The sequence below is a fragment of the Amblyomma mixtum genome, chromosome 1 (genome assembly GCF_055824585.1).
Source record: "Amblyomma mixtum isolate Tamu chromosome 1, ASM5582458v1, whole genome shotgun sequence".
Lineage (NCBI taxonomy): Eukaryota > Metazoa > Arthropoda > Arachnida > Ixodida > Ixodidae > Amblyomma > Amblyomma mixtum.
This window is the reverse complement of record NC_143012.1, coordinates 31,923,671-32,167,463: the sequence shown is the minus strand read 5'-3', so window position 1 is coordinate 32,167,463 and position 243,793 is coordinate 31,923,671. Positions and strand designations below refer to the sequence as shown.

The 243,793-nt window shown below is 49.0% G+C and overlaps 4 protein-coding genes and 1 pseudogene across 4 annotated transcripts; 3 read left to right on the top strand and 2 right to left on the bottom strand.

Moving 5' to 3' along the window:
* Positions 1–3,841: 3,841 nt before the first annotated feature.
* Positions 3,842–95,279, top strand: Hil (peptidase hillarin). The gene is made up of 7 exons (XM_089547443.1): positions 3,842–4,813; positions 87,273–87,389; positions 88,093–88,380; positions 90,044–90,184; positions 90,438–90,520; positions 92,634–92,777; positions 93,406–95,279. The coding sequence occupies exons 1-7, from the start codon at positions 4,301–4,303 to the stop codon at positions 94,508–94,510; spliced, it is 2,391 nt and encodes a 796-aa protein (XP_089403569.1). The 5' UTR covers positions 3,842–4,300; the 3' UTR covers positions 94,511–95,279.
* A 1,437-nt stretch (positions 95,280–96,716) lies between these two features.
* Positions 96,717–103,749, bottom strand: LOC149365957 (phospholipid scramblase 1-like). The gene is made up of 4 exons (XM_089548848.1): positions 103,431–103,749; positions 102,030–102,247; positions 98,147–98,476; positions 96,717–96,965 (listed from the first exon to the last, which is right to left on the bottom strand). Exons 1-4 carry the CDS (start codon positions 103,747–103,749, stop codon positions 96,897–96,899), a joined length of 936 nt encoding a protein of 311 aa, XP_089404974.1. The 3' UTR covers positions 96,717–96,896.
* Positions 103,750–109,538: 5,789 nt separating this feature from the next.
* LOC149365956 (phospholipid-transporting ATPase ABCA3-like) lies at positions 109,539–145,154 on the top strand. The gene is made up of 22 exons (XM_089569496.1): positions 109,539–109,988; positions 110,704–110,901; positions 111,480–111,662; positions 113,083–113,220; positions 114,565–114,823; positions 116,223–116,411; positions 123,453–123,637; positions 124,369–124,494; positions 124,649–124,766; positions 125,217–125,371; positions 125,692–125,847; positions 128,209–128,439; positions 131,432–131,676; positions 132,779–132,942; positions 134,143–134,453; positions 135,599–135,768; positions 136,873–137,011; positions 139,295–139,637; positions 140,167–140,292; positions 141,110–141,240; positions 143,320–143,455; positions 143,926–145,154. Exons 1-22 carry the CDS (start codon positions 109,539–109,541, stop codon positions 145,152–145,154), a joined length of 5,382 nt encoding a protein of 1,793 aa, XP_089425622.1.
* A 10,457-nt stretch (positions 145,155–155,611) lies between these two features.
* LOC149365955 (nucleoredoxin-like protein 2) lies at positions 155,612–161,038 on the top strand. Its single transcript, XM_089548716.1, has 3 exons — positions 155,612–155,832; positions 158,349–158,434; positions 160,433–161,038. The coding sequence occupies exons 1-3, from the start codon at positions 155,644–155,646 to the stop codon at positions 160,575–160,577; spliced, it is 420 nt and encodes a 139-aa protein (XP_089404842.1). The 5' UTR covers positions 155,612–155,643; the 3' UTR covers positions 160,578–161,038.
* LOC149365954 (uncharacterized) lies at positions 160,679–164,139 on the bottom strand (annotated as a pseudogene).
* Positions 164,140–243,793: the final 79,654 nt, after the last annotated feature.

The window sequence follows — 243,793 nt, the reverse complement described above, 5'->3', positions numbered from 1 at the left end:
TCAGCACACGCTTACATAGTTTAATAACTGGTGGGATTTCTAAGGTTGAGTAGATTAGTAGTAAGGAAGTAATCACTCATTAGCGTTCATCCAATTAATTGCAGCCATTCGGCTAAAAGGGATACGTTCTTCGCAGAAACTTCTAAGTTATAGAAACATTCGTCCTGGCCCACGGATCGAACCTGAGACCACCGCCAGCTCCGGTCAGCCCATCTACCAATGACGGCTAAAACAGCACTAACACCATTCCTATTAAGATTTTTCGATCCATTCGCTGTCGCCCCATCTGCTAGCCGTCTTGGTTATGTTAGTTGTTAGAGCGACTGCTCCGGACAGGCGGTAGTCTCGGGTCTGATCCCCGAATTTGGAGAAATTTTTCTGGAGCAACGAAGATTCTGTGAAAGCTACAATGTAAGCTTTTCTTTGTATGCGAATGATTTGGTTTGATTTGGTTTAAGGGGTTTAACGTCCCGAAGCGACTCAAGCTATGAGAGACGCCGTAGTGAAAGGCTCCGGAAATTTCGATCCCGTGGGGTTCCTCAACGTGCACTGACATCGCTCAGAACACGGGCCTCTAGAATTTCGCCTTCGTCGAAATTCGACCGCCGCGGCCGGGACCGAACCCACGCCTTTCTGGTCAGCAGCCGAGCGTCGTAACCACTGAGCCACCGCGGCGGGCCCTGCCACAGTGAGCAGGTTGTGATGACGTCACAGCCTCACATGACCTAGGCTGCTTCGCCGGCGATGCAAACCGTGACACCGGATTCTCCGCTTAACGAGGACCCTTCTCCACATTCGACAGGGCACGGCGGTCCCCAGTGCATTACGCATCACAGTGCCCTTCACAGTGAAACGCAGCCAAAAAATTCGGCGGCTCACCCCAGTTGCGCACAAGACGCCTCCACATGGAGTCTTTGCGGGATATAAGGCGAGGCAATTACGAGTCGCCTCGCCCTGAACCACCGAACTGTTCCTGGTTTCGCTCGGAACACAGCGTTGGGCGAGAGGGCTGAGCGCCAATCGGTAGCAGATTGCATGCCCGGCAGCTATAGCGGTCCATACCATTGCCTTGTATACGGCAGCGTTGAGCGTTTTCCCTAACATTCAGGCAATATGGGTATAGTGTCCGAACGGTAGACCCGCCATATATGGCGGTAGGGTCGCTAAGCCCGTAGCATCATCTATCTGCTAACAACGGTCGTCCAGACAGCTGGGGACGTGTGGAGCCGAGCTGATCCTGAGTCACTGGGAAATTTCCTCAGCCAGTGATTCCAGCGGCTCGCACCCTAAGCGCACCCTTGGGCAGTTAAGGCCAACTTGGGACACGTCATCCCAGTGGCAGCTAGGTCTCGCTCCTGCTGCCTCCCAACATACGAGCCCGAAACCTTACGCGGTCGGCTCGAAGTTGGTACGTGTGTGACATGTTTGTGGAACCATATGAATGTGGAAGATGTGCACAATGCTTGTTCTTACAAGGTAATCTGACTACCTGGTGTTGACAACACTGGAGATTTGAACGCTGAGTAGTAGCAATTAAATTTACGGACCTGCCCCCATAACTTTTTTGAAAAGGCCGAACTACTTATCAAAAAAATATATTTCTGCAGTGAGCTTTTCTCGACGTTTTGACGGATGTAGCGCGCTATGGCTCTAGCTTTTTTAAAAATGAGTAGGCTCTCTGCCCTTGGGGTATACATACGAAATACACCCCATACTTTGTTTTCTTTATTTTTGGCTGCTGTGCATTCTAGAGACCACCAAACCTTCTGTTTTTTTATGTACAAGCCCTGAAGTTTGAGGCATACCTATCGTTGGTGCAGAGATTATGCTGAATTTTTCATTTACGTCATCTGTGCTGAGCTCTCTACAGAACACTTTGCCTAATGTGGCATGGGCTGCAAAAAGCGACCTATCAGCTCGATGGAACTTCCAGCGTCGTGGTCTGGTTGGGGCGATAGGCGCTGACGATGATAACTTTATAACTGCAGGCAATGATCACTTCCTAGAGGGCAGTCTAATATATCCCGTATATAAAAGCATTAAAAACTGAAGATGATGTGAAAGCTAAATCAAGACAGTTCATTTTACCCGAGCTTGGGCTACAGTAAGTGGCCTTTCCTGTGTTCAATAGGCATGTATTATTGGAATGTATAAAAATTTCCATTTTTGGTTCTCTTCTGTCGGTCCGCTCACTTTCTCAAAAAGAAGAGTGAGCATTAAAGCACCTGACAACAAGGTATGGTTCTGGCAGTCGTTTGAAAAGGTCTTCTAGTTCTTGAATTGCTACAGTCAGGTTTGGCGGGATGTACATAGAGCATATAGTTACTGTTTTGTGGCTGATGACTAGGGCCCGGAACTTTAGGCATTTGCCTAAACATGACATAAATGCCTAAACGGGGGATTTTTCCACTTGCCTGCCTTTTTTCATTTTTTTTTTAAGGAAATACTACTCATTTTACCACACTCGTTGCCTATAAATGCCTAAATCCGGCATTTCAGTCTGCGGTGCCGTTTTTCAATTTTGAGACATTTGTCTAAGTACAGTGAAAGGCGCACGCGAATACACGTACAAAAGGCGCGGGTCTGCATGGCTTCATGTTTTTCTCGAAGTGTTTCTCGAAGTGTTTTTCTCGAATGGCTGCGCCTAGAAAGACGCTAATGAGTAATTACAAACATATTCTTTCGAAGTGCCATCATATCTACTGTGACAACTTGTGATAGATTTTTTTTTTTTTGCGCTTCGGTGTACATTAGCAGGACTCCGGAAGAGCTGCTAAAGCGCAGTTCGAATCTTCGCCAATAGAGGAGACGGCGGCACACTTCTTCCCAGTTCTGTCACGGCTGCAGTGACTTCTTGCGACAAAGTCAGTGGCTATCCAGAGTTGCGAAATCAGCTGAAGTACGCGAAGCGGTGACCGCGTTCCCCCGGCTCGCATTTAGGTTCAATAACGGACGCGTACTGCGGGCTTATCTATGCATGCACTGTCCACATTTTTTTCTGCGATAGCATCCACTAAAGTGCGCTTCTTGATAACCTACAGGCGTTAGGCGAACGAAGGGCCAAATTCATATCGTACTAAGCAGGCAGCGTAGATATTATCGTATTACGTGATTGTATCTGATACCCCGATGGGCGCTAATGCGATGAAACTGAAACTAAGCATTTCTGCATCTTTTGAGAACAGGGTGCTCTCTGCTCAGAAGCACAAGTTCTCTTCAGATTTCAGAGTTTGTTGAAGCGGTTGAGTGCCTAACTTTGAATCTTCTTAGTGAAACTATTCCTTAACAAAATAAACTTTACTGGCCAAAACCTTGCAAGCAGCTATGACGGTACCTTGATGGCACTGCCAGGGGAACACATCCTGCTATCCACGTTTTCACCCTCCCTCCCCGTAGCGTACAGTCGGGGAGAAAAGTCTCTGGACTACGTTCTCCGCAGACGAAGACCATAGCTCTCTTATGAGTAGCCAGAGACCAAAGATGTGGAAGTGAAAGAGCAGGATTTTAACTTTTACCTCCAGAAGTATGAACTTCAGCCGCCGGTTATCATTAGAGCTGTCCGCTTCGTTTGCGGATCACGTGGTCCAGATACTTTTGTCCCCGACTGTACGCGGTCACGTATGCCGTGACAGCTTGTAACAGAGCCCGTTGCCCGACGGTGTTGCCGTTTCCAGCCGTCCCGTTGCGCGACGATCGACCTGCGCGTGCGACAACTTTCCGTCCCGAACGCGGAGGCAGCCCCCCTCTTTCCATTCGCGAATGGTTCCGAGTGGACTCGCCCATGGTCGTATACCAGCGGCGAGGAGGGCGCCCAGGTGAGGGGAGAGGGAAAGAGGCCGTGACGTCAGCGGTAATCATTCCGGCTGCGGGGCGGCTGGCCGGAGGAGGCGACCGCTGCTGCGGCGAGGGGTGTGCGAGCGAAGCGAACTCGGCGAGCCAAGCGCAGCAGTAGCGGCGGCGGCAGCGGCGGCCAACTCTCGTCGTGCTCGGGCACATACACACACACGCCAGTGCGTCGGCCCGAGAAAGCGGCGGCGAACAGGTTTGGCAATATGGCCGCCTAGGCCGCTCGGCTCGAAAACGCGGATGTGAAGCGGCTCCCTTTCGGTTTTTGTACTCGTCGTCCAAGGATGCTGCCGCCGTCGACCCGTGGCCGCCCTGTGCGTCTCGACGAGTGATTGTTCTGACGCGTTCCTGCACGCACGCGGTGTTGTCGTGCCGCCGGCAGTGAGTCGTGCCGCAGCAGCAGCGTGTGTGTACTCTCCTTCGCTGGAGGGGAGTGTCTGACCGAGCTGCAACCATGAATTCCTACGAGAACACCTGCCTGCGGTGCGGCCAGACGGTGTACCAGGTGGACAAAGTGGGACCGCTCAAGGATTTCACCTTCTACCACCAGGGCTGCTTCAAGTGCCTGGTGTGCGGCACCAAGCTGACGCTGAAGACGTACTTCAACAACCAGCAGAGCCAAGAGGACAAGGAAGTCTACTGCCAGAACCACGTGCCCAAGACCGGCCCGGGACACCTGGACGGCATGTCTGTGGGCATCAAGGCGGCCCTCAGCGTGCCCCGGACCAACAACCTGGTGAACGACCAGATCCGCGGCTCCGGCAAGGGCACCTTCGACGCCGACGCCCTGGGCATCAAGTCGGCGCTGACCAGGAACCACCATCACCACCACGAACAGGAGTACAAGCACGCCGTGAACAAGGCGGGCCGCTTCGATGCCAGCGCCCTACACATAACGCACGCGCTTAACGCCACCAAGGTGCACCGTGGCAAGATCACCTACGAGCGAAACATGGACGACTACCTGGTGAGTGGTGATCCTTATCTCACTTTCACTTCGTTACAGTGTTACTTTAATCCCCTTCAAGAACATTTCATCTCCCGCCCTGCTAGTTTCATGATAAGCGGCCTTTTCAGTGCCCCGCGTCGTGAACTTTCACTTGTGGATGCAAGCGTAAGCAGCCTTCGCTTGGCACGCGGGTCTTCACGGAGATTGAGGATAGCTCAACAGGTGGACGCAAAGGAAAACCCAGCTGACCCGGAGATTCGGGTGCCCGATAGAATGCGGAGCTGGCGTATCTTGGCATCGCTCAGGGCTGTAGAGAAAGCACTAGGTTGTCAGGATCTGTGGAGTTGGTTTCGCATCGGCTTGCAGGCTGCAAACCGGTCGTCACACGCTCCTTGAGTGTCGCACAGACAGCATCGGGACACTGATATCGTCTAGCTAAGCGTTCCTGAAATACCCATAACTAAACGGAAAGATGAGTAGTGCAGGAGGAACTATAGTTTGCAGTTGTCGGCTTCACCCCAACCAAGCTCGATAGGCATCTGCTAAATAGGCTAAATAAGCTAAGCTAAGCTAAATAGGCATCTGGTTACACACTTGTGAACGCCATTCATTGCAACAAAAAGCGTAACTGGAAAGGACCGTTAGTGTACTACGTTCGCCTTTGCGCCGTAGGGCGATGGGTGTCCACGCCCAGGCAGCAGTAGTGAAACATCGGCCGCGGAAGCTTCCATGTGCGTTCATTTACAATTGCTCGAAATGCGGGGAGTCACTCTCGTGGCTTAAAAGGTACTGCGCAGTTATGTGCACAATGACGAAGGCAGACTCAGCAAGAATACATCTGGCCTCATCCAGGTAGCGGAGCAGTCCCTCTTTAAGTCACGCTATACCATTTGTCCCCGACAAGAAGCTTGACCGGTCGATAATTCCTATTCATGCTGGACATAGCCATTGGGGATTTAATATCTATACCCGAGTGCATCTCGGCGTGATGACAGGCCGCGCCAGCGCGCTCTTTTCTTGGAACTGCGACCTTGACCAGCGCTGTCCGGAAGTGCTCCCCCTCTTGCAAGCACGGTCGCTGTGGCCGAAGTGAACTGGCCGCCGCCGCGTCACGTGGTCCGTTCGCGCTTTGGGTCGTCGAATCGTGCCCGCGGCGGTTGCTCAACCCGTTTTCACCCAATGCCGTTCGCGATGATGAAATGGCACTTATCGAGCCGATGGCATGCGGATCACTACCCGCTTTGCGGAACGAATGGACCGCTGGGGGCCTCACGGAACCCAGGAGGAGCCTGTTCCATGCGCCGGTTCTGTTGTTGTCCTGGTTATTTTTGACGACTTCGGGCGTAGGTAGTACACATGTGACGATGAATGTGCGTTTTGGGTGGTAGCGGTTTGGGATAGTGTGCAGTCCGGCCAAAGCAGGCCACACAGCAAGTGCAACCAGTCAAGTTTCTGACTACAACTTTCAGCCCTGGAGAACGTCTAGCGCTATACGTAACCCACATTGTGTTAAGATCTAGTCTGTGGGAATGTAAAACGACCGCGGGGTTGTGAATTTCATTCATTAATGTTTACAGTGAATCTTGTAAGCTATAACGCATACTGAAAACAGAAGTATTTTTCTGTGCTCGTGTATTGGTTCAACATGTCTCGCGTACGGGATATTCGCACCAAGTATAGCACTGCTTTCGATCCAGTCTTCTTAGACAGCTGGTACTTAATGGGTTGCTCGTTAGGAAAGTATCGCCTTTGTTTAAATATTTTGTTTAAACAAGCTACAGGGGAGTGGTCACTCAGATGAACGTATTTTGTTGTTTGTTCGCGTTAGGTTAATGTTACTCGACTTGGTGTATAGCAAAGTAATATTCAAGGTTTTCTTCGTCTTTCGCGATAACTATTAGATGATGCATTTGATCGTTAAATGTTTATCTCCGTCGCGAATAGTTCGTATGCTTGCAGATGACTAATGTGCGCAGAAAACCTGAAGGGCAGCTGCAATAATGTCGCTCGTCCTTGTGCCAAACTATTCGTGAACTGCCATAACGATCTGACCCGGCCGAAAATTAGGCAGGAAGCATATAGGTAAAATCAGGTCAGACGGAGCACTTCCGTTGTGTGCAGCTCGAGCAATATATGAAAGCATTGGGATATTACCATCGCTTGGTGCAATAGAACACGAAACATGCCACATAATGGACGATGGGAGCAACCCCTGCGAGCAGCGGAACTGGGAAGTTCCTCCTTTTCACGCTATCTTTAGCCCCTGTTTCATTCCGTCAATCTCTTATCAATCGCTGTAAGCGGGCGACCGTGCGATATCGGCAGGCCACAGGTCCTGTGTTGTCGGGTAATACGGAACGTTCAACCCCGAATCGTGCTAAACACTGACTCATACAGGTAGTTCCGCATTTTGAGATGGCCAGATTGGTTTTCTTTATTCTTTATTCAGAGGTTACCCCGCAGCGCCCATAGGCGTTACAGCAGGGGGGTTACAGCAGTGAAAAAAATTCATCCTCGTGAGTACAGCACACCTGCATTTCACTGAGTCGATTCCATTCGCCAATTGTTTTAACAAAAAGAGTTTGCGTAAGTGCCAGTCCTTGAGTGATACTCACGAGTTTTGAGACTATGGTCTGTGCGCCTGGAAACATAGTGAGGCTCTTTCAGATAGGTTTCTCTATTAATACCGGTTTTATTATGAAATATTGTGTATAAGAGTTTAAGTCTTAGTTTCCTTCGGCGAGAGGCAAGTAGTTCCCAGTTGAGCTCATTCTTCATGGCACTTACGCTATCCCGCCTTCGGAATCGTCCTAAGACAAACCTGGCTGCACGGTTTTGGATTCGTTCAATGTGCTCAGTGAGCGTCTTGTTCGAAGGGTCCCAAACCGCACAGCCATACTCCAAAATAGGTCTGACGCAACTCAGATAAGCTGTGTTTTTTAAATTGACATGCGAACATCGCAAATTGCGTTGTATAAAATTCAGTGCTCTACTTGCCCTGCGCACCAAGTCATCAATGTGCGCGTTCCAGGAACAATCAGATGCCAGCGTTATGCCTAAATACTTATTCACTGCCTCTTTACGTATTAGTTCGTTGTTAATCATGTATCGAGAATCAGTTGTTTTTTTCTTTCTAGTAAAACAAACATGAATGCACTTTTTGACATTTAAATTCATTTTCCAAGTGGAGCACCATGATTCAATTCTTGTTAGGTCTGTTTGTAAGCATGAAATATCGTTTTAAGTAACAATTTTTCTGTACACAACGCAGTCATCGGCAAATAACCGCACAGAAGATGAAATTCCATCAGAAATGTCGTTTACATAAACCAAGAACAAGAGTGGTCCCAAAACCGAGCCTTGCGGAACGCCCGATGTAACATTTACGTAGCCTGAACGTTTCCCATTTAAAACAACACATTGTCGCCGCTGAAACAAATAATTTTGCATCCATTTAAGTACAGAAGAGTGAATATTTAATAAATGAAGCTTGTTAACAAGGAGTGAGTGTGACACTGTATCAAAAGCCTTGTGAAAATCTAAAAAAGCACAGTCAATTTGTCCCCCCGCGTCAACACCTGATGCTAAGTCGTGATAAAACTCGACCAACTGGGTCGTGCAAGACAACCCCTTGCGAAACCCATGCTGTTCTTCAATTAACAATTTGTTTTGAAATATGTGTCTCATTACCTCTGTATATAGGATATGTTCAAGGATCTTACATGCTATTGATGTTAGTGATATGGGTCTATAATTACCAACTTCTCTTTTGGGACCATCCTTGTGAACAGGAACCACGTGAGCAATTTTCCAGTCATCCGGTAAATTGCCTGTTGCCAACGATTTATTGTAAATCAAATAGAGATAACGTGAAATCGATACCGAGCACGTTTTAAGAATACGTGGTGAAATACCATCAGGCCCAATAGCTTTACTTTCGTCAACATTTTCTAACAGCCTCTGAATACCACCTACACTAATTTATACTGACTGCATTGGAGGGACATTGCTCACAGGCGGTACTAATTCACTGATTTCTAGTGATTCAGACCCGCATTCTCTAATATACTTCCAAAATAATTCAGGGTTTTCTTTCATGTTTTCGCTGAGTCTGGAAAAGTAATCGTCCTTTGCCCGTTTTATGCTGACTTTGTATTCACGGTTTAGTTCAGAAAGTTTTGTAAAGTGAAGAACTGATTTAGTTTTTTCGTGCTATTTCGTGCCAGCGCAAACGTCTCGGATTAATTCTGACCTCCGGAGGTTTACTGACATCCGTAGACAGGGGCCGTTTTTGCATTTCAACTGCTTCAAAATGCAACCGTTGCGGCCAGGATCGTACCTCCGAACTTGTGCTCTCGAAAGCGAAAGTCTGCTACCACCAAGCCACCGAGGCGGGGGATTTCACGTCGAATATGCGACGAGGTGTACTGTCGGTGATCAGGTAGAAAAGAAAAATGACTATACACCTGAAAAATTCACCTTGTTCAGCCTGCAGAGTCACGAGGGTGCCGTCGTAGTTGTCCGCATGATCTTGCGAGCATTGTGTTTACCATCGAAATGTTTGCGCTAAAGGACTTTCATAATTAGGCTCGTTTCTTCAGCGAGTGTTTATATCCGTTTAAAAAGAATGTTTGAACTTCTGGTCGCATTCATGTAAAAAATGGTGCAGGAATGCTGCGTGTATGTTTCTGAACGTTTCATTATAATATCAGCGAGCATCATGGTGCCGGTTAGTCATGCGATCTGAAAAAGGTCGGTGTTGCTACTTTACCACATCCTTTATTCAGTCCTCAAATGAGGGTAAGCTATCAAAAGGCGCTATCAAAAGGAGCTATCAAAAGGCGCTACCATAGTGACTGCCATCGCTGTTAGCGAAAATTTGGACAGGGTGTGCATAAAAGTGTTGTGACCACTGCGTTAGCTTTGTAACTAAAAAAAAAAAAATTCAGGGGGGCACTTTGTTGACCTAAAGTGCGGTGAGGCGAAATCCTTTAGCGTGGAGTTGCTGCTTGTGTCACTGATGTTTGGTTAAGATGTTAAGTACACAATTGTTTGTGAATCTTAAATGCTGAAGACACTGGAGGGCGTTTGGGAGGCATCCGTCTGATTCGACGCCTTTCTGCAAACACTCTCCAGCGTCCTAGACAAGGAGAACTACATACGCGTTAGCAGGAAGTAGCGTAGCCACTAGCACGCTCGGCTGCGGAACGAAAGGATGGTGGTTCGAATCCCATCGCGCACAAAGATTTTTCTTCTGGTCTAACTAGAAAAAGCGTGACACTTCTGCTGACAACCTTCTGTCGACAACCTTCTGTTGACAACCTTCTGTCGACAACGATGAGGCATTAAAGGCTTTCGCCTTAATGATTTGTCATATAAATTTAGGCGGAATCTAGCCAGCTCTGGCACGCGCTGGTCGCGTGCTCTCGTCTTGGGCCAAGTTGAGCGCGTGTGCAAAGACGACTGATGCCACCTGGCTCAGACTGAACGAGAACCCATTTCAAGGGCGCTTTTCCTTCCGATAACGGCGTCGAGGGCAGCAGCGTGTTTCACTTTCGCCCAGTGCTTTTCGAGAACGGCAGGAGGAAGCGCATGCTTGGGCGCCAACCAGCTCGCATTCGAGCACGGGAGAATAAGAATAAAAAATAAAAATAAAAAGGGTTCGTCTTGCCCTTTTTAACCCCATTTGCGGCGGAGGCATCCGCGAAAGAAAGATGCAGTATCGTCGGGAGGACTGATTTGTCGCCAGCTTTTTTATTCTTTCGCGCTGGCGAGCGTCATCGCTTTTACTGCTATCAGCTGCTTTTTCTTGACATTTTTTTCCCCCGCTCCAACACCGCAGGGGGCGGTGTTATCACCGCTCCTTTTCAACATCGCCATGATGCACCTGCCCGGCCGACTGGCTTAGGTGGAGGGCATAAAACACGCACTCTACGCAGACGACATTACAATCTGGACCAACGAGGGGAGCCTTGGGGAGATGGAGGACCGCCTTCAGCAGACCGCCTCCATAGTCGAAGCATATGCTGCCGACTGTGGTCTCCAATGTGCTCCCGCCAAATCAGAGCTTCCACACGTCAGGACAATCCACAAAGACAACACGTCTCTACACATATCTCTGTCGGGCGGTCCCATCAGAGAAGTGGCAGAGCTCCGGATCCTGGGTATGTTCATTAATAACAAACTTAGGCCGGACTCTACTATAGCGAAACTAAAGAGCATAGGTGAACAAGTAGGGCGCATGATCCACCGTGTTTCCAACAAGCGGGGTGGTCTGCGGGGCAGGGACGCGCTACGGCTCGCCTATGCCTTCGTGACCAGCCGGATCCTCTACGCCGTGCCGTACCTACGCACCACCAAACAACAAGACGAGCGCATTGACGCCATCATCAGGAAGGCAACAAAGCGAGCACTGGACCTCCCGGTGGCTACCTCCAACGCCAAACTGAAGGCGTTGGGAGTGGTAAACTCCTATCAGGAGTTGCGGGAGGCCCACCTCGTGAACCAATATACGTGGTTATCGCAGACGGTTCCTGGGCGCCGCCTGCTAAACCGCTTACACATCCAACACACATGCATACCAGAGGGGACGGAGAACATCCCGGTGCTGTGGCGCCACATGCTCTGGGTCGCTCCGCTCCCGCGTAACATGGACATGGCTTCACATGAAGGCAGACGACAAGCGCGGGTTCGCACGCTTGAGAGGCAATATGGATATAAAGAGGGCGTCTACTACGTGGACATCACAGGGCCGTCGCCCGCGGGATTCTTCACGGCTGCCGTAGTCCACCGGGGAATGAATGTCGATGGGCTATCTTTTCGAGCCCCACATTCAACACGAGCGGAGGAAGTCGCAATAGCTCTCGCTGCCGCCGATCCAAAATCGAAAACGGTTATCACAGACTCTCGCCGGGCCTGTGAACATTATCTTGCAGGCGAAATATCACCTCTTGCCTCGCAAATTCTAAGACGCGCTCTCGCCGATCCAACTCGCACAAAAGTGATCTGGGCTCCTGGCCACCAGGGTCTACGAGGCAATGAGGCCGCTGATGCGGCCGCCCGAGCGCTCACACACCGGGCTCCTCATCCTAGCTCTCCTGGCTCAGAAGCTCATAAACCGCTTCTGCGGTTCCGCGAAATCCTAATTCATTATTGCGACAGCCACCGTCTCTACCCGGCACCTGCCAAGGGGCTGAGTAAGGCGGAGGAGCGAACTCTGCGGCGCCTGCAGACAGGAACCCTTCTCTGTCCTGCCATAGCAAAACACTTCGATCCGAACACAGATGGGCGCTGCCCGCACTGTGGAGAGATCTGCGATATCTTTCACATGGTGTGGGCAAGTACTCAGAATCCTCACCTTCCCCCTTCCCCCACCCCCACCCGAGCGGCATGGGAGACTGCCCTCCTCAACTGCTCCACGCTGGAGTCCCAAAGGGCTCTGGTCAACCGGGCGCGAGACGGGGCCTCGTCGTGCGGTGTCCCGGGCTAAGGATACCGACCATGCAGCAGGGTTTTTTAACCCTCAAGCTCTCATTGAATAAAAGTTTTTCACCACCACCACCACCGCAAACACTGCCAATGGCTCCAGCATGTCCACGCCGAGCTTTGTGCTGTCGCCATGTTCGCTACAGAAAGTTGTCTCGTGCCAGCTGGTGTCGCAGAACGGTTAATTTTTCATCAGTAAACACCGCAGCTTAATAAGAGAATAATGAGTCCACTTTGTTCAGGTGTTTATCCCTAGAGGAACACATGTGTGCAGGCTCAGGCCTTGGGGTATGTTGCAAACCCATGCACGCACGCTTTAGGCTGTGAGTGGGCGGCTATATACCTACTCACTTTCTCCGTTTCTCTTTCAACCCCACTTCAATGCTCTCCGCAGGGTGCGGTTGTTCCATGCAAGCAGGACAGTTATGCTACTTTCACTGCAGTATCTTCTTTTTTATTTTATACACCCGCAGACTCCATAAACTTTCATCTTGGCGAGAGGCGAATTTCCCTTCCGAGCTCAACTTAACCGAAACCAGTGAAGCGGTAATGGGGACATTTAGGTGTCGTTAAGACGTCGTTTCTTCATGCGCTCAGGCAGTAAAACCGGTGTTAACCCCGCGGCAAAAAGGGATTCTGGTTTGTCGCGACGAGGCCTGTATAAATGCGTACGGGTTCTTAATAATCGCAGGAAAGAAAGAAAGAGGAAAAAAAGAAGAAAACTTCGGCGTATATACGTCCCAGGCTTTAAGCGACGCCGCGCGGATATCGATTTTTACCGCGACGCGTGGTCTCCGTTCAGCTGCAGTCATCGAAGCGTAATAGGGCCAGTACGGCCTTTCCCCTCCGCTTACAGCGCACGCGGCGGCCGGGGGACGCAAAAGATGTGGGTCCGGGCGAGGTGTGCGTGCGCACGCGAAGGTGTTCTGCTTCAATGGGTCGGCGCGTAGTCATCCCTCCAGCTCGTAGCTGCACCGGCGACCAGTGTGGTCTCGGCCGGTCGCACATTTCGCGCCGGATCTGTTTGACCGAAACAAGCAAACTAAAAAGGCCGAAAAGCCGCCGGCAAATACCGAATGTTTGTACTTGCGTATAGCACCGCCCTTGCCTCGAGAGGAAAGTAGATAACCGCTGTGTCTTAACGGTACTGGCCGATGGGGCAGAAAATCTAAAGCTATCGAAAAGGTTTTAACATTGAGGACAGCGCAACGAGCGATGGAGAGGAAAATAGCGGATTTGACGTTAACAGACTGGAAGAGAGGAGAGTGGGTCGGAGAACAAACCAGAGTTAATGATATCCTAGTTGAAATCAAGAAGCATAAATGAGCGTGGACACGGCATATAATGCGAAGGCAAGATAACCGATGGCCCTTAAGAATAACGGAGTGGGTTCCAAGAGAAGGCAAACGTAGCGGGGGACGGCAAAAAGTTAGGTGGGCGGATGAGATTAAGAAGTTTGCGGGGATACGGTGGCCGCAACTGGCAAAGGACAGGGTTAATGGAGAGCCATGGGAGAGGCCTTTGTCCTGCAGTGGGTGTAGTCAGGCTGATGATGATGATGATGATGACGATGATAGTCGAAATAAAGAAGAATGGGCGTGGGCACGGCATATAATGCGAAGGCGATATAACCGACGGCCCTTAAGAATAACGGAGTGGATTCCAGGAGCAGGTAAGTGTAGCAGCGGGCGGATGAAATTAGGAAGTAGGCGGGGATAAAGGGGCCGCAGCTGGCACGGGACAGGGTTAATTCGAGAGATATATAGGAGAGGTCTATGACCTGCAGTGGAGGAAGTTAGGCTGATGATGACGCTGATAATGAGAGCACCGTCCTTATCCGCATAAGCTAGCTACCACCACCCTCTGGAACTGATAAGCGACACTTACACCGAGAACAAGCTGAAGTCTGCCTGTATCAGTAGGTATATAGCGCTGTAATGACAGAGACTATACTGAAAATCAAGCTTTTATAACCTGAAAAAGATTATAAAATGAAACATGGGTGTCGCCGCCAGCGGCCGTTTTCGCAAGCAAACTGTGGTGAGTCATGATCTCTGAGGCTAATCTGTACCGCTAATCACTTCGAAAAAACGGTAACGAGTTTGAATCGAGTGGCGAGAAAAAAAAAAACCTGCATTTTAAATTTTTACTGATATCAGGAATTTGGTGGAGTTCTCCTCAGTGACCGTTTAAACAGTGTTTCGTATGTATGGATGTAGGCTGTGTCCCCCTTTTTAAACGGAGATGTGACGGGCGCCATCAGGCTCAGTATCTTTTCCTTCTTATACCCCTGTTACACGGGCGTTTTCAACGGCAGTTCAGTTGACCGTCAGTTCAACTGAACGGCAGTTAGCAGTGTTTACGGCAGCGCTAACTGCCGTTCAAATCTCAACGGCAGTTGAGTTCGACTGAGATTGGGGGTCCCAGTTGAACAGCCAACTGGCAAGATGGCGTCCAACGGATAAAAAAATTTCCCGTAGTGGATTGCCTTGGCTCAGAGTACTGCGGCATGCGCAAAGCAGCAAACTAAAAAAAAACTCCAAATAAAACTGGAGACGCATTAAACACAGGTAGACACAGCGCGTGCATCGAGCAGTAGAAGTGAGAGAACACACACACAAAAAAAAAAAAATCGACGGCGACCAGCGAATCTACAGACATCGGATAGCCTTGGCTATGAACCGACATCGCCACGCAAATTTTTGCCCAAAAGCAAAAAAAAAAATGCACAAAATTTGTCGCTATAGGAAAGAATATCTACAAGACTATCATTTACTACACACAAAAAAAATGTATACGCTGTTTTTCTTTATTTTCACTTCGCTCTAGATGAAACGTCACGTGGTTAGTGTGCTAACTGAACTGAACGCAAAGTGCTCGTGTAACAGCAAGCGAATCCAGTTGAGTTCAACGACAGTTGAAATACTCAACTGGGGTATTAACCGTTGCTTTCACCCTTAAAAGGGACTGTATCGAAATTTACTCTTCCCAAAATACAGATTCCAATCAATTTTAGGCTACCGACTTTTTCCGTTTTCAAATGGATGATCCGGAGGACGCTTTCTTCTTCCGAGAACCGAAAGGCGTGCCTCAATGGACGAGTTGGATTTAAATCCAGATTTACCCGCCGCGGTGGCTCAGTGGTTACGGCGCTCGGCTGCTGACCCGGAAGACGCGGGCTCGATCCCGGCCGCGGCGGCTGAATTTCGATGAAGGCTAAATTCTAGAGGCCCGTGTACTGTGCGATGTCAGTGCACGTTAAAGAACCCCAGGTGGTCGAAATTTCCGGAGCCCTCCACTACGGCGTCTCTCATAGCCGGAGTTGCTTCCGGACGTTAAACCCCAATAAACCAAACTAAATCCCGATTTCTTGTTCGCCGAGACGGACTTTGCGCTCCTTCGCGGTTTCAAGTCTTTGCCCCGGATCGCTGATTGGAATACGGCGTTTGCATCCTAAACTTGCCAGGGGGGGGATTGAAGTGAAACACGGATAAGAGTGAAACACGGATAAGAGTGAGAAGCAATCGCCCGCCAGCCACGAGGGAAGAGAGAGTTGGTGACAAATCGGCTCTCGCGATGCTAGCGTCTTCCAAATTGGCGGCACGTGGTGGCCAGCCGCCATTTGGCATCAGTGACTCTGCCATTATATCGCCGCCTTCGGTTTCCCCATCTGTGCTGGAATGTAAGGAGCGCGGGCGGCTAAGTTGCACTGCGCGGTATTCCGTTATTTTTTTAATGCAACCCCGAACTCCGTGGATTTCGAGCCAGTTCCGCTTGCACCATAAAATGCCGAGGGCCGCACTCGTGGGTATCGCGACTGTATGTAGCTACTTTAGAGGCGAGACTTGAAGGCTAGCGAAAAGTTAGTTATGACGTCACACTGAGGACAGCGCAGGGGGCTATGGAAAGGAAAATGAAAGGGAGGGGGGGGGGGGGGGGGATGAGTGACAGAAAGAAAGCAGCCCGGATTACAGAACAAGCTCTGTACTCTTGCAGAAAGTAACAATCATGAACTTTCGCTGCAGATCTAGTTGGATTCAATACGGAGAACTGGCAACTGATGGGCTGATAAGTTAAAAGAATAGATTCAAAGAGAAGGCAAACAATTGCTTGAGGTAGTCAAGGTGGGGAGGGGGGATTGAGATTAATTTGCTTGGGGGGGGGGGGGGGGGGCATAAACAGGGAATGGCTAATCGATGGTCATCAGGGAAGGCTTTTGTTGCGTAATGGCTAACGTTAGCCAGCGCAGCGAACAACGCCACAAAACACATGCTTTCGCATTAGTGCGGAACATCTCAGTGCTTTTAACTTACTGCGTGGAAATATTTCTCCAGCTAATATTTTTTGAGCACACGCACCGATATAGAACATATCTCAAGAAAATTGTTCAGGAATTGACGTTACAAACGTACTTTGTTCGTGATAGATCACCAGAGCAGACGAGGCTGTTAGCCTGAACTTAAATTCACTTACCTTGACCACCAAATGTCTTCCTGCAGGCGCGGCAGAGGGAATTCGCACATTCGGCGTTCTTTGCTGAAACGCAGGTTGTTTGGACATCATGCTGCGCGGCAACAAGTGACAGAACTTTTTTCCGGCAACTTTAACTGAGAATGTGGTTGTCAGGTAAACGCCATTATTGCGTTCAGAGCTGTAAAGGTGTCTTTAATGAGAGTCTATACCGAAGTGTTGCTTTGCGTTCAAAATTCAGATCCGTTATTGGTGGTAACGTGCGATACTTGCATTTAGAGGTTAGTCATAGCAGATCTGAAAGTTATTTTATAGGTGTGGGTGTAAAAATAGGTGACATAGAGACAAGATGTCACTCCAAGCGTTTATATAGCCTCATGTGAGAGAATATAGGCAGTGTAACTTAGAAAGGTGTGAGTGAGAAAAAAAAATACAAATCGATTTACTAACTTCTTTATTAGGTGACCACCCTCTGAGCACTCTCACCCCCCCCCCCCCCCCCCCCCCCCCCCCCCCCGCACACCCACACACACACGCACACGCACATGCACACTTCCTCCCCTTTCTTTGTTAGTTGGGCTTGAACCTAGACACGTATTTTCTGTGCTCGTTCAAGCATCCTGTGTTCGTCATACTGAGTAAGAAGAACGCAGTGAGCCGGAGACGGTTCGCTGACGGCTCACTCAGGCACGAGCAGACGACAGGCTGTCGACGTGCAGTGCTTCGATGTACGAAAGTTCCCGCTTACATATCCTAATGATGTTGACAAAAACCCACGTGACGATATTGCACAGTCCGGAATGGCTTAGTCATGACTTCATGAATAGTTTAGTAACACCTGCAAGTTCCATCTCTAAGCAGCACCTCTGCAGCGAATGTGTTTCGCGTCAGTGAAACACTCGAGCAAGCAGTCAGTCATGTGATCAATGTGACAGTTGATATAGCGTGCTAAAGTACCCCACCTGAGACATGCTGATGTTGACAGGAAACTTCAGGGACTCGGTCATCGTCCTATGAATACAAGTGCACGACTTTCATGTAATTTTTTGGACAGTCTCAAGTAATGAATCGGGTCATGTTACGAAAGTTTAAGCACTCCGGACACTTACCATCGTTATGACTTCTTGTTTATATTGCCGCAAGAAATATTTGTGGTCTTATACCTACACCGGTACTGGTCCCAGACATCGTGCGCTGATTAGGCCATCCATGTATGCTCTGACAACCGGTCTATGTCACCGTGGGCTAAACGGATCAACAACATGTGTAGCCGTCTTCACACCTGACCAGAGAACTCCTCATAAACTCGGAGCGCAGGTGCACAGATGGAGAGTTGAGAGAAGCTCAAGTGTGTCTATACTATTTCTATGCTGTTAAATCAATATTTCTTATTGAAGTTCAATAGAAGGGAACTGGAAATTATCGTTGTCATCACCAGCGACGATTGAAACGATAGTCTCTCGTGGAAATGAGCAAAAACAAATAAATATCGGTGACAGTAATGACAGTGACAATATCAATTGTATAACCCCGTTACTTTCAGTCTTTCTCAAATGGGCCAGAGAAACGACGCTGCTCTTGTGACGTGTAGTTCGTCGCTGTTGAAGCCTCAAAAATTATAACATTTCTTAGTAGTATACGAAATACTGCACGTGAAAGGGCTGCAAAAAAAAAAAAAAAACTGCCGGGCTGGAAAGCTACTCTGGCCCGCAACCCCAGAGACGGAAACCACAGCTGCGGACCAGACCTATGCAAAATCAACCGCAGTTATTTTCGCAGAGGACATCAAGCTGAACTTTGGGACAGTGGCAGTGAAAGTCTAAGTAAGCTTTGACAGCCGTGAAAGACAAAAACAAATCAAGAGGAGGCGGAAAAGTGTCAGCGTCAAGTTTGGCGGCGGCTGTACACAAGTCTCTGCAGCGAGTCTACAGCGAAAGTGCAGTCCGTTCCACCTTTTTGTCTCTCCTCGTCACTCCCACCGTTGAGGTCCAGACACAGCGAACTCGGTCGGTCGAGTGCGACAACCGGGGGAGCGTGAAATATGCAAATTGTCTCCCGAGCGTCTTCGGCGCTCGACAGGCGTGTATGCTTGTTGTCCCGCGCGGCGACGCGCTGTCCTTTCCCCTTTCTATTGCTGGCGGCGTCCCGCGCCACTGGACGAACGCTTTTCCGGGCTCGTTAGTGCCGATGACAATCGGCGAGACACCACGCACACCGCTGATCACTTGGCGTGCAGGGACTGTCTGCTATTTCCCACCACGAGTCGCTCACTCCGTGAAGCCTTGTACGATACGCGTTCGTAAGTCGCGTTGGTTCTCGAGCCTTTATTTTTTTTTTCATCCATTCCAATGCACTGCCCTAAATAAATTGAACGTTTGACGAAAACTCGTCTGGTAGGGTAGACGATTCATGCATTTAAGGAAGGAACGCCGACCAAAGGTTGTTGTTAATACGAAGACGAAGTTGTTTCGGTGAGCAAGGCTTCCGCATGGAAGCCGAAACGTCTTCGTCTTCGTATTAACAAGAACCTTTGGTCGGCGTTCCTTCCCTTGAATACACGAACCCAAAATAAATTGCGTAGAATTGAAGAATGAGATCATTGATTGGGGCTTTTAATGGCCAGATGAGGCAGGAAATTAAAAGCGCGAACTTGCAGCTGGAGCGTTTATCGAGAGCTGTCGGACCAAAGATCAACACTTCTCAGCATCTGCTGCTTCAGTTTCTTGATTTAGTTCATTCAGCAATACAGTGCTGCCACCTGTTTCAGTGGGTGGCTTCAGTCTCATCTCTCATGTCAGGGGACTGCCCTAACCTGTAAGCGTTCTTTGTTCACAACTCTGGACGAAACGGTCTTTTCTTTTTTATAAATATCGAATTATTTTCGTTCGTGGGCTTCTGGAATCCTTTGTGGCACGCAACTTTGCCTCTTCGCATGAAGTGCTCTTCACACAAGCGCTAATAAATCATATATAGCGTAGTCGAGAACACCTAAGCTTCTAACACCTCTCTGGCGACAACAGTTTGCCTCAATCTGAACTGAACAGTTTATAAGTGACCAACGTTGGCAGAAAGAACAATGTATAGAAATTCGTTATCATCGCTGCCTTCGTTAACGAAAAATGTTCAGAGGAAGCCAATAGATTGTCTCTGTGTCCGCTTCGTCATCTCTGTCGTCACTCCGCCGTCGTGAAGAAGCACCTCCTGAGTCCGTGAGGGATAAAAAGTTATGTTTGATTGTCCTTGAGAGATCAGTATACTGTGCGAAAAGGAGACCTCATTAAGTCCTAGGCTAGCAAGGTTCAATAAATCGACGAGAATCTGGCATCTAGCTGCAGCTGGTCTCCCGCCTCACAATCCTTTGTCATATACCGCTCGGAGGCAGGGTCCGCATCATCGCTCTTTCCTCGACCTCATTATGTCGGCCAACTTTTTTTTATTTTACCATCCTTTTCTTTCAACCATCATTACATACCTCCTTTATGCCCTGAGGCAGTAAACATCGCCTAAGAAAAAAAAAAAACTCCAAGCAGTATACTAAATGTTGAGCCAACGAATCCAAGGGCAAGGAAAACATCGAGTTTGAGACTCCATTATGTAACAGTCTGGTCTAGGTGGAATTCTGTTATGATTGTTGTGAGCTATGGCACGTATGTATACACATTTCCGAAATGTGTGCTTGGTCTTGCGGAACCAAACTGTGCTCTCAGGATACTTCACATTTATAGCTATATCAATTGATTCTGTAGAGCAGTAGATGGTGGAAGCTGTAGGTCAATAGTGGGTGATACCAGCGGCCAGCCTCGAATTCGTACTGAGCGATCGTCACAGCAGACCTCTTTTTCCGGTGCATTACTCAGAGAAACAGTGCAGGTACAGTACGTAGCACTGCAGTACGTAGCTTAGCAAGCTGTTCAAAACCGAGCGTGACGGGAGCCCCGCCCTATACAACGAGATATAATAAAAAGAGATGCCAATGATCTCGGCTTTTTCCCAGGCTACGCATTCGACCTTGGTTCACCTCCAACACAAGCAATGCAGCTTATACTCAGTATCTCGTCATCGAACGTCTTTATTCCTCTTAGCTGGCACCTCGGAAGGCGCCAGCTTCTTGAAGGGCGCTAAACTCGGCACCGCGGACGCGCTTCCTTTAGCTACGGCGGATGGCATCTTTTTGCTAGCGCTCGCCAGATGTGGAAGCCAAGTCGCGACATTCTATCCATTGGCGGTCGGCGGCGGCGGCGAACTATGCGTAAACACGGCCCGGCTGCCCGGGGGCCATTGCAGCTGTTTCCACTCCCTCGGGTCCGTCTCCAACCTGTTCGTAGACTAGTCTTGGGGGTGGACTTCGTGCCGGCCGTTGGCAGCGCGTTCTTCGGGGCGGTGTTGAGCCGTTTCGTTTGTCAGACGCCGCGGACGTCAGACGATATATCGTGGGGAAGCTGGTATTACAGCCTCGGTGTCAAGATCTCTGTAAGCGTGAAGGGTGGCATCATGGTGTTCGCTTTGTCGCTGCAAGTTGTGGCTGGTGTACGTATACAGATCGAGGTTTCGCGTGTCTCAGATAGTGTACTGTGTTTCTCACAGCTGTGTGCAACAGAAAACAAATCAAAGGTGTTCCGTGACGGCTGCGACTGTGAGAACCACAAGGAAACCGTCACCATCGTACCTTACGCAATACGGCTGAGACGCAACCCAAACAGCACAGGCAACCGGCCCAGTATTGTAAATGGATGGTTTCATTCTGGCCCTTTGTAGGGCCGGCATTTGTCAATGCGTTGCCAATATTGGGCCAATTACCTGTGATTCCTGAGAACATGGTGCTTTCTACTGACATAGACTCGCCACACTGCTATGTTCTTGCACCTAACTGTGAAAGATCACTGCACGTGTGTGAAAGAAAAGCAGCTGCCGTATGACAACGGCAATTAACAGCGTTCTGGCGCCACACGCAGACCTAAAGACTTCCTCGCTGAACGCAACAAATATATCGCGAAGATAGACGCTGTCGATGAAGACGCGCTTCCCTGCAGTTGACACTCGTCAACCAGAGCAGAAGAGAGTTGGCAATGCCTTATTTGGCAAGCAACTGCGCTATATGTACGCGCTTCAGTGGCTGCCACATTCGCAATTGGGTTTGGCACTATGCCAGTACGGGAGGCGGCGGTTTCGCTGCCGAAGTGCTCACACACTCCAGCTCAAGTGAAGCGCCCACTGCTGCGGCGCCTATAGAGCTGGGTCGCCCTTCGGAGCACCACTGCATTACTTGAGGCCGTGTTATCGCTCAGAACGCGGCTGCAGTACCCAGGACTGGGTCATTCCCCAGAAAACCGCTGCATGTGCTTAGGGTGGGGTCATCGCTCAGAACGCCGCTCTAGGCCCTAGGTCTCAGTCATCATTCAGGACACCGCTGCAGTGCTTTGTCTGCATCAGCGTTCTGAATGACCAGATGGAAAAAAAAATGAAAGCAAGAAGTTTAATGTGCCCTAACTATCTAACACATGAGGAGGGGGATGAAGGGAGTGAACAGTTTGGTCCCTCGTGTTCATGACGCCGACCAGAACGCCGCTGCAGTGCCCAGAGCTCGGGTCTTATTCCAGCACACCACACCAGCGCATGGGGCAGGGACATCCCTCAGAACGCCGCTGCAATTTCTAGGGCTCGGTCATCCCACAGCACGCCGCTGGAGTTCTTGGGGCTGGACCATCCCTCAGAACGCCGCTGCAATGCCTAGAGCTCCGTCATCCTTCAAAATGAAGCTGCAGTGCCTAAGGCGCTTCAGAACGCCCGAGCGCTTCGCATAGCGTGTGTGCGTGCGCGCAAGATGTGCGGAGGGAGCAGGGGGAAGGTGCCGCCGCATTCCTCGGCCGGCGCAAGTGCCCGGTCCGGACGTGTAGCCCGGGGGCACAGCGCGGCTCTCCTTCCTGGATCAGCGGCGCGGCCGTATGTATGCCCCGCGTGTGCTCTGCGCGAAAAGGAGAGGCGGTGTGTTTGGCCGTTGCTCTGCGGGTCCCCTTTCTACGCGCGGGCCCCCGCCGGCAGACGTAAAAGTCCAGGTCCGTTAGATTGTCCCCTTTGGGGTGGTTGTGTCACCATTGGCTGAAAGGGGCTGTGAGCTTATGAAACGTTAACAAGCATAGGCACACACAGACAGACATACTCAGAGGGACATACTCAACCAGGCATACTCAGGCATCTCAGACAGACTCGGGCAGGCACTCAAACATGCTCTGGCAAACAGTCGAGAGGTCGGACAGACTCGGTCCGCGACAGACTCGGTCCGCGACAGACTCGGTCCGCGACATACTCGGTCGGACAGAACAGCTCAGACAGCTCGGGCAGACGGACTCAAACACACTCGGGCAGACAGACACAGAGGCAGACACATAAGCAGGGGCTGATTTATGGGTCGCTCTTGGAGTGGCGGCTCCATTTGAACCATGTATTTTTCAGCTTTTTTGATAAAAAAAAAAACTTCAGCATGGTTTTCCTACTTAAAATTTATCTAGAGGAGGGGACATTCGCCTTCCCCCTTAAATCTGCCTCTGTACACATGCAGAAACACAGAGGCACCTAGACAGGCACAGACGGGCGGACGGACGGACATAGACAGTCAGGAAAAGATAGGGACAGACAGAGACCGACAGAAACGGAAAAGGATAGGCGCCGACAGAAGCAAACAGGAAAAACGAGTCATGGCTTAAACAGCCTATACTCTTCTGCCTGTCGTCTTTACTCTTGTGCAATTCTTCTCAATTTGTAACACCAGCTAGCCCCACCTCACTTATTTACGGAACCATAAATGTCGCTCCTAAGCTTTTCATTTCTTTCTCGCTGCTCACAAGTTTTGTTCTCACTATCATTTCCTGGTTTCTTCGAAACGAAAAGTTCTTTTTCAGCCGAAGAACTCAGCACAACATGAATAATGAATGATTTGTACTTCGTGCTGCAGTGATTGAGTTTTTGCGTGCTGCAGTGATTGAGTTTTTGTCATCAGGCTTGACGTAGCGAATGATCGTGCCATAGTCAAGCAGACCTCATGCGGCGGTACCACTTTGGGCCTCTTTTTTGCCGTTGTGATGCTTTTTGTGTTGGGAATTTCAGGATATATTCCCCAAGAAAAAAAGTTCCATCTGCCCGTATATCGGTCTTGTTTTATCATGCTTATAGCGCTTGCAATTTAAAAGAGACGCAACCAATGAAGTTACTGCCCGCGTAATCGTTACCGCCCGTAGTTCGGAAAAGTGTCGAAGGAGTCGCCATGAGTACTTGAAGGGGCGCAGGTTGTCGTGAAGGGCAGAACTGCAGGTGCTTGATGTGGCCCAGTGGGCTTTAGATAATTCAATACAGGATGTTTTTATCATAGAGCTTGTTTCTCTTCCCGCAGGCTCTGACGTCAGAGCTCAGTACACACAACAGCCACAGGTGACATGCGCTCACAGAACAGTGACGCAATCGCTGCATCGTCGTCTGCTGCGAATCACAGAACGACCACAAGTCATGTGCGTTCGAAGCAGACGACGGAGCAGCAAATACGTCATTGTTTTGTGGCGTCACAGACTACAGAAGCCGGAACCGAAACACTAGGCGAAAAACAGCACTGTAATAAATTGTATAAAGTACACTGTGGCATATTTTATTGTGTTATGTCATTCTTAGAATAGAAGATAACCTTGAAACTTGAAGTATATGCTCCTTTAGCAAGGCTTAGTTTTGTTGAGATCAGCGTATTTAATAACTTTAAAAGGTTATACATCAGTTTATACGCTCACGCTATTGGGGTTTATGGTTTCTTGAGCACAATTTCGGGAACGTGCGCTCGGTGTGGGCTGGTAGTCGGTGAAGCTATTATGTAGTGACAGCTAACACGTGAATCAAAAGCTGTGCTCAGCGGAAAACACTTTTCATTCTGTTTCAGCTTGTGAACGCATGAATCAACTTATTGGCACGCAGTTGGAAATGTGTGTAAGCAGTCTCAGCCGAACGTCATGCACAGTCGGGTACAGACTCTGGACCGCGTGATCCACAAACGAAACAGATAGCTCTACTATTATAGCCACCGTCTGGAGTCCATACTTGTGGACGTGAAAGAAGAGGATTTTGTCTTTGAGTGTGGCCTCCAACCGGCGGCTAATAATGGAGCTATCGTCTTCGTTTGCGGATTACTTGGTCCAAAGATGTCCCCGCAAAGGTAGACGCACATGAACAGTATGGCAAAACTCTACAGGGGTCTTCAGGAATAGGTCTGATAGGTGTTGTAGGAATGTGTTCTCAGCGATTATTGTGGGTGAATTTGAGCGGGAGCTCGCTTTCATCAGCGAATAAAGCATGATGCGGGGCTATTTGGTGGTGCATTTTCTTTTCTTGAAATTTAAACAGCGGTACATTTACAGACATTTATAGACGTTTGTAGACGTTTGTAGACATTTGTAGACATTTCTAGACGTTTACAGAAATTTAGACATTTTTAGACATGCATTTCTTGCTTGTTGCATATTAGGCTGTGAACAGCGCAGTGAAGAGTCCTGCGTTCAAAACGGAGATTCCTTGCGAACTGCCAACTAAACATCCCCTGGCGACCAAAGCGTGTTTGTTGCGAGAGCATGCGGACGTCCCAGAGCGCGCGCTCTCGTTCCTCATAAGCGATCGTTTACGCTGACCGGAACACTTCCACGCCGCCGGTTTATGCCTTCAGGCATGGTAGCCTCCCAGTAGCAGCAGCGGCGGCGCTGACCGCTGAAACCAGCGGGAGCCTCCTCGGCACTCGGTCATTAAGGGGAGAGCCGCCTCTTGATCTTCTCTTTTTGCATCCATTTCTTTCTTTTTTCGTTCACTCATGGAGCGGGCAACTCCTAAACCGGTATTCCGACTAATCCCAACGCCAATTCTCTCCCTCTTCGAGCATTCTTTGTAGCCCTTTTCTTCGGAGCATTTTTTTTGGAGCAGCGCATGCATGCCTTCAACACTTCCAGTGCTTTCTTTGTTTCCACTGGCGTTTTCTTGCTTATCGAAACACTGTTCGCAGCCGTGTTGTGCTAGACACACGCAGCTACAGCATGTACTATCGAGGACAAAAGTTTTCAGGACGTATGAGCGGCAACCTAAGCCGGTAGTTCTGCTAGGCCGTTGGTTTTGAGACGGTACTTCTGTTAGGGGATATCGGACTCGCGTGCTTTCACAGGTGGTAGCGAATGTACGCTATCTTCGGCTGACATGGCGTCTATACGCTTAGATCGGCGTTCGTCCGTCCTGGAGACGTTTCTTTTCCTGTACTTAATGAATGAAACAGCGTAGCACTGTCTCTGACGAATGCGCGCCGTTATAAAGCACGAACAGACAGACTCCTATATCAACACAGTGAAAACACTCATCGTGCATACGTAGGGGCATTAGGTTATAAAATGCCCAATTGCCGACACTAACGTTTTAATATCGTTAGGGGTGTTGTAACAAATTAACTCAAGCAAAGTTACGCAGAAAACACCGCAAAGATGGTAATAGACCACTCATCTTACTGAGCGTGGTCTATTTTCGGTGTTGTCCTATTGTCGCAGGGGATGGAGGCTCTGACTTGAGGGAGGTTCTGAGGATTTTAGGGAGGTTCTGAGGATTTTAGGGAGGCTCTGAGGATTTTAGGGATGCGGTGAGGAGTTGAGGGAGGCTCTGAGGAGTTGAGGGAGGCTCTGAGGAGTTGAGGGAGGCTCTGGGTTGAGGGAGGCTCGGTTTTGAGGGAGGCTCGAAGTCGTGGTTACTGAAGTGGCAACACGGCTGCAGGCACATGATGCTTGCAGGGGCAAAGAAAGGTGTAAAAAGGGAGTAAGCTGTTATCTAGCGTACGAGGCAGTGCGCTAGAGGACAGCTAGAAGACAGCTTTTTTCCTTTTTCTTTCTGTTTAGAGCGTACATTCATCCCCTCCCCCATGGTTCTGCTAATGTGCCCACCCAGTGGAGGACAATTATTGGACGCTTTCCTTCTTTGTACGCTCCTCCCCACGAATGTTCGGCTCACTTGTCACGGGTTAAGCTTCAGGCGCGCAGCGTATTTACGGAAACTAAAACCGGCAGCGGCAACGGAAGGAAACGCCTTTTCCCGGTTCGCTCTCTGTTATCTCGGTGGCACATCGAACGTCGTTTCTAGGGCTCGCTCCGCGGCGGCTGTGGCGACGGCTTCTTGAAGAGACTTCCACCTCGCTGCATTCGCGAGCTGCGCCTCCCCTCAAAACTACCCCGCGTGAGTGTCTCCATTCTCTGCGCGTAGGCGCGAAGAAGAAAGCCTCCAGCGCCGCGCCGCTTGAGTTGACAGATCGATGTGTATTCACGTCGCACGCGCTCCTCTACAGACGCTCACACATGCAACGTTCGTTCGGGTTGTCCTGGCTGCGGTACGGAAAGTGGTTCACGTCGACTCTCTCCCATCGCCAGACGGATCTCTATCTCCGCGGCCACGCTTTCTGGCTGCCTTCGGGCAAGCCACTCACGCAACTTCCGCCGCTGCGACAAAAAGTCTGGCGTTCGTGTTTCGAAGTTACGTGCAGCGATTGGCAGTGCCTGGACTCTGGCGTAATGAGGCGCCGAGGCGGTAGAGGCGCTTGCGGTTATCGGCTTCCGTGCTCGGCCTTCGGAGAGGATAAGGAGAATTTGCGGGGGAAAAGTAAGCTGTGGAGCACTCGGCACTGTCATAAACTTTAACGCTGCAGCCGCTACTCGAGAAGTGCGTTGTTATCTGCTCCTGTGGTAGCTGCAGCTGACATATTGAGTGCTGTCGGAAACGTTAGAAAAAGCCTAATTTGTGTTACCAATAAAAAAAAACAAAACCGACACAGTTATATCCGTCAAATTTGAAAGACTGGCTTACTTCTGTTTGTTCAACAGAGGAAATATTGGACATCCTGATGTGCACTCGGAACTAAGGCGTATGGTGCGTTGGATCAGCCACCGGATCATGCAGGGTCCAATGCGTTACCCGTTGTATTATGCGAGAAACTGTATACTTACTCACACACGCTTAGTACATTTACACATTTAGCATCCATCATTTGCACAGTTTTTGGATGCGACCAAAAAAAGGGGTATACAGTCTTAGTCTGCTTGTTCGGGCTTTGCATTTGTCCTTTCTTATCCAGAGCACATCGCCTGACGCTTCTGCTGGTGTTCAACGTCGGATGTCACAAAGCACACTCTTGTCTTGCGGTAGCGCTCTGCCGTGTAAAAATGTGTATAAAGACGCAAACGCCTGCGGTTATAGCAATTTACCTGCGGTAGGAAATGCAGTGTTCTCGTGGCGAACAAATTTTCAAGTAATAAGTGTAGGCGCTTAGTTGTGTATTGAGTGCATCGGAGCGGTGGCGGCTTCGATATCGATGTACGGAACTGCTTCAGCTGCCGAAGGAAAACCGAAGAGTCTAGAATTAACGTGGGCGTCTCGCGAAGGCGTCGCCACGGACGTTGTCTATGCACGCAAGCGACGGCCTTATCTTCAACTCCCGCTGCGGTCTCGCTGGATTAAGGCATAGCCTTGCGCAAGCCTGCGTAGCGGAGTGGGAACGGGGCGTGCGTGAATGAGGGACATCAAAATTGAATCCATAGCGATTTCAGCGGTGGCGCGGTGTACCGGAATGAACAGAAGTAAAATCGAACGCGTGCTCAGCGCTTATGACAAATTGAGCTTAACTTGTGATGGACTGCCTTGTTTCTGTTTTGATTCCGGCAGTTTTTATTATTGTGTTTGCTACTTTTCAGTCTGCAGTATGTTCATTTGCTCATGGTACATAACACTTGCATAGGGACGATACCAGCGCCTTAAAGCATTGCTGTGCACACGCTCTGGGCGGCTGACTGTAAAGGTACTACGGCAACGGTATTCTAAAATGCTTTATAACCATGGGTGTGTTTATGGGCAATTTATGGACAAGTGATGGGGCGTCATAGGCGCCTGCAGACTGATACAATACCCTTCCAGCCAATGGCATCGGCCGATTCTCGTGAACCTGCTAGAGTGACAATGCAGGGAGTGGCTGATGAAAGGGGATAGTCTGCTCCCTGCATTGTCACTCTAGCAGATTCATGAGAATCGGTCGAAACCATTGGCTGGAAGGGGTCGGGAAAAAGCCGCTTCATTCTTGAGTTGTATCAGGCTATAGCGCTTTGATATGCAGGAAGAAGGGGGTTAGTGTGCTCTTGAAGGAAAAATTTACCGCCAGGGAAGGGAGACAGATGGTCATTCACTCGCCCTTTCCCGCTTCTTTGCTCCTCTACCGGTCCTTGCGTCCGCCACTGTTACTAACAGGCTTTCAAAGCTTTCCCATGTGGATCTCGAAGTCGCGTATCGCGCTCCTGACACAAGCGCGCGGCCTATTTCTCTCACCACGCATCATCACGTGCAACGTGCACGGCTCGTGGTGGTGACAGATCATCACACACAGCGTCTTGTTCCGCGACGCTGTGTGACAAGCGTCGTGGGGGAAAAAAAGGCCCGTCCGTACGTGCACGAGCATAGTGCGCGAACACAGGCTTTACGCACACTCCTGGGGCACCAGGAAGAGAAGAGTTGTTTGTGTACACAGACTGCGGCGGGGCGCGGCGGTTCCATTGTTCTGTTTATAGACGGCGGCCGGGCGCTGGCTCCCCGCTGTGCGGTCGGTCGTCGCGAGATGTCGATCGCGTGCCGCCGAACGAGACCGGGCGGAACGAGTTGTGGGTTATTATTGTAACGAACGTGGGAGCCGAGACGCATCGCTTGTACGAACGGGAGGAGCGAACGGGAGGAGCGGCGATTCTTTGTGGTTCGCCTTGCCTCCTCCGTCGAGGAGCGTATACTGTACGCAGTCGATGCACCCGTGGGAGGCTGTTTCACGAGCGGTTTGCGGGGAAAATGGGAGCCATACTTCGGCAGCGTGATAGCGCTCGAGCGGCGTCTCTCTCGCTGTCTCTAAAAGTGCATAATGAGCGTCGGGTGTACAATATCGCGGGGATATTGGGCTCTACACGCAATCTTCCCCGCGCGCTCTGGAGCGCTGGTGCAGTTTGCTGCAAAATTTCCTCGGGAAACCCCCCTTCCCCCCCTCCCTCTCTAAAAAAAAAAGTAAACGAAACGCCGCTGTCTTGGCTAGGAAGGAAAACAATGTGCGGCGTTTTGGTGCCGATTGCTCCAGATATTCACTGGGGTAAACCTCACTCGCTTTGGGGCTGAATAATATGGGGCTATCGTATGGACTAAACGAGCGAATAGAAGTGGTCGGAATCATAGTCGACGTTGTCTCGTCCCTTTCACATCTTGATATACTTTTTTTTTTCTTCGTAAGACATACAGAACTTTAGTGGTCGGTAATACTAAAAATAGTGCATGTTGAAACGCTTCTGTGCGGCTTAAAGGACTGATGACGAAGGCGTTTAACCGCGTTGTCTACCATGGAGATCAGGGATGGGAAATCGTCCCGCCCCATATGCAGACCGCGGGGGGGGGGGATGCAGGAAATATTACAACGCGGGTCTAGATTTGTGAATTTGCTCTCGCATAGTATGCATCGGAGATATCGTCAGATCTCAGGCGCTGGAAACGCGTGCTTGAATACGTATCCGAAACTTGTGTCCAATTAAATTCAAATTAGTAGGTATACATGCCTGCCAAGTGCACCTCCTTCAACGTGCCCTTATACAAGCGTGACGATAAGCAGCTGTTTTGCTACCGTCACCGGCTTAAGACGTCGCAAAGCTAAACTAGCGCTTCGGTTAGTCTTGGTCGCCGAGTAACCACGGCACCTCGACGTCTTCGGTCAAGTAGAGATGGGTCATCCATAACCGACAAGAAGCGCGCGCAGGCTTGGCGCCGAACCAGAACAACTCTACACGCTCTGTCAGAGGAAATGAATGAGTTAATGCAGTAGCCGCGAGCAGCTGCGGTTCTGAATGATCCTCCCATATATCGTTCCTTACACGCCCGGAGGGAGCATTTGTTTATCTTTTTGAGCAACGGACAGGTATTCTGTGTTGCACTAGTTGCTGTAGTGCAGTTGCTCTCATGCAGTTGCTCTGATGCAGTTGCCCTGGTGCAGTTGCCCTGGTGCAGTTGCCCTGGTGCAGTTGCCCTGGTGCAGTTGCCCTGGTGCAGTTGCTGTGGTGCAGTTGCTGTGGTGCAGTTGCTGTGATGCAGTTGCTCTGGTGTAGTTGCTCTGGTGTAGTTGCTCTAGTGTAGTTGCTCTGGTGCAGTTGCTCTGGTGCAGTTGCTCTGGTGCAGTTGCTCTGGTGCAGTTGCTGTGGTGCAGTTGCTCTAGTGCGGTTGCCCTCGTGCGGTTGCCCTGGTGCGGTTGCATTGGTGCGGTTGCCCTGGTGCGGTTGCTCTGATGCAGTTGCTCTGATGCAGCTGCTCTGATGCAGCTGCTCTGATGCAGCTGCTCTAGTGAAGTTGCTCTAGTGAAGTTGCTCTAGTGAAGTTGCTCTAGTGCAGTTGCTCTAGTGCAGTTGCTCTAGTGCAGTTGCTCTAGTGCAGTTGCTCTGGTGCAGTTGCTCTGGTGCAGTTGCTCTGGTGCAGTTTGCTCTGGTGCAGTTTGCTCTGGTGCAGTTTGCTCTTGTTGCAGTCGCTCTTGTTGCAGTCGCTCTTGTTGCAGTCGCTCTTGTTGCAGTCGCTCTTGTTGCAGTCGCTCCGCACAGGCACCTTCCTCGCTTCCCTTACTGCGCGATTCGGGTGTCCGCCGAAATGTGAGACAATTACTGCGCCATTTGATTTCCTCAAGAACCAATTTTCAATTTTCATCACGCAAGCTTGCCGTTTCACCAGAGCAACCCCAGGCTCCTCCAGGGGAGCTGCATGCGTTAACGCAGTAGCCGTGATCACATGTTTTCTGAGCGATCCTTACATATCCGGGAGAGTTTATGGTTCGTCATGTGAACGATCACTACCGATGCACGAAACCACGAAGACTAACCCCTATGTTAGCGTTCTTTAGGCAGCGAACGAAGACGCAGCGACGTGCCCTACGTAAAGCCCGTTCCCTGTCTAGCGCCATCCTCTTTTTCGTCTGGTCCGTGTAGCCGCGAGCTTACATATACAGCGGCGAAACGATCACGGTGTGCGCTCACCGCATGCATTCTCTCCTCGCCGCGAACTAGCTGGGGCCTCGGCGGGAACGCACGTGGGAAAACAACTCGTGGGCTGACGCTCGTAGGAACGAGGTCAGCCGCGCTCGCGCGCGCGCACACACACGTACTCTGAGGAAGGTGTAGTACGTGCCTATGTGCGCGACCGGGCTCTCAAGTCATTCTTCCATCTTGTATACGCACAAGAAAACACGCACGCACATGCGCTATGTTCGTGAGTTTGTGCGGCGCGTATACTTCTCTCAAGGGCGCGTAGCTCGTGTGTGCCCCCTTCCCTTGGGGGTTGGGTAGGTGGCCCGGGCGAATGTCGCCGCGACGCTCCCACGCCTATATAAGTGTACGGCGGTGCCGGCGCGCGCCAGGAAAACAGCGGGCACCCTTGGCTCGTTGGGAACGATGTCGTTTCGCGGGGTCTCTGTGCGTCCTTGCCCGCTTCTCCTTTGGGCTCGTTCCGGTGTGAATGGAGCGGTGTCATTACTGCGCTAGGAATCGTTAGCCCGCGGTGCAGGACAGTCTATGAGAAGACAAGAAAATAAAAATAAAATAAAAACGAAAACGATCAGTGATAAGGTTGCGCACAACGCGCTGTTTCAGTGATAACACGCGGGGTCCGTGAAGTGTGCGGTTGGCACTGCTGCTTTTAACAATGTACGTTCTTTTCTGTTAGGAGTAAGGCTAATTAGGTTAGCTTCGCTGCTTTTTAATTGTTCCATGGTCGAGACACCTCAGTGCAGGACACTGCATAAAATGCGCTCTAACCATGCCCGACTGCACGAAAAAGTGTCAAAGCGAAACATACATACGAGAAGCGGCGAACTCTCTCGCCTAGTTAGCGATGGTTTCCTCTGAAAAGTGTCATTGGTACAGAAGAGCAAGGTTCCGAGCTAGTTGGGAATGTATTTAAAAGAAAGAAACAGCGCGAAAAAACACGGACACACGAAGGAACGACACACACACGAGATTTTTCTTTTAAATACCATTAGTAGCTTCGCCAGGTTTGTTATTCCATTGTTTCAGATTGTGCGACTCTCGATCAGTGTAATTTTTTCTCACGTATTGCGAGTCTTTCTTCTATCCTCTGAGCTTTGAAGTCCGGCATTCTTCTTTGGCTTTACTTCATATCGTCATTTCTGACTATATGTTATAATGTACAACTTTAGTTAGATTCTACGTCACGAATTCTCAGTGTATAATCGTCAATTGATTTCTCTAACAAAATTGAGTTGGAAGTGCGAACCCCTCCTGTATTTCATTCGTGTCTTCGCCTTTGACTTTCCGCACTGCGGATAATCTATGTTACTTTACGTGGGCCCTGCCGACTGCTCCAGAAGCCGTCCTATCGCAAGAACCTTCAGTTCAGCATTCTGTGGAGACCTACTGCACGAGGAATTTCAGCGCGTGGTCGGCGGTCCTCGCCCAATGCAATTCTAGCTGTTCTGCCTGGATTACGACGCTCACGTCAGCGGGCCCTCGCAGGATGGAAATGTACTCCCTGTACACCTACGAAGGAAGACGAACGTTCAAAATGTAGCCCGCGTTCAGCGCCATCCGTCTGGGCGCGCAACATCGGAAGACGGTGCGTGTGGGCAGCTAACCGTGCTTCCGTACAAGTAAACCCCGCGCGCTTTCCTCCCCCGCAGCGCGCCCACCCCGTAACCAAGATCGACGCCCGCTCTCGATCGTCGGCGCCGATTCGAGGCGGCCTCGGTCTCCGCATGCCGTGTTTGGGTCTGGGCAGTTACGTGCAGTGCTGTGGATGTTGTTCCTTCTGTGAATGGCTGTCCCCTGTGTGCAAGTTATTCCTTCTTCGGCACAGTCACCCTCAGGAGGGACAACCGTCTTCATGAGGGACAACCTTCTTCATGAGGGACAACCTTCTTCATGAGGGACAACCGTCCTCATGAGGGACAACCGTATTCATGAGGGACAACCTTCCTCAGGAGGGTTTGGTTTATTGGTTTATTGAGGTTTAACGTCCCAAAGCAACACAGGCTATGAGGGACGCCGTAGTGAAGGGCTCCGGAAATTTCGACCACCTGGGGTTCTTTAACGGGCACTGACATCGCACAGAACACGGCCCTCTAGAATTTCACCTTCGTCAAAATTCGGCCGCCGCGGCCGGGATCGAACCCGCGTCTTTCGGGTCAGCAGCCGAACGCCGCAACCACTGAGCCACCGCGGCGGGCCCTGCCACAGCGGGCAGGTTGTGATGACGTCACAGCCTCACGTGACATAGGCTGCTTTGCCGGCGATGAAAACCATGACACCGGATTCTCCGCTTAACGAGGACCCTTCTCCACATTCGATAGGGCACGGCGGTCCCCAGTACATTATGCGTCACAATGCCCTTCACAGTGAAACGCAGTCAAAAAATTTGGCGGCTCACCCCAGTTGCGCACAAGACGCCTCCACATTGAGTCATTGCGGGATATAAGGCGAGGCAATAACGAGTTGCCTCGCACTGAACCACCGAACTGTCCCTGGTTTCGCTCGGAACACAGCGTTGGGCGAGAGGGCTGAGCGCCAATCGGTAGCAGATTGCATGCCCGGCAGCTGTAGCGGTCCATACCATTGCCTTGTATACGGCAGCGTTGAGAGTTCTCTCTAACATTCAGGCAATATGGGTATAGTGTCCGAACGGTAGATCCGCCATATATGGCGGTATGGTCGCTAAGCCCGTAGCATCATCGATCTGCTAGCAGCGGTCGTCCAGCCAGCTGGCGACGTGTGGAGCCGAGCTGATCCTGAGTCACTGGGAAATTTCCTCCAGAGAATCCAGCGGCTCGCACCCTAAGCGCACCATTTAATGGCTGATTAGGGCCAACCGGGGACACGTCATCCCAGCGGCAGCTAGGTCTGGCTCCTGCTGCCTCCCAACATACGAGCCCGAATCCTTACGCGGAGGGCTCGAAGCTGGTACGTGCGTGACATGTTTGTGGAACCGTATGAATGTGGAAGGTATGCACAATGCTTGTTCTTATAAGGTAATCTGAACAACACAGGAAATCTGAACGCTGAGAAGTAGCAATTAAATTTACGACCTGCTCCCATAAGTTTTTTGAAAAGGCCGAACTACTGATCAAAGAAATATATTTCTGCAGTGAGATTATCTCGGCGTTTCGACGGATGTAGCGCGCTTTGGCTCTAGCTCTTTTTAAAGATGGGTAGGTTCTATGCCGTGGGGTTTACATAAGAAATACGCCCCATGCTTTGTTTTCTTTCTTTTTTTGCGGCTGTGCATTCTTCAGTCCGCCACATCTGCTTTTTTTTCTGTACAAACACTGAAGTTCGAGGGATACCTATCGTTGGTGCAGAGATCACGCAAGTAGTGAATTTTTCATTTATGTCATCTGTGCTGCGCTCTTTACAGAACACTTTGTCTAATGTGGCATAGGTTGCAAAAAGCGACCAATCAGCTCGATGGAACTTCCAGTGTTGTGGTCTGGTTGGGACGATAGGCGCTGATGATGATAACTTTATAAATGCAGGCGATGATCACTTCCTAGAGGTCAGTCTAAAATATCCCATATAAAATCATTAAAAACTGAATGTGATGTGAAACCTAAATCAAGACAGCTCATTTTACCGGAGCTTGGGCTACAGTAAGTGGTCTTTCCTGTTTTCAATAGGCATGTATTATTGGAACGTATAAAATTTTCCATTTTCTGCCCTCGTCTGTCGGTCCCCTCACTTTCTCGAAAAGAAGTGTGGGCATTAAAGCCCCTGACAACAAGGTATGGTTCTGGTAGTTGTTTGAAAAGGTCTTCTAGTTCTTGGATTGCTAGTCAGGTTTGGTGGGATATACATAGAGTGTATTGTTATTGTATTGTGGCTGATGAGTCAATGACACGAACATTCATCGAGAGGTAAACAGCATAACTATGTGTGACAAGCCCACTTTTTAGTGTTTTTATCAGTTTTTGCACTGACAGTTTTTGCACTGATTGTGCACTGACATCGCACAGAACACGGGCCTCTAGAATTCCGCCTCCATCGAAATTCGGCCGCCGTGGCCGGGATCGAGCCCGCGTCTTTCAGGTCAGCAGCCGAGCACCGTAACCACTGAGCCACCGCGGCGGGGCCTTCCTCAGGAGGGACAGGACGGTTGTCCCTCCCGAGGACGGTTGTCCCTCCCGAGGACGGTTGTCCCTCCTGAGGACGGTTGTCCCTCCCGAGTACGGTTGTCTCACCTGAGGGTGACCGTGCCTTTTGTGGACGTGTGGCCGGTTCTTTCCGTGGATGATTAGACCTTTCGAAAATTGTGCCTTTTGTGGGTGGTTATGCCTTGTGTGGATGATTGTCTCCTCGGGATGTCAGTGCCTTTATGAACGGTTGCGTCTTTCGTGGATGGATGGTTGTATCTTCTGAGGATTGTAGCGTCTTTCATGGATAGTTTAGATTTCTATGCTGCGTTGGACTAACAAGGAGTCAGTGAGAACTGTTTAATTGAATCCACTGGTTTCGGTGTCAGTTTATATCTTGCGCGAGACGTTTCGGAATGGCGAAATTCCCAGGATTGTCGTGTATGTCTTGGATTAACTCCCACTGAGGGAACTGAACGTAGCGCTGCACGAACTTCGTTTCTTAAAAAGTACTGCTTCTCGCTTTCAAGGGAACCGTCAGTGTCATTAAAATACTGATTGGATAGATTTTTTTCTGTACCAACAGCTTAAAAGAAACGCGAAAACTAGACAGTTTAAAGCGAACGTGCTGAGAGTCATACATTACACCAAAAGTGGCGGTACTGTCGTTGATGACGATGATGCATTTTTATGGCGCAGGGGAATCTGTTGTCAACGACCCCCAAAGACCCATTTCCCAAGCATTTCACCCTAAATAAGCCGAGCACCAAGCCAGGGGAAAGCTTGTACCCATTCTGTCACCGCTTGGCACCCAGTGGCATGTTAGATCAAACCTGCACCTCCCTCTTGCGAGGCGGATAAAGGCCACCGCTGCGGTAGCGATATTGTTGTATGTAGAAATGCGTATAGCAGGCAGAAGCCGTTGAATACTTCGAACAGGAGATTTCGTTATGATGAGCGCTTACGCCAGATTTTTGCAAGTATAACCAGGACAGCCACACCTTCGCGCACTTGCGGCTTCAATACAGCGGTGCACCGATTTATCGACGATGGACAGCCATTGAGTATATATAGTACTGTGCATAGAGTACTGTTCTGTAGCGCGTTATCGTTTGTATGCTGCCGAGATCAGTATGTGCAGCATACAGAGCAGTGCATTGCCCATGCAGTTCCATTGCCCATGTACAGCCGCAATTTTTTGCACTCGTAGCTTCTCTGTAGCGGTGCACAGATCTATTGATGAGACAGCGCTGCAGTGTGTAGCCTTGTTTGTGGCATTGCAGCGTACTGTGTTAGTTCAGTGCATATGAGGGAATCGCACAAAGTGCTGTATATTTCAATTACGAAGTAATTACTCATTAGCATCCACAAAAGCGCAGCCAAGGCATACAGTATAGCGTGCTGTGTGGTGAATAATGTAATGTACATTGTAGTGCATAATGAGAACGATAGTGCTTAGTACAACCGCGATATTGTGCACTTTAAGCTTCCATGTAGCGGTGCACCGATCTACCGAAAAGACGGAGCTATAGTGTATGCACGCCTCGTCGCGCCACCTTCGTCTAGGCACACACACATACGTGCGCCGTGCCCGCGTAAATGATTGGGATGCAAAGGGAACAATGACCGTCTCCGCCGCAGGGACACCCCACGCTCCACCTCGCTGCATGCGCCACATTGCCGCCAAATTGCGCAATAATGACGTGCCCCCCCCCCCCCCACCTGGCATTACTCATTTCTTTCTTTTTTCATTTTCCTTGTGCGCGCCCGATCGCGTAGAGACGAAATCGGGGACGTCCGGTAATCAGGTTCCAACGAGCCCGCCATCTGTCGTGTAGGCTCGGAACTTGCGGTTACATGTACACACTGCTACGCCTACGCAGGCTTGTTGGGCGGCCTGCGTTTTGAAAGAGAGTGGGCTTATTGTTGCATGAGGCGAAGGCTTGTTTAAGAATCCGGACATGGCGATTTGAAGCCAAGGCGCTGTTGTGGTTTGGTTTCACACTCGTTCATGTTACCTTCACCTAGAATAAATAATTGCAGAAAGGCTAATAACGACTAATATTCTCTTTCTGATATGAAAGGAGTCTGAGGAGACAACTCGCACAAAGAACTCGCACGGATACAAATCACTCAGATATAACTCACTAAGATGCAGCTCACTCAGATGCAGCTCACTCAGATGGAGCTCACTCAGGTGCAGCTCACTCAGGTGCAGCTCACTCAGGTGCAGCTCACTCAGGTGCAGCTCACTCAGGTGCAGCTCACTCAGGTGCAGCTCACTCAGGTGCAGCTCACTCAGGTGCAGCTCACTCAGGTGCAGCTCACTCAGGTGCAACTCACTCAGGTGGAGATGCACGCACGCACACGCACACGCACGCACTCACTGTGAGCTGCAGTTTCGAAAAATTGGGGACATGCCAACTATCCTTAGGACGTGCAGCAGCGCGCTCCATCACCTTCAGCATTGTGTTTGTGTGCCTCTCGGTCTTCTGTTCCGTTCCCAGTGCGTGTTTTTCCCGGAAAATAACGAAGCCGAGTGTCAAGTTTCCTCGTAGCAACAGCCGTCGCAGGCAACGCTGTCAGTCTTAGGCGGAAGGCTCGAAGTAGCATTCATCACCAGGCATATAGCTTGTGAGGAATGGGTTTGCCTCGCTTTTGGGTAGACGAGGCAGAAGTCGCGGGTGGAGCGAAGTATTCAGGCTGTGAAGTAGGGTCTGTGCGGAACGTCATGTAGGTGTTGCACCAGTATGGGCGTGGAAACTGTGAAGGGGTCAACGTCGGTCTTGTACTTTTGAGTAGGCGGCGAAACACTTTCTGGGTTGGTGTAAGCAAAGTGCTGTAGTAGGCGAGGAAGGTTGGGGAGTGGACACCTGGTTTGGGGGAGGGGACCCCAAATCGTCGCCCCTGTTAAGGTTCCCAATCTTGAAGGGTACCCGGCAAAAGTTGCGGGGTATGGAAATACGCCTGGAGGCCGAGAGTCTCATATTTGGCACAAAGCTGGTGCTCGCCCTTAACGGAGTCTGAAAAGGAGCTCGAATCTATCAGGATCATTTAAAAATCTCACGCTACCCTTATTCCCATCCAAATTCCAATTGCACACTCCTGATCACAACCAAATTCTCTTTCTACCGATCCCACCTGAACGATCTATTCTCAGCGCAGCGGATTGTGGGAGTCTGTCTAGGTTCGCTCTCCGGCAATGTGGTTTCACTGCTCACGTAGTGTATTTTCCCGTTTCATTTAAATTTTAGCCTACCTGGGAAAAAAAAATTGTTGTTCTTCCTTGGACACGTTCATTTCATTCAATATAGGATTAATCCTGTTGTGCGGTAGCGATGCGGGCTGAGACTTATTATTCTTGAGTCTTTTAGGGCTACCCCAAACTACCGAATGTATTAGAGCCCAGGTAGCCGGCGAAAATGCTCAGTTGCCTTGCAACGTCCGTCCTTGATGACATCTGGCACACATGGCCGTTTATGGCCGATTTGATCGAGTGTAGTTCTGTCAGCGAGTTCACTGCCTACAGCAGGATGGCTTTCTGACCACTCAAGGTCAATGCAGTGTCCTATCTTTATCAGGCGATGGAGAATTTCTTTGATTTAAGCAACAAATTCGTCACGCGATCAGCGTAGCAGGCTAGTCTGCGGTGAACTGAAGTGCGCTAATGGTTGGCTGGAAATTTCGCAGCTACAGAAGTCGCCATGTATAGGATGTCTTCAACTTGATAGTATTTTTGTCTGGGTAAGCACTGCCCCTAGATAAATGATCGGCGTCTTCAAGGCCCTAGTGAAAGCCTGCTCGTGTTCGTTGTACCTCTTGCGCTACACTCTAAACAAAAATGCGTATAAAGGTAGTAAGCTGTTCTCTGACGCACCCTCTTTTATAGAAAGGACCTCCATCTATTTGTATTCGTGTTTAGAGTGTACAGGAGGAAAGCAAGTTCCACAGAAACTAGCCTTGCACGCACAGTCTTTGTCAAAAGATTAGACGCCACTGTGGTTTTCTTTTAATCCGTGCAGCGGAACTCTTTTAGCATTCGTAGAAGCTTTAAAAACCGGAGGAGGAAGGACCGTAGTTCCGCTCGCCTTCAAGGGACTTTAAAACAGAACCCGTGGACCGTAAACTTTTGAAGAAGGCTGTATGTCCCTGCCGGTCCCGACCGCCGATAACGAAATGAATGCCGGGCCGCGGTCCAATTACGGCTCGACATTGGACGTCAGAAGTTTTGCGCACGAGTCTTTCGACCGGTCTGCTCAAATTGTCGTAGCATGACAAGCTCCCGTACATATTATACAATTCAAGTCAATTCAATGTTTATTTTCCAGAAAGTGCCTGGAGGGTCTTCTTGGATAAAAGCCGCTCATGCAGCTTGACTAAGGCCAAGAAGACCGTTACACAGCAGTATCAGTAACATCGTTATATATTTAAAGCAGACATGTTACCTCTAATTTGCAACAATAATTAAATATTTTATACAAGATCCTGAGCACTGAAGTTATAGCAGGTAAACAACATAAGTGAAACATCATATGTCAGAAAACAAATTTCAAGAACGTGTCAACAACATTGTACAATCAATTAGTAGAAATGAAGTACAAGAACAGAAAGAAACAATACATAATAAAGTGTAACAAAACAGAAGTATTACCGAAACATAGCAATTACAAAAAAAACAGACCTCAAAACTCTTCTACTCAATCCTAAGCGCCCTGTCTTTCCGCTTCCTCCATTCCTTCCGTGTCGACCTCTACTTAGCTCGTTTCCGCGTAGACAGTCGCTCCAGCATTGAGTCCTCGCGTCACCGTAAAGTATGTGGCGCATATTTCTCTTCGTGCACACCACCACCACCCAAAGCACACCCGATGGTGTCGACACCAACACCCCCCGAGAGGAGTTGCCGGAAGGCGGTGTCGTAATGTGCCCCCCCTTGCGGGGGGCGCTAACAGGCTAACGGTCATAATGATGCAAAGTGGACGGGAGACCTCCACCCATTGTTTCCGCGACCGGCGGTGCCTTGGTGACCGACGCCGCCCCGGCCCTCAAACAGCACGGGCGGTGTCGCTGCGACAATGACTCCTGTCTCCCTGACCGCCTTAGTTGCGTCATTAGCGCTCCGGCGGCGATGTGTGACACGCCGGGCCACCCCGTCGAGATAGCGGCACCTTGTGTCTCGAGTTACAACGACCTAAGTTCGAAAACCTGGCTAACTAGCAGAGCCTTTGCTTTTCTTTTATAGTTGAAGTCGGCGTGCGCTTCGACCGGGGAAAGGCCGATGTCTAATTGAGTCGTATCAAGCGTGAAGTCGAGCGTTAAGCGGTCGGGTAGTTATGCATATCTAAACCGCCGCGTGCTTCTAAAACTTTCGTAAGGTTGGTGGTTGCTGATAACTTTGTTGTATTACCTTGGCGATATCGGAGAAGTGGAGCAAAGTACAGCCTTGCGGTTTCACTGCTACTGGTCTGGAAAAACTCGCTATCGCGATAGAGAATAATGAATGAGAGGAAAGTGCTGTTCTGCCTCGTGGAAGGTTTCAGCGCAGTAACGTTATACTGATTGAACGAAGGTACTACGTTTGCTAAAGGTGCGTCTGCAACGCAGTTGCTCTGGGGCGGGGGTTTCCGCATGCCTTTTTTGTTAGCGCTGTAATGCTTTGTGTATTACGCCAGATGTATACGAAGTACAATGTCCGTATTTTTTTTTTGTGCTATGGCGAATATAAGTGAAGCCTCAAGTTTTGCACAAATCGTAGGATGGCCGCTGAGGTTACTTGACCTTCTTTAAAGGTTTTAATACTAGCCATTTCTAAAATTTATTTTCCGGGATTACAGTGTAGTAAGAACTACACTCTTTAGGCTCTTTACACCACCGATGTTTTTCACTTTTTGGTAAAATTCCGCAGAAAACAATTTTCTTACACTTTGAGCTCGGTGCATGATATCCTTGGATGCTTATGCGCCACTAAACCCAACACAATACCGCAAAAGCTGCTACGAGCAGCTTTACGAGGTTCTTTCCCTAGTTTGTTCAGCAATTTGGACGTTTTAATAAGCACATTGAATGGCCTAATTTGCATTACTATATACATTACGTATGCAAAGCAGAAGAGGGATGGATATCTGCGTACACTTACAAAGCACAGGCAGTTTCATACAAGCACATGCACATTCTCGTGGAACAGAAATGGCGTTTCCTGACTGATCTATGATTTACGAGGGGCCTGGGGCTTGAAACCCGACTTTATCCTGCATGCGCATTCCCACAGATCATGTTAACACATGTCATTGAAAGCTGTTTCGGGCCGGCCAGACAGCGGCGAATTTCATAAACGCACAACAGAGCGCGCAGTTCCAGCGCTCTAGAAAATTTTGTGGACGACTGTACTTGGAGCCGTTATACCTGTTACAGTGCCCGAAAGGCCTTACATAGAGCCTTCAAGCCGCACAGGCAATTGGCCCTGTATTGTAAATGGATGGTTTCACACTGGTCCTTTGCAGCCCCGCAGCGGTGGCTCAGTGGTTACGGCACTCGGCTGCTGACCCGAAAGACGCGGGTTGGATCCCGTCCGCGGCGGCCGAATTTCGATGCAGGCGAAATTCCAGAGGCCCGTGTGCTGTGCGCTGTCAGTGCACGTTAAAGAACCCCAGGTGGTCGAAATTTCCTGAGCCCTTCACTACGGCGTCCCTCATAGCCTAATTCGCTGTGGGACGTCAAACCACGAACCTCCCAAAAACGTCCCAAAAACGTCTCAAAAACGTCCCAAAAACGTCCCACAAACGTCCCTTTGCAGGGCAGTTTGCAGGGCCGACCTTTGCCAATATGTTTTCAATTTTGGGCCGGTTACCTTTTCTGCTTAGGAACTTTGAATAGCGTCAAGATGGTGACATGCTGATGCAAGGGGTGCCAGCCCGCGCAGAAACGTGCACGGCTCGCAGAAGGCGGGTAAACCAGAGCGCGCAGTTCATTGGCATTCAGGCTCGACAGTGGTCCTCGCGATGATAACGCGTACAGTACGGTAAGTACTGTACACGCCTTCACGCATACGCTCCATTCTAAGCAGTTCTATTGTTCCTGAATTCACTTACCCTACTTTCGTGAAAGTTGCAATGAACGGGGGAGGGGGGCGAGGATGAGGAGGCCGCAGTCTCTGTCGAAGTCGGCGCGTTCCAATCATAGCAGGCCGTTCTTCCGAAACGGGAAGTCGAGCGCCGCGCTTTCTTTTTCTGTTATTTTTGTCCCCTCGTAAATATGCAGTGACAGTAGCTGTGCGTTACCGCCGAAGGTTCACCTTCGCAAACAATGGTGAGACAAGGAGAGAACAAAGCACAACGAACTCTTTTTTTTTTGTTTTTGTACGCAAGCGTCCCGTTTTGTATGCGGCCTCCGGACACTGTTTTGTATGTGTGCTTTTGAGTGCCAATGCAGTCGCTTCCGAGGAAGATGCACCATTCTGGTGCGTCTCCGTCTGGTGTCTCCTTTCTGGTGTCTTACCCAGAAGCGAGGTAGCACGGCGATTGAATTTTACTCAGCCTTTTCGCCTTTCATCGTCGACTCAGGTAAGTCTGCCACCGCTTTGCTTGGACCTGGATCTATGAGCCGAAATAGCTGATGACAAGACTGGAATAGCATTGAAGGATAAGAAATGCTTTATTAAGCAGATACAGAGTTCTTCCTTCGAATTAGAAAACTCAGAAAATTGCCATTGATTGTATAGAGATGCCTAGTCGAGACCCGTGCGTACCAGACACTCCAATTACCTTTTCTGAACAGCCGATAAGTAGTTGGCTGTGAAAACAACTGAACATTTTATGTCGTCACTGGCTCAATGAGAATTCGTTTTGCAGGCCTTGGCCCATATGTACTAGCTATGAACAAGTTGTAGTTATTGACCACAAGTGTCAATATATTTTTTTCTTTCGCGCAAGGGTTTTTTGTATGCAGGGTAAACAGCACGAGTACACAAATATAGGCGCCCCATATATGTTATGCTTAACACCAGCGACCGGAAGTCCTTGACATGAAGCCATTTGATTTTTTTTTTCCTTATTGTCGCATATACACATCGCCAGGGCCTTTGTCTCCGCGGTACGACTTCTTCGTGTTCAGTTCATGAAAGCTGCCTGTTTAATAACAAATCCTCGGACTGCTGCAAATACTTCAAATATTACGTTATAGCTTTACATCACCGAATGTTCAGTACACACAATACAAATGCACCCTGAGCAACACGTTGCGAAGTGGAAGCCGAAAAGGCGCAAGCAAGCATCCTTTTCCGCATATCTCCTTGCCCGGCCCGCCTGCGCCTGTCGGGCCAGCGAAACCCGTCTATTTATGTGTCCCTATTGTGGGCATTATCACTGCTTCCCGTTTTCAAAACACGGTCGACTGCCACTTGTTCGCTGCTGCTTCTACGAGAAGAGAGCTGGGCGCCGCGGCAACTTCCGCGGTTCGGGCCGGAATCCGGTTTCCCTCTCTTCGCCCTGTCCTTGCCTTCATGCGGGGGCTGCTGCTGCTGCCTGTTTTGATATCCGCCGCACCGACTGTCGGCTTATTTAGGGCCCCTAATTTCCTCGTTTTTTCGCTGCCTGTTTTTCTGCTCGGCGCATGTTTTTCCCCTGTCAGTGCAGTCGAGGTGGGGGGGATCGCGTTTTGGAGGTCGCGTGCGTGTCGGCATGACGGTAGAAAACAAGAGCGTCGCACACGCGTGAGAGGTCATTGTCGTCTGCATTTTTCTTCTCCTCTTTCCCCTTCCCTTCCTCACATCAACACCCCCTTCACCGCCCATTCTCCATACCCTGTCTGTCCTGTGTGACTCCGCTCTCGATTCTCGCGGAGCATCTGGCTAGCGATGTCAGTCAGTATACCCTCTGAACATAAAGGAGTGAAAAGGGAGTAAAATTTCTTCTAGCGCGCACTCCCTTTTATAATAGAGGGCGCTAGAGGACGACTTACTCCCTCTTTACTCCCATATAGGTGTATTAGTGTTTGGAGTGCAGGAACAAAGGAACAACCTCCCAAGCAGCACAGGTAATTGGCCCAATATTGGGAATGGGTGGTTTCACTGTGGTCCTTTGCAGGGCCGGCGTTTGCCAATACATTTCCAATATTGGGCCAATTGCCTTGCTGCTTGGGCTGGAAGGAACAAAGACTGGGACAAGGTCAAAGAACGCATTCCAATTCACCTCCGCCACCGGTCGTCAAATTCGAAGAAAAATAAAATTAAAGTAATCTAGTGCCTATCATGGAAGGACAACGCAGCGAGCTATGGAAAGAAAAATGATAGGTGTAGCGTTAAGAGATCGGAAGCGGGCGGAGTGGGTGAGGGAACAAACGCGGGTTAATGACATCTTAGTCGAAATCAAGAGGAAGAAATGGGCTTGGGCAGGGCATGTAATGCGAAGGCAATATAACCTATGATCCTTACGGGTAACTTAGTGGGTTCCAAGAGAAGGCAAACATCGCAGGGGGTGGCAGAAAGTTAGGTGGACGGGTGAGATTCAGAAGTTTGCGAGGATACGGTGGCCGCAACTGACGAAGAACAGCGTTAATTGGAGAGGCGTGCATGGGAGAGGCCTTTGCCCTGCAGTGGGAGTAGTCAGGCTGATGATGATGATGATTATAGTGCCTATCATTGGCACTATTAGTGATCGTACTTTGTGTAAGGAGGAGGAGAAACTTTATTTCGTCAAAAGCACGTGTAGATGGTTCCGTGCTAGACGGCCATCAGTCCTCAACTGACGGCGACCTGGGCGGCCCACTCCACTGCCCGGACCTGGATGGACGGGCCTGAGCTGGCCCACATGGCATCCCACTTCTCAATAGAAGGATCTTGCAGCAGAGCGTTGTGTGGTGAATGATTTAGTACAGTTATAAATAAAACAATCAACTCTCAAATTTAGCCTAACTTGAGCATTATTTCCGTTATTACTATACTGACTTCTTCGAAACAGCGATCAGGCCGCCGCGGTGGCTCAGTGGTTATGGTGCTCGGCTGCTGACCCGAAAGACGCGGGTTCGATCCCGGCCGCGGCGGATGAATTTCTATGGAGGCGAAATTCTAGAGGCCCGTGTAGTGTACGATGCCAGTGCACGTAAAAAAACCCCAGGTGGTCGAAATTTCCGGAGCCCTTCACTACGGCGTCTCTGATAGCCTTAGTCGCTTTGGGACGTTAAACCCCATAAAACTAAAACTAAACTCGAAACAGCGATCAGTCACAGCGCAAGGCAAGAAAAGTTACTGGTCGCGTTAAAGCGATCGGAAAGCGTTTGCTCTAAACCCAGCGGTGCTTTCGCATGCAAATCAAGCGTTTGTTTTTTTCTTGGCGCAAGCATTCGTGTCTCAATGCTTGATTTGAGAGGATCGGAGTGGCCATTAACTCACACCGACTCCTCGGAGCACACGCCTTAGCGCTCCTCTGCGGTCGATGCTCTGAAATCGCGCACGACGTCAATCCTTTTGATGCACGCTCGCAGGTCGTTCAAGAAACCGATTGGCTCTTAGCCATCGCTCGAAAAAAATTAGGCCGAGACGAACTTACACCACCGCAGCGCCGCGACGCCCGCTCACGCCCATCTCTGGCTCGCGTATAGACTCGGCTTGGCTCGGTCCGGCTCGTTGATTGCTTTCGTTGCTAAAGGTTTATTTAGATACCCGCGTCGCCCTGACTGGGCACGGTCGATGCCGATCGTCGCGGGCTTTCTGTCGTGATCGCCAAATCGGGAGCGTACTGAGCGGGTTATAATAGAGCGGGAGTGGCTATCGGAGGCTGTCGACTCTCCGGTCAGGTTCGGCTTCCCAACCCTCTCTCCCTTTTCTCCCTGTCTCTGCGCTATCGCCTGGATGGACGAGTGGCGGTGAGACTCTGGAAGCCTCGGCGTCGAATTGGCGCGTGAGTGTATCAATAGGAGGGCCTACTTGGCTTTCGTTATATACGAAGCGTTCGTCGATATTCGTGATGGCTTTCTATTTCGAAATCGCGGTCGGGCCCACTTAAGTTGAGTCAGTTGTCTACACAGTACGAAAATCGCCGGAGGGATGATATCGTTCATTATCCGGAATTTTATGCTGGTCTTGGTAAAATATGCGCCAAATACACCCCCTACAGTTACGCGAGACCAGTCGAACTCTTCAGTCATGAACGAAAGCAGCCTGCTGACTAGGGTGTTAGACGCTATTGCTGTTGCTTGTTAGGCGTTTTCATTGTCATTAAGTTGTGGTTGCTTTCTGTGTTTTCCACCGCGGTGGCTCAGTGGTTACGGCGCTCGGCTGCTGGCCCGAAAGACGCGGGTTCGATCCCGGCCGCGGCGGCCGAATTTCGATGAAGGCGAAATCCTAGAGGCCCGTGTGCTGTGCGATGTCAGTGCACGTTAAAGAACCCCAGGTGGTCGAAATTTCCGGAGCCCTCCACTACGGCGTCCCTCATAGCCTGAGTTGCTTTGGGACGTTAAACCCCAATAAACCAAACCAAACCAAACCAAACGTTGTCGGTACTCGATCGTGACATATTCTTCGGAATCGTTGTCCCGTCTACCTGATTTCAGTGATTCTTGCGAGAACTAAATTGAGATGCCCTCTTCTAGAAATCTTGTTTTTGAATCTCTCTGTGGTGCGTTGGTGCATCGCGAATATAGCAACCGGCAAAGACTATGCGCGTTGCAGTCGGTGGCTTAGTCGTCGTTTTGTGTGACCCATTTGCAAAGCGCAGGCGTATAGTCAACGCGCGATTCAGTGCGCGACTAATCGCGTCTACAGTACATTATTACGGTTGCGCGGTTCGCTGCTGGTGAGGCGACGATGAATGTAATTTTTTTTTCATCGTGTACGAAGGCACAGCAGGTCTTTGCGTGCAGAACTAAGAGTTGTGTGGAACAAAGCGGAGGCCCATGCAGTCTGCGCCAAATAGGTCCCTCACGCAAGGATCCGCGTATGCTCTTAATAATAATAAAAAAAAAATGCGAGGACACTTCGGCAACTAAAGTGTTGAGAGGAGAAAGCCTCTCAACAAAAAAGAAAATAAAGAAAAAGAATGAAAAGAAAAGGAAGAAAGAGGAGAAAGGAGAAATGCTTGGGAAATGGGTCCTTGACCCCACCTTGAGTAGAAGAAACAACTTGGTTTCATGACGCTCTTTGACTGCTGATGACCTTGCGCCATAAAAATTCACCATCGTCATCATTGTATTGCCTGCAGACTATTCTCTAGGATTTGTCTATAGTCTATAGCAGTCTATACACTTTATAGCCAAAGTTTCATGGACAGGTTATAGAATGTCTAAATAAATGTTTGTTGGGGCGAACTTGTCCTTCATCAATCAAGATTTCCATTCCGGCTTTCCTGATTGTGACCTATCTCTACTGTGCTGAAACAAAAATGAAGTTGCTAAGTGTTGTAGAACAGATTCAGGTATTACGCTGATAGCAGGAACAGGAATGAGTTTGTTTCCAAACACGTGGTGAATTAGGAACGGATAGGGGTGTGTGGCAAAGACGTCACGATGCTACAGCACTGAGATGATTACGACGCTTGCTGCTTTACATATGTGTAAAGTAAAGAAACAAAAACTGGGGAGGGGTGGGGACGTACGCCGTACGCATCAAGGGAGATATCAGGTGACAGGACGGCGGACTTCGTCCTAGGTTTGCGAGGAAACCTCGCAAATTTATTTGTCTTCCAGCTTCTGGGCCGAGGAAAGACGTTCCGTGTCACCAAAAATTACTAAAAATAACCCCTTTCCGTACGAGCTCGATCGAAATACCTGCAAGCCTCATTCCTGTATGTGCAATCTGCTTGGTTCGCTGCATCCGCACTCCTATGGTACATAACTCTCCCTTTTTTTCTTTATTCCCCGGCGGTAGTGTCCCATGAGGAAAGTTACTACCGCCGGCGGTCTCCGTCTAGCGCACCGCCCATTTTTGCGGGCGTACTTAAGTGCGCGTACGGGGAAACTGCGAGTGGCTCGCCGGTATGCGCCCACAGAGGGCTGCGCCGTTCCAATGCGTCGGCCCGGCCCATGCATAACACCACGCATGCGTTGGCAGGCAGCGCGCGCTTGACGCAGGCGGGCAAGGCCTTCCTTCCGGGATACACCTGTAGCAGGAATGGGCTCCGAAGCCGCGAGACCTCGAGCGGAATGTATGGGCACGCGGACGTGTGTGCGCAACAACTCCCACCGGGTGCCATTAGTGCGTGCCATTGCGGTGTTGGCTCCGGCAACGAGTTGACGACTCCCACGTTTAGTTTAGCTTCTTCATTTGTTTGCTTTTTTCTGCTTTGTTTCCTCCAAACTCCTGTTTTGGGGCCACCGCTTTGACCAACCGGCACTGGGAGTATACCACGCACTCCGTTTTTTCGGAAGGCACAGTTGTGGCGCGCCGAACCGACTTTCCTGCTGGACGCTCGTTTTTTGAATTAGGAGCCTCGTGGGGCGAAAATTCGTCGTCGGTCATAAAATTAGTCCTTTGGGTGGCGAGAAGTGACGTCACCAGACCGGAGCGTTCCCATTGGCTGGGGGGAAGTGACGGCACCAGAACGGAGAATTCCCATTTGCTGGAGGGAAGTGACGTCACCGGGCCAGAGCATTCCCATTGGCTGAGGGGAAGTGACGACACCAGACCGGAGCGTTCCCATTGGCTGGGGGGAAGTGACGGCACCAGAACGAATTCCCATTCGCTGGAGGGAAGTGAAGTCACCGGGCCAGAGCATTCCCATTGGCTGAGGGGAAGTGACGGCACCAGACCGGAGCGTTCCCATTGGCTGGGGGGAAGTGACGGCACCAGAACGAATTCCCATTTGCTGGAGGGAAGTGACGTCACCGGGCCAGAGCATTCCCATTGGCTGAGGGGAAGTGACGGCACCAGACCGGAGCGTTCCCATTGGCTGGGGGAAGTGACGGCACCGGAACGGAGCATTGCCATTCGCTGGAGGAAAGTGATGTCACCGGACCGGAAGTGACGCCACTTCCGGTCAAAGCGTCAACAACCGCTTATGCTATCGCATTTCCACCACACAATGGAATTAGGCATCCCTGTTAATTTTTCTATGCCATTGGGCTTGATTAGTGGGGCATGCCCACTAGTGAGCCCCAGCATGCCCAACATTCTCGGACAAAAATTTTGGAAACTGGAAAATTGTACGGCACTGTTATGGAAATATTGAAGGTAATGGGCCATTCTTGTGATGCGTAGCAAGATCGTTCTTTTAAACTGTTTACATCGGTCGCATGGAACAGTTAGGACTGCTATAGAAAACCAGTAGAGGACGCTTTTTATCGCAAAAACGTTAGTAGAAAAAAAATGCAAGACTGCCGTTGGGTGATCTGCGGACATATTGATTGTTATATAGTGAAATCTTGCGTTATGTGAAAAAATTGTGTTCGTGAACGGTTTCCCACTCAAAAATGATTTTGCCCAGAAATGCCGCGGCACCAAAGGTGTAGCTCGCCTCTAGCTATGTTCACACTTGCAAACGTGAACTGCGAATCGCCATCTCGGATGGTACTGTTAGGAACAAGAACACGTAATTATAACGTTGCCGAAAATTAAATGCCGGTGTAGAACAAGCACCGCGTCACATCCGAGCCTCCTCTGATTGGTTCAGCGGCGTTGCCATTCGAGCCGCAGCGGAAAATCGAGCAGCAAGCGCCCGCACCAGAACCGCCACTTTTCTACTAACGGTGTTGACGAGTTCCTGGGGCGGGGAAAGGACGTCACAGGGTGTTTTGTTATACACCATGTGAAAGACTTCGTCGTTGCGTTAATTACAGACGCAATTAACAAATGAGTTAACGGAAGCTACGTCAGCGACATCCTGAGTAGAAACGCGCTGCATTAGCCGATGAGGGGACGGTCCAGCATCTGAAATCGTACGTCGCATGCACAATGGACAGCATCCCGTGTACAGTCATCTCAGTGACTAACTCTCAACTGTGAATAGCAGGATTATCACGTTCCTGCGGTAAGATCCTCAGTCATACAGCCTTTGTAGAGTCCTTCAAGACTTGGGTGGCTCGAATGAAAAGTTATTGGGAATCCGCAGAATGTCGACAAAGGTTCATCTAAGAGGTTCGTGCCGGCCAATTCTAGCGTTCGCTGCGACTTGGCACGTTTGACGTGCCTCGCGGTACCTATACGGGCGCCGTGTGTGTTTATACAACGCTACCGTATAAGTAGTGAAAAATCCGTGGCATCGTACCAGCCAGACACCCTTCGCACTCTGTAAACACAGCCAAATATTGTCACAGCCTGCCGTGGCTACTAATAGCGCGCTCTTTTATAGCGTTCGTAATTACAGCTGATGTTATTCCCCGTATTGTGAAGTGCAGAGGTCGACCGAAAGTCAAAGCGCTGTTCTCTCTACGCCCTACTACCCTTTGTACGCTCCGTGTGTGCTCAGCTTGTGTGTAAACAGAGCTAGCCGCCATTTTTCCAAGGCCTCAGCGAAAGAGCATTACCGAGCGAGCAGCCATCTGAAAATAGAAAAAAAAAGAAGAAAACATAGAAAGACGGGGGAGTAGGAGTGAGACTCGGCAGCGCTTCTTCGTCGTTTCCGAGTCGTTAGTTCGAATTATGTCCAATTACGTACCAGCCGTATGTGTCGACCGCGTGGGACGTAGGAGCGGACGGGGGGGGGGATTCTTGGATCTCGAAGAAGACCGCCCACGCCGCCGATCTTGGGGCGTGCGGCGGCGCCGGATATGTATTCAAGCGGAGCGGCCGTGTGCGCATACATGTGTGAATACGTCGCCGACGGCGCATCGCGTAATGTGGGATTCATGCACAAAACGAGACACGAGCTGTTTGTTGTCTGCCGTCTATCCCTTCTTCCTCCTCCTCCTCTCTCTCTCTCTCCCTCCCTTTCTCTCCTTCGTTCCGACTTCTCAAGGCTAATGAATGCACGTCGGCCTCGCGTGCCGGCGTCCTTGGCTTGCCGCAACGTCGCTTCCTCTGTGTGTATAGCTTAGTCGTGTGTGCTAGCGTTGCGTCATTCTTCACGATGCGAAGGAGTCGAGACGTTCGGTTTCCTTCTTGGCACCCCTCTCCTTCCCTGCTGTTTAAACAACCTGCTGGGTGGTTATAGTTGCGTCAACGTTGAGAGCGCCTAAACGTTCGTCGATCGTCGGCGTCGGCGCCGAGCTAAGTTGGAACGGACGCGATGGAGTAAAGGCGTGATCCTTGTCTAGCTTTTTTAGTGGGAGCGGTGTCGACACAGCTTCGCCCGTAGGCACAGCCGCCGTGGTTCAGTCGCTGTAGCGTTTTCTCACAAAAAACGAGGTCGCAGGTTCGATTCTTGGTAGCATCGACCTCGTTTGATGGAAGGGAAATGCAAGGCACCGTGTACTGTCAGATGGGAGGGTACGTTAAAGAAACCTATAGGTGGTGTAAATTAATACGGAGTTCTCCACTGCGGTGTTATTTATAGCCCATCTGTCGCTCTGCGATTCCAAACCCCTCATACATCAGACCACACCAGGACACAGCACATCAGACCAGGACACAGCACATCAGACCAGGACACAGCACATCAGACCAGGACACAGCACATCAGACCAGGACACAGCACATCAGACCAGGACACAGCACATCAGACCAGGACACAGCACATCAGACCAGGACACAGCACATCAGACCAGGACACAGCACATCAGACCAGGACACAGCACATCAGACCAGGACACAGCACATCAGACCAGGACACAGCACATCAGACCAGGACACAGCACATCAGACCAGGACACAGCACATCAGACCAGGAAACGCCACATCAGGCCAGGAAACGCCACATCAGGCCAGGAAACGCCACATCAGGCCAGGCAACACCACATCAGACCAGGCAACACCACATCAGACCAGGCAACACCACATCAGACCAGGCAACACCACATCAGACCAGACAACACACTAGACAACATCAGGCCAGGCAATACCTGACCGAACAACACCAGAGCAGATAACACCTGACCAGATATCAACCCAGAGCACACCACACTCTGTACTAGTCCATATTGATACAAATGAAGTAACTATTACTGTTACTATTAAATTTATAGTCGCTATTAATAAGGAAGTTGAAGTTAAGGCGTGTGTTAAAAAATGCCAAGTGGTCAAAGTTAATGCGGATGTCTCCATAATAGCGTCCCGAATATTTAAAAAATCGAAAATCAATGCTGCCCACCGCTGGCGAGGCGCAAAGCGACAGTCGCAACGGAATGAAAGAAAAATATGCGCAGGGCTTAATTATGTTCCCGTCTAGATCGCGAAATACCCGGTCCAGCTTTCACTGTCACGGACTCCCTTGAGTGTACGATTACAGTAGGTACAGTGTTTATCATCGGGCGTTTATTACAGTTCTTTGCAGATGCAGAATGAGGCCGGAATATTTCCCAAACTTCTTTCTGCCGCCGTCAATTCCAGCTTCGTTCTTTTCGGCTTTATTTTTTTGCTTCGCTGGATTTCTGAGGTTCTAGCTGTGAAACGTGAGTTGAAGGAGAAAGCAGAGGAAGGAGAAATGTAGGGAGTTTAACTGGGCAATGTCGGGTTGGGAATTCTCTCCTCTAGAAAGAACGATAGAAGTGGGAAAAAGGGGGAGGTGAGATAATGAACAAATAAAACGCAGGAGGATGTCCTTATGAATGCTGAGGATAGGCAGAAGAATGCACATCCTTCTGTACAGAAGCACCAAAGGAAAGTATGTTCTCTTGAAAGTGATCGCTCGTCCTCGCATGACCCTCCGAAGGTAAGGACTTTAACGGGCGCTACAAGAGTCCCCTGCACGGCTTCGAAGCAAATCCCCTTGGGCTGTAAACTTTTGTGAAAGGCTGTACACAAAGTTTAGTTTATAGTTTCTTAGGGGTTTAAGGCACCAAAGCGACTAGGGGTATGAAGGACGCCGTTGTGGAGGGCTCCGGAAATTTCGACCACTTGGGGTTCTTTAACGTGCACTGACATCGCACAGTGCACGGGCCACTATACTTTCGCCTCCATCGAAATTCGACCGCCGTGGCCGGAATTTCGGGTCAGCAGCCAAGCACCATAACCACTGAGCCACCGCGGAGGCCTTTGCACACATACAGTGCGCAAATGGTCCCTTAACTAGGCCCGTTGACCTTAGGTGCTGCGGCATGGTTCCAATAGCGTTGTGCCATCAAATGAGCAGGTCATGGTTCAAGTTCGATTTCAGTCATTTGTTGGTACGATGACAGATCCAGGGCTTCTCGGGATAAAAAATATAGACAATTCTGAGGTTTCTTAGTGGTTTCGGAAAAATAAGTCAGCAAGAACGTTTCACAGCACGAAATCCATGAACGCTAGTCTTTCTCCGTTCTCCTGCGGTAAACCGCTTCCGGAGCGTTCGAAATTCCTGGTTGGTGGCGCTGCATACTCCACTCCTTCAGAGTTCCTACACTCCGCATGTGGGAAGCCTGGCGCATCTCCGGTTACACAAAAACCAAGGAGGTTGCACAAAGCCGCTCTAGTCGCTTCTTCATGCGCAACGACGGAAACGCTATGCACGCTTTCACCAGGCGACTTTCTCGCCCACACACATGCACGAACGTCCCGCGGTCTTCAGATAAGCGCCTTTCATTCTCGTTCGAAAAGCGGCACACGGAATAACGAAGCCCCGGAGGAAAAAAGGGGGGAGGGGGAGACAAGGAACGTGAGGCGAATGTTCACGTGTCTTTCTTTCTTTCTTTCTCTTTCTTTTTCTCATAGTTTCCGGCGGCGGCGTTGGTGGCAGGATATATATAAGTACAGGAGCTGAGGCGGCAGGCACACTGAACCAGTTTCGTTCCGTTGGCTGTGCCCGCGTATCGGTGCCCGTTGCGTGCCGACACACATTCCATCCGCCGCCCAGCACCGGCGAGTGTGCGCGGAGACATGCGCGCCAAGTGTGCAGAAAACAACAAAAGGACGGGAAAGCCTTTAAGCCCACGCTGACGTGCTTCGGGTATTCCTATCCTGCCTTTCTCGTTTTTATTTCATTTTTTCTTTCTCCACCGTTCGTTGCATATATCTCATTGGAATCCGCTCGCCACGTCGTTCGTGGCTCGCCGACACCTTTTGACCCGCACCGCGAGCGCTGAGCCGGTCATTTTTCCTCCGCTCGGCAAGGTGTGTGGATGGCGTGCCATTGCGAAGGCCGCTTCGGTTATTGTGACACTCGTTTATGTCGTTCTTTTATTAGTACCGAGTCTCTTCGTTGCGTACTGTAGGAATCACGATTGGCCATATATAGGAGACGTCGGTTAGGGTGTTACGTGTTCAATGCCATCACACTGCGAAGAATGCGCAGCGTTTCGAAGGGCTCTGCCCTCTTTGTATATTGCCTTCGTATTAAACGCGAAATAAGGTGAAGCGTCAACTACCTTTCAACTGTACTCTATCTGCATTTCTTTTTTCTTGTTTAGTTCGCACGTCAAAGAAAAATGTGACTTATTTTGACCGTTGTTATCATCGCTTAGCTTCAGCAGATTAGGACATTCCGCTAGATAAGTTGTTCATTGCTCAGTTTTGTACTCATTGAACTCAAAAGGCTGGGACGAAAAGGGAAGGTTGCGTATCACCAGAGCCTAACCGTCGCAAATAACTTCACCCAGAACAGGCGTTCGAAGACTTCATAGTTACTTGTGGAGGCGAATCATATAAGCAGTTCTAATCGACTCCAGTAAATCGTGATTTGCATCACGAAAGCTTCATGCACAATCCTCGGTCAGGAGTTGTCGTTGTTTCGGTTCAACTAATTTCGTAGCAAAGTTCTACGGTGCATTTTCTTTGTGCTTCTGTGGACTGAATAAACAAGTAATAGCAATAGAGTAATAGAAGGCTAGTTTTCTTCTGCATATTGCGCCATCTAAAGTTAAGCATTAATTATCGCCAACAGTCGGCAGAAAATTCACTGAAAATTTTGGCCTTGCCAATTTTTGCGTTAGGCGTCGTTTTTCCGAACTGCCAGCATTCGCTTTATGAAATGGGCTTCACATGACTTTATAAAAACAAAATCTAAAAAAAATCTCTTGTATGGAACATACCATAAACAACCGCTTGTTGCATGTACCGTCAAGATGTAAAATGTTTCACATCTTTTAAACCACTGCAGCGCCAGTAGCAACTGTTGAATCACTGAATTTTTGAACGAGCAATTTCTGATATCATACAAGTCTGCCGTACCGAATGTATCATTTTTCTTTTTTATTCAAGTAAAAAAGTAATGCTTATACTTGTAAGCGTCTCCTTCAAACGCTTCCCTAGAATGATTTAGCTACCGTGCGCTACCACTAACCGCGTGTTACAGTAAACGAGGTTACAGTACAAGTTGAGGACAGTGACAATGAGCGGAGCTCTAGCACGCGACGTTGTTACGTGGAGGATGATGCATGGGCTGCGCGTTCGCTTAATGGCCGCGGCCGACTCCACGGCCGTGCTGCGTTTATGGCCGAGCATATCTTTCTCTTCGCCCATGAATCCAGGTCGACTGCCTGGCTGTCAGGGCTTCCAGTGCGTCGGCGGCGAGCGCGGCGATTGAAGGTCGCACCGCGTGGTTTGTTCCTACCCTCGCGGGGTCAAAGTTATATTTTTATAATGTGCATTCATGGGAAGAAAGGGGGTGTGCGACTTTGTCGGCTCGGGTCAAGATCGCATAACCTTCTAGCAACAGGAGGAACGCGAAGGTAAGTGGTCAAGTGTACGCGGCCGCCGCTGGACGAGTACACAATGCCGCAAATTGGCGAGACGCATACTCGGCACCACCCGTTGATCCGCTCAAAGGATGTCTCTTAATCTTGCATCTTTCTTTATAACGCAACGCTGGTAGCATGTCGTAAAGTGTTAAGCCGCTCAAAGGATGTCTCTTAATCTTGCATCTTTATTTATAACGCAACGCTGGTAGCATGTCGAAAAGTGTTAAGTGGGACCGATAAACTACTAATGCCACCTTATGGGTGTTTGGAGTTTGAGGTTCATTAAAGAGGTCGCCGCGGTGGCTCAATGGTTACGATGCTCAGCTGCTGACCCGAAAGACGCGGGTTCGGTCTTGGCCGCGCTGGTTGAATTTCGATGAAGGCGAAATTCTATAGAGGCCCGTGTACTGTGCGATGCCAGTGCACGTTAAAGAACCCCAGGTGGTCGAAATTTCCGGAGCCCTTCACTGCGGCGTCCCTCATAGCTTGAGTCGCTTTGGGACGTTAAACCCCATTAAAACTAATAAACCAAACGGTTCATTAAAGAGACCATTCTGGTGGAGGAATACCCAACATTTACTGTACATGCGTGTTTGCAGTGAAGAATAGTGTTCCTATGAAGAAAAGCTACGCCGCCTAGAAGACAAGGCTATACAAACTCGGATATTTGTCATACCAGAAAGTGCAGCCTTTCATGAGATTTCTGTTATGGCCAGTAGCAGCGGCTTGCGCAAGACTGGTAAAGCCGATTACGGTTTATGGGCGTTTAACGACCCAAAGCGACTCAGGGAATAAGAAACGCCGTAGTGAAGGGCTCCTGTAAAGGGTTTTGTCCTGCATTACACGTAAGAGCTGGTTGATGATGATGACTGCGTAGAGCAGTTTTTTTTTCGAATGCATTATTATCATTTCATATTTTTTAATAATTTATATTTAATGAAAAGTGCCAAATAGCCGCTGTCTTTCGGTACATTGTGTCGCCTTGCAAGAGGAACACGATTGCACTGTTGTCATAAGTAGCGCTCGTGTGACTGACAAATAGCGGTCGCTCTATGACTGTCTTTCCATTCAAAACACTCAAAACATCTTTTTAATCCAATTCGCCAATCAAATCAAGCATTTAATGGATTGGCCCTCAACAACAATTTCCGTTCCAATCTTTATGCTTCCATTCTTGAGATAACCGCAATGAATACGCGTGGGTGAAAGAATTAGTTCATTTCAGAAGAGAGTGACGAGAAGCCGCTTCATGAGCGAGCGCATGAAGACAATTTTCGCTTCGGTGTTTCGCACGATTGCTCGTTTTGTACGAATATTCGCACAGATAGCGAATATTAGTACTAGTATTCGATTCGTATCTGATTCGGTCCTACACTATTCGATTCGTGTTAGATTCGGTTTTAGCTATTCGTATTCGATTCGGTTTGGAAAAAGAACTACTCGCATACCCTTAGACACGTTAGCTGCGAAAATCGCGCTTCAGATATAACCGTAAAGTGGCCAGAAATATTCTTCGCCTGGAAAGTTAGAATTCATTTTTAGACGCCCGTTACTCCCGAACTGCATGTAACGCTTCAGGGATGTGGGCTGCCGGGCGTCATCCATGGATCGAGCAAGCCGAACCGAGGTGGTCACAGCCAGGAGCACGATCACGAGGCGTCCTTCGATACGACGTCCGAATGCACGCCCGAACGCGTCCGCAGAGTACGAATCCATTACGTTTCAATCGCGATCGATTATTCCCGCTGAGGGGGTGTGAGACAAAAGAGCAGCCGCTGTTCGTGATTCGTCCTCCGGCGCCGCGCAAGACGTGCACGGCGGCCGTCGAGGTCAGCGCACATCGGGACGCATTTCTTCCGTTGGCCTGTCCCGCATGCCCTTGTATAAGACGGTTTCGTCCTTTCTGCTTCGCTCATAGCGCGTGAAGGTAGTGCCTTTCTTTCTTTCTTTCTTTCTTTCTTTCTTTCTTTCTTTCTTTCTTTCTTTCTTTCTTTCTTTCTTTCTTTCTTTCTTTCTTTCTTTCTTTCTTTCTTTCTTTCCTTCTTTCCTTCTTTCCTTCTTTCCTTCTTTCTTTCTTTCTTTCTTTCTTTCTTTCGTTCTTTCTTTCTTTCTTTCGTTCTTTCTTCCTTTCTTTCTTTCGTTCTCCCTCTGTCGCCGCGGTGGCTCAGTAGTTATGGTGCTCGGCTGCTGACCCGAAAGACGCGGGTTCGATCTCGGCCGCGGCAGTTGAATTTCTTCGGAGGATAAATTCTAGAGCCCCGTGTACTGTGCGATGTCAGTGCTCTTTAAAGAACCCCAGGTGGTCGAAATTTCCGGAGCTCTCCACCACGGCGTCCCTCATAGCCTGAGTTGCTTTGGGACGTTAAACCCCATATAGCAAACCAAATCTTTCTTTCTCTCTCTCTTTCTTTCTTTCCTCCTTTCTTCCTTTTTCTCCTTCTTTCTCTCTCCCGCTCTTTCTTTCTTTCCTCCTTTCTTTCTTTCTTTCTTTCTTTTTCTTTCTTTCTTTCTTTCTTTCTTTCTTTCTTTCTTTCTTTCTTTCTTTCTTTCTTTCTTTCTTTCTTTCTTTCTCTTTCTTTCTCTTTCTTTCTTTCTTTCTTTCTTCGAATGCAGTGGATTAATTTGTTCCTTTGACCATATCTTCCTCCTTTCGTTTTTTTTTATTTTTTCTTTTGAGTCTCATGTAAAAAATCTTTGGAACTACTGACAAATGGAGGTTCTTTCAATCCAATAGCAGTTCTTCCGGCATCCTGATGGCATTTCCGGCCATTTGCACGCGCCGCGGTGGCTCAATGGTTAGGGCGCTCGGCTGCTGATCCGAAAGACGCGGGTTCGATCCCGGATGCGGCGGCTGAATTTCGATGGAGGCGAAATTCTAGAGGCTCGTGTACTGTGCGATGTCAGTGCACGTTAAAGAACCCCAGGTGGTCGAAATTTCCGGAGCCCTTCACTACGGCGTCCCTCATAGCCCGAGTCGCTTTGGGACGTTAAACGTCAATAAACCAAACCAAACCAAACCGTCCATTTGCATTTTCACTTGGCCAGAGTTCCTACTCCGTATCTTTAGGAGGCAAATAAAACGTTTAACCTTGCTGGTATCTTCGTGTCTCTGTCTACGTACTACCTTCACACACTTTGGAAAAAGATATGAAGCGTTGTTTTGGTCATGTCCTATTGGCTCTCTAAATACTCAGCACTTATAGCTCCTCTTGGAACTTTGCTGAAAGGGAAGGCATTTGCGAAAGTGCGTAATACGAAAGTGCCTAGTGTGAAGAGTGTCCTGAGCATATTTTGGTAACTAGATTCATTGAAGTGCTGGCTTCCGTCGGACGTCTTCCGCCCCGTAATATGTTAGTCTTCGTCACCGAATCACCGCCCCCATCTATTTCTTTTTGGTATTATCGCTGTGCCCTGGAAAAGACGGCGGCTTTTGTTAGCCCATGAAACATGGCACATACCGCTTTTTCTTGCAGATTATATGCAGATTACATTTGTTATGCGGTCGCCTGCTCTGTCGACATTATTATTGGAGTTCTACGGCACATCTCTCAGTAGCTTTGGAATCGAAGATTTCACACAATCCTCCCATTGAACGTAAAGTTAGGTATACAACTCATTAGTTCGCTCACATATCTACAGGCACATGTACGCTAATTACCAGGGGCGAAGAGGTTGACCGCGACGTCATGACAATAGCTCAACGCCATTGTTTATTGGCCATCTTCGAATGCCATCTGTGGCTTCATTCTTGACTTTTATCTGACTATAAAACTCTGTGTCATAATCAGGCGATGAGGCACAACGGTTTCGTCCTTGCTCTAAACCCTGCAACTACGGAAGACCTCTGCGCATGTAACTATTCTTTTTTCTTCAGTGGTATTCAAAACTCTTTTCTACTGCCAAGTGTTTCATACCCTGCGCGTTGAGTTCCTAGCATCGCTGTTCATTGAATTTTATAAGTGCCAGTATCGTTTCTGAAGCGTAATATCGCTGTGTAAAAAGGCAGTGCAAGCGCCTGGAATCACATCCGGGTGCAATACCCGCGTTTTCGTTTGTGCACTGCGCAGAAAATAAAAATATTGTTCGCTGTAAATTCAACCATATTGTACTGCTTTTCTTCGGGAAGTCCGGTGATCTCAAACTAGAGGGGCGTACGGAATCGAAGCCTAGCTAGTCTCCAAAACCCCAAACCGTTCTCGTTACCTCCGATAACACGGTCTTAGAAGAGAAGGGCTGGGGAGCTCAGAATGGTGCAAGTTGGTTAAACTCGCGTTAGTACGGTACACGCGGAGGAAGGGGAACCGTTAATTTTAGCAATCGAAAGAGCTGTTCTAGACCCTTCAGGATAAAACAAGCTCAGAATGAGACAAAGAAGAAATTCGAGGGAGGAGGTGGGGGGCTTCCTAGGCGGCTCGAAAAGCTCGAAAGCGCTCGAGCCCCTCCAACCACCATAACGTGGCTTTCTCCGACCACCAACGTCCCCGTCATCGTCGGCTCTCTCTCTCGAGAGAGCGAACGTCTGGTCCGAAAGCGGCTACGTCGGCGGCGGTCCCAGCAACAAGCAATGAAAAGGGCGCCGGAGAGCCGTTTTCCTTTCTCGAGCCGCGGTCGCTTTGTTGGGGGACGAATAAAAGCCGGAAGAGTGCCGGACCCCCCCACCACGTCTCGGTTGTGGCGACGGCTGCGGTCTTTGTTACATTCGCCGGCGGCACACGCGCCATTCTCGGCTGCACTCTCTCGGCTAACTTTGCGGCTGCAGGCCTGCTTTTAGGTTTTTATTTCTCATTTGAGCATTTCTTTTTTCTTATTTCATGGTCAGGCTTGTTTCCTCGTAGCCGTACCTAGGGCGCCGCTAGAGCGTAGAGCGCCTTATATCGCGTCTTATAGCGCCTTATGTCGCGCCTTATAGCGCCTTATGGCGCCTTATGGCGCCTTATAGAGCCTTATAGAGCCTTATAGAGCCTTGTAGAGCCTTACAGCACCGTAGAGCGCCTAATCGAGCCTAATCGAGCCTAATCGAGCCTTATCGAGCCTTATCGAGCCTTATAGCGCCATATAGAGCCATATAGAGCCTTATAGCGCCTTATAGCGCCTTATAGCGCCTTACAGATCCTTATAGAGCTCTTATAGAGCCTTGCACAGCTTTATAGAGCCTTGCAGAGCTTTATAGAGCCTTTCAGAGCCTTGAGAGCCCTGAAGAGCCCTGAGAGCCTTGCAGAACCTTGCAGTGCCTTATAGAGCCTTATAGAGCCTTGTAGAGCCTTGTAGAGTCTTATAGAGTCTTATAGAGCCTCATAGAGCCTTATAGAGAGTTAGAGCGCCTTAGAGCGCCGTAGAGCGCCTATTTTCGTATTTATATACTTCGCGCACGCAACGTGTACTCTAATCCAAGTGCTGCGCTTGCGGCGATCGGGTTGAACACTCTCCTCCTCCTCCTCCTGCTCCTCCGTTCACGCCTGAGTGAGCTCTGTAAACGTCTTTGATTAATGCGGCGAACTGCGCGCGTTGGTGCATAACTGAAAAAGATGGCGATGCAAAAAAAGACAGGGACCGAGACGAGACGACAAGGTCGGCGCTGAACTTCCAGCTACTTTATTGAAAATGTTTCCACACATATATACATTCTGTTCGAGACGTGCCCATCGTCCACGCATGCGCAAATAAGTCAGCTCTTTGTCGGAGAGAGCTGACTTATTTGCGCATGCGTGGACGATGACCACGGCTCGTGCAGAATGTATATATGCGTGGAAACGTTCCCAATAAAGTTTTTGGAATTACAGCGCAGTCCTTGTCTCCTCTCTGTCTCTGTCTTTTGCGCTGCCGCTTTTTTTCATCTATAAACGCCCTTTTGCAATCATGAGCTGTAATCGAATTCTCCGAGACTAGACTATTCCTACAGCTCTAACCTTTCCACGTGCACGTTGCTTTTGCTGCTTATTTGTTGCAGTGTTTTCTTGTTTGGGAACGTACTACGTTTCTAATGCGCCGCTTCGGAATCTTACGATCTGTTCCCACGCTCGATGTGATCGTAACGTTATTGCTCCGTTCAGTTATCCAAGGCCACATATATCTGCAGGAACGAACACCGAAGAAGCATCTCCTGGGTGACTATAGAGCTCAGATCGCTGTGAGAGCATTATGAAATGAAACCGTGACGTACGAAGTGTACGAATTTACACTCTGAACAGAAAGGAGTAAAAATGGTGTAAGCAGTCTTCTTATTCCCCATACGCGTATTCCCCATACGCGTATTCCCCATACGCGTATTCCCCATAGGCGTATTCCCCATAGGCGTACTCCCAATAGGCGTATTCGTATTAAAATGTACAGAGCGCTCACCTGCTACAGCTACACAATATTGCAGCAATGATCCAAGCAATGCTCCGAAAGCCACAGACGCATACGTGCAGAGGGCAAAACGCTTGTCTAGAACACATTCTGCCCGCCGCGGTGGCTCAGTGGTTACGGCGCTCGGCTGCTGACCCGAAAGACGCGGGTTCGATCCCGGCCGCGGCGGCCGAATTTCGATGAGGGCGAAATTCTAGAGGCCCGTGTGCTGTGCGATATCAGTGCACGTTATAGAACCCCAGGTGGTCGAAATTTCCGGAGCCCTTCACTACGGCGTCCCTCATAGCCCGAGTTGCTTCGGAACGTTAAACCCCAATAAACCAAACCAAACCAGAACACATTCTCGGCGTGTTTCCGGCTGAACACGCGATATCTATAGATAACATTTGGATAAAAATGGCCTGGATGTAAGCATGTGCAGTTAAACTTATAAGATTTCGTCGTCATTTTTTGACTTCCTGGTCGCAGCGGCTTTGGGAGCTGTGGAACAGAATGTTCGCTCGTTCTAGACAAGCGTTTTGATCTCTGTGCATTAACTCGTACAGTTTTGTGTATATATGCAGTCTATTTTCAAATGGTCTGAAGTTGCAAGTTAGCGCCCATCCCGCCTGCTTTGTTTGTGTCAAATCTGCCCCCCCCCCCCCTCCGCCTTCAGCCCCCCCCCCCCCCCCGTTCTCCGTCTGTCATTGAGAAAGCGGGCGTTACATGAAATGGTGACTGATTCCCTGACTGCTCAGTGCGCTGGTTGAGGACCGTTGGGCTTTATCTATAGCATTACTACCAGTCGCCTTTTATCAGCTGAAAGATAGATGCCTCTCGCAGTTAAGTCCAATAATTCTCATTCTGCTCAAGCCTCATCCACGTTAGTCCAGCAAATTAATTTCTTCTCTTTGCCTGACTGTTGACCGCCCTTGATTTTAACTTCATTTCCTTGATGTCCAGTCCGACGCTATAACAGACCACCTACCTTTTGTTGTGCAAATTGCAGTGTTCTGCAAGACACAATCCAAAACGTGGTATTGTCACTTATTTATGTCTTCTCCAGAACAGGACATGATGGTAAAATTGAGGTCCCCCGTTTATCTGCATGAAAGTTCCGTGCTGACCGAACCTATGTGGGCGAACAAGGTCGGCTTCAGTGTATTCGAACAAACTCATGAAAAATAACAAAACCTTGCGAGGACACTTTGGCAACTAAAGTGTTGAGAGGCGAAAGCCGAAGACAATATGCCGTGACGACTTCCGGTGGATGTGACGTCACACCGTTGCCGTGGCTATATCGATACCCAAATTATACATTTTTCAGGGATCTTAAGCGCTAATTACCCTTAATTACATATTTTTTCATCTACTATGACACAGATCCGATGTTTTTCCGGCCATTCTGTGGCAATTTTCACTGTGTCGTGGAGACTTTCGGTGGATGTCGTGGGAATCCTGGCTTTCCGCCGTTGCCGTTGCTCGGCTGTTCCGGCTTCCCGCGTTGTTTCTCCTCTTTCCCTTGCTCCCGCCTCAGGCGGTGGAGAGGCGGCTGGGTGACTAATCACTGTCATTTAGCCACAGCTCCGCCCCGGCTCCCCAAGGGCCTTTGCCATTGGCGCCTTTTGGCGGGAATCCGGGACCCGCTCTGGGCGGCCGCGCACCGCGCGACCGTCCGAGCGGGGCCCAGAGAGAGATCCCTCCGAGACAGCGTAAGGTGCGTACGTTACTGTTTGTCCGTGCCGGCCTTTGCCGTTCGGACCAGTGCTTACTCGAGCTCGCCCGCACGTGTCCTCTGACCTGCAGCGGCTCGAGCCTGTCCAGCGGGGTCCAGCGACCTCCGACAGGCGTACCTTGCGTTGATTGCCCACTCTCTCTCGCAACCGGCCCAACGGTCGACACGAGAGAGAGATCACAGCACTGCCGCGGGGACATTCTCCTGCAGCGGCGTGCTAGCGGCGCACATTGCTCGAGTCGCTTCGTGCGCGCAGCGGAGCCTTGCTCCTCGCGCGCCCCCGGGACGGGGTGACTATTGAGTGTGTGTGTATCTGCTGGAGGACGACGTGAATAAACGTCTCCTTTGTGAACTTGGAGGCCTATTTCTTTGCGGCGAATCGCTCTCCTCCCAGCGGAGGTTGAGTGCACCGCATCGGTGTCCCAGTGTGTGTGTGGTGACGGCTGATCGGGGCCCTTGGCTCGCGCGAAGCTCGAACCCGCGGTGGTTGGTGGCCTGTGTCCACGTAGGAACCCACAATGTGTCGTCACGGCCGCGGCGGCTAGAATTTCTTTGGGGGAGAAATTCTAGAGGCCCGTGTACTGTGCGATGTCAGTGCACGTTAAAGAACCCCAGGTGGTCGAAATTTCCGGAGCCCTCCACTACGGCGTCTCTCATAGCCTTAGTCGCTTTGGGACGTTAAACCCCATAAACCAAACCAAACAATGTGTCGTCACAACGTTCCCGTGGCTATTTCGATGTCCGCGCTATTTCGATGCAATTTTGACATTTCTGACTGTAATTAATTAACTAATTACTCTACAGTTATCGAACGTGGCTTCTAGGTTTATTTTTTCCTCCTCTATCTGAATCAACAATTAGGTTTCTTCTATCTTTTTTAGTTCCCGAGTTAATACACTGCCAAAGGTGTGACACCCTCTGCTAACGGACGACAGTATGAGCCATTAAAGGCTTTCGCCTTAAAAAGTCCTTGTGCATCTACGCTGTACAGCCGAGCCCACTAGCCCTACAGCTCCGTACGATGTCGTCGGCCGGGGGTTATATTTGTCCTCGAGGAACCATTGTCGGCGACAACTTCACCGTGCAAATCGCGCTGCACCACCGCCCCACTTCGGGGCTGGCCTCTGCATGGTTCGTCGCAGCGTGTTTTACACTCATGTTCCGCGTATGCTAAGCCCGTGGTACCCGAGGCATGTGTAATCCCGCCCCGATTGCAGCGGCCAGGAAGGACTCGGACCAGAATGCAAAGTAGGCTGGGGACTACGAAGAGGAGGCAGGACAGAGGGATGACGCGCCGGACAATATGTAAATGTTGTCGAGTGAGACGCCCCGACTACCGCATACGCCCTTCTCGTGCGTCGTGACGACGCTTGAGATGTCGGCGACCGGCGAGTTGTTTGTTGACAAGAATAGCCCTAGCCTGGGCAGCAGAAGACAGTTTTATCTGCTCTGTTTTAAATACTGCGCTGCGGAGAAGTACAGAGGCACCTCGCCGACTGCGTTTTCCAGAGCTTCACAGCAAAAAAAAAAGAAGAGGTGATAGAGAATGAGAAGGAAAAAAACACAAGGAAAGGAGGCCCACTGCGGTGCCCGCTATGATACGTCCATTAGGATTCGGCCCCAGTAAGTCTGCCTGACAATAAAAACACAGCATTGAAAAATGGCGCTACATATACGATAGTGCATGTGTTAATTTTTCTCCAAAATGGCGCTAAAAAAATTGTTCCATATGAACGAGGCTTGCTTCAAACGTTCGATATTAATCTTGTATCGCATGTATGCGGGCGCACTTGAGTGTCCTCGGGGGTGAAAGTGGAGGGAAAAAAAAAGACAGAACAGGTCGATGTCTGAATTAAATTAAAAAAAAAATATGGGGATAGGCAGATAAGGTGTAAGGGGCTGGATAACAGGCAGACCATGAGACAGACGTCGCCAACTATGTGGATGCTGGATTGTGTCGTCTTATCTTGTGTCGGCTTGTGTGTTAACGTCGCTATATTTAACGACGCAAAGGCAGGAAAGTGTGCAAGAGCTGTGTCTAGTTACATAGTTCGAATTTGGTCGGATGTAGAAAACATGCAACAATCCTTACTATGAACTGGGCATGCCTGTAGTAAAAAGCAACATCCGAAGTCGGTAATCGAGAGTGCGCGAGCTCTGCTCGCAGAGGGCGCAGCATCGCGGCTATTCCAAGCATACTGTATGGAATAGCGATACAGTCGAATCTCGTTATAACGAAACGGTTTATAGCAAAATATTGGATATAACGAAAGAATGACGATTCATTTGGGAAGCTCGGTCAACACAGACTATAATGAAACTACGGCTATACCGAACTAATCTATGGGCTCCTTCAACTTCGTTATAAAAATGTTCAACTGCATATGCGCTCCATGCACTGATAGCGACCTTATCTTCAAGCGCACTTAAAATTGTGTCTGCCTTGACATGGGCTGCTGCACTTGGCTTCGAGACAGCAGTGCCGACTCCAGAAAGATTTGACTGCGTTGAGTGCTTTTAGATTCAGGCCATGTCATTACGATGCAATATAGTCCAATATGCCAAAATACGCTATGATCGCATTCAAACTGTCAAAATATACTTAGGGCAGCAAAAGGCAAAAATGGCTGTAAATGGTAAGTATTAGTAAATATTCTGTGTCCATGTATCTATGTTTATCAGTTTCTTGGAGCGCGAGAATGCCAGGCAACACCTAAGAAAATTTTAAACAAAGTCAATACTATACACTAAAATATTCCATGATGTGGATTGAAGGTGCAGCATGCTGAATTCATGGGTTTTAACTGACACTTCTGCGCTCGATATCACAGCGTTCCAAGTCACTGCGGTAATATGATTTCTTGGTGCTTTGTGGACCTTGGGAGCTTCGTGCCACGAGCTGTAAAGGATTTTCAAGGCAAGACCTGCAGCGATCACTCTTGAAGTGACCTCCATCATTAGACAACGACTTGACGTGTGGCAGCCCCTATACATACGCTCCAAGCCGACCCCACCATTCTCCGCCGTCCCATAGAGCGCAGGCGTCAAGTCCCCATTGCCGCAGGTTCCTCCAGAGACAATGAGGTCGTTCGTTCGTCGGCTCTCAAGTCGCGATTCCCACAAACTTAACGCACACCTGTCTCAAGTCATTGTCCCTGTTTCTTTCGGCTTTTTTTTTCTTACCACCGCCTTCGGGGGGGCCCCCTGGTACAAATGGGGACAAGTCTTTCGCTCCACCGACGACGACGACGTCGTCCAGCGTCGACGCGTTCCGTGCGCTGGTTCGCGGGAGGTTCGCGTCAAGCTAATCGCCGCGCAAACGCTTTCGAACTGTCCACTTTTCCGCAACGAGCTATTCGTCTCCCGCATTTTGGGCAGGAGTCGGCGCGCCGCCGCGACCACCGGTTCTGTCATAGCCAGGCGCGGAGGGTCTGCCCGCCTTTTCACGCATATTAAAAGGGAGGTGCACGGTAGCCGCTTTGCTTTCAGGCTGAATAAGCGCGGCTCGAAGGCCTAGGGTGCGGCGCAGATTTCCTTCTCTATGTAGCCTAGACAGATGACGGTGTACGCCTGGTAGCCGCATTCCTTTATAAATGCGTAGTTCTCGCGTACTGTTAGACGTCGAGTGACTTTCTGTGAGCTATTTTGCTGGCTGTAAGAAAAGTAGGGCTTTCTGCAGGCTGGTGTGATCCGTTATACCCGAGGTGTCCGTTGGTATTTTTGGTATTTTCCTTATAAACGTTTAGTTCATTTTATTTGTTTGTGGTGTGTGCGTTTATGTGCACACGGGCTGTCCACGCTTCGGCGGTTGCTGGTCATGTCACCGTGGCCTTCCCGCTTATGATAAACAAGTTTGAGGTTCTTAGAAAGAGAAATATATTTACTTTTCAGTGGTGTGCGTTGTTAATAACAGTTATTACCGGCACGACAGGAGTGGACAATAAACGGAGTGCGAAAAGCAATAATTTTGTGCTACTTTCCAGCTTGCGTGCAGTGTTTTGGAAAAACTACTCGACCAGAAAGAAGGCTGCTTCCGCAGCGTTCAAATGAAGTGTTAATCTCGGTAAGCTTGAGAGCTGTTTCGGCTCGAGTGGATAGTTATTTAGAACTGACGCTCTGAAAAGGACCAAGAATGACACATATTAGAGACAATAACTTCCGCGCTAATGGACAAGACGCAATCACATTAGGCCTATTTGTGGATGCGTATTTCGTTAAGTATGAAAAATTGTTTTGAGCTGCACTTAGTGTTTTTCTTTTTAGTCTTCTTTCGAAAACGCGACCCACAAAAGACTAGGCACTGAATGCCGAGTGCCCCCCCCCCCCCCCCTCCCCCCTCTCTTCTTTTTTCTTCTCGTTGTGTCTGGCTAGGGTCGGCACAACTGGCTGTCCATATCCCTGACGCAGTAGGCACGATACCTGCTTGGCGCTTAATTTTACGCTAAATGCAGCGATTCTCTTTGAAACCATTATCACCGCAACACCGTCGCTTGAACTATACGTTGTGTGAAACTGCTCTTCGGCATTGCCGGTACCATGCCCGCGTGTTATATCTCAGTCGAGAAGCAATTCAGCGAGCCTGTAGCAATGCGAGCACAGCAGTGTCCAAAGTTTCGCTCTTCCTGCCCACACGAAGTCTGATTGAACGCGGTTCATGCTGACGCAATTAAAGTTAAATGCCCTGCCTTACTGGTGACTCAACGCTTTTGGTACGGTCGCAGAAGTTCACGTACGGGCGCGGACAAAAGTGAAAGGAGCACGCAACTGTCTTCGAATATTTTTCACGCGTCACCTAATTGAAATTTCCAGCAGTGCTGCTTGCATGCTGGTAGCGGAGGTTGGTGGGCTTTCTTGTAGACAAACATCGCTTCTTCATTACCAATGGAGAAGGCGTGATTGCACTTCGAACGCAATAGCGTGCTCCGTTTACTTATGTCCGCGCCTGTACATTGTATACAGAAGTATAAGGGCAAACAATTTTTATTGCATTTTGTGACCAAAATAATTTCAAATGCGCACTGGCTGTAATTTATCTAATGAAGCTTTGCCTTACAGAAGGCACGTAGCTAGGACCTTTTTTTTTCTTGAGTGGCCCAAGGTATTTCCTTCAGTAAAAAAAAAAAAGGCGGGGGGGGGGGGGGGGGGATAGATGCACGCTTAGCGACAGCATTTTCAAGATAACATGTGGTTGAGGTGTAGACCGAACGAGAACACTGCAATACAGAATAGAGGGGTGGGGAGGTGAAAATTTTAAGGACTTGCCCTGGTCGTTACAAAAACGCGAACACACGCACGAACGCGCACGCACACGCACACACAGCGAAAGAAGGAATGGTAGCACATTACGTAAGGACATTTCTTGGTTAGCAATGACCTAACGCTTCTTAAAGTCATTGGATGTCTCATAACGGTAAAGAAAAGACAGTAATGTGACCTTGTCTAAGGGTCCCGAAGCTTGCTAAGTCGGAACCTCTTTTTCTTCTATTCCCCCCTCTCCCCAGCCAAACTACTCTTTTTGCTAAAGCAATCCATTTGCTCACTGGCTGACCTCAAATCTCTCTGATGTCCTCGTTTGCAGGGATTTGAATGAGCTCTATCGTCTCACGGTCAAGCTTGCCACATCAGATACAGCCCACACGCCGTCCGATCTTCAGTCGTAGCATTTCTCACTCTGCTTGGGCTTCGAAAAGCGCTTCGAGCGCCACCTATTGAGCCACAGGGCAACTCCAGCTGTAAACAAAAAAAGACGCCCTCCGCAATTTCAGTGGGGACACCCTGCCTGCCCATGAATGGTCTTCCCCTGGAGATCTCCGCGGCCTTGGTTTCTCACTTCTTGCGCGAGAGAGCCCTACCTCGGCCTCACCGGGGCGTTTGTCTCTTGGCTTTCGCTACCGCGGCGCGCGCTCCGGCCCACGCTCGAATCGACGTCCCAGAGTCCTTCTTCTGTTCTGTCTGTTTCGTTTTTTTAATCAGTACTCGCGTCGTCTTCTCTTTGCTTTGGAGGAGCGCTCCGTCGTCCCCGCCCATATGCGTGGTCGCACCGGCAGCTGTTTTCCCCGTCTTCGCGAGCTGTAGCACGTCTCAGGGATCTCGAGACCGAAGCAGTATCGCTCGGTGAACGCGTCTGTTCCTTTCTGAGCGTGCAGCGGCGGTTGCGAGGGCAGCGCATCAAGAATTACCGCGTGGAACGTTGCCTCCGGGCGAAAGGGAAAAGTCGGCCACAATGGAGGTCTTGGTTGTGAGTACATGGACACCTTCTTCGCCTGCGGCAGTTGCCCCTTCTTAGGCCTAGCTCTGTCTGCGAGAGCCGCTTACGTGGGCTCAGCGGTATGCGCCTCTGCAGCCTTTGCCGGAGATAAGACGACCGCCGTAGTCCTTCACGTCTTAAATGGAGAAAGTTGCTTGGCGGCTTGATGGTTCTGGTGCAGTTTTCAGAAGTCTTGCTTGGTTAGCTCTTGTAACCAAATGGGACGACGTGCTACTCTAAGTATCACGCAGTCCGTATTACGTTCTTTCAGGTGCAATGCACCGGATTGATGCCAAATGCAAAATTCTTTATAACGCTTGCTCTTTTATTAACAAAAGCGGGGAGGCTAGGTAACGAGAGCTTGCTGTTGGAGCGTGGTCTATAACAACCCGTAACTACCTCACCTAGACTAAATCACCTCGTTAACCGCTAGTTCAGAACGCACGTTGATGTATTGAAATGTTTCTGTCCGTTAGGTGAGTGCCGTCAGCCCTACATCATGGCGTAGAAATAGGAGAGATTTTAACTGTCTATACAGCCTATGCAGGTCTATCAGGCCTATACAGGCTCTTACTAGGCCTATATACAGCCTATATACAACCTATATACAGACTATATACAACCTGTATACAGCCTATATACAACCTATATACAACCGATATACAGCCTATATACAGCCTGTAACAACCCTCATCGTGATATGCAGCAGCAAACCTGATCGGTGATCCGGGCTGAGTCGAAGTTTAGCTAGCGCCCGTTTTTCAGGGGCTTGGCATCGATCTCGACTTTCGAAAGAACCGGGCGCCGGCGAAGTGTTGGCGGCCGGCGGAGCTAGACGCGACGCTTTCTATGTATAGAAAGCGCTCCCAAGCCAACCTTGACGCCACTCCTTCGTCCCTAAATCGGCTGCAGGTGTATCTCGGCGATCGTGGCAAGGCCGAGCGGCTGCTAGCCCGCTTCTTTTGTGGGTCGCCGCGGCAATTAATAAGTCCCGCTCGCAAGACAACACCACGCCGCGACTGAAAGGAGTGGAAGGCTGTGAATGAAGAAAAATATCAGCGTCCCGTTGGAATGTGTGGCCGTACGCGTGTGCGTTTGGTGGTGGGCGTCTCTGGAATCGCGGAGCGGCGGAGTGCGTGTGTGTGAGGAGGACCTCCTACGGAGACGAAGCCTTTTGGCTGCACGCAGCTAGGGAAGTTGCGTTCTCTTTATTGGGTCATCGCGAGGAATGGTGGCTGCCGTAAGTGCCGCTCGTTCGCCGAAGATGGATTGCGGAGGAGCGGTTTCGACGCTAACTAGGCAGTGTCTATATATAAGCAGGCATTGCAACGTCCTATGGCCCGTTGCATTTGGCGTGTAGCATGCCGTGTTGGCGTCAGACGAAACTTGAGATAGAAGATGGGATGGGGTGCGGGTGGAGGGGTGGGGGGGGGAGGATGAGATGGTTGCCATTCATAGCTGTAAATAGGCTGGTGTCATCTTCGCTACATGCTTCTGGTCCTTGTAGATAATAGGAACGGGTGTGATTGATTCCCGACGCGTGTTCGTTTGGAAGGCGACTCCGGACCTACGGTAGTGTTTATTTTGTTCGTTGGTCCTCTGGTATGAGCGATGGTCTGAAAATGCTACCTCGAAGTATTACACTGCAACTCTGGCACAGAATTTCGGCCAATCTGTCGCTCGTGTAAATGGGACAAACATACGGACTGGCGCCGCGACGAAAAATTAGAGCGCGCTTGTTGGGACGTGCGTATTGTTATTTAGTAAAAGAAAATCGTAATAGACCTATTTTTTCCTTTTATTTTGCATATTTTATGTTAGGAATTTTCTTCCGTTTCATTTCACATAGCCGCGCGAAAGGTCAATGACCTGGTGCAGCACTTCCTGAACAGTACTTCCTGTTCCGACTCTCTGGAGCCTCCGCTGGACGCACTGTCTTCGGGGGGAGTCTGTTTTACTTTCAACATCACCTGTTTTGTATTTTTGCTTTTACCCAATAAGCACGAGAAAGGTGCACAGGTTGAAGTATTGTGCAAATAAGCTCGAGGTTGTCACTATGATACACGGCAGCAGTAGAAGTTTGCGGGGATACGGCGGGCGCCGCTGTCAAAGGACAGGGTCAGTTGGAGAGACACGGGAGCGTCCTTTGCCCCGCAGTGGGCGCAGTCAGGCTGATGATGATGATGAGTTGTCAATGCGATCGAGACGCCACCGTTTTCACGAGGGTGTGCGCCGTCACGGAACCTCGTGAGGTAACTTCGATTGTATCTGGTCCAGCGAATCCCCACCCTGCGTCGCGCCGCATCTGTTGACAGAAGCCGCGGAGGTTGGCTTCGTGCATAAGGCCGTGCAAGCAGAATGAATTCGAAACACGTTTGCCTGGAGCGTTCACTTCGCGGCCGTCTTATATGTATGAGTGTTTTTATTCCTTCTACAAAGGCATCCTGCTCTACCGACTCCTGTGTGACAAGCGTCACGGTTTTCAGGGCGCCCTTTGCTCACCCAACGCTCGTTGTCCGAGCGGTGTCAAACAGTTGCGTTGCGCGCGTGAGCGAACACACGCGCTGTGTTGTTCGCCGTGACACTTCAAGGTTCCTGAGCGTTTCCGTATATCCTCGCCGTTCCGTCTCGCCTATTTCTTTCTGCCTTGCTTTCGTCAGCGCAGTACGCGGTCCGTGCATTCAGGGTCGGTCGCTGTCGACCGGTTGGAACCCCTTCGACTTCGCTCTCTTGGAACAGGACGCCGAATTGAGGGAAGAGGGGGGGGGGGGGGGGGGGAGACCCTGAGTGTAAGCTCAAACGTAACGGCTCCCCGACGTGGTCGCAAGTTCGCCGCTTCGCGGTCTCTAGAACTGAAGTGTTCAGGGCCTTGGGCGAGTCGTCATTACTTGCTTCAGTGAACTTGTCCCAGTTCTGGCGGCATTGTTCACCGGAGATTTCGGAACGCATGTCGGTATTTTGATTCCTCTGCACTGCTATGCCATAACACTCTTGCTGTCAGATCAATTATCTTTCAGGCGGGCCGCCGCGGTGGCTCAGTGGCTATGGTGCTCGGCTGCTGTCCCAAAAGACGCGGGTTCGATCCCGGCCGCGGCGGCTGGAATTTCTTTGGAGGAGAAATTCTAGAGGCCCGTGTACTGTGCGATGTCAGTGCACGTTAAAGAACCCCAGGAACTTTTCGTTCAGCTGGACAAGACATGCGGAGGTGAATAGAGTCTCGCTCGATAGCTAATTACCCCGAACAAGGGCCGAAAGTCACCTTCGGAGGGAACACGGGGGACGCGTATAGCCACTCACAGCCGTGTACCAGGTCTACATACAAGCCGTGGTGCCCAGCGGGATAGCGGAGCGCGTATGTACGGTCACGACATCATGTCTGCGTGTGCGCGCTTATGACTGTTCCTCACGTCTCTCTGAGTGCCGCCTCGCCTTCGTACCTGCACTTGTTATACGGGTATATATCGAGTGGCGAAAGGCGGATTAGGCGCTTCGCTGCGAGGGCAGACATCATTTGCGGCGGCCACCGCCGCAGTGATTGCCGTGTTTTGTTGTCGTTGCATTTTTCTTCCAACTTTTCTTCTTTCTTGCTCTGTTCGTACTATCTCGAGGCTCTTTTTGTTCGAGACAAATGGAGGCGTGCAACGCTTCGTTCGCGTGTCCGTACCGGACGGGTCATCGTGTACTTCCGAGCTCTTCCATACAGGGCGCAGCGCCCCTTGGTTCACCGGTGAGGCTTAGGAGTCTCGAAAACGCGACTGGCAACACAGGTCTGTGTGTATGTGAACGCGCGTGTCTGGCGGTCGTTTTCGTGTCTTCCATCCTTCTTTCCTTCCTTCGTTCGTTTCCTTCCCTTTTCCTTTGCTGTTTTTTTTTCTCACTCCACCTGATAGTGCCGTCACGCATAGAGATCTCCTCGCGCACACGCCAAAACCATCTTGATGGAGGGGTTGTCCACGGCTGAGGCCCGCCTCTCGGAGTGGGCCTGGTGTGAGTCTAGTTGTTCGCAGCAAAGCCTCGTAGTGGTTTGTCTTTGTCGTTTTAGTTTCTGTTCGCTCACTTCCGGAAATACTGCTGGGCGTATTATGGTCGAGAAAAGACCAGAAAAGTGCAGTAACGGCAACGGTAACGAACCTCTCCTAGAATAGTCCTGTTTTGAGAAAATAAAAAAATAAAAAGAATACGTTGCAAAAAAAAAAAAGGCGCAAAGTCTGGCCATCTTCCTTTTCCCAGGTTAAGGATGACGTGTACCTGGTCCTTAGCGTCTAGATGGTGTGCGGGTTAGGACTAGGTGCCGTAAGCGTGAGGCTGTATAACTGTCCATTTTCTTTTTGCTTATTACTATTTTGTTCCTTATTTGCGAGATGCGGGACTGAGGATAAGTCGTTAAGGAGGAGTCGAGGCATCCTGAGCATTGTTTCGTCGTGTTCTTTTTCGCGCCTCGGCTTGTATGGCAGCGAGGGTCGACGCTTTCCGCTCATGGGTCATGGCTGCGATCTGCGGCAAGGTTGCCGAGCTCGCTTTCCGCTCGGCTGTGTCCCCGTGGTATAAGCCAGGCATGCAAGCACACACTCGCTGAATAAGGCTTGCGCCACGCCTAGAGGCACTGGCGAAATATATTATTTATTGTATTATTTATTTATTACACTACCAACTACAAAACGTCGAGTTCGAACAAAGTGATACGATGCCTAAATGGCGACAGGTGGTGGCAGTTCAATACACAAAAAAGTACAAGTGGAGAACGATAATAAAGAGGTGAGGTAAAGGGAGAGAAAAAAATTCGGAGGAAGGCGTTTTCAAGTAAAAACAAGCGAGCGTACTAAATCAGAGGGCACAAAGGGTTTGAGAAAACTGTGGAACGCAACACGGAACACGCAGCATAATGTACACGCAGACATTAAACAAATTTAGCTATAATTTTTTCCCACAACACATGAGTCTGTCACTCTATTACGAGTATATGAATTTCCACCGCAAACAGTCGATGCCGCTCGCCTTTTCGGCGAATATAACCGCGCATTGACCTAAACAATGCTGTAGTAGCATCGGCCTCTGTCTAGGTTCTAGTGTGGTATGCGGGAAGTCACTGAACGGCATTTTAATGCCGTTCAGTGGTACATGACCCCGGTACATGACCCTGGTACATGACCCCGAGTGGGGGTCATGTACCAGTAATAGCCAAAACTGCTTCCAGTGACCACTTGGTGGACAAGGAGACTATTTCTCCCCGCTTCCATTCTCCTCTCGTTGAACCTGCATTTTCGGGTCGTGTGCAAGCAGAATCTTTTGTGCGTGTTCAGCGCAAGACCATTTACTTGATAAGCTGAACAACCGCTGAAGGTGGGCGCGCCAGCCCTTTTGCTTATGCACGGGCGGCAGAAGCAGTGGTTTACAAACCGTGCATCTTAGTTTGGTTGCTTTCGTGTCGGCTCATCTTTGCACTTGGTAACGTTCTCTTCGAGAACTGCCAGCGTCCAGTATTTAAATAAGTTGCTTAAAAAAACATGAAAGTGGCCGCAGCATGCGAGTCGCGATCCTCATTCCACAGAAACAAGTTATCTCGCAGGGTAAGGCCAGCCCAGAACACAGCAAAAAGGCCGGTGGCCGCGGACAACCACATTACTTCTTCCATTTTGCTTTCATTGTCGTTCTGAAGGCACGAAGAGGTTCTCGCGAAATCAGGCCGTGAGCCGGTTCTAGTTAAGGCTCCCCCCCTACCCTCCCTTAATCTGTTCCTTCGTTGCGTATGCGAGCATCGTATAGCCCGCAAACGCGCACTGTCTTCTGATGCTTCTTTGTATTCCAAAAGCGCAACTCCATTTAAATTGCGTGGAGCGCATGTGGAATAGTCTCTACACACAAACCCCGGCAGATTTCGCGTCCGCCAAAGGAACGCCGCCGCCGAATGAACTCCGCGTGCAAATCCTCTTTCACGTGCGATGTCTTGGCTTGGCAAAAACACAGAGGCACACACAAAGAAAGAAAGAAAATGCGGTCGCCGCCGGTGAGATGCGATTCACAGCGATTGTTTTCGCATGCGAAGGGAAAGAGTGGTGCGTAATTTCGGTCTCGGCGACACGCGATGCCACCAAACCAGGAGAGCGCAGAGTCCCCTGGCACTGCGCAGATTGTAAGCACTTCATACTGACAAAACAAACTTCATACTGACAAAACAAACTTCATACTGACAAAACAAGACAAGCCACTATGAGAACAAAGTTAGTTATATTGGGTTTTATGGCGCTAAAGTATGTGAACAATGTGGAGCCGAATTAACTGTAAATCATGTTTTATTTTTGTGCGTAAAACTGCAAACACTGATGAAAAATATTTTGCTGTATTTTACAGTGAGCACATGCCATTTAACCCAACATTGCTCCTAGGGGAGATGAACTTCACTTGTTACATGTTTCTAAGTTTTTTTTAGAAATAGCTGATGTTTTACGCTAACAGTAAATTTGATAAGTCATTGTTAATTTATTACAACAAACAGAATTTCTTATCCACACCTCAGCCGCCGCGGTGGCTCAGTGGTTATGGTGCTCGGCTGCTGTCCCAAAAGACGCGGGTTCGATCCCGGCCGCGGCGGCTGAATTTCTTTGGAGGAGAAATTCTAGAGGCCCGTGTACTGTGCGATGTCAGTGCACGTTAAAGAACCCCAGGTGGTCGAAATTTCCGGAGCCCTCCACTACGGCGTCCCTCATAGCCTAAGTCGCTTCGGGACGTTAAAGCCCATAAACCAAACCTACCCACACCTCAGTCACTTGTTCATTCCTGAAAAAAAGGCTGAGGTCTTTGATTTGTTGGAAGCCTCGACACCCTTGCCCAGCCAAAAGATGGTGGCGGAGGTTAGCCGGCCTTCCTTAAAGTTTGCACTAGTGATTGCTGATTGACATCCACTGATTGGCACAACCGTATGGCTGTGATTTGGTGGATGTCAATCAATAGTCACTCCCTTATTACAAATGTATTCTCTTTTGAAGGATTCCGCTAAAAATTGGACAAGCAACGCTTCCACTTCGAGTTCATCATTTCGCTCTCGTCTTACCATCTGTTAGTCGTCCTGTTTAGTACAATGTTTAGCGGAATACTTCAAAGTAGAATGCATTTGTAATAAGGGAGTGATTACTCATTAGCATCCACCCAAGCGTAGTCATTCGGTAGTTCTTGGGTGGATGCCGATCAGTAATTACTTCGTTATTAGAAGACTAGTTGGTTCGAATAGTTCCGAATTTCAGCACTAGCTGCCCGAGACGTAGTTACAGTCGTGTTAAAAGTATTTGGACTCTTGCATAAAAACTATGGTTAGCGATTTCGGAGACAACGTGAGCCACGCCCCTTTCTAAGCTCTGTCATGTAGCTGTTTATCGTTAACACACTCATTTAATTGCAGCATGTTGCTAACATGAGACCGGTAACTACAGCCTTCTCCACACCTCGGACTTCGTTTTATGTGGGACTGTGACTTTTGAACACTGCGGATCCCGTCTAATAATCTAATGGGTAAATATTTGGTAATGTACTATAGCTTCCTGTGCTGGCATGGTAACATGATGAAATCATGTTTTTATATTGTAACGTGGCGGCCAGCCGAAGAATGAGGCGTGGTGAACGATGGCTATGAGATGATTTTAATGGCAGCTGGCTTAGCGCGGGCGCTCCGTCCCGCGCCACTGCCAGCTTCGTCTTCGTCACACTACCCGGGGCCTCCGAGCGATCGTCCCGATCGGTGACGAACAGACGGCGAAATGGCGATGGTCGTGAGTGAAGGATCGAACAATATGTAGAAGATGGTGCAGTGCTGGCCGCCACAGTGGATGAGATGATCGAAGGATGAGTCCCGGTCCGCGAAGCATCCGGGCCGGAGGGTGCCAGGAGCTGACGGCCGAGGTCCGTGGACGCACCGGACGGCAGGGGCAGGGGGGCGGTGTCCTCACGTGTGGGTATTGGGTCAGTGGGGTCTTGGGTCGGTGGGGTCTTGGGTCCGTCGGGTCTTGGGTCGTCGTGTCGTGTGGTCCGGGCGGGGGACGGGGCTGGGGTGAGCGTCGAGGTCGGTTCTGGTCGGGCGGGCTGGGGCACGGCCGTGCGGCGCTGACCAGGTACTCACTGCCGACGTCCACGGCAGGCCCAGGACGCCGAAGCTCCGTGACCAGGATGGCGATGAAGGGGCCCCAGCACCTCCACCAAATGTAACGTGGCGGCCAGCCGAAGAATGAGGCGTGGTGAACGATGGCTATGAGATGATTTTAATGGCAGCTGGCTTAGCGCGGGCGCTCCGTCCCGCGCCACTGCCAGCTTCGTCTTCGTCACAATATTAATGTTAACTCTTTCTCGAGCGCCCTTATTTATAGAGCTCTCCGTACCCCTCTCCTAAACTCAGAGAACAAGAACTGAATACGACGCGCCAAATAAAGACGTTTCCAATTTATTACCCTGAATGGGAACGTAACAACCCAAAATGGAAATGATCGAATAGCCGTTAGTCGCTATTGTTTTGGTATTTTCGAGCGAACCAGCCCCAAAGACAATGATGGAAACAACCTATTCGCCCACACGCACGAGATGTAGCGAGAAGGCGCGTGTTTGGTGTTTCGTGTATGACTAGCGTTACGCAAGGACTTACTACTAGGTCAACCATTCTGCTTCGAATGAGCACAAGGAGGAGCCGCCTACATGAATATTATGTGTTTTTTTTTTACATCTAAGGTAGGAGTAGAAGGGGGGGCCCTCGTTTCAAGGCAACGCGCACAAGACGTTCACTGCACGTAATGCGTCTAACAGCCCCGCTAATGGCCTTGCGTGTCTGGCTAGCCTTCTTCGCACCGGAGTACAGTAGGCCAGACGCGGCCCCAGAGCCAGTGCGCGCGCCACGCTCGGTCAAGAGCAGAGGGAGCCGCCGTGCGCTCGCCTGACGTCATCACGGTCTGGTGCGCGACTTAATCGCTCGCGCTCCGCCGGTCCACGTCAGCTGGGACGCGTCGGCGCGCCGAAAACAGCGGCGCCTTTAAACCAGAAGGGCCGCATTGTTTATTCCGTGCTTCCCCGATGCGCGATCTTCGTCGCTGTCGCGTATTGTCCCGACATAACTCGAAGCCCTTTCGTTGCAACTCGAAACTCGGCAACTCGGTTGCAACTCGGCGAAAGCCTCTTACTGTCGTCTGTTAAGCAAAGCGTGTCACACGCGTTTAACTCGGGAACTAGAAAAGATAAAAGAAAACCAATAGTTGCTTCGCATAGAGGAGAAAAAAATGAACCTATAAGTGAAGTTTGATGACTGCAGATTATTTAGTTAATTAATTATAGGTAAAAATGTCGAAATTGCGTCGAAATAGCGCGGGCGTCGATATAGCGTCGGGAATGGTGTGACGTCACATCCACCGGAAGTCGTCACGGCGTAGTACAGAATGATCGGAAAAACGTCGGATTTGTGTCAGATTAGATGGAAAAATGTGTAATAAGTCGGATTTGTGTCGGATTAGATGAAAAAAATGGTAATTAAGCTTAATGAACACTTAATATCACCCAAAAGATGTATAATTTAGCCACGGGAATGGTGTGACGTCACATCCATCGGAAGTCGTCACGGCAGTGTGTCCTCGGCTTTTGCCTCTCAGCACTTTAGTTGCCAAAGTGTCCTCGCCATTTTTAAGGTGCAGTTACACTGGTGAGTCGCGCTAATGTATTTGTCGACTAGCGACAGTCGTGCGGCAGTCGTTCGCTGCTCCATTTTGCCGGCTCCGCGACTACGGTTGAAAAGGTACTAAACAAATTAGCGGCACTTCTGAAGTGATGCGGCGTTTGCTCTATATCCGGGTTGCCACTGCCAGTGACGTCAGTCGCGGCGATACCTTTCAGAACGAGACCTTTCGCGATGATGACTTACATGTCGCGTTCACTTCTTGGTCACGAGTAACATTCGGTCGCGTGACCTCCGCGATTTGCCAGCGCGCATATAATTAGCTAAGTGCTGGTTTTGTGTGTGTGTGTGTGTCGAAAGAATACATTTTTCGTTAACTTTCTACGCTTACCTTGCCTCTTCAATAAATAACGTCGCCTTCTTGACTTAGAAAAGCGCTGTAAAATTACACCGCTAGCCAGACTGTCGGTTTCAAGAAGACCTTCCGCATATTGACAAAATGCTCCGCGAGCAAGTATATAGGGCAGAGCCAGCTAGTTGAGACAGGCTTGCCTGGTCGTTACGAAGCACTTCTGTATCATAAAATTATATTGTTTCACCTTTTTCTGGTAAGGAAGCAAAATGGCGGTAAGTACGGCAACTTAAGATGGTGGATAACGGGCGAAATAGCCATGATTTTTTTTTCTGGTTGCTACATTATAATTCTGTGCCAGCAGTAGAGCTTTCTGCCTTTCTCGCGAAAGTATACCGAAGCGCGAAGATCACGCTTATCAGGCGCGCGGTTTAGCGGTACTCAAATTTTCTCCACTATGGTACCAGTCTTTGCGGCAAGTTTCATCTTTTCCTTCTATACCTAGTTTTCTCTACGGTGCACCTAACACCATGCATGCTTAACCTGCGTAGTGCTATACCGACATAATGCACCGTCGTAGTCTTTCACCAGCATAGACCTTCTCTAGAAAAGGCTTGTACCAGCATAGTGATCAACTAGCACAGTGATCAACAAAGCAGTGATCAACAAAGCAGTGAACAACAAAGCAGTGATCAACAAAGCAGTGTACAACAAAGCAGTGTACAACAAAGCAGTGTACAACAAAGCAGTGAACAACAAGAGCAGTGATCAATGAAAGCACTGAGCAACAAGGACACTGAGCAACAAGAGCACTGAGCAACAAGAGCACTGAGCAACAAGAGCACTGAGCAACAAGAGCACTGAGCAACAAGAGCACTGAACAAGAGCAGTGCTCATCAGTGCCAGCGCAGTGCTCATCAGTGCCAGCGTAGTGCTCATCAGCGTCAGCACAGTGATCAGCTAGCTTAGTGCTCATCAGCCAGCACAGTGATCAGCCAGAACTTTGCTCTATCAACAATATGCTCTACTAGCTAATTTCCTTGCTCTTCATGGGATAGTTCGAGCTACAATACAGGGTAGCCTACTCCGCCGCAGGCAAAGGCTCCTCTAGCATACGCATTGCCATTGCAGCCACGTCCTTCATAATACGCTGGCCGGAGCTAACCTGGGACGAATCCTGCGCCGAAATTAAAAGAAAAGCGTTCCGGGAAGGATCTGGAGCGTGGTGCGAACCGTACAAAGCTCGCTCACTCCATCTTCGCGCTGGCGAGCTCGCCACCGTGTGGCGCCGCCACCTCGGTAACGCTCGCACGCCAGGGCGAGAACTGATAGCCCGCGCCCGTGCGCAGCGGCTCGTGCTTCATTGTGGTGCTTTCCGCGCGCTCTCCTAGGCGGCCGCAGGTAACGCCCTGATTCACCGAAGAAGTCCCTGTCGCGAATGCGACGCAGGCGCCGGCGTTGGTCGCCTCGAAAGGCGCGTCACTCCTCCTCCTCAGCGGGGAGCTTTTGTTCGCCGCTGGTGGCGCCCGGATTCGCGCCTTCTGGGCTCTTCCGTGAACTTTTTTGTTTGTTCTGTGTTTCAGCAGCAAGCTTGTCGCGCGCTTCAATGCGAGTGCGTCTGGAGCGCGGCTTAAGTTCGCAGCGGCGTGTTTCCACGTTCTGATGAGTTGACGGAAGCAGTGAGGTCAGATGCGACGGTCTTTGCGGAGTGCAGGCGTAGACGTTGTAGAAGGGCGAAACAGAAGTTCCGCCGACGTCGCCACGTTTTGGTAGCGTTGATTGAAAGTATGCAACAGTGTTGTAGAAGGGCAGAACGGAGGTTCCGCGGACGTCGCCATGTTTTGGTAGGGTTGATTTAAAATATACAACAGTGTTGTAGAAGGGCAGAACAAGAGGTTCTGCAGACGTCGCCATGTTTTGGTAGAGTTGAAAGTATACAACAGTGCTGTAGAAGGGCAGAACTGAGGTTCCGCAGACGTCGCCACGTTTTGGTAGAGTTGACTGAAAGTATACAACAGTGTGCCCTACCAGTACGTCTGTACCTTCCAAGTTTGGAGGCTGTCGAGATGGCTTGAAATTAAATTCAAGACTGCGTGATGAGGAGGAAGAGGATAATGATAGGGATAAAGCTGTAAGAAAGAGATTCACGTAACTGGTTTTGAGGGGATGAAAAACTGCGTATCTTAGCTTTGGCGCTGTTTCAACTGTTTTTACCGTATTTGCCAGAAATAACCAGGGATTGAGGTTTCTTTCTTAGCCATGTATTGGAGAACTTATTCCATCCGTTAGGATCCAAATCCGTCTACAGTAAGGAGAACGACGCCACACTGCGGCAGCGCCGCTAACTATTGTCTAAATAGGATCGGCGCGCGCAAAACCACGTCGTTCGCTCCGTTTCAATCGCTTCGCCGGCACATTCAGACGTTGTTGTCGTGGTTTTCCTATGCAAATATATTTTAGGAGCGCTATCACTTGGATATTTATAGGCTTACAAGAGCCCTATGTGTCACAGAAATTTTTTGCTGATGCCAGCTACACAGAGAGCATGGGAGCAGGAAGTTTTACCGCCTGCAGGATTATGACCGCGCAATTCTTATCAGACACTTTGTCTATATTTCTAAAAAGGTCATTGACCTGCACTAGAAGGGCCATGTAAATACGAGACGCTATATGATAAACATCGCTGAGCACACGTGACTAACGGGCACCTTCCTAGCGAGTTTTGTTCCTGATTGCCCATGTATGATGGTCCTTACTATGGCATGCGTGTATGGTGATAATATGCTTTGTTATCCGCGGGGTGGGGGGGTTGATATTATTCATTTTGCTCTTCGTTACCGCCCCATGCCCTCTGTTACGGGAATCGGTCAGTAAGGCGGGCGGATAAAACCCTAATGAACTAGAACAATGGAATTGTCTCGGCGGCCTTAACTTCATGACATGTCTTCCGTCCACGGCTTACAAAAGAGCGCACGGAAAAGACGACCTTATTGTTCACGCTTTTCATCTGTACACACGATTAGAAATATATTTCAATAGTAGGGCATGGTTAATGAAATTCATGATCTCGAATTAACGAGAAAGGACACACCTTCATCAATTTAAATATATTGACCGGCAACTTTTCCTAGCTTGTTGCCTGAGCAGGCACGAAGTAGATCTCTGAAAGTCGCAGGATCGTACTAACCTATATTGCTAAATGCAGAAAATTGCGTTTCTAGTTTTGCCATTCACTCATTCGTTGTGCAAGAGTCTTCATCGTCGATGTCACCGATTTTAAATTCTCGCTAAAGCGCGCCTCGGCTGTCTATACCGCTTCGCTTTCACGACAGTCGTTTTCAAACGACAGATAGCGATTTGTTTCTTGCCTCCCGTATTTTACTTTGCACCCTCGAGGATCGAAAGCCTGGCTCACACAAGGTTGCCACCATCGACGGGCAAACGCGAGCTTACAGTGAAATTTTAGAGCAAGCGCAATTCCACCTAGGAGTCTTCCGTAACGCCGCAGTAATTGGATCATTTGAGACGCCCTCTTTCGGTTGTGAAAATCACCAATACATTGAGAAGTAAACCAACCCAGTTTTTGGTAACCTTTGGCAAAACTAGTACTGTAAACACGAATACGCCTATATGGGAGTAAAATTGGGGTAAGCTGTCCTCCAGCGCACTCCAGTGCACTGCCTTTTATAAAATGGAGTGCGCTTTCCAGTGTACTGCCTTTGCACTTCAGTGCACTCCACTGTACTCCAGTGGCACTCCAGTGGCCCCCCAGTGCACTCCAAAGGCAGTGCAATCCAGTGCACTGTCTTTTATAAAATGGAGTGCGCTGGAGGACAGATTACTCTCTTTTTACTCCTTTCTGCTTAGATTGCACCTACCAGCTAAATCACAGGGAAGTGTAGCAGAGCGCAGCAGGTAGACACGCGTACACTCTAAACATAAATACACCTATATGAGAGTAAAAAGTTAGTATGCGGTCGTCTATTGCACGCCCTGTTAGTACACTAGAACACAACTTACTCTTTTTTTTACTCCTTTTCGTTTAGAGTGTAGGGACACGACATGGAAATTTTGGGGAACAGAGTTGCTATAGGTGGGTGGCGCTGGAGAGGTCTGACTGGGGATAATTGGCAGAGGTTTTTGTCTTGCAGTGGACGCAAGCTGGCTTGTGATGATGATACTAATAGTGTCCGTAGTTTAATTCAAACCAATTGCGTCAGTCCTTGTGCATCAGCTACGTCGCTGTTGTCGGAAGTCATGGTTCAAGGTTCAGTTAATAAACTATCGTTCATCTGGAACTAAACGCACCTCGTAATAAATTTACGACCCCCCGACTCTTAGTGCAAATTACGCAGGACTTGTGGAATTTGCTGTTAAAAAAAACCACATGTGAAGTAAAGACAGTTATATGCTTGTAAACCTTCCCTTACCCACTTTTCTTTTTTTCTTAACCCGATCAGTTTTCATTGGACCTTAATCTGTCAATGTAACCATGTTTGTTTCTTTCTAACATAAATTTGTTGCTTAAGAGTGATTATAGGTTATAGGTGATTATAACTAACTAACTAGCCAATAGTTCCTTTCTCATTTTCTTATTATATATTGTCTGTATTGTATGTATAACTGTCGTGTTACTTTCTTCATCATTCTGTATACACAAGAGATTGTGCTAATGTATTTTAATCTATGACCTATCTTTGTATAAAACCGCACATGCTGTAACCTCTGTGATATTCATAAAATAAATAGTTAATCAGGCAAGTAAATCGTTTAGTTAGGCGATCAAGCAATCAATAACGGACTATGGTGAAACACGGGAGCCTGTCATCCGTTTTTGTCATCACTTAATCCACTTTTAACCGAAACTTTGGAAATGGACGCAGCAGTTTATTTATGAAATGACAACTTGTTTCGAAAGGCGTCTTTGAAGGGACAAGGAAAATTGGCAGTGGTTTAGCGCTGCTTAAACCTAGAGGAATGCGAAAGCAACGAGGAGAGAGAGAAAGGCGACGGAGAGGGCGCGGCAGCGGCGGCGGCCCCGGCATGCTAGGTATGCGCCGCTACTGCGCATGCGCAACTGGCGAGTGCGGCGGCGGCACCTCTGAGTCACCCGCGCAGCGACGGCGGTGGCGCGCCAGCTGTGCGCCGTGTGACCTCACTGCTCCTCGCGCATGCGCAGTATGGCCTTTCCTCGGCTCTGCAAAATGGCAAGGCGACTCGCGTAGTGTTGCTTTCACAACAATAAATACTCAAAGGCGCAAAGGCAAATAAGTTAAGCAATAACAGTCGCAGACTCACAGTTTCCGTCTAGCGCTGTTCGCGAAAGGTGCATCATCGGCTGTCGCTGTAATTAGCCTAGAGTCCGGGTAACGCATACAAGTTGTTTTCCCTCTGTAACGGCCTAGTGCACATGGTATAGGCCTCTTAAGGAGGCAGCTCACGGTTATGCAGGAAAACCGCGAGATGGCGCCACCTGCTCGTTTGACGGCATCTACGTAAATCTGTCTTTTCCGCAGCACACAGCTGTACGGTGGCGAAGCGTACTCGCGCTGAAATGGAGGCGAGAAGCAGTTGCCAGCTGTTGTTAGCACTTGAGCAACTATCTGCTTTTGTGAAGCTTTACAGGCTGTTTGTCTATTCTGAGAAGTACATGGAAGTGTTACAGAGATGGTGCTTGTGAACAATGCTCTTAAGACAAAGGTGGGTTTCGGCGCATGTGATTAGATGTGCGCTAGAATTGAATATAACTTGCGGTTCTTTCGTGATTGTGTTGAAATAGAATTGAACAATGTCCAAGCAGCGAAGCTTATCGGTAAAGCATGTCAAAATTCTTCTGGGTTAACATTTGAAATGGTGACGTAATCGCAGATTAGAATCGCACGATGTGTGGGTTTCTCCTTACAGCATTGTGTTGTGCGGAGAAGTTTGGTGAGACGCCATCTCTCGTGAGATTTCAGTTTCCGTCGCCTTCGCCTACGCACTGCCGTGCCTCGATCTGTTTTCTTCATTCGAGCAAGCTTTCCTGCTTTGGAGATGTATCGCCACGGCTGATGGCGTCATCATGCGGTCTGTGCTGTGCTCTGTGCTGCGAAAAAGCATGAACATTGTTCCAGCCTTATTCTTGATTACATCACCAATTAGAAAGCTAGCACAAAAGATTTCGCCTGACTTACCTGCAAGTTTCACTCATTTCATTCCTGTACGCTTGTCGAACTTTGACACTTCTTTACTTGCCATTTAATATCTTCAATATTTGGTTTGTACTGGTGTACCCTCGCACTTGTACGAAATGAAAACGCTCCCACGTTTCTGCTATTCGTGAAAAATGCGTTGTGTTGAAGCGGCGCCAATGAATTGAAACGCTCTGCCATTGATTTGCCCAGGACCCTGAAACGCAACGGACGTTGGAGATGCGGCATCGGCTTGAGGAAGACGACCTCTACCGGCAGTTTGCCAAAAAGCGCGCGGAAGAGGAGCATCATATCACGCACCAAATCCAGGTTTGATATATTTGACCAACTGTTAGCCAAGCTTGAAATTACTGATTTCCTGCTACCTACTGGCTCTCCTTGTTACTATAGTTTGTAATACAGCTGTACGCGTCCCGAACGAACACCCACTACTGTGTCTAACTCGAACTTAGTATTGTCGGAGCACGAATTTTCTTTTATATGCGCTGCAGATGTTACAAAGCTGCATAGTATAGTTAATCACAATAACGCACAATACTATGTATTGTATTCTGGTGCTATAATTCCCGAGCACTACAAATGCGGAATACTACTCGTGAGGTCTTCCGCAAGAAATTTTTAAGTGTCTGGGTGGGCATAGAACGCTGCTGCAGAAATTAACGCGCAAAGAAAGAGTTGACAGCACTAAGCAAGTATTGAAAACAGCGCAACAAAAACGAAACTGCGCGGCAAAAGGCACACAACAAAAATGCGGTTACCATTAGAAAGCAGTAATGAATATTACTAGGTATTGCAAAACAGTCAATATAGAAGAGAACGTGTCTTTCACCTGCAAGCTGTATACGTTGAGGAATTAAGGAATACAAGGAATACGTTGAGGAATACAACGAAAAAGCTAACTTCTTCAAAAGGCCCGCATGTCTCTATGCGTGCCCGCTTATAACGAAATTATCGGTACAACGAACCGCTTTTCTCATTATAACGGGTTTACGCACTGTGTTGACTCTCGCAGGAAGAGTGGGAGAAGGAGCTCGAGCGGCTCACGTACCGGTACCAGCAGGAGATGCGTCGCAAGAAGCAGCGGCTCATCACCAGCGAGGAGGAGCGCATGCTCACCGTGCGCCACCAGAAGGAGAAAGAGGACCTCGAGAAGAACATGACCATCAAGCTGGACCGCAAGAAGGAGTCGCTGACGCGCAAGCTGCTCGAGCAGGAGCGCGCCGCCACCGCCGACCTGGTGGAGAAGCACAGCGAAGAGATGCTCAACCTCATCAACGAGAAGAGGGACGAGCTCATACGGGTGCGTCTTTTTATTGCGTTAGCAATACTACTCCAGGTGTCGCCTCGTCGCGTAGCCCCGGTCGCTAGGGACGGATGACCTTCAACAGCCGCTGCGCCGACCAGGTGGCGCGCCGTTGCTTCAGCCGCGCTCCGCCGGCGGCGCGCCGCGCGGCAGCGGCGCAGCTGCCGCACCACGCCGCGCGTATAAATGCGCGCTTGCCTTGGCGTGAATGCTTTGTTATGCAGTCCTCTAAGGAGAAGTGGCAGCGATAGGAAGAAGCGAAGAATTCAAGTATTTGTGCTAAGCGACATATTATTCGCCGTGCTAAGGATGCAGCTTGGCGACAACGTTCTATCTTGCAGAGTGGTTCCACGTCATCGGGCTAACGCAATTTACCCGGTTTAACCAGAGCTAAACAAACCACTGCCACTTTTTCCCCTTCGTTCCTTTTTAGTGTGCTAGCAATAGAGGTACCACTCAGCCGCATGGGCGTTGTCTGTGTGGGTTCCTCTATGTGAGCAGTTTACGATGACGTCACAAGGTCACATGACCTATCTGGCCAACCTGCCACTTGTGTTGCTTCTCTGGCGATTTTAGTGCACTAGCACTGGAGCTCCCACTCGCCGATTTCGCCAATGTTTGTCGGATCCCTCTGCGACCTTGAAGAGCTGGATGCCACCCACCTGGCTGGCAGGTGGGCCAGCTAGGTCGGTGACCTTATGACGTCATCACAAGCTGCCCACCTTGGTCAGTGACACTTCAATTAATGATGTCGCGAGAGGTTGCTTAGGGTCCCCAAGGCTTACTGGTGGCAGCAGCTGCCATCGGAGGGCAGTGGCGCATCGCTTAACCACAGCACTACTGCGCCAGGAATGGTATGAGGACTCCCAGGGATCTATGAATAAGAAGGTGAGAGTGACCACTGAGAAACTGAAAATCGAAACGCTAGTGCACCTAGTTTGCATCTGGTCTAACCATGCTAAATCATCCGTCATTTTTTTCCTTTTCTTCCCTTTAACAGCAACAGGAATTCATCACAGAACTGTGTATTTGGCAAAGGTTGTGCAGAAAAGAGGAGGAAATCAATTCACCAACTTCATCTGAATGCCCCTAATGGCGTTGTCTATTGGACCTGGTTGAGCAAGGGTAGCTGGTGTTCCTGGCGAACCGAAGCTCTCCAGGTTTACGTACAGCTAGGCAGCTGAAGCTGCTAAGAGGAATCCAAGCAAAGTAGAAAGTGGTAGTGTCCAGCGAGGGTCATTGGAATATCAGGGTTCATATCTTGCGTAGGCGGTGAACCTGCTTGATGGAAGGTATAGCTGCATAGAGAGTAGGTAGTTGGCGCCGTATGTATACGTGTAGTGGAGCTCACAACTTTGAAACCATAGCAGCATCTCTCCTCCCTGCTGTAGTGGCCTGAATGTTTTGACTTCGCTGCCAGCAGATGAGCACATGCGGCACACCTCTGTAATGAAATCCAGAGAAAGGGCAATGCATACAATGGGGTGAGAGATGGTGGGGTCACAAAAAGAGGAAATTCGCTGGAATAACGTGGCTGTGGCTAGCGCAAAATGAGAATAATGGCAAGTCATTGGGACGGACCTTCGTCCTGCAGTCGAATCAACTTGGCCTACAGTGATAATGACTTTAATCGTGGCGCTTGGTCTCCATTCTACCTCAGAGAGAAGGCGAGGAGTTTACCAACGAAGACCTCAGTCCATACCCAAGCCATCCACCTCCACCGACGCCGGCATCCATCTCAAAGACCGACATCTACACGGATCCCGAAGTGTTCTCGGAACTCGATCAGATCGCGATAAACGTAAGTGGCACATGTTAGCATGTTTACTTTGGTCTGTGCAATGCCTCACCTTTATTTTTTTTTATTCGAACGCGGTTTACATACCATTTGAAAGGGGAAGAAGTCCTGCAGTTTGTGTCACAGCACATTCAATTCGTACAGCCTGTAAACTGTATTAGGGTCTCTGCCAGAACTCAGTGAGTTAGTTTAGCGAAAGGCTGCACATTTGTTAAGCTCATTATACGAATTGGAGTGTTGCTTCTTTTATTTGCAGGTGGCGCAAGCAGATCAGCAAACGTTCACGGATCTGGTGCGGCAGTTAATATGCAGTTGTGTAACAGACGTCGAGAAGGCAAGGTAAGGCTACCACCGGCCGGCAACTTTTGAGTAACAGTTAAATCATAGCACTTGCAGACATGGCAGACTAAGGTACGTGGTACGGAAAGCTGTGGTGCAGTTCTGTTCAGGCTAGTCTGCAAGACCAACGAGGAAACAAGTATGCAACATGATGAAAGCAAAGAACAAAGGGGTGGAACTTGAAGAGGGAACCTCAACCAGTAAATATGAACTTAAATTTCACATAATTTAAAGTTAAACCTTAGTCGAAGTCATTGCCTTGGTAATTTATTTTTATGTGCGTTAATTCGGCATTGCTTGTTTTGACAATGCCAGTGAGCTGTTAGCTATAGCTCAGCACAAAGCTACCGCTAACATTACCAGGAATTCGGGACAGTGCCCAACCAGTTCCGCTAAGGCTAGCAGCCTATAGAAATGTGTTCTGCAGCCACACAGTCATTCTCTGTTTCTTGCGTCACGAACGATGCCAACGTGCTATTCTTGCAAGTTAAAAGCCATGTGCCGTGTCGTGGCCAGCCAAGGGAACTAAAAGTACTTGTCCCGTATTCCTGGTAATGACGCGCGAGTTTGGCGGACAAAAGTGTGTCCTATGTTTATGATAAAACTGCAATGACTGTTGGCTGCAACACTGCACAGTACGTCGCTGGAGTAGGAGGTGCACGTGTCGAGAAAAATTAGTGGGAATTAAGCACCGCAGAAAGGGACAATGTACGGGACCAACTTACAACTCTTTGGTAGTTTAGAATTATATCGAAGGATGTAGGAATGCTTAGCTGGTGGCGTTTACATCACAGGCTGGCCACTGTCATAGCAGTTCAAAGGAGATGGCAGTGGAAGATGGCTATTTTGGCTTGGACCTGGTGCCTTCGCAATCAGAACCGCAATTTTATGCGAAGCATATTACTAGAGCTACACTACAGCCCGTCGAGCGCGGCGGTGGAGCTACCATTGACCTTTAGCGTGACCACGTGACACCACGTGACAACATGACGTCACAGCAGAGGAGAGATGGGCTGCCGGCTCGCGCGGTCGGCCGCAGCGGTGGAGGCTCCACATCAGAGGCACGGCGGCTGACCACGTGACAACATGACGTCACAGCAGAGGAGAGATGGGCTGCCAGCTCGCACGGTCGGCCGCGACGGTGGAGGCTCCACATCAGAGGCGCTGCAGCTTACCACGTGACGCTACAGCAGCGGTATAAAGCTGAGCTTACCTCGCTCTCCGGGCACTTACGAGGCGGCCAGGTGTTGGGATGCCGCCTAGAAGCAGGGCTGATTTGAACGAGAAGCGAAAGCTTCAGCGTGCCACAGAGACCGATGAAGAGCGGGATGAACGTCTGGCTAAGCGGCGTGCTCAATATGCGTCTCGGCGACAACGATCTACAACAACTGAAGAACAAAGCGAGGAACTTGTCAGCAGTGCTTCCACTGCAATCCTTGCTACACTTCTAGTGGTTGTATTAAAATGACCAAGTATTCAACCAAGGAAAGCCATGTATTACCAAGCCTAGCCATCAATATGCTTCGCATCTGACTAGGCTTAACCTTAGCTAAGCCTCAGCCAATTTTTTGACAAGACGGCTTGGATGCTCTTCACGCTGCGCTTTTCGTGTATTGGTAGTAATGGCACAAAAAACAAAAAACGAGTAATCAAAGTAGCACCCTGATTTGTGTAAACTTTCTTTTTGGAGCGTGCACGTGTTGTTACAAAGGAAAGATCGCTTCAGTGTTATGAAGTTGGTAGCCCAACGGCTGCAGTACTGCAGACTTGTCTGCAAGTTGGAAGTGCATTCTACTATGCACCTGCATTTGGTACAGCTGAAAGCTCTGCAAGCAGCTGTCTAAGCTGGCTCAGAAGGGAACAGGTCCTGTGACACAGGGCAGTAATATGCTTTACGAAGTAGGTAGAATGTAGGATTTTTCGCCGTGAATGGTTAGGCGACGGCAAAGTCGTTTTCGTCCTAGGAACATGGGCGACTCGCAAAGTAAGTTAGCTCATTGACTGAAACGCGGTAAAAAGGCCAAGCAGCCCGATTACTTCCAGGCATATGTGTGTTCTGTTTCCACGATAAGATGTTGAGGCAAATGTTGATTTCCGTGTTGATTTCAACCAGGACCATATTCCGGTGGATCACAGTCAAGAACCTCAACACGATGCACTTTGACGAGAACGTCATCGCGGACACACCCATGGGCATCCTCAGGGGGATCAAGCACGGCACCGAGAGCTACCACGTGCTCTTCAAGAGACTCTGCAGGTGAGCAAAGCCACAGTCTAACGTAGTGGGCACTCTAAAGCGCTGCAGGTGCACACTGTGCCTCTCAAAGCATTCTCTGTGCAGGAATGCGTCCCTCGGATACAGATATGTGTACCGTATTAACACCAACAGATATGCTAGCCGTATTAACACCAACGGGTACGCTTACCGTATTATGGCCAACAGATGCACGTACCATATTCACACCACAGTGAGCACTGGACTTTGGCAAAGAAATGAATCTCTCGCCATCCAGGGTGCATAGCTTTAGGTTTAATCGATCACTGTGCAATTTGACAGTGGGAATTAAGGTCCATATCTCTTCCAGGCTGTCTGCAAGGGCAGGGATGAAAGAGTATTTTTGCTGATGATTCGTTCAGAAACTTTTTTTTAACAAGGACTGTTATGACTGCGAAAATAGGATGAGGGCAAGAGGCAAAGGAATGAAAACAGCGGTGGCTGTGATGCATAAGTTTGTTTCTTTGCTTTTTGACATCGTCCTATTCATGCAGCCTTAACTATTCTTGAAATGAACTAACTAAACCGCGAGAACCTATACCAAGGAAAGCTTTTGACTGCATGCATATTTCTGGTTTCTGATTCTTTCGCTCCATTTTTGTGTTTCCAGCTATGCTGGCCTTCATTGTGTAGTGATCAAGGGTTACTCCAAGAGTGCTGGCTACCAGCCTGGCGTCCGGTTTGAAGACAACAGGTTCCGCAATTCCTGGAATGCAGTGTACGTTGCTGGAGCCTGGCGGTTTGTTCAGTGCAACTGGGGTGCAAGGCACCTCGTCAATGCCAAGGAGGTTCCCAAGCCCGGAAGCAAAGGCAAGTCCGACTCCTTGCGCTACGAGTACGATGACCACTACTTCCTCACGGATGCCCGGGAGTTCATCTACGAGTTCTTCCCACTCCAGCCCGAGTGGCAGCTCCTGAAGAGGCCCATCTCGCTGCGCGAGTTTGAAGAGCTTCCATTCGTCCGATCGCTGTTCTTCCGCTACGGCCTGTACTTCCCAGATGCCGACACCAAAGCCACCCTGTACACTGACAGCACGGGCGCCGCGACGGTCCGCATTGGCATGCCCGAGGACATGTCGCACAGCCTCATCTTCCACTACAACCTCAAGTTCTACGACAGTGACCGCGATTCTTTCGACGGCGTGAGCCTCAAGCGATTCGTTATGCAAAGCATGGTCGGAAACGTGGTCGCCTTCCGAGTCCATGCGCCATGCTCGGGTGCCCTTCTGCTTGACGTCTTTGCCAATGCTGTCACGCCGAGGGAGTACCTCACAGGTGAGCCGATGAAGTTCAAGAGCGTCTGCAAGTTCAAGATTGTCTGCGAAGACCTGCAGACGGTCATGGTTCCCCTCCCAGACTGCGCCTCCGGCGAGTGGGGTCCAATGAAAGCGACGCGTCTCTTTGGGCTCGTTCCTGAATCGCACGAAGACGCCCTCATCTTCTCCTCACGGGAGCTGGAAGTTCGTTTTCGCATGACCCGACCCTTGACCGACTTCATGGCAACGCTTCACAAGAACGGCGTTGAGGAGAAGAAGCTGTCCAAATTTGTCTCGCACACCGTCCACGACGACCTGGTCACATTCTTCCTGGCTTTCCCAGATGACGGCCAGTATGGCATGGACATCTACACGCGGGAAATGAATGGCGAGATCGAGACGGGCGAGAAGCACCTGTTGACCCACTCGTGCAAGTATCTCATCAACGTCTCCAAGTGAAGCTCTACTAAAGGTGGTGCAGCAGCTCTTTTGACCACCTGCAGCTACAGGTCACTTGTGGCACTGCAACAAAGCTACCATTGCCAAGGTCTAGAGGTGTCCAGTTTTGGTCGCAGCACGTGCGAGGTTTTGCTGTACTTCCAAGGAGACTTGTGTACGTTCCATGTCCATCTGCTGAAACACCTGCCTCCTTGCCCCCAGATCTTCCAGTTTTTGTGCACAAGAAGTTCGGCGCTTAGCGGCTTCAGACTAATATGGTTTCTGCAAAGGAACCTCTTCAATGTGCATTCCATTGGGAGCTGCACAGCTCCACCGCCATGTTCATAACGTGATTTTTTCCTTTTCTCACATTTTTATATGTGACCTCTTACAAAACTTTCTGATACATGTGCTGAAATTCTACTATAGGTGACCACTTCTGCAGGTCGTGTTCTGCTGCTACTTATTTAAACTTAACAGAGTGCCTATAATTTGTAAAAACTTTACTTCCAAGCGTTTACATCAAGCGGCCTCACTGTTTTCACATATATATATGCTCTTGTTTAGGCCATTGCAATTCAGACACCTTTCTTCCCCTTCGTGCCTTATGACATGCTGAAATTTGATTTGCGCAGACCAAAATGTTAGCATCTGCTCCACCTCTGTGGCAGTGGGTTGCATTGAATGATACATATTTTGTGCTCTAAAGTTTGCGTTTCATATTTATATGTTGTACTAACTCTTGATTCCCACAGCGTAAGTTAATAAAGTTTAATATATTTTTACAATGCATCCGCAGTTTTTGTGCTCACAAGATATGCACATTCCACTTTATAGTGCAGTATATGTCCAGATATAGGTCTCTTCGATTTGGCTGCATGCACTGCACTAATTCCATGAGGCACTGCAGTGGTGCCGCCCGCATGCAGCGTCAGTTCAAGCACAGCTTGTCACTGGCTGCTTCCAAAACGAATGCTCAAGTGCAGGCCTGGTTGACTGTTAGCCTTGGCGTTGGCACCAAGTTACAGCCAACTGTGTGCCGTTGGCATCTACGGGTGCCGAAATCCCAAAGCACAAGAAGAATTTTCAAGTAGGAAATCCCAAAGAAGTTTGGCCATGATCCAGCCCCAGGAAATCATTTCACAGAAAAAAAAAAAAGTTGAATGTATGCATAGATGATTTACGAATATGCGCTGAAATGCTGCCCGCTTAGGTTTACGCTTAGGCGACCACTTAGGCTTACAATTATGACGCCGCGAACAGTTACTTTCCGCCTCCTCCCAACAAAGAAGTGCCATCTTTTCATTAAGAGACTACTGTCTTATCTGCTTTTCTCCTCCGACCCACACATGGGGGTCGCCATATTGCTGCACTACAGCTGCGCTTCCACTTCGGAGAGTGCAAGCCAGCCAGAACTCGTGCTGCTGTAGGCTGGCACTTTCATAAAACGAAGAAGAGCGCAGTGGGCATGTGTTGCACTGGAAAAACAAATGTGAAAATGCGGCACTTTTTGAACTCGTGCAGAAAGTGGAGCCAAATCGAAGGGACCTTATATGTCCCACTGTCACATAAAGGGCGGAGTGCCACCTCATGCACGAAATAGCCACCTTACACAAGCAATTCCAACAAGCAATTCGAACACTGAATACGAGAAAATCTGTAAAGGTGCACCTTAAGACTGTTAGTGAAGTAATTCTACTCAGGATTAAAAAAAAAGAAACACATTATTGACTTTTATCACATGGCCAACATTGGAAAATTTCATTGCAAAGTACTTAAAATACGTTGTGGAAATGTTCAATGATTGGTCACCCGCCGCGGTGGCTCAGTGGTTACGGCGCTCGGCTGCTGACCCGAAAGACGCGGGTTCGATCCCGGCTGCAGCGGCCGAATTCCGATGAAGGCGACATTCTAGAGGCCCGTGTGCTGTGCGATGTCAGTGCACGTTAAAGAACTCCAGGTGGTCGAAATTTCTGGAGCCCTTCGCTACGGCGTCTCTCATAGCTTGAGTTGCTTCGGGACGTTAAACGCCAATAAACCAACCAACCAATTAATGATTGGTCAAAGACGACCGGGTGAGACTAGAGTGACGTCATTGGCTTTGCACCTCTGTGACGACGCGAGATTTGTTGCACAGATATGACTACAAAATCGCAGTGGGGTTGCAAGGCGTTCGCACAAGTAGACATACGAAATTATTCTTTATTGTAGTCCATGCCAACTTTGGTTCACTTCCTTAAACAAGAGCACTCTAGCCAGACAGACACGCACACATAAGTACGCACATCTGAAGATGGCAGGGGCTAGAAGAGGCGCCCCATGTACCCGCCCAGCCCACAGATGTCGCTGAGCGTGGCCTTCGGCCAGAGCCCGGAAATGTGCAGTGACGTCATCGACCGTCGAAGAGCTAGTTTATTATGTTGCCGGGGACATCCGGCGTATTGGGCCCGGTGCCGCTCTCGAAGAAGATGAAGTCCTGCGTGGTCACATTGCATGCGAAGAGAAATAAGCGCAGCACAAAAGAACCGGACACTAAGAGCCAGCTTTAAGTACGGCACAAAAACTGACACGGTACCACATTGCCGCTTTCACTATATACACCGCGTCCAACTCGGAATAAAATTGCGCTATGCCTAGGATGTTAAAGGACGCAGTAAATATCCTCCAGCAAGAATTTTCTTAATGCGTTTCATGGAAGCTGAATTATCTTCCGTCAGAATTTGAATTTACGCGTCTTCGCGCCTTTCTCTTTCCTCTCTTCACTTTTTGCACGCTGACATGTAGGCGCCTCCGCCGGCCCCACCCACTCGGTACCTCCCCCGGCTGCCGACGCGTGCAGGAGGAGGGGGGAGCTGTCGGCCGCGGCCATGCGGCCATGGCAGCTGTGTGACGTCAGAAAGCGGCGTCACTGCGAACCAAGGGCAGCCCTTCGCTGGAGACGTAAAGAGTGCGGCATGACGCGTTGCGCGTGGATTCGGGCGAAAGATCGGCACTGCAGGTCGCCGCGATGTGCGGAAGCGCTAATTCTTAAAACTACATTGTAAATGATCGGTTCGCTTTTGAAGTCCAGCACGCGGCACGAACACTCGGTAGCCTGTACTCTACATAATGCAAGCGTATTATAGACAACCTCGAACGCCCTTTTCAGGGACTCTTAAGTACAAAAGCTAAACGTCGAATCTTCGGCCTCGTTGATCAGGGCATTGACTAAAACAACTCAACTTGATCTCCTTTCAGCCCCTGACAGGGGGCAAGCCCAATCCCCAGACTCTGCTCCTGACGAAGACAAGTTCGTTTATGTCCCTTTGCCCTTGACAAAGCCAAGCAAGCTTAGGCCCTTGAGAAATACAAGTCCGCGTAAGTCCATGTGCTCCTGGCGAAGGTGAGACCCTCGTCGAAACTTTGATATTGACCCCCCCCCCCCCCCCCCAAAAAAAAAAAAATTATATCGACCTCAAGTCAATATACTGGCCTAAACTTTCGCCTCCCTCATGGGTGTCTCGTCCATTCGTGTAAGTCGTTCGCCACCGTTTAAGATTATCACTGCCAACAATGCAACAAAAGCCGACTCTTCGTGAAATGCCGGTATTCATAGCTACCTCCCTGAGCGGCGCGCCATTCGATAGATACGAGGAAAATAGCCACAGGCGCACTCACGATAAGGAAGAGGGCTCCGAGCAGCACGGCCTTGATCTTGACGTCCATGTCGATGGGGAAGACGACCGTGAAGTTGTCCACGTCCGTGAAGGCCTCGCGGAGCATGCCGGTCCAGTTCTTGGATATGATGCCCACCTTGGTGCTGCCGTCCTTGGTGTAGATGTCGAAGACCACGTCGTTGCACAGGCAGGCCGTCGTGATGAAGGGGCCCTTGATCTGGAGCACCACTCTCCCGCTGCTGTCCAGCACCGAGAACACCGGGAAGATGACGCTGCACTCCTGCCGGACCGAGCCGATGATGGTACCTGGCGGAGCGTGGACCTCCATCTCCTGCACGGGGCAGTTCCGGCTTTCGCGTATTCTCCCGAGACCCCGAGTTGAGAGTCCACTCTCTAGATCTCGTAGAGGGGAATTAGGTTGAAGATGATTGTTGAAGGCTGCTTGACGTCTTGCAGATTCGAATTGCTCAATCACATTGCTAGAGGACACTTCTGGAGAGGTTAACTTTTTATAACAATTAAAAGCACAAAGGAAGATACAAGCAAGGAGAAAACATACATACACTTGACTGACTCGACGTGATGAAACCAGCCCTCGGTCCTGCCGAAACAGCTGGTTTTAAACCCTATGTCCCCACCCTCGGTGGGGAGAATAACCAATCAGGTAGCTGCACAAACATCCACCCAATAAATTATTGGGGAAAGAAAAACATCAGCAATTTGGAAATGACAACACAACCAATCAATGATTGGGGAAAGAAGGTAACTCATCGCGACAAACACTGTACACATATGTACACTTTCCACCATCACGATTTTGGAGAATTATGCTTTCCTTCTGCGAGCTTCGCGAACACTCACTTTCCCAACATCCGGTTGACCCAAGTTCAAGGAAAGTCACTTCAACCCATCTGTTCAGCATCGTCGCTCCTCATGCCTGCAGCTAGCGTGGCATTATCCTGTTGACCGCGCTTCAAGCTGTCAACGCACGCCGCTGCAGACATGGGGCAAAAGCCACGCACTGTGATGCGGCTCCGACTCGCCGCAAGCACATGCTCGACAGGATGCGACCTAATGAATCCATCCTTGGGGGGGAAGTTTGACTTTTCCAGCAATCCTCCGCTATCCGGCGCTCCCTTATCCCGCTGGGTAGCGAGTGTGACACACCCCCTTCTCTGCTGTTGTGCGGAGGGCACAAGAGAAAGAACGTAATGGGCGTTCCACTAACGCGAACCGGATACGGCAAAACAAAGTACTGCACCGCGAACTTCACTCCCCGGTTTGAAAAATTTCTCCGATATCATGGACATCGGTATCACCGGTGCGGCTGACATGCAAGGAAGATTAGTGCCGTAAAAACCTTTCTTTTAGCACTTGTGCTGGCATCTGGTGAGTATAGTCAAAGTGTCACGGTTTTCCTCCTGTTTAGGAGCTCTCATTCAAGAGGGAATAAGGGCGATCACGTTTTAGAGTGGTAGTGAACAAAAAAGGCGCATCCACCTGCATTACGATAGGCATTGAGGGAGTAAAGATATTTAACTTTTAGTCCATAGTAGAGAGAGGGTGTGGTAGATGGTCCTTGGCGATCACAAAATGATTAAGGGAGGGGAAAACCTCAGGTTGCGTGAGCCAACTTTCGACAAGGGGACTTGTCTTCGTCTGAAGTCCCCTTGTCGAAACGTTGGCTCAAGCAACCTGAGGTTTTCCCCTCCTTTGTTCATTTAACTTTTAGGTGCGGTTTGGTTTGGTTTGGTTTATTGGGGTTTAACGTCCCAAAGCAACTCAGCCTATGAGAGACGCCGTAGTGAAGGAGGTGCGTGTTTTCTTCCTAGGTGTCTGAACTAGAGCACTGCACGGGCCTCAATCTGAGGCCCAAGCCCGGCCCGGGCCCGAGACCTGAAGCCCGAGCCCGGCCCAGGCCCGCGGCTTCAAGCCCGGGTCCGGCCCAGGCCCGCTAATTTATCGCTCTAGCGAGCCCGGCCCGGCCCGTGAATCGCGGAGTGAAGCCCAGCCCGGGCCCGGCCCGGCCCGTTTCACAGTAACGATTGAGGTATACTGCTCACTCTGAGCAAGTAGACTTCTACTAGACCGATAAGAAACTGGCCGACAAAGGTTCTGAAACCACAGTTTGGCTTGCAGAAAGTTGGTTCTTTTTAACCCAGAAGGAAGTGATTAAGAGTAGTGCTCGCCAGGCCCGCCTTTTGGACAGTGATCTCGTGTAGGTGCGCAAAGATAAACTCGGAAGTTCCCAGAGCCAAATAAAACGGGCTCCATACGCGCGTAATAGACTACTTAGCATTCCCCCATGATTTTAATCAGTTATATTAAGCTGCCTAGCAAGCAGTGGGATAACATTATTTCAGTGAACGCGATCTCACAGTTTTAACTCATAGCCGAACTGGTCGCCTTTCAGCAGAAACGAAAAGCTAAAAGGCTTGAGTATTTCACGGTGTGTGTTTTGAAGACTATAAGTGTCCTGAACTAATATGTTCTGGCCGAATGCATTTCTAATAGTGTATAGGAATATTTTGGGATGACGAGCGATCAATGGCCAATTAAGACCAGTTGAATTTTGCTCTTACTGGTGGAGCAGAAGATAACGCGCGAACCACGTGATAACTAACAGGGCAAAAAAACTTGTCATGACAACCAGGCTGAAGAAGGGAGGAGGGATAGATGTGGCTATGAGATGATATTTACAAACTCTCGTGAACTTTTGTGGCTATTTCATTTACGAGACGTTCCGGTCAGCTGATCAAAAAGAAAACCAAATGCGCTTTAGTTTGTGAATTTTCTCACATGAGAAAAATATAGCCATAAAATAAAAGCTATGTTTTTAGGCCTTAAGGGCCCAAGGGAAGTCAGGCTGTGGGAGACAGCGAAGCAGAGAGCTCCGGATCATTTCCACCACCTGGGTTTCTTCAACGAGCAATGATACTACAAAGTACATGGCTGTCATGCTTGCCGCCTAAATGAAAATGCGGCCACCGAGGCTAGGAGCAAACCCTGGTTCCCCGGCTCAGTGATCAAGCGCCTTGAGCACTAAGCCACCGCGGAGTGGAAATAAAGAAGTAAATAAGTCAATGAATCAAACTGTTTTTTTTCTCAGCGCGTACTATAACCCATAGCTCATCCGTGTCGCTGCTCCAATGCCGCAGTTGTGCACTGCACTCTGCAATAGTGAATGAATAGTCCGACGCTAGCCGTTTCTGTACGCACTCAAGCCCGACTCGGGTCAGCAGCTTTGAGCCCGAGCCCGGCCCGGGCCCGCCACTTCAGGCCCGGGCCCGGCCCAGGCCCGGCAAAAAAGATCGTGTCCCGGCCCGGCCCGAGCCCGTGCAGTGCACTAGTCTGAACCAAGTCGGAGAAAATTTTCACTATACATATCACCAGGGTATACTGCGCAACACGCTAAGGAGAAGGAGGTTTATGTACAAAGGAAATGAGCGATAAGCGTTTCCCTGTGAGTAGACAGCAAGACTTCTTGTGGGAAGCAGGTTAAACGGGGCGGAGAGAAAGAAATGACACGAAATCTGAAAGAGGACATTTGATTGACACCCGGGTAGCAATTAGGCTACTTTCATACAATGAATGGCAAACATTTTTGCTTCATTGTCGGCTGTGAATGGCTCATTGCGCGAAGCTCACGTCGTTCGCACGAGGTGACGTGATCATCACGTGACGAGCGGCGCAGCTAAGCAGCTGTTCCTCGAAGTCGTTGCAGATAAACAAGGCACCTCGGAAGTGAGGCGACCTCGACGAAGAGGCAACCGGCGCCAACAAGATGTATATGTCCATTATGGAGCATAAAAGAAACAAATTAGATTTTTAGAGTCTGCATCATGCATATCAGCATACGAGAGAAAGGCTATGATGTCACTTGCCTGCAGGCAGCAGAAGCAGAGGCAGCTGTCGCAGCGCAGCGGCCGGAACAGGCGCATCACTTCGACGCTGCGGTAATCAAGCAGCGACATCTCGAAGGGCCGGTTGTTGCCGCAGCAGCAGCGGCTCGCCAAGTCGCTCTCCTCAGTCGCCATGAAGATGAACTGGCCCATGGTGTTCTTCACCACGTACTTGTTTTGCTGCTCGTAAGGCACGAACACTGCACATGTGCCACCATCGAAGCCAGTGTTGCCAGTGCTCCTCTAGATATTTTTTCAGTCACCTTTTGCGATTCCGGATGACTAAAAGTCAGTGCGTCCTAGGAGTCGTGGCAATGAAAATACTTCTAAATGATTACGATTTCGATGGTCGGATTTATAACCGCACAATGGCCGCGTTTTAATGGCGAAAAAAAGCAAAAGCGCCTGTTTATTGTGTATCGTGTCAAAAAAGGTAAAGTGGCTTAAACCAATATACTCTTCCCCAATGGCGTTTCTGATAGCGCATAGATATGTTTTTTAGGGGGAGGTGAAGATGCACAGTCGAAGACAATCCTATGTACAGTTGTACGCAATCAGAGATAGTTGTCTACATAGCGCCTTGGAAGGGTTAAGCTAGATCATATCACCGAGGATTCCCTGATTAGCAGTGGCCAGTACGCGTGCTACATCCCGTAAGCACGTCCTTACGTTGCGAAATGTTCATTACATTCAAGTGAACTGATCACTTGTTTCACGTAATATCTTGCTCTGCTCACATTTCGGCCGTGTTTGCTACTTCCCTTGGAATGCGAACCACATGTAGGCATTGACACGAGGCATTAATCTTATTTCCCGCACCTGGTGGCAATAACCCAGAATGTATATGTCCAAAGAACTTTGATTTCGAAGCGCTGTTAAAGCAACCACCATGATCATACTCAGTATAGCCTTTGTCAAAAACATACAGCCTTTACGTTCTCCTTGCGCACCGTGGGGTGGCGTCCTTAATTAGTAGCACATGGTAGCACTCTTTCGAAGAAGGGTGAGGGCATGATATCCCTTCGCTCTCTACAGATTTCGCTCGCCGTTGACATTATATAAAGTGGATTCAGACGAGAGGACGGAAGCGCGGTCGACCCGCGCGGACCTCCTACCACGTGACGCCAACGTCAGTCCTCTGAGTGACCTTGAGCAGGTTGCACCCCCAATCAGATTCGGCGCAGGAGGCTCATGATCACTCAGAGGAGTGACGTTTGCGTCACGTGGTAGGCGGTCCGCGCGGATCATCCGCAGTCCGGTCCGCTCGTCTGAACAAGTATTTAACGAGCATTGCTACTTGCTACAGAAACAAATCCGGTCGCCGGTGTGTTTCTGACAGTGAAATGATGTATGTAGCGTTTGAAATTTCTCTCTGGCGCGCACCCTCGAGTAGCTGCAGCTGCTGGTGCACGAGCAACTGGTCGACCAAGCTCAGGTACTCGAGGCCTGGTGGGCACCCCGGGATGGGCTCTGGAGGGGGCGGGACCGCGGCTGCTAGCACGGGCATCTGGACCGCGCCGCCGCCGGGAGCACGGGCCATGACGGGTTGTCCACCCACGAATGGTTGCCCGCCCATCATGGCTTGCCCACCCATCATGGGTTGCCTGCCCATCATGGGTTGCCCTCCTGGAGCTCGCACGCTGGTGGTACCCGCAATCACTACTTGTGGCTGCCGCGCTCCGCGTTGAGGGAAAGACGCCATTACTTCCGCAACCTCTCGCTCTTCCAAGTCCGTAGGATCCTGGTTCTTCAGATGTTACCTGCAAAGCATGTATGTGCGCGCGGTGGCTTAGTGGCTGTGGTGTTCGCCTTCGGAACCCAAGGTTAAGGGGTTATATACCGCGATCACGGCGGTTTCAATGCAGGCGAAATACAAACAGGCCCATGGCTGTGCGCGATGTCGGTTCAAGAACCCCCGGTGGTTGAAATGACTTTTTTTACTTAGATATCTCTGATAGGTAACGCGCAGCTTCGGGTTGTTATACCCCGTTATACAAACTTATCACGTGCCAATGCTGGTCGGCGGAATAGCCAGTTGCGAACTGCCACCTGCCATGGTTGCCATGGTTGTCATGTAGCAAAGTCAGGCATGGCACCTCACAACGAGGTTCTTACGCTATCACATTGTCACAGCTAATGGTAATTAGGTGCCCTCGAAGTTTTTTGTGTCCAGAAAGGATTTGAGAAGGGCTCTGTATGTGGCTTTCAGCCTTCGCTGAATGCCTATGGCCTCCGGTCGAGATCAAGGGAAGCCAGTAGACCCCAAAATGTTCCATGCGCTCTATATGAGTAAACATTTTTGCATTCCACCACGCTCGCCAGAACGTACACAAAGGATAAAAACATCAATACTGCAGAGTTGTAATTAAAGTTGCAGTTGCAACAGCTCCAAAAAAGCGTACATAAAGGCACTGGCTGTATACGTGCAGAAAAGAGAGACGCAGCTCTAAAGGCAGAAACAAGTACCTTGTCGTGCCTCTTATGTTTCGTATCCGTTATTTTTTTGTATGAACCAGTTTGCTTTTCTTTAGCTATGTATCGCACAGACCAACTACATCAAACCAAAGTCCTGCCAGCTGATGCTCAGGCTGGGATGAAGATCAGGAAAGGGACATGTGCCGAACATGCGCATTTCCCATAACTGATGGTACTTTATAGTACAGCAGTGAACGCCGTTACAATCAAAGAACCGCAGGGAAGGAATGGAATGGAATTAAGGACATTTGGAAGGCACAGCGGCGACATTTGTCAAAGGAAGGGCTTCTCATGGGTCAACGAGAGAGAACAGAAATGACCGATCCTGATATCACCGTTTCCACTTACGCCGCCGCGCCTCAGCGCTATCATCCGAGCGCGCAGTAAATTCTTCGCCAACTCATCGCACAAACGAAAGAGCTACTGCCTCAGCGGCAACGCGCATTGCGCAGCGATCAACAGAGGTCAAAGCCACTCACTCGAAGTGCCTGGAGAGCTGTGTGCAAGGCTGGCGTGAAGCCTGTCTTCGAGGTAGCGTTCGGGGCCAACTGCTGCCTCCGGCCCTGCTGGCCCCGTGGCTCGTGAGAATTTTGATTTCTTCTTTCTCGCTCCTTTCCCACGCCTGTCCTTGGCCCATTAGGTAAATCAGAAATCCCGGGGTTTGATTCGGACACTAAAAAAAAAAGAAAAAGGTTGCTATCTGATTTCTTCTCGTGCAAGCTATTTATTGTGGAATGCATTTAATTCATGAATGCTAACTCATTACGACAATTTTCACGACTTCGCAGCTTTAGTGTACAGAACTGTCATTGCCCATGTGGCGTTATGAACCCGGCAGTCCATATATTAGCTCGGTTTTCCAACACCATAACAGCCTGGTACACGGACAAGGTACAGCAAGTCAACGCGTTTGGCGTTTGCGAATCTACTGGTTATAAAAAGTTGCTTTGGCTTATGGGGTTTAACGTCCTAAAGCGAGTCAAGGTATGAGGGACGCCGAAGTGGAGGGCTTAGGATAATTTAGACCTCTGGTGTTCTTCAGTGCGCTCTAACATCACACAGTACACGTTCCTCTAGAATTTCCCCTCCATCGGAGTTCGACCTCCACGGCCAGGATCGAGCCCCCGTGTTTCGGGACAGCAGCCGAGCGCCATGACCGCTGAGCCACCGCGGTGGCGTTTAATTATAAGAGATATTTTGTATTGTTTTGGTATCTTTTTTTTCAGGAGGGGGGGGGGGGCACTTGAGGAAAAATTGTGTTAGGGCAACGCAGTTTTCTGTAGCAACAACACTATTTTGTGCAGTATTTGGCCTGTACGTTGTCATATCAGCAGGGCTGCAAGAAAATACTACAGTAATGCCGAAAAATATGTCGCTACGACAGCACGACAAAGCATACATTTCTTTTACATGGACTTGGATTATAAAAAAAAAAAATTGACAGTGGTTTAGCTCTGGTTAAACCTGAAGGATTGCGAAAGCAACGAGGAGATATAGAGAGGCGATGGAGAGCGCGAGGCAGCGGCGGCGGCCCCGGCATGCTAGCTGTGCGCCGCTACTGCGCATGCGTAACTGGAGAGAGCGGCGGCGGCACCTCTGAGTCATCCGCGCAGCGACGGCGGCGGCGCGCCAGCTGTGCGCCGTGTGACGTCACTGCTTCTCGCACATGCTCAGTATGGCCTTTCGTCAGCTGCGCGAAATGGCTCGGCGACTCACGTAGTGTCGCTTTCGCAGCAAAACAGGACGCGGCAGCTCCGTGCCCATGCGAGCGTCACTGTGATAATATCTAAATCCCTCTCTCGCGGTCGTCAGCTACACTTTGGTATCCAGCAGTTATCCTTACCTACAATAAACGGAGGATCGTGCTTATACAGGAGATAGGGGAGGGGCGAAATCTGCAATATAAAGCATGCTTTCACAGCTCAATAAAAAAACGAAAACAAAGAAAGGCAACCAAGGACGACACAGCTAGTCCTCCTTTAAAACTAACTTCTCAGACGATCCAGGTTGCTTTAAATCTACAGCGTGGCCCTATTCTTCAATGCGGTTCAAGTCGCCGTAGGGAAATATGCCACAGAGTATAAGAATGGATGCTGCACTTACTCTTGCGGTCAGGGCGTCCCGTTCCCGCCAAGGAGGCGACGCTAACCACTTTTTGGCGACTTCCCCCGGTCTTCGGTGAGCGCACGGCCTACATCGACGCATCCAGGGATGCAATAGAGGCCACCTGCAGGACACGACCATGTGGGCAATGAGCGTCAATATAGCTTCCTTTTAGCATTCATTAACCAAGCGAACCGGTAAATATATATTATTCGATCAATAAAAGAGGAGACGCCGATAAGCCTGTGACGTCGAAGTGACGTCGAAGAAGACGAATGCGTTTACACGTAGTCTTAAATGGAACGTCCATTCGTGTAAAACCAGGCAGTGTGAGGTATCAATGACGTGATTGCGGTGCAGGATTCCCAGTTTAAATTTATACCTATGCAGATGTGGGTGGTCACCGACAAACCTATGTGACCGATGCGGGGACGTTGAATCTGTGGACCATTTCCTTCTCTACTGCCCAAAGTTCGCACTTCAGAGAAAGATTTACCTGGAGGTCCCTCTCTCCAGGTTAGGGCTCCCGTCATCTCTGCCAGTGTTGTAATCGTTCGGTGCTAGCGCCAAAGGATTTGCATTGGGTTCAATTTGTGGTAATCTCCATGATTACATAATTGCAACTGGTAGGTTGATTTGCTAAGTTTTTTAAGTCTTGGAGTTTTCTTTTTTTTCACCAAAATGTTCTTTGTTATTCAACTTTAAATATTATTCTGTCGTTTTTCATGAATACATTTATCAAAATTCACTTTTGGCTCCGATATTTTGTTGTAATCCTATGGAAATTTCCTTATATATACCACTATACCTTGGCCAATCCCCCCACTTGGGTGCGTGCCATTATAAAGAGGATGAAGAAGACGAAGAAGACACGCAGCCCGAGGACATCATCATCATCATCATCATTGCTCGCGCTCTCGTATTCCTTGTCCGCACGCTCGGCAAGACATGTTCTTTCTTCAGCAGCGCTGCTTCAGTTCTTGAACGATCCGGCAACACGTAAGTCGACTCATGACCCTCAAGAACAAACGAGGCTTCCGTAGGCAGTTCGAAGAACAGCTCTATTTGCCGTTCACAAGAAGCGCGTACAGAATTTGGGGACGAACTGCACCGCTTAGACTTAATACAAGAACGATTAGTCGGTGTACAGGCTGGACGATGGCCGCTTTCAGTTAGTCTTTGAGGGAGTAACGGTCGCCTCTTGAGGGAGTACGACTGCGGGATGGCAGTTTGTCCCCAAAGAACCAACTCCCCAGAGGCATCACTATAGGGTCAGTGGCACCCGATGTGGTGTCCGGGCACTTTCTTTTATGCGAAGCATACTACTTTAGCTACCACTTCAGCCCTTCACCGTGGTTATGCGCCTCCAAATCACGTGATACATGACGTCACACCACGTGACACGATGACGTCACGACAGTAGAGAAACGGGGGCCCACCTGGCGCCGTCGCTGTGGTTGCGCGCCTCCAAATCACGTGATACATGACGTCACACCACGTGACACGATGACGTCACGACAGTGGAGAAACGGGGGCCCACCTCGCGCCGTCGCTGTGGTTGTGCGCCTCCAAATCACGTGATGCATGACGTCACACCACGTGACACGATGACGTCACGACAGTGGAGAAACGGGGGCCCACCTCGCGCCGTCGCTGTGGTTGTGCGCCGCCAAATCACGTGATACATGACGTCACACCACGTGCCACGATGACGTCACGACAGTGGAGAAACGGGGGCCCACCTCGCGCCGTCGCTGTGGTTGTGCGCCTCCAAATACGCGACATGATGATGCTTCGCATTCTCCAGGCTTAACCAAGTTAAGCCTCAGCCATTTTTTTTCCCTCTCATTTCTCACTTCTCTTCTACTATTAGCGCATGTGCGAACGCACGCAGTCGAACATTCACTTTACATTTGCTACTTCAGTAAAACGGTGAGTTGAGCGAGTTGGTACATCTTCAGGAAAACAGCGCAGGAACAGGGCCTGTTCCGTCGTCTTCTTTTCTCTTGTCCCTGTTCCTGCGCTGTTTTCCTCAAGATTACAGTAGCTAGTTCAGCGCTCTTTTTGTCGTGCGCATACGTCTTGTTTTCCCGCGCTGATTCAGATCGTTATGTTCACTGTCTACGGGCGTGGAATCGCGTATATTCATATGCTTGGAAATGTTCTTTTAAATCACGAAAAATTGAAGGTCAAGCCAGTTTCTGTCATCCCTTCAACATGTCAAACACAAAGGCTGAGTTACAAGCAGTGCTTAACAGCCACGGTCACCTGCACTAACATACCATACCATACCATACCATACCATACCATACCATACCATACCATACCATACCATACCCTACCACACCGCACCACACCACACCACACCACACCACACCACACCACACCACACCACACCACACCACACCTTACCGTACCGTACCGTACCGTACCGTGCCGTGCCGTGCCGTGCCGTACCACACCACACCACACCACACCACGCCACGCCACGCCACGCCACGCCACGCCACGCCATGCCATGCCATTCTATACCATACCACACCCTACCATGCCATGCCATGCCATACCATACCATACCATACCGTACCATACCATAAGATGCCATACCATATCATACCATACCATACGATGCCATACCATATCATACCATAACATACCGTGCCATACCATACTATTCCATTTCATACCATAGCATATATCTTTTATAGCCCGGTAAGAATATTCTTCCGCGAAACCGACAGTATTCTAATCACGACTCACGAAAGCGATGGGGACGCTGTTTATTTGAAAGCCACCAAGTATCTGTGTGAAACATGCATCCATCAAAAATTAAGCCTGAATCGAATTGGTTGGATTACCCATCTGGCCTTTTTTTCGCAGAAGGCAGCAGCGCACCCTTCTGCTGCGGCAGCCATGTTGCAGCAGCTAACGCTTCTGCTGTGGAAGGACGTCTCCGTCCGCCAGTTCCGCCGGCACCTGCCCGGTTTCATCGGGCAGACGGCGTTCGCGCTAATCGTACTCTACACGCTCAACAACGACATGCCGGGCGAGCCCGAGACCGTGGTTCAGCGCGGAGTAGGGCTATGGCCCACCGCCGCGCCGGACGACGACGCCGACGTCGTCCAGACGACCACCAGAGAACAGGAGGAGCCGAAGCGGAGGTCGACACCCCGGTACACTCCATGGCACCGCCGAGAGCACCACAACAGCCGCATGCTGCCCCGGTTCTTCGATGCCCGGCACCCGTTGGACGGCTGGCACTCCGGGCCGGGCGCGCGCGTAGAACAGCTCTGCTATGTCTCCCGGTTGCCTTACCACGCATCCATCGCTGAGAGCGCGGCCGCCATGCTCAACATCTCCAAGGTACTCCAGGGCGCCGAGTGCCAGCTCATTCTTGAGCGTTAGCTCTACCTCTCGAGTTTTTGCGCCGTTGTCGTTGGCGCCGTCCGCATAGCTCCCCGGGATCGGAAGGTGCCTCCTCTGGAGTACCCGCCGATGGGAGCGCCTTCCGATGGGTGCTGCTCGGGCAGTCACTGGTAACAACGCAAATTCCGCATACTCGCCCAGCACCTCCCACGTACGATGTGGCTGCTCTAATTCCTAGTAGCTACGCTGGTACTTGTTCTTAACTCTTACCTCACTTGTTCGCCGTGGGCTCAGGCGTCCGCAAGCGCACCACCTGGCGCCCGTCGGTAAAACTGCACATTTGGGAACCGACCGCTAAAAATGCGCCTCCAAAGCACAAACCCAGCATCTACCAGCAGCTCCTGAATACGAAGCGGATGAACTAACTACTAAGTTACAGCTTCGGGGGCTTGAGTCTAATATATTCGCCATCTCTTGCAATCACAATACAGCTAAAGCTGTATCATTCGTGTTACTAAATCGTAAACGTCCTGGTACTACAAAAATTACTACAAAATGACAAATTTGTGTCGCTATGACGAAACGACAAAACATTTTGTCGCATTTTGGAACGATTCTGTAGTTTTTTTCGACTGGGTTAGCCATCGATGACGATAGTGGTGATGACTGGAGTGCAAAAAAGCAAGTAACTGCAAGCGCGCCATGTCTGCAGGTGCATCCGCTGAAGGACTATGACGATGTGTCGCCGTACTTCGAGAGCATCAAAGAAGCTCCTCCAGGAAGCCTCATCGCTGTCGTGTTCCACACGCCACCGCAGTTCCTGGCGACGAGCGCAATTCGACCAGAAGCCGCCCTCGATGGCTCTGCTTCGAAGGAAGACGAAGCAGTGCACTGGGAACTGGACTACAAGGTACGCGAGCTGCGACCTCCCAGACTACTTGCCGGACTACACAGGTATTCTTGGTTGAAACGAACCAGGCCGGAAAGCAACACGAATGAAAAAAAAAAAGCGTTACTCACAAACTTTCATCATACATTCCAACAGCCCTTACACAACGCACATATCGTTAAGACGTATATATAACATGCTCTTAAAATCGCCTCTCGATTCGTACCCTGGCACACTTGATCTTTTTCTATAGATCTGAAAAGGTTCCAGAAATATCCGGGCTTTACATTTTTGCTTTTGCCAAGAATTTTCGGGCAGGAAAAGGCAGGCTCACAGTTGCAAGTTTAGGCCCTTCGACAACATTTCGCTGTCGTGGTGAAGTTCTCAGTACTATTTCTTGCGTTTGTGTACCCCAGTTTTAAAAGAGCACCGCAGGCAGTTTCTGCATAGCGACTAACCTGCTACAGAAGCATCTTTACTGTCTCATGTCGTGAGACACTGAACTTTACACATAGCTGAATCTCTATTGGCCTGTGGATTTAAGGAGGAGAAATACGCTGTGATGCACAGGACATCCGCCTTTTGCCTCGGGCACGCAGGTTCGCGTTAATGGCATAAAGTTCGATGTGAACGTCCGCTACCGTCGTTTCCTGATGCTGCCCGCTGCGCTTAACTTGGACGCATTCAGCGAGATGACGTACCTGCTGCCGATCCAGTACGCCGTGGAGACGGCCTTCATCGAAGTCGTCAGAAAGGCGAAGAACGAGAGCCTCGATTACGAAGTGAGCAGTCCAACAGGGTCACCCCTAACACTTCCTCTGACAACGCCAGAGAATGGGAATGGCTGGCTAAATAGACGCCGCAGCCCAAAATTAAGCTGCGGTGTGGCTAAGGAAGACACGAGCACAAAATTCACAGGGAGACCTAATTCTATCATGTGTTGGCAATGGGATAGCTAGAAGCTGTGGATGCATTTGCTGGAAGTGACGTCACGTCCGGTCTGGTGACGTCACGTCCCTCCAGCCAATGGGAATGTTCCGGTCCGGTGACGTCAGTACCCTCCAGCCAATGTGAGTTGTCCTGCCTGGGGACGTCGAATTCCTCCAGCTAATGGCCGAATTTTGTGACTGACGACGCATATTGGCCCAGTGGAATTGCTGATGGCTGTCTTATCAAAAAGGTACCAAGTAGCAGAGTCTAGATGACAAACGGGAGTTGACGATATCTTATCTGAAGTCGTGAGGTGGAAATGAGCATTAACGGAGCGGGGTTACGCAGAGCAGATGACCATTGGTGACCTGTTTGGATAACCAGGCACCAGACCGGGTAATTACCATTAGTCGTAAAGAAAGGAGTTCACCAGACCGGGCGTGACGTTATTTCCGGTTAATTCATCCGCAGCTTTTAATGGTATCTCATTGCAGGCGAAGGAAAAATCAGCATGTATAGATGAGTCGACAGGGGAGACGAGATTAAAAAGCTGTCTGAAAAGTGCAGCCGTGGCTTTCTCAGTACAGTACTAAATGCGTCAGTGGATGAGTCCTTAGTCTAACCGTGGACTTGACCGGGCACAGGGCCAAGACTAAACGGTAGAAACGACATCTGGTTCTCTTTGCGGCACTTGTGACAAATGAAGGCAACACAAACGAATGACAGAAGCGCAGGCAGCCACTGAAGTACCTGCACATTGAACATGGCACGTCGAACATTCGACCACGTGCACGCGCTTACACGTTCTTCGCCTCAAGAACGATAAGTTTGCCAGGCACGATTCGCTGACTTTTGCGTGTGAGGCGCACTGAAGCAAACCGCACCATCTCCTATCTGAAAACTTAAGGAAGAGCGCGTATGCACTGCTGCACATTCCTGCTCTCACTTCACGCGTACCTGTCGCCATACTTGTTTACATATCCAAGTTTCTCGTCACCAATTTTTGTCATTTCAGTCCGAAGTGTGAATGTGGGCTTTATGCTCCCTACCTGCTGTATCGAAAAATTAGGCAGATATTTCGCTGGAACCATATGCAGTGTTAGCTCGTATCGTTTAATCACAAACTAAGCAATGTATATCACTGAGATAAGTCAATTTACTTCGGTGCTGCATTGATTTCCTGTTCTTTACTCCACAGTCGCGTTCAAATGTGAAGAACTCGCTTCACGTTTTGGCAGGATAGTGACTGCGTTCCTGGCGCCTTGTTCCCAGGTGAGACTGCAGCGGTTCCCTTACCCGAGCCTCTACCCGGAGGACTTCCCGACCACTTATGCCCGCGTGGCGATCCGTTTCGCGATCGCCTTCTGGATTCCCTTCACGCTCTTTGTCATCCAGATCGTCGACGAGAGGGTGAGACACTGATTAACACGCGTAGCATACGTGCAATCCGTTTCGATACCAGCGCCATCTTTCTACTTGAGCGGTAAAAAATAGGCAGTACTCGAGATGTAAGCGGGGGCAGCGACTGCACGCTTTATTTGCTCGCCCCAAGCAAAATCAAAAGTGAGCCAGTGTGGAGCACATTTAGGTTTAAATCGTGTGTCCTGTTCTGTACTAAGGCTGTGTTAAAAGGCAACTGAAGAAGTTTGCTGTTTGACGAGCTTAAAGACATTGAATGTTTGAGAATTAGAGGTAAGGCATACCAAGCATTTTTAAGTTAGCTTTTCAAATGTTGACGTAACCGCAAACTAAAGCTGCGACGGCATTCAAGCTTCTCCGCAGTGCACAGAGTTGGTCTGGAGGTGCAGTGAGGATGTCATGTATGTATACGGGGGCTCTATATTTCGAACGAAGAAACTTTTGACTGAGGGAAGAAAACCACAACCGACGATTCATACTTTAAACAATCGCAGATTTCGCAGCGCGGCTTCGCCGGCGGCAGCGGCTGTGGGCCGCGTGGGTGAAACTAGCGCTCTTATCTCCCTGGCCTGCAGCGTTTTGATCTTGCTTCTATCATCGTCCTGTTATCAGCGTCTGGTTGCTTTGTTAACGGTGAAAAAGAGCGATAGGGTTGCGGTCGGTATCCAACGTGGCCGTTGCTGAATCCTTGTTTCTGGCAATGAGTAGAACTTTATCGCCGTACCGCCGTAGTGCCACCAGAAATGTGGCGCTCCAGTGGCGAAGCGAGAGAACGACCGTCAAACAAAACAGAATCAGAACTATCGCAAACCGGAGAGCGCGCCTATCTCATTTGACGACTGGCAGACGGCGTCAAATAGACCTTTTTCCTTGCGCTTCGCTGTTCTTACTTCATTTGACGCCTACGGTTACACAAAGCTCATGGAGGAAGGAAAGAATTCAGGAGAGGCGGTTGCGTCACATTTTTTGAAGCCGGCTCCCCCCTGCTCCCCCCTACTTGACCGCCGTCTCAGCGCGCTTGCGCATGCGCAGCAGACAATGCAGCAGACGACGCCACAGCGCCCAGAGTTACTATTGGCTGCGCCGGCTGCAAAAGACTCCCAGTAGCCCTTGCGAAAGCACGTGACTTCCCCAGTAGTCCTTGCGAAAGCGCGTGACTTCCAGCACTCTTTCTGACGTGCAGCTCGGATTGCGAGAGCCTCTCCTGAGTTTTCCTTCTTCCGTGACAAAGCGTAACGGGACCACTGACGCGTCCCCGAGATCTACCGTGACTTGCTGCAGTGTGACCTAACTTGACCTGAAGTGTAACTGCCGTCTTTCCTCCTCCACACGCAGGCGAGTGGCATGCGCACCCAGCAGCGCATCTACGGCGTGCTCGGCGTCGCCTACTGGCTCTCCCATTACCTCAGGATGGTGACTACGGTGGCCCTGATTGGCGCGTTCATGCTCTTCTTCCTGTACAGCATGCTCAACGACCGCTTCGGCAACGCATTCATCGCCACCACCAACCCGGCGCTTGTTTACGCCGTGGTGTTCTTCTTCGGCAGCGCCCTGGCTGTGCACGGCATGCTTCTGTCGCTTTTCTTCAACAGCAGTGAGTGCGGCTGCTCTGGCCTGAGTAGTGATGCGGGATGGTTGGTACAGTCTTGGTCAAAAGTCTTAAGGCCACAGCGTTCAGCTGCAGTGAACTGGATTTTCCTGGAATGCTCCGTATAGCGGATCGTACAAAACACAATTGAAGCATGAAGCTAGTCTGTCGCAAGAAGAAACCTTTTGCTAGCATTTCAAGATCATTTGGTCTCTAATAATCGTGCCGTAATGACTCTGTTACGCGATTGAAGTGGCCTTTGGCCTTAAGTTTTTTGACCAAGACTACATTCTGGAACAAGTGCTGCTGAGTAAGCAGGGACACCGACTACGTGAAAGGCACACCTAGTGGCGTAAGAGAGTCTTTTGCGTAGTGCCTGTACTTATTCTTGCCGGAACAGTTATTTCAACGCTATGTTGAACGGCGCAGCGAGATATAGAAACACACGGGGCTTTGACTGAGGTAGTGGGCATGGCTTCCTGTAGTAGATATGAGCATCAGTACAGCGAATTTCAGCTTAACCTAAGGTGTATCTACAACGTTCCCTCCGATGCCCCCAGGCAATGGAGTCTCTAATATGAAGAACTAGCCCAGCAACGCGCCGCAGTAGAAGTTTACAAGGGTGTCGGCTAATTATGTAGTCGTATTAATGCGGCAGCATTGGAAGCCTGATCGGGAAAGAAATCGCCGTCGGTCATAAAGTTCGCTCATTCACTGTAGGGAAGTGACGTTTCCAGACCTGAAGTGACGTCATCAGACAGGAAATGACATCAAAAGATTGGAAGTGACAGCGATACTTTTCGATGCATCTTCATTGCATCAGTGTCGCCATCTCTAGACACCTTCGGGGTAACATCTAACCACCAGCCAGATGACCTGAAGAGATGTCTGATTGTGTGCAAGCAAATGTGAATGGGGTCCGCAAGTATAGCTGCTAATGTTATCGCATTGCAATCTCATAATGTAATTAGGTGTCCTTGTGAATTTGTTCTTCTCTTTCGGACTAAAAGAGAGCTAAGGAAGAATATGGACACACGTCTGATTGTCTAGTGGTTTAGTTCTGTACTGTCACACGTTAGCAAAGAACGCGGGCAAGCTATCGCTGGCAAATTGCTCCCGTCTCTTGGGAACGCCGCTTGCTGCTTGGTCACGCATTTTCGTTGTTGCACCAGCTTTTGCTTGAAGCTGCCGGAATCCACGCTTTAAGACGAATTACAGTCAAGGCATGATCTCTTTCAGACATATCCGGGATATACTGATCTTTCAAATTAATTCTTCTCGTCGACGATTTTGCTCTCACGCTTATGAGTTTGTCAAAATTTGACCGAGTCATTTGTGAGCACAAATTTCAGCAAGTTACCCTCGCGGAAGAATTTAAATACGCTTCTCCCCGACTCGCCCGCAGCACGTCTGGCTGGTCTGCTGTCGTCCGTGTACTGGTTCCTGACCCTGATGCTGCCGTACCTGTTCCTTCAGAACCCGTACGGCTTCGGGTACTACCTCATCTCGAGGTTGAGCAAGTTGATGACCTCCGCCTTTCCGGGCATGTTCCTCCACTGGTGCTGGATGGTTATCGAGCGCCTGGAGAGATTCGGTAAGCCGCTCGTGACTATAGACTTCCTTCCTCTACTGCGACAGCTGTACGACAACGTTTTGGCAAGATAATGATGTTGTCGTAGTTGGCGTCGCACTGGCACTGAGCGTGACAGTGCGTGACAGAGTCGCCCGCGTGGCTCACAGTCATGTGTGACCCACGCGTAACTTGCACCCCTACCGCTGCTCTCCTACCAGACTTAATAATTCCCAATGGCTGGAGGAATGTGACGTCACCAGACCTGAAGTGACGTCATCAGACAGGAAGTGACATCTCTAGATTGGATGCGACACTGAAATTTTGATTAGCATCGCCATCTCTCCTTTGGGGAAACTTCTAACCACCAGCTAGATGCATGTACCATTTAACCACTACCAAGAATTACTAGACACTTCAACCGTCATCAGCGTGTCGTACTACCCGCGCTGTCTGTTATAATCGCATTATAACTCGGTTCCGATTCCAGCGCCTCAGATTCTTGCACACCTATATATGTGCTTCTCCCCCAATGAAAAGCGGGTTGGAGCAGGGACCCTGTGACCATGGTTGGCGGTAACGATACACCACCGTATCGGCTGCTGCGGCCGATAGAACATGACGGCACTGATGCAGAGGGGGAATGAACCTAGCACTTTATTGCGTGCTAAATTTATAGCCGCTACGGGCAAGGAGGGCGACCTCATCTCCCAGAGGAGCTGACTGTGTGCGCATGTCCCGTGGCTTCCGGGACGATGATTCAGCTACCGATACGTCCTGTGTTAGGAAAAGAAGACATGAAGAAAATTCAGTTAACAACAAACGCCTGAATGGCGTAGGCCACTCTCACGTATGCTTGGTTATAGTCCGCTCTTGCATTGAAAAGTTAAGCCGCTTGCATAAAGTAGTTCTACACGAGGCGTCCGTCGAGGTGGTGCTCTTTGTCTTGTTGACCTCCTTAGTGCTCCTGTTGGCCAGGCAACGCGTGGGGCCCACGCGCTCAGTCTCGCAAGGTGGTGCGAAGTTCGCTGCCCTCTAGTGTCTCTGTGCAGTGGTTCGGCCGCACTCTAGAGGCATGGTCCTCTAAGCAAGAAGTCCAAACCAGAAGTTCAGTATCGCTTTGCAAACGTAGCTAAGTTATTACTTGCGAGTTGCGGACAGCTGTCGGTACATACATTTTTTTTTTGTTATGCCGTACCGCGCAAAAATTGAGCTGGCTGACTCAATGGCCCTCCTCTCTGACAAGTCTTTGAGCAGTTCTACTTCAGGGAAGTTGGACAACGCATCGTAGAAACTCAGTGTCGGTGCCCACTAGGTACCAGGGTTTCTTTTTTAGTCACAGGGCGCATTTTAAATATCTCTCGTGGTTTACTGTATGCGTACTGCATACATACGCTACGCTTCTTAACAAACGCCTCAGTGTCAGAGTTCATTCCGGGCCAAAAAACTAGACGTCGTGCCTAGAGTTCTTATTGATGCCCATATGGCCGTGATGCATCATTTTGTGCATCTTCCGTTGCAAGCTAGTTGGTATTACGCCTCGTAGGACGCCTCGACAGCCAGTCGCTTCCATGTGTCGTAGCTAACAAGTGAGCAAACCACACTTGCAGCATGAACCTCGACATCATCACTCGGGTTGCTCGTATCACCCTCGGCGGGGGCCCTTGATAGCACGTCGGCGAGTAGAAGTTCCTTTCCTGGAACGAAGCATATTGCAATGTTATAACGCATCAGCCTAAGAAAGAACCGCTGCAGCCTTTGCGGCATATCGCCACCCGCTTTTTTTGTAGATGGCAGTTAATGGGCGGTTGTCTGCAGGCGAAGTACTGGAATTTTCCGCACCCGTTTACGATGGCCTAAGAATACCGCTGCTGCGCGTCATTGAGCGCTTTACGCTTGCGGGTTTCCAGGCGTTGTCATGACACTGCAACATTGACAAAGCGGTTGTTTGCTCATGCTATGACATAGCAGTTTCCATTCGCTCGCGCAATTTTCTGTCCATTCGAAAAGCGCGTCTTGCCTGATTAGGCTGCTGTAAAGCGATCGTTCTTTGCGCTAGGGTCGGTAAAAAATTTTCACAGTAGCATTTTTCACTGGACACCTGATTTGTCAGAAGGGGCGTGCATTTCCAACATATTTTTAACTAGTGAAGGGCTTGGTTTTGTACCTTCTGTGCCGATGACATCGCCTAAGAACTCTATTTCTTCAACGCCAACTGTGCACTTCTCAGGATTAAGCTTGAGACCGGCGTTCTCGGCTGCTTGTAGTGCTAACAGTAGACGTTTGTTAAGCTCCTGCCGGGAGGTGTCAAAGACTTGTACAGTACGGTCCACTGTTAAAGGAAACATGCGATCGCGTGCCCTCCGCGCTTCACGAAGCCCTGCTGCCTAGATGCGGCGAGAATATGCGGCATGAGGCGCATGCGTGGAAAGACAAAACGCCATGCTTACTGCGCATGCGTCTTGTGCCGACAATTCCCATGAGTTCTCAGCGGTAGCGCCCCGCGAAGCTCTGAGTCCACACGATCGCATGTTCCCTTTAACAATGGACCGTACTGTACATAGTCCACGTACAATTTCACGCCGGGAAAAGGTTACAAAATTTCATGCAGTATTTTCTGAAACACTTCAGATGCCGACGAAATACGGAAAGGCATCCTTAAAAAGCGATACCGACCGAAGGATACAAACCCTGGACGTTTATTCGTGCAATAGGATCAGATGGAGCCCTGAGTTCGCATCAAGTCGTGAGAATACTGTTGCGCCCGCGAGCTCTGCTTCTATGTCTACACGCTTCGGCATTTCGTAGTGTTCTCGCTTTATGCATTCGTTAATCTTTCTAGGGTCCACGCTGCCTCGGCTCTTGCAGTCGTTTTTTTTTAACTTCTCGCAGCAAAAGCCTTAGTTCTTCGCACGCTTGTAGACCAAGGATTGCTTCATTTCCTTTGCGTACTACGAAAAAGTTGCAAACATTCTCTCGGTTATTCAGCTCTGCTTCCGTTATGAGGACACCCAAATTTTTGATAGCGCCGCCGCCATAGGACCTCAGGATCACAATGCACGGCCTCAGTGATGGTGTCACCACTTCGCGCACTTGTAGCGTGCGTTTCCAGACACACTTAGAGGTCAGCCAGAGACCAGCTACCAAGTGACAAAGTGGATGGTCGTTTGGTGCCCAGCTTTCGCCGGTCGCAAGCTAGAGAATGGGTCGGAGCCAAAGGTTCACAAACAAAACAAAGTTTACACAGCAAAGAGACGATACAGAGGATTTCACAGTCAGTCGTACCCACATACAAAGTGATTTACAATGCAATGCAACTCGTGCAAAGTAACACTCGAGAGAGGCTGCAATAGGGAACCGCAGCTCAAGTTTGCCGGGTCGACTGCAGCGCCTTAACACACAGCATAGCGAGAGGAGCAAGCAGTTCTGGGGGCGCTCTTGGTGCTATTCCACGCCACCTTCCTGAGCTTATTGGCGTGAGCTTCTGCGCGCTGTCGAAGCCACACGTGGTGCGTGTCAGTTATTGGGGTTATGTCTACAGAAGCGAGGCAGATAGTGCTATCAACCAAACGCGGGCTTCTAATCGTTCAGAATGTGCCCTCGCGTTTGTAGCGGCCCAAGCGACTGACGGCAGCAGTTTTTAGACGAACAGTGGAATAACTGCAGTGCCACCTGGGCAGCGCACGTTCCCTATACAGAAGAAATATTTCACCTAAAGTGCATTAACACAAGAGAGAGGCAAACAAACAAACAAAACACAATTTGTTCACCAGGCACTACAACCATCCGACGACCAGAGGTTCACGACGAAGCCATACCGCAGGCTGGCGCTCGCTGCCTCGCTGGTCCGTGGCTGGGCGCGTGGTGCTGTCCCGGGAGTGAAGCGGGCGCGCTTCCTTGAAGCTTGAACGGCGGCTCGGGCTGGCAGACAGCGGCCAACGCCCTTCATTTATAGGCGCACCCCGCGTCTGTTCGTTCTTCGCGCCACGGCAGGCGCGCACATACACACAGTATCAGCTGTGCAATTTCATTCTCCCTCTTGCGCCGGGCGCGCGTCCCCATCTGTCAGGCACAGAGACTGGCTTCCAGAAGCTTCGAGATCCTTCTTGAGTGGCGCCGCCGCCGACGCGCGAGTGAAGAGGGAGAGGGCATCATTTAACACACTCAAGGCTACGCCCTCTCCGTCAGCATTGAGTACAAATTACTCCAACATTCTGGAACAATCGACAACGCGCGCTGACAATTCCTGTGGCGCATTGCCGGCGAGCGAGGTGGAGGGGGCAGCAGCACACACAAGGTTAGGCGCTCTCCGGGGTTTCTCTCTCCCCTGTTCTAGCAGCGCGCGCTGGCGAGGTTGCTTCCATGCGGCGCCGGGGTTTCGAATATGCGCCGAATGGCTTGGCTTGGGGTACTTCATGTTGGGAGCAGCGCTAACACAGGACGGAGCGAGAACACAACACAGGCGCTGGGGTACTTGTTCCTGTAGAGACCGAAGGATCACAGCTCCGGGCGTGGGTTCGTATCCCACTTCTGACGAGATGTATCGGCTGCTGCGGCCGATAGAACATGACGGCAGGTGTGCAGGGGAATGAACGTAAAGCTTTATTGCGCGCTGGATTTATATTCGCTACGGGCAGGGAGGGTGACCTCCTCTCCCATAGAAGCTGACTGTGTTCGCATGTCCCGTGGCTTCCGGGAGGATGATTCAGCTACCGATACAACCATAGCGACAAGATACCAAGGCAATCTGATTTTATGCCAGTGTCGTATAGGCACTACCATTCCTGATCGAGTTGATTGCGATAAAAGTCATTGAAGATGCGACGTTCACACATGCCAGATTCAAACACTATCGGTCTCAATCCGGCTAGAAGCCAAGTCGATTCACGTAGCGCGATCGATATTTCCGATTGATAATAAGAGTGGCCGTGCCCTCGTGCTCGGGAAACGTTCAAATTAAAATTGAAAATGATCAGAATGGCTTGCGTGCGCATAATTTGAAAATAGCATAACAATATACACGGAACATCTACTAAAGGAACGCAGGCAAACCCGTGTGGTTCGAACATGCGCAGAACTTTTCAACTTTTGGAAAGCCTCAAGGAGCAGTCCCATTTCGCAAAAAAACAGCGCGAACAAACGGGGACAAGACGAAGAAAACACAGGAACAAGCGCTGACTCTCAACTAAAGTTTAATCACAGGAAACACGCTTATAAAAGGAAACAGAAAACAACAAAAAAAAACACCAAAAACAGAACGCATGTGTTACTATGTGATGTCCAGATATGCATTTCATTTGAAAAGCAATAATCTTATCGTCAGACGTCATAACGCCGAACTAAGAATGCGTTAGGTAAATAAGAAAAAGATAGAAAAGCAGTAATCAAAGTTTACAGAACCTAACTGGACGTAACCCATGAAATAACAGTGAACAAAAAAATAGCGTCGCGAATATGAATGTGGCTGATTAACAGAAAAGGCTCGTCACAGCTCACATCCACACACAGAAAACAAGCACAACTAACACTTTAATGAAATTTAGTAACACCGGCGGAGCTCATAAATAGGACATTTACTTAGTGAAAAAATTGTGCCAGCTCAGCGTACAACGATGCATGTCACAAACTGCATGTTGTTTTCATGAATAGCTTGTGAAACTTTATTGTCTTAAAGGAGCAGTCTGCCGACTTTTACCTGCAATATTTGCTTTGCATCAATTGAAAGCTCATTCCCCAAATGACCGTACGCTACGCTGTGGGACTGAAAACGCGGTACAACATTTAAAACGTATTTTTCGACATGGAAATGTTGCTTTCCCGTGTTCAGCGTCTGCAAACCATGCAGTTAAAGCTGCGACTACTCCCACACCTAGGCAGTGGGCAGCGGTTATCTGTGGTGGCAGTCATTAGGGTCTGAAATTACCTGAGGTGTGTTGGTTTTATTAATATGAGTTTAAATCATTAGGGACGATTTAAAAGCAACACACAGATTTCAGTGAAAAATGACGGGTGATATCGATTTCGGATACCAGGAACCATTTTTTGCCGGCAGCAGCGCTGCCGATGGCAGCGCCACTTTCAGCGCGGTGTCTGTCTTTCCATTCCTTCCTTCCGATAGATCGTCATATGAGATTGTAGTAATCCGTCCCACTAATCCACCTTAATCTATTTTCCAGTGTGAGCCTACTTCCATAAGTTTGGGGGTCCTCATATTGTCAAATTTGGCGGTGTTCTATGAGTTAATCACTGGTGGTCACGTGATTTTAATGTCAAGACTCTCATAACATTCATGAATCGCGGGGAGTCTTCATACTACTCCTGGCGCAGTGGTGAAACGGTTAAGCACCACTGCCCGGGCAGGTGGCTGTTTCAAACACAGCCACCGATGTTGGTCAAATGTTTAGGGGAATCCCCCAAGGTGGAATAGGTTTGTAATAAGGGAGTAATTACGGAGTAAAAACGGTTGCTCTTCCCGAGCTCCCGTAGGGCTCATGGGGAGCGCCACGGATGGCAGGTGACAACTGCATTGACTTTGGCAAGGGTGGGCAGTTTGCTCACAATCCTGTGGACAGGTTAACACCTGTCACGGTGGGCAGGTTGGGATGACGTCACAAGGTGACGTGACTTCTCTGGACCAATCAGGGAATTTCATGAAAAAGTCGAAATTTCTTTTGTGAGATAACAACCTAAATGCCATCTGATTAAAACACGGTGACGTCTCGCCTATCTTCCAAAATAACTCTTCGTATAGCGCTCATGCCTATTCATACAGCGTGGCATATCCTCACAGACTATATGGAGAGCTGCGAGGTTTGAACGCAGCATGGCGGCCTCGTCGGCGCTGACCTGATTTTCTTCACCAGTTTAAATTATAAATTCCGGTCAGAACCGTGTGCTTCGTCCTCGTAATTGTCGTCTACAAGAATATGTTCATATATTAATGTTTGTCTATAGTAGACTGTTCCTTTAAGGCCGGACAGAAAGTCCTTTAACTTGTTAAACCTGGTTCTGTCCCTGGTGCTTGTGCGGTGTCTTCACGCCCCCGTTCTTTCACTGTGCTCGCAGAGGAAGGCGGCGGACTCGGAAACTTCGCCAACCCGTCTGAGATTCCCGACAACGTGACCATTCTCCAGCTGATGATTGTCAGCATCCTGTCCAGCTTGGTGTTGGTGGTGCTACTATGGTACATTGATTGCGTCACAAACTGCAACCGGACAAAGATAGCACGGCCCTGGTACTTTCCCTTCAAGGTGCGTGCTTACAAGCGTGCGTGTGTGTGTGGAAGACAATCTCTCACAATCGTGTCCACCCTTTTCATGTCCAACGTTTCGGACAAAAATTTTAAAGTTGGAAAACTGTAAGATACTTTTACGGAAATATTGAAGGTAATGATCCATTCCTGTGATATGTAGCAAAATGTTTCTTCTAAATTGTTTCCATCGATCGCATCGAACAGTTAAGCCTCCCGTAGAAAACCAATGGGGAACTCTTCTGACGAAATCAAAAATGTTAATAAAAAAATTGAAGACTACCGTCGGGTGATCTCGGGATATATTGATTGTTATAGAGAAGTGTTACATTATATGAAATAATTGCGTTCATAGCAGGTTTCCGGCTCAAAAACGCTTTTGTCCAGAATTTTTGGGTATGCGTCTCACAATCGCTTCCAGCATACGCGGAGTGGATAATAGATATTTGTCCGTTATTATAACACGTTGCATTAATTCACCGGGAGGAACACGCAAGGGGGGGGGGGGGGGGGGGCAGGGAGACGTGTTGGGGCACAAGATCAGGAAATTCTCGAGGACAGGAAGAGCTTGGCTTGAAACTCGAAAAGGATAGTTGGAGACCAGTTGTAGAGACCCTTGTCCTGCATTTAGTGCGACCTGACTGCCCATGTCGATGACGATAATGATATTGGTAATGTTGATCATGACTTATCAATATTTCTTGACTTCTCTCCGCTCCTGTCGCCACACAGGTAACGTATTGGAGACCACCAGCGATCTCGGCGCCGCCGTCAACAGTTTTCAAAACACGATGCCAGTACTACGAGCAGGAACCGGCGGCCATTCAACCAATCGTGCGCATCAACGGCGTATCCAAGGTTAGTGGCGATGTGTAGAGAAGGCCATGTCAACATGTCACGCTAGCTGACGGCTGGTCACGCCATTGCTGCCTGTGTTCATCGTGTAGCTCTTCTAAATAGCTTGAATAGGAAAAACAAGACGAAAATGTTGTCTCTGTCTTCTGGCATGCAGCGATTCGAGAACCATGTCATCATAAACGACGTCTCCTTCAACATATTTGGCAAGCAAATAACCGTGCTCCTGGCTCCGCCCAACTATGGAAAGTCGACTATTATGAAGATGATCACAGGTACAGCGTCCACTTGCAAGGCATCTTTTTGCTTTTTCGTGCAGGGCGTCATAAGGGATAAGAATTGCGTAAACCAAATCACGTCTGTGTAACGTTCCGATTGGCATACAGCTGATGGTGGCAGATTTTTACCTACGACATACGACACCGATGCCATTTACACCAGGGAAAGTCCTTTACGAGCAGAGATTTTCAATAACATTGGAGGTTGTCTGCTTAGCTTCAGACCACATATCCTCGATCCCATATCCTTTAGTTAGGTTGAAAAGATCGCTTTTGTTCGGCGCTCTTAAAGGTAGCTATTTCGGTGCGATATATCATTTCAAAGCAATCCTGCCTAATCACTTTTTGGAACCGACAAATAACCCTCTTGAGTGTGTCTAAGAAGCGCGTGTCAAAAGTGTCCAATCTAACGTCGTGCATCTTCGTCGTGTATATATTTCCTACCAGGGTCGATCCCGCCAAGCTCTGGAACCATATCTGTGGGCGTACACGACGTCGTCCTGAATGGCGACGAAGCGAGGAGACTGCTCACCTACTGTCCAGGCGACAGCATCCTCTACGGCGACCTTACCGTGGAGGAGCACCTGATTTTTTTCGGAATGGTAGTCGTCACTACTTTTTTTTGTCTCTATCACTCCTCAATTTGTTTAAACACGACATTTAATTTCGATTTGAATGAGGAAAATCGGCCGCACAGGACAAAAATTCGAAGTTTATAAGAATGCTAGGAACGTGAAGATCGAGTTCTCGCGGTAAAAAGACGAGTTCAGATTACTCTTTAGTGTACTTTTAATGCCTCCCGCTTAAGCGATCGTCTGCTTCCTTTCGTTTGCACTAGGATCAGTGTTTTTTTTTTTTTTTTGCATTGAAAAGCATATCGCCCACAGTTAAGCTTCAACTTAGGCCATGGCCTCTCCTATAGGCAAAAGGGATTTCCAGAAGCAAAGTACGGTTCGACGTCAACGAACTCATGGATGACATCGGGTTGTCCTTCTACCGGTCTCGCCGCGCCGATGACCTCACCCACAGCATTCAGCGCCTCCTCAGCACTGCCATCGCCTTCATGCCGTATCCGAACGTAAGTAGGCCACGTATACTGATCAACTGGCCCTAGTGAACCCCCTGAAGACCGCCAGTGTCTGCACCTTTAAGACACCCAGGATTCATGCATAGCATTTAAAAAATCGAAACTATTTTCAGTGAGGTTAAGAAAAAAGGATCAGTGAAAACTATTTATCACTCGTCACCGTACCGCTAGTTTTTTTTTTTTGCCCTAGCTTCATAACACCAAAAATATCTTCGACTGAAAATTATGTTCCTCTCTACATCTCATCGCATACACTAGACAATGTTTTTTTTTTTTTTACTTCCGAAAATAGATGACATGTTACACCGGAACTACAGATCTTTAGTTGCGGGAAGGGAAAACTGTATACGCGCACGGCCGAGGGATTCGAGCAGGTAAACACGACCAACGACCCCCTTCGGGAGCGTACCAGTGACGTCAAGGTTTCGATGAGTGGCAGTCTCTGTCTGCTTGTCGCTCATGGTGACCCGATGCTAGTTGTGGCGTCACACGAGCGAGAAATAGCTAGAAAAGCTGTCGCTACGCGAAAAAAAAAAACAGCACAGCTAGCGCCTCTGGAGGTGTTTTGCTGGTTCAATAGAGTTGCAAACTTCCTTCAGTTTTGTTCAAGGTAATTTTCTCAGGAGGAATATATTTTAATTCAGTTACTTATTAACACGCACACTTCACCTGAGCATCCGTATGACTGCGCTGGTCTCTGCCGCCTGCTAAATTCCTAAGGCGGCTCTCTCGGACTGGCAGTGGTCCCGAGTTCTAAGCCCAGGCCAGGAGGAATTTTTCATAGAATAGGAAGACTGAAAAAAAAAATTGGAGGCTTATCAAGGTTAAGCCCAGTGGATGCGAATCATGTTAAGCAGCTGCCTCAGTGTGGGTGGGGCTAAGTAACGGAGACGTGGCTTTAGGTTAATCGTCGTACTTTATTCTTTGCAGCCCGACAAACACACTCTTATGGTCCGTAAATGCATGACTCTTGGTTTGCACGTTTAACGTCCTTAGCGTTTGGAGGCATCTTGACCGCATACACGCCCGGCGCAAAGACGCTGGCGCGGTTGCGGGCACAGAGACTGACGCGACGGCGGGCGCGCGCCGCCTCATCCCTGACGTGACGTCACATATCACGTGATGCAGCGATGGTGGCGCCGCCGCCGCCGCGTCGCGCGCGACGGCGCGATATGAGGCCCCATCTGCAGCCGGTGTGACGTCATAACGTGACGCCAGGTCACGTGACCCCACTTCAGGGTCAATGGTGGCCACCGCCGGGCGTCGCGCGAAGGCCGAAACCTACGTTAATATGCTTCGCATAAAAAACGTCTTGGCTTTACGTTTCAGCCGTATGGGTGGGCTCGTATGGTTTAAGTTATTCTTACCTCTGAGCACACGACCAATCAGCTGCGTAGCAAGATGAACGAACTCTGAAAATAGGTGCCAGATTCCAGGTGCTGTGTTCTCCTTTGTGCGAGACGCATATCACGCGCACAGACGTTCATATTTGATGTGGCTGCGCTCATTTGCAAACATACTTCGGAAATGAAATAGACAGAGAAAGTAGACCAAATCCCATGGTGGGCCCGAAGTGCCCACCAGCAGTTTGCTTCGACATTCAGCGCTTACCGCCACCGCGAGACCTGCAGTGTTCTGCTAGGTCGGGGTTTAGGGTGAAGCTCAACGGAAGGTCATCGGGAATGGCATCGACTGCCACGACCACATCGCGTATTATAATGAAGACAAAGCGACACACAAGACCGTGCCTCGCGCTCTCGCATATTGGCTACGTGAATCCGATGAAGTGAAGAACGGCTTCGTCTTGAAGGCTTGAACAAGGCTTCTCTAAAGTGCTTGTTCTACTGCTAGAGAAGAGTGATTTGCACCAACGTTGTAGCGCAAAATAAACGTGAAGATGTTGCTGAAGTTATAAACGAGAACGGCGAGATCCTGACGTTTGTGTCCGCAAAGTAAAGCAAAGGCACCCACGGCGACAACACCCAGAGGAACGTAACCTTGGCCAAGTGTAAGCACCGACAACACCTTGTGATGTGTGTTTGCGAAGTCGTGGGCCGTGTCTGCCCGGTGCAGAGCGCAAGCAAAATCTTACTTTGTCACCGAGTCATTTTAGTGGTAATTTTAGGACGCTTCACAGCTTTTGGTTGATGACCTCTGGTTTCTCAAGAACTTCTAACTCCTTCTTGGCCATCGGTGGTCGGTCCACTAGCTAAGTAAGAATCGTTAGTGAACGCGTGATATACTTAGTCATGAAGTTTGCCTACGCGCTTAGGTGTCGTTTGTCGCATTATCCTTGATGGTTGTTCAGAATTTGTGTTTTACAGAACATTGTGGCATGCGCCTACTCACCAGGTGCAGATGATCCTTCTGGACGAACCGACGCGGAACATGGACCCACGCAGCCGGCGGGAGATGTGGGAGCTCCTCTTCAAGATCCGCCGTTACAAGGGCGTCTTCCTCACCACCAGTGACTTCTCGGAGGCCGAGGCCCTCGCCGACCGTCTCGTTGTGATCCAACACGGGGAACTTAGCTTAGCCGGCTCACCCGAGTACATCATGAGCCAGCTCGGCATGGGATACATGGTACGCCAGACATGGTCCTTCCTCCACTGTAAGCTTCTGATGGTGCGCCTCTGCCGACCATTGTTTTGACGCAGGGAGCACTGATGTCCGCGTGAAATGGCGTGGCAGCGTGTTTTAAGTAATAAGAAAACGGGAAATTTTACAGCGAAAGCTGTTATAGCTTAGTTAAGAGCCATACACAGTGGGTACAATGACGGAGTCGATGCAGCAGTTAGGCGTAACGCGCATTATTAGGGGTTTTGAAGAAAGGAAATGGAGGAATCCCGTCGCGGCGGGAATGGAGAGTCCCAGACTTGTCTTATTGAACCCTCCGTTGGTTATGAGGAAAGGAAAGGCGCATAACTGCCGGCCTACAGGGCGCTGGGAATCATCCCGGACAGTCTCGAAGCGCTCCTGTGGCCGCGCGGCAGTGCGCGCACCCGTGACAGAACAATGGTGAGCCTCTGTGCGTTTATCGAGCAGGCGGACTTGACTCCCCGCTTGCTATACGCCAGGTAGTGCACGCGTGACACGAACGCTCCGTGGGTGCTACCTCGGACGGTATACGCGGCCGGGCGCCCCACCCCGGCCGCTAGTGCATTGTGCCGCGCGCGCGATTAATCCGAGACAGGACGCTACGTGCGCGCGGCTATGTACATACAGTTTACTTCTTGTGTAAGTGATTGTGCGCAGTGGCCGCTCGCGCGCACTTATTTTCGGACAATGCTGGGACATTAGCGCGCGAGCGGCGCGAACTTGATTACTTTTGTATTTTGTAAATAGTGTGCAAAGCTCTCCCCTGTCCTTTCTTGCTGTCGCTCCCCTCGATACTTCTCCTCACTATCCTCTCCCTTTCCCTTTCGTTTCCGCCGGCTGCAGCTCGGGTGCTTAAGATATTAGATAGCAATTGCCGCGGCCGGCAACACTCTTTTGCTTCACTTTTTATTTTTTAAATAAACCACTACCACCACCACCACCATAACTGCCTCACTTTGAAGATGGACACAACCGCCACCTCAGAGCGCTACTGAGGCATCCACTGGCACAGTGGGCCAGTTATGCATCTTTCCTTTCCTTAGAACCAAGGGAGTCTGAACCCTCCGCTGCTTTTGAGAAAAGGAAAGGCGCATACCTGCATCTTATTCTAGTAGAAGAATAGCGAGTTGGGCGAGTTGGTACCGGTTGATTATGCACCAACAGCGCGAAGAAGACGGGGACAACAGTGAAGACGACAAAACCAGCGCTCGTTTTGTCGTCTTCACTGTTGTCCCCGTCTGCTTCGCGCTGTTGTTTCATAATCAATCTTATTAATGACCATATATGCATGTAGCTTATGACCATTAATGCAGAGTTATTCTCTACTCAACATTCATAGATCCTTGGGAGTCTTCATACCACTCCTGGTGCAGTGGTGCAGCGGTTAAGCGATGCGCCACTGCCCTGCGATGGCAGGCGCTGTCACCGGTGGATCTTGTGCGACCGAGGTTGCTCTTGCTGAGAACCTCTAGCGACGTACCAATCAGTAATTTAACCGCCATCTGCCACGGTGGCCAGTTTGCTGACAATCCGATGGGCAGGTTTTGATGACGCCGCAAGGTCGCGAGACCTAGATGGCCCACCGTTCTCCCAGGTCGCTTCTAGGCATTTTGTTGCGAAAGTAACTCTACGCCCACCGTTTCGCCACCTTGAGCCGTCGCCTAGCAGCTGCAGCAGCTGCCGCCGCCGCGATTCGCCAGATGGCGCCGCCGTCGCCGGCGCTCGCTTCGCCAGTTGTGCGTAGTAGAGGGGGAGGGCGCGTCGCTTCGAAGGTATATATACGGTTTTACTCAGTGTGTCTTCTTGGTGTATAAATAGGGTTGTTCGTTTTCGTGTAAAACCCGATTTTACCCGATTTTTGCACCCCGAACGAGTTTCTAAAATGCCGGGTAAAACCCGATTTTTCCCGAAGTTTTTCGCCAAAATCTCCACAAAATAGGACTGCACTTTGAAACGGAACGTCTCAGACAAAGGCGAAAACCAGTTGACACTGTGGAAACTGGGAGCTGTACTCAATCGGTTCCAGAAGCGGCTGCTGAGTCAGTCGTTTGATGACTACCGACCTCTCTTTATTTCCGTGATGGCCGATGTAGGCTCGCTTCGCGAGGAGTTTAGCCAGTACTTGCTGGAAGCAAGCCCCACAAATGAAGGTGTTGAAGTGATGGACTATTGGAACGACGCAACCGTGCGTTACCCAAGACTAGCAAATGCGGCGTTGTCATTGTTGTGCCTAGCTAATGGCAGCTGTGACGTTGAGCGAACGTTCTCTCAGCTAAGGTACCTGCAGAGACCAGACGGGTCTCGGATGGAAACCGAGATGTTGCGCATGCAGATGATTATGTATCTTAATAAGGACGTGTAGAACGTCGATGACCAGCCCTCGTGAAGAAAATGTTTCTTTTCTCAAAACTGACCGTTGCCTCTCACTGCGAGTAATAATTACCAAAGAAACGCCAAATTTTTCAATACTTTCTTGAAAGCAGCCCAAAATACAGCCTTAATTGTTACATACCGGTTAGAGCAAATCGAATAAATTATTACTTTGCAAATTTAACCCGATAAAACCCGAATTTCGGAGCTTTTCTACGAAAAACCCGATTTCTCGCCTATTATCAAGCCGAAAAATAACGCCCGATTTTTACCTCCTGAATTTGAAAAAATATAAAACCCGAAAACCAATAACCCTATGTATAAACAATAGAGCTTAGCCAAAACGCCTAACCACAAGCGAATTCTAAGCGTAGCCAGGCAGCAGTTGCTTTCGCAACACATCCAGGTTTAACCAGAGCTAAAAAACTCCAATTTTTTTCATGGATTCCCTCACGGTCAGCGACGCCCGATTTTCTGCGACCCGAGCTCCTTGAAGCTATCGAGTTAAAGCACTAAAGGAGACACGCAGCTACACAGGAAGAAATGCTGTTATTTTTTCTGTGGCTGATCAAATTCACCTTTGCCTTTACATTGCCCTATTGCGCAGCTCTTGCTCCACAAGGGTCCCGGGTACAAGTCCAGAGGCGTGGAGACCGTGCTCCGCAAGCACCACTCAGGAGCGGAAAAGGTCGAAGACAAGCCGGGCATCGTCGTCTACCGGCTGAACGGCAGCTCCGACGCGCTGTCCACTCTGATGCGGGACCTCTTCGCCGACCTGGAAGACTCCAAGGCTAGACTGGGCGTTGCCAAGATGGGCGTCATAGTCACCACACTAGAGGACATCCTGGAAGGGTGCGTGAAAGCAATTCCACCTAGGTTACTAGGTGGTATCGGTTAGAGCCGTAACTACATTCCCACCTCCTTCTAGCTCGTACCTCAAAGGAGTGCGTCCAATAATCCAAGAGCCAGAAGACTGAAACGAAGTTTGAATTGTGGGTTGCAAATTTGCAGAAAAAGGCTACGAGTGCTAGCTTGTGCGAGGCGGAATTCAGCTGTTGCAATTTGGCTTCGAAAGCCCCTGGCCACTGCTCGCTGTCTGGCTCTCGTGATCACGCTGTTCCAGGAGGCGCGCAGCCTTACGGTCTTTAAGCGAAGAAAGGTACAGCGTTAGTAGGACATTGACGTGGTACAGCGTTAGTAGGACATTAACGTAGCTAATAAAATATAGTGTATTCTTTCTCTCTCCGGTCTATTCACACAGTATACTAAAAAATTGTACATTATCTCCTTACGGAATGTGCCTTCATGTTGTGTCATTGGTTGCTGCACTGATAGGGGTGCGTACTAGCTGACAGTGCCAATTGTGTAACGGCTGCGCTGGGTACTCAAAGCACTGTCTGACAGTAATCAGTGTAAAATACTTGAAACAGCTTGTAAATGCTATGCCTAATGCTGAGTTTTGGATTTACCTTGGCAGACTATGCGGGACATCCAAATTTGATAACAGATAAACAATGACTGTTTAGGTAACAGAAAGAATTCCGTTGGGGTGCGCGAGTGGGAGAGAATCTGGTGGGTTATGGTGTTGGGAAGTTTGCTGGAATAGCCTGGCCTCAGCATATAATAGCGCTTGTTGGACATCGGTGGGAGGGGCCATTCTCTTGAAGCCGACGTAACCTGACATTACGACGCTTACAGAAATTTCTTCAGTTTATAGAGTGCCCATAGACTTTTGCCAATGAAGTTTACAGACTGTCTATTGACAACCTATACATTTGTGACCATACACTTTTAGTATACTTTTTTCTATAAGCAGTCTTTAGACTGCAAATATACAAAAGGAAATATCTACGGGAAGGCAATAGTTTATAAGAAGTGTATTAGAAAATCTATAGACGATTTTATAAGCGGATGATGAAGGTGCGTGATGGCCGTCGAATTCTTTCTCCCATAGCATCCACGAAGAACGCTCACTTGGGCGCTCCAAACGCGTCGCCAACAAGCGTCACAGCTCCTCTGCTCTTGCGGTCAAAGAGGCCGTGTCTCGCTTGAAGTCTGACATGAGCACCCTGGAGTCACGGTTAGAACCTGAGAAGCCAGGTCCAGGTGAGAGAAAATGTTCGACGCAAAACCACGCACTGCCGATGATTTGAGAAGATGTTCATATATGTTATTGCAAGACACCATAAGTGTGGCCAAACATTAATTAGGCTAGCCACGATACGAACTTCGCACGCCCACGCATTCCCGTCATGAATTAAGCGCTTTTTAATAAGCTCTCATGTACGGTGGCGCCCCTTTTCCCTTCTAGAAATTCAGAGACCTCCATGACCTGCAAGACGCTTTCAGAACAAAGCTGATTCTCTGAAGAAACTGTGAGGACAGATTAGGGTTACACTTGTTGTTGGGCTAGTTGGTAAGACATTCTTCTGAAGGAACCAGCGCAAAAAACACAACGGACAAGGAAAAGGCTCCTGTCCGTCGTGTTCCGCCTTTTTCTTGTCCGTTGTGTTTTTTGCGCTGGTTCCTTCAGAAAATTAGGGTTGGCCTCTATCAGCAGATTACGACGTTTTTACGGAGACTGCGTCCACTTAAATGAGAGATTTTATCAGGTAGAAAAGACGAAAGAGTTAAAGCATCTCCACAAACACCCATTTTCAAACCCGCACTACAGTTACGTTCAACCATTTTCACGTAGATCTCTGAGGCTGGATTACTTCACTATTAACTTCTAAACGATGACCACAGAGCCCTTTTTTGTCTTGACATCGGAAGTTCGAATCGAATGGGGAATGAAAAGGAAGGAGGTTCCGTTTTTTAATACAATTTTTAATGAATGATTTGGTTTATTAAGGTTTAACGTCCCAAAGCAACTCAGGCTATGAGGGATGCCGTAGTGAAGGGCACCGGAAATTTCGGCCACCTGGGGTTCTTTAACGTGCGTTGACATCGCACAGTACACAGGCCTCCAGAATTTCGCCTTCATCGAAATTCGGCGTTAAAAAAACCCCAGGTGGTCGAAATTTCCAGAGCCCTTCACTACGGCGTCCCCCATAGCCCGAGTCACTTTGGGGACGTTAAACCCCGAAAATCAAACAATTTCTGGTAAACAATTCTTTGCGTAGCCACAGGAGCCAAGGAATCTATTCTTGGTAGGAACAAAAATTGGATGGAGCTTTCCTCAGAGTCCTTTCCAGGGACCAGCGCGAGCGGGCGACATGATAAGGTTGCGCGAATCCGCTCTTGGGCGTGACGTTTGCCTGAACGCTATCGTCGTTCTCCTCCTGTACATTGCGCGGCGACAACAATTGGACGCAGTTCTGGGCGCCGGCGGCGGCGGCATTGGGGACGCCCTGCGAGCTCTGCGCAACCGGACTGTCTTCGTGGAGGCCACGACCAGATCGAGGCTGCAGAGTCTATTCCACAAGAGGTTCCTGCACTGGAAGCGCGCGTCTGTTCAACGCACCCTCCGTTGGCTGCTTCCCACGGGCCTGTTGCTCTTGGGCGGATACTGCGAGAGATCCATGTTGTACGGCACCCCCAGGCATGACGCGACACTCACCTACGGCGTCCACAACATCGTCGCCGGCGCCGTCGGATTCTGCGGTGCCAAGGGCGGACGCTTCCAGGTGAGCGTTACAGATGATCATCCAGAAACTCTTGATAGCACGAAGTGGTCAATGTGCAAGAGGGAAGCCTCAGTCCGCCAGCCAATGTTCCGACAGGTGGACCTGTCTTCGTCGGAGCCCAAGAGAGGACTAGTTCTCAACGTTTTCTAGCCGACTCACGCTTACCTCCGGCACATTCATTACACACCATCTGCCCCTTCTTTACCGTGTACTCTCAGGAGCTGTCATCGCTCCTAGATTTCAGAACTCGGCATTTTACTCCATCTCTGCAGTAAACCGACGAGCACAAGCGGCGGACTGCATAAGAGGGCTCTCTCTCACGCATTCACAAGCCAACCACATGGGCCTGTACCCTGTCTCATTATACAGAACCAAACACAAATAGACCGACACGATAAACCATACGAGTGTACATGACATATCCAGGGCCCGCTTGCACAAAACTCTTTCGTCCAGACTTACTCTATTCTCCAGGCTGAATAGAAATTCAGTGCAGTCTTAACCTTCCCTAGCAGTTAAGTCGCTTGCACGAAAGGAACTAGACTGGAACAAGACAGGAAATAAAGATTTGAATAAGGGTGGAACCAAGGCTGCATTCGAGCAGTCTTATCGGAATCTTCTCCAGTCATATACAACGTGTCTGTCTTGCGTTTGGTCCGCCTCTAGATGCTCGCTCTAGATGTTGCGCCGTGGACGTGTGTTCCGGGACTGGACCAACATAAATTGATTTGAATTGCTTGTCATGACAGTATGACCTGTTTTAAATAAAGTGCAGAGAAAGAAAACTTTTACTTTGGCATCGCTGGTGGTCGTGCATGCCTACGGAGTTTGTTGTTGATGTTTGCCAGAGAACAGATTCATGGGCTGGTTTCGCCATCGACATAGTCTGCCTTCAATAGACTGCTTATTTTTTTTTTGATTGACGCTTATTTAATGTGTACCAGACATGCTTGCTGCTGACTCGCGAAAAACGATGGTCGAAATCTACAACGAGGTGCCGTGTATCGGACGTTGTGACCAAGTAACTGACACGCACACAGAACCGTGCTATCTCCAGTGTAACCTTTTCTCAAGGCGGTTTGTATCGCGAAGCGAAAGTCGTCACAAGCACAGAGCCGCATGTTCCTCTTACGTCGTCTCTGCAGCAATTCATGGCCCAGAGCATGTGTCCAGTGCTAGAGGAGAGTGGCGTGCGGTTGGAGATCATCGACCTAACTAATGTCGCTCCCCAGCTGCTCGCCCTGGCGGACAGGGACGTCTACAGCTACGTTTTGCGCTACCAGATTGGCGCGGTATCGAGTGAATCGGCGTCCGTGTACGTAAGACGTTCTCTCTGGGGAGAGAAAACATTCATATATAGAGTGATAGATGTCTTAATTACTATAACTTGTACCTGCTAACCATGCAGCGCGTGCTGGCCTGCCACAGACGTATACAGTGCCGTTCTCATTTAAAGGAAACACCTAATTTGTACTATAGGAAATATCTCTGCATTTTTACACTGATTTGTTGTAAGATCTCTTCATGCGACTCTGTGAGCAAACATGTATAAAAAAAATTCAGGGGGGCACTTTGATGACCTAAAGTGCGATGAGGCGAAAGCCTTTAGCGCGGTGTCGCTGCTTGTGTCACTGATGTGTGGTTAAGATGTTAAGTACACAATTGTTTGTGACCCTTAAATGCTGGAGACACTGGAGGGCGTTTGGGAGGCATCCGTCTTATTTATTTATTTATTTATTTATTTATTTATTTATTTATTTATTTATTTATTTATTTATTTATTTATTTATTTATTTATTTATTTATTTATTTATTTATTTATTTATTTATTTATACCTCAAAGGCCCCATTGAAGGGGTATTACATGAGGGGGTGGAATACTCAGCAGAAGATTTCTTCGATGGATGATTTGAATGATGATGAGTTGGTCAGATCCACGATGGCGTTTGGCAGGTCATTCCAGTCCTTTGCTGTATGAACAAAAAATGATGACAGATGCGCAGAAGTGCGGGCAGGGTGAGGATAGACGGCTTTCGTGTGGTTTGTGCCTCCTTCCAACACTCTCCAGCGTCCTAGACAAGGAGAACTACATATGCGTTGGCAGCAATAAAGACAAAAAAAAAAAAGGAAGTAGCGTAGCCATTAGCACGCTCAGCTGCGGAGTGGAAGGATGGTGGTTCGAATCCCATCGTGCCCAAATATTTTTTTTTCTGTGGTCTGACTAGAAAAAGCCTGACATCTTTGCTGACAACCTTCTGTCGACAGCGATGAGGCATTAAAGGCTTTCGCCTTAATAAAGATTACTGACCTGTAACTGATCTGAAGTCTTCGCTTTATTCAGCGCTGAAATAACGTTCCTGTTCTTACTGTGGGTACAAAATACTTGGAGCTTAGTATATATGGTCCACTGACAATGCAGGATCACACTTTGGTTCAACGGACAGAACCCACACTCGGCGTTGCTGGCCTTGAACCTGCTGCACACGGCACTCCTGCGCAACCTGACCGGACACAAGACCGCCGCCATTCGGTTCACGAATGCCCCGGACACCTTTCAGGCACGATGCCACGAACGCAGTCAAAGACGAATACGAAAGTGATTCAGTAGCATGGGCCATATTATACGAAGTGCCTATAGTTGTGTAGCGCTCGTGTTATGCAGGCAGCCTCCCTATCTTATGCGAAGTTTTTATGATATTTAATCATTTGCGGATACCGTAAGCCTTGCCTTGGCGAGGACAAGACGGAGATAAAAGCATGCGCACGCACTATTATACGTTATATGTAAAATACATGAACTGTCACTACATGTGACCTTAATAACACGCGACTTCGATATTTCCTCTTGATATAATACACTATCAGATAGTACAGGTATAAACAGCATTAAGCAGGGAAATTACGACACTTGATAAGAGCGATCAGTCCGCAAAAATAATTAATACTCCGGCTCATATGCTCCATTATTTAAAGGTTTAAATAAAGGTTTAAAGGTATTCAGCGCACTTTAGTCGTTTGGTTTCTGCTTTGGCTGGGGTGGATAAATTAATTTTAAATAATGCAGCCTTTATTTTGAATTGTGCGAGTGCTGTCGTTGTTTTTTCATTTCTGAGATGTAGCATTTCAGCTGGTCTCTCTGGAGTTTTTCGTGATTTGAAAATACTCTTTCTCTGCATTGCCCTGTTCTGCACCAAAGCTGAGTTTAGCTAAACTTGAGCCAGCTGGAACATGATTTCATACTATGTGATAAATGAAGTATACAATTGTTATTTGCTATAGACAATATGCACATCGACAAAAAGTTTGGGAAAGTTAAAGATCATACATCGCACATGATTTGCACACCGAATAGCGGGTAACTGGAAATATGCCTCACCATGAATGCACTGACAAACTTTCGTAAGGAATGTATTAATAATTTACACATCCACATATTTACTCGCAAACCACTTGCACTGTTTAGTAGCCAAATGAAAAAAGGAAATTTAAGTGTGTCATAAAGGCATACAAATGATCCGACACATTATTGGTGAGTTAATCCTGGGCGGCAGTTTACGCTCGTCTAGTAATAATAGTGGTAATAACAATCAACCAACAGCCCGACTCTTGGTCTTGGTGCTGGTGCACTAATAGCAAGGCAGCCAAACCAAAGAAACACAAAAAGCACAAACTGCGTCTATATGGCGCGTGTACGAAAAGGCGATGTCACCATATAACAGCCGTTCTGAGAAAAGTAATAGGCGTTGTGGCGGTGGGGATGGGGGATGGTAGTGTTTGATTAAAAAAAAGAAGGAAAAGAATGTTGCCAGCCGCTGCAGTTGCTATTTAATATCCTAAGCACCCGAGCTGCGGCCCGCTAAGGTGAAAGAGAAAGCGAGAGGATAGCGAGTAGTAGTGTAAAGGTGAGCAATAGCAAGAAAGGACGGGGGACAGAAAGGGACACATCACAGCACAGCACACAACACACCACAACACAAAACACAACACAACAGAAAACACAACGCAACACAAAACACAACGCAACGCAACAAAACAACACAACACACAACAACACAACGCAACCGTACCGCACCCTGTCTTTCCTCTGGCCACTGTCTTTCGTCTGGCCACCTGATTGTGAGCAAACTGCCCACCGTGGCAGCTGGCAGTTAAATTATTGGTCGCGAGAGTTTGCTCTGCAAGATCCATTATTGGTCGCGAGAGTTTGCTCTGCAAGAACGACATGGATCTTGCAAGCACCACCGGTGGCAGTACCTGTCAACACAGGGCAGTGGCACATCCCGTAACCGCTTCACCACTGCTCCGGGAGTGGTATGGCGAGATAATGCGCCTATAGGGGCATTATCTCATTACCGCTATCGCGTCATACCGGTAAGGCGGAGCGTAAGTCCGATTTCGCTGATCTTTGTGTGAAGCCTCCTTGACCTTGAAAACCGAGGCTCTAACGGAAACCGAAGTGAAAACCGAAGAGCTGGCGAACCTAATTCGCATTTTACCTAACCAAGCCAAATTATGCAGCATTTTTTTGCCCTGCTTTTCTGGGTGGGCATTTGAAGAACGCTTTGAAGGCAGGAATGAAGAAGGTTAATGGGAAGGATAAGTGTAGGTACTTACCGAGTACGGTCTCTGATGCGTAAGGTTGATTCTGAAGATGGCGCTATAGAGATCAACCTCAGCTATGAACCAATTAGCCCAAACCAAAGTGCTTCCTGATGCGTTCCACTTGTTTCGACAACCGTGAAGTCTCAGCCCATCAGACGCCTGCGTAACAGAGACACCCCCGCAGACGTTTTTGGTCGTGATCAACGGGCGTGTGGTGACCGCGGCACGCTTTGATGCAGGCCGAGGAGACCGCGGGCGTACTGCTGAGCTTCTTCCGCGAGTTCGAGCTGGGCGGCCCTCGGAGCCAGAATGCCGGCTACGTGGTGCACGTGGTGTTGGTGCGCGTGCTGTGCGCAGTGTTCGTGCCCACCGCGCTGTGCTACCACGCGGCCCACTTTGTGGTCGTGGTGCTGGGCGAGCGCGTGTCGGGCGCCAAGCACCAGCAGCTCATGACGGGCATCGGCGGCACCCTCTTCTGGCTGGGCCACCTCCTCTTCGACGGCTGCCGCGGAGTGCTGCACGCGTTCGCCTTCACCGCTGCCACAGCTGCCTTCCGGCCCTTCCTCAGCTGGATCTTCATCCGTGAGCCGCAACTTCGTTTTCACAGCGAGAGCTGTTATTTGCACGTTAGGCGAAATCGCGTTGTCGTCGTCGTCTGCGCCCTCCTCATCTGGTTCCCCTCTCCTTCCTGCTCTCTCTCTCTCTCTCACCCTTTTCGCTCGCTGCGCCTCTAGCGCGAGACACCTGCATTATATGGATGTATACGCGATCATGCATGGCTGCGGTTGACACATACGTACCCTGCATCTAGCATCACACACCTTGACTATTTATTGCACACTATAACTCCAACTCTAAACAAGACGTTCAGTTTACTTTAATCCTTCGCACTAACTCGAGTGCAGTGCCATAAACACGACAGGTATTATTCCCAACCCGAAGTTAAGAAACGACAGTACTAGCACCAACATTCCGCGCTAACGAATCTTATGTGGTATTCCAAATTACTACATGACTAAACGTCCGGTAAAATTTTTGCTTGTACTTTTATTAGCTTCTATGCACTGTCGTGAAGAGCCTTCACAAGCTTCGTTTTCGCTCTTCGTTTCAGATGCCGTATTTGTCGTCTTCGTGTTGTATACTTTCGCGGCCATCAGTTTGGCCTACTTGTTCTCGTTTTGGTTCGACAACGCATCGAACGCCTTCTACACGATAGCCACCATGTACCTCGTCGGAGGTGAGTTATTCTTGTCCAAGTATACCTCTGGAAGCACCACTGAGACATCCACATCAACAAAGCAGCGTAATATTTTATAAACTTTCATGACGAAAACACTGTAATCGGCGGTTTAGGCCCATCATTTTAGACTGGATATAAAGAAATTTCATATGTGTTTGCCAGAATCGTATCCAAGCCATTTGGTTTAACGGCGAATGGAAATCATTAGAATCGCTTGGATTGAGATCAAGTCTAGTCGAAAAAAAGAACAGGATATTCTTTGTCGTCGCAACTAACTATTTTGTTGCATTTTTCGCCACAAACTTGTAGCAACAAATAATATTTTTGTTGTGATGCCATTTTTTTCCGTAGTGTTGTGCTTTCCGTTCTACAGAACTACAGAAACGTATTACAGACAAATGCCACAATACTACATCAAAATATCCCGCTACGACAGAACAACAAATCATTTTGTCGTATGTTGGGTACGATTCTGTCCTTTTCGTCTGAGAATGAACTGAATTTAAGAAAGAACAAGCCCGTTATATCATATATTGCACGGTGTGTAGCCTGAAGTAGACGTGCAAATCAGGTGATGATGATGACATTTTTCAATGGCGAAAGGGCAGCTTTGGCCAAAGAGCGCACAGTACAAGCCATTTTTCATTGCATAAGGTCGAGACCAAATACCTGTTTCCAAGTCAAGCCCAATATGAAACCTAGTCTTCTTGGTAATCCTGCTGTGGATGAAGTGCTCTTTATTAAGCATGGACGGTGGCGCCATCTTTCCCTCTTGGTAATATTGGGAACCTCTATGACCACCTCGTCTGCCCAGGAGTGCTGGGTTCCCTGTTTTCCACTGCCGCGGACCTGTACCTGTTCTCGCCGAGCGCGCAGGCCGGGATTCGGGGCCTCATAACGCTACCTGTCCGATGGGTGCCCACCTACCCAGTCACCAGAGGCATCGTGAGTGTGCGCATGTTCTGCAATGAGAGAGGATTGCTCGCAGTTTTGCTTCTCGTTCGTCGCACTCCATGGCGAAATCAATAGTGCGCACCTAAGCAAAGAAGCTAACGCGGGCGAAAAGTGTTATAACTGGCACAGAGAGGCAATAGTCACAACGATTGCGAGTATCATTATTATCAACAAAAACAACAGCCTGACTACGTCTATTGCAGGACAGAGGACCTCCCTTGTCTCTCCAATTGACCCTGTCCTTCGACAGCTGCGGCCACCGTATCCCCGCAAACTTTTTAATCTCATCCTCCCATCTAATTTTCTGTCGCCCTCTGATACGCTTGCTTTCTCTTGGAAACCACTCCCTTGCTCTCAAGGACCATCGGTTACATTGTCTTCACATTACATGCCCTGCCCAAGCCCTTTCCACCCTCTTGATTGCGGCTAGGATGTCATACTGACCAGGGAGGAGAATACTGACCAGGTAGGCTTAGGTCCTCATTAATATATGGACGAGTAGGCTTTCGCTATGGACTACAAATGTGCAGGAAATGCATGAGGCCCCGAAGAACATATTTACGGGCAGGCTTGGGCCCTGAAGGTAACGTGGACAGGGCAGCTTGGTCCCTGAACGACATTCGGACAGGGTAGACTTCGGTCCCGAAGAGCATATGGACAGGGAGGCTTGGGCCCCGAATGACATGCGGACAGGGCAGCTTTGTCCCTGAAAGACATGTGGACAGGGCAGGCGTGAGCCTTGACGGACATGTGGACAGAGCAGGCTCAAGCACTGATCGACATGTGGACATGGCAGCTTTGTTCCTTGATGATGTGTAGATGGTCAGTTCTAAGGCTCACACATGTGGTCGAGGTGCGGTGCGTCTATCGTTCCATGGAGGGAAACAAATCTGTCTTTCTCTTTCATTAAAATTCCTTGGTGCTCAGTTAAAATCGACAGCATATTTATTTCAGGTCTGCAGAAACTTACCACGGTCCTATTCGAACAAGTGAACTATACGTACAGTAAGAAATAGCGCTTGACAAGCTTAATGAGGTGCCGGTCTGGTTTTAAGCAAGAAATACTATTCATAAGTGGATAACTCCAGGCCGACCAGACTGGTCATTGCGTAAGTGTCTGGCTGCTAGCCTAAAGATGTGAATTTTGTAAAATTTATTATTGGCATAACAGCCTTGCGATCCACTGCTAGAGGTGTGGCTCTCGATCTGTTGAGGAATCACTTGTATGAAGGTACTGTACTGGCCACTGATGCAGAGAAATATGAGGCCATGCAAGTGCGCCAGTGTAGCATCAATAGGACCATGAGGAAAGAGGACAATATCTTTGCAAACAAGATTTTACTGATTACTTGGGTCTTTTTGTATTTTTCTGTTTTCTTCCTTACGTTGTTTGTATGTGCGAAGAGGAAGGATGGAAGAAACATTTTATATGCGACCTGAATGAAACCACTCACGAATAAAGACGAAAGACAGCGAGCTACTATCAACTTCGCTATAATGGCGTTTTGTCTGGCGCCATTCCTCATGTAGTATTTTCGCTTTCACATTAGACAACAAAGCGTTGCATCCGCTCAAATCAGGAAGCATTGACTACAGCCCCTTTACCTGCCCTGCAGACTGCTCTCATACTGGCGTCGTTCTGTAGGCAACGAGTTATTAATGTGATAGCATTAAAGCCTTATCAGAAATATATGCCGTTTCAAGATAAATTTGCTGATTGACTGGAGGGAAGTTACATCACCAGACCGGCGCATTCCCATTGGCTCTTTGGCTCGAGGAAGTGGCGTCACCAGGCTGGTAAATTCATATTGGCTGTAATGAAATGACGTCACCAGACGGGAGCATTCCCATTGAATAGAAATAAGTAAGGTAACCAGTGCTGAGGTGACGTCACTTCCGGTCAAGGCATAAACAGCCGCTAATTAGGCCTCCCTGTGACTTTTTCTTTCGTGTACGTGTGCGGATAGATAGTTGTAGCTAGTCAGCGATGCTCCTCATGTGTCCTCTCTATGAAACTAGTTTATTGTGCTCTCCTTCTTCTTTCCTGCGGCACCTTTCACTGCTTTGCAGACCAAGCTCATCCTGCTCAGGAAGGAGAACCTGATCTGCTCAGAAGACAGCCTCTCGCTGAAGCAGTACTGCCGCGAAGACTTTGTGCGCTTCACTCAGAGGCTGGAGGAATGCTGCCCGCCGCTAAAGAATGCCCGTGCGTATTTTCCTGTCGTGGGTCACTTGTGGACGCTGTGTAATGTTACGTTTTCCCTGGTGCCAGAGCTTTAGTTGTGGCCAAACACCAACAAATATACCGTAACAGCGCTTGGTCCATAACCATCCTAAGTTATACTTACTGGCATCAGTTCAACGAGGCAGGTTGCCATATTTTATATAGCCGCAATGTTGCTGTTCCTCTTGCATTCGATTCTTTCCTATTTGTTTCAGACCATTTAGTCGAGTTCAGCTGGATTCAGTTCAGTCAATTCGCTTGAGTCCGATCTTGTAGATGGACTGATTTGTTCAGTTGGAAATGGGTATTAAGAGTCAGGTGTCAAAAGTCCTCACACTATGGCCAATGTAGCTTCCTGTAGATTCTGTACAGCTGAACGCAACCCTACCCACTGAGCCGGATTGTTCTTTAACCTCGCGGTGCGAATAAATTATTAACACTGTTCACTGCAGATTCCGTCGACCAGCTGCAGCCCTTCAGCGTGGGCCTGAACACGGGCTTTTATGAAATGTTTTCCCTGATGCTCGAGGGCGGATTCTGCTTTGTCCTGGTCAGCTTCCTCGATTCCGAGTTGTTGCAGCGCCTCTGGTCGCGTTTTGGGACCAGCGAACCCACCGCCCCAAGCAAACCGTTCCCGGACTCTTCGGCTGACGAAGATGTCCTGAAAGAGAGGCAGCAGGTAGAGAACATCTACAACAAGCGCGACTTCGAACAACACGGGCTGCTCGTGCGAGGTTTGAGCAAGGCGCACGGCTTCTTTCGACCCCGCCTCGCGATCGACAACATCAGCTTCTCAGTGCCAAACCGCGAGTGTCTCGGCTTCGTTGGCGTCCTGGGAACCGGCAAGTCCACCCTGCTCGGCGTTCTCGGCGGCGAGCTGTTCCCGACGTCCGGGGACGCCTACATGGGTACCATGTCCCTCACCCTCCACTACCGACAGTGGCTACGCAACGTCGGCTATGTTCCGTTTGCCGGGGGTCTCCTGGAGGCGCTAACGGGCCGAGAGATGATCTGCCTGCTTGCCGTGCTTCGCGGAGTCCAGGACGTGCCACGGATCACGAGGTCTCTTCTACGCATCGTGGACCTCGCCGAACCGGATGCGGCCATCGCGTCGTACGCCGTGGGCGCCAGGATTCAGCTGTCCCTGGCCCTGGCGCTGATGGCCTTCCCCAGACTCTACCTCCTGGACCTTCCGGACTTGGACACGCAGACGCACTCGGTGGTACGACGGGTGCTGGAATCCCTTCGGCAGTTCAGCACCGTGGTATTGGCGTGCGAGCACCTTCACCACTACGAGAGCGCCTGCGACCGGATCGCCATCATTGCGGCCGGTCGCATCGAATGCATTGGCTCGGTGAAGGAACTCAGTGACAGGTACTGCCGCGGCACCACGATCACCGTGTACACGTTCCCCGACCGCAAGTCTGACCTGCAGCACCAGCGTCTTATCGTACTGGACATGGTGGACCACTTCCCGACGTGCACGCTGGTGCGATGCTACGAGGGCCTGCTGGAATTTCGAATTTTTGAGCCACCGGCCAGCCTGTGCGAGACGTTCGACCGCCTACTATTCCTCAAGCGGAAGCACAAGTTTCACTTTTTTTACGTCAGTGACACCACACTGGACCAGATATTTGCCAGCCTCGGCCGCAAGCATGTTGGTCTTAAAGGCAGCGACTAAGACGACTGTTTAGCATGGCGGCCGGAATAATGGTTATCATCCCTATACATAATCGCAATGGGGGTGTTTATGAAACAGTGAAGATAGGACGATGTTTAGAAGTTTATATTTATTCATTTTCCAGATGAACATTGGAGTTCTTTAATTAACGGCGTGCGCAATCTCCCCTTGGGTGGTCGCGCTATGTATGTATGTATGTACGTATGTATGTCTATTAACGTGGCGTCCTTTACTGAATCCCTTAAGCGTCGAAGTTGAGGAGTGCAAAGAAGAACTCTTCATTTTTTATTGAACAGCTGATCGGCTTTCGCAAAGACTACACCTATTCGCACAGTAAATTTGTTCGCTTAGACGACGCTGACAAACTGGCGTTTTGTCCTTGACCGGGTTTACAATTAGTGATGCGCCGTTTGTCAAGTCAAGTTGTTTGTTGTCAAGTTCTGTTAACACGTCTCTTCCCAGCCGCCCTACAGGTTTGAGCAAATGTGTGTAAACGGCGCGAGGGTTGCGTTATCTCATGGCAGAACACAAAAAGACAAAGTGAGACATGCGGCACGGTGATGCCCATACTCCTACAACCGAACGCAGCACACACCCTCAGTCGCCACAAGCGCGATGCAATGCGCGAGCGTGGCAGTGTGAAGAGCATTTCGTGGACCCAATGCAGCCCAGTTGGCGTTCACAGCGTGGTCCAGTGCAGTTTCAGTGCACTGAAGTTTGATTTCAGCGGTAATAAATGTGTGCCAGTGCGGCCCGGTGTCAGCCATCGCAGTGCCAGCGAAATCAAGTGTTGTCCAGTGCCACCCCAGAATCGCCAACGTGACCCAGCGAACTCTCAATGCAGCCGAAGCTCTCCTGAGTGCATCTCAGTCAAAGCCAGCGAGCTGTTATGCCCCGTAAAAGTCAGTGCGCAAAACATAATGGTATACCGCACTGCAACGCGTTCGGAGACACTTGCGTTACACACAATCACCACCGGTGGAAGCAATTGCCATCGCAGGGTCATCGCTTAACCACTGCACCACTGCGCCCGGAGTGGTATGAGGACTCCCAGGGATCTATGAATGTAGAGAATCGCCAATTTATCACGTATGGGCTTAAGCCATTAACGCTGTCGTGGAGCTAAGTGATTTTACCGACCTTTGTCTGTAGCCCACTTGACGTCGAATCCTAAGCCTCGAACCGAAACCGAAGTGAAACCGAAGTCCTAGCTCACTTAATTTTCATTTCCCTAACCATGTTAAATCGTTCGCCAAATATTTCCCTGTCTTTCAGTTTAGGGCTTTCCCTTTCCTGTATTTCTAGATCGAGAGAGACAAAACCACGAAGCTCAGTATCCTAATACTTAACTCGCCAGTAATTAAAGAACTGCTGTAGTAATTGGCAGCTCTCTGCCCAGCCTATCGCGCGACGCTTCACTCTCAGAAACACGTCTTCGAGGCCAGACATGGGCAGGTCTGCCAGCATAGGAACCACCCGCTGAGTAACTACTGCATCGCCTCGTCAAAGAAGAAGTAAGGCAAAGTGTGCAGTTAGCCGGGCGAGTGATCCTTTCTGCCACTAACGAATGCTGGAGTCCGTGCTCGAATGTGATAATCTGACGTACAGGTGCCTTGTTTAAGGCCAGCTGGTTGGCTAGTGTCGAAGGTTATATAACAGCGAAGAAGCGATGCCGTTGCTTTGAGCTCAAGGTTAACTATGGCAAGCTTTAGACACTTGGTTAAGGCACTGAAACCAGTGGTCTTGCTTCTCTTCTGACGTGGCGTTACTAGGGAATAAATTTCGTAACAGCGAATGTTTGTTTTCATTTTGCTATGGTAGCTGTCCGCAGCGTTTGTGTGAAAGTAGTCATGCCTTGGTCACGCCAAGCTAGGTGAAGCATGCGACGGCTGTAAAGGTACTGATATACTCATTTATGTAACCTTAATATATCTGCATAAATAACCCTTAATTTCATTATGTACTCTAGATACCCCTGTGAGATTTCAGGCAAAGTCAGGCAAGTGGAAAAATCCCCCGTTTAGGCATTTATGTCATTTTTAGACAAATGCCTAAAGTTCTGGACCCTATTCATCAGCCTCAAAACAATAACAATGTGCTCTATGCATATTGCATATACATCCCACCAAACCTGACTGTAGCAATCCAAGAACTAGAAGACCTTTTCAAACGACTGCCAGAACCATACCTTGTTGTCAGGTGCTTTAATGCTCACTCTTCTTGTTGAGAAAGTGAGCGGACCGACAGAAGAGGAAAAAAATGGAAAATCTTATACATTCTAATAATAAATGCTTATTGAACACAGGAAAAGCCACTTACTGTAGCTCAAGCTCGAGTAAAATGAGCAGTCTTGATTTAGCTTTCACATCACCTTCAGTTTTTCATGATTTTATACGGGATATTTTAGACTGCCCTCTAGGAAGTGATCATTGCCTACAGTTATAAAGTTATCGTCAGCGCCTATCGCCCCAACCAGACCACGACGCTGGAAGTTCCATCGAGCTGATTGGTCGCTTTTTACAACCTATGCCACATTAGACTAAGTGTTCTGTAAAGAGGTCAGCACAGATGACATAAATGAGAAATTCAATACTTGCATACTCTCTGCACCATCGATAGGTATCCCTCAAACTTCAGTGTTTGTACAGAAAAAGAACAGAAGGTGTGGCGGACTGAAGAATTCACAGCCGCAAAAACAAAGAAAACAAAGCATGGGGTGCGTTTCTTATGTATACCCCATGGTAGAGAACCTTCTCATTTTTAAAAAAGCTAGAGCCAAAGCACGCTACATCCGTTGAAACGCCGAGAAAAGCACACGGTTGAAATATATTTCTCTGATAAGTAGTTCGGCTTTTTCAAAGAAGTTATGGGTGCAGGTCCGTAAATTTAATTGCGACTATTCAACTTTCAGATTTCCTCTGTTGTGAACCCCAGGTACTCAGATTACCTTGTAAGAACAAGATTTGTGCATACCTTCCACGTTCATATGGTTCCACTCACATGTCACACACGTACCAGCTTCGAGCTGACCGCGTATGGTTTCGGGCTCGTATGTTGGGAGGCAGCAGGAGCGAGACCTAGCTGCCGCTGGGATGACGTGTCCCAAGTTGGCCCTAATCCCCCATTAAAGGGTGCGCTTAGGGTGCGAGCCGCTGGAATCACTGGAGGAAATTTCCCAGTGACTCGGGAGCAGCTCGGCTCCACACGTCGCCAGCTGGCTGGACGACCGTTGCTATCAGGTCGATGATGTTACGGGCTTAGCGACCCTACCGCCATATATGGTGGATCTACCATTCGGACACTATACCCATATTGCCTGAATGTTAGAGAGAACGCTCAACTCTGCCGTATACAAGGCAATGGTATGGACCGCTATAGCTGCCGGGCATGCAATCTGCTACCGATTGGCGCTCAGCCCTCTCGCCCAACGCTGTGTTCCGAGCGAAACCAGGGACAGTTCGGTGGTTCAGGGCGAGGCAACTCGTAATTGCCTCGCCTTATATCCCGCGAAGACTCCGTGTGAAGGCGCCTTGTGCGCAACTGGGGTGAGCCGCCGAATTTTTTGGCGGCGTTTCACTGTGAAGGGCATTGTGATACGCACTCGGGACTGCCGTGCCAAGGAAATGTTCTCCAAGTACATGTTGTAGGGCACGACAACATTCCATTTTAATTGGGCAGTACTTAAGGGTCCTCGTTAAGCGGAGAATCCGGTGTCACGGTTTGCACCTCCGGCGAAGCAGCCTAGGTCACATGAGGCGGTGACGTCATCACCGCCTCACGTGACCACTACCACCGCTGTGGTGCAGCGGTAGTGCTCGGCCCACCGCCCAGCGATGGCAGGTGGCAGTGCAGCTGGATCTCACAAGCCCCATCCATCGCAGCACCTGCCATCGCTGGGCGGTGGGTCGAGCACTACCGCTGCACCACTGCGGTGGTAGTGGCACGAGGATTCCGATCGATCTATGAATGTAAAGTACAGATTAACAGTCTGCATATAATGGAATCAACCCTCTACGCTACCGTGTCCCCATCAGTTTTCATTGGCCCTTCGGACCTTAAATTTTTTTACGTCCTCCATTACGGCAACTGTTGGGCTCTTCTACTCCCACCTCCTTCCCTCACTTCGCGGTTGAGGTGTCCACCGAGAAGTTCAACCGTTACTGCGCGATTTCCTTTCTTCAAACACCACGAAGAATGTTCGCGCTGCCGCGTTCTGATAGAGGCGAAGCGCAAAATCCGATGGGAATCTACGAAATGTGCATTTGATTTCGATTTTAGCTTTGTCTTTCATCGACATCGCGCGACACAGAAGTCTCGAGCATTACGCCTGCATTGAAATTTTTCGATTTCGGGTCATCAGTGGAGCACAGTAACCTCAGATCCACGGCAGCGGCCGGAATGGTTGTGCTTTGCAGTTATTGTCAGTGGCTTTTCGTGAAGAATTTCCATGCAGACAAATATACATACCGTCGATATTATGGAATATATCCTTCGTGATGCGCACAATGGGTGTGCGAATAGTAGGTACTTTCCCCAAACCTAACTGAAGGGAAGTTGCGTAGCCTTGCTACCGAATTTGTTATGAACCAGATATCTTGACGAGTATTCGGTACTTGCACGAATTCTCAGTGAGAAATCGTGACAAACAGCAAAGCGCTGCTTTGGCAAGTGTAGCTGTATCTGTCCGAAGAAAGAACACTGATCCTTGTTACTTGGTTAGTTCGTCTTAAATGTATTCTGATGTACTACACCGATGACAATGATATGCCGAAAAAAGCGCTATTCTAGTTATGAAAGCCTATTGCTAAAAATTATGTAAAGTGCTTACTTTAGAGATGCAAGCGTTTTTTTTTTCCGAGTGAACTTTGATCTGGGTTGCCCAGTTTGGGGTGCAAGAAATAGAGCACATTTTTACATTACAATTAACGGAATATAAATTGACCTGAGAAAGTCCCGCGTACAGCTAGATATCTTCTCGAAGACGACATCTTGAGGTTTATTTGACGAGGCTTCTCGAACACGACATCTTGAGGTATATTTGACGAGGCTTCGTACGCGGCCCAACTCGCCGACTCCAACTGGGTAGATAGATGCAACACGGCCGCGCGACAAATGTCCAGCCGAAACACGTGGCGTCTCTTTCGAGCCCTAATCGACCCAACCCAAACACGAACCGAAACACAAAAACATTTGCAGCGAGCCATGCACGCTTTTCCTGGCAACACGACTCAACTGGCACAGAAACTTCGGGACCAGTATTTGTGTACAGCCCAAGACCCCCGTGGATCTGCGTACTCTTATGCAGGCAGAGAGAACACGGATCTGGATCAACCTTTCCAGCTCCATGATCTGCGGGCGGCTCTCGCCAAAATGAAACGGGGCACTGCGCCAGGATGGGATAAGGTCACCGTCAAGCTTTTGACGAACCTGCCCGACTTGGCATAGCAGTCCCTCCTGTAATACGTCAATGCGATTTGGCGCGGGGACACCCCCCTGCCAATCGAATGGAAAACGGCTTTGGTCACTTTTATTCCTAAAGCTGGCAAACCAATTGACACAGATAACCTCCGCCCCATCTCTCTCACCTCATGTGTGGGCAAACTAATGGAGACGATGGTGCGGGATCGGTTATCTACATATCTTGAACACAAACATGTCTTTGCGAGCATCATGTTCGGATTCCGCCCACACAGATCCGCACAGGATGTCCTCCTGCAACTCAATCGGGAAGTCCTTGACCCCCTCGAATGCCCCCATAATGACCGGGTAGTAGTCGCCTTGGATCTTAAAGGGGCATTTGACAATGTAACACATGAGATCATACTTACTAACCTAAGTCACACCGACTGTGGCCTCAACACATTCCAATACATAAGCCAATTTTTAATGGATCGTCAATCCTACATTCGAACTCAAGATAGAGACCATGGTTCTTACCTACTCGGCACGCGGGGAACCCCTCAAGGCGCGTTACTTTCCCCGCTGCTCTTCAATCTGGCCATGATGCACCTGCCGGCCCAGCTGAGTGGTGTCGCCGGCGTGCGGCACGCCGTGTACGCCGATGACGTCACTCTGTGGGCCACGCAGGGCAGCACAGGGGGCATTGAAACCAGCCTGCAAACAGCGGCGACGATAGTAGACCGCTACGCCTGCCGCTGCTGTCTTCAATGTTCCCCTCAAAAATAGAAATTTGTGCACCTCCGCCCCTCACAGAAGTGCACAACTAAAATATCTCTCTCTCTCTTGAGAGTGGTCCCATACGTGAAAGTGATGAGATACGGGTACTCGGACTCTACATCCACAAACACAGGCGGCCAGACACTACATTGGCCAAACTCCGTAAGGTGGGGGACCAGGTGGGCCGCATGGTCCGCCGGGTTTCCAACAAACGCGGAGGGTTACGAAGTAAGGATGCCTTGCGGCTGGCAAATGCCTTCGTAACTAGTCGAATTCTCTATTCGACTCCTTATCTCCACCTACGGAAACAAGAGGAGGACGCCCTTGAGGTCATCCTTCGCAAAATTGTTAAACGTGCCCTTGACCTCCCCATCACTACTTCAAACAGCCGGCTTATGGCCCTTGGGGTGGTGAATACTTTCCGGGAGCTCCGGGAGGCGCACCTTACAAACCAGTACACGCGCTTGTCGCTAACGGAGTCGGGTCGCCGCCTTCTTGCTCGACTCCATATCCAACTCACCCCTCGAATGGAAGACAGGTTTCGCATCCCGGAACTGTGGAGACGTGCCCTCCACGTGCGGCCTCTTCCAGCAAACATGTCACATGAAGACCATAATGGTAGGCGCCTGGCACGAGCGGTACCGCTAGCCCGATATTATGGCAACAAAACAGGTGTATACTACGTGGACGCCTCCGGTCCTCACCACGGGGGATGGTACACGGCCGCGGTAGTTCACAACAGCAACACAGTTAACGGCCTCACTTTCAGAGCCCGCAGTGCAACACAAGCAGAAGAGGTCGCGATTGCTCTGGCGGGCTGACATTCCAATTCAAAATACATAATCACCGACTCGCGAGGGGCCTGTCGGAACGTCGAACAAGGCTGCGCTCCCTTCCTAGCCTATCGAAGATACCAAAATTGCATACGGGATACGGACCCCGCACACCGTTACCTCATATGGGCCCCTGCTCATCAGGGGTTGGCAGGAAACGAGGCAGCAGACGCAGCCGCCCGCGCGCTCTCTCACCGGGATGTTTTCTCCTCCCTACCTGATAAGGAACCCGATTTTAATCCGGTCTATACGTTCAAAAATATCGCAACATACTATCAAGATAGCCATCGCCTTTACCCTAGCCCATGTAAAGGCCTCAAGAAGGCGGATGAGCGGCTCCTTCTCCGCCTCTTCACCAATACATTGCTGAGCCCGGCAGCCCTAAAACATTTCGACCCCTCCTTTAGCGGCAACTGCCCGCACTGTAGTGCGGTGTCTTCGGACACCTATCACATGGTGTGGGCCTGCCCCTCCAACCCGGCCATTCCCCCTATCCCCAACCCAACCCGGGAGGACTGGGAGGCGACCCTGCTCGGCTGCCACGACTTACAGGCCCAACAAGCCTTAGTCGGGCGCGCCCGGGCGGCGGCTACCGCCACTGGGGTCCCAAACTAGGGACCTCCACCTAGTGTTTGTAAGGATCGGTCCCTTACGGGCTGATCCAAACACCTCCTGTCCGTTCTGAATAAATGTTTTCAGCAGCAGCAGCGCCGCCGTATCCCTCCTCTAAACATTTATCGGCACAGACATAGTTCGGCGCTTTCTAAATAAATTGGTAAATTGGTTTTTGAGGAAAGGAAATGGCGCAGTATCTGTCTCACATACCTCGACGGACACCTGTACCGCGCCGTAAGGGAAGGGAGGAAGGTGGGAGTAAAAGAAAGAAACAAGGAAAGAAGGAAAGAAAGAAGGAAAGAAAGAAGGAAAGAGGTGTGGTAGTGGAGGTCTCCGGAATAATTTCGAGCATCCGGGGATCTTCAACGTGCACTGACATCGCACAGCACACGGGAGCCTTTTGCATTCTGCCTGCATTGAAACGCGGCCGCCGCGGCCGGGTGCGAACCCGGGTACTCCGGTTTCGGTAGGCGAGCGCCTTAACCACTGAGCCACCACAGCGGGTATCTCTCTTTTGCGCATTTCGACGTAAACCTGAATATGTTTATCATTTTCGGCTCTATTGCCGCCGCATTACCCCTTTGAGTAGATGGTTGTTGGAGGAGCCCTTGCAGCCTTAGACCCTGTTTTGAGCCGTCCGCTCTTGCCGTCATTTGGCGCCACCACACTTGGCTTCAGCCGCAGATCTGTTTGTTCCACCGTTCAAAATTTCTTGCTGGAATCTCATTGGCTGCCTTGCTAAATTTTTCTAATATCACCTTTTCTGTCGTTATTATTACATTTTTAATTAGGTAGTTTTTCTTTTTCCTTTTCAGTCCACCCTGACAAAATTTACGCAGTCCGTAGACTATCCATAGATTATTGCCTGTAAAGTCTATAGGCTGTCAGTAGGCAAATCCTGTTGACTTGCCTAAAGGCAATACAAACTATGTAGACAGTTTATAGCCAATCTATAGATTTATGGCCATACACTTTTAGTAGACTTTGTTACAGACAGTCTCTAGTCTAGGAAAGAGAAAGAAACAGGGTTTGTTGACAGGAAATGCAGAGAGGGCCTGAAAAACAAACCTCTGGCCTGTTACTCTGCACTGGGAAACGGGAAGAGGAGAAAAAAGAGGGCCACGATGGGGGATGATGATGATGGGAGGAGGGAGATGAAAAACGACAAGGCACACTTGCCAACATTACAAACGGGATTCAAGGCCCGTATCGCTTAAAAAGCAATAGACAAAATGAAGTATTTATAGGAAGGCTATAGAGTCTACTAGAAGTCTGCAGACAGTCTATAGACCGCTTTTATAAGGGTATGCCCTACTTGAATTAGGACCCAACGGTGTTTCACTCCCGCGTGCGTTATCATGCATGTGCCTTTTCTTTCTTTTTTTTTTTGACAGCGTAAACGTTAGCCATCTATGCCGCTCCCACAGTGTGAGTGTATTCCACGTGTTTTTAGGTGAACGACAACAACGTCCTCGTGCTGTTCTCTCGCCGGCTCTGCCTCGAACCTAACACGGGCGCGCGACTCAAGTCTCGTGCCCACCAGTGAAGAAAACATCGCCCTGTGGACGTCCGCTCTACGCAGGACGCAGGACACTGGGCCGCGAGTCTAGCCACGACCCGGAGCTTGACCAGGTCAGTATGTAGACCTTGCGAACATTGGCCCGCTTTTTGCAGGGTATACCTTCACGACGCCAGAGCCGCTGTAGCCAAGCCTTCAGCGTATTGTTTTTACGGGTGCATGGGCTCCGTCATCCGACCTTCTCGATCTTGCTCATGCTGAAGCCGTTAAAGCACGACGGGATTCATTGGGAAAACGCTTGTCCTGTGCACGTGCCCAGTGCATGCGGACTGGAAGGCGGAGTTTTTGGTTGAGAGCACTTAGGCCGCCGCGTTGGCTCAGTGGTTATTGCGCTCGGCGGTTATTGCGCTTTCTGCCGCCCCCTGATGCGCTTCCGTACGCCTGGAATCCACTCCGTTACCCTTAAAGACCAGCGGTTATCGTGCCTTCACAATACATGCCTTGTCCAAGCCCAGTTCTTCTTGACAAAGATATCTAAACATATCTTCAGAGGGAAGTCACAAGGCAAAAAATTCAGGGGGCACTTTGACTGTCTAAAGTGCGTAGAGGCGAAAGCGTTTTCCGCACCACTTTGACTATGTGACACTGTATGACGTCACGCATAATTGATGACGAAGAAATGAGAAATTACTAATTAATGACTAATTACTGATCAATCACTCAGCCCTGACTGCTAATTAATGGCGCTTAAGCTTCGCCTTTAGTAGTGGAACGCGACCGCGTGTTGTAGCGCTGCCAGGGACTCCATGGAACGCCACCACCCGTTCGGCGCGATGCCTTGCCCTTTGAACGCAACGCTTTTTGAGGAAAGGAAATGGCGCTGTAATTTTCAGTCATCTTGGTGGACACCTTAGCCACACCGTACAGGAAGGGAGGAAGTGGCAGTGAAAGAAGAAAGAGGGGCCGTAATTAAGAAACTGAAAATTGTATTTGACGAAAGGAAATTACGCAGTAACTGTCTCACATATCTCGGTGGACACCCGTCAAAACGAGGACACATCTGTCGACACGGACGCAGACACGGCTGCCGACATGGATTGCTAACGACACCATGAGGCATTAAAAGCTTTCGCCTTAATACACTAAACTGAAACCAAGACCACATACACAACAGCTACCATGTCTCGGATTTCCCTTCCCATTGCCAGTAATCGGCTAGGCTTCGCGTGGTTGCCGGTGAAATAGTGCGTAGCACTCTTATCAATTGAACGTGGTCATGATTTGCCTTCTGCGCAGCGCAACGTCCCTCGCCTTTCGGCCTGCCCTTTGACAGAGTGGGTCGTGGATGGAACTGTTCCGGGGCAAAGTGCTGCTGACGAAGGACGGCACCAGCATCTCGGCCGACGCGGCCCTGCGCAACAAGCGGATCATCTGCCTCTACTTCTCGGCCCAGTGGTGTCCGCCCTGCTGCTCCTTCACGCCCCTGCTGGCCCAGGCATACCGGGAAGCCAAGCAACTCGGACTCCCCGTCGAGGTACGTGTACGCGCCCGAAAGCTTAACTGCGCCGCACGTCCCGGGCTGAGGTTGGTAACTTGGTGGCGTAATCAGTGGAAACGACGCAACTAACGACGAAGATTAGTGGTGGTGGTGAAAACTTTTAATTACTGAAATAGAGTTTGGGAGCCACAGAGTGGCCCCGCTACATGGTCGGCGTCCCTAGTCCGGGACACCGCATGACAATGCCCCGTCTCTAGCCCGTTTCACCAGAGCCCTTTGGGACTCAAGCGAGGAGCGGTTGAGAAGGGCAATCTCCCATGCCTCTCTGGAAGGGGTAGGGGAAGGGGGGAGGTGGGGATTTTGAGTACATGCCCACACCATGTGGAAGATATCACAGGTCTCCCCACAGTGTGGGCATCGCCCATCCGTGTTAGGATCGTAATGCTTTAAGATTGCAGGACAGAGTAGAGTACCTGTCTGCAGGCGCCTTAAAGTTCGCTCCTCCGTCTTAATCAGCCCCTTTGCAGGGGCCGGGAAAAGGCGGTGGATGTCGCTATAATGCGTTATAATTTCCTTGAATCGCAGCAGCGGCTGGTTAGTCTCCGAGCCAGAAGAGCTGGGATGAGGAGCCCGGTGAGTAAGCGCTCGGGCAGCCGCGTCAGCGGCCTCATTACCTCGTAAGCCCTGGTGGCCAGGAGCCCAAATGATTCTTTTGGGTGTTGGATCAGTGGCAGTCCGTCTTAGAATACAAGCAGCTAAGGAGCAGATCTCCCCTGCCAAGTAATGATCACATGCTTTTCGGGAGTCCGTAATGATGATTCTCGAATTGGCGTGGGCGGCAGCAAGCGCTATCGCTACTTCCTCGGCTCGCATTGAATTCGGGGCTCGAAAAGAGAGTCCATCAACGTGCATTTCCTGGTGAACGACAGCGGCCGTGTAAAATCCCGTGGGCGATGGGCCTGCTACGTCTACATAATACACACCAGGTCGGGAGCCGTGTTGTCTCTCAAGAGCCCGAGCCCGCGCTTGTCGCCTGTTTACGTGCATGTCGGTGTCCATGTTACGGGGGAGCGGGGAGACCCAGAGCATATGGCGCCACAGTACTGGGATACGCTCCGCCTCCTCTGGAGTGCAGTCGTGTTGGATGTGTAAGCGGTTTAGCAGGCGGCGCCCAGGGGCCGTCTGCATGAGCCGCGTGTATTGGTTCACGAGGTGGGCCTCCCGCAGCTCCTGGTAGGAGTTTAGCACCCCCAATGCCTTGAGTTTGGCATTAGAGGTAGCCACCGGGAGATCCAGGGCTCGCTTAGTTGCCTTGCGGATGACGGCGTCTATTCGCGCCTCGTCTTGCTTAGTAGTGCGGAGATATGGCACGGCGTAGAGGATCCGGCTAGTCACGAAGGCATAGACGAGCCGAAGCGCGTCCCTGCCCCGCAGACCGCCCCGCTTGTTGGAAACGCGGCGGATCATGCGCCCTACCTGTTCGCCTACTCTCTTGAGTTTCAGAATGGTGGAGTCCGGTCTAAGTCTGTGGTGAATGAAAAGGCCCAGAATACGGAGCTCCTCCACCTCTCTAATAGGACCTCCTGACAGAGAGATGTGAATTGCTGTCCTATCCTTTGGGTTCGCTCTGACATGCAAAAGCTCTGATTTCGCTGGAGCACATTGGAGCCCACAGTCAATAGCATACGCATCGACTATGGAAGCGACCTGCTGAAGGCGGGCCTCCATGTCCCCAAGGCTCCTCTCAGTGGTCCAAATTGTAATGTCGTCTGCATATAACGCGAAGATTAGTAAGGTGTGGGTTTGGGCTAGTTTGTAATCCATGCGCGGCACAAAACGCGCATAAAACGCAGGGACGAGTATAGCGTTATTGTTAAATCTCCAGGCCATGTGACCAACGCAGTTATGGTAGCGCCAGGAGTGGTACTCCTGGGGACAAGTGCTTGAACGCTTCCTCAGAGTCCCGGTCCAATAAAGTGAATTCGTCTCAAGCGGTCATGATGCAGTTGGGTTAGGCCTACATTGCATTGCGAACATATCGGCTGTCCTTTCGTGCCTGGACTTGCCGTTCCTCTCCTGTGCATTGTTGTATTAGCAGCGCCACCTGGAGGGTTAGTTTTTGTATCCCTCGTTCAGTCTGCAACGAAAGGCAGCTAGGATCGGAGCACCACATACCACCAAATTTCTTTCGGCCTGGTAGGCATTCGATGCACAATCGGCACGGCTTTAATTCAGCGGGTTGCTATGCTGCTGCGGGCAAGGACCCGTGAAGATTGAAGGCGAAGTGAATGATCGCTCTTGAAACTAGTTAGCTAGTAGCTTGCCCTGATACCTGCCATGTTGCTGGAGCAAAGAGCAACGTACAAGGTTGCGCTTATCATCGAGCCGTGCACCACCGTGGTTAGCAATGGTTCAGTGGATAGCTAGGCGCTAAGAGCAACACCACGGTATAAGACACCTGGCTGCTCGGTTTGTGTATTGGCGCGGTTGCGACGCGGCAGGCAGCCAACGGGAGACTGCTCTCACCAACGCAGGTCGTGTTCCTCTCGCAGAACCGAACTGCGGAGGAAATGCGGGACGACCTGAAGAACCACCACGCAGAATGGCTTTCGCTTCCCTTCGGCGATAATCTGCAGTTGTGAGTGACACGCTGCTCAATGTTTTTTAATATAAAATACGTCGTCGCCGTCATAAAACTCGCCCATTGACTGGAGGGGGTGACGTCACCAGACCGGGAAGTGCCATCACTTCCGGTAAAGGCATAAACTGTTTCTAATGCTATCGTATCACCAACACAAAATGATAGGTTCTTTTCGCACTCATTATTTGTGACTCCGAATATGCACGGGCTAAATAGTCACTGAAGAATGACCATATTGGCTTACGGACCCGTCGCGGTGGCTCAGTGACTAGAGCTCTCGGCTACCGATCCATAGGACCCGTTCAACCCCGGCAGCGGCGGCTGCGTTTCGATGGAGGCGAAACGTAAAAGGCACGCGTGTGCTGTGCGATGTCAGTGCACGTTTAAGATCCCCAGGTGGTAGAAATCTAAGAAGTATCGTTATCATGAAGTGAGTGGTGTAGTAACTGCCTCGCATATCTCGGTGGACACCTCAACCGCGCCGCGAGAGAAAGAAGGAAGGTGGGAGTGAAATAAGATGTGTTGTAGTTAGAATGCTCCGGAATAATCTTGACAACAGGGACCCCACCTAGTTTTATGCGAAGCATACTACTTTAGCTACCACTTCAGCCCTTCACCGTGGTTATGCGCCTCCAAATCACGTGATACATGACGTCACACCACGTGACACGATGACGTCACGACAGTGGAGAAACGGGGGCCCACCTCGCGGTGTCGCTGTGGTTGTGCGCCTCCAAATCACGTGATACATGACATCACACCACGTGACTTGATGACGTCACGACAGTGGAGAAACGGGGGCCCACCTCGCGCCGTCGCTGTGGTTGTGCGACTCCAAATTACGCGACACGATGATGCTTCGCATTCTCCAGGCTTAACCAAGTTAAGTCTCAGCAATTTTTTGTGAGGGCCGGCCCCTTAAGAGTCGATCCAGTCATGCCTCTCTGTACCAATAAGAACCTTTTATCATCATCATCGGGGACCCAGAACGATTGTGTTTTGCCTGTCTAGGTCTGTTCCTTCTGGCCGGCAGGCCAGGAGTTTGTTTTCCATGAGGCTACCGTTATTGTTTTGGGTGACTCGACTGGCTGCTTGTGAGTGGGATACTACTTAGTAACTGTTTCGTCTTCTGTTGACTTCCGAGACTGCTAGGGCTGTCGCCACCTTTTCTATTGTCTGGATGCATTTGGTTGGTATAGTTATTGCGTATATCTACTGCGTTCGCCTCTCTGCCCTTATACCTCAGTGCGTCCACGTAAATCCCTAACTTGACAGAAGCCAATGACAGAACTAATCAGTTCTGTCATTGGCTTTTTTTATATGTTCGTCCATGATTTTAGCTCCATAACATTCCTTCTGCCCTCGTGGTAGGCCGGGTCGATATTCCTGAGCAGCGGTCTAACCACGCAGGTGTCTCCGATTTCTGGTGCGATGTTAGTAATTTGGTTGTCTTTGTCTTCTAGGTTGAGAAGTCTGAGTTTAATGAGGAGAGTGGGGCCCGTCCTGATCCGTTTACGTCTTCTGTTCTGGGGGTCGAGCAGATAACTTTTCTACGTTTTTCGAAAACAGTAGACTCCCAGACTGTTCAACTTCCTGTTTGAGGCGCATGGGGGTAATCTTAACGCCAAATTATGAGGCGCTTGGGGTAATCTCGACGCCAGTTTGTGCGCCTTTCTAATTGTCGCTTTTATTTGGCTCCGTTTCGTCACGATTGATATCTGATACGGAAGACGGTAGTTGAGGTACGAGATGATGGGCGCTGTCAGTATCCGAATAGCCAATGCCGGGCTCGAACTCGGACTCAGTATAGGCGATGATATCAAGGAGTTTGCGCATCAAAGTACAATGCGCTGGTCGTACAAATGTGTCAGTCGCTTGAGGAAAGGATATTGCGCTCACTAGCGTATCGCACGCGCCACACAAATGTGCATCTTATACACGTGTATAAAAACTGTCTCGAGACAGAGTGGTGAATGCGAACTTTCTCGTTCGCAGGACGCTGAAGACTCGCTACAAGGGGGCGGGCATACCAACGCTGGTGATTCTGAAGGCGGACGGGGCGCTCATCTGCGCCAACGGAAGGCCCGACGTCCAGACCAAGGGCAGCCAGGCCTTCAAAGACTGGCTCACTTGCATATGAGCCAACTCGTCAAATAAATGCAACAATTAGCGCGCTTACTTGGGACCAACGCGTTCAACGTACCCGCGAACATTGCGTAAGGTGTAATGAAATGCGTTGCGTCACCTGTATATCAACAGAGCGGTGGTACATGCAATGACGCAACTGGGTGACGCGTTATGTACACTTTGTATTTGGCAAGTTCCTGAAACAGCATAAATACAGCCCTTTTTCCTGTACGTCATCCGGGTTTTAGCGTACAAAACTCACGAAGCCTGCTTAGTGGTAGAACTTTTTTTATGCAGGTTTCTGCGAAAGCTTACAGTCGCAATCTTTGTACCCAGTACTATCGAATGTGCTTGTGTACGCATTTTTCATATCCATTTGCACAGCTCGACATTGGCTTTTGTATACCTATAATATTTACATGTTTTCCGTTAAAATGGCTTCCTGTCGGTCTTTTATCTGTATGTACATTGCAGACAAATGTATTTAAAATGTGTCCATAATGTTGAATAAACAAACGTTGCCGCATAAAATCAGCAGTCTGAAACTTCGTCATAGCGCATTTTTAATGTTCGGAAGGCGTACGAGGCTAGCAGACGTTAAAAATAAATGCCTTGGGTTCAACGTGGCTTGATCCTAGTTATAGCTTTGTTAAGCATAGCCTCCATTGTGTGAAATATTTCAAGGCCAGGTACCAAGTGGTCATAGTCATGCGATCACGTGGTCATACTACCATAGCTTGGGCCATACCACCACGCAGTTAAGTTCGGTTTGACCTTGTGAGGCATTGAAGGTCATTGTCTTATCCACATTGAAATCTGAAGGTGCACCCCAAGGAGCAGAGCTCCCACTCTAAAACGCAGCGTGTGTGTGGTTCCTCGTGCGTGTTTGTTACACCAATAGTTTACCGACCTGCTCAGAGCGGGTCCGACTGCTCAGAGCGAAGACAGCGTATATAAAAGGAAAAAAATGAAGGGAAGATCAAACATCTAATGCTACAATTTTGGTGGGTGATGTTGCCTACGCTCAGGCTTCGGCCACCCAGGCCGCGTGTTTCGCAGTGACAGTAGCACTGCTTCCGCTGCAATTACTGCACCGGCTTATCAAATAACGCGAACAATTCAGCGAACAGCTACCCCCCCCCCTCCCCTTTCCCCCTGCGACGTTTTATCACATGTTTAGCAGGCGGCGGCTCCGTACACGGACCGGCCACGGTCAAGGGAGCTAGCTGGTACGCATGCTTCTCTCTTACTCTTGCGATCATCATCATCATCAGCCTGACTACGCCCACCGCAGGGCAAAGGCCTCTCCCATGTCTCTCCAATCAACCCTGTCCTTTGCCGGTTGCGGCCACTTTCTCCCCGCAAACTTCATCTCATCCGCTCACCTAACTTTCGGCCGCCCCCTGCTACGCTTACCTTCCCTTGGAATCCACTCCGTTGCCCGTAAAGGGCAACTGCACCACTTTTTGAGAATTTCGAGATATTCAAGGATTCAAATCTATATGGGCTGTAGGCAAAGCATGCCAAGTTTTGTTGCACTAGCATTTCAAAACGATGACGCAGTCGACGATTGGATTTTGTGCTTTTCCACAGAGCACTACAGGAATGCGGGGGAATACAGTGTGAGGTCACGGAAGGCATAAGTTCAAATTACCACTGCAGTCAGCCACGTCCTGTCGTGCCTCGTTTGAGGCTGCCAAACAACGCTCGGTGGGCTTTGCCTTCGGTGACGTTGGTGTTTTTTCCTTCAAAGCAGGCGTTTATGCATTATAAATGTACCGATACCTTCGATGACGTCATCATATGCTCCCCACATGGCACTGTGCGCTGTGGAGAAGCTTGAAGACCGTCACGGTTTTAATTGGCGATTACGTCACCATTTCAAATGCTAGCCCAAAAAGAATTCGCATGCTTTAAGTGCAAGTTTCACACAGTCAAACCTGTTAAACCCGTCGAATTCTAAAAGATGTGCAGTTGCCCTTTGAGAACCAGCGGTTATCTTGTCGTCGCAAGATAACCGCTGGTCCTTAACAGTGGCGGACATATGCCGTGTTCATCTGGTGACGATGTTTGGTTTAACGGCGAAACTAAGCGAGTGTTCGTTTCGCTCTGCGTTCGGCTGAATTGTGTCGTGGCCGACGCCCAGGAGCACGCCGAATCTCGGCTCCCTACTGCTGCTGAGACAGCTTGTCCCGCGTCTGCCGTGGCGAAGGAGCTTCACGCCACCCTACGCGCAACCTCTGCTCTGAGCCGCAAAGACGAAGCAGCCACGTACTCGTGAGGAATGTGTCGTCCTTGAGTGGGACGGCAAGAATGAACAGCCAGGTTGCCAAGAATCAGTGGACCCCCTCATTTATTGTTCCGTGTTATTTATACCCGAAGGTGGAAAGGGGTTAGTGCACGCAGAGGGCAAGGGAAAAGCACGTGGCACTGCACATACCCAGATAACTTGCAGACCACGATCTGATATGACACATCCTCCGACTCAAGAATTGTGCAGCACCAAACTCGACATCGTTGGCTTGTCTGCTGGAATCGCTGGTCGTAACCCAGACGCTCCGGTGGCCGCATTTGTCGTGTCGTCCTTCGCGGTGGTTGGACCGATGGCCGCCGAGTTAAGCTGGATTGCCCGTTGCCAATGCCTCTTGATGCTGCAACGAGAGGGCTGGTGTTGTCGGTGTAGGCGCAGTGATTGTTGTCTCCAACCCTTGTGACGAACTTATATTACACGGTTCCCTCGTTGCCATAAGGTGCCGCCGGTTGCGCCGAAGAACAGCGCCGTTCTCTGTGCGCACATAAATGGCTCGTGGCAGGGCCGGTCCAATCAGTTTTGCTTTCCGTGCCCAGGACTTTCCATTCAAACACACCAAGTCGTCGTTGCTGAGGCGAGGTAGAGCGCGCTCGTTGCGACTTATCTGGCTGTGTTTCTTCACCCGTATCGCCGGCATGGGATTGAAGTCCGGCACTGGTGTGCGCAGCCGCCTCCCTTGCAGCAGCTCGCCTGGAGACCGGCCGTCTTCGGTGGGACTGGCCCTGCAATTCAACATGCCCATCCAGAAACACTCATTTGCCGCTTTCGATTTCATTAGAATACACGTCACGATTTGCACACCCTTTTTGTGCAAGCCCGTTAGATTGGGGATATTTCGGGTGGGATGTAACATGCTTGAAATCATAAAGCTGTGCAAAAAGAAAAAAATCGTGACTGCTGAACTGTGGACAGTTATCTGTGCAAACTTCGACTGGAATGCCAAATCGTGAAAATATCGCGCCCAATCTATCGATCACCGAACTGGCTGTCATGTCTGGCAGCAACTTAATGCTTCATACTTTGAAATCACGCTAGCCTAGTCTCCCTTAATTTCTTCTCGTGTGAACACGAAGTTGTTGGAAACGTCCAAGGCTTCCTCACCCGCAACGCTGAGCAGCAGGGCAGTCTTTGACGCCTCTGATTTCGGCTTGTCGTCGCATGCAATAGCTCGAAGAACAAATTCGAACTTCCGACGAAATAGCTTCCAATTCCGTCCTCCGTTCGTTGTCAAACGCAGGCGTTCCGACGGCCTTACTTGCTCCATAGTATCCCACTTCTGGCGCCATGTATCGTCCTTGAGTGGGACGACAAGAATGAACAGCCAGGTTGTCTAGAAACAGTGAACCCCTCCGATCTATTGATCGGTGTTATTTATACCCCAAAGCTGAAAGGGGTTAGTGCACGCAGAGGGCAAGGGAAAAGGACTTGGCACGTGCACAGCGCCCAGATAACTTGCAGGCCACGATTCACAATCTGATATGATACAAGGAGTGCTCCAGCTGGCGCTGTGACAGTAAGCTAAATTAAGTTCATCGCGGGTAATCTCCATGTAACGGCTTCTCTTTCTGACGACGTCAGTCCGACTATATCAAGTCGCCGAGGGCTGCGTCACCGCCGGGTGCGGTCTTGCTGGAGCCAGGGTGAAAAAAAAAAAAATGCCCGTGGACCTATTTACCCATTACATTTACCTATTATTATTAACCTATTTACATTGTTCGCAATGCGATAGCATTAAAAGCTGTTGACGTGTTTACTGGAAGTGACGTAACTTCCGGTTGGGGACGTCACTTCTGTCCAGTGGAAATGTTCCCGTCTGGTGAAGTCAGTTTCCTCCAGCAGCAGCACTGGTCTCGCGCAGCACCGGTGGCAGCGGCCGTCCATGAAGCAGGAACTCTTGTGCAGGCACCGAGCAGGAGCACCGAGCGCCGAAGCAGCACCTAGCAGGAACTATTGTGCCATTTTTGCCGCGAATATGAATGAAAACCTTGAGAGGAGAAACGTATGGCGTGGGCGCAAGGAACAAGCGGAGAGTGGTAGCCACGGGAACCGCCTGGAAGGCAGTTACTCTGGAAGAAGGGGGAGGATGGGTACCGTGGAAGGAGATAGTATGGCGAGAGGGGATGAATGTAGCACGGTTCATCCCTCTGTGGAAGATGTGGCGAGAGCGTAAGGTGCAATCGATGGTTGTTTGCCATGGCAGCCACGCGGATGACGTAATTTAATTCCCTGGAAGGAGGAGGGTTTGACGACAGCGTAGGAAGACGTAACCGGAAGGTGGCTACCGTGGACGAAGAAGGACGTGGCGAGATGGGAGGATTGTAGCGTGGTGCATCCGCGGAAGCTGCTGCTAAACGCGCCGCCTGAGGAGAGGGTCATCGGTGACGCCGCTCGCCTATAGAGCGGAGGACCGGACAGGACCGCTAGTCGAATAGGGAGTATGTGTAGAAAACTGAAAAGAGCCCTCTGGAACCATACAGATATATGAAGTCACTCTCGTATTCTCTACCTCAACATATTGTAAAATATAAAATACCCTAACAGCTGTCGCTGAATTTCGCATTGCTAAGTATAGTAACCGTCGTGCGAGTTTTCTTCTCCATCTCTCTCCTAATGTAGTTTTTGCTTTTGGAGGCTGCTTACTTAGAATCTCAGGGCGCGTAATTCATGCTAATGCGATATTTCCGATTACACGCGCTATCTGTCCAACAAACGCAGTGGAAAGCGGGAATGCGCTCAGTGTACACGTGCAGTATTGTCGCCTGTGCATGCAGAACAGCGCTGATAACAAAAGACGATGATTGCAAGTTGACATCTCGGTGACTATTCCGCAGAATACCGCATACAGCCTCGTTTGGGCCGCGCGAGTAAGTGCTGTTCCCCCCAGCCTGGCACCCGGGCAATTAAAAGAAAGTAGGCATACAGCGCTGACATTGTCTATGATTTTCCTCGTTAAGCACATTCCGTGTGGAGCTACAAACAACGCACTCACCTAACTTCATAATATGATGAAGGTGCCATACTTCCCGAGTTCCTTCATCAGCGAGCGGAAAACCGGGTCAGGTGAGAGCCGCCCCTCACCGACGGCTGTGGGTCTCGCGAGCGAAGCACTGTTTCGAACCGTCAGCCGAACCGCGATTGCAGTCCAACTCCAAATCCCACAACTATATGCAAATGCATTCCCTTTAATTCTAACTGAGAATAACTTGAGGTGACGTGAATGTTGGCAATAGAGGGACCTACCAGCGGGGTTAATTTACTGGAAGCAGTTCTCGCTGGACGTCGCATGTTATCAATAATTTCAATGGGATCTCTCCATATAAAGGGTCCCCCAGACCCACGCTAAATCGTTTTAAAACACGGGTGGCCGCACAAACAGGATACGCATGCATAATCTCGCCTCCACTGTAATCGTTAAAAATTAGCAGAAAAATTGCGCTTTCGTGTAAGAACAGCACCTCGACAAAATCCCGAAAAAAAAGTGCGGCCTTCGCGCACGTGTCTACACACGCTTTCCTCAAAGTTTGGTGCTGCTGGCAGTAATGTTTTTGCTCTCTCTTTCTTGGGGTTAACATATTATTCAAATACTCTGCTGCAATTCATTTCTACAAGAAGGCCGTAAAAATGTATGCGCATAGCTGCCCCCTTCGTACCCCTAACCTTCGTTGCTCTGTTTAAGGAAAGTGATCTTCACTATAGAAAATAGTAGTTCGACCACGAGAGGTCTGCCAAAGGTAAATCGTCGGTCGAAATGAATATTTTTCAACCTTCCTGCAATGTTCTCGTGATACCATGGTAACGCTCTACGGAATCCCCAGTCAAGCGGACTAGCAGTTTCGGCGACAGCCAAGCATACTATCCTGCCGTCTTTCCAATCGCGGCGGAAAGGTGACCCGACACTGGTATGCTCCCGTCTGCTAAAAAGCAATGCAGTCGAGCGCAACTGAACGTGAGCTTAAAACCGAGATAAAACACTGCAGGCTGAAACCTAAAAAAACACAAAAACAAAAGAGTCGCTGGGGCCTCAGCTGAAGCACGCGCTATCAACTCCGCTATCAGGCCTCCCGCTAATTCCCGCCCTGCGGACGAGAATTGGCGAGACTAGGCCTAAGCCTTCCTGGCCGAGACAACGAGGCGGTGGGCCGTTGCAGCGGTGTTCGGATGTCATTTCGTTAATTGCTGGTGACGTAGTTCGAAGCTGGCATTAATTAATTGGACTAATGGGCCCTTTATGCTTCTCTCGTCGTAATGTGACCCCAGCTGAAGACCTGTTTCTGTCATTTGTGTCAAGTTATGGCTTGACAAATTCCGAAGCTCCAGCTACCACCGGCGCCTGACAACGTCTTGTTCGTGTGAGCTGTTCGCCTGACCGTCGCCATTCACGGTGGATATTCTCTTTTGCGGCGGAACAAAGAACTATCGCCAACGTGCCAGTGCCGGCTTGCCTTCGAAGTGCGGTGTTGTTGGCGTGATATCTTGAATGTGTGAACACGATCGGCTTGCGTGAACTAAGCCTTCCCCAAAGCTTCAACCTCAGCAGCAAGAGCGGTAAGTGCGATGGCATCTGGTCAGTTCTGTAATTGGCATTGCTGAATACGCGAGTCTTGCAACAATCGAGATTTTTTTAGCGGTGAAAATGCTTTGAGTGCTCTTGCGAAGAACCCGTTACGACCTATATTTACCCCGAGAGATTTGTTGCCCCAATCGTGGAAGCACTGGTGAAAGCAAGTGGCAGATGCAGTCATGTTTTGCTGAGGGTGGTCGCGTGGCTGTGGCCGATGTGGAAGTGAAAGTCAGGCCTTGACGCGATCACGGGTCGCCTCTTCTAGAAAGCAAGGATGGAAGTAAGCGCTGTAGTTCTTCACTAAGCGAGTACTGCAGGTTGTCAGTTTAGAAGCACTGTTCTTGCCGGTGATTAACCCGGGGTGGTTAAGGATGTTTTACATACAAGCGAATGAGTGGCGCGACGCGGCGAAAACTTTCGTACTTCTCGGAACATCGTCACATTGGCCGCTGTAACTGTCGCGGCAGCTCGAAACACGTTTTTCCGCTGCGGGGGCAGCAATCGCAAGCGTTTTCGCTTGCATGTGAAACAGGCTTTAACTGTGTGAAGAAGTCGTTTTGTTATCCGGTACTGAGGTTGAGGGAGAAAAGATGGTGTTTTCTAAAGCCATTTTCATCCACATCTAAGAAGCCTTCAGTGTTAAGTTCAACCACCGGCGCGCGATCGAGTCGCATCTGCATGCGTTCTGTTGCTCCCTCTTCCATATCGTTCGTAATCGCACGCATATGTTGAGAAGGAGGGTCTTTGTTTCGCCGAGACTTCAGCGTACTGATGTTACTGCTGACTACCTGCCTAAATCTGATGTATCATTCTAAGTTCACGCCACTGAGCACGCATCGCATTTATCATCCAATAAATAGTATGCGCACGCAGAGAGCCTTCGCGACGTTGTCCCAGTTAAGTCCTTGTCGTGAAATTTCCAAGAGTTTGGCATTGGAAATTTCACATGACCGTATCCTATGTCGCGCAAGGTGGCACTGAATCGTCGCGTTAGAAAAGATTTTTGACCTGGTAATTTTTTTTTATTCCTTTTGAGTTCGGTCACTTCAAGGAGCAGAGCTGCATTCATGCATGTTATCGTAGACGTGATGGACTGCCAACGCTATTGAGAATCATCAGATTACAGAGAAGCTTTGTGGCGTTTATCTTTACCCTCGCCATTCCTGTTCATCGCCGCCAACGTGCGGCCTTTGCGTTGTCATTTCGTCACGCCTTTCATGCGCCCGCCAGAAGACACCAGAAGGCTGGCAAGGTATCGCAGTTCTTCGCAGGCGATTTCGCTTTTTTCGGGACTGTTCGCGAAGGTGTAGAGCCTTTGTCCAAAATGCACACCCCAACGGGTTTGCTTCCCAGCCACGCAGTATGGATCGCTTGTGCAATCCAAATCTTTCTTGGGCAAGAAGGAATCTCGGCTTCGTCTACCCGAATTTCTGGTTTCCCTGCAGTGCTAGCGAGTCCACTGCTCGGGTTAGAAGCGCACCTTTCCTGCTGTATATTCGTCGACGACGGCTGTACAGTGTAACGAAACATGAGGGTTCCCTGCCCTTCAGGCCAAAGTGCACCAATAAATTTTTACTGCTTTGATATTCACTTAAGCTCTTCAGTAAAAATGGCGTTGCAGGATAGTGCAGACCGTGGAGTGATGGTCCAGCGGCTAGCTAAGCTCCTGCGTATTGGTCACTCTTCCTGCGATTTTGAAGCGCGTTAGGGTAACTTTAGATTAGGCCTCGAGCAATCATCTTCGGATAGCGCCGGACTGTGTACAACATTGTGTTCGGCGCGTGCATTCAGCGTCGCTACCGTGAAGTGGCATGGGCTTGGTTGGTTCGATTTTCGGGAAAGAAAAGGGCGCAGTGCTTTTCTCACATCTCGGTGTACACCCGAACCGTGACGTAAGGTACGCGGTTCGTATGCAGTCCAAGTGAACGGACTTCAGGATGCTTCAGGCCGCTCTGAATGGGCCACGAGCAGCTCCGGCGTAGACCGCCGTTCGCTTGCGCCGAGGATAGAGGGCGAGAAAATGTCCCTCTCTCTCGGGCGCTCAGTGGTAACAGTGAACACCTAGTGCGGCGTTCGCTCTGCCAGCTGCGTCCATGTCTTGCAGCCACCGCTCTACGGCGCTTTGCGCGAGTGAACACGGTGGCCAGGGCGATGCTTCCCGGCGCTGTAGTGATTTCTAGCGGCCGTCGATGTTCTCGCAATCGCTACAGCACAGATCATCGGAGCGCTCTTTCATTACCTTTTCATTTTTGCATTCCGGGCTCATTCACATGGCTCGTCTACTTTTATACACTTTTTTTTTTTTTTGCAAAAGAACGGAAAGGAAAAATTTAACGTTCATTACCTCGCTAACAGGGACGCGTTCATCATCTCGCATCTCGTGGCCGTGGCATTTACGCGATTCCGACTTAACGGTTAACGTTAAGGGTGATAACTTTCACGCTACGTTAAGGGTAATAACTTTCACGAACTGCCTCTGCCGCTGCCTGCAGTCGGTATGAGATGTCAGCGTTCATTCCCCCTGCTGTCCAAATGGTTATATCATCAGCATAAATGCTGTGCCCGTCAATTTTATTTAGTCTGTGGGATAGTCCTCTCATGGCAAAATTGAAGAGCATTGGAGAGAAGACTGAACCTTGAGTGGTCCCCGTATTGCCGAGCCCAATCTGCTTTGAGGAGAGCCCTACAAAGCTTATAGTGGTCTTTCGATTGCTTAAGAATCTTTGGACATAGTTAAAGCACTTGATGCCTACTCCGGCTTCACTGAGGCCTTCAAGGACCGCTCTGTGCTCAACATTATCGAAGGCTTTTGTAAGATCCAGCTCCAAGATTGCCCTGCCCTCTTTAGTTCCGTCGTGATCATCAAGTATGTCATGTTTAAGCCTTAACAAAACGTCCTGTGCGCTAAGACGCAGTCTATAACCTACCATATTAACAGGCCAGAATCCCTAGCTCTCCATGTAGCGCGAGACTCTTGTTTGCACCACCTTTTCCATGAGCTTGCCCAAGCAAGACGTCAGAGAGATGGGTATCATGTTGCCCAAATCAAGACTTTTGCCCGGCTTAGGGATAAGCACTAATTTAGAGACTTTCCATCTCTCCGGTAAGTCCTCCTCGTCACAAATCTTGTTCATTAGCTCAGTTAGAAAAGGGATAGGATTATCATCCAAGTTATTCAGAGTGGCGTTGGTGACCTCGTCAGGGCCTGGAGCCGATTTCTTTTTCAGGTCATGTAACGCTGCCCACACCTCTGCAACCTCGAATGGAGAATCAATGCTCCTATTTTCCCCGCCTTCATATTCCGCTAGTGGTGAGCCTGGGTCTTGACAAACCTTATCTAGCAGTAAAACACTCTCCGGGGCATGTTGGTTCATAGCTGGCAAGAATATAAGCGCAACAAGACGACACAAAGGAGGAGGAAAAAACGACAGGACAGGCGCTAACTTGCAACACTTTAAGTGTTGCAAGTTAGCGCCTGTCCTGTCGTTTTTTCCTCCTTCTTTGTGTCGTCTTGTTGCGCTTATATTCTTGCCAACTTATCTAGCAGGTCCTAATTGCTCCCTCTAAAGTTATGCTTGATTTTGGTTTAATTTAGCCTAGTCTCTCTCTTGGATTTGGTTGGATTAATCATATACCTGAGAATGGCCCAGGTTTTGGATAATAATACTGCTGTCACGCAACATCCTATGGACGGGGAGATAGAGGCGGTTCTAACTGAAATCCACTCCGGCAACCAGGAAAGGGAGAACCTTTTGTACTTAACATCTAGAGCTCCCCTGAGCAGAGGGAGGCATCCTTCACCCCCCTCTTCAAAAAGGCATTTAAAATTGCGGGAAAAAGCAAGCTCCTCATATGCGGGGATTTTAATGCAAGGCCTCCGGAATGGGGTTATAACACTCACTGTACCAAGGGAAAAAGACTCCTAGAGGCCATCCTAATCAATGGGATGTCTATTTTAACGGACCCGACAGCTCCCACTAGATCTGGGAACAGCATCACTAATGACACGTCTCCAGATCTTACTCTATCACATAGATGTGGCAATGTGGAATGGATGAACACTGGAGAGAATTTCGGGAGTGATCATTATGTGCTGGAGATCACCATTGTCTTCAACCGAAGAGCTCCCAAAATCAGCAGAAAAATCACGGACTGGGATAAATTCCGAGTAATTAGGCAATCCCTGGAAGTTAAAGCTTGGGCTACTCTCAAGGCATGGCAGAGGGGACTGAATAAATACCTAAGGGAAGCAACAGATACTATTCAAGACACCCTAGCGGTGCCTCGACTGGACAGTCAACTAGCCAATCTCCTGAGAAAGAAAGCGGATCTGCAAAGGGAACTGAAAAGCCGACGATGGGATCGCAATATTAGGAGGGAAATTGCGAGGCTAACCAAAAGCATAGAAAAGCATGCCGCTGATCTGTGCGAAAGGAACTAGATGGAGATGTGTGATGAACTTGCACCCGAACCTTTATAGATTGTCTTTATAGATTTCGAAGTCGCGGGCGATTCCATCAGGACTACACGGAACAAAATCTTGACTTGAACACACTATGGCCTCGACTTAATGACTTGCTTTGCGGGGACTTTTGCAGTGAAAGGGGTCATCTGTTCGTCAGTGCTTGACTGTTCTATTACGCCAAGCTCCAGTCATCACTCCCTCACGATATATATCACTGATGATGATGATAATAATAATAATAATCATTTATTTTTCGTCAGGCAGTACAGTACAACATTTCCGGGCATGCCAAAGCAAGCCATCAGTGGCTTTTTGAACAAAACCCGGCAGCAGGCGGCAAAATTTTTACCTGTGCAGAAACATAATAGGAAATTGGAAATGTGAAAGGAAAAGAAGAAAAAAACAAATGCATCAAGGACACATAATAAAGTCATTTAAGAACAGGGAAAAGGGCAAGCGTTTCACTTGAGGTTGCTCACTAAAACAAAAAAAAAAAGGTTATTTATTCGTACACACTGCAGCCGCGCTGGGGCTGCGGAATACATGAAAAGCGTATATATGTTCATGCATACAACCGTGCATACATAAGAAGTACAAAGAAAATGCGATATAAAATGAACAAAACAGAGTGTCAGTGACGTTCAATGGCAGCCGAAAATTGCGGAAATGGAAATGAACGAATTTCACCGAGCAGGGAGTTCCAGCAGTAGATGGTACGTGGGAAGGCGCTGTATTTGTGTGAGTCAGTCCGCGCGTAAACTGGAGAAATGTTTAAACTGCGGTGGCGCCTACTTGACAATGGAGTAGAAAAAGTAACATGGGTGTTCATTGTCATGAGGCGCGGCGAGTTAGTGAGCATGTAGATATACCTAAGGCACTGCAGATATTGCTGATCTTCGTGCAACTGTTGAGCTTGAAAGGCGAGGAAGGTGCATGAGAGATTCATGAACTCCCTGAAATTGATGGTGAGGATGAGGACCTAATAAGTAAGGTAAATGAAGTTGCTAAGGTGATCAATGTGCCTGAACAGACTGCTATTCGTATAGGGGCCTACGAAGGAAGGTAGGGAGGCGAGTGTTATAATCTGTTTTCTGAATCAGTCAGAGCATGATAACTGGCTTTCCAAAAGAAAGATTCTCGCGGAAAAGAAGGGAATATTCCGTGTTCTTGGCCGAGAACTTGTCGAATGCAACCAGAAAGCTCATCTTTGGAACGATACAGTGGGCAAAACAAAATGGTTAAAAGTACGCCTGGTGCAGAAATGGCAAGTTTTTCCCTCGTGAAACGGATGGGTGCTCTGTCAATGCGGCCAAACACTTGGACGACCTTGCTAGTCTGGTATTATATTGTTCCTTGCAAGAGTTTGAGTAGTTTTTTTGTTCAGTCTCCCGGTCTGGATATAATCTACTAGTTAATGAATTGCCTATGTCACCTCTTACATTTTTGCACTTGAGTATGCAGTCAGCGCAGAAGAAATACGATGAGTTTTGTGTTTTTCCAGAAAACATGAATAGAGCATTCACAGCTATCATGTTGACAGAGACATGGTTTACAAATGATGATGTGTTTCATTTCAAAGGATGCAGCAATATTTCGTTAAATAGGAAAACAAAAAGAGGTGCTGGTGTTCGCTTATATTTGAAAGAAGATATAAGTTACGAATGCATTCAAGAATTTTCTCATTCCGAGCCTGATTGAGAAATGGTTTGTGTGAAATCAGGGAGCATTATTGTTGTCCTTTATAAACCCCCTAATCGTTGTGTTGAAAGGTTTTTATTGCTGTTAGATGAATTTTTTTCATTTGTCTCGACCCATAACTATATATATTAGGGCTTGGCGGAGACATCAATATTAGTATGCTGCACAGAACTTCAAATCAAATCCGACTATCCACGCTTTTTAATTCGTATTTCATAACAAATGTGCTCATTGCTCCTACGCGCTTAACTCCGTACACTGCTACACTATTGATGTTTTTTCGTACGAATATGCCATAAGAAAGTGTGCGTGCAGGTACAATTCAAATATCTATCAGTGACCATTTGCGAATTTATCTAGTAGCAGAAAAGGAAGGAGAACTTGGTTGTAAATCAATACCATCAGCTTTTTTTCAGGGCATAAATACATACACTTTGGGTAGGTTTAGGCACGAAGTTAGCCAAACAAATTCAGTTGACGTATTCTCATCTTCTTCCGCGGAAACAGCTTGTAATACCTTTGCAGGTGTATTCAGCTCCCTGTATAAGCATTTTCCATGCAAGATTGTGAAACCGAGACGAGCGGGTAAATTATGGATGATGCCGCACTTGTTGAAAATGATAAATGAATAATCTGTTCAACACGTTTCTGTAAAACCGCGATGTGTATGTGTTACAGGCATTTAAAAGATACAGAAATCATCTAATCAAAATACTTCGGATTGCAAAACACAGCTACTTTGTCTTACATGTTTTATGTTGTCAAGGAAACTAACCATCTACGGCAGCAGCTTTCTTCACTTACCTTTTACCGTAACCAAACTTGTGATTCGAAAGTGTCAACTGCACATAACAGAAAGCTAAAGAGAGAAAGTTAGCAAAAGTTTTCAACGAATATTTCACATCTCTTCCTCAGAGTTTCCACAATCCTGTTATACATTTCTTTATTGCAAGTACCTACAGCGCCCATGAGGCATTATTGTAGGGGGGATATAACTACATACAATAACACATGCAAAGAATATATTGGGAAACATGTCAGCAAGGTAACACAACATACTAAAAGAAGACTAAATGAGTCCATAAGTAGTATGAGTAAGTAGTAGTACATAATTATTTGAGACTTCCTTCTGAATCATCAATATTTTTAACTTCAACAGACATCAGCGAGGCCTTTAACGCATTCACTGCACTTGTCAATTTTTTTAGTAATAGTCTTGCTCAAAGGTCGTGACAGAAATAATTTAGGTAACTACAGGCCTGTATCTATTTTGCCGTTCTTTTCGAAGCCGTTTTAAAAATAATTCTCTTTAGGCTCTTCACTTTCCTCAATACGCAGTCCCTTATTGCTTCAGCTCAGTATGGCTACAGACGTGGTTTATAAACGGAAGTAGCTTTGTTACACCAAAAGGAATTAATACTACGCAACATTGAGAATAAACTGCTAACACTAGGTATATGTATTGATTTATCGAAAGCCTTCGTCCGAATAAATCGCACTGCTATGTTAGAAAAACTACGTTATGCAATTTGAGGTATGCCAGCTCATTTGTTAAGGAGCTATTTATCAGGAAGGCATGAACCGTTTGCGTTCACCGAGAATTATCAACTGCCCGCGATGTTAAATCTGGTGGTAATAAACTGTCTTGTAAACATTGAAAACTCTGCTAATTGTATAATTTATGCTGATGACACAAGTATCTTTTTAACAGGAACAGGTGCAAATGACCTAATAAAGCGTAGAAATCTTATTCTAAGTAAACTTAGTGCACGGTTCCTCGGTAATTCATTGCTAATAAATTGTTCTAAAACAAAACCTGTCCTATTCCGTCCAAATCTGCATGAAAACGTTCCAGCGTACAACACTCGCTCTCCAGAAATCTATAATATTCCTCTTTCTCGAACGAACTATAGACATCACATGATGTGTAACACACTTACGAGGCTACTGAATTCATATCTCGCACTAGGCATACACATCTGTACTCACTAACCGACTTTAAGAAACTTATAAACTCTTGCGCTCAACATACATAATTTCATTGAATAATTATTTTTTCTCTCCTGAGCAATTTCTGGAAAGGTTTCTGTATGTATGTGCTGTTTGTTACACATGTTTGGGGAACACCCACAAAATCATATCTTCAAATGTGTATGCGATCAATTGTTGTTTAAATTTATCAAGTTTTTGTTAAATTTATCAGCTTGTGTACCTAATAAGCTGACTTATTTTATCTGTTAAGTGTTATAAGAAACTCTGCACGTGTTTCCTCTGGTGCTGCCAATGTACTGGGACTGAGGGCCTTTCAAGCTGCTTTATGCAGCTTTTGTCTCAGTTTCCACCATTTTCTTTAAATGGAAAAAATAAATCAAATCAAATCAAAATCTGTCCCACTCAACTTTGGGGGGTTGCTACACTTAAATGACTCTGAGATTGAAGTACCTCCTGGCGCTAAATCTCTGTGAGCTATATTTAACGAATTTATGCTTTGGGACCATCACACTGACTACCTGCGCACTAAACTCTCGAAGGCTTGAGGTATGCTAAGGAAGTGTATGTTTTTGTTCCCGCTCCACCAAAACCGTGTAATGTATCTATATAGCCCTGTTTGAATCGCATTTTTGATACTGCCATTTAGTATGCGGAAATGGCACAACGAATACCATGTATAACCTAATAATAATGCAAAAATGCTCTGCCAGTGATTTCTAAGCAGCCTAAAGATGCCCACACATCTCCGTTGTTCACTAAACTCAAAATAGTGAAATTACAGAAGTTGTATGACTTTAATCTACTGTCAACACTTAAATCTCAAAATACGTAACCACACGCATGCTTTAACATTGGCAAGTTTGAAGAGTGACACATCTTTACGCTCAATGAGGCACACAGAGCTCTGGCATGTTCCAAGATCTCGCACAAATTATGGATCCCAGTTGGTTTAGTCTAGCATTCCACAGGTTTTTAATAATTACCACCTCAAAATAGAGAAATTTCGTGCACTTTCTAAACTTGACTTGTATTCGCTTTTTGTTTGATGCTTGCTAATATTTCACTGTTCCGTATTTGTTATGTAATAGGCTTGTTTGCAGTGTACAGCGTACTGCGATTTTACTTTGGTCATTGCCGACACTGTACAGAGGGCGACTTTAATGCGAGGGTAGGTAAAAAGCAGGCTGGAGGCAGGGTGGTAGGTGACTATGGCATAGGTTCTAGGAATAGTAGGGGAGAGTTATTAGTAGAGTTCGCAGATAGAAATGATTAACGGATTATGAATACCTTCTTCTGCAAACGAGCAAACAGGAAGTGGATATGGAAGAGCCCCAATGATGAGACTAAAAATGAAATAGACTTGATACTGTGCGCTCACCCTGTCATCGTAGAGGATGTGGAGGCCCTCGGAAAGGTTCGTTGTAGCGACCACAGAATGGTAAGGTCTCGTATTAGCTTAGATTTGAAGAGGGAACGGTGGAAACTAGTGAAGCGGAAGTCTATTAACGATTTAGCGTTAGGAGGAAAGGTAGAGGAATTCAGGATGTCGCTGCAGAACAGATTTTCCGCTTTAACTGAAGAAGACGACCGAAGTGTTGAAGCAATTAATGATAATCTCACAGCTATCGTCACAGAGTGCACCGCAGAAGTAGGTGGTAGGATGGTTCGACAAGATACCGGCAAGCTATGTCAGGAGACTAAAGATCTGATTAAGAAACGCGAAAGCATGAGGACGTCTAACTCCACAGACAGAATAGAACTGGCAGAACTATCGAAGTTAATAAGCGCACGGTAGCCGGGAAAAAATCAAGCATGCTCTAAAGAACGGAGGTAGCCTAAAAGCAGTGAAGAGAAAACTCGGCGTAGGTAAAAACCAGATGTATGAGCTAAGAAACAAAGAGGGCAATCTCATTAGCAATATGGATAAGGTAGTTACAGTAGCCGAAGAGTTTTACACAAATCTATACAGTAGCGAATGCAATCATCAAGTTACTGAGAGAGGCAGTCGAGCACAGCAATGGGTCATCCCGCCAGTAATGAAGGAGGAAGTAAAGAAAGCCTTAGAAGCAATGCAGATGGGGAAAGCAGCTGTTGAGGATCAGGTAACAGCAGATTTGTTGAAGGATGGAGGAGAGATTGTGCTAGAAAAACTAGCCACCCTGTAAACGCAAAGTCTTGTGATCTCGAGAGTACCAGAAGCTTGGAAGAGCGCAAACATTATCTTAATTCATAAGAAAGGAGACGTCAAGGACTTGAAGAATTACAGACCGATCAGCTTACTGTCCGTTGCCTACATTGTAATTGCTAAGGTAATCGCTAATAGAGTAAGGACAGCCTTAGACTTCAATCAACCAAATAATCACGCAGGCTTTCGTAAAGGATACTCGACAACAGACCATATTCTCACTATCAATCAGGTGATACAGGGATGCGCAGATTATTACCAACCCCTATATATAGCCTTCATTGATTACGCGAAAGCATTTGACTAAGCGGAAACCTCAGCCGTCATGCAGGTATTGCGGAATCAGGGTGTGGAAGTGTGTTATGTTAAAATATTGGAAGATATTTATAACGATTCCACAGCTACTATAGTCCTACATAATGTCAGCAATAAAATTGTAATAAGGAAAGGTGTCAGGCAGGGAGACACGATCTCGCCAATGTTATTTACCGCCTGCTTACAGGAAGTATTCCAGGGCTTGAAATGGGAGCAGTTGGGGATAAGAGTTAATGAAGAATACCTGAGTAATTTGCGATTCGCTGATGACATTGCCTTGCTAAGCCACTCAGGACATGAACTGCAAGGCATGATCAATGAGTTGGGCAGGCAGAGCAGAACAGTGGGGCTAAAAATCAACATGCAGAAAACCAAAGTATTGTTCAACAAGAAGTACTTGAAGCTGGGCTTGTTGGTGCATATTCGTGAAAGTGCGAGTATTGTTCAACAGCCCAGCAAGGCCATACCAGTTCGCAATTGGTAGCGAGGTGCTGTAAGTAGTAAGAGAATATGTCTACTTAGGGCAGGTAGTGACCGCTGATCGGGATCATGAGAGAGAAATAACTAGAAAAATAAGAATGGGGTGGAGCGCATATGGCAGGTTCTCTCAGATCATGAATGTCAGTTTACCAATATCCCTCAAGAGAAAAGCATACAACAGCTGTATCTTATCGGTACTCACCTATGGGGCAGAAACGTGGAGGCTAACAAAGAGGGTTCAGCTTAAGTTAAGGAAAACGCAGCGAGCTATGGAAAGAAAAATGATAGGTGTAACGTTAAGAGATTGGAGGCGGGCGGAGCGGGTGAGGCAACAAAGGTGGCTTAACGACATGTTAGTCTAAATCGAGGGGAAGAAATGTGCTTGGGCAGGGCATGTAATGCGAAGGCAAGATAACCGCTGGTCCTTAAGGGTAACGGAGTGGATTCCAAGAGATGGCAAACGTAGCAGGGGACGGCAGAAAGTTAGGTGGGCGGATGAGATTAAGAAGTTTGACACGGTGCGCGCAGCTGGCAAAGGACAAAGCTAATTGGAGAAACATGGAAGAGGCCCTGCAGTGGGCGTAGTCAGGGTGATGGTGATGATGTAGCAAGTCATTAAAAATTTGGAGAACATAAACACAGCGCCCAGTTTCTCCATACCTTGTTGAGGAGCGCGGCACCTCAAAACGAATGATACTACGCCGGCTTAGGTAGGATGTATAACACCCTTTGAAATTGCTATCCCAGAAATTCCGTACCACTAAAGTCTGCACAAAGAGTGTCCGAAAGCATGGAAGACCAATGACTGTGGAAACACTATCGGGTGCTGAAAAGAGGGCGTTATATGAAACAATTCTTAGTATGTTTCTTAGTAAAGAGTCAACTCTATTTTGCCACCTGGCCAAGGAAGAAGCAAAAACAGTAATCTCATATCGGAGAATGCTCTACACCAGAGCATGCATAATAGCTTTTTTTTATCTGAAATGGAACGGTGGATTTTATGTAGAAAAACAACCACACTGCACTCCGGAGCTTATTACAGACGTGTGATAGCTGACTGTGCCAAGATATCACTGTCGTAGCAGACTCCCAAGTATACTACCGAGTTCACATAGGTAACCGGCATACACCGACAGGGAAAACAGTTTTGAACATGTAGAAAAACCTACACATCTATCACTGTTAGTTTTATTGGAGATCTGAAGCGAACTAGTTTTGTTTTTACCTGGTTAACCTCAAAGCAGTTAATACCGAACCAAGTCATTGCTTTGTGTATGTTATTCTGGAGATTAGTAATGGCCATGTTGTAAGATAAGTGTTTGGAAAGCAAAAAAGTGTCGTCGCCGTACTGAAATATTAGACCTTTGGAAATTACTTGAGATAAGTGATTAACAAACAAATTGAACAGAGGAGGTGATAATATGGAGCCTTGAGGAACTCCAGCCTTCAATGGAAGTTTGCTATTTACATTTGTAATCTTGTCTAAAACAGCTTGTGATCGATTGGAAAGGTAATTCTTGAGGACATCGTAAAATGGGCCTCTGAAACGTATGGATTGTAGTTTTTCTATTGAAGTACCACGATGCACTGTTTAAAAGCTTTAGAAATGTCTAAAAAATAAAGCAACGCTAAACAGATTTTGATCAAAAGCTGAAAAAAGTTCTTCGGACAACTCTTCCAGAAGAGCTACAGTACCACTACCGGGAACAAAACCAAACTGACGGGTTGAGAAATGGAAATTTTTGAACAAAGGATATCATGGATCTCAAAAGAATATTTTCATTATATGGGAAAGTATAGGTAAGATCGACATAGGTCGATAGCTTTTCATCCTCTAACCAGCGGTTGAACTATAGCAGTTTTAAGTTCATCCGGAAAAAGCACAGCATGCAGAAAATTTGAAAATCAGAACATCAGACATCGCCTCGAGTTCCTTATGAGCGAATTCGCAGCCAAGCCATCAGTATCACTGGTGGATGTTTATTTCGCTAGAAGCTAGAGATTATATCGTGTAGTTCTGGCCATGTAGGCCGTATCGTGTAGGAGGTGTAGTGCACGTAGGCACAGAACGTATTAGCTGCACTGTTTGCTGTATGCGCGCTGTCGGCAGACAGGAACAGCAGAAAAGGCGAAGAGCCGACAGGCCAGGCGTCGCATACAACGGGAAGAGCGATACCAGCAAGGCTTTTCAAATTGCACCTGTTGGTTGATCCTCGACCGTGCTCAGTGTAGGTTAGCTTCCCACGTCACATCTTCTACTTTAAACGCTTTGCCCAACCGGCACGTAGGCAACGACTGACTTGCAGGCCACCGACGCGCTCTTGGCCGGTGTTACTTACATTTCCCGTCCTGTCTTTTGTGCAGCCTTTTTGCTTCGCCTTGTTGTTTCCGAGCTGGTGTTCCGAAGGATGACTCTTTTCGGTCTCCGCGCTTCGTGGAATTGCGAGTTTCTTTTACTCCGGGGCAAGTTCACGGCGCCTCCTCGTTCGCTATAGACGCTTTACAGCTCCGTACCATAGGGAGCCGCCATCTTTGATCACGTGATCACACCGCCATTACACGCCTCCTGACTGCTCGACGCGCGCCTCGTGCGACGGCTGCTGCGTCTGATGGTTCGGCTGATACTGTTGTAAAAAAGTGGGAAGACGACACCATGGTTTGGCCAAAGCTTCGAAGGACTGTGAGAACTCTGATTTGATCACTTGCGGTGTGAAAACATGATCGGGCTTCATATCGCAGAGAGCCGCTCAGCTCTCCGCCTTCTCGAGCCAGCGGATGGATCGCCTGAATGCTTGTCTTTGCATCCGGTGGAGGCTCTGCTGAATGTTTTTCTTTATTTTGATTATCTAAAACTCCAAGGTTTAATGTTCCTGCGACAGCCCAGGTCGTTGTCGTATTGTTGCGGGAAAGAATATATTTACAGATATTTACAAATAGACAAGAACAGCTGCGAGCGGCACCGAGAACACAGTCCGAACTTCGTTGTCGTCTTCTACTCCTCTCACTCGTGCCATCACTCTTTGTCGTCGTCGTCCACCCGCATCAGGACCCCCGGCTGCTGAAACGCCGTCTCGGCGTTAGGGCGGCGACGTATGAGCGTCGTGGTAAGGTTTAAGGCGACAGACGTGGACGATGTCGGTGGTGGCGCCAGATGACGAGGGCGAGGTTTCAAGGGGAGCAATTTCATAGTTCACGTCGGTAAGACGGCGCACGACACGGTAAGGGCCACGGTAGTGCGAAAGAAGCTTCTCGGAGAGACCGACGCTGCGAGAGGGCGTCCAGAGAAGGACGAGTGATCCTGGGGTATATTCGACGGCCTGGTGACGGCGGTCGTAGGCTGACTTCTGAGAAACTTGAGAGGCTTGGAGCCTACTACGTGCTATTTGGCGCGCCTGCGTGGCCTGGGAGATGGCGTCCCGAGCGTAAGCAGTGGTGGGGGCTGAAGAAGGCGGCATGAGTGTGTCTAAAGGCAAGGTGGGATGTCTACCAAACAAAAGGTAGAAAGGAGAATAGCCTGTTCTGTCACGAAGGGAAGAGTTATATGCAAATGTCACATAGGGCAAGGCTGCGTCCCAATCTCGGTGGTCTGGCGATACGTACATGGCTAACATGTCGGTGAGCGTGCGGTTGAACCTTTCCGTAAGCCCATTGGTTTGTGGGTGGTAAGCTGTCGCGAGCTGGTGCTGCGTGTCACACGAACGAAGAATGTCGTGAACTACTCTGGATAGAAAATAACGACCGCGGTCGGTGAGCAGTTGACGAGGGGCGCCGTGGTGAAGGATGACGTCTTGCAGAAGAAAATCGGCAACATCGGTAGCGCAGCTGGACGGCAAAGCACGTGTGATGGCGTACCGAGTCGTATAATCAGTTGCGACAGCGATCCACTTGTTGCCGGAGAGGGACGTCGGAAAAGGGCCTAGAAGGTCGAGGCCAACACGGTGAAAAGGTTCCGGAGGTATGTCGATGGGTTGCTGAAGACCGGCAGGCAGAGTGGAGGGCCTTTTCCGACGTTGACACAGGTCGCAAGCGGCCACGTAACGCTTGACGGAACGATAGAGACCAGGCCAAAAGAAGCGATGCCGCACCCGAGCGTACGTGCGGGACACGCCAAGGTGACCGGCTGTTGGTAGATCGTGCAGTTCTGCAAGGACAGAAGAGCGTAGACGTTGGGGTATCACGAGCAGGAGCGGAGGGCCATCGGAGCGTAGGTTTCGGCGATACAAAATGCATTTCTGGAGCACATAAAGGTTCAGAGACGGAGATCGGTTTGCAGAACGGATGCCATCAAAGATAGGTCGTAAAGATGAGTCGTGACGCTGTTCGTTGGCAATATCTGCAAGATCGGAGATAGCTAAGAGGCAGGGCAGGGTCTCAGCGTCCTCTAGGTCAGGTGTTTCCACAGGGTATCGGGATAAGCAGTCAACGTCCTGGTGATGGCGCCCTGACTTGTACACGACGGAGTATGAGTATTCTTGGAGGCGCAATGCCCAGCGACCAAGGCGACCGGTGGGATCTTTTAGTGAAGACAACCAACAGAGAGCGTGGTGATCAGTGACAACAGCGAATGAACGGCCGAACAGGTAGGGTCTGAATTTAGCTACTGCCCAGACAAGGGCAAGACACTCGCGCTCAGTAATGGTGTAATTTTGCTCTGCGGCTGAAAGTAGGCGGCTGGCATAAGCGATGACTCGATCTTGACCCTGTTCACGTTGGGCTAGGACGGCGCCGATGCCATATCCGGAGGCGTCGGTGCGAACCTCAGTGGGAGACGACGGGTCAAAATGTGCTAAGGTGGGCGGAGTGGTCAGCAAATGGACGAGGGAGGAAAATGAGTTCTGTTGAGCAGGGCCCCAGATAAAGGGCGTGTCGTTCTTCAGAAGATCGGTGAGGGGACGAGCGATGCCGGCGAAATCTTTGATAAAACGGCGAAAATATGAGCACAAGCCGACAAAGCTGCGCACATCTTTCGACGACCTTGGAAGAGGAACGTCCTTCACAGCTTGAATTTTGATGGGATCTGGGCGTACCCCAGAAGCGTCAACGAGGTGTCCGAGAATAGTGAGTTGGCGGCGACCGAACTTGCATTTCGATGAGTTCAGCTGAAGTCCGGCGTTACGAAACATTGTCACAATATTGGAGAGGCGCTCGAGGTGCGTGGCAAAAGTAGGCGAGAAAACCACAACATCGTCTAGGTAACAGAGGCAGGTGGACCATTTAAAGCCACGAAGAAGGGAGTCCATCATTCGTTCGAAGGTAGCCGGGGCGTTACAGAGGCCAAACGGCATGACTTTAAACTGGTATAAGCCATCAGGCGTCACGAAGGCGGTCTTCTCGCGGTCTTTTTCATCAACGGCAATTTGCCAGTACCCCGATCGAAGATCAATTGAAGAGAAATATTTGGCGCCGTGGAGGCAATCTAAGGCATCATCGATCCTTGGGAGTGGATATACGTCTTTTTTTTGTGATGTGGTTGAGGTGCCGATAATCAACGCAGAAGCGCCAGCTGCCATCCTTCTTTTTCACCAGGACGACTGGTGAAGCCCAAGGACTTGACGAGGGCTCGATGATGTCTTTTGCGAGCATCTTGTCCACCTCTTGATTTATGACGGTGCGTTCGGCGCTGGACACTCGGTACGGACGTCTGCGGAGAGGAGCGGAATCACCGGTGTTTATGTGATGCGTCACCACAGAGGTCCGAGCCAAAACACGGCTATCAAAGTCGAAGATGTCGCGGAAAGATGATAAGAGGCACCTAAGATCGCGAGCTTGCATCGGCGGTAGGTCAGAAGCGATCATGTCTGCGTAGTCGTCCGTTGGGTTCGCTGTTGATGGGGCCGCAGGCAACCGGCATTGCTGAGTGGAAGGTAAGCAGCTGTCCACCACTGATATCACACATTCGGCAGCAGGGCACAGTGTGGCGAGTGAGATGCCTTGCGGGAGCGGTTGGATGGATGAACCGAAGTTCAGGACCGGAAGGCACGCTCGGTTGGCCGACATTGTAAATACAATGTGTGGAAGCGCAATGCTGCGCGTCAGGGCGACGTCAAGTTCCGGAGTGACTACGTAGTGACCATCAGGTACAGGGGGAACAGATGAGAAAGAAATGTAAGTTGCGGCTTGAGGCGGTAGACGGACAAAGTCGACAGCACATAGACGGTGGATAACTGGGGACGGCGACTCAGCAGAAAGAGGAAGGTCAAGCTGAACAACATTAGTGGCGCAGTCATTGAGGGCTGAATGCTCAGACAGGAAGTCGAGGCCAAGAATGACTTCATGAGGGCACTGGTCCAGAACAGAGAACAGAACGGATGTATGGCGGCCGGATATGGTCACACGGGCTGTGCATAGTCCAACAACATGAGCAGTTCCGCCGTCGGCAACGCGGAGAACGGCTTTGGGTCCAGGGGTCAGTACTTTTCGGAGGCAGAGTCGTAGGGCTGAACTCATGACGGATACGTGCGCGCCTGTATCGATCAGGGCTCTCACAGGCACTCCATCGACATGAATGGCGAGCAAATTATGGTGTGCGCGAAGGGCTAATCGAGGATTTTGGGACTGGGGCTGTACTGCAGCATCACCTCCAGACACTGCAGCGTCTAGTTTTCCGCTTGCGAGCGTCCGTAGGGGCCAGGAGAGGAGCGACGGCGTTGGGGCGAACGATACTGGCGACGCAGGGGGGACGGGGAGCGGCTGGAGCGGGGAATCTGGCCGTCGACTGTAGCACTGTGCTGAGCTGGAGGGGGCGTGTAGTGGCTGGGCTGTTCGTCGTCGCGGTGGGAGCTGAGAGGACGGTATGTGCTGCGATGGGACCAATAATTTCGACAGTGGCGGGAGATGTGGCCAATGCGGTGGCAATGGAAACAAATGGGCCTGTCGTCGGTTGTCCGCCAGTCGTTAGGGTTTCGGCGACGTGGAGTGAAGTACGAAGGTCGTCCAGGAGCAATCGCAGTGATTTCGGGTGGTGGTGAAGACCGTACAGGACTGACGGGCTGGAAACCAAGGTTGGCAAGCTCTTGGCGGACGACAGCTTGTACCAGAGAGATGGTAGGTAAGCGGGTGTCGCCATCATGTAGATGCAGGGGGGCAGGGGACATAGCTTCGAGCTCTCGTCGGATGATGCGGGTCACATTTTCTGGGGGCGCTGGAGTTGCCCGGTGTCGCAGGTCTTCACATGAAGAAGTCGCAGCCGTGTTGGGGTGGCGTGTGTACGGCTGGCTAATACGCCTGCTTTTGGCTTCCTCGAAGCGTCGACATTCCTTAATAATTCCGTCGACTGTAGTGCAGCTCTTGTATACGAGCAAGTTGAAGGCATCGTCGGCGATTCCCTTCAACACGTGGCCGACTTTGTCAGACTCGGGCATGTTGGCGTCAACTTTGTGACAGAGGGCCAGCACATCTTGAATGTACGACACATAGGACTCCGTAGATGTTTGAGCTCGGGAGGCGAGGTCCTTCTTAGCGGCAAGCGTTCGACCGAGCGGCCGTCCAAACAATTCGCGGAGTTTCTCTTTGCACACGTCCCAGCTGGTGAGATGGTCTTCGTGTGTCTCATACCAGACCCGGGCGGTGTCTTTTAGATAGAATATGACATTTGCGAGCATAAGGGTCGGATCCCAGCGGTTGTGGTACTCACTCGCTCGTACATGTTGATCCAGTCGTCGACGTCAGTGTTGTCGGTACCAGAAAATGTCCCAGGGTCACGAGGGGGAGAAAGAACGAGTGATGTCATGGCCGGGGCTGAGGTTTGCTGGGCGGCGTCGTGGGTCATGATGAGTGAAGGCAACTGGCGGCCGCTGCGGAGCTCCGTCGTCGGTAGACGTAGGGGAAATCCGCACCTCCACCAAATATGTTGCGGGAAAGAATATATTTACAGATATTTACAAATAGACAAGAACAGCTGCGAGCGGCACCGAGAACACAGTCCGAACTTCGTTGTCGTCTTCTACTCTTCTCACTCGTGCCATCACTCTTTGACGTCGTCGTCCACCCGCATCAGTATTGTGCACATGCATGCAGACACCGCTCTAAAAAGCTCCCATGCACATCGTACGCATTTGTTTACAACCTGTTAACGGTGCTTAGAAAACTGAAATATTTTCTAGTGGTTTGTGAAATATAGAAAGGCGACAAAAATAAATAGACCCACAATTGTGAACTACCATGGTTAGTTTATCATGCATCAAGCAGCCTTCAGGAACTTGCGTAGAATCGTTTCGAAGGATTCCGCGATATAACTTTAAGAACGCGAGGAAGTGACAGCCACCCAGCACAGCAGCCGTAAAGCAAATGCTTTATTCCGAATATGGTCTCCGAGAACCGCTCTACTTGGAGCCAAGTTCAACAGTAGCACCAAGAGGGCATGTAATACACGGACTGACGCCAAAAGTTGTCCGCTAGCTCGACTATGCACTGCACAATTCACTGTAGCGGAATGTAGGAGTGTAGATATGTCGTCCTTCTTTTCCGTTCCCTAATTCGGCCTAGGGCGCTCCTGTTACTAATGGCCGCACACCTTAACTTACGAGCCACGATGTCTCGCTACACATGCAGACGCAACTGCACAGCAACTGAAAGCACAAAATAACGGTTTCGGTGGCGGAACAGTTTGTTCGTGCGGCTATGTTGTGCTCTTGCCCGCAGATTACCCAAGATCGAAACCTTTCTTTCTATATTGGCTATCTAACGCTGCCGAACGTGTTTGCATGGCGAACGGGCGCGAATAGGGGCACTACGCCCTTGTGCAGTTCGGTTCCGTGAAGCTCGCAAACAATCGCATTCCGCACCTTAAACTCTATGTCGAAATTCTCGCAATCCGCAACACAGCACGTATTTCCTTCGTCTTTCTACACCTTGGTAGAAAGGACACAATCTGCAGCGACCCGCTGTATTTCCACTGCTGCGTCGAGGCGTACAAGCCGGCGACTTACGAGGCCCGCAATGGCGCCGTGTTCCGAGCGCGCCTGTGGCGCCATCTGGTCTCATCTGCGCGCTGTAAATGGTCTATAACCGAGTGGTGCGGCCACAGTTCGTTCTGAGATTCGCTGCCAGTGTCCAAATAGCTATTTGCACGGTAGCGCCAGGAAACTTCCATGTACACCACTCTCCAGTACTACAGAAATCAGCGCCAACTGATCCTATAGCGGCTGGAGGGAAGCCAACTAAAGCGTCATGTCGTCGTCACGACATTCGAACCGCTGCCATCGAAAAAATAGCTTCGTATCCCGATCACTCAGACAATTCCCCAAGGCCGTCATCTACATCGCGCTACGTGCGTGAGCGAGAATCATTCAGTTTTAAGCATTAGATTACCTCCAGTCACCAGGTGCGTTGCAGTAGCTAAAACCGAAGCTAACCGGAGTTTCCTAGCCCTGGTAGCGCCACCTTCGTTCGTAATAGCCGAGAGTTCGTTATATCGGTCGCAGTTAATGTGAAAATCGAACTTAAGTGTTGGTAAAAATGGAAAATGCTCGCAGGTTGGACAAGTCAAGATCTTGCAGAGATTGTCGCTTCCTGCACTGAAAAGCAGAGGATTTTAAGGATTGCTAGTTAACGGAAAGAAAGCAAAGTTAGCATTTCAAAGGATTTTTGTGAAGGGGTACGCAAGAAAAAATAAAGTGCACGGAGTTTCGCGAATTTGAGGAAATCAGTGTCGACGAAGTCATTCTCACGCGCGATGCTTCATAAACGGCAAGAAGTACGTATACGGCGGTAATAAAAGCGAGGTCGCACCGGTCACGTGAAAGTCAACATAATGAAGCGGTGATTTTTTTTCTCGAAAAGAATTTCCGAAGCATTAAAAAAGGTTTATGAATTTGTTGCACCGGTTGATATGGTTAAGCCGTCCATTAATCTGACCATGGAAAAATGGTTAGGTAGTGAAGTTGCTGATTAAATGTACTCAGATAGATTTCAATATTGCAGAAAGCATAGAAACTTGTATGGCAGAGGTGCGTTCAAGATGTGTTGTGGGTTACATGAAATAATGCTTTCTTGTCGCTCTTGTGAAGGTGCATTCTTAATTTTTTTTTTCCTGTATCCACACTTATAATTCCTTTGACGTTATGGGTTTCTGAAAAAAAAAACCCTAGATGCCCTACAGGTACGTCCACGTAGGCGTGCTGTACCAAAACTGCTGAAGCGTGTATAACGCATTAAAAGAACTTACCGAGCGCTAATATTTGTTTTACGGAATTTAAAACAAGTTTCGGCACTGGCGGCATTGCATTGCCCTGGCGGCGAAAGAAATATAAAAAAAATTTGGCAGAGGCTTAGCTTGGTTAAGCCCGGTAAGTTGCGAAAGCAATAGCCCTGGCTGCGCCTGGTTTGGCTGGTGGTGTGTCTTGGTAGTGCTCTTAGTAAAGCTTATGTTTATGAAAGTTTTTCCCATTTGTTTTACATGACATTATACTCACCACACGAGGGCCCCCACGTGCTGGGAGATTTATGCGTGCCTCGGTCGCCAAAACGAGCGGCTGACGCTAACGGATGATTGTCTAGAAGCTTCCCTCTTCTTTCACTCCCATTTCCTCCCTTCCTGTACGGTGCGGTTCGGGGGTCCACCGAGATGACAGAGAATTTCCTTTCCTCAAAAAGCGTTGCGTTCCAAGGGCAAGGCATCGCGCCGAACGGGTGGTGGCGTTCCTCCCTTCCTGTGGTTCGGGTGTCCACCGAGATGAGAGAGAATTACTGCGCCATGCCTTGCCCTTTGAACGCACCGCTTTTTGAGGAAAGAAAATGGCGCAGTAATTCTCTCTCATCTCGGTGGACACCCGAACCGACCTTTAAGCACGCCGCGCGCGGCAGGAGCGGCAGTTAGGCCGCGCTTGGTAGCTGCGGCCTCGCTACGCGACGGCGCAAGTTGGAGCCCCGCACTTGCAGCTGTGACGTCAGACCGCTAAGCGCGCCGCGCGTGGCAGGAGCAGGAGTTAGGCCGCGCTTGGTAGCTGCAGAGCCGTATATTCCCCTCCGAAGGGAATATACGGCTCTGGGTAGCTGCGGCCTCGCTACGCGACGGCGCGAGTTGGGCCCTTGGTTTTTGCGGCAGATAGCATGACGTCACAGCAAGGGGTCATGCTAAAGGTCATTGGTAGCTACCGGCCTCGCTACGCGACGGGCTGAAAGTGCAACTAGTATTGCTTTCGCAATAATAGGACCCCTAGGGCACGTAGAAAGCACAAACAAGGTATTCAGTGCACGGAGTCAGAAACCAGCCAGCTGATGTCCACGGGCGTAATGCAAAATATTGTCACGTTTTTTTGCGCAACAGGCGCTCTGTTATTGGTAAGCGTAACATGCGTTGATGAGGAATTCTATGAATGGCATTTTCTCTTGCTTTCCTGAACATGGTCGTCTTAGTAAATTACAAACGCTACTGAAGTTTCTTTCTAAGTCTACAGCCAGCAGTAGAAAATTCTTTTCTCACTTTTCAATTTCTGTTGTTTGCAGTCTATTAACCAATGAGTTTTATTTCATCATCAGGTGTCAGTGTGGTGCTAGGTTCGGAGACATTCTCACAGAAAAGACGTTGCCCGCTACAAATAGTAACTGAAAGTACAAAGCGTCACTACGAGCTATGCGTGCATAACAAAGCACCCTCCGTTACAGCTGCACTGTATGAATCGGGAAATACTGGAACGTGATACTTGCAGTTGACGTATTACTTCCCCACAGCCTTGGGAAGCGGGAATTGCATTGGTATACTAACCAAGACAACGACAGTATGCAGCGCACACTTCTATTTATTTGTGCGCATGCCAAGGGGGAAACACTATTCGCGAATACAGGTAATGTTGCTTCTTCCGTTGCTGGTTTCATAGGGTCTTCCAGCAGCTGCTCGAGGGATTGCATACCAAAAAGAATGGACCGCCAGGTTGCGCGCAAAGAGGGAAGCTATAAACATTTGAAAAAGTCCTAATTTGTAAAGAAAAAACTTTATTCCGTTATTCCAAGCCCCAAACCTAACTCTGACACTAAAATAAAAGTATAGATTGCAGCAAGTCAAAGCACGTTTGATTTATTGCCCCTTCAGTCCTTCGAAAAGTTTGCCTCAGACAGGATCCCCGTCAGAAAATCAATAAAAGGAAAGAAAAGCAGCTCGGAATGTTGCAACGGTAGCTGTGTGCACCGCGCTGGAAACTGCGGTTTCACCCTGCTGAAAAAAATCTATGATGCAATAACCTCATAGAGGCTTCCTCATAAAATATTACACAATTCGTAAAATATTCTGTGACATCTTTTTGATGATTGCACGACGTTACAGAAATGTATGACATTTGTATGATAATTTTCTATGATTTGTATGGTAATTCTGTGATATTTGTGTGACGAACTCTATGAGTTTATTGAATCGTACAACTTTTTTCAGCAGGGCAAATCATCAGTGGCCAACGCTTCCATAATTGGCGAAATGCTGGACACCAATCAAAGTTTGTGCTTAGATGTGGTGACAGGCCAACCATTGGCCATTCTAAGGAAGGCCAAGCATGGGCAACAATTGGAAATGCCTTGACCATCACAAGGCCTTCACTCTAACACCACGTTAAATCCAAGCAGTTTCTTTGATTGTAGGCCAATCATTTTGGTCAATTAGTATTTTAGCTTTTTCCTAGAACCATTTTTCTCACTAACTGCAGCTGCTTGTAGCTCCCTGGACCCTTCTGTGAGATTTATTAACTGTACACATTAATTTTGGGGCCACCACTTGCCAAACACCTCAAATATATACAATCCCTTCTAGAAGATCTCGGTCTCAAAAAACACCAATATCACCACATGACCGGATGGTGTGAAATGCAGCAGTAAGCAGTTGACAGCATTGCTGCAAAAAGACTTCTGTAAAGAAAGGTGCAAAGTACTATTTGAGCCAAGCACCTAAAGAATTACACATATTTGTAAATTTGCCAAAGGCTACACGCATGTCTTTTTTTTTTTTTTGCTTCGCATTTACAGCACATTTCAATTATGGTGAGGCACCGTAAATTCAAGGACTGTTAGATCACTTAGTTAAATCACTTAATTTCACAAAAGCCACGATGACGATAACGCTACCAAAGGCATTCAAAAATCTTACCCGAGTATAAACACTGCTAATGAGTAATCTCGGAAATGTCGTTCAAATGCAATATAAATATTATTTTACGGAAAATACCGCTTCTCTTGCTTGACAAACCGAAAAAGTAGCCGTAAACTCGCGTGTCAGCATACAAGCCGAGAGTATCTGTCAGAAGTGCTGGTAAAAATTTTTTTACTTATTTTACAGGCCTAAGATACAGGACTTGGGCAGGAGTGGACAATACAAATCAACAAATTCAGAAACAGCAAACAATTAGATACAGGACGTTGAATGATAAATCAGAACAAATACACAAGATACTGTTTACAACATGAATGCATTTTGATGGGGGGAGGCACAAGGGCGCAGAGGAATCACGAAACCGTTGTACAGTTGACCGTATCGGCGGATAACAATTCCAATCGCAAATAGTGCGCAAGGTCGTATTGCGCACTATTCGTATTGCTCCTGCATCGCCCTGACGTTCTGGACCAGTTCCAACTCCCTCCGCATCCGCACACGAGCGGACCGGATCGTGGATGGTCCGGGCGCGTCAGCGCTGTCCGCGTGCCACGTAACGTGAACGTCACTGCTCTGAGCGACCTTGAGCCGGCGGCGTGCACTTTTCTGGGCCCGGACCGCGGACCGTATGAAAAAGGACAACGCCTTTTTCAGTCCGAGGGCTTGTCAGCGGACCGGGATTGTTTTTGCTCTTTTTTGCTTCTAGGCGCGCTCGTCTGGCTAGCTATCCTGAAACACTATTTCACAATATGCGCACTTCAATAGAACTAGTTCATTTCAACTCGATGTCTTATCCCGCACGTCGAAAAGATTATATAATCAGTTTAGTTTTGCAAGAATATATGGTGACACATTGGCTTTCAATTCATCTGCACTACGACGAGCCATCAGATTGTGGAATGATCTGCCAGACAACATCGCTTCCGCGTCTAATCTAGAATCTTTCCATTCTCAACTCATCACATATTTCACTGAAACCGTCCTTTAGCACGCCTACGTTCAAGTCTTATTTTTTCTGATTGTTTTGTTCTTTGCTTTGCTGCTACACTCGTGTCATTCGGATGTTTTCTTACTTATGTTTGACTGCCATGTTTCCGTGTTTGCCTTAATCGCGCTATTTTACTCATTGTCCTCACGTTCGGTGAGCAATACATTAGCCTTTATTGTAGTGCTTTATTTTTCCTCTTTTCCTGTTGTTATTTCCGCGTCGTTTCTTCTTCTCTACTAATTTGTTGATATATTGTTTATCATGGCTGCATGTTTCTCTTTTGTTTCCTTTGGTTATTAGTGCACTGTATTATATTTTTTTCGCCCCCCCCCCCCCCCCCCTACAAAATGCCCAATGGGCCTGTAAGGTATTTCAAATAAATAAATAAATGAAGTCGGCTTTGCTCCGTGCTGGCGCCTTTCGTTTTGGCGCGCTTTTCGCCGCATTTGCAGCTCGAGTGCAGCATTGTGTGTCCTCCTTTTCGTATTTCTCTCACTGCGTTGTTAACTCAGTGCATGCCGCACTGCGTCGTACTGTGTATTTGAGCGTGTGCGTAAATACCCGCTTTGCTTTGTAGTTTCTGCTAATATGAGTGAATTTGGAAAGAAGGAGCTCTGTGAGCCATTATCTGGTAAAACTGCCCTGGACTCAGCCGCAGCAAGCGTTTGTACTCTCCGGGTCGCATTCAAGTAGGTCCTCGTACAGCAGGTCCTGCATGCCGAAACACTTTTTTCCAACCATGACTTTGTCCAACATAACCGTTTTAGCCGCGAAAGCTTCCTTCTCGCCCTCAGACGCTTTAATGGCTACAGCCAGTGCGGCGAGACGACGTTTTCGTTCGGCGTTCATGTTGAAACTCTCGGCAGCTGAGTTTTCGAAGCCACGCTAACAGCGCAAGCCCGCTGTGGGCGAGAGTATGCGCGGATTGTCCGCTGCGTTCGTGTGAATGCCCGACGTCCGGACCAACTCCCGGATGCTTGGTCACGTGTGACGATAACCGCGCTGACGCGCGCGGACCATCCGCGATCCGGTCCGCGCGTCTGGACCCACCTTCACGGAGATACGATTACGTGGTGGGTACACCAATAATGGCAAGGTTTTGGGTTCGGTTCAGCTACGGTTTTGGGCGAAAATTCGGGTTCTGTTCCTGTTTCGGGTTCAGATTCGGTTCCGGTTCGACACCATGCTTTAGACAGTGAAAGTGCCCCTGAATTTTTTGCTGTCCTTTTCGCCAAAGGTAGCTTCATATTCGCTACTGAGAGAATAAATAGCATTCAACTCAAAGAATTTTTTCTACTGCTAATTGCAACGAAAAATTTAGCGGCAACAACGCAGCACGTAAGAGAGCGCGAAGACTGAAAGAACATCTGGCGAGCGCGGCGCCTTAGCTTTCATGCTCATTGATGGCAAAATCACCGAGGTCCTTATCTGTGGGAATGAATGAACACCGTCCTGACGTACTTCCATCCCTTGGGGACACAGCTGGAGCACCTTGGTTACTCAACTGTTGACTCCGTAAATGCATCTCTCAGTCAGACCGCTATCTCATATGCGGATCTGTCACGCAAATAATGTCACAACTTCGGCTTCAGTGCCCATGGGGAGTCTAGAGCACGTCAGAATTAAGCGCTCACCGTCAAAAACGTGACCGCTTTCCACAAACCAGCGCGAATTTCATCGCAAGCCAGGAACAGCAATACATTTTCAAAGCGACCAGTTATATGCATGGACACATCCACAGACCACGTACGGACCTTTGCAAATACATCATCTTGCCCAGTGTAGCAATATATTTATGATGACGATGATCACGTCCACGTTCACACCCCTTTTCAACGGGCTGTCACGTTGTTGTGAGCCGCCAGACATCACAGTGCCCCCTTACGCTGAGTTTGCTCGCGAATAGAGGGCAGCGCGAGATGAGCGAAGAGGACAGCAGTTCCTAGAATTTTCCTTCCCTCGGTGTGTTGTCGCACTCGGCACATCACTCACGTGACCTTTTCTCCCGTGCTCCAGTCCGTCGTGTGGACACTGACGTTCTAGAAGACCGTGGTTACCGCTCCAAACAGTACACATCTCGGAGATACGGTCACGTGGTGGGTACACCAATAATGGAAAGGCTTCATCGCTCTTAGGCGTTTTTCAATGCCAAATTAAAATTATATATATTTGTTTCCTCCGATATGGCACTGCTCCACTCTTACATTATGGTACTTTCTTTTCGAATATAATCTCATGACACGTGTTTCAGTCAGTAATTAATATAGTGTTCCTTTAATGAGCACAGACCTCGATGTTTCATAAAAGCTGCACTTACCTCCCAGTATCCAGCGACCTAGTACCAAGCACCCATTGCCAGTAACCCTGCGTTCATCCCAACACTGCTTCGTTATCAGATATGGCACCTGGTGACTGAGTTCCAGTTTCTCTGGGAATGGGTATTCTAGCCAATATCGACGAGCAGTGCCAGAAAGGAGACAAATGCAAAACAAACCTGTTCATTTTGGCGAAAATGGTGGAGCGAGAGCTGACACGCTGCATGAGACACATTCACTCAAGGCGCAACGCTGACACAGTGCAAATGGTGAGAATTTTGTAGCCCTCCAATCTCCGAGATTAGACATGAAGGCATGCTGATGTCCTGCTGCATCCCAGTCTCCATGGGTCACACATGAAGTATTGCTGATGTCCTGCTCCATATGGTCGGTGGTCATGTCTTCATGCAGATGATGTTAAACTAGTCGCGAAACCTATGCCGGGTTTTCTATCAGTGACCTTACCACATTGCATACCTTGAGAGCCATCCCTAAGCTCATACCCATGACATTTGTTAGGTAGTCCTCAGTAAACATAAACAAACCTTCCCTGTCAGTTAGCTGTGCAGTGAATTCTTCGACGCATCCTGTGCAGCTTGGAATTTCCGCGATGTAGGAAATAGCCTCCGGAACCGTCCAGCCACGAGGGCTTTCAGACCAGCAACGCCAGATGCTCCAGCAGGTTTTCCACTTTCTCTTCGTCAACCATGTTCCACTGAGGATCATAGTCAGCAGTCGTGTTGTCCGGGATCCAGGCAGCAGGCGGGGTAGGGGTCCTGAAGCCAGTGTACTCCTGCGTAGAGTAAATATGCCGACTCTAGATCGAGAGCTCCACATTCTTGGAACTGCTGTCGCAGCCTTTATGGCAACACATCTTACACTCTAATCCCGGTAACCCTTAATATAGGTGCACACTTTCACAAATTTGTGCACCGATAATTTTCAGAGTTACAGCGTACCGCATACGTTTTACCAGTTACACTGTGCCTTTGAATTTGGTGTCGGCCATGAACTGGATGCAGGTTACGCTGTAACCCTCAGCGTTGCTCTCATTTTTGAGAAATTTAAAGGTCAAGCGGTAACCCTCAATCTTGCCGTCAGCTGTTAATATTTGCAAGTTACGTCGCAACCTTCATCCTATCTTAGTACTTCACAGGTTACATGTCAACTCTCATTTTCTTCTTTCAATTTATGCATTCATGCACACTGCCGCCCTTGCGTTTCTCCTCCGAAACGCGGCTCGGTTCGAACATAAGACCTGTGGCTCAGTAGCCGAGGTCCCATGGAGGTTCGAACCACTATGGCGGGTTAATGTTTCAACAAATAAGTCTTCGACCCGTCCAAGTTGAAGATAACTGTACGGCGCAGTAGTAAAATGCGCGCTTCAATGTTAAGCCGCTGTTGTGCACATGTAAAAAGGAACAAATGGTGAGGCACAATTTGTTTTATTGAACCACACTGCTTGAAAATAATATACATAGGGAGAACGGGCCAGACTTTCGCTCTGTAAAGATTACTAACAAACCTTCGCGGCAAGCTCCACAGCTTTACAATATCTTATTCAAAACAGTCAGGAACTTCCTCAGGTGCCCTGAAACAAGGCCCCTAGGAAAAATTTCCCCCGGCAGCACTATTTTTTGCACCAGAAAATGAATTTGTGAAAAAGAAGAGGATACTCCAAGTTCTTCACGTAATAGATGAGAAGACAAATCATTAATGCACGCTGCAGGCCACCTGAGCACACTCTGATGACTTCGTTTAGGCTGCCAGCAAAAACAAACGTTCCGTCCGTGCAAGTGTAGATGTGAGGCGCCGTCACTTGTACTTCACCTGCCGGCAGTGCCGCCTACAAAAAAAGGAAGAGGTACTTAACACAGAAGAGAGTTACCGGCTCCCATACGAAGCAGTTTAATAGTGCTCTAAGAGTCATGGTTGCGACATACAGGCGAGAAAGATTTATCGTACACTCGTTTCACTGCTTCATCTCTGCTGTTATGCAGATTTTTAAAGGAGATTGGAAGCACAAGGTGCACATCAATTGCACAATTCTTCTTTAAATCTCATTCAGCAATGTAAACTTTAGCAAGGCTGTTGCCGCACCCTCACGCCTTGAGGCAATGGAAATCACGGCGGCGACTTCGAACCAGCGAATAGACACGGGAAACACGCATTGTACGCCGGCCGGTATGATGAATGGAAAGCGCTGGACCAAGTAATGCATAGTAACGGCGGCCGCCGCGGTGGCTCAGTGGCTATGGTGCTCGGCTGCTGACCCAAAAGACGCGGGTTCGATCCCGGCCGCGGCGGCTGGAATTCCTTTGGAGGAGAAATTCTAGAGACCCGTGTACTGTGCGATGTCAGTGCACGTTAAAGAACCCCAGGTGGTCGAAATTTCCGAAGCCCTCCACTACGGCGTCTCTCATAGCCTTAGTCGCTTTGGGACGTTAAACCCCATAAACCAACCAACCAAGCATAGTAACGGCGCCTCGCGCCGTGTGTTCGCCCGACATTATATTGCCTACGGGATCGGATATTCCTTCACCGACTGTTCCTCCAACACAAATTAGTGCTCCATAGTGCAGCCTATCATAAAGACACCTGCAGAAGAAGGTTCTGCTACCGAAACATGAGGCTCAATTAAGTCGACATTGGGCTGGCAGCATTGCGCCATTCGTAACATACACGATACTCGCAGTCAAAGGCGGCGCAGTCACTATGCCAAGTGTGAAAACAGAACAACAGGCATCCTGCACATGCGTTCCCTGTCGGGCTGCTGAGCTCCCTTTCATCCGAAAGGATTACTCACGAAGTCGCACTTAGCGCACAATAATGCACGCAAGCAAAGCAAGAGATGCGCTACACACAGTTCTACTAAGGCGCTCAATTTCCCCCTTTGTTCATGTGCAAACAAGCTTGCTACAACAACATAAGTAACCACGAGGTAAAAACCCACGTAAAGGTACTCACCGATCTCGTTCATCTTCCCGTGCGCTGCCGGGCAGTGTCCGCAGTACTCGCACTTCAGTTTCGATTCCGGCAAAACCATGCACTGCGGGCACTCGCAGTTATCTTCAATGCACCGCCCGCGCAAGACGCCAAACACGCCCGTGCTGCTGGCCGCCATCTTGACTTCTATCCCATCGTCCACTCGTGAAACGAGATGACGCATCTTTGGCGAGCGCCTTCGCAGTTATTCTCCTCCTCTTTCTCCTCCTCTCTCTGAGAGCTGCGCACGCGGCCCGCGCCAACCGTGCTGCCGCAAGCGAAAGGCGGACAGAGTAGCGAAGCTCCCACGAAGAGGCTACGCACGGAAGTGAGAACGAACTCTTGCGCCGTCACGTGGACTCTTGAGTGCGCGCGTGCCTGCTCGGTATAGCCCCGCGCTTGACAGCTCCGATGCCCGCATGGTGTCGAAATTGATGTCATCCGTGCCGCTGGCATCTTTTCGCTACCTCGAGCCTTTCTTTAAGAAGCTGAGATCCAATCCTATCCGCATTCTATGGACGTAACATGCAAGAAGTCCAATCCAACATTTCCAATCCTTGTTAAAGGGCCTAATTGGACGATATTTAACCTTAGAATAGCACAACTACTTTATGCTTCCTTGCTAAAAATCACGCACCGAGCTTATGTCGCTGGAATTATCATTTAAAACTTGCCATAACACGACGCGCAGGATAAGCTTCTGCTTCATTCCGCATATACGATGCACATGCTAACACGCTTTTTGCTTTGCAGCGGTGCGCACAAAAGAATACTCGTTTCGCGGGCTCCGCAATGCAAATGCAAGTGGTAAAAGATGGCGGCAGCGAGAAAACAGCCGACCCGGCTTCCCCGCCTTCCGTCTTGTCGGGAGGCGTCGCATGGCGGGAAAAGCACGCAGTGGCCTTGGAAAAGAAACAAGTTTTTTTTTTTTTTCGTTTCAACGGGATCGCCGCGCCGATTATAGGTTACCGTAATCTGAGAGGTGCGTTTTATCGGTTACAAAACCAAAAAAAAATGGTTTTGGGTATATTTTTCTATGGGTTACAAGGCAGCTCCTTCAGCAGTAACTTATAAAACGCACCTCTTGAGTCGTTGTAACCTATGCATCGGTCAAGAATAATCAAAACATCAAGAACACTCGACCTGTAACGCTTATTTTAGACGCATTTATTGTGTGTAACTCCTATATAGGTAGCTTTATGGGTTACTGGGATTAGAGTGTAGTAGCCAAATTATAGTGGCAATGTATTCTAGACACAATGAACAAATATTACTATGCAGACCAAATACAGCGCGTACTCAATAGTGTTCTCCAAATTATAGTACCAGTATAATGTAAGCACTTTGAACAAATTTTACTGCACACAAAATGCTGAGCGCACTCAGCAGCGTCCTGCCCCGCCGCGGTGGCTCAGTGGTTGCGGCGCTCGGCTGCTGGCCCGAATGACGCGGGTTCGATCCCGGCCGCGGCGGCTGAATTTCGATGGAGGCGAAATTCTAGAGGCCTGTGTGCTGTGCGATGTCAGTGCACGCTAAAGAACCCCAGGTGGTCGCAATTTCCGGAGCCCTTCACTACGGCATCCCCCATAGCCTGAGTCGCTTTGGGACGTTGAACCCCATAAAACCAAATCATAAACCAATCAGCAGCGTCCTGCTCCGTTGATGTGATCACGTTATCTAACTATTTCCGTGATAGCAGGACTGCGACGCTTTTAAGTCCTCAAATAGGTAAAAAATATTGTCCTTAATAATACTTAACTGGGAACGCGGGCAGAAAATTTTTTTCTGGGGAGGAGCGGAGAATTAATTTTTACGTAGGCATGGTGCCTGCGTGCCGCTGCCCGTCGCGTACCCTTGACGCCGTCACTGATTTTCAACGCTTGTTGAGCCTCGTTTTGAGCAAGCATCGCAGGAGTTAACTAACACGACTTCCCCTCAGCGCTTTGCCACCCTTCTTCCTGGAGCACAGCCAGTAATTTTTTCTAGGGCTATCTGTTTTTTTTTTTTTTCAATACATAATGACATGACCATCGACCCGCAAGCGCTAGATTGGTTTGTGATTTTGTGACTTGTGATTTTTTTTCCCTTTCAAGAACGCTTGCAACATCGAATGGCGATTCATTCCCGCCACCTGCATAGTGGCGAATACAAACCCCGCCAGCCCAGGAGAAATAAGCTGGGTGCCGCTTCCAAACCTGTCTTCCAGCTTAAAATAAATAGAATTTGCACATAGCATGCTTACACGGAGAAAAATTTGGGATTTACCTTTCTCAGCTCGAGCAGAATACGCCAACGCTTTTTCGAGGTGGTGACCCGGCTAAAAACAATCGCCGCGAGAGGCGTCAACCGTCGAAAGCACGTTGTGGGCATTTAAAGCACTGCATCCAACGCAAAACTGTCGCAAAAGTAGGCCCTCACAGCATACATGTATATTTAGCCGGGGTATGTTGCATATTTAGCGAATGGAACATATGTGATCGTGCACGGTGGCCAAAGAGTTGCGAAGTCATCTGACCAATGGTCGTCCTATTTAGTTTCATTAGCATGGTATGCAAACCACTTCCTATCAAGGAAGTAGGCTGCTAGCCAAGTGTGATGGACATTGAGAGGATTCCGAGACGTGTCCAATGATAAATCACCGGCCACTGCAGTGTCCCCTGCGCTTCCTGCGGGAGAGGAATCAACGCTGGTTCACAGGGCTTTCGCTTGTGCCCCACTAATGGATGAAATAGCATGCACTTCTTTCCATCTATTCTTCCGAAGCGTACAACTAGTCGAACATTCTTGAGAAATTGGAAGGCCCAGCATCAGGTTTGAAGTGCTCTCGTTTCAATGATGTTTTCCGAGGGTCCTCAACAGTGTGAGACTTGTCCTGCAGCCGACGTTGACGAAATGGTCCGAGCAAAGAAAGTCGTTTTCGGAAAGTGTCTTATGTCGATCGAGATAGCTGTGCCGCACTGACCCATGCCCTCTAGAGATTGCTATCCTTTCGAAAGGGTATCACAGCTCGTCAGCGCCACACACGATGTGTTACACGGTGGAGGCACACTCTAATTAACTTTTGCAACAATTTTTACCCGAGCAAATACCCCCTGCGTCCTGTTTTGCCGGTCACAAAACTACATATTGCAATGCAGCAGATTGAAGTGGCCAGCTACCATATAGTACACCAGGTGACTGTGCTATCCGTGCTTCCGCTACTTGAAGGACGCATCGATGCAGCTGCAGCAGGGGCGCGCCGTAGGTGACACCGGGCTAACCGCGTGCTGTGAAAAAGTGTGACGTCATGGCTGCCAAGAGGCTGCTGTGTCAAGGCCCCTTAATGAACTTGCGCAGGTCACGACTGTATGCAAAAGCGGCGTTGGATGACTGAAGGTGCTGGACGCGTTCTCCAAGTGCGGCTTCGGACGGCACAGAGCTGACCGTCACCGAGGACAGGCACACGGTGAGCAGCTCACTCATTTCAGCCCGCGCGAGAATTCCGCACCCACAGCTATACGGTCTGTAGACGAAGCACGAGCACGTACAGTCGGACGAGTAAAAGCAGGACAGCGTAGAGTGAAATTTTAGTGCGAAACACCGACTAAAAAATTTGCCTGTGGCTTAGCTAAGGTTAAGCCTGGATATCTCAAAGCGAAAAGCTCTCGCTGCTTTTCAGCCAACTCCCAAGCTACCACTTCTGGATCGGTGTTGATGATGATGACGATGTCCTCAGGCTTAATGGCACATACCCATGGCGGGGGATTGGCCAGGGTGTTTCTGCGCCGTCCGACTGTTGCTTTTTCTTCTCCTTCTATGGCGAGTGTCTGCGCCTGTTTTATGGGGAAGCGCGCCTTATGTACCCCTCCTTTCAAATGCGCACTGCGCACGGATGTGGCGAAAGGTCAAACGCTAAACAGAGCGTATTTCTCTTTGACCAAAAATGCCCGACATGACGCACACACCCTACCCACGGTTTCACTCAACTTTGTACCAAAATCTATGTCCAACCATAATTGACCAAGCCAAACACGATGGCGACCTCCAAATTTGAATTGAGGCATTTCCAAAGTAAGACCCGGGCCACACCCGCAATTTGACCTTAGCCTATTGGGACCAAAGAATACTTGCTATAGGCAAAAACTAGAGCTTTCGCACTAGTAGGTTTAACCAAGTTAAAACCCTGACATCTTTTCTTGGATGCGTTTAGTAAGCGCTCCCCGTACTGTCACACTTGTGTTGTAACCATATGTTTATGAACTTTCACAAGGCAACCATTTTTGGTGTAGTAATGATGGACCAATCATGCTCTTCAGTGTGATTTTTGCAATGGAATGACTAATTTTCACAAAACTACCTGGGGCAGAGAGACGACGACAGAACGAGCGTTTTCTCTCAAGTGCTACTTATATAGTATACAAGCCACGAAGCTATCCAAACTTGCATTACTGGAAAGACGCGCCGACGCAGCTGCAGTAGGGGCTCTCCGTTGCTCGCACCGCGCTAACCATGTGCTCTGGAAAAGTGTGACATCAGGGCTGCTGTTTGAAGTCCCCGTAACGAATTTGCGCAGGACACGACTGTTTACGAGCGCGGCGTTGGATGCCTGGAGGTGCTGGACGTGTTCTCCACGTAGCTCCAAGTGCAGCTTCGGATGGCAGAGCTCACCGAAGACAAGCACACGGTGAGCACATCATTCATTTCAGGCCGCGCAAGAATGCAGCACAGTTTACTGAATGGTCTGTAGACGAAGCACAAACTCTGACAGTGGAGCGAGTAGCAACAGGACTGCGGAAAGCGCAGTTTTTTTATATGTCTATAGTATGTGCTCCTCATGCATGCAGCGACAGCGGTGTTGCAGCCGTGATATTTATGAAGTATCACAAGGAAACCTGTTTTTGGTATAATGAGAGAGCAATCATGCTTGTGTGTGATTCTTGCAGTGAAGCGATAACCTTGACAGGAAGGCCTGAAGCAGAGAGACGACAAACAGAACGAGCGATTACTTTCAACCGTTTTATTTTTTTGGCGGGAAAAGCTTTTCTAGGAATGGTGGAGGGTGGGCACACACAGTTATGCCTGTGCTGTCTTGGTGAGCTTGACGGATAGGCTGCTCACATAGTCATCCGTCAATGCATGTGAGTAGGACACGCACGAAGGTATACGTCGTCCAAAAAGCGTACCCCCCCCCCCCCCCCCCCAGAGGCCATTCACAACCAACAGGCTCATCTCCACCGTCACGTACACCATATACCACTCACCAAGGAGTCGAACAATACATTCAGACAAAAGAATTCCACACCAAACGCAGTTACGCAGGAACAAGCAACCTGCACATTAAAGGGGTCATGACATGATCTCCCAACAAATCGTGGCGTTCTAGCCACGACCGTTGTTATGCATACTTAAAAAAAGAAGCAGGGCTCTACGTGGGCATTTTAGCTAAAAATTGCAATTTGAAGTTGACTCTAAGCCCCTCCCCCGACAGCGCCGCCGTCTGGTGGAAAACCGATGCAAAATCACCTTGACACATTACAGTTAAGCCGCCGAGATCGGCAGTAGACAGAAAAGGGAAGGACACGGACCTCTGTTGCCTTTGTCCCCCTGTCGTCACTCCCCCCCCCCGTCCCCCCCCCCCCCTTTACCCTCAGCACCACTATCCCGAACAGCGAGCCACCCACTCCCCTACGCTCGTTACGAGGAGTGCGCAGTTCACTCGTTCAGTTGAGAGAAAGCACGTGAGCGTTGGTTCACGGCGTCATGAATCGCGAGCGCGTTAGTCTTACCTGACTACCACACGGTAAAGCACAAGTTTTAAAAATTCAATTACAAATTACTCGTTGCACCAAATGACCTCATGCCCAGTTGTTCCGAGAGTCATAGCGAACAAAATGAGTCTGAAAAACGGAGTCATAACCCATTTAAATGTTATTCGGTGACAGCACCCACACATCACACAGCCATCCTCACTCCTTAAACCTTACCAGTTATCAACAGTACACCGACACAAACCTAAACACACCCTCAAGAATCGGCACGTGTTACATGCGGGCCCTCGGTGACCTTGCTTACATATGCAAGCCCGCACGTCTTGGTCAAGCCACAGGGTGTCTTAGCAGATTATCTCGGCAGCAACCTCCCCATCTTTATCACTACCCATACATTCAAAACCAAAATATTTCTTCCCCACACTCTTCTCTTCCGTGATATGTCAGTGCACATTAAAGAACCCCAGGTGGTCGAAATTTCCGGAGCCCTTCACTACGGCGTCCCTCATAGCCTGAGTCGCTTTGGCACGTTAAACTCCAATAACCCAAAGCACTCAACTCCTCTGAGAGCGAGACAAACTTGGCTCTCATCTTGCGCCAGAACCATCTCCCTGGGCGAGTAGGATTGAGCAAGCTTTACACACCCCCAGCAAACGAGTCAATAAGATTATTCAATTTGATCTACAAAAGACACAAAGTGAACAAGGAAGGGGAAGGGGGCTTCTGTTCACCTGGGCCATACGAAGTCCTCTTGTCGAAACGCTGGCAAGCACCCTGAGGCTTTCCTCTTCCTTGTTCTCTTTGTGATTGCGAGAACAGTCTCGCTACCTTGATCTACAAAAAGGGCGCTAACATCAACCGAACTCTACAATACATATGCACTGCGAAAACAATTCTATCGATTGGGACGGAATCACCTGTCCTGGGCCCCCTCGGCCTAATCCGAACCTCGACAAGGACAACACCCTTGATGAAGTCGAACGATCACTGATTACCATACGCCGCCCAACAGCCCCGGACCAGACCACATGACACACAGGGTCCTCCGAAACCTTGACGACACCTCACTTTAGGAACTGATGGAGCGCTGCCCTCCACCTGGAAACATGCACACATCACTTTTATTCCCAAACCCAGCAAGGCAGTCATCCTCCGAAACCTTTGCCCTGTCTCCCTCATCAGTTGCGCGAAAAAACTGTTTGAACATGTTTTCCAGCCAACACTATACCATCCGTCCCCATCCAGGTCAGGTATGTTGGTGAGTTGTTTAGCCAGGAACTGCACCTTGTGGAGTGTTCTGGATGGGGGAGGGTGAATAAAGGTGACACTCCACAAGGTGCAGTTCTCTGCTCCCTCCTACTGAAAATAGCGTTAGCCCACTATCATACCTGACCTCCGCGCGGCACTATACACCTACGACACCACTTCATGGACGACAAAAGGCTCCATAGGAGAGGCATAAAATACTTTACAATATACAATTGATATTATCACTTCGAAACTGACCTTTATGGGCCTTAAGTGTTTTCCATTCAAATGATCACTCCACGTGATCAGACAACTTCCTCGGGTTCTACGCATACACTGCGACACACCCCTGGCCAACAGACTCGGAATCCTTGGCCTCTATATATACAAGACACTTTGGGTGCCACCCTCATACGGAACTCCTAGACAAGGAAACCGAAATTAACGGCAGGCTTAATTCGCAGATTTGCTACATGCAATCACGGCCCGTAGAAGAGGGGAACCTTTAACATGACAGACGCCCGAATCACCAGCCGATTGAGTTATCACCTTTCCTACCACTTGCTCATCAAAACACAACAAGATAAAGCTGATGTCCTTGTCATAAATGCGACCGCCTGAGCACTCCGCCTGCAACTGTCAGTTTGGTACGTTCCTTATTAGATTATGGGTTCACTGTACGGTTGGGCAGGTCTGTCATGCCGTAAAAATTGGATCGAGTACAAAACTGAGGCCTAGGGCTCTCATGTGGCGCATACAGAACAACTCCCATAGTCAACCTCTGTGCAGAAATAAATGAAACCTCCCTTGAATACAGAAGAATCGCTACCAAAACATATATACTATCCAGTTGTAGCGAAATGTCGTTGTTGAATATTATTTACCCACAAACCGCAAGCTACCTGGCCACTGGTATTGCGATTCGAAGAGATATGCCAGAATCTCAATATACAGGACACATTACCTGACATTTGTGCAGCTGTAGGAAAAATAGTAAACGAGAATCTCACGAACAGTATTATTTACACAGGCCCCCTAATGGTACTGACATCTCTTCACTCTAGAAGTGCAGTCACTCCGTCACTGGGTGACACCATTCACAACATAGCAAAAGACAAAATTATGCTGGGTCCCCAGTCATGTCAGAATGAAAGGCAACGACAGAGAAGATTTGTGCGCTGCTGAAGCTTGTGGGAAGACAAAATAAACAATGTATACCATTTAAGGATTGCACGAATTTAGTACAACGTAAGTTAAGAAACAAAAGGGCAGTCGCCTTGGAAAAACGAAGTAAACAGCAAACTGCGCTTGGTAAAGATAGCTTTAGGGTGAATAGAAGTCATGTGTGCAGCAGGAACGTTTCAAGCAAGTGGTTCTCTGTCATCTCCGAATAGGCCACACACACCTTACGGACCAATTCCTGCTAACAAAACAAGACAACAAGGATAGCTGCTGAGGTTTCCAACCCCCTTTAAAGGTTTTACTATTAGCCATTTCTAGAAGTTCTTTCCTATGTGATCACTAGGTCGCACTAACGTTTTAGGCACCCTACACCACCGATGATTCTTCACTTTTCTATAAAATTCAGCTGAAAAATTTTCCTAACACCGTATGCTTGGCGCATGATGGCCTTAGTTGCCTGTGCGCCATAAAACACTACACACACACCAACCGCCCGATGCATCCCGAGGTCTGATGGCAACATCAGACAAACCGTTGCATCTCCCCCTCCGTCCCAAAGCAGAAGAAGCCCCAGCTTGTTCATCCTCAACACGTACAGCGCGCCAAAAAGCAGCGGAGCCCCCCCCCCCCTTTCGCCCCCTCCGCTTGCGGTTATTACAAAAGTGCTAAACAACCGCGCGAAGAACCCGAGGAGATTTTAACGCAAGAAACGTAAGCTGGGGTTACAAGCAAAAGTGCAGAAAAGAATCGCAACATTGGACATTAATGCAAAATGAGGCCCTAACCCGTTAACGATACACAACAGCGCGCAGCTAAACACCAACCCAATCCCACGATCACCAAAAACATCGCACAGTGTTTGTGAACACACACGCAGACCTCCCTAGGCAGCGACGACTAAAACATTCAAACAACTTCCGCACTGAAGTCAATCTCTCCCTCTGTAAAAAGGACACTAAAAATCACAGACTGGGATAAATTCAGGAATCTCCGGAAGAAATCCACTACTGAGATAGAGAACCTTGCAAACTGGGTGAATGCACTCACATAGGACGTCGGAAGTGCCACATCCCGAGTAATCGGGAAACGAAAATCGTGGACAGCAGACTTGTCCACATGTGGGAAACACACTCCAGTATGCAAAAAAGATGGCTGAAAAACAAACACGGCCTCTTAAACTAAGGATAGCAGCCTTAGGAAAAAGATTGAAGCACACGCAGTACACCTAACCCGTCAACAGTGGGACCAGATTTGCAACTGCATGGAAGCAAATCTGGATTTGCTTCCATACGGTAGCAAATCTGGGACTGAAAGACACGTGGAAGCTTCTACGTTGCCTCTTAGAAGCATAAAACACTAAAGACTCCCAACAACGTAACGTAAATCGCATCGCCAAGAAATTAAATGTGGAAGACAGCGCTTTGATCCAAAACTTTAAAGACTGGTATCTCACAACCACAGCTAGAAGTCTACCCCTCAAATACTCAAACCCTCTGAGCCCCGTGTTCGACGAAGACGAATCTACAAGGGATGTGAGAACAGCTATGCACAAGCTGCGCACCATGTCGACGCCGGGCGCGGGTAAAATCACCACCAAAACATTGTGGAACCTGGACGAAAATTTGGTTCAAACCGTAACCAAACTTTTCAATAAACAGTGGAGGGGGGCACCGCCTCCCGGAATGGACCTACGCTAAGGTCACCTTTATTCTCAAACCAGGTAAACCACTTCAATCGGCAAGCCTCCATCCCATCTCAGTCACCTCACGCCTAGGAAAACTGTTCGAACACGTTATCCTCGGCCGTCTCCAAACCCACATGCAAAAACACGGCCTCTTCCCCCATGCGATGCTGGGATTTAGAAGCAAACTGTACACGACGCAGGACGTGATGCTTCAAATCTCAGAAGTAGGGGTGTGCGAATATCAAATTTTTCGAATACGAATCGAATACGAATAATCAAGGACAGACACATTTAACCACTACAAAACATTTATTTGAGCACCGAAGAACATCACAATTCAACTATCAGTGATGAAATGAGCACGAAAGGTGCGTGTGGCTGCACAAAAAGTATCAAAGTCTCGATCACTGTTCTTAGAAGAGTGAAAATATCAGAGAAGGTGGCTAGTACACAGCATTGATCAAGGCTAGCTTGCCATAAGCACAAAAGCGCGTTGTTGGGATGAACATAAAAGGTTGTCGTGAAGGTTGTCGGCTGCTCTACTTGGTCAGGCAGAAGTAGTTCCCTTCTAGCTGAAACAACTTCTCCAGCCACAGAAAATGCCCCCTCAATTGGCACTGAACTTGCATTACTGGAAAGACGCGCCGACGCAGCTGCAGTAGGGGCTCGCCGTAGCTCGCACCGGGCTGAACATGTGCTGTGGAAAAGTGTGACGTCAGGGCTGCCAAGAGGCTGCTGTTTGAAGCCCCGTAACGAATTTGCGCAGGTCACGACTGTACACGAGCGCAGCGTTGGATGCCTGGAGGTGCCAGACGTGTTCTCCACATAGCTGCAAGTGCAGCTTCGGATGGCAGAGCTCACCGAAGACGGGCACACGGTGAGCACATCACTCATTTCAGGCCGCGCGATAATGCAGCAGCGTTTACTGAATGGTCTGTAGACGAAGCACAAGCTCTGACAGTGGGGCGAGTAGCAACAGGACTGCGGAAAGCGCAGTTTTTTTTTATATGTCTATAGTATGTGCTCCTCATGCATACTGTCACAGCTGTGTTGCAGCCATGATATTTATGAAGTATTACAAGGAAACTTGTTTTTGATATACTGAGGGAGCAGTCATGCTTGTGTGTGATTCTTGCAGTGAAGCGATAACTTTGACAGAAAGGCCTGGAGCAGAGAGACGACAAACAGAACGAGCGGTTGCTTTCAAGTTTCAACGCTCTTATTTTTTAGGCGGGAAAAGCTTTTGTATGAATGGCGGAGGGTGGGCACACACAGTTATGGCTGTTGTGATATCATATAGGCTTGTTCTTTCTTGGTGAGTCTGACGGATGCGCTGCTCACACATTCATCCGTCAATGCATGTCAGTGGGACACGCACGAAGGTATACGTGGTCCAGACAGCTTTCCCCACCTCCACCTCAAAGGCCATTCACAACCCACAGGCTCATCTCCAGCCTCACGTACACCATATACCACTCACCAAGGAGCCCGACAATACATTCAGACAGAATAATTCCACACCGAACGCAGTTACGCAGGAACAAGCAACCTGAACATTGAAGGGGTCATGACATGATCTCTGGTTTCTAGCCACGACCGTTGTTATGCATACTTAAAAAAGAAGCAGGGCTCTACGTGCGCATTTTAGCTACAAATTGCAATTTGAAGTTATCGGCTCTAATCTCCTCCCCCGACAGCTGCGCCGTCTGCTGGAAAACAGCTGCAAAACCACCTTGACACATTACGGTGAAGCCGCCGAGATCGGCAGTAGAGAGAAAAGAGAAGTACACGAACCTTTGTTCCCCTGTCGTGACTCCCCCCTTCACCCCTCGGCACCCTTATCCCGAACAGTGAGCAACCCACTCCACTACGCTCGTTAGGAGGAGTGTGCAGTTCACTCGGTCAGCTGAGAGAAAGCACGTGAGCGTTGGTCTACGGCGTCATGAATCGCGAGTGCGTTAGTCTTACCTGACTACCATACGCTTCACGCACTTATGCGTAGCGTTCCCAGACACCCTTAGAGCATGGGGGGGGGGGGGGGGGTAGTGGTCTCTGATTAAAAGCAGATGCCCTAGACTCAGCGTGGCAAGCTCAGCGGAGACCAGCTACCAAGTGACAAGAGGTTTTTGGTCGTTTGGTGCCCAGCTTTCGCCGGTCGTAAGCCAGAGAATGGGTCGGAGCCAAAGGTTCACAAACAAAACAAAGTTTATACAGCATTGAGACGATACAGAGGATTTCACAATCACTAGTACAAACACATACAAAGTGATTAACAAAACAATGTAACTCATGCAAAGTTCAACTCGAGAGAAACTACAATACAAAAGGGATATTGCACCCAAAGTGCACTAAGAAATACAGGCAAACAAACAAAACACAATTCGTTCACCGGGCACTGCGACAGTCCAACGACCAGAGGTCCACGACGATGCCGTCCCGCAGGCTGGTGTGGTACCGGGAGTCGAGCGGACGCGCTTCGATGAAGCTTAAACGGCGGCTCGGACTAAACTTCTTATATAGGCTTGGTCCGCGTCTGTTTGTTCCACGCGCCAAAGTAGGCGCGCACATTCGCACAGCATCAGCCGTGCAGTCTCCTTTCCATCTCGCGCTGGCCGCGCGTCCTCATTGACGAAAAGCCGGGAGTCACTTCGGGGAGCTTCTCGTAATTTCTGGCGTGGCGCCGACGTGCGAGTGAAGAGGACAGAGGCATGTCTTAGCGCAAGCAAGGCTACGCCCTTTCCGCCAACATCGCGTAGAAACGACTCCGACGTTCTAGAGAAATCGATGTCGTGGCTGACTGATTCCCTCCGGCGAGCGGTGGTGGTGGGGGCAGCCACACACACAGAAGGCTAGTCGCCCTCCAGGGGTTTCCTTCTCCCCCTTTTACGACTCGCGCTGGCGAGATGCGTCCGCGCGGTGCTGATGTTTGTTTGTTTCAAAAATGCGCCGAATTTTGTGACAACAGTACACCGACAAAAACCTAAACACACCCGCAAGAATCGGCACAATTGTTACATGTGACCCCACCGCAGACCTTGCTTATATATGCAAGCCGACACGTCTTGGTTAAGTCGGGTGTCCTAGCATCTTACCTCGGCAGCAACCTCCCGATCTTTAACACTACCCGTACATTCAAAACCAAAATGTTTCTTTCCAACACTCTTCTCTTCCGTGATATGTCAGTGCACATTAAAGAACCCCGGATGGTCGAAATTTCCGGAGCCCTTCACTACGGCGTCCCTCATAGCCTGAGTCGCTTTGGGACGTTAAACCGCAATAGCCCAAGGCACTCAACTCCTCTGAGAGCGAGACAAACTTGGCTCTCATCTTGCGCCAGAACCAGCCCCCCCCCCCCCCCCCCCCTCAACAATAGCTGACTGGGCCAGCAGGATGTCGGAAGCGCGGTAGTACAAGGAGACTGGGAAAAAATAGTAAGACTGCCAAACTGTACGTCCATTTTTACCGCTGATTGTTATGCTGTTTCTGTAGCTGTTGGTAGAATAATAAGTAACAATATCGAAAACACCATCATCTACACGGACTCACTCAGCCTGCTCACATCTTTACATCTCCGAAATGCAACCGAACCATTATTAGGAAGCATAATACACAACATAGAAAAAATCACAACACACGGGCATACAATAAAATTCTGATGGGTGCCGAGCTATGTTGGAATAGTTGGAAATGAAAGAGCTGACTTGTGTGCTGCACAAGCTCACTGTCACGAAATCAAAAAAGTCAGTACATCCCATAGAGACTGCATGAAATTAATACATTCTAACATGAATACTAAATGACAGACAACTTGGGATAATGAAATAAACAACAAGCTGCATTATGTAAAACCTGTCCTCGGGGAATGAAAGACCTGTACTCACCAGGAACGTTTTATGGAGGTAATTTTATGTCGTCTCCGCATAGGACACACACACCTTACATATAACTTCCTAATGATGAAACAATACAAACCTCTTTATGAAACATGTGGAGAAGAACTCATAATAAACCGTATTTTAATGGCATGCTCAAAACTCTTCAGACTAAGGAAAAAGTACTTCACTCAATTTTATAATGAACACATACCTCTTCATCCAATGCTACTCTTGGGTGATAATGCAATTGTTGAGATAAGTTCTGTTTTTAGCTTTTTAAGAGAAGCTGGTTTTCTCGATAAACTATAAAATTTAACCATTGCCACACCTGTTTTTGAAATACCTCAGCCACTCTCTCATTCCTGAGAAGACGGCTGAAGTTCCTATTCCATCGGGTGGGAACCTCGAGATCCTTGCCCTGCCAAGGATGGCTGCTGAGGTTACCTGGCCCTTTTTAAAGCTTTTACCATAAGTGACTCCTAAAATTTTGCCGTATTTTGTTTTTTACTAGGTTGCACGAATGAATTTTTTAGGCCCTTTACACCACCGTAGATTTACTCTTCTGCATAACATCCTATATCAAACAATTTTCTCTGCCTTCAGCTTGGCGCATGATAGCCTTAGCCGCTTATGCCGCAAACAACACAGCTCCCCCTCAACAATAGTTGAATGGGCCAGTAGGATTGAGCAAGCTTTACGCACCCCCAGCAAACGACTCAAGAAGATACCCACACATTTCACGTCTCTGGGAAGCCGCCAATGCCTCAACCGCAAACTCCGTCTCCGAACCTCCGTCTACACACAGGCCGTGGAAACTTGCGCAACCACCCTCGCTTGAAACAGCTGGGCTTCCTTCTGCAGTAGCCTCAAAGACACATTCACACAAAACGCACCTGGACCACTCTCTGAGCCATCCTAGACCCCACAAACGCCAAAACCCAAACTCACATCACCCAACGTTTTATTTAATTTGATCTACAAAAGACACAAAGTGAACAAGGAAGCGGAAAGCCTTAGGGTGCATGATAACGTTTCCACAAGAGGACCTGTGTTCACCTGGGCCATACGAAGTCTTCTTGTCGGAACGCTGGCAAGCACCCTGAGGCTTTCCCCTTCCTTGTTCACTTTATGATTGCAAGAACCACCTCTCTACCTTGATACACAAAACCGGCACTGACATCAACCGAACACTACGGGACATATGCATTGTGAAAATAACTTTACCAATTGGGACGGAACCACTTGCCCTGGGCCCTCTTCGCGTAACCCGAACCTCGGCAAGGACATCACCCTTGATGAAGTCGAATGATCACTGATTACCATATGCCGCCCTACAGCCCCGGACCAGACCACATGACATACAGGGTCCTCCGCAACCTTGACACCTCACATTAAGAACTGATGGACCGCTGCCCTCCACCTGGAAACACGCACACATCATTTTTATTCCCAAACCCAGCAAGGCAGTCATCCTCCAAATCCTATATCCCTCATCAGTTGCGTGGGAAAACTGTTTGAACATGTTGTCCTCAACAGAACGGCAACCCTTTCCAGAAGCCTCACGATTCCTATCCGACAACCTGTTTGGCTTTCATCCCAGTCCACGGCTCAAGACATATCACTATCCCGAAAGGAAACTATAATCCACACTAAGAAGCACACAGCCATCACACATGCTATTCTCACCCTGGATGTTTAAAAAGCGTTCGACGCTTTTAGCCACGACCACACCCTTCGCACCATGGCCACCACTGGCTGTGTGTCGCGCATATGGCTCTACATCCAAGCCGGCACTATACCATCACCTTTATCACCCCCCCCACCCCCCCCCCCCCCATCCAGGTCATGTAAGTTGGTGAGTTGTTTAGCCAGTATAGGGCTACGGCTATTTTCAGTAGGAGGGACGTGAGAACTGCACCTTGTGGAGTGTTCTGGAAGGTTAATAAAGGTGACACTCTGCAGGGTGCCGTTCTCTCCTCCCTCCTACTGAAAATAGCCTTAGCCCATTGGCTAAACAACTAACTAACATACCTGACCTCCGCGCGGCACTATACACCGACGACACCACTTCATGGACGACAAAAGGCTCCATAGGAGAGGCATATACCTTCGAACGTAAGACGACGACACACCCCTGGCCAACAGACTTGGAATCCTTGGCCTTTATATATTGGGAGGGGGGGGGGGGGGGGGGGTTCTGACTAGGCCGTTGAACCGCCTTTGAGGTCTAGGCCGTGAACTCCGAGCTCCCGGTATCGCACACCACGCGCGACCGTTCTCACGGCGGCGCAGCGGAAATACAAATGAGGACACAACACAGAACAGGACGATTTGCCCAGAGACAAACGTTTATTGGGTTCTCCCAAATCGCTGGCTTCTGGATGCTTGATCTTCGACCCTTGCCGTCTGGCTTGGTCGTGCGGCTGACGGAGCAAGATGGCGCCAACAAATAGGGAGAAATGGATGGTATTCTCCTTACGTCCCCTCGCTGTGTTCTCTCTCCGGCCGCAGCCGGTCCCCGCCGATAACGGCGCACTTGCCCGTTGTCACTTTCGGCGGCTCCTGGCGGTGCGCGCTTGCGACCAGCCCATCTGGTTGCTCACCCGTGAGGAGCGTCCGCTTATCCCGCCTCCATAGCGCGCCTCACTGGCCAGGGAAGGATACGGTATTCTGAAATTCCCACAGTATACAAGACACTTCATATAGAACTCCTAGACAAGGAAACCAAAATTTACGGCGGGCTTTATTCGCACACTTGCTACATGCAACCACGGCCTGTCGGAGAGGGGAATCCTTAACATGACAGACGCCCTAATCCCCAGCCGATTGAGTTATCACCTTTCCTACCACTTGCTCATCAAAACACAACACGATAAAGGTGACGTTCTTATCAGAAATGCGACCACCTGAGCACTCCGCCTGGAACTGTCAGCTTGGTACGTTAATCATTAGATTATGGGTTCATTGTGCACGGTTCAGCAGGTCTGTCATACCCCAAAAAATTGGATCGAGCACAAAACTGAGGCCTAGGACTCTGATGTGGCGCATGCAGGAACAAATGAATCCTCCCTTGAATACTGATGAACCGCTTCAACCTGTGCAAATGTCTTTAAAGTAAGATCTCTACCAAAACATATCTACTATCCAGCTGTAGCGAAATGCCGTTTTTGAATATTATTCACCAACAAACCGCAAGCTACCGGGCCACTGGTATTGCAATTCGAAGAGATATGCCAGAATCTCAATATACAGGACACATTACCTGACATTTGTGTAGCTGCAGAAAAAAATAGTAAACGAGAACCTCTCGAACAGTATTACTTACACAGACTCCCTAAAGGTACTTACATCTCCTCACTCGAGCAGTGCAATCACTCCGTCACTGGGTGACACACCATAGCCACAGCTCGAGTGCAAAACACAAAATTTTGCTGGGCCCCCGTCATGTCAGAATGAAAGGCAACGACAGAGCAGATTTGTGCGCTGCTGAAGCTCGTGGGAAAAAAAAAGTAAAGATTGCATGAATTTAGTACAACATAAATTATGAAAAAAAAAATGGCAGTCGGCTTGGAAAAATGAGGTAAATAACAAACTGCACTTGTTAAAGTCAGTTTTAAGGTGAATGGAAGTCATTCCAGCAGCAGGAACGTTTCAAGGAAGTGGTTTTGTGTCTTCTCCGAATAGGTCACACACACCTTAGGGACAAATTCCTGCTAACAAAACAAGACAAAGCTGTTTGCAAAGAATGCGTAGATGAACTTACAGTTAACCACATCTTATTCTCTTGTGCAAAACTGGAAAAACTAAGAAAAAGTGTTTGTTCAATATTACAACGAATACATTCCTTTTCATCCAACACTACTTTTAGGAGATAATGCATTCATTGGCATGGCTGGCATTTGTATCCTTTCAATAAAAGCAGGATTTCTGGAGAAACTCAATTCTCACCGACTGCTTCGTTGGTTTTTTATTTGGTAAACCTCAGCCCCTTTCTCATTCCTGAGAAGAAGGCTGAGGTCTTTATTTTGTTCGTTGGGAGCTCAGAGATCCTTGCCCAGCCAAGGAAAGCTGCTTAGGTTACCAACTCCCTTTAAAGCTTTTAATATTAGCAATTTCTAAAAGTTCTTTCCTATGTGATCACTAGGTAGCACCAACGTTTTAGGCCCCCTACACCACCGATGATTCTTCACATTTCTATCAAATTCAGCGGAAAAATTTTCGTAACACTGTGCGCATGATGGCCTTAGTTGCCTATGCGCCATAAAACACTACACACACACCAACTGCCCGATGCATTTCGCATCAAGGTGCATGCTTACTCAGGAGATAATCCTCACGAGCATGCCTCGATCCCTGGTAAACAGCGCGTTCATGCGCTGTCTCGAGAACTATCCCTCCGTGCACGGGAAGATCGGACATCCAAATTCGCATAGGAAGCTATGCGAATACCACTCATCATATCCCCAAATCATCACTTATTACAAAAATAGACGCCTCATCCTCCCTCCAGCTCAACATATACTGTATTCAAAATGCAGCTAGGTCTAAAGACAACACCAGACAAACCGCTGCATCCCCCCCTCCATCCCATCTTACTGAGGCGTAGGAACTAGAACACAAGCGTATTTAAGCGCCTTTCTTAGTAACAGGACGGCGGAGGCATGGTCTGGGTCCACGGAATCCACCTCGTTAGCCCTAGAAAGCAGCGGCACACCTCAAGGCTCCGTTTTATCTCCACTAATCTTCGACATCACCCTCATAACCATAGGCCGAATCCCACTCCTACGCAGACGACATCGCCCTGTGGACGACCGCGGCAAATGTCGGCGCAATGGAGGAAACCCTCCAAGCAGTAGCGGAGTGCGCGGCCTGTATAGGCCTTGCATACTCGCTGACCGAATTCCGCCGCTCCACCCGACCGCGGACCGCCACAAAAAGGGAAACCCCTCTATACAAGTGACGGTAGACGGCCTTCCACTACCGGAGGTGCATAAACTCCGCATTCTGGGAATGTTCCTCCAAAACAACAGCCTCAATACAGAAACCATCTCCAAACAGACAGTCATGACACATGAAACCATCAGGCTAATCAAAAGAGCAGCAAACAAGCACCGAGGCATGTGAGAACACGACCTGACGCGGTTAGTGGAAGCATTCGTGATTAGCAAAATGGTATACTGACTGCCTTATTTTTCACCTGACAAAGGTAGAAGAGGAAACGTGCTAATACGACAGGCCTACAAATCGGCTCTAAATCTCCCTCAAGGGACTTCAACCAACAGATTTCTCCGCATGGGGGTCCATAAAACTCTACAAGAACTGACTGAAGCCCACCGCATCAGCACAGTTGGACTGAATATCGTCAACAAAGACGGGCAGACACATCCTAGCCGCATTAAAGATTCAACCATCGGCTCCCCCTCTAGAGAACACCCACAGCATTCCTAAGCACATCAAGGAAAACCTAATCGGCCACCCAAAACACAACCGGGAAGGATGCGCAGCACGCGCATCCTTCCAGTATAAAAAACGCAGTTTGTGCAGACGCGTCAGAATATACATGCAACCTAGCCTACGCCTTAAGCATGGTGTCACACGGCCTCAAACACAAGGCTTTGGGCTCGATAAGGGCAACCACAGCCTCTTAGAACCAGAAAACACTAAAGTCTCCCAAGAACGTAACGTAAACCGCATCGTCCACAAATTAAATGTGGAAGACAGCACTGTGATCCAAAACTTAAAAGACAGGTATTTCACAACCACAGCTGGAACCTCACCCCCCAAATACTCAAACCCTCTGAGCCCCGTGTTCGACGAAGACAAATCTACAAGGGATGTGAGAGCAGCTATAGATGCACAAGCTGCGCACCATGTCGACGCCGGGCACGGGTAAAATCACCACCAAAACATTGTGGAACCTGGACGAAAATTTGGTTCAAGCCGTAACCAAACTTTTCAATGAACACTGGAGGGGGCACCCCCTCCCGGAATGGACCTACGCAAAGGTCACCTTTATTCTCAAACCAAGTAAACCACTTCAATCGGCAAGCCTCCATTCCATCTCAGTCACCTCGCGCCTAGGAAAACTGTTCGAACACGTTATCCTCGGCCGTCTCCAAACCCACATGCAAAAACACGGCCTCTTCCCCCATGCGATGCTGGGATTTAGAAGCAAACTGTCCACGCAGGACGTGATGCTTCAAATCTCAGAAGAAATTCTACACCTGAGGCACGGCAAGCGCACGAAACCATACTAAACGCACTATCTTAATGAGGTGTAGGAACTAGAACACACGCGTATGTAACAGAACGGCGGAGGTATGGTTTGGGTCCACGGAATCCCCCTCGTTAGCCCTAGAAAGCAGGAGCACACCTCAAGGTTCAGTTTGATCCCCACTACTCTTCAAAATCACCCTCATACCCATGGGCCGAAAATTAGAGCGGATTCCACTCTAACGCAAACGACATCACCCTGTGGGCGAAATGGAGGAAAGCTTCCAAGCGGACGCGGCAAGGAGTGCGTGGCCCATGTAGGCCACGCACACTCGCTGACCGAATCCTGCTGCTCCACCACCCGACCGCAGACCGCCACAAAAAGGGAAACCCCTCTATACAGGTGACGATCGACGGCCTCCCAGCCCCGTAGGCACAGAAACTCCGCATCCTGGGAATGTTTGTCCAAACACACGGCCATGACACATGAAAACATCAGGCTAATCAAAAACACAGCGAACAAGCATTCGTTATTAGCAGAGTGGTATACTCACTGCCCTATATTTCACCTCACAAAGAAGAGTAAACGTGCTAATAAGACCGGGAGACACGATCTCGCCTATGCTATTCACCGCCTGTTTACAGGAGGTATTCCGGGGCCTGAAATGGGAAGAGTTGGGGATAAGAGTTAAGGAAGAATATCTTAGTAATCTGCGATTCGCGGATGACATTTCCTGGCCAAGTCGATCAGGATCTGAAATGGAAAGTATGATCAATGAGTTACACAGGCAGAAAACCAAAGTAATATTCAACAGTCTAGCAAGAGGACAGCAGTTCGCAATTGGGGGCGAGGTGCTGGGAGAAGTAAGAGAATGTGTCCTTTTTAGGGCAGGTAGTGACAGCTGATCAGGATCATGAGAGGGAACTAACTAAAAGAATAAGAATAGGATGGAGCGCATATGGCAGGTACTCTCAGGTCATGAATGGCAGTTTACCAATATCCCCCAGGAGAAAAGTCTACAACAGATGTAACTTGCCTGTACTCACCTATGGGGCAGAAGCGTGGAGGCTATCAAAGAGGGTTCAGGTTAAGGGCAACGCAGCGAGCTATGGAAAGAAAAAGAATAGGCGTAACGTTAAGAAATCGGAAGCGGGCGGAGTGGGTGAGGGAACAAACGCGGGTTAATGACATTCTAGTCAAAATTAAGAGGAAGAAGTGGGCTTGGGCAGGGCCTGTAATGCGAAGGCAAGATAACCGGTGGTCCTGAAGGGTAACGGAGTGGATTCTAAGAGAAGGCAAGCGTAGCAGGGGGTTCCAGAAAGTTAGGTGGGTGCATGAGATCAAGAAATTTGCGGGAATACGGTGGCGCCAAGTGGCGAAGGACAGAGTTAATTGGAGAGGCTTGTGCCCTGCAGTGGCGGTAGTCAGGCTGAAGCTGATGATAAATCAGGACTAAAACTCCCTCAAGGGACTTCAACCAACAGGGTTCCGTAACACTCAACAAGAACTGTCTGAAGCCCATTGCACTGACTATCCTCCACAAACACAGGCAGATACATCCAAAGCCACCCCCCCCCCCCCCCCCCCTCTGGACAACACCCTCAGCATTCCTAAACAAATCACGGAAAACCTAATCGTCCACCTAACCAACAACCGGGAAAGAGCTGATGTCATTTCATTTTTTTTTTTAAAGTAAAGTTGTTACTAACACCATGCTACAAATGCTTTTCCGGCTTGAAGATTAAAACAATGGAAACCGAGTGCTCGTTCTGTCAAAGTTAACGTTCACATTTCGAAAATGCTATAGCAACTAGCCGGAATAATCGCGTCAGTGTAAGTGTCAGATCCGAATGAATTTTCGAAAATTGCACAAGTGTGCTTTCGGTGAAGAGTGAGCGTTATGAAAAGTACAAGAGGCCTATGTTATATTTCGAGGGTTGCCTTGCGTGAGGAATTCGATTTCGAAGGCAGAATGAAATTTATAATTGTATTAAAAAAAATGAAATGAGCAGTTTTTGCATTGACTGCTGCGGAGACATACAGGCCGGAAGGTATTCCGAAACTGTTGGGCCTGAATAGGGCAATCCGGTTAATGTGTCCATTCTAGGGTACCTTCCGCGGAGAAAGAATTATTTGCTGATGGAGGACAAAAATATCGTTGTTAAGCATTTACGAGGTGAACGAAGGTGAAGTTCCAGTCCTAGGCCCTAGCTAAATGATACAATGCTCCAGGCAGGTGCATGGACGAGTGTACGCAGAGAACTCTTTAGAAGGCTAGGCCATTAGGGTGGTGTGTGGCTCTTGAATTGGAGGTGTCCCCACGGAAGACTGTACAGAATTTTAAAAAAATAAAAGGAATGAGTTAGAAGAACTTTTTTTTTCGGCTTAGAATTGTCAGCTGAGTAGTACATTAGAGTACAGCTAACACGTGCGAACTAGCAGGCTGATTAACAAATATTCATTGGCTGTCTTCTTAACTATTACTAGTGGGCTGTACAATTATTGATACGTCTGTAGCCTGTCGTAACCTCTACATCAGTGTTTATAATTTCGAAAATACGGTTACCCTCGACGCTGTGGGCCAACAAATGTTCGCTATTTCGACGAGTTACGTGGCTACATCGAGACAAAATGCACGCTCTTTCAAAAAGCTTGGAGGCACAGCAAACTCCCTAGTGCATGTAAGACGTCGAAACAGACAATGTTTGTTGTGCCACAGCGCTGTGGGTAGCCGTTATTATTGTAAAAACTTTGGATGCTACTGTGGGCTGCAGGCCTCTTAAAGGTGCAGTGAAGCGGAATCTGAACTCGTCTTTTTGCCGCGGGAAACTTAATCTACACGTTTCTCGCGTTCTTAGAAACTGCGATTTATTGCCCTGTGTGGTCGATTTCCCTAATTAAATTAAATTAACATCCGGCTCCCACCTTTTTTTTTTTTTTGAATTCTCCCCGTCCGGTGGGCGGAGTCGACCAACGCGCCACCCAGTCCCGTGGCGGCTTGCCGCTGTGCCATCGGCGGAGTAATACGTATGCTTCGTCTCACAAGATGTTTGCAGCACTACGGAAGGCAGAGCACTCTCGTCCAATCAGGGCTGCAGGAACACAAAAAATAGTCCCTCGAATGTTTGAGCAGTGTAGGACTATTAATCAAACAATGAGCACAGCAATTGAAAGCATCATTTGGACTGGTAGATTTAGATGGTATAGAGTGCTTCAATCACTGGTGAAGTTAACAGACAAAGCCCGTACGAACACAGCTCTGCGGAGGCTTGCTGCGAGGCAGTGATGTATCGCCATTTTCCAACATGGCGCCGGCCGAGTCGGTTGTGTCGTCAGTGTGCCCTACACCGACAGTGCGCTGTTATTCTAAGCAGACCATCGCAGTTGGCTTCTTGAAGTGCTTCGTGTCGAGAACGGGGGCAGTTCAAGTACGAATGCGCTCACCAAGAGGACGGCAAAACTCACTCAGGTGAGCGAGCGAACGCTTTACCAGTGGACAACGCAGACGTTGAAGGCAGGCCGAATGTTGTCCCTGAAGAAGCCGGCTGCGTTACAGCGATGGACAAGGCGCCATATCATTCTGTGAAGCAGGATAAAGTGCGGCGGATGACTAGCATCAAAAAAGGACATAGACTTGGCTGCCTGGAAAACGGGTCGCGTGGAGTAGCGACATGGTGAAGGCCGAGCTCATGAAGCTTGGCAACAACGTGAACACAGGTGGGGACCGATACCGTGTGGACTGCAGCGCCGAAGCTGCTGGCCGTCTCGATGTGCGCTTGCCACCCTACCACTGCCAATCGAACCCGGTAGAGTTTGTTTGGAGCGATGTCAAGGGCTTCGTCGCCAGTCAAAACAAGACGCTTAAGCTCTAAGACGTGGAGCCTCTGGTTTGGCAAGGCATCATGCAAGTGACTACTGAGAAATGGAAGAATTACGTGCAGCATGCTATTAGTGAGGAAGATGGGATGAGGAAACGGGACCATGTCATCGACGATGCTGTTGACCAAGGACCATCTATTGTTGTCAACCTGGACGACGACACAAACCAGCAGAGTAGAGTGTAGTTGTGATGAGCCCCATTAACGTGCTAACGTACGCGCGAAAGTCGGAGTACCCTCGCAGCGTCTCTCATGGGATATTGCAGACACCGTAGCGGACGGCTCCGGATTAATGTTGACCGCTTGTGCGTTGACTTTCACGCAGCGCATGGGGTTTTGCATTTCGCCAACACCGACATTCGGCTGCCCCGGCCTGCATTTGACCCTTGCACTTGCTTAATAGTGTAGTGGCCATGCTGGAATAAATAAAATCATTTACACATAGCAGGAACATTGAAAATAACTGTGACGTGACAACAGAGGAAATGATACAAACAGGTGGCGACAGAAAAAAAATGAAAAAGTAGGGCCAGTGCGTCTGGAACGGGCGTCTGCCTGTACAAGAATAAACAGACATCAAGCGCCCCCTGCTAGATGTAGAAAGAAGGTAATTAGCAGTACGCCTTCTTTTATATGGAACGAGCCACCTGATGTCCAGCCAGGTGGATCGAGCAACAGGCGCGTAGGAACACACTAATGTAGTGCGCGCCATCCTGATTGGACGACAGAGCTCTACCTGTCGTAGTGCTGCAAACATGTAGTGAGACGGAGTATAGTAGCAAATAGTCCGCGCGTATTTTTATTTCTGCGGGCCTATTTTGCGACTATATTATATGCGAATGAAACTATTTATTCGCGGAAACCAAAAAGAGAAAATAAAGCGAAAGTAAAGCTTCCACGGGACTGGCTGAAAGCACTCCACGCGTTGGTCGACTACGCCCACCGTACGGGGGAGAATTCAAAAAATAATGGCGGGAGCCGGACGTTAATTCGATTGAATTAGGGAAATCGGCCACACAAGGCAATAAGTCGCAGTTTCTAACAATGTTCGGAACGTGTTCAGAGTCCTCTTCACTGCACCTTTAATTATCAAGGTTTGTAATAGTAACAGTTTAGAAGATAGCTATTGAATATTGGTTTATCGTCTTGCTAGATAGCACGTAGTAGCTGCATTCTGATGTACTACACCGCCGACAGTGCGAGAAAAGCGTTCTTCGAACACAGAAAGCCTATTTTAGAAGAAAAAAAGATGTGTGAAGTCTGAAGTTGAACACTCACTATATACATCCTTCGCGGTCGCGTTTTGCTAGTTTCCCGGCAGCTGCGCACCACTGCCTGCAGGCTTCTCTAGAGCGAAGTAGTTGCTATGGAGGTTAAAACATGCAGAAACTACAAAATCGAAGCGGCGGAATGTCGGCGCGAGAAAAAGGAGTTTCCACGGGCCAAACCAAAGGCACGGTGTATGCGGACGACTGCGCTGCATGATTAGTTTCAGCGGGGAACTACTAATTGCAACCGTAGGACGTTCATTGGCACGGTGCTGGAGGTGCCGTGGAGGACAGCTGCGAGCGTACATCGACTGAACATCCGGAAACGCGACGTACCGTCTTTTTCAAAAGTAACCAGGCTGCATGATTTGCTTCTAGCTTGTATAGTGGAGCCCTTGTGGCTTTCCTGAAGATCAAAACATGTTGGAAGATAAGAAGACCCACAGTCCTTACCTTTAACGACCATTTCAGCTTCAGGGAAGCTGTAAGGGGTCCACTGTACGAGCTAGAAGTAAACCATGCAGCCTGGTTACTTTTGACAAAGACTGTACGCGTTTGGTTTTTTTTGTGCCTGGATAATTGTTTTAGCATGCTCTCATATCCTGATGTCCCGTAAAAAAAAAATAAAAGGCCTATGTGTGCTGTATGTCGGATGTGTGCTCGCTGCGGTCTATTATGGTATTTGCAGCGGCATGCCTATTAGTATAACGATATAAAATCATCATCATAAAAGGAAATTGTTTACTGTGGCTGCGGTCCTCATCGACTCTCTCTGCACTTTCCCCATGTTTGTGACATGCAATAGTGCTGTAGCACCGCATGAACTGCACAATGTAGAACTACGTAGCGCATTCAAGACTGAGGCCAGTAATTAGAGAAGACTCGCTAAGTGTTAACGGTTCCACTTACCGGATTCTCGCAGACCTTTGCGGCAAGTGGCCATCAATTCGGCAGTTGCAACGGACGGGGATAATTGGAAGTGGTGAGCCATTCGCACAAGGAGAGTAAATTCCAATGATTGTCTGCAGCCTGCACCTTACGTTGCTCAGTTGTAGCAAGGCGATATGGACCAGCTGGCAAAGCAATAACTAGAGCTAGTGAATTTTATGCTGTGCAGTGCGCGCGCTAATACAGCAACAATACAAGACACGAAGATGTTGACAGTGCAGAGAGAGACAATGAGGAGTGCAGCCGCTGTATTGTGCGTACTTTCATGAATGTGGTAGATATTGTGATACGAAAGGGCACGCTGCTGCAGGTGCCTGAAAGACCGCAGCAAGCACACACTGCGTATGCCCTTTTTCTCTTTTTTTTTATGGAACATCAGGATATGAGTGCATTAAAAAAAAAACCGTACGTAGCGTTTTCGGATGCATTTCAGTATCGACATGCTGCTGCAGGTACCGTAGAAGTCCGCAATAGCAACCAAACACCGGCAAGACATCCGAAAGGCACCACGTACCCTTCTGCTTTTTTGCTGGACGTTTTGTTTTTCATGAACGTTCATGGAACGAAACGTCCAGTAAAGAAAAAAAAGAGCGTGTGTACGTGGTGTCTCTCGGACGTCTCGTCAGTGTGTGGTTGCTGCGGACTTCTGCGGTGCCTGCAGCAGCGTGCGCACTCCTCCCGCGAATTCGGAACGATGGGAAAGAAAAAAAGAAACTTCCTCCCCCGGGGACACCTCCGTAGGAGCAACGGGCATCCGCCCTCTGGATACCCGGGGGACAGCGAGAAGAAGAGCTGTGCGAAAAAGCACAGTTCCTCCCCTTGTCCTCCACACACGGCGGCCGAGCTGTGACGCTGGTGGGATCACCAGGCACCGTTTTTTCTACAGCGATCCGCTGTGCCGGCGCTGGGAATCGAACCAACGTCGGTGGGGATATTCGCCCAAGCATTGCCAACTGGCGCGCTAACCGCTCGGCTACCGTGCGGCTCTGGTTCTGGACGGCGTCGGCGAGTGCTGATAGAAGGGAAGCGAAGCAGGCCGAAACTGAGCATGCGCGGGGGATGCGGTTATCTCGCCATCGGGCGTGGCAGCAGAAACGTGGTACGCGTGGGCCGTGGAGCGGCCGCACTAGGGCGGAAGTGCGATAGCGCGTGGGGCACTAGCCCCGTCATGGTATTTCGTCCGTGCAGATGAAAGAGAGTTGGGAATGCGAAAGCCGCAACCTGAAACTCGATCGGTGCGATGTTCGGCGGTGAAAAAAGTGTCCGCGCGGCGAGGCAAGATGGCCGGGAACGGTTTGAACGGGAACGGCATTGTGGTAGGTGTAGAAGCGCAAGCCAAGAATTTGTGAGACGCTTTAGCGTACGTATGCAGTAGCACGCAAAATAATTGGAGGGTTGTTAAATTTGGGATTCCCGGTGCGCCGTATCGCAGAGATTGACAGGTCGGGAAGGGACCTGTCGATAATGGCGCGCGCAAAGGAGCGTTGTTTCTGTGAGCGAAACGTATGTAAACTCCGGGTAATTAATGAATCGTGCATGGCACACATTTTCTGGCATGTGCGTGGCCTACCGCACAGAAATGCTGCCGTACTAATAATGGCAGTGTCACGTGCATTGAATGAGGAATGCGTCATCGGAGTTGTAACGACCATATGTAATCTCCACCCTCGCAGGCCGTGGCACGGATGGGAGGAGCGGAGAACTCAGTCCCAGGCCGAGGACAAGGAGGTGCGTGGACATTGGTCGTGGTGGGGCCACTACCCAGCGTGGAGTGCTCTTTCACACCTGCACGAAGGGACAGCACGATATAAGTTACTTCAAGAAACACAAGGTTGAAACGGCAGTGCCATGGCGCGAGACCACTTCAAATTTGCAGGCGTTCGTAGGATTTCAGGTGCTAGACAGAGTGTGATGGGTTTCATTTATTCGTTATACACTGTTCACTTTCCATTTGAGACACTATACTGTGTAACTGGTCTCTTTCGTTCAGTATACACTGTTCATTTTCCATTTGAGGTACTAGACAGTGGGATGGGTTTCATGTATTCGGTATACACTCTTTATTTTCCATTTCAGACTCTAGACTGTGTAACTGGTCTCTTTCGTTCAGTATACACTGTTCATTTTCCATTTCAGGTACTAGACAGTGTGATGGCTTTCATGTATTCGGTATACACTGTTCATTTTCCATTTTAGGTACTAGACAGTGTGATGGGTTTCATGTATTAAGTATACACTCTTTATTTTCCATTTCAGACACTAGACTGTGTAACTGCATGGTCTCTTTCGTTCAGTATCATGTATTCGGTATACACTCTTTATTTTCCATTTCAGACACTAGACTGTGTAACTGCATGGTCTCTTTCGTTCAGTATCATGTATTAAGTATACACTCTTTATTTTCCATTTCCGACACTATACTGTGTAACTGGTCTCTTTCGTTCAGTATACACTGTTCATTTTCCATTTCAGACACTAGACTGTGTAACTGGTCTCTTTCGTTCAGTATACACTGTTCATTTTCCATTTCAGACACTAGACTGTGTAACTGCATGGTCTCTTTCGTTCAGTATCATGTATTCGGTATACACTCTTTATTTTCCATTTCAGGTACTAGACAGTGGGATGGGTTTCATGTATTCGGTATACACTCTTTATTTTCCATTTCAGACACTAGACTGTGTAACTGCATGGTCTCTTTCGTTCAGTATCATGTATTAAGTATACACTCTTTATTTTCCATTTCAGACACTAGACTGTGTAACCGGTCTCTTTCGTTCAGTACACACTCTTTATTTTCCATTTCAGGTACTAGACAGTGGGATGGGTTTCATGTATTCGGTATACACTGTTCATTTTCCATTTCAGACACTAGACTCTGTAACTGGTCTCTTTCGTTCAGTATACACTGTTCATTTTCCATTTCAGACACTAGACTGTGTAACTGCATGGTCTCTTTCGTTCAGTATCATGTTTTCGGTATACACTCTTTATTTTCCATTTCAGACACTAGTCTGTGTAACTGGTCTCTTTCGTTCAGTATACACTGTTCATTTTCCATTTCAGACACTAGACTGTGTAACTGGTCTCTTTCGTTCAGTATACACTGTTCATTTTCCATTTCAGACACTAGACTGTGTAACTGGTCTCTTTCGTTCAGTATACACTGTTCATTTTCCATTTCAGACACTAGACTGTGTAACTGGTCTCTTTCGTTCAGTATACACTGTTCATTTTCCATTTCAGACACTAGACTGTGTAACTGGTCTCTTTCGTTCAGTATACACTGTTCATTTTCCATTTCAGACACTAGACTGTGTAACTGGTCTCTTTCGTTCAGTATACACTGTTCATTTTCCATTTCAGACACTAGACTGTGTAACTGGTCTCTTTCGTTCAGTATACACTGTTCATTTTCCATTTCAGACACTAGACTGTGTAACTGGTCTCTTTCGTTCAGTATACACTGTTCATTTTCCATTTCAGACACTAGACTGTGTAACTGGTCTCTTTCGTTCAGTATACACTGTTCATTTTCCATTTCAGACAGTAGAGAGTGTGCTGGGTTTCATGTATTCGGTATACACTGTTCATTTTCCATTTCAGACAGTAGAGAGTGTGCTGGGTTTCATGTATTCGGTATACACTGTTCATTTTCCATTTCAGGTACTAGACAGTGTGATGGGTTTCATGTATTCAGTATACACTCTTTATTTCCCATTTCCGACACTATACTGTGTAACTGGTCTCTTTCGTTCAGTATACACTGTTCATTTTCCATTTCAGACACTATACTGTGTAACTGGTCTCTTTCGTTCAGTATACACTGTTCATTTTCCATTTCAGACACTAGACTGTGTAACTGGTCTCTTTCGTTCAGTATACACTGTTTATTTTCCATTTCAGACACTAGACTGTGTAACTGCATGGTCTCTTTCGTTCAGTATCATGTATTCGGTATACACTCTTTATTTTCCATTTCAGACACTAGACTGTGTAACTGCATGGTCTCTTTCGTTCAGTATCATGTATTAAGTATACACTCTTTATTTTCCATTTCAGACACTAGACTGTGTAACTGCATGGTCTCTTTCGTTCAGTATCATGTATTCGGTATACACTCTTTATTTTCCATTTCAGACACTAGACTGTGTAACTGCATGGTCTCTTTCGTTCAGTATCATGTATTAAGTATACACTCTTTATTTTCCATTTCAGACACTAGACTGTGTAACCGGTCTCTTTCGTTCAGTACACACTCTTTATTTTCCATTTCAGGTACTAGACAGTGGGATGAGTTTCATGTATTCGGTATACACTGTTCATTTTCCATTTCAGACACTATACTCTGTAGCTGGTCTCTTTCGTTCGGTATACACTGTTCATTTTCCATTTCAGACAGTAGAGAGTGTGCTGGGTTTCATGTATTCAATATACACTGTTCATTTTCCATTTCAGGTACAAGACAGTGTGCTGGGTTTCATGTATTCAATATACACTGTTCATTTTCCATTTCAGGTACAAGACAGTGTGATGGCTTTCATGTATTCGGTATACACTGTTCATTTTCCATTTCAGACACTAGACTGTGTAACTGGTCTCTTTCGTTCAGTATACACTGTTCATTTTCCATTTCAGACACTAGACTGTGTAACTGGTCTCTTTCGTTCAGTATACACTGTTCATTTTCCATTTCAGACACTAGACTGTAACTGCATGGTCTCTTTCGTTCAGTATACACTGTTCATTTTCCATTTCAGACACTAGACTGTGTAACTGCATGGTCTCTTTCGTTCAGTATACACTGTTTATTTTCCATTTCAGGTACTAGACTCTGTAACTGTATGGTCTCTTTCGTTCAGTATACACTGTTTATTTTCCATTTCAGGTACTAGACTCTGTAACTGTATGGTCTCTTTCGTTCAGTATACACTGTTTATTTTCCATTTCAGGTACTAGACTCTGTAACTGTATGGTCTCTTTCGTTCAGTATACACTGTTTATTTTCCATTTCAGGTACTAGACTCTGTAACTGTATGGTCTCTTTCGTTCAGTATACACTGTTTATTTTCCATTTCAGGTACTAGACTCTGTAACTGTATGGTCTCTTTCGTTCAGTATACACTGTTTATTTTCCATTTCAGGTACTAGACTCTGTAACTGTATGGTCTCTTTCGTTCAGTATACACTGTTCATTTTCCATTTCAGACACTAGACTCTGTAACTGTATGGTCTCTTTCGTTCAGTATACACTGTTCATTTTCCATTTCAGACACTAGACTGTGTAACTGGTCTCTTTCGTTCAGTATACACTGTTTATTTTCCATTTCAGGTACTAGACAGTGTAACTGGTCTCTTTCAATCAGTATACGTTGTTTATTTTCCATTTCAGACATTAGACGATGTGATGTGTCCCATATATTCAGTACACACTGTTCGCTTTCCATTTCAGACGCTGGACAGTGTAACTGGTCTCTTTCGACCAATTTGCTCTTTTAATGTTTTGTTGTCTCTTTGGGTTAGTGCAACACGATTCCGTGTGAGCGTTCATTGCTCGCGATATTTTTTCCGCTTCGGTCCGGCTTCAAGGGCCAGAAATCTGTATTATATTTAATAAACAGTACAGCGTGCTTCAACGCTTTGGGGGAATGTGTACAGCGATGTACTCCGTGCCACGTTGGTCCCCTCAACGCTTACATGGCACCAATCGAGTTTCAGGTTGCGGCTTTCGCATTCCCAACTCTCTTTCATCTGCACGGACGAAATACCATGACGGGGCTGGTGCCCCACGCGATATCGCACTTTCGCACTATTGCGGCCGCTCCACGTTCGACGCGTAGCATGTTTCTGCTGGCACGCGCGATCTCGAGATAACCGCATCCCCCCCCCGCGCATGCTCAGTTTCGGCCTTCTTCGCTTCCCTGCTATCAGCACTCGCCGACGCCGTCAAAAGCCAGAGCCGCACGGTAGCCGAGTGGTTAGCGCGCCAGTTGGCAATGCTTGGGCGATTATCCCCACCGACGTTGGTTCGATTCCCAGCGCCGGCACAGCGGATCGCTGTAGAAGAAACGGTGCCTGGTGATCCCACCAGCGTCACAGCTCGGCCGCCGTGTGTGGAGGACAAGGGGAGGATCTGTGCTTAAAAGCACAGCTCTTCTTCTCGCTGTCCCCCGGGTATCCAGAGGGCGGATGCCCGTTGCTCCTGCGGAGGTGTCCCCGGGGGAGGAAGTTCCTTTTTTTTCTTTCCCATCGTTCCGAATTCGCGGGAGGAGTGCGCACGCTGCTGCAGGAACCGCAGAAGTCCGCAGCAACCACACACTGACGAGACGTCCGAGAGACACCACGTACACACCCTCTTTTTTTTTTTTACTGGACGTTTCGTTCCATGAACGTTCATGAAGAACAAAACGTCCAGTAAAAAAAAAGTGTTCGTGGTGCCTTTCGGACTTCTTGTCAGTGTTTCGTTGCTATTGCGGACTTCTACGGTACCTGCAGCAGCATGCCGGTTGACACTGAAAGATAAAAGCCGCTACACCGGTAACAATGCTATTCCGAATAAAAAATTGCACAGGACACTTGCGCTCCACCTTGAAGGTGGCGCGATATCATATATTTAGTTATGCTTTTTCATTCTGGGCAGTTTGGCACCTTTGACCACATTTTGCATTTCATAAAAATTGTTTCAACTACTTAATCGATCAATACTAATAGTAATAATAGTGCGTTTATGCTGCACGAAACGCTGAATCGTATGACACCGTCCGGACCATTCCGCGGCAAACGGCTGGCATGACACGATTTTTTTTTATGCAACCTTACCGCAATTATTACCGACACGAGGTGATGTCCGGTAGAAGCCCTCCTCTAGCTTAAAAACACATAGTCTTAAAGATTGTGTAGAATCTTAGGTGAAATACCCGTATTCACAATCTGCAAGAATGGCGGCCACACCTCCGAAGACGAGAATGAGCGATGATGATGATGAGAGGGAAACGTTCCAAATGGTTTGCGGTTGCAACTAACCCCGGTGATGACCACTCTTAATGCGGGCGAGAAGCCTGAGTAGAGAGGTATTCTACGCGACCGTTCAGTATGCATTGCAGACCTACTTATACGGCACAGTCAACGAAAAACTCTCGATTTGGAGCATACCCGTAGCTACCCGGATCTCACGGCGACAGAAATAATTAAGCAAAAGAAATTCGAAGAACGAAAGACAAAAGAAACGTACATAGATAAACTTAGGAAACCCAGGCGGGCTCGTGTCACAGCAGTGCCCCGTTCCCTGCCTCCTACTAGAAACACGTCAGCCCTGAGAAGCACTGTGTGTGTCTACTCGTTCTTTTGTCCCTTGTCCTGTTTGCGCTATTGCTCCACAGTATGAACCAACAAGCCCGAATTCCAACGCTGAGAAGAACTGCGCGACTATTACTAGCGAGTCTTCCTTTAGATCTGATAACGTTGTGAACGTATCCAGCCTGCCACTCAAATCTGCGTAATGAGAGTTACTCTCTACGGGTCTAACCTTCTACCCCATGACGGGAGCAATTCCGTCAGTTTCAATTATACCAGGATCCAGATAAGTTCGCATGGAACTTACGCCTGCGTGAGTGTTTCCAAAACCGCGAAACGGACTGCGAAATGAACGTACAAGGGACACCCGGCAAATCATGGATTCCAAACAAACACAGAGGTAAACATTTACTTGTGTGCATCACTGGCATTCAATAGCATATCCTATCATCATATTCAAAATCAAAACCAAAAGCAGTTCACAACAACCTCTTATCCCACAAACGCCAAACCCTTAACTCTTCAAGCCTGTAGACAAGGGCGACGCTATCGTTGTTAAGGACAAGACCGAATACTTAAAGGAAGGTTTCTGACAATTCCAAAATAAACATTTTTACACTGCCATAGGAGACTTCGAAATCAACGTTAACAATCAGATAAGATCTCTCCTTCAAAAACAAAAGATGTCCCAGGATATGTTTAAAGTAATGAAACCGGTCAGAACAGCGAAAGAAGCTCCGAGGAATATGCGTGCCATGGCACTCCATCGAGCGTATGGGTGGACGCTGCCTGCACTGGTGATGGACTCCTTTTTATCCACCCTCCAGACACCTCCCCAGAGGCTGCATAGGAAGCCGCCATTACGCTTGCTATCACCCCCACGGAAGCCCGGAACATTTTAAGTCACTCTAAAACTGCGATTCTGAATTTTGCTCGAGACCGAGTCGAAGTCCCTGCTTTTGGCATACTGGACTCGCCCGATGCACCCCCGCCCCGCCAAGTGGAGCTGATATGGGTTCCTGCGCACTCCGGGAATCCCAGAAACGAGGCCGCCATCCGTTTAGCCGGGCTCAGGTGGCCTCGGATCGGGGATTCACGAAGGGGAGCATGCACTCGTTCAGCGAGCTGACGCAGACCTACAGGGCCTCACGCCAGCTCTGCCCCCTCCCTACATAACAAACAAGCAACACTCTCTCCCCTCACTCCTTCCTTCCCTTCGCCTCTGCCTGGCGGACCCTCCCCCGCGGGACCTAGAGAACCGCAAGACATGGGAGGACTGGGAGACCCTGCTGCGCTCGGAGGACCCGGCCGGGCTGCCAGTGTTATGGACCTTAGGAACACAAACACTTCAGTGCAGTGGGGTCGTGCGGGGACCCTGAGGCGTACCCCGAATTTCTCTTACAATAAAGTTTCTTTTTTCTTTTTTCGTTTATCCCCCCCCCCCCCCCCCCCCCCCTGTCCGTGTTCGTCCTGTCCACTCTTGCGCCTTGTACCAATTGGGATATTCGTAAATTGCCATTCATGATCTGAGAGAACCTGCCATCAGCGCTCCACCGCATTCTTATTCTTCTAGTTATTACCCACTCATGACCCGTTCTACACTGCCTGTCTAACTCATTGGTCATGCTTTTCACTTCATCTCCTGGCTGACTTAGCAAGGCAGTGACATCTGTGGATCGCAGACTGCTTACGTATACTACATTTACTCTTATCCCCAACTGTTCCAAATCCAGGTCTGTGAATAGCAATGGCGAAATCATGTCGCCCTTCCTTATTAGAATTTTATTGCTGACTTTATGGAGGAATATATGGTATATATAGTAGCTGTGCAGCTGCTATAGACGTCTTCCAGTCTTTACGAAATATATTCATTCCATTACCCTTAAGGACCAGCGGTTATCCTGCCTTCGGATTACATGCTCTGCTCAAGCCGATTCCTTCCTTGTGGTTCCGACTAGGATGTCATTAACCCGCGTTTGTCCCCACACCCACTCTTCCTGCTTCAGGAGTCTTAAGATTACACCTATAATTTTTCTTTCGATAGCTCGCCGCGTTTTCCTTAACTTAAGCTGAACGCTTTTCTGCGGTATCAAATGGTAAATTGCCGTTGATGATCTCAGAGGACCTGCCACATGCGCTCCACCCCATTCTTATTCTTCTAGTTATTTCCCTTTCATTAGCAGCTACTACCTGCCCTAAGTACACGTATTCCATCACCACTTACAGCACACCGCTACAAATTGTGAGCTGCTGTTCTCTTGCTAGACTGTTGAACATTACTTTGGTTTTACGCAGACGATACGGTTATCTTGTCTCAAGGTTACCGCTTCTCAGACGCAAGCTCCCAAATGCAAAATGCAACCATTATAGTCATGAATATCTTTGCTGAAAATGCAATTAGTGTAAATGTCTCTAAAACAGCTTATCTGTTTCCACAATCATTTGAAGAAAGTTCAACTCTTCCACTACTGTTGCGCTCGCTCGCCCGTTCCATAAGGCTCATCTGTTAAATACTCCAATGTCTTACTTGACACTGAGTTCGCCCTTTAATTCCTACCTGACTCATGTCTGCTCATCACTTACGATTCTTGAACTTTAACGTCCTGCTCAAAGAAGCGTACTCCCAGCCATTTTTGGTCTCATATATCCTCATCATCAACCTGACTACGCCTACTGCAAGGCAAAGGCCTCTGCCATGTCCCTCAAATTAACCCCGTCTTATCCCCAACTGTTCCCAAATCAGGCATCGGAATACCTCCTGCAAACAGGCGGTGACTAGCATTTGCGGAATCGTGTCTCCCTGCCTGACACTCTTCCTTATTGGAATTTTATTGCTGACTTTATTTAGGACTACGGTAGCTGTGCAGTCGTTATAGACATCTTCCAATATTTTCACATAACACTCTTCACCACCCTGATTCCACAATTGCTGCGTGACAACTGAGGTTTCCACGGAGTCAAATGCTTTCTCGTAATCAATTAACGCGATATATAGGGTTTGGTTATATTCTGCTCATTTCTCTATCACCTGATCGATATTATGAATATGATCTGTGGGGAGTATTCTTTTCGAAAGCCTGCTTGATCATTTGGTTGACTGAAATCTAACGTTGTACCGACTATTAGCGATTACTTTAGTAAATATACCTTGTAGGCACCGGACAGTAAGCTGACCGGCCTGTAATTTTTCAAGCCCTTGACGTCTCCTTTTCTATGAAATAATGTTCGCGTTCTTTCAGGGTTCTGGTGTGACGCTACCCTATTCTTCTTGCCATTGTTGGGATTTTATGTGCCAGTGCACACCCTAATGCATTTATACACATTACCGACTTGCCTAAAAATGTAACATCTTCAATAGGACTATTTGCAGACAACTGTGTGGTCTACAGTGTGTAGGGGTGCGTTTATTAGGCGTCCTCAAGAGACCGAACCGCTGTGCAGGGTCTGGCAGCGTAGACGGGCGCAGCCAGCACCAAGAGAGCGGGGGAACTTCGTCGTCGTCAGGCGCAGCGTAGTGTCGGCGCATAACTTCGTCGTCGTCAGGCGCAGCGCAGTGTCGGCGCATGGCGGTAGCGGAACCTGTCACAGTTGGCACACTACAGTTTCGCCCGGGTGAAAAGGAGCCATCCTGGCGTCTTAAGGGGAAGGAAGAACAGAGGGGTCGTAGTACGGCTTCAGTCGGTCGACGTGGACGGTTTCGCGGCCACAGCGACGCAAGTCCGCAGCGGGTGCAACAGGCTCAACAATATAATTGACCGGAGATGTTTGCTTGAGAACCCGGTAGGGACCATGATACCGATACAGCAGTTTCCGCGAAAGGCCGGGAGTTGTGGGAGGCACCCAGAGCCACACAAGGGAGTCGGCAGGGTAGGAGGTAGAGGCCGCGGAAGTGTCGCGGTCATGTTTTTGCTGCCACTGGGTCTGCGTGGTAAACGAGCGAGCAAGCTGGCGGCATTCTTCGGCGTACCTGGCAGCGTCGGACAGTGGCGTGGACTCGGAAATGTCGGGTCGGTAGCGAAGAAGAGTATCCATCGTGCAAAGGGGCTCGCGACCGTACAGAAGAAAGAAGGGAGAAAATCCAGTGGTGGTTTGTGTCGCAGTGTTATATGCGTAAGTGACGAAGGGAAGAACTTGGTCCCAGTTGGAGTGGTTGGCGTCGACGTACATGGACAGCATGTCACTGAGGGTTCGGTTGAAACGCTCGGTCAGGCCGTTGGTCTGAGGGTGGTAAGACGAAGCGGTTCGATGGATAATGCGGCATTCCTTGAGGAGGGCCTCAAGAGTGTCAGACAGGAATACGCGTCCACGGTCGCTGAGCAGTTCTTGAGGAGCACCATGGCGAAGAATCAGGTTCTTTAGAAGAAAGGAAGCCACGTCGCGGGCGGAGGCAGATGGTAATGGAGACGTTTCAGCATAACGTGTGAGATGATCCACGGCCACGATAATCCAGCGGTGACCAGCGGGAGTGGGAGGGAGGGGGCCGTAGAGGTCTATGCCAACGCGGTCAAACGGGGGGGCAGGGCAGGGTAACGGCTGCAGTGGAGCAGGCGAGGTGTGAGGCGGACATTTACGCCGTTGACAGGATGGGTGCAAGATCGCACAAAGTGGCGAACAAAGCGGTACATGCCACGCCAGTAGAATCGAAGACGCAGACGCGTGTAGGTTTTCAACACGCCGCCGTGGGCACACTGTGGGTCCGCATGAAAAGCGGCGCAAATGTCGGTGCGTAGATGGCGGGGGATCACTAGGAGCCATTTGCGTCCGTCGAACAGGTAATTGCGACGGTAGAGGAGACCGTCCCGAATAGAAAAGTGACGGGCTTGACGTAAGAGAGAACGGGATGAATTATCAGTCGAAGGACTCGAAAGGAAGTTAATAAGAGTGGCGATCCAAGGGTCTTTCTGCTGCTCGGTTGACATGTCGGCAGTGGCAAGCGAGGACAAGTCGTAAGCAGACACAGGAGCAGGCGATGAAGCACTAGGTAGCGGCGAGCGGGAAAGAGCGTCCGCGTCATTATGCCGGAGGGTAAATGACATGAATGTCATACTCCTGCAATCGCAGAGCCCAGCGAGCTAGGCGGCCTGACGGGTCTTTGAGAGAGGCCAGCCAGCACAGGGCATGGTGGTCGGTTACTATACAGAACGGGCGACCGTAGACATAAGGACGAAATTTTCCAATGGCCCAAATGATGGCCAAACATTCTCGTTCGGTAACAGAATAGTTGGCCTCCGCTTTGCTCAAGGTCCGACTGGCGTAGGCGACCACATATTCACGGAAGCCAGGTTTGCGTTGGGTGAGAACGGCACCCAGTCCAATACCGCTGGCGTCAGTGTGGATCTCAGTAGGCGCAGTCGGGTCAAAGTGGCGCAGGATAGGAGGCGAAACCAAAAGGCGGCGCAAGGTGTCGAAGGCGTCATCGCAAGCAGGCGTCCAAGCGGAGAGGTTGGAGCTGCCTGCGAGTAGCTGGGTCAGAGGAGCGATGATCGAGGCGAAATTTAAGATGAAGCGACGGAAGTACGAGCAAAGGCCAACGTAGCTACGGAGCTGCTTCAGTGAGGCGGGCCTCGGAAATTCGTCAACTGCACGAAGTTTGGCGGGGTCCGGAAGAATGCCGTCTTTAGAGACTACATGTCCTAAAATGGTGAGTTGTCGGGCAGCAAAGCGGCACTTTTTCAAATTCATCTGAAGCCCAGCGTCAGTAAGACAAGTCAGAACGCGCTCCAGGCGGATGAGATGAGAAGAAAAGTCCGCAGAAAAGACGACGATGTCATCGAGATAGCAAAGACAACTCTCCCACTTGAGTCCACTAAGGATGGTGTCCATCAGGCGTTCGAAAGTTGCCGGGGCGTTGCAAAGGCCAAACGGCATGACGTTGAACTCATATAAGCCGTCAGGTGTTATGAAGGCAGTTTTTGAGCGATCAGTGTCAGCCATGGGCACCTGCCAGTAACCTGACCTCAAATCCAGCGAGGAGAAATACTCAGCTCCCTGCAAGCAGTCCAGGGCGTCATCGATTCGTGGCAGAGGATAGACGTCCTTGCGTGTGATGTTGTTGAGCCGGCGGTAATCAACACAGAACCTGATGGAACCATCTTTCTTTTTTACCAACACAACAGGAGACGCCCAGGGACTGTGAGAGGGCTGTATGACACCCCGACGGAGCATGTCGTCCACGTGATCAGAAATGACGCGGCGCTCAGAAGCCGAGACACGATAGGGGCGCTGGCGAAGAGGGGCGTGTGTACCGGTGTCGATGGTGTGCGCAACGACAGACGTACGGCCCAAGGCAGTCTGAGGAAGATCAAAAGAAGACCTGAAGCGCTGGAGGAGGGCGACGAGTTGATCACGTAGCGCGGGTGGAAGGTCAGCGTCAATGGCACGGTGGAAGACGTCGGAGGGCGGTGGATCATTCTTAACATCACAGGAGCTGAGCACATCGACATCGAAGGAAGCGGTGGTATCAAGAATAGGGTAGGGAAGGCAGGAATCAAGTTCTTCAATACGCCCGAGGCATTCACCTCGGAGCACTGCTGACGGGCACGAAGATAGGTTCGAGACGTAAATTGCACTTTGTCCATGGTCGATCGTCAGAACAACAAAGGGAAGCAGGAGGCAGGGATGGCGGGAAGCGGTTTCGGAAGGCGTGAAGAAAACAGTTGAATGAGTGACGCCGGCACAGGAGAGGGGTACGAGGACAGCAGAAAACGGAGGAATGTCGGTATCAGTCGCGACCACAAGTTTGGCAGACTGCGTAGGTACGTCGCAAAAGGGAGCGTCACACAGCGGAGAAAAGGCGATTTCAGCTCGAGCGCAGTCAATAACGGCACGATGGGTCGAAAGGAAGTCACATCCCAGGATGATGTCGTGTGAGCAGTGAGACAGCACAATAAACTCGATGGTGTACAAAACATCTTGAATGAGGACACGGGCCGTACATGCGGCTGAGGGATGAATGCGCTGTGATGAGGCGGTGCGAAGCGAAAAGTCAGAAAGTGGGGTAGTCACTTTGCGGAGTCGGCGGCAGAGAGCTTCACTTAAACTGCAGCGCCCGTGTCGACGAGGGCGAGAACCTTGGCACCTTCCACGAACACTACGATTACATTAGCGGGACGACACGGAGGACTTGAGGAGTTCGAAACAAGCGCAGTTCTTGCCCCCGGAACTGCGGCTGTTAGTTTCCCTCAAGTGCGGAGCTAGAACGTCGCAGCATCGGAGAAGGGGAAGGCGATCGGCGACTGGTGTAAATTTGGCGATCAGGGGAAACAAAGGGGGGACCAGGTGGACTTCTCGGCGAGGATAGTTCGGCATCGTACGGGTAGGAGCGCAGATCAGGTCGAGAAGGCGGAAGGCGCTGGCGGCAAAGCCGCGCGACATGGCCGGGCCGACCACAGGCGTAACAGATGGGTCGGTTGTCCGCAGTACGCCAGGGATTCGTAGGATGTGGGCGAACTCTTGAGAACGGAGCTTGAGACGGGGGCTCAGACGGCGGCGGCGGACGGAAAGAAGGGGCGGCCTGGTAGGAATCGGGTGCCGGCGTATGTCGTGGCCTGGCCACTGCTTGGGCGTACGTCAGGGGTGCTGTCACAGGCGGGAGCACAGGGCTTGACGGTAGCAGGTCAGCGACTTGGTCTTGCACGACACGGGGAATGGTAGGAGCCAAAGGCGGGGTCGAGTCAGGAACTTGGCGGGTGGGGTCTTGAAAATGTGATATGAGGGACAGCTGGCGAGAGACCTATTCACGAACGAAGGCTTTGATTTGGTTGAGAAGAGGGGAGTCCTCAGGAGAAGTACCGCCCAGGGCCAGTGTAGAGAGGGCCTCGTCGCAGACACCGGCACGCCGTGTGGAAGCGCGCTGCTTGCAGAGCTCGTCGTAGCTCTGGCAAAGCTTAATAACCTCACTGACGGTGGTAGGATTTTTCGCGAGGAGCATCGGAAATGCGTCGTCAGCGATGCCTTTGAGGATGTGGTGGATCTTGTCCGCTCTGGCATGGCGGCGTTGACACGTTTGCAGAGGTCAACGATGTCCTCAATGTAACTTGTGAAGGTCTCGTCGGTGTGTTGAGCGCGGTCCCGTAAGCGCTGTTCGGCACGGAGCTTGCACACCGCAGGGCGGCCTAATACTTCCGCAAAACTCTTCTTAAATACGGGCCAAGTGGGTAGGTCCGCCTCATGGTTTCGAAACCAGAGGTTCGCCACGTCCGTGAGATAAAAGATGACGTTACTCAGCTTGATAGTGTCATCCCATTTGTTGTAGCTGCTCACTCGCTCATACGATGACAACCAGTCGTCAACATCTTGGTCGGCAGTGCCACTGAAGAGGGCAGGGTCACGCTGCCGGATGGCGCCAGAACAAATGACGGTGGTTGAACTGGCCGCCGGTGTTGGGGCAGTCTCATTTGGCATGGTTGACACAGGCGGCAGCGTACGGCTCCGGAGTTCCAGGTTGGTAGGGGACGAACCCAGCACCTCCACCAATTGTAGGGGTGCGTTTATTAGGCGTCCTCAAGAGACCGAACCGCTGTGCAGGGTCTGGCAGCGTAGACGGGCGCAGCCAGCACCAAGAGAGCGGGGGAACTTCGTCGTCGTCAGGCGCAGCGCAGTGTCGGCGCATGGCGGTAGCGGAACCTGTCACAGTTGGCACACTACAAGTGCATCAAAAAATACTAATGACGTTCCGTCACTCCAGGCAGAGCTAATAACTATCTCTAATTGGTGTTCGCAATGGCAAATGACGCTTAACGCAACTATGTGGAAAGTAATGCACTTTAGCACCACAGAAATTCATGCTACTTTTCCTATTTTATTTCTTTTTCTCTCGTGACACCCGTACCATCTTACAAATATCTCGGCGTCATTCCAACCTCAGATCTATCTTGGAAGGCACACGTTACATCTGTCATCTCGTCCGCTAACCGCATGCTTGGATATCTGAAATTTATTTTTTCACATAGCACCGGCATCTGTCAAGCTTCTTGCGTACAAGTCACTTGTCCGTGCTAAATTAGAATATGCTAACTCTATTATTGACGCCCTGGAAGCAGTACAGAACAGAGCTGCACGTCTTATCACCCGTAACTATGACGGCCTGTCGAGGGTCTATAAAATAAAAAAAAAACATTGTCCCTAATCCCTCTTTTCCTTCGCAGAGAAGTATCACTCATGTGTCTCTTTTTTTCAAATTTACAGGATGAATTGAATTCTTAGAGATACACTGACGACGCACATATGACTAATCCCGCATTGATCAATCATGCAAAGTTGGCGTTCCCCGGTGCTGTACATCATTATGCATTAATTCTTTCGTAACAAATGCATCGTCGGCGTGGAACCACAAGTTGCACTCGGAAATGACATTGAAGAATTAAAGAGGAATTTGTCAGTATATGATTGCTTGTCATAGTCATTTTTGAATTTTTTCTATTCTGCGTTTCATTTTGATGTACCCATGCATTCTGTTATATTATAGCCTTCTATAACATGCCCATCTGAGTGTTCAACATGTGCACTAATGGCATTGTTATATTTCTTATATCAGTTTGCCTCTTTGTTTTCTGTGTACATTTTCTCTTCTTGGCATATGTATTTATTCTCGTGCTTCGGTTTTTCGACTGACATATTTCCGCCAGTTACTATCTTTCATTGTGTCACAGTAGTGCGTCTTTTTTTTTTTTTTTTGCTGTATGCGTTATGCCCTCCTGTAACCAATGCATTTTTTGCTTCTATGCACCGCTCACCTCCATAATGCCCTGTGGGCCATGGGAGTATCGGAACTTAATAAAAAAAATATACGCCGCACGTTTTTATCGTAATTAGGCAAGTAAGGCTTTCGCTTGAAAGGTCCCTCGTTCTAAGCTTGCCGGCTTAGCGGATTAATCTGCGAAAGCTGATTGGCATTAGCGGATTTGCGCTCAAGTGCACACTCGGCCCTCTACCGCTCGCGGAATTCGCGGCACACTTCACGGACTCAAGGGCCACCTTACACGAAAAAAACTGTCCAGTTTCCAGTGTTACCTTTTCCGCAGCATAAAAAATTCGTTTTTGAGGAAAGGAAATGCCGCTATAACTTCCTGACGTCTCGATAGACACCCGAACCGCGCCAAAATGGAAGTAATAAAAGAGGGAGTGAGAGACGTAAGGGAAGGAATGTGCACACTGGTAAGGCAATACGTCTACCTAGGTCAGGTAGTGACCGCTATTCCGGATCATGAAAGGGAAGACAGATTTTTCCCTCTTGACTTGTTATCTATTCTCAGAAAAAATCCCATCAAATTCTGATGTATCCTCTACCCTAAACATAAATCTTATCGGCGAATCAGCTGATACCAACCAATGCGCAAAAGTGCTAAATGACTACTTCTCATCTGTATTTTCGTCCGTCAGCAATTCTACACCCTCAGTTTTCCAAACCAATAGTCAAAAAGAAATGCCAGTAATTCAAATTAGCCCCGAAGGAAACTCCAAATCAATCAGTTCACTAAAGCTCTCATCTTTTTTCAGGATGCGCACAAATAAACAGTAAACTCCTTAAAAAACCACCGTTATTACGTCTAATATTTACAAAATCATTGCACACGGGAAGTATTCCTGATGATCGTAAGACAGCCCAAATTGTTCCCATCTTCAAAATAAATGATTGCGCATGCCCAGCTATCATATAACATCCCCTACTAGCATAAATTCTAAACTTCTAGAGAACGTTATAGCATCAAACTCAATGTCCCACCCTGATTCAATTAACCTCTTTTATTCGCATCAGCATGGCTTCAGGAAATCGCTTTCATGCGAAACACAGCTGGCCGTGTTCACCCAAGACATACTTATGGACATGGACCATACCCTCCAGACAGATGCCATCCTTTTAGACTTTTTCAAAGGCATTCGATCGCGTATCTCATAATCGTCTGCTTGCGAAACTTTCGTGCCTCGGGATTCCTACCAATCTAATTATGCTGGCTTGAACATTTTTTTAAAAGGGCGCTCGAAGTTCAAATCCGCAAATGACATCCAGTCACCCTTACGAGATGTAACATCACGTGTCCCTCAAGGGGCCGGCCTATCACCATTACTTTTCTTAATATACATTAACGACCTACCCTTTAACATTCGATGCAATTAACGACTCTTCGCGGATGATTCGCCATTTATAATGAAATAAATATCCCGACTGATAACCTTGTTTTGCAACAGGACCTTGACGTTATTGCATCATGGTGCGAAAAATGGCGAGCGCCATTACATCTATCTGAATGCACATCATTGTCCTTCACTCACAAACCCACCATATCGCATGTGCACACTAACAGTATCTCATCAGTCCCGATCACCGCTGCAAAATCTTATAATCACCTAGGTGTGCATCTCACACCATCATTTTCATGGGTCACCCACATTACAACTATTTGCTCCGATACTTCACTCACACTTGGCTGCCAGAGAAGTAATCTGAAATCTGCATCCCCTAACATAAAACAGCTGGCGTACGAAACATTTGTACGGCCAAAATTAGAGTATGCATCATCCATCTGGCACCCATGGCAATCATATCTCACCGTCGATTTGGAATCGATCCAAAACCGTGCAGCTCGGTTCATCACTTCATGTTACTCAAGAGGAACCCGTGTCACCACCCTCAGGCAGTCCCTCCGTCTCTCAACACTCGAATCACGCCCTGTCGTTTCCCGCCTATGATCACTCAATACATTTTGTCATAACACGAGAACACGACACACTCTATTAACCACGTCACTACGAACGTCCTTACGGCTCAGTCACGGAAACCCGATAGCACGCGTAGGGTGCCCGCACGTATGCTTACAACAACCCATTCAATCCCAACGCGAGAGCACTCTGGAATTCACTGCCTAACGATATCGCTTCATTCACCGATCACAAAACATTCCGCGAGAAAATAAAAATTCATCTCATACATATCCTGGTCGCTTAAGGGCAGTTTGTAGCAAATATTGTTTAATCTGTCTTTCGAGGGTGGTGTATCACCTGCTGTCGAGTCCTGACATGGTTACAGCCCTTGTCATGTGAGTTTGGCCGTTTGATTTTCTGTTTGTTATGCGTGTTCACATCGCCTTACGCCGTTGCAACAATACGTCCCCCATTGTGTAATGGCTTCGAGCCTTTAAAAAAACAATAAATGAAATCAAATAACTAAAAGAATAAGAATGGGGTGGACCGCATATGACAGGCTCTCTCAGATATCATGCATGGTAGTTTACCAATATCCCTCAAGAGAAAAGTATACAACGGATCTATATTACAGGTACTCACCTACGGTGCAGAAACGTGGAGGCTAACACAGAGGGTTCAGCTTAAGTTAAGGACAACGCAGCGAGCTATTTAAAGAAAAATGATAGGTGTAACGTTAAGAGATCGGAAGCGAGCGGAGTGGGTGAGAGAACAAACGCGCGCTAATGATACCCTAGTTTAAATCAAGAGGAAGAAGTGGGCTTGGGCAGGGCATGTAATGTGAAGGCAAGATAACCGCTGGTCCTTAAGGGTAAGGATAGAGTG

Bases quoted from the DNA above. Each gene is read 5' to 3' on its own strand.
- Hil (XM_089547443.1), top strand. From the start codon at position 4,301: ATGAATTCCTACGAGAACACCTGCCTGCGGTGCGGCCAGACGGTGTAC. The intron at 4,814-87,272 runs GTGAGTGGTGAT...TGATTTGCCCAG, and splicing joins GAAACATGGACGACTACCTG to GACCCTGAAACGCAACGGAC. The intron at 90,521-92,633 runs GTAAGGCTACCA...GATTTCAACCAG, and splicing joins ACAGACGTCGAGAAGGCAAG to GACCATATTCCGGTGGATCA.
- LOC149365957 (XM_089548848.1), bottom strand. From the start codon at position 103,749: ATGGCGTCTTTCCCTCAACGCGGAGCGCGGCAGCCACAAGTAGTGATT. The intron at 98,477-102,029 runs GCAAGTGACATC...TGCCCCGTGCAG, and splicing joins TCTGCTTCTGCTGCCTGCAG to GAGATGGAGGTCCACGCTCC. The intron at 96,966-98,146 runs GTGAGTGCGCCT...GTGACCACGCAG, and splicing joins TCGGAGCCCTCTTCCTTATC to GACTTCATCTTCTTCGAGAG.
- LOC149365956 (XM_089569496.1), top strand. From the start codon at position 109,539: ATGTTGCAGCAGCTAACGCTTCTGCTGTGGAAGGACGTCTCCGTCCGC. The intron at 124,495-124,648 runs GTTAGTGGCGAT...TCTGGCATGCAG, and splicing joins GCATCAACGGCGTATCCAAG to CGATTCGAGAACCATGTCAT. The intron at 125,848-128,208 runs GTAAGTAGGCCA...CCTACTCACCAG, and splicing joins CCTTCATGCCGTATCCGAAC to GTGCAGATGATCCTTCTGGA.
- LOC149365955 (XM_089548716.1), top strand. From the start codon at position 155,644: ATGGAACTGTTCCGGGGCAAAGTGCTGCTGACGAAGGACGGCACCAGC. The intron at 155,833-158,348 runs GTACGTGTACGC...TTCCTCTCGCAG, and splicing joins AACTCGGACTCCCCGTCGAG to AACCGAACTGCGGAGGAAAT. The intron at 158,435-160,432 runs GTGAGTGACACG...TCTCGTTCGCAG, and splicing joins TTCGGCGATAATCTGCAGTT to GACGCTGAAGACTCGCTACA.